The sequence below is a fragment of the Canis lupus genome, chromosome 19 (assembly GCF_011100685.1).
Source record: "Canis lupus familiaris isolate Mischka breed German Shepherd chromosome 19, alternate assembly UU_Cfam_GSD_1.0, whole genome shotgun sequence".
In the NCBI taxonomy this organism is placed as follows: Eukaryota; Metazoa; Chordata; class Mammalia; order Carnivora; family Canidae; genus Canis; species Canis lupus.
This window is the reverse complement of record NC_049240.1, coordinates 10,545,255-10,833,612: the sequence shown is the minus strand read 5'-3', so window position 1 is coordinate 10,833,612 and position 288,358 is coordinate 10,545,255. Positions and strand designations below refer to the sequence as shown.

Sequence of the window (288,358 nt, the reverse complement as noted above, 5' to 3'; positions counted from 1 at the left end):
ATAGGGGTAAAAATTCATTTTAAATAAATTTCATGAAAGAGTGGACATCTACTCCTGTATGCATGCTAACCATCTCCTATACCTATTATGGCTATAGAAATGTTAAGATCCTGGGACCCCTGGGTGGCTCAGTGGTTGAGCATCTGCCTTCGGCTCAGGGCGTGATCTTGGAGTCCTGGGATCAAGTCCCACGTCAGGCTCCCTGCATGGAGCCTGCTTCCCCCTCTGCCTGTGTCTCTGCCTCTCATGAATAAATAAATAAAATCTTTTAAAAAAAGAAAAAAATTTTAAGATACTGACATATTGTGAACCTTTAAACGGGGGGGTCTTTCCTTTGAGGCAAATTCAGTGATTGCTTCATTTTCAGGGTCCTACGAATGGCAATGTTTAGAACAGGTATCAGTAAACTTTTTCTATAAGGAGTCAGATGATAACTATTTTCTGCTTTGTGGTCGATACATATGGTCTCTGTTGTAACTACACAACTCTGCTGTAGTGTGAAAGATGCCATATACTCCTGAGGAGCAACTGGGATGATAGTAGATCAAACATAGTAAGTGGTCTCAAAGAATACAGAACTCAAAAGAATAGTAATAGTGTGGGTTGTTTTCTGTCTCTTCAAGATTATCCTTCCAGTATCCTTAAATAGGCTACTTTTTGCTTGATAGCATTGTAATATGTGGACGAGTTAATAGAGAGCCCCTTTCTGGTAATGACCAAAAAAAGTGACTTATACTTTCAGTTCCCCTACTTAACTCAACCCCAATGTGTGCTACAAATAAGACCAACTTAAGTGACTAAACACCTCTTCTGTCTGACAATCTCAGTTTCTTTTTCTAGGAAAGGAAATACCTTTATTAAAGAAAAAACAAGTTACAATTCAAACTTCCTCATATGAATATTACATTTGATTCCACCCTTTTAGAACTATCATATTTTTTCATCCAGATGTGAATGTAAGAAGGTCTTATTGTATTCCTACAATTGTTCGCAGAAATGTGACCCCAAACCAGCCACCTCCAAAAAATTTAGAGACTGCCACCACTTTAGGAAATTATATCATGCCTCCTCACTTCTTTATATATATGTAGGTGGATCAGGGTTAACTGGACATTATTTTTTTTTTTTTTATGATAGGCACACAGTGAGAGAGAGAGAGAGGCAGAGACACAGGCAGAGGGAGAAGCAGGCTCCATGCACCGGGAGCCCGACGTGGGACTCGATCCTGGGTCTCCAGGATCGCGCCCTGGGCCAAAGGCAGGCGCCAAACCGCTGCGCCACCCAGGGATCCCTTAACTGGACATTATATAAAGGAATTATATGGAGTATTTGGCTATTTGGATTAGAAACCCAATTCCAAATTTTCTGGTACATGGGAGATATGGAGAGATTGAGGCTCACATGCTCAGTGGAAGAAGCATACAGTTAAAACGTGACTTTTATCCAGCACTTCAAGTGCTGTTAGAACATCCTTAGTCAGAAGGAAGAGGCCTCATAAACCATTGTGCCTATTTTTGTCATTCCCATGATATTTCATCTAGTCACCTTTTAGCTCTTATATTATCTCACAAATATGCTGCAGTTTTCAAAGGGTTGTAAACTATTTTATTTTCATCTGATTTTCCCAATATCTAGCATAATGTTTGAAACAAATAATGCATTAAAAATGTCGGGTAGGGGTGCCTGGGTGGCGCAATCAGTTAAGCAGCAAGTTCTTGGTTTTGATTCAGGTCATGATCTCGGGGTTGTGGGATCAAGCCCTACCTTAGGCTCTGCACTCAGGGAGGAGTCTGCTTGAGAGATTCTTTCTTTCCCTCCCTCTCTACCTTTCTTCTACCCTTCCTCCCATCATATTCTCTCTCCCACTCTCTCCCTCAAAAATAGATAAAATCTTTTAAAATGCTGGGTAAATATGCGAATATGTTTCCAGACAATTGAGTTACCTGTCCATCAGTCTACTCAGGGGGGAATGGTGTGATAAAAGCAATGGTCTGCAAACATTTCCTGGATGTCTATGTATATCAATAAGTGAATGATGCATTAAATATAATACACATTAACATGCATCTAATTAATTAGGTTCTTATGCCTGATAAAAGAATAATGAGAAACTCTAAAAGATATTGCTTTGAGATATTTCCCTCTGGACTCATTTACAAGCTAACAGAAGGATATAAATCTGGTAATCGGTAAAATTTGCATATTTGTGAAAGAAGGATCTGTGAGATGATAGATCTCTAAGAACTTTGCTCTATTGATATTTTATAAGTTCATGCCATGAGATGATGAATCCATTTGGGAGAAAAAGCCCTCCCAGAAAATTTGAGGCTAAACACACTAACATATAACAATATCCAATGTAAAACACTAAAGATGTGTATAAACTCCTTATTGAGAAAGCTTCACTTGTCTTTGATTTTGCATTTTTCTGTGCACATAACAAAGAGGTCTGCACATAAAAGTTTGGGAGGAAATGAACATAGTGTTAATATTAATGAAATACAGAGTATTTGAAGATCTCTGGAAAATAAAAGGATTACTTCCCCTTAAACTATATGAATAGTATTTGTTATTATGTATAAAATTTTTAATTAAATATTTCAAAACAACAAATCCAATCATTCAACTTTTTTTGGCCTCAGATGAACAAGAGGAATTTCTAACCTGGGGACCATGGCTGGCAGCTAGCATTCTGATTACATCCTTTAGATACTGTGAGGAGACTAATGCATACATGAAACCATGAGGCTACAGAGGAGACATTATGCATATAAAAAGATTTTTAAAAGAATTTTTGATTTAAAAAAAAAAAAAAGAATTTTTGATTTAAAAATAAAATGGTTAAAAAACAAAACAAAAAAAGGTTAAAAAGCAGAGTTACAATAAAAGGATCAAGAACCTTGATTTTTGAAAACGTTAAAAAAATCCTTATAGACATTTATTGGTAATATGTTCCTTTAAATAGTATTCATAATGTTGTTTTTCTCTTAAAAATCAAGTTTTCATACTTGCTATGTCTTCTAACTGTAAGGTTGATCTTTACCTAGTTTATCATTTTGCCAGTTACATTGTCATCTATTATTTTTAGATCTCTGCTCAAATGCCCTTGCTGACCATCATTTTTTTTTTAAGATTTTATTCATTCATTCATAAGAGACTCAGAGAGAGAGAGGCAGAGACATAGGCAGAGGGAGAAGCAGACCCCTGCAAGGAGCCCGATGTGGGACTCCATCCAGGGACTCCAGGATCATGACCGGAGTTGAAAGCAAACGCTAGACCATTGAGCCACCCAGGCATCCTGCTGACCACCATTTCTAAACTAAATAATCCACCATTCTTTAGTATCTTTTTATTCTGCTTTTTTACTTCTTGCAGCATTTCACACATACAAGCATCATGAAATTATTGGTATCAGGTCATCTTTACTACTGTGTCCTCAACTTCCAAAATATTTCATAGGGGCTCAATAAAGAATTAATGACTATTGAATATTGAATGAATGACATGGAGGAAAATTCCCTATCCAATCTGGTATTGATATTAGACCAATATAAATATTTGAGTTAACCCAACACCTTTCCTGATGTAGCTTCATAATTTTCAATGAATAAAAAATACATGAATCAATACATATTTTTAAATTTATTATGTATTTGGAAGATATCTATATGTAAATAATTGCATAAAATTTAACAAACATTTATTAAAAGTATTATGAATAATGCATGCTTTTCTGTTTTTGTTTCTTTAATTATTGAAATAGAAATATTTCAGAGTCACACCTTCTTATCCATTTGTCTATTGATGAACAAAAGTTGCCTCTATACCTTGGCTTTTATAAATAATGCTACAATAAACATAGGAGTGCATATGTCTTTTCAAATTAGTGTTTTTATTTTTTATGGATAAATACCCAAAACTGGAATTATTGGGTTATATTGTAATTCTATTTTTAATTTTTTATTTTTTTTATTTATTTGTTATTGGTGTTCAATTTACTAACATACAGAATAACCCCCAGTGCCCGTCACCCATTCACTCCCACCCCCCGCCCTCCTCCCCTTCTACCACCCCTAGTTCATTTCCCAGAGTTAGGAGTCTTTACGTTCTGTCTCCCTTTCTGATATTTCCCACACATTTCTTCTCCCTTCCCTTATATTCCCTTTCACTATTATTTATATTCCCCAAATGAATGAGAACATATAATGTTTGTCCTTCTCCGACTGACTTACTTCACTCAGCATAATACCCTCCAGGTCCATCCACGTTGAAGCAAATGGTGGGTATTTGACATTTCTGATGGCTGAGTAATATTCCATTGTATACATAGACCACATCTTCTTTATCCATTCATCTTCGTTGGACACCGAGGCTCCTTCCACAGTTTGGCTATTGTGGCCATTGCTGCTAGAAATATCGGGGTACAGGTGTCCTGGCGTTTCACTGCATCTGTATCTTTGGGGTAAATCACCAGCAGGGCAATTGCTGGGTTAGGGCAGGTCTATTTTTAACCTCCACACAGTTTTCCAGAGTGGCTGCACCAGTTCACATTCCCACCAACAGTGTAAGAGGGTTCCCTTTTCTCCGCATCCTCTCCAACATTTGTGGTTTCCTGCCTTGTTAATTTGCCTCATTCTCCCTGGTGTGAGGTGGTATCTCATTGTGGTTTTGATTTGTATTTCCCTGATGGCAAGTGATGCAGAGCATTTTCTCATGTGCGTGTTGGCCATGTCTATGTCTTCCTCTGTGAGATTTCTGTTCATGTCTTTTGCCCATTTCATGATTGGATTGTTTGTTTCTTTGGTGTTGAGTTTAAGAAGTTCTTTATAGATCTTGGAAACTAGCCCTTTATCTGATATGTCATTTGCAAATATCTTCTCCCATTCTGTAGGTTGTCTTTGAGTTTTGTTGACTGTATCCTTTGCTGTGCAAAAGCTTCTTATCTTGATGAACTCCCAATAGTTCATTTTTGCTTTTGTTTCTTTTGCCTTCGTGGATGTATCTTGCAAGAAGTTACTGTGGCCGAGTTCAAAAAGGGTGTTTCCTGTGTTCTTCTCTAGGATTTTGATGGAATCTTGTCTCACATTTAGATCTTTCATCCATTTTGAGTTTATCTTTGTGTATGGTGAAAGAGAGTGGTCTAGTTTCATTCTTCTGCATGTGGATGTCCAATTTTCCCAAAACCATTTATTGAAGAGACTGTCTTTCTTCCCATGGATAGTCTTTCCTCCTTTATCGAATATTAGTTGACCATAAAGTTCAGGGTCCACTTCTGGATTCTCTATTCTGTTCCATTTATCTATGTGTCTGTTTTTGTGCCAGTACCACACTGTCTTGATGACCACAGCTTTGTAGTACAACCTGAAATCTGGCATTGTGATGCCCCCAGATATGGTTTTCTTTTTAAAAATTCTCCTGGCTATTCGGGGTCTTTTCTGATTCCACACAAATCTTAAAATAATTTGTTCTAACTCTCTGAAGAAAGTCCATGGTATTTTGATAGGGATTGCATTAAACGTGTATATTGCCCTGCGTAACACTGACATTTTCACAATATTAATTCTGCCAATCCATGAGCATGGAATATTTTTCCATCTCTTTGTGTCTTCCTCAATTTCTTTCAGAAGTGTTCTATAGTTTTGAGGGTATAGATGCTTTACATCTTTGGTTAGGTTTATTCCTAGGTATCTTATGCTTTTGGGTGCAATTGTAAATGGGATTGACTCCTTAATTTCTCTTTCTATAATTGACTTATATAGAAATGCCATAGAAATGCATAGAAATGCCACTGATTTCTGGGCGTTGATTTTGTATCCTGCCACACTACCGAATTGCTGTATGAGTTCTAGCAATCTTGGGGTGGAGACTTTTGGGTTTTCTATGTAGAGTATCATGTCATCGGCAAAGAGGGAGAGTTTGACTTCTTTGCCAATTTGAATGCCTTTAATGTCTTTTTGTTGTCTGATTGCTGAGGCTAGGACTTCCAGTACTATGTTGAACAGCAGTGGTGAGAGTGGACATCCCTGTCTTGTTCCTGATCTTAGGGGAAGGTTCCCAGTGCTTCCCCATTGAGAATGATATTTGCTGTGGGCTTTTCATAGATGGCTTTTAAGATGTTGAGGAATGTTCCCTCTATACCTACACTCTGAAGAGTTTTGATCAGGAATGGATGCTGTATTTTGTCAAATGCTTTCTCTGCATCTAATGAGAGGATCATATGGTTCTTGGTTTTTCTCTTGCTGATATGTTGAATCACATTGATTGTTTTACGGGTGTTGAACCAGCCTTGTGTCCCAGGGATAAATCCTACTTGGTCATGATGAACAATTGTCTTAATGTACTGTTGGATCCTATTGGCCAGTATCTTGTTGAGAATTTTTGCATCCATGTTCATCAGGGATATTGGTCTGTAATTCTCCTTTTCGGTGGGGTCTTTGTCTGGTTTCGGGATTAAGGTGATGCTGGCCTCATAGAACGAATTTGGAAGTACTCCATCTCTTTCTATCTTTCCAAACAGCTTTAGGAGAATAGGTATGATTTCTTCTTTAAACGTTTGATAGAATTCCCCTGGGAGGCCATCTGGCCCTGGACTCTTGTGTCTTGGGAGGTTTTTGATGACTGCTTCAGTTTCCTCCCTGGTTATTGGCCTGTTAAGGTTTTCTATTTCTTCCTGTTCCAGTTTTGGTAGTTTGTGGCTTTCCAGGAATGCGTCCATTTCTTCTAGATTGCCTAATTTATTGGTGTATAGCTGTTCATAATATGTTTTTAAAACCGTTTGTATTTCCTTGGTGTTGGTAGTGATCTCTCCTTTCTCATTCATGATTTTATTAATTTGAGTCTTCTCTCTCTTCTATTTAATAAGGCTGGCTAATGGTTTATCTATCTTATTAATTCTTTCAAAGAACCAACTCCTGGTTCTGTTGATCTGTTCCACAGTTCTTCTGGTCTCGATTTAATTGAGTTCTGCTCGAATCTTTATTAACTCTCTTCTTCTCCTGGGTGTAGGATCTATTTGCTGTTTTTTCTCTAGCTGCTTTATGTGTAAGGTTAGCTTTTGTATTTGAGTTCTTTCCAGTTTTTGAATGGATGCTTGTATTGCGATGTATTTCCCCCTCAGGACTGCTTTTGCTGCATCCCAAAGATTTTGAACGGTTGTATCTTCATTCTCATTAGTTTCCATGAATGTTTTTAATTCTTCCTTAATTTCCTGGTTGACCCTTTCATCTTTTAGCAGGATGGTCCTTAACCTCCACGTGTTTGAGGTCCTTCCAAACTTCTTGTTGTGATTTCGTTCTAATTTCAAGGCATTATGGTCTGAGAATATGCAGGGGACGATCCCAATCTTTTGGTATCGGTTCAGACCCGATTTGTGACCCAATATGTGGTCTATTCTGGAGAAAGTTCCATGTGCACTTGAGAAGAATGTGTATTCAGTTGAGTTTGGATGTAAAGTTCTGTAGATATCTGTGAAATCCATCTGGTCCAGTGTATCATTTAAAGCTCTCGTTTCTTGGAGATGTTGTGCTTAGAAGACCTATCGAGTATAGAAACAGCTAGATTGAAGTCACCAAGTATAAGTGTATTATTATCTAAGTATTTCTTCACTTTGGTTATTAATTGATTGATATATTTGGCAGCTCCCACATTCGGGGCATATATATTGAGGATTGTTAAGTCCTCTTGTTGGATAGATCCTTTAAGTATGATATAGTGTCCCTCTTCATCTCTCACTACAGTCTTCGGGGTAAATTTTAGTTTATCTGATATAAGGATGGCTACCTCTGCTTTCTTTTGAGGACCATTCGAATGGTAAATGGTTCTCCAACCTTTTATTTTCAGGCTGTAGGTGTCCTTCTGTCTAAAATGAGTCTCTGGTAGACAGCAAATAGATGGGTCCTGCTTTTTTATCCAGTCTGAAACCCTGCGCCTTTTGATGGGGTCATTAAGCCCGTTCACATTCAGAGTTACTATTGAGAGATACGAGTTTAGTGTCATCATGATATCTATTCAGTCCTTGTTTTTGTGGAATGTTCAACTGGACTTCTTCTTAAAGGGGAATTTTAAGAGTCCCCCTTAAAATTTCTTGCAGAGCTGGTTTGGAGGTCACATATTCTTTCAGTTGCTGCCTGTCTTGGAAGCTCTTTATCTCTCCTTCCATTTTGAATGAGAGCCTTGCTGGATAAAGTATTCTTGGTTGCATGTTCTTCTCATTTAGGACCCTGAATATATCCTGCCAGCCCTTTCTGGCCTGCCAGGTCTCTGTGGAGAGGTCTGCTGTTACCCTAATACTCCTCCCCATAAAAGTCAGGGATTTCTTGTCTCTTGCTGCTTTAAGGATCTTCTCTTTATCTTTGGAATTTGCAAGCTTCACTATTAAATGTCGAGGTGTTGAACGGTTTTTATTGATTTTAGGGGGGGATCTCTCTATTTCCTGGATCTGAATGCCTGTTTCCCTTCCCAGATTAGGAAAGTTTTCAGCTAGAATTTGTTCAAATACATATTCTGGCCCTCTGTCCCTTTCGGCGCCCTCGGGAACCCCAATTAAACGTAGGTTTTTCTTCCTCAGGCTGTCGTTTATTTCCCTTAATCTATCTTCATGGTCTTTTAATTGTTTGTCTCTTTTTTCCTCAGTTTCCCTCTTTGCTATCAACTTGTCTTCTATGTCACTCGTTCTTCAACCTCTTTAACCCTCGTCGTTAGGACTTCTAGTTTGGATTGCATCTCATTCAGTTGATTTTTAATTTCTGCCTGATTAGCTCTAAATTCTGCAGTCATGAAGTCTCTTGAGTCCTTTATGCTTTTTTCTAGAGTCACCGGTAGCTGTATAATAGTGCTTCTGAATTGGCTTTCTGACATTGAATTGTAATCCAGATTTTGTAACTCTGTGGGAGAGAGGACTGTTTCTGATTCTTTCTTTTGAGGTGAGGTTTTCCTTCTAGTCATTTTGCTCAGTGCAGAGTGGCCAAAAGCAAGTTGTATTGGGAAAAGGAGAAAAAGAGAGGAGAGAAAAAAGGAAAGAAAAGAGAGAGAAAAAAAAGGAAGAAAAAAACGAAAAAAAAAAAAGAAGAAAAAGAAAGAAAGGAGAAAAAAGGCGGGTGGGGGAAGGAAACAAATCAAAAAGCAAAACAAAACAAAACAAAACAAAAACAAAAAACAAAAAACCCACGTGGGAGTATCTTCTGATTCTGTGTACTTTAAGTCCCTTGGCTTCCCCTGGAACTGGTCCGTCTCGCTGGTCTTGTGGGGGAGGGGCCTGTTGTGCTGATTTTCAGGTGTTAGCAGTTGGGGGAGCTGCTCTGCCCCTGCCTGGTGCAGGGCTCAGTGGGGGTGTTTACCCCATGAGGCCCCAGGAGGAACAGCCCCAGTGGCGGGGCCAGCTCTGCAGCCCTGGATTCAGCCCCCGCAGTAGCTCCGGGGCTCTCCGTCTGCAGGGCCTGGAGGCTCCGGGGCGGGGCCGCGGATCTGCTCAGCTGGGGCAGGAGCGTCCTCGCTGTCCTGGGCCCTCCCGGCCTCTGCCTGTCCCGAGAGAGGCCGGATCCTGGGCTGTGTCCCGGCGCCCTGTGCTCAGGAGCCTGCGCTGGTGGATTCGCGCTCCCGCCCCGCAGCCCCCTCCGCGGAGCCGCCCCCGAGCCCCCCGAGCTGCTCCCGCCCCGCAGCCCCCTCCGCGGAGCCGCCCCCGAGCCCCCCCGAGCTGCTCCCGCCCCGCAGCCCCCTCCGCGGAGCCGCCCCCGAGCCCCCCCGAGCTGCTCCCGCCCCGCAGCCCCCTCCGCGTAGCCGCCCCCGAGCCCCCCGAGCTGCTCCGGGTCCCCCCGTGCGCGCTGCAGCCCTTAGGGAGCTCGGCGCACTCTCCCGGGGCGCAGTTGCTGTTAGTGTCCCCGGGAGCCCGAGGGCATCCCCGCCCTCCTGGGTCCTGCTCCACCTCCCCGCCAGCCCCTTTCCGCCCGGGAAGGTCGGTGCAGCTCCTGCGTCTCCGGGACGGGGCTCTCCTGTCCTGGGGACACACGCCCCGGCCTCAGCCCGGCTCCTCGCGGGGCCCCTCCCCCTCGGAGGCCTTTTGTGTCTTTATTTCTTTTTTCTCGTCTTCCTACCTGGATAGACGCGCGAACTCTTCTCACTGTAGCATTCCAGCTGGTCTCTCTTTAATTCTCAGGCCGAATTCATAGATTTTCAGGGTAATTTGAAGGTTTTCTAGGTAATTTGGTGGGGACAGGTGATTTGGGGACCCTGCTCTTCCGCCATCTTGCCCCTCCTCCTATTTTTAATTTTTTAAAAAGACTTTATTTATTTACTTGAGAGAGAGCAAGCTGGAGAGAGGGCATGAGTGGGGAGGAAGGGCAGAGGGAAAGGGAGAAGCAGATTCCCCAATCATCAGGGAGCCCAACCGTGGGGCTTAATCCCAGAACCCTGAGATCATGATCTGAGCCAAAGGCAGATACTCAACCAACCGAGATACCCAGGTGCCCCCTATTTTTAATTATTTTAGGAACCTCCATACTGTTTTCTGCAGTGGTTGGACCAATTTACATTCCTATCAACAGATTCCTTGTAGAATGTAAAACAAGATAAATTAAAAAATACAGAAACAAAAAGTGGAATTAGACCTATAAATACAGAGAAGAAAGTGATGGTTGCAAAAGTGGAGGGTGGTGGAGGGATGGGCAAATGGATGAAGAAGAGTTGTAGACATAGACTTCCAGTCATGGACTGAATAAGTCATGGGAATAAAAGTCAAGGCAAAAAAACAAAAAACAAAACAAAAAAAAAAACGAAAGTAGTGAATGATACGTAATAGCATTGTGTGATGACAGATGATAGCTACAGTTGTGGTGAGCATTGCACTATGTATAAACTTTTTGAATCACTATGTTGTACATCTGAAATGAATGTATTATTAGTGTGTGTCAACTATACTAAAAATTTAATATTTTAATGCCCAATAGACTTACTTGTTGACAAATTTCATTTTAACTGACAATAGAAGGTTAAAATATAAATAGCTTACAATCAAATATAGTAAAACTTGGAATAAACAGAGAAGAAAAAATAATAAAATTACCAAGAATTAAATTATACGTGGGAAAATTTTTCAGGGAAAAGAGAAAACTGCAACAAAAGTGAATGCATTTATGATTGACAATAAAAGCATGAAAATATTTTTAAATTAAAATACTAGGCTATTTTTTTTCCAAACTGTTGAGATAAGCCAATAGATAACATACAGATGTTCTATCAGAAATTGTTCTTTTGACCAATTTATTCAATTTTTGTTGCCAGTAATGTGAAAATAACCTAAAAATATAGACGGCAGTCTATTCTCAGAACAAAATTAGTGCCTATTTAACAAGAAAATAAATATATTAAAAATACGTAAGATAACCAACTCTGACAGACATTCATTAAATAACAATAAAAATAATAATAAGGATACCCATGTATATGATATTGATGAATGTTTTGAAAACCATATTTATTCTCAGTACTATGATTTTTTAAATTTGTTTAATATCTTATTAAAAGATGAAAAATTCTCTATAAACTGAGTTCAAAGTTAATCTATAAAGAGCTAGATATTTGAAATCAGTTCAATAATGTTCTAAACATTTTTAAATGTTCCACTTTATTGGGCAGCCCTGGTGGCTTAGTGGTTTAGCGCCACCTGCAGCCCAGGATGTGATCCTGGAGACCTGGGATCGAGTCCCACATCAAGCTCCCTGAATGGAGGCTGCTCGTGTCTCTGAATCTCTCTCTCTGTCTGTCTCTGTCTCCAAGAATAAATAAATTAAAAAAAAACAAAAAAAAAAACTTAAAAAAAACTTTAAAATAATGTTCCACTTTATTCTTTTGTGTATTTCAAATAAATGATTTTCATAACATCACTTTAACTTGTCCATATGTTTTTTAAAGTAATTGAATACTTTCCTATTAATCCAAAAGTTAACTAATTATTTTAAAAGGAGATGCATTTAACACTCAATGGCGTGCCAGTCAAGTAATATGTATTAAGAGTCCATACTCTATAGTAGGTATTCTGCTGGGTTTCAGAAATTAAAGTATAAAAAATAAATTAATTAATTAAAAGAAATTAAAGTATGAACAGGACAAACATATTTATTATTTTTTTAAAATATTATGGTCTATCAGAGTAGAGAGACAATTAAAAATACAACTAATTATTAAGAAGTGATAAGTTTTATAATTACAGAAATAAAGACGCTATGAGTGATGAATTACAATGTTTCATTAGATACATGTTTGGTACAAATATCTTACTATCTAAATTACAGTATTAAGTTATTGCCATTATTGTCTAAGATATGCTTTTGCTTTCAAACTTTATAGAGTGCTCCAAGACGGAAAATTCTATTTCTAAAAAATGTCTTAAAAATCATTTCATTTTTCTTCACATAGGCTCTACCCACAAGGAAAAAAAAAATACTCTCCCAAAGCCCCAAAGCTTATTTCAGTTAATCAGTTATTCTTAACAACAACAACAACAAAGTTTTGACCTGATATTGTAAAGATTTTACTTATTAGTTTATTTGAGAGAGAATGAGAGAGAGAGAGAGAGAGAGCAAGTACACGAGTGGGGGGTGGGGGGGGACAAGCAGACTCTGTGCTGAGTGTGGAGCCCAAAGCAAGCCTTTATCTCAAGACCTTGAGATATGACTTGAGTTGAAGTCAAGAGTCAGATGTTTAACTGTCTGAGCCACCCAGACACCACTAGATTGATCTGATACTTTAAATGATTTCACTTCATGAAAGAAATCTTTAAATTCAATTAATGTAAGAAAATTAAGTTTACACAGGGTATTTAAATTTTCAACCGTATATCCATTTGGCCTTAAATTCTTCAACTTGGCTTTGCATTGTACCAGTATAATTTAAGTTTAGGAGATGAGAAGAAATTGCAACCAGAAAGTGTTAGGTCTGAAAAAAGCTGGAATTTGAAAATCACATTCTTCTTCAAAATCTTCATTCTCTCTGTGCCTCTGGATGTCAAAAATATCTGCAGCAATATTTTATGATCAAGCTATTGTGTTCTGTATTTATTCCAGCTACACACATGCCTAATAAATAATGTTTCACAATTGCTCTTTAAACCATACTGTGGTCAATAAAACACGTCACTTCTGAGACCTGATATCAGATGAAGCTCTAGAACTTATGGAGCTCAGATAAGCGTTGAGCAATGACAGAATGTGTCCTTTGTAGCATTAGCACCAACTGGCTTCTATCTAGGCATTATGATAAAAGAGAAAATAATCTCTAGCACACGATTTAAAAAGAGAAAGTCATGGGGATTGGCATCTTTATATACAGCACCTGAAGAGTTCACAGTTTGAAATGTTATAATCCTCTCTCAACACTGTAATTATCACCTTCAAAAATTTCTTTGAAGGTGTTCTTTTATTATCTTAGTACACAATGGTATACCAGATTATAACTGCCAGCCAACCCTGGTATAGCTTACTGGTATAACTTTAGGAAGACTTTCTGGAAGTTTTTTTGGCCATTGAATAGGATAATTACTTAATTCATCTTTTTATTGACTCTGTATTTCACAATTTAAATAAATAGCTTATGAACAAAGCCAAAGTGCTTAGGTGCCATACACACAAAAATTGGTGGCTCCCATGCCTGACCCGATAATTAGGCTTTAAGCTCCTTTAGGGGGAAAAAAGTGTCTAATTTCTTAGTAACTTCCAGTAACACCCATTATCCAGTAAACATATAAATGTCTGCTGAATTTAATTCATAATTGAATGGAGCAACTGTTATTGAATATGTGAACATGGTTGAAATATATTATTTGTAAGGAATAGAACTTTCTACGAATGTATTCAAGACTTTGTTTCATTTATGAAAATTAATATCAAGTGAAATCTCTCTAAATTCTAGATCAGCAGCACAGTTTATTTTAAATAACTACAATTTCCATCATAAAGGTAGAATATGACATAAGTATCAGAATTAAAAAACAATTATAAAATAAACTGTATTAAATTATTTACTTTGAATTTCTCACATGCAGTTGAAGGTCTGTTCATTTCTCATATAGTCATTTATCAGTATTTTTGAAATGCATAAAAAGATAAATTATTATTTGTATCAATAAAATATACGTATCAATAAATTAAATGGGACTTTTGCAGTTTTCATTTCAAAGCAAGTGGATGTTTACCTTGTATTATTCTTCCTGGAAACTGCACATAGAATTTTAATTATTTCTAAAAAGAAGAAGCCAGGTTTTTAGTGGGAAAATTGTCAGCTTCTCTTTTCCTTATGCAGAAACTTACCTATAAATAAAAAATAATGCTTTTGCCAAATGGGAATGCTAACATCTTCTGTAGAAGGCATTTCTACATAAGCATGGGGGTAAAATAGTAAGTAATGCAATATCTTTGTAATTTTCAGAGAAGAAATTGTTTAGAGGTGTGAGTGAAATTGTTCCAACTCTATTGCTAGTAATTACACAGATGGGTCTTTTTACTTAAGTCAATGTCGAACAATAGCTTGAATTCCTTTTACTACTCCATGTTTTGTGTTCTTCATATTTTTTAGGGTCTTCTTTCCTTGGATGGAAAAAGAAGCACCATTTCATATTTCATTGGAAAAACTGTAAGGATAGGTAGGAAGTATAAAAATGTGTCAGCATTCTTTAATAATTTCTATTAGCTGAAAAGAACAGAAGTGAGACCTATGTCACTCTCAAACTTCTAACAAGCTGTGACATTTTCTGCTACTTGTAACATGATTATGAAAATTAGGAGAAGAAACATTATTATAATAATGATCATTACTATTAGAGAAATGATTAATTGATTATAAATTTAATTTAGAAGTGATTCTATATTAGAAATGCAGGTTCTTAGAAAAGTTTTAATGACTAAGTAGTCTGAGATTTAAGATAAGTACATGATCTAATGTCTAAGTATAAACTCTATGAATATGAGGAGCTGCTTAAGTAATTTTAAGAAATGATTAAATAGAAAAAATAAAGTTGAAAAGCAAGCACTCGCTATTTTGAGGTCCTATTTAAAGGATAAAGTTGTACATTTTTCAGAAAGTATATATCTCTTAACATAAATGTTTTTATCCATATTATAAAATTGTAGCTACTAACATCAAGTCGGCCCACTTGCCAAAATGTTTAGTATTAAAAATAGAGTCTAGAGAAAAAAGGAGTTAGAGGAAAACAATAAATGACACTAAATGATACTTTTATCCCATTTGGGCTTCATTCATCAGTATTCTCTTCTTTCCCCTTTATTAACCTATTAGAAGGTCAGAATTTCACACTAAATTTAAACACAAAAACTGTTTTAAGTATAAAAATAATCTATGAATATAACTAGGTCTGTATGCTTTTGTTATCTAAGAACAGAGAATATAACCAGAATATTCTTATTTCAATGGACTAATATTTAGTCATTCATTCAATAAATATATATTAAATGTCTATTATATTTCAGTTTTCAAGACTCAAGTGATGCATTTGTTTACAAAATAGTTAAATACACTTGCTTTCAGGGATCTTGTATTCTTCTGGTAGAGACACACACAGAAATGCACACATACAGAAATAAATACATGCCATTAAGGACACGAAAGGTGCTGTGAAGGAAGATAACCTTGAGGTGCAGTTGATTTTAAATGCATTGGTCAAGGAATGACCTCATGGAAAAGATGGAATCTGAACACAGAATGGAAGTCAGTAATATAGCACAGGAGATAACATAGAGAAGATAGAAGAATAAATGAAAAGGCCCTGAAGGAGTATACATGAGTGTGTTCCAAGTATAGTACAGAAGTCATTGTGGCTGGAGCTGAGGGCAGCAATGCTAGAGCAGAGGTAATAGATAGAGATTTACCTAATTATAGCTTTTTGAATTTTATTCATAGTGAGAGAGTAAATACTAGAATGGTGAAAATGTGAGTGCCAAGACTGTTTTCATCCTTGAAAAGGATCTAGTTTGCTAATGTTTTAACAATGGAGTATACTATGGGAAGGGCAGTAGTAAGCAGGCCAGTTGTGAGGTTCTTGTGATAATCCATGTTATCATATTGATGGGTGGACCAAGGTGGGGGGTGGTGAAAGTGGTAACAGAGGCGACAAGTCTACTGAGTTTGGCCACTGATCTTGCACACATGCCAATCTGATCTTTTAATTCCTGGAGTGTACTTCAGAGTCTTAGTAAAGAGAAGGGAGAGACCAGTAGCTGTGTTTCAGATGATCGTCCTGAAACAGACCAGACCAGGACCCCCAGGAAGTTTGTATGGTTGAGACAAATGGCCCAAGTATATTTTCTACATTAGTTATGATCCTGTTTTATTTTTCTTTCTCCTTTCCAAGTTTATGTAGACACAGGCATGGAATGCAGTTCCATTTTTCACCCCTAGAATTGATCTATTTTCTGATTGCTTCCCTGTCTCTGGTATTCTCTTGTGTCCTCAGAACCTGTTTTCCCTGTATATGCAAATTGTATGTTTATAAGTGAAAATGTTAATACATTAAATGATTAACCTTAAAGCATAAAGAAAAGAAAGAAAAAAAGTCTACTGAGTTTCCTCATAGAAAATGTATGAGTTGTGATAGATAATAATAAAAAAATATTTCTAAAACTTAGGGTCAAAGCATAAAAATAAGGATAGATTTGTCATTTAATGATATGGGAAAGACAGGGAAAAAAAACAAGTTGAATGCTGGCGGGTGGAGATCAGACTTAGTTTTTGAACAGTTGATTTTGAGTAGTCAATGTAAGTGGAGATCTTGAATACATTATTGATATAGGACTTCCAGTTTTAGCTCCAAAGTATAAAGACTTTGAAGTCATCACTCCTGTCCTTACATTAAGAAAAAGCTGAACAAACTGGAAATCAATGACTTCTCTTGGATTCATCAGAGAATTGGGGTCACAGGGCAAACCACTATTCCGATTCTAGAGAGACAAAGCAAATCCAATGGCTCACGGCCAAATATCACGTTGGCTGGAGCAAAAGCTGCTGCAGCCATAAACTGATAGGAACACTTAAACAGTACTTTGATGAGTGGCTAAAGCTGAGGGATCTGAATAAGACTGAGAAATTCCTCCTGGAACAGTCTTCCAGCAGCCTCCTCCAGAATGTGATAGCCTTTATCTCCAGGAATATGAACAGATTCTCAGAAGAGCCAAGAAAGAGTCCTTTGTGGCACCAGCAGAGAGAGAAAAGGACCATTGTGAAATATGGTCCACTGCTTCCTCCGTAACAGAGGCCCCTGCTTTAGCGGGAAAAGACTTTAGAACACTTTCATTCCACTTGGGATAAGGGCTTTTACCTCATGCCATCCCCATTCTGTCCCTCTTGTCTCACTTAAAAGATTGATGAGAATAAGAAACACTTAGGGAGGTTAATAGACCAGACACACAAGCCCATTAAAAGAACCAGCCCTAATCCTAGGGTTAGAATGCTGTTCCTCCTTGACACCTAACTTCACATCTAGGACTCCAGTGTTCAATACACTTACTCCTTGATCCGCAGTGTAGAAATTCTATCTGAGGACTCTTCCTCAGATAATCAAAATATAACACAGAGGAAGAAAACAGAACAAGAACACTAGAGGGAATTGAGGCCTCTGGTACTTAAAACTACAACAAACATTACACACTGCCTGACCACTAACCAGAATCACCTAAGTCCAAATATGAAAGGGCTATTTGTCTCAGTCCTATTATCTGGTATATCAAGTCCAGCTTTCAAAAAAAAAAGTATAAGACATGCTAAAAGAAAAAAAAATACAGTCTGATGAAACAAACAAAAGACCAGAACTGGATTTGGATACAATATAGATTTTTAGAATTATTCAACAGGGAATTTAAATTGCAAGTGTGCTAACCTGGAATTCAGAAGAAGATTTCAGTGGAGGTGTTAATTTGTTTCAGCGTATTTAGTGTTTAAAATCCATAAGGTCATACATATTAGAGCATTTACAGTAAATAGTAGAGAAGAGGTGTGAAAATTAAGCTCTGGGGAGTCCAGTGCTTGGAGATGCTGGAAGAACCAGAAGGGAAATTGGGAGTGTGTTGTAAAGAAAACCCCAGAAGATGTATGCTGTAGAATGTACAAAACAGTGTGTCAAACAGGAAAGAGTGATCTCCTCTGGTAGTGCATACAGATAGGTCATATTAGAGAAGTACCAACCAGCCATTGGATCGCAGTAAAGCATCAATGGGATCCATTGATGGAGAGGTAAGAGTAGTTCCAGTAGGTTATGGTGATCAAGAGCAAATTGACATGTATAGGTAAGAAAAAGAAGAACTAGAAGCAGAGAATATAGTCGAAACACTTTTGTTGTAAAGAGAAAAAGGATAATGTGATTGCAGTAATTGAGGAATGTGGGGTGAGAAGGCTTCGTTATTAATTCTGGAGATATAATAATTTTACTCTGGGCATCATAAAAAAAGATGGGATGAGTAATAATGCAAAAAATTAAAAGAAACAGTAATTCTTAGAATATTATACCTAAGAGGGCCAGATGAGATGGGCCAAAGTACACACAAGGAAAGTTTGACCTTGAAGAGGTGCCTACACTTTTTGGTACTTGGTACTGTTGGCCATCAATATTTTGCAATAATTCAACGTACATGTTTCCATTTGTCCCTCTAATACTTCTCTGAATTCCACATCAGACTTCACTTTGTCTTTGATTGTCTTGCTGAGTTCAGGACATATGCTACCAGATTGAAGTTGTATATTGTTAGAAAGAGAAGTGGGAAGATCTATCCTGCATGGGTGTATTCCTACAACAAATGCAATCCAATTAAATTCGCTTATGCATCCAACACTGTGAAAATCTAAGCGAAAAGCAAACCCACTAGGAAATGAGTCACCACCACCAACCTCAGATGCAGTGTTTAAGTTTGAGATTAGTGCCATTACTTGCAAATATCTTTTTTTTTTTCCTTTTGGAGTGAAAGTTCCTTCAAAGTATTAGAGCCAGGCATGTGGAACTGATATCCCTTAACTAGGCCTAACATTGCCATAAGTCATGAAAGGAAGAATTAACCAGGCTCAGTAGTTGGCATGGCAGGGAATCACATATAGTAACCCAAATATTAACTCTGGATTGTATATCCTAAAAAATTCATCTCTGCCACCATTCTGTTGGAATTTAAAGGTTATAAAATGCCAAGACCCTAAGGTTCTGGGTTCGATAGGCAGGTTTCTCACTCTAAATAAAGCTGTTTGGAACACTATAATCGGGGTTTGCATCCGTGAGGAACAAAAATGGCACTGTGGTGCTGTAGCCACTCACATAATGCTGTATTTTTGTAAATAGTCAATCTTGGTTTAATATTTATGATACTATTTCTATAATAAAAAATATGAGAAGGAGGAATAGTAATGTTTTCAAAGAAACATCTATAAATGGAACCTAAACAAGAAGGCTTTTTTTTTTTTTTTTTCTTTAGATGCTCTTGCTCTAGACTATCTTTTGCCAAAGCTCTCCGGCTCTGCACTATCCACAGAACATGTATTTAGAATGATGTTCTGTGAAAATAAGTTTTGAAAATTTGTTCAAGTAAAATGAGAAATATCTGCATTCTATATTTTCAAGATTTGTGTTGCACCTAAAACCACCCCATAATACCCATAATAGGGCATAATATAGTAATAAATATTCTCAAACATGTTTTTCCAAACAAATGTTTTTCCATAAAAGTACAAACATACCATGGAATGATTTTCCAGTTAAAACACTTAGGAAAACAACCAGTGAACATTTTTCTTTACAGAATGAGGAGGAAATAGTTTGTTATTCTCCCTATGTCTAGAAACTAATGAAGAAAATCTTAGACTTGGGACTATGGAGGAACTGTTCGGACCATCTAAAAAGATCTTCCTGGTTAGATTATTTGTATTGTGTATGACTGAAATGTATTTTTCACTTTAAATTAAATCTGTTTTGTAACAAGAAAGAGTCAAAGACTAGCAACATTTGTGACTAAACAAAATTGTAAAAGGATCTTGACATTTTGTTATATTTTTTCTGTCTTCTGTGTGATATATTATTTGATTCAACATTTTGGTTCAGTGAGCTGTGCAAGTGATTGAATACATTTTCTAAATTTTAAAATGATAAATGCTTAAGAAACATAACTGAGGGTATCATATACCTTATACAAACTAGTGACTCAGCCATTATGGCTTTCAATCATAGTACATTTCATATTGCCTACTTTGGCAAGTCATTGTGATTTTATGATGACTCGAACATGAATAACAATAAAACAGCTTTGATTGATGGTAATGGTACTGTGAGATTCATTAGGAATTCAGAAGACTTAAAATTAAGAGTTCCATTCAAAATTCAGCCATCAGAATCACTGGACTCTTTGAACTCATGAAGTCACAATAAAATGCACACATATTTTTATATAAAACTGTTTCTGAATTGCATACAAAGATCAGTTAACTGTATGACTTCAAATGGACATCAAATGGAGAAGCCAAAGCCCCCAAAGTTTTTTACTCTGATGCTAGTAAAATTGGTAAATAGTAAAATCACATATTTTGTGATTTAGAAAGACTTACGTCCTACCTTATAAAAGTAAAAAGTCGCATGTGATTTCATGAAATGATTTCTAAATGTTAATCTTCCAGAGAAATAGAACATTATAAAATAATACTTTAAATAAATTCTGTTCTGTAATCATGATCTTTACTGAGTGAATAAGTTCCTGTGACTTTATGGAAAATCAACTTAATGGAAGCAGACAATCTCTTTTTAAAATAGAATTTTAAAATGCTTTGCCTATATATATTAACATTATATATATATTTGCCTTTATATATTCTTCTATATAATATATATATATATACACATTAACCAAAATGTTATTCATTTTTCCTGAAATATTTTCATAAATTCTATTAAGGTAAAAAATATTTAATCTTCGGGTTTACAAGTATAGGACTGTAATAATATAGTTTTAAAGCACTCTGTGAGGAACTCAAGTTAGGAATTTAGAAAGGATTTTTACTAGAAATCCAAAGTCTCCAAAGAATGACCTTGTGTAAGCCATTTAAATTATAACAAAGTCCTTGAATAGCAAAAAAAAACGCAAGTTATAATAATAAATACGATAAAGCAATTTTATACAAATGCACAAACCTGATAATCTATGCTGATAGATTAGAAAATAATTACTTGCGTCCCTAAAGAAAAGCAGCTGTAAATTATTCAGGGGTTACTCCAGCACTGATGGAAACATTCCTTTGTTTTGTATTTCTAGCTTAAATAATTCTCTATCAAGACTTAGACAGTCTTATTATTTCTCTGTAATTATGGATAGTCTGGTTATCCTTTAGTTTTCACAACCACATTTATTTTCTTTAAATAATGTTCTTTATTCTAAGGGTCTCTTTCCTTTTTTTTTTTTTTTTTTTAATGTGTATTACTTTGGAAGTCTGTTTAAGTTTTTCCTTGAATAAAGTGACCAATTTTTGAATAGTAGAAGAATTGATTGCTTAAGTGCTGGAGAGACCTAAACACTTGTACAGCACACACACACACACACACACACACACACACACACACAACCTTCTTCATCTATTTATCTATCTCCCTACCATATGCTTATCTATCATCATCTATCATCTATATATCCACCTATCATCTGTATGAACTGATGAAGCATAAGCTAGGTATATGTGCTGAGAAACAGAGAGTACCAACAGAAAGGCTCAGCTCTAGCGTCCTGACCTGGGTAGTAGGCTAGTAATACTTCAATGTGAGAATATTATTCCCCCGGAAGATTCCATTGCATAGTTCTCATAAAGCATTATTTTTTTGTGTATCTGTCATTTCCCAAGCCTCTATCAAACATTTTCCACATTTTTAATACCTCGTTTGTTGTTTAAGTGGACAAAGCAGTCAATAACCATCTCTGTGAACTTTTTTCTTTTGTTTGTGATTTTTCCCGTAGTGCTGCTTGGTAGTTTAGTCTTATGGTTGCTTGTCATAATAATGAAAACCAACATTTATTGAGCATTTACTTTATCGCCACAATAATTTAAATATTTATACACAATTTCTCATTTAATTATTTCAGTGTTGCTATAAAGTGGATAATACTTATTTTAATTTTATGGATAAGGATTCTACAACTCAAAGAGATAATTTACTTCTATAATCCATAATTTCTTATGCTCTTCTTTTAGTTCTGCTATTCTAATCCTTTATTTTGAAAATAATTTCTGTTGAAGAATGACAAAAACATGTGATGTCCTAGAGATTGATTATGGCTCTGTTAATTACTAATTAGGTGAAACCAAACTAGTAATGGCAATATCTGGAGTTCACTTACAGATAAGCTGTACAATGAGGATAACAACACATAATGAAATGTTTGACTTGAGGACACATAATAAAAATGCTCACAAAGCATATAATGCTTTAGCAGATTCAAAGCTATCAGTAGTGTTAGGTCTGGAGATTATGACTGAAGTAGGCAAAATTTGATTATTAAAGCACAAAAAGTTTACACTTTGGAGACAGATTGAGTCTGGTCACACAAATTAATTGTACCTTCACTATACCAAGTATCAGATTACTCAACTGCTACATGCATATGATAATATTATATTTCTGGTATGATCATTTTGAGAGTTCATTTAGATAACTCATATAAATCATAGCTCCATTGAATATTTCTATTTCAATAACTGTTAGGTATTTTCATTATTATTAATTTGTTATTGTTTCCAACTTTTAGAATAGAAGCTTACACATATTTTTCTGACTCCGTTAATCCTAGAACTTCTACTTGCTTATATACACACAGTTTTTATTTTCTACATTCCTAATTCACACACAAAAGAAAATCCAAGATTTTCTTTCAGTTCAATCTGCTAGAATTTGGTCCCTTTGGGTGGCTTTCTCTTCCAAACTACCCTTAGCCCATCTACATTATATTACTTGTTTTATTTCCTTGTAATCTAATATAATTCTTTTACTTGATCCCCACCATCTGACTTGACTCAAGTTAAGTCACAGAGAACACAGTTTGAGAATTAAAAGAAACCTGATTAACCGCCTCCTTTTACATATGTGCTACCTGAGTATTAAACATAATAAATGTCTTCCAAAAACTCATGTAGTCAGTGTATTGTTGATGTAGATAGCTCCTCTGATAGCTGCTTTAGTCAAGGAAGACAAACTATACTATTAAATATGTTTTAATATTTAAATTAATATAGTAATATTACCAAAATAAATAAAAATGTCAAAAGACTTTAGAAATTTTCTAATTTTTGGCCAACTATTCTTTGGTAGTTGTTTCTTTTTAAAAAATATTTTATTTATTTACTTATGAGAGACACAGAGAGAAAGAGAGTGGGAGAAGCAGGTTCACAGGGAGCCCAACGTGGGACTCAATCCCAGGTCTCCAGGATCACGTCCTGGGCTGAAGGAGGCACTAAACCGCTGAGCCACCTGGGCTGCCCAGTTATTTCTTATATTATGGAATTTGCTAGTCAATTACAACAAGAAAGTCATCAAATAAATGGAATACTTTGGGGGGTAACAAAGTAAAAAAAAATATTTTTTTCAGTACATTTCAGAGATGTCATGATTTTAATACCAGCACTGATATGATTTTACTGAGTTCTGTACACCAAATGATTTCAAAGGAAATAATGTGTGAAGAAATGGCATTTTACTTCAGAGTGATAATTATCAGCTATATTCCATAACAGACAGATCACTACAAAGCAATAATAGTGCCTATTATGATTCAAGAAAACTTTTATGTGAAGTTATTCATATTCGAAGGATGATTGTATTGATGACAATGATGAAATAAGAGCACTTAGTAATAATAGCATGTTCCGTTTTTTATTTTCTCCTGAAAGATCCTAAGGTTATATATTTGAAAGTTTCTATTTCTGCAATCACAGAAGGCAAGTAAAATATCAAATTATTTTCAGGAAAAAGAAATCAAATCCTCTTAACGGTAACAGTGCGATTTGCAAAATGAGATGCTTTCTTTGAACATTTAGTCATGACTTTGCAACATGCTCTAAGAGAAAAACAAAGTCAATGACAGCAAGAAACAACAACAACAGAAACAGAAATTATGGTTTTGGGGCCTAACAAAGATTTCAAAATCATGAGTATTTCTTCTTTAATGCCCCATTCTTTAGGGATTCATGAGTTAAAGGGTAATAAATGGTTTCATGATTATCATTTGTTAATTGTTCTGAGGTAAATAATTGTCCAGCAGGCAAAAAAAAAGAAAAAAAAAAAAAAAAAAACCTCAGTGACCTAAAATATATTTAAAATATATTTTAAATCCGGGATAAACTCAAAATATATTTTAAACCAAGCAAGGATGACTCAAAACAAAAATAAGATTTACTAAAAATGACCCAGAAGAAGTAGAAATTGTGATGGAAAAATGATCAGAGAACCAATTAGAAATATAATTAAAGATCTAGTGTGGAAAATGCTAAGGTCAAATTATACGTTATCTTCGGTCTAAATATCTGACAGGTCTAGTATTACTTAAATTACCTTAAAAATGCATGGCATTCTTTCCAAATCAATGTATAAAGCTGGCAAAACTTTAATGTAAAACTCTGATATACACCATGAGAAACTCCTAACTCTGGGAAAGGAACAAAGGGTGGTGGAAAAGAAGGTGGGCAGAGGGTGGGGGTGACTGGGTGATGGGCACTGAGGGGGGCACTTGATGGGATGAGCACTGGGTGTCATGCTATATGTTGGCAAATTGAACTCCAATTAAAAAAATATGTAAAAAATAAATAAAAAATTGAAGTGAAAAAAATAAATAAAACCCTGATATACAATGAAAACTATAGAATAATTTTACTGTGATTGTCGCATCTTTGTTGTAAAAGCTACAACATCTTTGTTGTAAAGCTTCCCTTTATTATGTAAGGGAACAAGCAATAAATCAAAAGAAAAACACAATACTAAAAAAATTTCCCTGATGGGGGTACCTGGGTGCCTCAATCAGTTAAGCATCCGATTATTTGATTATTGATTGACTCTTGCTTTTTTAGCCTCGGTCATGATCTCAGGGTCCTCAGATCCAGCCCTGGGTCAGGCTCTGTGCTCAGCACAAGTCTGCTTATCCCTCTCCTCACCACTCATGCACTCTGTCTCTCTCTTTCTGTGTCTCTCTCTCTCTCTCAAATAAATAAAATATTAAAAAAAATCTCCCTGATACATGAAAATGAATCTACATTAAGAAATGTATTAATATTGACAAATGAAACAAATGAAAAATATGTTCATCTCACTAGGTGCTAGAATACTGTCTATAAAAACCAGCAGCTGTCTCTTACCCAAAGTCTAAACGAAGTGAGAATAAAATAAAACCATGCATTTAATGCTATTTTCAAATCTCAATAGCAAATAATTTCCTGATTTGGGAAATATAAAAATGAATTTGAATAACAGCAGAATTTGAGAAGGCTAATTTCTCTCAAAATGATTATTTGACATTGTTTAGAAAGTCCTAATAGCACCAGAAGACAATAAAATAAAAGAGTTTGTGTTTGTGGATGATAAATTGTATACTCAAGGAAACCAGACTCTAGGGAAAAACAAACAAACAAGCAACAACTAACATTGATTAGATAATTTTTAAGTCTTCATATACATGACAAATGTATTCTTTGCTTACTTTACCAGTAAGCAAAGGTAAGGTAAATAGTTAAATCATTGTATTTATGATAACAAATTTTTAGGAATAAATTCCACAATATAGTCCAGTAACTACTTGGTGAAATTAGAAAACCGTACTGAAACTTATAAAATGGAATTTAGATATGGCATAAGAGTGTATATTTTGTTTTCCTTTGCTCCAAGTTTTTACTTAAATTCCAGTTCGTTAACATAGAGTGTAATATTAGTTTCAGGAGTAAAATTTAGTGACTCGTCACTTACATATAATACCCAGTGCTCATCACAGCAAGTGCCCTCCTTAATGCCCATCACCTATTTAACTCATTCCCCCACTCACCTCCCTCCAGCAACCATTTTATTCTTTAGAGTTCTTTATAGTCTCTTTTAAGGTTTGTCTCTTTTTTTATCTCCTATGTTCATCTGTTTTGTTTCTTAAATTTCACACATGAGTGAAATCATATGGTATTTGTCTTTCTCTGACTGACTTATTTCACTTAGCATAATACTCTCTAGCTCCATCCATGTCATTGCAAATGGCAAGATTTCATTCTTTATTATGACTAATACTCCATTAGATAGATAGATGGATAGATGAATAGATTGGTAGATAGAGATAGATAGATGATAGATAGATAGATAGATAGATAGATAGATAGATAGATGATAGATAGATAGATACATGAGACATAGATATAAATAGATTATATTTGCTCCTCTTCTTTATCTATTCATCAGTCAACAGGCATTTGGGCTGTGTCCATAATTTGGCTATTGTTAATAATGCTGCTATAATAATCAAGGTGCATGTACTCTTTTGATTAGTATTTTTGTATTCTTTGGGTAAATAACTAGCTAATATAATTTCTGGGTTGTAGGGTAGCTTTATTTTTAACTTTTTGAGGAATCTCCATACTGTTTTCCACAGTGGCTGCACCAGTTTGCAATCCCACCAACAGTGTAAGAGGGTTCCTTTTTTCAAAATCTACACCAATACTTATTGTTTCTTGCATTTTTCATTTAGCCATTTTGACAGATGTGAGGTGATATCTCACTGTAATGTGGATTTGTATTTCCCTGATAATAAGTTATGTTGAGCATCTTTTCATGTGTCTCTTAGCTTCTGTATGTCTTCTTTGGAAAAATGTCTGTTCATATCTTCTGCCCATTTTTAAATTGCATTCCTCATTTTTTGGTGTTGAGTTTTAAGAATTCTTTGTGTATTTTGGATACTAACCCTTCATCAAATATGTCATTTGCAAATACCTTCTCCCATCTTGTAGGTTGCCTTTTAGTTTTGTTGATTGTTTCCTTTGCTGTGCAGAAGTTTTTTTATTTGATGAAGTTTTAACACTTCATTTTTGCCTTTTTCCCTTGCCTTTGGAGACATGTCCAAAGTGATAAGTGCTGCCTGTGTTCTCCTTGAAGATTTTGATGGTTTTCTATCTTACATTTGGATCGTTCCTCCACTTCAAACTTACTTTTTGTGTATGGTGTAAGGAAATGGTCCAGTTTCGTTCTTCTGCATGTCGCTATCCAGTTTTCCCAGCACCATTTGTTGAAGAGACTGTCTTATTTTCTCCCCATTGGATACTAGCTCCTGATTTAGTTGAAGATTAGTTGACCATATAGTTGTGGGTCCATTTCTGGGTTTTCTATTCTATGAATCTGTGTGCCTATTTTTGTGTCAGCATCATATTGTCTTGATCACTAAAACTTTGTAATACAAAGTGAAGTCTGTAAATGTAACGTGTCCACCTTTTTCTTTTTCCAGTTTGCTTTGGCTAGTTGGAGTCTTTTTGATTCCATACAAATTTTAGTATTATTTGTACTAGTCTGTGAAAAATGCAGCTGGTATTTTGGTAGGATTGCATTAAATATATAGATTGCTTTGTGAATATATCTAGGATATTAATCATGAAGAATTTATATGAAATATTGAATACATAAATAAATTTTTCATAAGAATGCCATGTGAGTTTGTATAAATTATATTTGAATTAAAAATAATACTAAGGGGGACACCTGGGTGGCTCAGCAGTTGGGTGTCTGGCTTCAGGTCAGGTTGTGATCCTGGAGTCCTGGGATGGAGTCCAACATTGGGCTCCCTGCATAGAGACTGCTACTCCCTCTGCCTGTGTCTCTGCCTCTCTCTCATTCTGCCTCTCTCATGAATAAATTAATAAAATATTTAAAAAATAATATTAAGGTTTCAATAAAAGAACAAATGCCCTAGAATAAAAAAGCATATTTATAAACAATGATAGAAACTTGGCTTATTATATATGAGTAAATTATAGAAGTCCTTTTGGTAAAATCAACAAAATATCAATGTTACAAAGCTTCTCCTGTATGTTTTTTTTTTCTAGTTTTACAGTTTCAGATCCTATACCTAGGTATTTCTAACATTTAAATGTTAAACATTTTTAACATTTAAAGTATTTAACATTTAAAAAATAAAAATAAAATAAGGTATTTAACATTTAAAGTTAAGTATTTTTAACATTTTAAGTGATCATAAAGAAACAAATAGTCAATTGACTAACAAGTATATGAATGGATAAGACATTGATGAGAAAATTCCAAATGATGAATAAGAAAAAAATAGTTCAAATGATAAATAGGGAATAGTGATATTATTACTGATTACATAGGCTAAATCTAAAAATATGGTAGCATGTGCACCTAATAGGACAATTGACACTGATGGGAGTATAGGAAACTTCATACATCATTGTTGTTGCTCTGCTGCTGAATTTTTGGAAAAGGATCTTAAGTAATGACATACAAGAGAATTGCTTTATAAAAATAATATCATACTATGTAAATATTCATGGTGAACAACTCTAACTGTAGGTAGAACTAATGTAAACAACTTAGATGCCCTTCATAGGGGGAAAAAAAAACTGTACAAGATGGTTTTAGGGAATTTAATTTGGAAGTTACTTGCTAGCCTGTCTTTTTTCCTAGCATAGAACATCAGAGAAAATTTCACCTATTTTTATTCATGCCCAGATCATGGTTTTGAAGCCTGTGATAGTAACCAGAGAGGCCTGTCACCCTCTCTGAGATACTGAGCTTTTTCATAGCCCCTGTATCTCACTATGCTTCTCAAATAAGAATTTACCAGAGGTTTGGCACTTCCACAAATTCTTTATTATCAGACTTCAAGTTATTCCCTTTGCTAAAGGTGAAATGCTGACATTCCTCCTCGGTGCTTTGCAGTCCTGCTTTTACCTGAGCCAATTTCAAAATGTCTTCTTCTTGCAAGAGGAAGATGTTTAGAGTTCGACTTATTTGGCTCCTAACAAATCCAGAAAATCACATTATTCACAGATGAACTCTAAGTTTCCTATTTTTAGGCTACAATTAGAGCCAAAACACATGTGATCCATAGTGAATCCAGCAATTAAGCAAAATGGGTTTTTTGTCAGCCAACTGGATAGCAAAATGGAATTGGTGTCAAGAAACATCATTATTTGTCAAGTTCTAAAGATTATAAGATGTTTGTGAAAATTCATATCCAGGCTAATCGATTTTCTTAGTTTGGCTATTTTCCATAGTAATCAAGAACATTGATCCTTAGATGGCAGAAAAAAATTACACATTAATTACAGTTGGATATGTTGATGGATGATTCTTATATATTCTGTTTATTTGTTTGTTTTTGTGTCAAATACATCTTCTTAATGTTTTTAATCCCTGAGATTCCTCTATCAGTCATTCACTTATCAGTCTCTATCATTCTTTCTCTTCTTCCTAGTAGTTGATAGTATCTTAAATGAGAAAGTAATGCAAGACCTTTGTTTAAAATGAAATATATAGATAGAGGGAACATTCCTCAACATCTTAAAAGCCACCTACGAAAAGCCTACACCAAATATCATTCTCAATGGGGAAGCACTGGGAGACTTTCCCCTAAGATCAGGAACAAGACAGGGATGTCCACTCTCACCACTGCTATTCAACATAGTACTGGAAGTCCTAGCCTCAGCAATCAAACAACAAAAAGACATTAAAGGCATTCAAATTGGCAAAGAAGAAGTCAAACTCTCCCTCTTCGCCGATGACATAGAAAACCCTAAAGTTTCCACCCCAAGATTGCTAGAACTCATACAGCAATTCGGTAGCGTGGCAGGATACAAAAGCAATGCCCAGAAATCAGTGGCATTTCTATGCACTAACAATGAGACTGAAGAAAGAGAAATTAAGGAGTCAATCCCATTTACAATTGCACCAAAAAGCATAAGATACCTAGGAATAAACCTAACCAAAGAAGTAAAGGGACTACACCCTAAAAACTATAGAACACTTCTGAAAGAAACTGAGGAAGACACAAAGAGTTGGAAAAATATTCCATACTCATGGATTGGCAGAATTAATATTGTGAAAATGTCAATGTTACCCAGGGCAATATACATGTTTAATGCAATCCCTATCAAAATACCATGGACTTTCTTCAGAGACTTAGAACAAATTATTTTAAGATTTGTGTGGAATCAGAAAAGACCCCGAATAGCCAGGGGAATTTTAAAAAAGAAAACCATAGCTGGGGGCATCACAATGCCAGATTTTAGGTTGTACTACAAAGCTGTGGTCATCAAGACAGTGTGGTACTGGCACAAAAACAGACACATAGACCAATGGAACAGAATAGAAACCCAGAAGTGGACCCTGAACTTTATGGTTAACTGATATTCGATAAAGGAGGAAAGACTATCCATGGGAAGAAAGACAGTCTCTTCAATAAACGGTGCTGGGAAAATTGGACAACCACATGCAGAAGAATGAAACTAGACCACTCTCTTTCACCATACACAAAGATAAACTCAAAATGGATGAAAGATCTAAATGTGAGACAAGATTCCATCAAAATCCTAGAGGAGAACACAGGCAACACCCTTTTTGAACTCGGCCACAGTAACTTCTTGCAAGATACATCCACGAAGGCAAAAGAAACAAAAGCAAAAATGAACTATTGAGACTTCATCAAGATAAGAAGCTTTTGCACAGCAAAGGATACAGTCAACAAAACTAAAAGACAACCTGCAGAATGGGAGAAGATATTTGCAAATGACGTATCAGATAAAGGGCTAGTTTCCAAGATCTATAAAGAACTTATTAAACTCAACACCAAAGAAACAAACAATCCAATCATGAAATGGGCAAAAGACATGAACAGAAATCTCACAGAGGAAGATATAGACATGGCCAACATGCACATGAGAAAATGCTCTGCATCACTTGCCATCAGGGAAATACAAATCAAAACCACAATGAGATACCACCTCACACCAGTGAGAATGAGGCAAATTAACAAGGCAGGAAACCACAAATGTTGGAGAGGATGCAGAGAAAAGGGAACCCTCATACACTGTTGGTGGGAATGTGAACTGGTGCAGCCACTCTGGAAAACTGTGTGGAGGTTCCTCAAAGAGTTAAAAATATACCTGCCCTACGACCCAGCAATTGCACTGCTGGGGATTTACCCCAAAGATTCAGATACAATGAAACACCGGGACACCTGCACCCCGATGTTTATAGCAGCAATGTCCACAATAGCCAAACTGTGGAAGGAGCCTCGGGGTCCAACGAAGATGAATGGATAAAGAAGATGTGGTTTATGTATACAATGGAATATTACTCAGCTATTAGAAATGACAAATACCCACCATTTGCTTCAACGTGGATGGAACTGGAGGGTATTATGCTGAGTGAAGTAAGTCAATCGGAGAAGGACAAACAGTGTATGTTCTCATTCATTTGGGGAATATAAATAATAGTGAAAGGGAATAGAAGGGAAGCGAGAAGAAATGTGTGGGAAATATCAGAAAGGGAGACAGAACGTAAAGACTCCTAACTCTGGGAAACGAACTAGGGGTGGTAGAAGGGGAGGAGGGCAGGGAGTGGGAGTGAATGGGTGACGGGCACTGGGGGTTATTCTGTATGTTGGTAAATTGAACACCAATAAAAATAAATTAAAAAAAAAAGAAAGTAAAAAATTTGAGAATCTAAAAAAAAAAAAACTTTAAAATATTTCTCAATAAAATAAAGGACAAAATCATAGGCCTGTTATTAAATGCCTTAGGATGGCCCCAATTTATCTTTCCAGAGTAATTCATTTAGTCAGTTTATTCCATGTATATTCATTTCCCTGTACTCAAAGACATTGATCCACTCTAACTAAGCTGACATTCCCTTGAAGGAGTACTGCAATTCTGTACATCTATAGTTGAATTTACTTTATCTGGAATACTACTCTTTTATTGTTTTGTTTTGTTTTGTTTTGTTATTGTTGTTGTTCTTGTTTTGTTTTCCTTAAAAGCCACCTTAAAGACGATTCTCTCAATAATTTCTTGATTACATTAAGCTACAAATCATTCTCCCAACTCTAAACTCTTTTTTTTAAATTTTTTAATTTTTTTTTTATTTATGGGAGACACACACAGAGAGAGAGGCAGAGACACAAGCAGAGGGAGAAGCAGGCTCAATGCAGGGAGCCCAACGTGGGACTCGATACTGGGACTCCAGGAACATGCCCTGAGCTGAAGGCAGATGCTTAACCGCTGAGCCACCCAGGCATCCCTCAACTCCAACTCTTATAGTACTTTTTTAGAGCCAGTTATATGGCTTGTAGTATTTTGCATTTCAATTATTGAACTTTTATATCTTAGCTTTCTAGTGTGTTAGCAACTGGTAACCAAGAATGGTGTGATACATCTCTATCATTTATACAAAAAAGTCACTACATATTTGTTCAAAGAACTAGTGAATACATTGTTTATCTGGATTTGATGAAAATCTAGTCTCTCTTATGATTGAAGAAAGGATGAATATATTCAGTTCATTTGTTTTATATTCTATTTTTCTTTCATATCTACTTACTCAGAATAGATTTAGTATCTTTTTTTTCTCATTCCATGTGTTTTTCTACCTATGTCTTTATATAAAAGGTGTTTCATTATGTTACAATAGAAAAGCATAATCATGACGTCTCGTGTTTTGATGGATTTAGAAGTTTGCATAGGTAATAATAAACAATTTCTATCACTTTAGTATTCCTTTATGTATTTGGTGAATAATACTGCATATCATACTGTATGCATTATGTATTGTGTGCTGTTGCTTAGCAGTTTCTTTTTATTTACTTATTTTTTTTCCTTCTGTGAAACATTGGGAAATTTTATATTAAAATAAAATTTATAACATCTTTTCCATCTTCTTGACATAGGCAGATATTTAAATACCTTAAAAATCAGAAAGGAGACAAAGATTGGCCTGATTTAAGAGAAAACTGAGACTTTGTTACCTGATGTCTAATAATATCAACAAAGGAAAGATAGGGGTACTTGGGTCTCTCAGTCCATTAAGCATTTGACTTAGACTCAGGTCATGATCCCAGGGTCTTTGGATCCAACCAGAGTCTTCCTACTCCCTGCTCAGTGGGGAGCCTGCTTCTCTCTCTGCCCTTCCCCTCCTCATGCCTCTCTCTCTCTCACTCTACTCTCAAATAAATAAATAAAATCTTAAAACCACACACACACACACACACACACACACACACAATCCCCCAGAAAACAAAGATAAAGACAATCTGTAGTTCAAAAGAACAATTAAAAAAATGCCCATTGAAGTTAAACATTTATTTTACTACAATATTTTGAAATACTATGCTCTTTCCTCTAATGTCCTTAAATTGAAAATACGGAAAGTATCAACATTGTCTTCCTTTCCTGAGTTAGATTTAAAAACAGTGTTATCACCTTTTCTTCAAATACACCATTTGTTCTTGTGTTCTCATATTCTGGCTAGAATAACATGACCAAACTTTCACAAGTTAGCAATATAGGCTAAATCCTTAAATTTCAGCTATTTTTATCAAAATATCTAGAGTAAATCACAAATGTCATTCATTTTAAGTTTCCTGTGTGATTAAAATCTAGATTCCAAAAAAATAAAAAATAAAAAAACAAAATCTAGATTCCAGGATTATAGACTAAAATAATAAATATTCTGAAATAGTGAGGTAGATGTTACCCAATGACAAATAGTAAAATGTTTTCAGATGGATCTTTACATCTTGTCATTCTTGATAACATATGACTTCTCCATAATATCAAGCATGAGTAGATTTTTAAAAATCACTTGTGTGCTGTTGCTTAGCAGATTCTTTTTATTAACTTATTTTTTTCCTTCTTTGAAACATTGGGAAATTTTATATTAAAATAAAATTTATAACACCTTTTCCATCTTCCTGACATTGGCAGATGCTAAAAAAAAGTGCTTAATCAGATAATTTTTGCATATTATATAAGGATTAGGTGAAAGAAAAATGTTGTAAATAGATATTTATATTCTTTAGCAGGTAGCTTCAAAAAACGGGCAATTATACTCAGACTGAGTGCTGGATATTACGTATCTAATGCTGTCATCACATGAAAGGACATGTTAAGGAAAAACATATTTTATTCAGGAATAAACCACACACATCCACTCTTCTATCTTGGATAAAATGATAAATGTCAGAAAAACTCCTTGGTGTCATGAGCTTAAGTTGTTATGAACAGAGAAAAAATAATTTCAAAAGCAAAATAAGGACAAATAAAGACAAAGCATGAAAACTACAAATCTAGTAATGTGAAAGTCCTTATTCTGATATAATGATCATCTAAGATATATTTGAATAATTGGAATGTAAATAATCAACAGTGATGAGTCACTTTAAATTCTGGGAACTAATGCCCAATTAGAAAAGTTTGGCAAAGTTCCTAACAGGAAAATTTGATGTTTTCAGGAATGGAAAGAAAGTAGAAAGTGAAAGACGGATACTGGTAGGTTCAGAGGGTAAAAGCAGAGTCAATTAAAACAAGGAGTTTCTCTTGCAACAGAGATATTTTAATATTTGTTCCACTTGCAAAGCACAGTCAGTGGAAAATTTGAGGTAGAAAGTAACATAATAGTGATTTATATTTTATAAATGTTTTTCTGACTGTTGTGAGAAAAATTGAGGAAGGACAAGAATGGAAGGAATAAAAAACAAAGCAAAACAAAACAAAAACAAAACCTAAAACCAAACCAAACCAAAACAAACCAAAACCAAAACAAACAAACAAACAAAAACATCTGGCCCTGGAAAGACATATAACAACAGTCTGTACTAAGATGTTGCCATCCTAGAATAGGAAGAAATAATGTATTTCCTCTATACTGGGAAGTTATATAGTACTTCTATCTTGGAAATTGATAATGGACTTCTTAGTCCACCTGAAACTGCATTTAAGAGAGGTATTATGTTACCATTCATGCTCCAAATAGTTCCATTAACTGATAATTATAAATCTATAGACTAATGACTACATATTGTCCACTTGAGGATATTTTAGTGTTTGTTTGATCTACACGTTGCTGAAATAAATCTTATGTACTTTTAGATTCTTGGTAAAATTAAAAAAAATCAATCTGTAAATATGTAGATATCTGGTTGCCTCTGGAATAAAGAAAGGAATGTCTAGTGACACTGAATCTATATTCCTTTATTCTTACAAGAAACAGTTGTTGAAACAGTGTTGAAACTAGAGAACATAAAACCATTTAACTGGTGCTTAATTATCCAATTTACCAGTTTTTTTCTTTCTTTCTTTCTTCTTTCTTTCTGTGCGTTTTATGAGTGGGGGATTTAGGTGTGGGGAGTGGAGTTAGTTGCGGTATGGTGAGTGAGGGATTCCTGTCTGCATCCTTACTTAATGCTTCCATTCATTCTCTTCTTCTTTCTTTATTCTTTCTTTCTTTCTTTCTCTTTTCTTTCTTTCTCTTTCTTTCTTTCTCTTTCTTTCTTTTTCCCACCTGGCTACTGTTGGCATTATTTTCATATACATCGCATGTCAAATGCTAAAAGAAAAAGACCAAATAAAACAATTCCTGGAAGAAATTTGAACTGAAAAAAAAGTATATATATATATACACATTATCAAAAAGCCAGATTATTTCCATTGTTTGATAAAACAGTATATTTCTCCTTTCTTCTCAAGAGCAAGGTTTTGTTCTAAGAATTCTATTTTGGATTGTCCCATTTTTTAATTTATTTCTATGCCATTTAAATGTTGCTGGATGCCAATGGAGATTGTCACCATAACTGAATTCAATTAGCCTTTCTAGCCCTTGTCCTTGGACTTTCTTGTGAAAAGCCAATAAATCATGTAATGTCACAGTTATAACATTGTGCAAATAATAGCCAGGATTTTTCAGTAAACTATAAAGGACAGGACATATGAGTAAGAAGAGAAAAATCTTTCTACCATGTTTCTCTGAATTGGCACACAACAGACTTCTCATGTATGAAATTTCTACCAGCTGAAATAATTAGGTATTTACATGATAGAGTGAATAAAATTGGGGCTGGGAGCGAAGTCATTCTTTTTCCTAGAACTACTGACGTGTTTATTCTATTGTAAATTGTATCCAGACACAGCATTGGAGGCTCAGGAGTAAAGTGATTTGCACAAGAGGAAAGGAGTTTCAAAAAGTGAAAGTAGTATTTGGGTCCAAGTTTCTTTCTGCTAAGACACTTCACTTTGCCTGCCAAAGAGATCTTCCCCCAGCCCAGCCCCCCAGCCCCAGCATCCTTTTACTTTTAAAATAGTAAACCCTCTTTCAGGCATGATAGGCTACATTGTGCTGCAATAGAAAACAATGCTACATTTCAGTGGTTTACAGTGGAGGTTTATTCCCATCCACTCGTTGTGTTCATAGTGATTTGGCTATGAATTTATTCTTCCTTATGCTTTTCCAGGAACTAGCTGGAAGTAGCAGTTCTCTTTACAGCATTTTCCTATCATCAAAGCAAAATAGAAAGAAAACATGTCAACCACGAACTGGGCCTTCAGGTTTCTGTTCAGAAGCGACAAATGTCACATTCTACTAGCCAGAGCAAATCATCTCATGATTCCTGAGAAGAACGATTGGTAGGTATTATCATCTCAAAGAAAGTGATATTGAATATTTTTGAACAATATATAGTCTGCCAGGAAACCATTACAGAAATTACACACTCAGAAAATATGCACTGGAAGAAATCATAAAATAACAGATAATGATTGAATCAATGAATATCACATAGTGAAATCTGAGAAGACTTTTAGAGTGAGGTCAGAAACGCAGGCTGTAATCAGAATGTAAATGGGCATGGCTGACAAGAGTTTGGGGACATGTCTGTAACTAGAAAACTTGAACAATGTCAAAATGCTAAGAATTTTCAAGCAAGGCTTTAAAAATGTTGAGTACATAACAAATTACATTAAATTAAAGATGTAAAATACGTGAGTGGCAGTAGAGGAAAGATTGCAAAGCAATATACCAGTCATATTGCAAAGCTCTTTCAATGCCAACAGTTAAGAGAGAATACAAATAGAGAGCTGCGAAGCATTAACAAGTACATCAAAACTATCAACATTTACTCTCAAGATGTGTCCTTTTAAATTTAAAAATGAAATATTTTTTTTTTTCTTCCTGCAGTTTAGACACAAAGGAAAGTCACTGAACTCAGGTCTCCATGTTTCTTCTCCAAATGAGGTTTTCTATTGCTAATCATTTTGAATGCCTGCCAGACCACTTGGACTCTTAATCGGAGGGACAACACAGATGTCTGTTGCCACTGAACAGGTTTCAGGTGAAATAACATCCCGAGTAAAAAGTTGAATTGACATCCAGCATGCTGATGAAAAATACAGGACTAACAATTCGTCAAGGGAATCACATTTGAAGCAAGCAGCCTTTTCAAAAAAACATATATTTTTCTTCAATAAGTCATTGTAGATCATGCTAGAAACTTGTAAACTTCCTTCTAAGACAATTTAGCACTTTGTCTCTTTCCATATACCAAGGATGGGTCTTTCTAAATTTAGCGTGCTTAGTGGATTTTAGGAAGGATTTGTCATATTTTGTTTTTAAATCTTTTTTTATGATTCTTGAAAACCTTGTCGTTATTTTTTTCCATTCCATTTAATAAAACTTAGCAGCAACCAAAAAATCACATTTCCACATCACCGCTGATTGCATTAAAAAAGACAGCATATTTATTTCACCACTCTTAGCACATGTGTAGAGTTCCTATGTACCAGGTGGGCATAATTAGATTGGAATGTGGTTTGGCTGACAAATTATTTCCTATTGGCTGCATTATGCCTCTGTAGCATCCCCACAGAAAAGAAAATAAAAGGCAATATTGTTGAGAAGGTTTTGGAAAATATTTGATAGGCAACCATGGTTAGATTTATGCAAATATAACTTTAAAAACTCCAACATTCTGAGGCCATATAATTAAGGAGAATAAAGATTGCTTTAATGAGAAATTTTTCTGACATTGATCACTAAAATAAAAAGATCTGATAAATTCAATGTTGGTAGTTGATGCATTGAATTTGTTCTCTTTCATTGACAAATTTGTAAATTATTCACCCAGCAAAGCATTAGCATGGTAACAAAGTTGATATAAATAATAATTGATTTTATATGAACCCAGCAAACCTACCCATTTATTTTATTTGTAGTGGAAGGAAGAATCATTTGTTTCCACAATTCATCATACCAGGAAGTAGATGAGAAAACAAAGAAAGGAATTCATATTCAAAAAGAAAAAGGAAAAAAAGCAAAATAGAACTTCTGAAAATCAATGGAAATAAATTTTGGAACTACAAGTGAATTTTACTATGCATGCAAGCAGAGAATAAAATGAAATGCAAGGTCTACTTCACAGTCAAAACTAGCGTATACTTGGGCATAGTGAGAGACACTTAGGAAAAGAGCTTTCTCTGCCATCCTGATTCCTGGCGGCTCTCAGTAACAATTGTTGAAACTGAAATGTTATTCTTTTATTTTTTAATTTTTTATGAAACTGAAATTTTAAGCCTTGAACTGATTATAAAAGTGTCTTTGTTCAAAAAATTTTAATGTTTCAGAAATGTAAATATCATAGTATAATTTTATCAACCACCACTAAAAATCAGACTGATATTTTCCTGGTTACATCATGATTGTAAATTTTCTGCCAATTTAAAGTACAATTATGAATCTCCCTTAAAGTTTTAGGTGAGATAAATGAATTTATGAGCAATACTAATAGCAGATTACACATATATATAATAAATGCAGTGCATGTTAATGAGGTTAGTATCTATATTACCAAAGTGCTTAAAGATTATACCAGATAATTGTGTTTTGTAATTTCTCAGTCACCAAATTAATAAGTGGTCTCCTTTTATTCATAATACTAACCCTAATATTTAAAAAACAGGGACATTGTGGAAAATATGATTAATGTTATTAAATATGATTAATGTTTTAAATATGATTAAAATATTAATCATATGTAATACATATTTAGGAGGCAAGCATGAATAGCAATTCCAGAAATGATGAAAAATAATCTGAAATGGTAAGTGTAGGGGATCCCTGGTTGGCTCAGAGGTTAGGAACATGCCTTCGGCCCAGGGTGTAATCCTGGGGTCCCGGGATCAGCTCCCACATTGGGCTCCTAGCATGGAGCCTGCTTCTCCCTCTGCCTGTGTCTCTGCCTCTCTTTCTCTCTCTGACTCTCATGAATACATAAAATCTTAAAAAAAAAAAAAAAGGTAAGTATAATACAGGATGGCTATGTATGTCTTTACTGGACAAACTGATTTCCAAATCTAAGTCAAATGATTTTTCTCAATGGCACCTGGGTAATGCAGTCAATCAAGCAGCCAACTCTTGGTTTTGGCTCAGGTCATGATCTCCGGGTCCTGGGATTGAGCCCATCATGGAGACTTGCAGGCAGCACAGAGTCTTCTTGAGGTTTTCTCTGCCCCACCTGTTTGAGCTCTCTCTCTCAAATGAATATTTAAAATTTTTCTTTCTCGAGTCCTGTGAATATATTTTAATATGGATCTCACAGTGTTAACTTTTATATCTTACCTTATTTCCATACCTATGAAGGGATCTCATAGCAAGATCAATGACAATTGAGACTGGTCTTCATTTGGAGTATCCTCCAATTAAGCCCTAATAAAAGGGCTTAGTGCAGACAATTTCATTGGTAGATAATGCCAGAAAGCAAAAGTGAGGAATTAAATCAGTGGGCAAGACTGGGGAAAAGCTAATAAGGGGTGTATTGATGAAAGAGTTGGTGCCGTGAGTGATAGATCTCAATTCAGAGGAGATAATTCTGAGAATAAGCATTATAATCATCTTTCTTGGACCTCAGTGACATTAACTCCTTACTCTCCCAAAAGTCTACTCAACTTGTCCAAGACGCTTCTGCATTGAGGTGGATCAAACTCCACTGGAGACAAAGCCCTCAAGCAGAAAAGACTACTAAGGAGTTTATAATGGCTGAGCGTGCTGAAGGGATGGGGGTAGGGGAACCCACAACATCTGCTACAATATTTACTGAAGAAATTCATAAGGATAATTTAAAATGCTGTTGTTTTAATATGAAATGCAGGGCTATTTTCAAAGAAAAGCATAAAGGAGTGGCTTTCCCTATTTAATGAGAAATATACATATGACTAAATTATTATATATTTTTCTAATCTAACACCAAACACATTTAATTTGTTTCAAAAAACTATAAAATCAACTTTCCTAATATTTCTCAAGATTTCTTTTCTCTCCCAATCATCTACGGTATGGGAAACAAAGGCAGAAGAAAAATTATTAAATTTCCTAACTACTTACAGCCCATTGACAATTCCTCGAATTAGGCAGAGTGGGGCACCTGGGTGGCTTGGTGGTTGAGCATCTGCCTTTGGCTCAAGTCACGATCCCAGGGTCCTGGGATCAAGTCCCGCATCAGGGTCCCTGCGGGGAGCCTGCTTCTCCCTCTGCCTATGTCTTGGCCTCTCTCTTTCTCTGTGTCTCTCAAATCAATAAATAAAATCTAAAAAAAGAAGAAATAAGAAAGAAACAGGCAGAGTGACATTCCTCTAGGGACTCTGCTGCCTCAGTGTTACCACTTTGTTAAGGGCAAAAGGCAACCTTAGCCTGAGCCCCAGGATCTTGTAAATTTAACACATACATGTCGGCAATCAACCTCCAAGCACTGACATACATCTGAAGGGTCTCATGCCTCAGGTTTTATTAGACGGTAATAAATGACCTCTTCCCAACCATAGGTAGCCCCCTCAAGGTCCTGGAAAACTTGCTTCCAAATTCCTTAGAGACTTATGCTATCCCTAACCCTCTCTTAATTTGAAAGTACATAATGGGCCACTCCTCATGACCCCAGTGCAGCTCTTCCTGCCCATGGATCCCATCCCTGTGCTTTAATAAAACCACTTTTTTTTTTTTTTTTTTTTTTTGCACCAAAGATGTCTCAAGAATTCTTTCTTGACTGTTGGCTTCGAACCCTAACGTCTTTCCTATATCAGTCTATAGCCATTGAAATTCTGTTCCTCATCTTTTTTCATTTAGGATGTCAGGCTTCCTACTTTGCACTTTCCCCTGGTTCCAACTTTCTGTTTGTAACATCATCATCCATTATGCTCCCAGGTATTTTAAGTAATACAACTCCAAGGATGTAACTCTCTATTTTTAAAACTATGGTTCTTCATTGCTCTCAGGATGATGTCACATATACAGCCTTTTCTTGCTTGGTTCATACATATTTTTTCCAACGTATCCCATCGTGCCACTTTCTTTAAATCTTTCTTATTCCAGCAAAAAAAAAAAAAGAAGTTACATTTATTGAACCTTAATTTATTTCGCCTTCAGATCTCTATAAAATGACTATCTCTGTCTTTCTACGTGAAGTTGACTTCTCATATAGAAAGGTGTATTTTCATTTCTATTCCTTTCTTCCTTTTCTGAGTTTGTATTTAAATTCTAGTTAATAGCGTATTATTAATTTTATGTGTACAATTTAGTAAATCAACACTTCCATACAACACTGGTGCTCATCAGAGCAAGTGCCCTCCTTAATCCTCATCCCTTACTTCACTTCCCCACCCCCACTTCTCCTCCAGTAACCATCAGTTTGTTTTCTATAGTTAAAGTTCTGTTTCCTGATTTGCTTCATTCTCTTTCTTCCTTTCGCTCATTTGTTTTGTTTCTTAAATTCCACATAGGAGTGAAATCATATGGTTTCCCATTCCACAGGGTGCCTTTTAGTTTCGCTGATTGTTTCCTTTGCTGTGCAGAAGCTTTTTATTTTGATGTAGTCCCAATACTTTAGTTTTGCTTTTGTTTCTTTTGCCTCAGGAGACAAATCTAGAGGGAAGTTGCCACTGCCAATGTTAAAGTTATTGCCTGTGTTCTTCTATAATTTTTATGGTTCCGAGTCTCCCATTTAGGCCTTTGAAACATTTCAAATTTATTTTTGTGCATGTTGTAATTTTGCATGTTGCTGTCCAGTTTTCCCAACACCATTTGTTAAAGAGACTTTCTTCCCCCACTGAAAATTCTCTCCTGCTTTGTCAAAGTCCATATAGCTGTGGATGAGAAAAGCTATGTCTGGCTTTTCTCCTGTTTTATTGATCCATGTGTCTATTTTTGTGCCGGTACCATACTGTCTTATAACTGCATCTTTGTAATATAACTTGAAGCTTAGAATTGTGATGCTTCCAGTTTTTTTGTTTTCAAGATTGCTTTGGGTATTTGGGACCTTTTGTGGTTCCGTGCAAAGTTTAGGATTGTTTGGGGCACCTGGATGGCTCAGTGGTTGAGCGTCTGCCTTCAGCTCAAGGCATGATCCTGGGATTGGGGATCGAGTCTCATATCAGGCTCCCTGTGAGGAGCTGGCTTCTCCCTCTGCCTATGTCTCTGCCTTTCCTCTCTGTGTCTCTCATGAATAAATAAATAAATATCTTTTAAAAACAAATTTTAGGATTGTTCTAGCTCTTTGAAAAATACTGTTGGTATTTTGATAGGAATTGCATTAAATGTGTAGATTGCTTTGAGTAATATAGACATTTTGACAATATTTGTTTTTCTTGTTCTGAGCATAGAATGTCTTTCTGTTTCTTTGAGTCATCTTCAATTTCTGTCAGTGTATAACAGTTTTCAGGGTACAGGTCTGTCCCCTCTTTGATTAGGTTTATTCTGAGGTATCTTACTGTTTTGGTGCAATTGTAAATGCGATTGATTCCTTAATTTCTCTTTCTAGAGAAAGGGTGTATAGAAACGCAACAGATTTCTGTGCATTGATTTTGTATCCTGTGACTTCACTGAATTCATTCATAAGTTCTAGCAGTTTAGTGGTGTAATCTTTAGGGTTTTCCATATAAAGTATCATGTTATCTGCAAATAGTGAAAGTTTGACTTTGAAAAGAACTTAAAGACTTCTTTTGTCTTACTGCTTTTAGGATTTTTAGTTTGTCACTATATTTTGCAAATTTAGCTACAATATGTTTTGGTGCTACTTTTGTTGATTTTGGTGGAAGTTCTCTATGCCTTCTGGATCTGGATGTCTGTTGTCTTCCCCAGAGTAGGGAAGTTTTCAGCTATTAGCTCTTCAAATAAATGTTCTTACCTCTTTCTTTTCTTCTTCTGGGACTCCTGTAATATGAAAGTTATTACATTTGATGTAGTCACTGAGTCCCCTAAATCTATTTTTGTTTTGCATAATTCTTATATCTTTCTCTTGTTCAGCTTCATTGCTTTCAATTACTTTGTCTTCTAGTTCACTAATTCATTCCTCCGCTTCTTGCATCAAGCCTGTTTCCAATCTCATTTATTGCACTCTTCATCTCTGATTGTTTCTTTTTTTAACTCTTTTATCTCTGTGATAAGGATCTCACTGATGTCTTCTATTCTTTTCTCAAAGTCCATGAGTATCCTTAGGATTGTTGCTTTACACTCTCTATCAGACATGTTACTTAGAGCTGTTTTACTTAGATCTCTGACCATGGCCTTATCTTATTCTTTCATTTGGGATAAACTCCTCCTTCTTGGTATTTTTTCTAAGTCTCTGCCTTCTTCTCTATGTTAGAAAATTTCAGTACAGGCACACCTGGGTGGCTCAGATGGTTAACATCTGCCTTCAGCTCAGGTCATGATCTCCAGGTCCTGGGTCAAGCCCCATGTCAGGCTCCTGGCTTAGTGGTGAGCCCGCTTCTCCAACAGCCTCTGCCTCTCCCGCTTATCTATCTATCTATCTATCTATCTATCTATCTATCTATCTATCTATCATCATCTATCTATCATCTATCTATCATCTATCATATATCTATCATCATCATCTATCATCTATCATCTATCTATCTATTTCAAATGAATAAGTAAAAAAAAAAAATATTTAAAAAAAAGGGGGCGGGAAGCCAGCATATCTCCCACTCCTGAAAATAACGGCCTTCTGAAGAGGAAATCATGTAATATCTGGAGTCTGGTGCTTCAAGGAGTCTCTCTAGTGTGTTAAGTGTGTGCTCTGCTGTTATTTTCTGGCTGCTCATTCAGGCCAGGCATTTGAAGAGACTCTCCTTGCCTGCTATGAGCAGTTTGGTCCCTGGCCTGAATCCAGCAAGTTTTAACTAGGTGTGCTCCAATCTGCTTGTGAAATGAGACCTGATACCACTTCCACCAGAACCAAGGTCCTGCAAAACTCTGGTTAGGAGACAGATGTAGTGTGGGTAGGGGTTTGTGCTTCTCTTCTGTGGCCTGCCACACTGGGACTGAAGCAAGTTTGATTGAGAAGGGCAGTCTTGGCAGAGAGGGTGGGGGTGGGGCTTGATGTAAGCAAGTTAGGCAGCTACTGTCCAGCGAAGTGCTTCCCTCAGGTGGTTCTATGTTTATGCTTAGGGGCAGGGGAGGGCAATAATGTTGACCAGCTCCTTTGTTGCTAAAGAGGTATCTCTACGGAAAGCTGACTCTCAAGGACAGACTCTGAGAAGAGTGGATAATCTCTCCCCACTGGGTGCTCCAGGCGTACTTCAGATCGCTGTTTCTATGCTGTCAGTCCCAGGTTGTTTGCCTGACTTCTCTCCAGGAGCAGCACAGTACCATCTGGACTCTATCCTAGCCAAGCCTTTAAGCTCTACTGGTTTTAGAACTCATGAAATTCAGCTCCTCTCATTTTCTCAACCAATGACTTTGGGGAAATGTTCTCCTTTTGTGTTAATCCTTTCACCTTTCTCTGAGACCATGTCTCCCTTCCCTGCACCTGTGCATGATTCATTTCTCCCCTGAATCATGTCTCAGCACTTCCTACAATCTCCCATATGGCCTCTTCTCTCTCTTTAGAGTTTGTCCTATCATTCTTCAGGTTGATTTCTGAGATATTTAGGATGATTTGATGGTTATATGGTTGTGCTCATGGGATAAGGGTCTTCCTATTCCACTGCCATCTCTGTCTCTCATCTTGTCTATTCTCCTTCTTCTTCTTCTTCTTCTTCTTCTTCTTCTTCTTCTTCTTCTCCTCCTCCTCCTCCTCCTCTTCTGTTGTTTATGATGAATGAGAAATTAGTAGGGTAAGTAGTAATTACCATCTCATCAACATGAAAAATATCATGTTTAAATAGAATTCTTTCTGTCTCAGTTTTGACTGAGGTATGAAGATATCCAACATTGCAAAGGCCTCCTATGCAAATACTATATTTTCCAGCATACTAAATGGACAATGACTGGAAACATAATCCTTAAAAGTTACAGGTGCATTGTAGACATAAATGGGACACTGGCAGAGGATGATTGAGAAAGATTTAATTGCCAGCACTTTATAAATATCATACCCCTATAAGTAGGAGGGTTTGGGGGTGTCTTCACTTCACGTCCAGCCAAATGAGAACAGCATTACAGTGGGCCACTCAGAAAGTCAAGTTGGAGGGCCGCAGTAGGCAGGTTTCTGATCCCAACTGAAGACATCGAGAAAACAAGACAAATGCTAGTGGCTTTAGATATATTCTATTTATACACATGTATTGTATATATATATGTGTGTGTGTGTGTGTGTGTGTGTATACACATATATACATATATATTACACGTTATACATATATATACGTATATATACATTATATGTGTATATGTATATATGTATATATATGTATATTATATGTATATGTATGTATATATATACATTACATGTTATATATATATATATAACATTTGGTAAAGAATATCCAAGAAGTATTTCCTCAGCATTTTATACAAGCCAAATAGAAAGACAGCCTGAGAGAATTGTAAATCCCTACAGGAAAAGTTTATATGAAATAGGCCAGTCGAAAAAAAAAAAAAAAAAAAAAAACAATTTGATGGGGAGCCACTAGCCAGAGAAGAATGCATCACTCATGTCAAAGGAAATGCAGGTAAACGATCTTCAGCAGTGGAGAGTTCCTAAAAAGCCATTAAAGCACCCTCAAAAGAGAAAGATTTAAACACTTTTGGGCCCATAGATTGCAAGGGGATGTGGAAATAGTGCTTGCTTAAAGTAGTTTTTATGCTTCTCCTAACTCTCTTTCCGCAGACCAACCTCAATGTGGTCAGAAACCACATTGGCAAGCTGACAGAGGAGATTGGGTAGAAAGAAAAGACTGACCACATCCCTGTCCTTGACCACAGATGACCCAAGAGGAATAGACTAACACTTGCAAGAGAGCGGGCATTCTAATGATCAAAGTAAGAACATTTAATGACTTAAGGCATTTAAATATAGGGATCTTCATTACATAAAAGTAACTCGAAAAGTCATGAAGCTCACTTGCATTTTCTTCTGGGAACAGAATGAAATATTTGCTACTGAATATATTTTAAACAAGTTAGGTAAACAAAGAAAAGTTACTCATAACTGCATGACATGAGCTTTGTCAGCTACAAATGCATATTTTTCACGAAGAATAAAAAGAACAGTTATAAATTATTATAATTAGTTAAAAATACTTTTATCAGGTTACTGACATTACGTTATCTTATTTTGTTGTCTTCTATTATTTGCCATTATTTAGAAGTAAAGTTGCCAATTCAGATTTCCTGAGTTTGAATGTTAATCTCTTGTTTAATTAGATGTGTGATTATTAGAAACTTACAAACTTTATAGATCCTATATTCATTATATCTAAAATGTAGATCAATAATATTTATTATATTGTTGAATTTTGGAGGTGATTAAATGACTCCGAATGCTTAGTATATAATAACATATACTATAGCTAATACAATTATACTATGGTTAGTATAATAAGTTTTCAGCTAATATTGCTACTATTATTTGTGTTTTACTTATAACCTAAATGTTCTGTTCTTTGTTAATGCTTTCCTTTGAGCTCCTACCAATTAAATTTCAATCATCTCCCTCCAAAAAAATCCATGAAAAATTTGCAAAATCATAAAGCTATCAATAGTCTTGTGTCAGAAAAGTTTAGAACTGGTTAAATGTGTAGAGGAACAATTTCTTAGACATTGTAAAGAGGTCCAAAGATATAAATAAACACAGTATTTCCGTACTTATCATTTATGTCAGTGCCCTGTCCTTTTTTTTTTTTTTTTTTTTTTTTTTTTATTGGTGTTCAATTTACTAACATACAGAATAACACCCAGTGCCCGTCACCCATTCACTCCCACCCCCCGCCCTCCTCCCCTTCTACCACCCCTAGTTCGTTTCCCAGAGTTAGCAGTCTTTACGTTCTGTCTCCCTTTCTGATATTTCCCACACATTTCTTCTCCCTTCCCTTATTGCCCTGTCCTTATTGATAACCTGCCCAAGGATGTGGTCAATATTCAGTGTTTCCAATTTAAATCTTAAAGTAAAATTCAAGTGTAAAGCCCCTACACTAAGCTAGAGAGCTGAGGATATTATAATGAGATTGGCAGATCAACTCCTTCAATGCTGCTGAAACTGGGCCTTACTTTTAAATTTTATTCCCAGGGAGGATCTATGGGGTCTTCACCATAGATCAGATGTCCAAAAGCAGATCTATGCTCATCAGACCCCACTGTTTTCCCTACAAGGAAGGGTAAATATGTTTTTGAAATTTTGTCTCTGGGCCTGTGCTTTTTAAGTAGGGAGTAATTCATGGAGTATTCTATTTTTTTTCCTCATAGAATTTCTATTTTTAAAGTCAGAACACAAGCATAGTGATTAAGCTAATTAACACTATGTAGGTTAAAGTTTAAGAAGCCGAGAAGTTGGATTTGTTTTTTTCTTTTCTCAGCCGTCCAGACCTCACCTGAGATACTCAGAAATGTATATAAATGAATCCACATGATAATATCTCCTATAAAATGTATCATTTCAACACTCATTCATTACATTCATTACAAACGTATTTTCTTTTCCATACTTTACATCTTGTCAAATGCTATTTTTTAAAATTATTAGGAATGCTTTTGTAACCATAAACAAAACTGGGAATAAAATCTTTGAAACAAGATAATATGAGTAATTTTGTTATGAATGGTTAGAAAGTAACTCCTTAAAGCAAATTTTGTCAATGACGATTTCTTACGGTGAGCCAAAACCTCTTTTACATACACAACACAGGCTCTCCAAAATACTCTATTCTCTACACATCCATATGCTGCAAAGAAACATGTTCTTTATACTCTCTGTTCTGTGAGAGGGTCAGTAAAGCTCAAAGGTCACTGTCCTCAATTCCATAATTTATTTTTCATATTATCAAAAGCTGAAGATATATGGCAAATATTTTTTCTTATTTAATTGAGTCATGGGAAATAGATTTGTCTCAGAATAGTAAACTTAGTGGAACAATATTAAAGAATTGTATATTTCAGGTAGTGATATTTCAACTTAAATATTTTAAGTATAAGAAGAGTAGCAGATTATATTTCAATAAAAATGGCCTATGGGACACCTGGATGGCTCAGTGGTTGAGTGTCTGCTTTTGGCTCAGGACATGATCCTGGGACCCCAGGATCAGGCTCTCTGTGAGGAGCCTGCATCTCCCTCTGCCTATGTCTCTGCCCCTCTCTCTGTGTGTAAAATGAATAAGTAAAATAAAATTTAAAAAGGGCTATATACATTTCTCCAAAGTCTGACAACAAATTATGAATTTCATAAGCAGTTTTAAAGAAAATACATAAAAATAAGTTTATAAATTTAAATCATGACATTATTGAGTATGACTATAATTTAATGCTGAAGAAAATAATCACCTAAAATGAACACCTAAAAAGTTTATTTTCCAAAAAATAAAAATAAAAATCACTTGTGCATAAAAAACATTATATAAAACTATTTTCTAAAAGTATAACCTATTTTAAAAGTATAGTATTCGCTTAGTTAACCTAGTTTCAAAGTGCAGTGTTTCTCAGGAACAAATACATTTTGATTATACTATTTTCTTGTATATATTATTTCCCAGTAATATTAAGTGGTTACAAATACTAGTCATATAATAATTATTGAATAAAGAGACATTTTAACTTAAGCCATTATTTTCTTATAAGAAATATTCATGATATACAATAATTTCAGTTTTTAACACTATATAGTATGTCACCTTAAAGAAAATTTTACATTATCACTTTAAGACTTCATAGAATCTCATTTACTAAAGGAAAAGATAAGCAGCACCAAGGAAATAACACGAATAACATTATATACTTATTGAATATATGTTGCATTTAGTAATTAAGAAAAGCTCACTCTTTGATCCTTTTAAAAAGCCAACAGTTTTTCTTGTTTTTTTTTTTTCTTTTTTTCTTTTTTCTATCCATTTCCTCTTTCAAGAACATAGGGGACTTTCTTTTTCTGTCCACTGCCTGAGTACTTATAAAATTGCAAATCCTAATGAGAAATAAATGTCTTCTTAGACAACATTTGCGCAACAAGTCTTTTGAGAAATCTATATTATGGACAAAACTAAGTATTTTGATGGTATTAAAATATTTATTTAAATAACATGCCTTTTTAAACATCACATAAAGTTTATCTGTATTTGTGATATATATGAACTTGTAAATATTTATGGTATATATGAACTTACAAATACATAGAGACTTTAAAGCAATGAGCCTAATACTTGTTCCCCATTTAAATAGAAGAGCATCTGCTTCACATGCTTTCCATCTAAGAACATTTCCAGGAAGTTAACTGTATCTATGATATATCAGATTTGACATCCTTAGAGCCAGCTGCCTATATCCACTGCAAGAAATGATGCCTTTTTGGGCACAGCTAACAGGCACAAGTGATTTACGGGCTGCCACTAAGCTGTGAGGTAAATGTGAGCACCATACAATTCTAAACTCACCTAATATAAAACACATTAAAAGCACAAAATTACTTTTTCTGACGATTTTAAGAATAATTCTAAACACTATTGAATTTGTTACATAAGAAGCATTTGCTTAATTTCTTATGACTGAAAGAAAATTTCTAATAAAGATCATCTTTAGTAAAATAATGTTTTACTGTCATATCTGTGTGTGTCTTGAATGTACCCAAACTCAGATTTTACTCATTCACGCTAAAAGAAAAAAATACAATGATAACTGCATGGCTGATTATCAGAAAAAAATGAATTATCATGATAAAAAATCAACTAATTTTAAAAGAAATTTAGAGGAGAAAATATACCTTTGTCTACTTTTAAAGGGAAGCATTCTCTCATCACAGGGATTATGAGTTACAATGTTAATAATAGTAAAGGTTATTATTTTACTGACTTTATTTTAACAACAACAATGCCTTTGAGAAAATGTTTCCTTCCCTGCATCTTGACCTAATTGGACAATTTTATGTGAGCTAATATTTGTGGTCTGATAAGGCTTTCAAGGGAGCCAATTACGTGTTTTCCCACCATCAATACTGCAGTATTACAGCTTTTGGGGGGGCCTTTTGTACCTTTTTTGTTGTAAATATTGAGTTAAGTTTTGCTCCTTGGGACAAAACATTGTTTGTATGACTGTTATTGCTGCTGATAGCTAGGGAGGATTACCAGTAGAGCCTCTGTTTTAGAGGAAAGGGGAAATCTTTTTCCCAGAAATGATTGCATTTTATTTCATAATCCATTAAACTAAGTTTAACACTAGAGAATTGCAGGTAGCTTACTACAGAAGAAATGGAAAAATCCTTTCTATCACAAACAAAAACTGCTGCAAATCATTACTATAAGTCTTAAATACAGATGCTAGCTGATAAGGGAAGCCAATATTTCTAAAGTTGCTCTGGGTTGTATGTTAGTGTGTCTGATGAAAACAACAAATAACCACCTGAGAAAATCCCATCTACAGTATAATCCTTTAGAATATTCAAAGTGCCAGAAAAACTGCAAAGCTGCTGTCTAAGATAAGACAAGAATGAGCTTTCTTTGCTCATATTTCATTCTCAATAGGATCTAGGGCTCTAGTGCTGAAACATAGACCTGGCCTCTGTCAAAGATGAGGTGTGCAAAATTTTTGCATTCATTCACATCTTTTGGGAATAATGAAATAAAATAATGAGAAGTTTTGATTTGGCAAAAATTAGGCAATTCATGTTTAGATAATTGTGCATTATATATGCTTCAATTAAAAAATCATTTTGTCTTATCAAACATTCTGGGATGAAATTTTCAGATGCCTTTTTCTAAGTGCTTTTTAATACAATATAGTTTTCAAGGATAATGAAGTGAAAGGATTCTTAGATGGAAGTAGTTTATTTAAAAATTTAAAAATATGAATATGACTTTTAAAAAAAGATAGCAACAGTGGCCCACTTATTCCTCTTACATGAAAAAGGATGAAGAGATCAGAGTTTCTGGAAAAAAATATACCAACTGAATATAAATAATTTTAAGAGTTTCACGAAAAAATGTTGGTCTGACAAGTAAAAGCATGCAGAATGTTCTGTACACTCTGAATTCTGTGGAATTTCTATTACATTAGATTTACCCATCATAACAAGATTTATGGTACCTTTTCACAAAAGCGCAAAATATTAACTAATATGAATCAAAAGTGGAAGTGGTTTACATTTTACTGTTTAGTACAAGGCAAAAGGGCTCCAGGGGTTTTAAAATCCCTAAATTTAACATCTTGGCATTTTGGGTAATTACGTAATAAGAGTTTATTGTCAAATTTTAAATAATCCTCAAAGTATTTGTATACTTTTTAGTTAAGTAAATTTGACTCCAGAAGTGCCTGTGTGGCTCAGTTGGGTAAGCATCAGACTTTTGACTGTGGCCCAGGTTATGACCTCAGGGTTATGGGATAGAGCCTGGGAGGGGCTCCACACTCAGCACAGTCTGCTTGGGATTCCCTTTTCCTCTCCTTCTCCTGTCCACAATAAATAAATAAATAAATAAATAAATAAATAAATAAATGATAGATAGATGATAGATAGATAGATAGATGATAGATAGATAGATAGATAGATAGATAGATAGATAGATAATTTCAATCTTTAAAAAATAAATTTGATTCCTTCCTAAATGAATATCCTTCTTTGGAATGTGCACTCCCCTAACTCTGAGGGGAGAGTGTTACTTCATTTATTTATCATTTTTCTTTGAATTTTGCATCTTCTCAAGAGCACACAAATAAAGAATCCATATGCTTTTGTATAAAATAAAGCTACTGAACTCAGACATCTTATTAAAGTCTTCTAGGAGTATAGAAAATTAGTAACACAAAACAATGTCTGTTTCCTCACTTAAAAATTAATCTGTATTTTTATTTGTACAGTCTAACGGCAAAAGAGTATGGAATTAGGCTGCCTGAGTGCTATCTGAAATATACTATTTGCTGATTTTATGGCTTATGGGAAGTAAATGAACTATCCTAAATACCAATCTTTTCCCGAAACTGAATAATAATGGTATGTTTGTTAAAGTGATGCTATAAAAATAAGGAAAATAATCCAAAAATAGGAATATGCAGATGCCTGGAACATTGTAGATGTCAATAAGTTATCATTAATGTCATCATCACTATCTGTATTATTATTATATGTTCTCCATGTCAGCCATACCTTAGAGTTATAATATAGAATTTTCCTAATTACGATTATTCCATTCAAATTCAAATTTGTAATATTCAGTCAAAAACCACTCTATATGGGGATCCCTGGGTGGCTCAGCAGTTTAGCACTTACCTTCAGTTCAGGGAGTGATCCTGGAGTCTTGGGATCGAGTCCCATATGGGGCTCCCTGAGTGGAGCCTGCTTCTCCCTCTGCCTATGTCTCTGCCTCTCTTCTGTGTCTCTCATAAATAAATAATAAAATAAAAACCAAAAAAAAAAAAGAAAACACTCTATGATCATATTTGAAAGTCTGAAAAGTTTATGACCCCCAAACCCTGGATTACACTAGTTTAAGCTCTTGCCTTCAATTAAACACTGGAGAATGGAGGTGAAAATTTCTCAAATGAGTGCAAATATTAAGATATCAACTACTCAGCACTGATTAGAGTCTGTTGTATAGTTTGTACTTTAAAAATATCATATGCAAAAAAAAAAACAAAAAATAAAATAAAAATATCATATGCATTTTGCTTCTGGGTGGGATGGAATATCTGGCAATAAATGAATGCTCCCACCTGGAAAAACTAAAGGAGCTAGATAACACACAGAAATTTGCCATTGAAACATAGCAGAGCTCTGCTTAAAAAGATCTAGAGTGGCTAAAATACCAGACAATGAAGAAACTCCGAAAAAGAGCCTCTAGAGTTGCTTTTACTCCCAGTCAAATGTGCCAATTCTGAACAGGGACAGGTGACTGAGGATCCTCTATAAAGCTCAATACAAAATAGGCAGAGGGCTGTTGTAGGACAGAAGTGTATAGAGAGAATTTGATGGAGTTTTGAGTGGTCCAAGCACATGATTATGTTTCCCTGAGAATGTTTGACATATACTGGGGTTATATGGGATAGGAGGGAAAAAAAGTACACAAAAGACTTCTGAAAAGCAGAGCAAGATTTTCTGTGGTAGGCTGAAATAACAATTAAGTGGAAGCCCATCAAATAAAAGGGTCCTAGTGAATATATCTGAGTCATTGGGGAAAACTCTGGGGTCCAGAGTAAACAGGAGAAAGAATGAACTTTAATAGGGGCTTTTATTGAGCTTTTTTATCCAGCATAGCCTGTCGTATCAGATTATGTTGAACATTTATTACTGTACCCAGGAGCAGAGCATGATGTGCCCCCTGGAGCACTACATTTTTTTTACAACATCTAATGCCTGGTGATAGATAAAATATTTATGTGAACAACAAAAGACAAGGGCTGCTTAACCAATAATCAAGAAAAAAATAACAGAACGGACCCACAGGTGATCCAGATATTGGAGTTACCTAAAAAAGATTTTTTAAATCACTGAATATTAATCTCCAGGGAAAAAAAAAAGCAAACAGAAAAAAAAAAAAAAAAACCAGAAGAAATGGGGAAAGATTTCAATAGAAGATTGCAACTTAAAAAATCTGGTTGAATAATAATACTAGGACTGATGACGATGATTACATAATTAAACTCTTAGCAGGGTTTTTTTAATTTTATTTAAATTCCAGTTAGTTGACATACACTGTAAAATTAGTTTCAGGCATAGAATTTAGTGATTCATCACTTACATACAACACTCATTGCAAATCACAAGTGCCCTCTTTAATACCTATTCCCCATTTACCTCACCCACCTCCCCTCTAGCAAACCTTTTGTCTTTTCTATGGTTTACCTCTCAGACTTTTTTGTTTCCTTTATGTTTATTTGTTTTGTTTCTTAAATTCCACATGGGAGTGCAATCATATGGTATTTGTCTTTCTCTGACTCATTTTGCTTAGCATGATACTCTTCAGCTCCATCCACATCACTGCAAATGGCAAGATTTCATTCTTTTTGATGGATGAGTAATATTCTAGATAGATAGATAGATAGATAGATAAATAGATAGATAGATAGATAGATAGATAGATAGATAGATAGATATGGATATATCACTTCTTCTTTATCTACTCATCAGTCAGTCAATGGGCACTTGGCCTGTTTCCATAATTTGGCCATTATTAATATTACTGCTATAAACATCAGGGAATATGTACTCTTTAAATTAGTATTTCTGTATTCTTTGGATAAAAACCTAATTGGTGCAATTGCTGGATCATAGGGTAGTTCTATTTTTAATTTTTGGAGGAACGTCTATTCTGTTTCCCATAGTGGCTGAACCAGTTTGTAATCTTAGCAAAAGTGCAAGAGAGTTCTTCTTCTCCAATTCTTTAGCAATGCTTGTTGTTTCTTCTGCTTTTTATTTTAGCCATTTTGACAGGTGATATGTCATTGTAATTTTGATTTGCGTTTCCCTGATGATAAATGGTGTTGAGTATCTTTTCATGTGTCTGAGAGCCATTTGAATATTTTTGGAAAATGTCTATTTACGTGTTCTGTTCATTTTCTAACCAGATTGTTTTTTTTGAGAGTTGAGTTTGACAAGTTCTTTATAGATTTTGGATACTAACTCTTTACCAGATATATCATTTGTAAATATCTTCTCCCCTTCCGATGGATGCCTTTAGTTTCATTGATTGTTTCCTTCTCTGCGCAGAACCTTTTATCTTGATGAAGTTCCAATAGTTCACTTTTACTTTGGTTTCCCTTGCTTTTGGAGACGTGTCTAGTAAGAAGTTGCTATGACTGAGGTCAAAGAGGTTGCTGCCTGTGTTCTCCCCTAGGTTTTGATGATTTTCTGCCTCACATTTAGGTCTTTCATCCATTTTGAGTCTATTTTTGTGGATGGTGTAAGAGAGTGCTCCAGTTCTATTCTTCCGCATGTTACTGTCCAGTTCACAATGCCACTTGTTGAAGAGATTGTCTTTTTCTTATTGGATATTCTTTCCTTCTTTGTCCAAGGTTAGTTGATCATATAGTTTTGAGACCATTTCTGGATTTTCCATTCTGTTCCATTGACCTATGTGTCTGTTTTTATGCCAGTACCATAATCCCCTGATTACTACAGTTTTATACTATAGCTTGAAGCCTGGAATTGTGAAACCTCCAGGATTGCTTTTCTTTTTCAAGATTACTTCAGCTATTTAGGAACTTTTTTGGTTCTATACAAATTTTAGGACTGTTTGTTCTAGCTCTGTGAAAAGGCTGTTGATATTTTGATAAGGATGGCACTAATTGTGGAGATTGCTTTGGGTAGTATAGACATTTTAACAATATTTGTTCTTCCAATCCATGAGCATAGAATGTTTTTTCCCTTTTCTGTGTGTCATCTTCAATTTCTTCTGTAGTGTTTTATACTTTTTGAAGTATAGATAGATCTTTTACCTCTTTAGTTAGGTTTAGTCCTAGGTGTCTTATGGGTTTTGGTATAATTGTAAATGGGATCAATCATTTGATTTCTCTTTCTACTGCTTCATTCTTGTTTTAAAGAAATGCAACAAATTTCTCTATGTTGATTTTGTATGTTACAACTTTATTGAATTAGTGTATCAGTAGCAGTTTATTGGGTAAGTCTTTTGGATTTTCTATATGAAGTATCATGTCATCTGAAAATAGGGAAAGTTTGACTTCTTCCTTGCCAATCTGGATGCCTTTTATTTCTTTTTGTTATCTGATTGCTGAGGCTAGGACTTCCAGTACTATTTAAATAACAATGGTAAGAGTGAACATCCCTGTCTTGTTCCTGATCATAGAGGAAAAGCTCTGTTTTTTTTTTTTTTTTCTATTGAGGATATTAGCTTTGGATTTTTTTATATGTCCTTTATGTTGTTGAGGTATGTTTCCTCTATCTCTACTTTGTTGAGGATTTTAATCAAGAATGGATGCTGTACTAGGTCAAATGCTTTTACTGCTTTGTTGAGAGGATCATGTGGTTCTTGTTAGCAGGTTGTAATTGCAGATGACAAATAGTATACAACAGGAGTAGTAAATAGAAACATATGTTGGTAGAAATGAAGCAAATTGAAGCACATAGAAGAGAATAAGATAAATAATAATAATAAGGCAATGGTGGACTACTGGGAAGACCTAAGAGATGCATACTTTGTTCCCTAGAAAGAAAAGAGGGAGAGAATGTTGCAAAAGTAATAAACGAGTGATAGCTATGCAGTTTGCCCGATTGATTATCCCTCCCTTCATAGATGCAATAAGTTTCGTCAAATCCAATGAAAAGTCCTAAAGGAAAAAACACGGAGTATAGCTTAATATGCCTTTAATTTGTTGAAAAAAGACAAAGACAGAATCTTAAAACCCAGTTCGATGGCAGTGCATAGAATGAGTAAGAATGAAGGTACACCAACTTAAAGGATTCACAGACTGAGGTCTGGTTTTAAGTGAAAACAAAGGAAATTAAATAAGAGAAGTGCTTAAAAGAGCTGAATGGAAATATCTGATTATTTAGAATTTAGCATTAGGTGAAACCTCCATCCAAAACACACCCTCAGTATTGAAGACAAAATAATTTTTCAAGTAAGATAAAAAATAATTGCTACCGAGATTTCAGTAAAATTTTACTAAGGGGATTTCTTCAAGTAGAAGATAAATAATTATTACAAAAAAACATAAAATTTTATGAAAAATGAGCAATGAAAAGAAAAATAAATGAATACTTACTAAACCCTGTATTAGTAATACTAGTATTGTTTTTTAAGGCTTAAAATATATAATAGAAGTAAAATGCAGATTTAAATAATGCAGAAGGTAGAAGTGAGTTAACTTTAGTAGATGTATTATTCTATCTAATATTCTAACATTACAAAGAAAAAAGTTATACTAATCTGAACCAGAATTCTATGAGTTAAGGATGCATGTTGTCATCTCTAGGATAATCTAAAGCATAGAGAAAACATTCAGAAGAATATAAGGAAACTAAGCTAAAAAATAAAGGCAAAAATAAGCAATTCAAAAATGAAAAAAACTAGAGCAAATGGAACAAAAAAAGAAGTAGGTTTAATAGAAAAAAGTAGTAACATGGTACAAGTAAAATCTAATACATAATAATTAAATTAAATGTTAATAAATTAAAAGATATAATTAAATGACAGACTATCAAGTTGAAAAAAGAGAAAAAATGCTAAAAAATAAACTAAATACTATTTACAACAGACATATCATTAAATATGCAGGCATAGATAAAAGTCTATAAAAACATACCACTAAAAAGTAATTAAAAGAAAGTTGATGTTTCTTATAAAACAAAGTAAACAATAAAACTCAAAGCACTGTATGTGGGATAATTCACAATAGTATGTGTGTACTGCACTAGAAAAAACTCGGTATATACATATTTAAAATTTCAATGTTTTTCTAGCATTAAATGGATACATTTGGAAAAAAGAGAAAAATTAAAAATAAATTATCTATTCTTCAATCAATAGAGCAGGGAAAAGATAATAAAATCCAAGGACATTAGAATTAAGGGAAGACAAACATGGACAAGAAAAAAAAAACAGAAAGGCCAATTCTTTAAAAATGTTAATAAAATCAATATCCTTATAGCAAGGCTGATCTGGAAAAATAATTTAAAAATTAATTACTGCGATATGTAAAGAATACAGATACTACTATAGGTCCTAAAATATTAGACAAAAATGTATACACATTATTATGTCAGCAATTTTATAATAATAAGAGTATAGACAAATTCTTTGGGAAAATTACTAAAGCAAGAAAAGAAAAAACATAAAAAAAACATTGCATATAAAATAAAATCCAGCATAATGTAAAATACTGTTACAAAGTAAACTAAAAAGCTCACATAGATTCACTGTTGAATGCTTTTACACTTTAAAATGTGTAAGTGGGGCAGCCCCGGTGGCTCAGTGGTTTAGCGCGACCTTCAGCCTGGGGTGTGATCCTGGAGACCCGGGATCAAGTCCCACGTCGGGCTCCCTGCATGGAGCCTGCTTCTCCCTCTGCCTCTCTCTCTCTCTCTCTCTCTCTGTCTGCCATGAATAAATAAATAAAATCTTAAAAAAATAAAATGTGTAAGTGAATATAAACTTCTACGAACTCTTTTTTTAAATTTTTTTTATTTATTTATGATAGTCACACAACAGAGAGAGAGAGAGAGAGAGAGGCAGAGACACAGGCAGAGGGAGAAGCAGGCTCCATGCACCGGGAGCCTGACGTGGGATTCGATCCCGGGTCTCCGGGATCGCGCCCTGGGCCAAAGGCAGGCGCCAAACCGCTGCGCCACCCAGGGATCCCCAACTTCTATGAACTCTTAAGTAGGATTCAGAATAGGGTATAGTTTGCAACTTAATTTGTGAAGCCAATGTAAACTTGCTTTCAACACTAGACAAGAATATTGAGGAAACCAATTGCCATCCAAACATTCTTATGAAAATAAATGACAACTAAGAAATACTAGCAAATGGAGTGGTGTATACCAAAGAATAATGCATCATTAACAAATAGGATCTGTTCCAAGAATGCACATGTAATTCATTACAGAAACATTTTGAGAAACAAAGGAATAGTCCTTGATAGCTAGAAACTATTCTGGAACAATCAGGTCTCAGTTGAGAGGCTGGCCTGAGAGACACAGCTCTGCTTTTGTGTTCTCTTTTTTGGCACAAACATTTTCACAGAAACTTAATGTCAGACAAGATTACTTTACACTCCGTGCTGAACAAAATCATGAACATTGTCCAAATCACAAAATGACCCTCTCTTCCTGTATGCTGGTTAATATGAATGACAGCTGCTACTTCTTCAATTACAAGCTGTAGCTTTGCTTCGTTACTCTTAGATGTTGTGTCATCTTAATCCTCCAGTTGCTAAAAATTGTAATTCGTTGTCATAGAGGGGTTGTTGTTACCTTTATGGGGATCTATAATTATCTGTCATATAGGATAAGGTGTCAAAAACATCTTGTAATATTTCATTATTCAAAAACAAAGCTATTCTTCCAAGGACACTTTATGGTGATTTTAATATCTTTAAATAAAATTATTTTCTTGTAAAACAGAACTATTAGTTCATTGCATGCTCTGGGGTTTAAGAAGTTGTTATATATGTTTCTGCTAAAGATGCTAATAAACTTAATCTTTTTGACATAGATTCTCTGGCTTAAATACAGCTCTAATCACATTTGTTCCTTACTAACTTGGCAAAGATAATATGAAGAATAATTAAATAAAAAATGTGGTTTTCTTGCCTGAAAGTCACTACAGTACAATATTTGGCATCATTGGTGTTTTAGTGCTAGCGAGAAGTGCTCTTAGGTGCAGTTATTTTAAATGATTTATCTCTATGTGCCCATTTGCAATTCTGGTATGACTTGGACAGCAGGACTGATAATATAAGACATTAAAGCACCTGGAAGTAGACCAAACTGTGAGGAAAGGAAATTGTCTATTCTTATGGATGGCATTTTATGATATTTTTTTTACATAAGTAAAGCACTCAAGAGGCACTGACACAGTCCTAAAATATTTTTAAAGTATAGATTAATCTATAAAATACCACTTCTGGATTAAAAATCCTAGGCCAAACAAAACTACACTTTGGGTTTCCATTTTTAACCTGTGATAGAAAAGAAGAGCGACTTTTAAAATAATGGACACAAATAAAGCTGCACTTTTAAGTACTTATCCTCTTAAGCTTGCAACACATATCATCATTCCCAGGAAGAGAAAAAGGCCATTTTAAACCAAGGATGAGTCACTCACTCAACACCCCCTCCACTCTTATGAGCCTGGAGATATAAAACAATATCCATTTGTCCTACAGATCAGTGTTAACCACAAGATATGTATATTTTTTTTCATAACCAAGAAGAGGGAAAACAGGTACTGTCATTAACAGACTAAATCAAAGAACACTTTGGAATTATGATTTTTTTCTGTTGAAAGCATTTTTTCCTTATATTGCATTGATCAGTAAGTATGAGTTATATTTTATGAGCACGAAATTCAAGAAAAATAAAACCGTTCCGTAATTTTGCTTTTGCTGCTTTTGTCCCTCAATTTGATCTTCCAAGTTTTTATTTAAATTCCAGTTAGCTAACATGCAGTGCAATAGTAGGATTTAGTGATTCATTACTTAAGTGCAACACCTGGTGCTCATCAAAGTGCCTCCTGAAGGCCCATCACTCATCTAGCCCATCCCCTGCCTACCTCCCCTCTGGTAACCATCATATGTTCTATATAGTTGAGTCAGCTCTATGGTTTTCCTCTTTCTTTCTTTTTCCCCCCTATGTTCATCTGTTTTGTTTCTTAAGTTCCGCATATGAGTGAGATCATATGGTATTTGTCTTTCTCTGACTAATTTCACTAGCTCCATCCATGCTGTTACAAATGGCAAGATCTCATTCTTTTTTTTTTTTAATAGCTGAGTAATAATCATCCATTGTATATGTTTACTGTCTCTTTCTAGTGCATCCATCAGTTGATGGACTTTTGGGTTCTTTCTGTATCTTGGCTATTTTTAATAATGCTGGTATAAACGTCAGGATCATGTGCCCCTTCAAATCAGCATTTTTGTAACCTTTGGGTAAATACCTAGATGGGTAAATACCTATCCCTAGCAAAATAGTAGGGTAGTTCTATTTTTGAGGAACCTCCACACTGTTTTCCACAGTGGCTGCATCAGTTTGCATTCCCACCAACAGTGTAGAAGTTTCCCCTTTCTTCATATCCTCGCCAATGTCTGTTGTTTCCTGTGTTGTTAATTTTAGCCAGTCTGACAGATATGAAGTGATATCTCACTGTAGTTTTGATTTGTATTTCCCTGATGATCAGTGATGTGGAGCATGATTTCATAGTTCTATTAGCCATTTGCATATCTTCTTTGGAAAAAAATGTCTATTCATGTGTCCTGTCCATTTTTTAACTGCACCATTTGTCTTTTGTATGTTGAGTTTGAAAAGTTCCTTATAGATTTTGGATAATATCGTCTCCCACTCTGAAGGCTGCCTTTTAGTTTTGTTCATTGTTTCCTTCTCTGTGCAGAAGCTTTTTATTTTGATGAAGTCCCAACAGTTCATTTTTGCTTTTGTTTCCCTTGCCTCCAAAGACATGTCTAGCAAGAAGTTGCTGAGGTCAAAGAGGTTACTGGCTGTGTTTTTCTCTAGGAGTTTGATGTTTTCCTATCTCACATTTAGGTCTTTCATCCATGTTGAGTTTATTTTTTGTGTGGTGAAAGAAAGTGGTTCAGTTTCATTCTTCTGCATGTTACTGTCCAGTTCACAACATTACTTGTTGAAGAAACTGTCTTTTCCCTACCAGATATCTTTCCTGATTTGTTCATGATTAGTTGACCATATAGTTATGGGTCCATTTCTGGGTTTTCTATTCCGTTCCACTGATCTATGTATCTGATTTTACTAAAGCACTGTACTCTCATGATCAATGTTTTATCTAGCTCTGTGAAAAATGCTGTTAGTATTGTTATAAGGATTGTTTTATTTTTTTTTCATTTATTTTTTATTGGTGTTCAATTTACTAACATACAGAATAACCCCCAGTGCCCGTCACCCATTCACTCCCACCCCCCGCCCTCCTCCCCTTCTACCACCCCTAGTTCGTTTCCCAGAGTTAGCAGTCTTTACGTTCTGTCTCCCTTTCTGATATTTCCCACACATTTCTTCCCCCTTCCCTTATATTCCCTTTCACTATTATTTATATTCCCCAAATGAATGAGAACATATAATGTTTGTCCTTCTCCGACTGACTTACTTCACTCAGCATAATACCCTCCAGTTCCATCCACGTTGAAGCAAATGGTGGGTTATTTGTCATTTCTAATAGCTGAGTAATATTCCATTGTATACATAAACCACATCTTCTTTATCCATTCATCTTTCGTTGGACACCGAGGCTCCTTCCACAGTTTGGCTATCGTGGCCATTGCTGCTAGAAACATCGGGGTGCAGGTGTCCCGGCGTTTCATTGCATTTGTATCTTTGGGGTAAATCCCCAACAGTGCAATTGCTGGGTCGTAGGGCAGGTATATTTTTAACTGTTTGAGGAACCTCCACACAGTTTTCCAGAGTGGCTGCACCAGTTCACATTCCCACCAACAGTGTAAGAGGGTTCCCTTTTCTCCGCATCCTCTCCAACATTTGTAGTTTCCTGCCGTGTTAATTTTCCCCATTCTCACTGGTGTGAGGTGGTATCTCATTGTAGTTTTGATTTGTATTTCCCTGATGGCAAGTGATGCAGAACATTTTCTCATATGCATGTTGGCCATGTCTGTGTCTTCCTCTGTGAGATTTCTGTTCATGTCTTTTGCCCATTTCATGATTGGATTGTTTGTTTCTTTGGTGTTGAGTTTAATAAGTTCTTTATAGATCTTGGAAACTAGCCCTTTATCTGATAGGTCATTTGCAAATATCTTCTCCCATTCTGTAGGTTGTCTTTGAGTTTTGTTGACTGTATCCTTTGCTGTGCAAAAGCTTCTTATCTTGATGAAGTCCCAATAGTTCATTTTTGCTTTTGTTTCTTTTGCCTTCGTGGATGTATCTTGCAAGAAGTTACTATGGCCGAGTTCAAAAAGGGTGTTGCCTGTGTTCTTCTCTAGGATTTTGATGGAATCTTGTCTCACATTTAGATCTTTCATCCATTTTGAGTTTATCTCTGTGTATGGTGAAAGAGAGTGGTCTAGTTACATTAAGAAAATTATTCACCATGACCAAGTAGGATTTATCCCTGGGATACAAGGCTGGTTCAACACCCGTAAGGATTGTTTTAAATGTGTAGATTGCTTTGGATAGTGTAGACATTTTAATAATATTGGTTCTTTCAATGCATGAGCATGGAATGTTTTTCATTTCAATTTCTTTCATAAGTATTTTATAGTTTTCAGAGTACAGATCCTTTACCACTTTGGTTATATTTATTCCTAGAAGTCTTATGATTTTGGTGTAATTATAAATGAGATCGATTTCTTACTTTAAAATATTTGAGGATAGTCATTAGGAGTGAGGTTTTTTTCTCTGTGTGTGTGTGTGTCCATGTGCATGGGTGTGTGCATGCAAATATATGCACAAATCTGAATGTTTAATCAAAGTTTAATATCTCAATTAAAACAATCATTAAAAAGGCTACAGCAACTTATATTTACTTCAATTGTGCTATTCCTTTGCTTTTCCTGACAACTTTCCTCTCACATTTTTTTGCTAGCTTTAATTAAGTTTTCTCCTTAGACCTGAAAAAAAGAAAGAAAACAAGAAATCACAGGCTCATAAATTTTCTGAGTACAAACTTGATCAGTTATTGCCTGGCGTCTAGGCTGATAATAAATGTTTTGATGCTTTTAAAGCTATTTTCCTTTATTAGTAATTAGTGGGTCAAAAATATGGATTAAATGCTATGGTGCAATGATTCCCAAACTTCTGGAGACTATAAGAATTTCCTGACACCTTTGATAAAATTGCAGGTTTAGTGCTTTCACAAGGACAATAAAATAGTCATTGAGAGGCAAAGACTGGTAATCTGTATTTTAAACATAATTATCAGCATGAGCCAGAATTAGATGGAAATGGCCACACTCCATACCTACTAACACAAAACCCACATATTTACAAGATATCAAGACAAACTATGCACATATTTATTAAAGTTTGAAAATGTTCTTTATTACATTCTTTCATTAATATCAGAACAATGAAAACTTTTAATTATTTCCATGCTTAAAGTACTTTTATTTTCTTTCTACTTTATATGAAATGGCATCATACAGACCATTTACTGCCATCTTCTGAGTTTACAAATCAGGAAACTGAGACCCGGGGATACAATTTTGATAATTAAATAAGTTTTAATAATTGGTCTTTTACCCTCATTGTGCTTTATAATGCTTTCTATCTCTATAGTGTTAATTGCCATTTTCAAGATATTTCTATTATTTCCTGACAAAATGCCTGTATGTTCATTCATTCATACACTAATTCATTAAGTAACACAATGAACTCCCATGATAATCAATTTACATCACTTATTATTCAAAACTAGTAACACACATGTCAGTCTTTGAATATTAAGGTCATAGGACCAGAAGAGCACAACTCTGTCAATATTCATCAAATGAAATCCTATAAAACATTCAAAGTACTCTTCAGTTATAATTTCCTTTCTTGTGCATTCTTCAGTCATTGAGCCAAAAAGGGATTTCTGTCTCTGAATGTCCTTTGGCAATACTTGTATTAGTTTTCTAGTGCTGCTCTAAAAACAGGAACCATCAGTTCTGAGACTACACAATTTTTGCTCTAACTGAACTTGAGGTCAAAATATAAACTCAAGGTGTCAGCAGGGCTGTGTCTCTTCTGAAGGCTTTAGATGACATGTTTCTTGGCTTTTTCCAGCTTCTAGAGGCTGCCCGCATTCCCTGGATTATGGACACTTGCTCATATCCCTTCAACCAGCCTCTTGTGCTTCTCATCTTTATCGACTGGTATTTCTGTTTCCTTCTGATAAAGACACTTGAGATTACATTAAACCCATTTGGATATTCTCTTCCTTTCTACCTCCTTAACTTAAGCAAGTTTCCTTTTGTGATATAAGGTGACATATTTACAGGTGTTGGAGATTAGGATGTGGACATCTTAGGGGGAATCATTATTCAGCCTGCCACAATGCTCTAAATCTGTCATGACATGTATCACTAATGACATATTGGAAATAATTGTTTCTATTAGAAAGAAGAGAAAGATGGGATGCTTGGGTGGCTCAGCGATTGAGTGTCTGCCTTGGCTCAGGGTGTGATCTCAGGATCCGGAATCAAGTTCTGTATCAGGCTCCTTGCAGGAGCTTCTCGCCTGCTTCTTCCTTGGCCTGTGTCTCTGCCTCTCTCTCTCTATCTCTCTCTCTCATAAATAAATAAATAAATAAATAAATAAATAAATAAATAAATAAAATCTTAAAAAAAGAAAGAATGGAAAGAAAACTAGAAAAAGAGAAACAGAGAGACAGAGTTGGAAAATCAAATTCAATTTTGGTGAAAAGAATAATACTTTCAGTGGGTGGGTTTTGATAGCTAAACATTTAAGGGTCTTTGTTTTCCTGAAGTGTGATTTTCCTGTTAGGATAACATGCTTCTATTGGAGATGGCTTATTTTATACACAGTTCCTCTTTATTCTTCTGAAAAATAAAGAGCAGTGGCACCAACTCCAACTTTGTTGCCGTTGTTCAAACTATTCCAATTTGATCCAATATTTCATTTTAAAATGAAGCTGTGCTGTTGTTAGTGCTAATTACAATAGTTGATTGAAGTTAGGGCTAATGATCCAAACCTTTGTGATCATGATTTTCTTGAGCAGGAGCTGAGAGAAAGACACAGTTTATTTCTGGTGTCCAAGCTCAAAGTTTATATCCAACCTGTTTGCATCCTTTAATCTAGTCTTATGGGAAAAGCCATGGCAGGTGGCCTAATTCTATGATTCCCTTTTCTGGCTCAGATTAAATAAACATACTAATATCTATCTATCTATCTATCTATCTATCTATCTATCTATCTATCATCATCATCATCATCTATCTATCTATCTACCTTTCTAGTCTACCTTTCATATGCAGATACATACAGAGGATATGTACAAGAATTTTGCATCTAGATATCCCTCCTGAACTTCTTGTTGAAAATACTTTCTTATTTATTCTCTATTCATGTATATATAAAGAATGACTTCAGCATATTATTTCTTTTCTTATATTCTAAATTAAGCAAATAGACTAAGCATAAAACATTCAAACTGGGTTACATTTACTTAAAAATTCAAACTGTTAACAGAATGTAAAAGTACACAGGGAGTACACAATACTTGGAAAACTTAGTGCCCATTCATCTATTATATGTATAGCTATATATATCTATTCATCAATTTTATATATACGGACATATATTAATACATATATATTATATGTAAAATAAACATATATTATATATACAAAATATATATCCATATTTTTGAAGATATTTATTCAGTGGAACATTCTGGTTTTTGGTGAGGAGAATGGTGAATGACGCACTATTCTATTATTCTCCTAACTGAAATCAAATTGTTTGATTTGTTGTATATTGCTGAGACAGTCTAGCTTGACTTTCTCTTCCCCAACATTCTACTTACAATGACTTTAAACCAATCGCCATAGTTACTATTCCAGAATAATGTTTGTGTTTGGTAGTACATATGGGCTAGGAAGAAATGAGACGTTAGCTGTTTGTATTGATCTTTTGGAGGACACTGCTGGTTTGAATTCATGATTTGAATTGGCGCAGCTTCTGGGCAGGTCGACCTTCAAAGAAGAGCTAGTAAGTGTCTCAAATAGAAATATGAAGCATAAGATGGAGTTTACTTTCATCTATGTTTAATTTTCATTTTGTGCAAAATAGCACTTGAATATTAAAAAAAAGGTGGACCAGAGCATAAGAATCATAAATATTTAAAAACTAACAGAGAAAAAATGGTAATTACTAACATTGCCTTCATGAACTACTTAGCCAGGTTACAGATAAAATTAATGTAGTAATTTAAATCTTAAGGAGAATAATCTGTTATATTTGCCATAGTAAATAAGATGTAAGTAAAGTTTCTGGCATGTTGGTGAAAAAAATTCTTTGCCTCATTTCAGAGAAATGATATTTTCCTCCCCAAGGCCAGGACCTGGTTAAGGGAGAAATGAAACCGAACTCTTCACTCAACAATGGGATGCAAAATGCCTGACCCACAATTGCTTAGGAACCTCTTTATTCTTAGCAAGAAACCATTTTCTAAAAGTAGGTTTTGCCATCTAGGTCTTCCTTCTCATAGACCTGGAAATGATTTATTTTCTATAAATAGATAATTTACTTTACCTAAAACTCTCAGATTAAATAAAGAGTTTCAGTTTTTTTGAAAATAACAGGAACTAAGAAGCTTTCAAAGGTGAAATAGAAAGTTTTAGAATTCCACTTTTAATATGATGTATTTATACATTTCTTGGGGAGAAAAAGCTATCCATTAATTTTTAAAAATGAACTCAGACTGATCATAATTGATGATAGATTAGCTAAACACTTTTAGGGTGTGTTCAGATGCTCTGGATGCTGTGGAACATTTAATTCAGTGTTAATCATGAATAACACTCTCATCAGTTCTTGTAGAATGTGAGTAAAGAAACTATGCAGTTTTTCAGATAAGAACTCTGTGTGTCCAATATACTTGTCTTACCAAAGCTTAAAAGATATACTAATTACTTTCCACTGACTCCCACACATTTAAGGCCACATAATCTTTGTCAGTGCAGTAGTATTACTAAATTACTCTGTATATCACTCTAATTCAAAACTACATCTTTGATTCATTACTTCTTTTGAGAAACATTCCTTATTGCCAAGTAATCATGTGTTTGAGGAATTTCTTCACTAAATATCCATTGCATATTAATATCCTCTCAGACTAATCTATGTATTCTCTATCTATAGAGTAATGTAATTATAATTACAGTTTAAGTTAAAATCTATGTAACTAAATTTCATATTTCACTTACAAAATGTACATTAACTAATGTAGTTATATAGTTACGCTCTATTATGTATACAATTTGTTTCCTCTTTTGCATATGAGGATCTTGACATCAGAGACCATGTCATATAAATTATTTGTTCTTTTTTTAAAGTTTATTTATTTATTTGAGAGAAAGAGAACATGCACATGTGGGGAGGGGCAGATGGAGAGAAACTTCAAACAGAGTCTTCGCCGAACCTTCATCCCAAGATGGGGCTTGATCTCACCATCCAGAGACCACCACCTGAGCTGAATTGGATGCCAATTGAGCCATCCAGGCACCCCAGTTACACACTATTTCTTTTTTTAAGAAAGATTTTATTTATTTATTCATGACAGACACAGAGAGATATGCAGAGACATAGGCAGAGGGAGAGTCAGAGCCCAATGCAGGACTCGATCCCAGAACCCTGGGATCATGACCTGAGCCAAAGGCAGATGTTCAGCCACTGAGCTACCCAGGTGCCCTATTTTCTATTTCTTAACCCAAAGAAAGCAAGCCCAATGTAAATAAGCAGTATAAATATATTCAGTTTGACTCACAAATATTCTGAAAGACTAGTGAAACTTTTAAAAACATATTCCAAGAAAAATACTCAAGGTTGAAGTGATACAGATATTTGTAATATTTTAAATATTCTTATAAAGCAACTTTTCATTCACAGTTAATTTGCTTTATTTAGTCTTGTGCTGTCAAGCTTCATGTAGAAGTTGAGAACTCCATTTCAGTTCTGGAATCTTCTTAAATATATATTCCATCAAGAATAAAAAAAAATTAAAAAAAAGAATCAATCCATAAACAATAGGCTACTTTTAATTTCAGAATTCGATTTTTCATTCATTTCAGTCAGTTGAGAATCCTAAAACCTGGACTATAGCACATTTTAATACAGAGTTTGGAATTCAGATTTCATTTTTATTTATTTATTTATTTATTTATTTTAATTTTTATTTATTTATGATAGTCACAGATTGAGAGAGAGGCAGAGACACAGGCAGAGGGAGAAGCAGGCTCCATGCACCGGGAGCCCGATGTGGGCTTCGATCCCGGGTCTCCAGGATCGCGCCCTGGGCCAAAGGCAGGCGCCAAACCGCTGCGCCACCCAGGGATCCCGGAATTCAGATTTCAAACTCAAATACATTACCTTTCCAAACTCTTTAGCAAGACTTTTTTTTTTTTTTTTTTGCACTCCTCTTGCCATAACCATCTTATTTTAATGATTCCTTACTTTAATACTGCATATTTATTTTTGCTCCACACCATTCTCTCTTCTGTGTCTCATATTATCAAGACCACCCTGAAATTAAAGGATGTCATTATAAAATGTGAAATGAGGTCCAATACAAGCAGTGCTTTAAAGTTCCATAAATATTGTCATTGTGCACAATAACATAAATCATGTTAAAAGTCTTGCAACAAGCTAAGCACATTTCTTTGGCAGAATGTTTAACCAACAATGCACAGATGATGTAAGCTTCTGATGGCAGTGGTCTTTGATAAAGAATTCAAGTACAAGTTCAGACATTACTTTGGACAACCTTGAATCCAGTTATTCAGCGATAATTAGTTCCTCTTGTCTTATATAAAACTATCCCCAGGGAAAAATAGATTGTGTAATGTTTCCTGGGAAACTTAAATTAAGCTCAAAAAACATATCTTACACTTTTCTCTGATGAAAACAGTGATTTTCTTTCATGAGGAGACAAGTGGACATACAGTAATAAATTCATGGCCCTAATCTCTGTGTTCTGTGCTTGTTAATGTTTTCATTTTTCATGTTACTCAATAGCATTCTTATTGGAAACATTGAGAAGTAAGTTGGTATATAAGTAGTATGGTCACTAAAAAATTGATAAAATTTATAATTCAAGCAGAATATATACAATAAATAATTATTACTGAACTTAGTGCAATATGCAGATTTTATGCATCTTTTTACAGCTACTATTCTTTCTTTTTTACCATCTGTTAGGTCAGTGTGTCATACAGGATGAAACTGACACCAGAACAATGACCTGTGGTACATTTACATTTTTTCCCCTTCCCTACAGAAAGGAAATCTTGAATGGAAACAGTCATTTCCAGTTGGGTGCCTTCTCTACTGAAGTCAAAACAACATAAAAGAAAACAAACAAATAAGAAAAAAAAAAAAAAACACCTTCCATTGAGTTTTTATATCCAATGTAAAATCACTGGATTTAAATGGCATTTTAAAAAATAATGATTCTTTCCATACAATGAAGTTTATGAAAAAGGGAAGTGTTGGCTTGTGGAAAAGAGATGAATGAAAACAATAAGACTTCTGTTGGAGGGATTTATGATGTATATTTAGCATCTTAGACAACATCATAAATCACTGCCATAGTCAATGTGAAAAATACATTAGATGCCATTTGTTTTTCATCAGCCTATCTGGGTTCTTTTCAGATGTCATTTTCAAGATTTATACATCAGTTTTATTCCATATTATAAAATGTCTATTACTGATTACAAAGGAACTCTCTCCAACATGATGAAGTTTTTTTAAGCTTTAGGACTGCTCACATGCACACTACCAGCTTCATTGTGATTCACTAAATATATATATATACATATATATGTATATATATATATACTGCCAATGAATCCCAAGAGAACACAAATAATGATAAATGCAAGTCTTCACAAATCCGTCTGTAGCTCAATATCATATACTTACCTTTTCTCTTTACATAGCACTGGCGTATCAAGCTCAAAAATTCCATTTAATTTTATAGAGACCCCTGACTATTATGTTATGTATGTTGTGAAATCCACTAATAGATAGTTTTCTATTTCCTGCCAGCTATATCTGTATCAATGTTGCATCAGATAATAAACTCCACTGCTTTATTCTGTCAACATAATACTATTCTATATGTAACAATACATATCAAAGCATGTTCAAATTAGTTTTGATGATAGAGATGATAGAAAAGAAGATCACAAATAAAAGGACATTTATAGTTTAAAATTATTCAGGCCAGGAAGATCTCCAAATACCTTAAGTATAAGCCAAAATTTCTAAAGGTTTTTTTGATGAATAGCTATACAAAACCAAAATGTTTGGGCCCAAATTAGCCAGAAAGAATAGAGTTCAAAGAAATAGATATAAATAAGTGCTTTCACATATTTTTCTATATTAAAAAATTACTATTTTACTAACTTCTTGCTGGCTCCATTTATTTCAGAGGCAGAGAATTTTCACTGAATCAATTCAAGGATTTGAGATATTTTTTTAAACCCAAGCTTTTTATTCATCTTTATTACAATTGAGTTGCTTTTAATGCTCTGCCAATTTAAATATTTTAGAACAGCCATTGCAATGTTAGTCATGTTAATCTTGTTTAATAATGTATTAAAAATATATTTCAGAGAAGCCAATATTAAATTTATTTAAAATTGGGTTGTTTATCTACTATATAGATAACTAAAATAATGACATTTTTATTATGCTTTGTTTGTAGCACAGTTATTGTTTAAGATGTTTTAAGGTATGCATTTTAAAACCTATACTAAATTATACTAAATAAGGTTTCCCCCATGGGTAATCAAAGAGGTATTTAGAATTTGAATCTTGCCCATTCAAATTGATTTAAAATGTGGATCAGCTGTTGGTCCTCTGGGTGCATTTCCATTAACACAAAAATTACATTTAAAAATGTTGTGTCCTCTTCTACTGAGTTAAATCAATGTGTTTGCATTTTCCCTGAAGGCCAACATAAATGCAAGAATGCAATTTTAGGAGTGAAGGACCTCTATAAACAATATTCTGTTTCCAATTTCAGGAAGGTGAAACCAAAAGATTGAACATAGTAACCTTCTGAGCATCTTAATTACTCTTATGTAAAGGAAGGTACCATTTCTGTAGTGACCATTATATAATCCATGAAGTTTCACACATGAAATAAAACAATAGTCCCAAATCTTAGCATGATTATCTCCGATGATAAGTCTGATGATGAAATCTCTGATGATAAAATGCAGATATTACATTTGTAGATATGTATGTATATCTATGTATAAACACATGTATATTTGCATTTGTATTTTACCGAGTATCTCACTGAATGACCTGTTACATCTGTTTTTCTGAAGGTGAAGCATATTCTAGTTCGGTAAGAAAGTCACCTCCTGTGAGGTAAATCTTGTCATAAGTGTCACTACAATATTTAATTGCAGGACTCACAAAATCTTGACTCATGGTAGGGAAACCGAAAAAGCATAATCATTTAGCAATTGGCCACGACAGTGGGTTGTTTTACATATACTTATTTTCTTCTTAGAACTTTTATGTCATAGGCTAGTTGGCCAATTTACAGATGAAGAAAATGAGTCTCAGAATGTTGAGGTAACTTGCACAGAAGAACGCATATAGTAGTAGGGCTGCTATTTAAAGCCAGCTCTGTCGTAATCCTGCCTTTGTGGCTACTGCTCTGTATCTAGAGCATACACATAAATTATTGCCTGAATCAAGCCATTCACACATATGCAGCATCTTTGTTATACAGCAATAAAATCATAAAGTGATAGAGCTAGAAGGAGCTTTAAAATCATTTAAACGACACCCGCTGTTTTATAGATGAATAATCTAAGGCTGAATCAAGTCATATGATATTTCCAAGATGAAATAGCTTTCAATATCAGATGCTGACTTAGAAAGCTGACCAATTAATAAAAGCTATACGTATAGCAAAAACTACTTCCAAAAAGCATTTTCCTCATGAACATAAGTAAATAATTTAATGTAGAAGTTAAGTCAAACATCTATATGCTACACCCCATGAGGTAACTGTTGCTCAAAGATTACTTAGCACGCCTTATACAGACTTGATTTATTTCCTTTCTTATTGGTCTGGCATTCTTTGCATTCATTGGATTTATCGTTTTTGTTCTCAGAGCAAGGTAGATAAAATGCATGCAAAAATCATTGGTAAATTTTTCCCGGAAGGAAGAAAATATGTTCACTTAGATATCTAATTGTATTGTATTCTGGGGCTTACATTCTCAGTGGATTGTTAAAAACTTACCAAAGAATGTGTCCTTAATGGCTCCAGGAAGGATGGCAACCCTACATGGAATTTGATGGATAACTAGGGATTAAGGTTTGAGTCAGGTATGGGGAAATCTTTCAGGGAAATTTCAATGAAGACAAGATCTGGGTCCCTACATGGGGATGGGAAACTTCAAGAAGATGCAGCAAGTTACTGAGAAGGGCAGCTGCAAAGACTGGTGGTAGGCTAGTTGGAGGAAGGGACGAGGTTGTTGAATGAAGGACACTTCAGAGAAAGTCATTGTGCTTCCCAGTTCTACCTATCATTGATATTTATAACCCTATTCTCTAATAAGGAACAGATGGTACGGAGGGTTATTTGAGGATGCTGCCATTCTGTAATTGGTGGGCGCAGATAATAAATGACAATGCAAGTGGAGAGCTGGGGTGTTGTTCAGGATGTAGGCGGTTGTAATCCCTTGAAGAAGCACAGCAGCACACAGGACCCTGACATTTGTACACAAAGATCATGTCTTGCAAAACTCCAGGAAATGCTTTTCCATGAAGACCAGGAATTATGCAACTCTGACCTCCCTGGGAGTTGACAAAGGAGAACACAGTGTCAGCATGATTTGTAAGCCACCTACATTGTTATGGAATGACAAGAGGGAAATAAAGCTGAGTAAATATTATGTGGGTTTTTCAACACCCTGTTATTATGAAAACATAAATAATAGTATGCTTGGTTATCACATTTGATGATATTATTGGATTTTGGTCACTAGAGCAAATATTAGTAGAAAAAACATTTGCATTACATTATTACTAACTAGTTGTATAAATTCTATATACAGTAGAAATTAAAGTATAAATAAAGGTTTTGGTACTTCCCAAAATAGAAAAACAAAAAACAAAAAACAATAATGAAAACCTTTAGGGTGGGCACCTGGGTGGCTCAGTTGGTTGAACATCTGCCTTCAGCTCAGGTTATGATTTCCGGGTCCTGGGATTAAGTCCTACATTCGGCTTCCTGCTCAGTGGGGAGTCTGATTCTCTTTCTCTCTCTTCTCTGCTCATGCTCTCTCTCTCTCTCTTAAGTAAATAAATAAAATCATAAAAGAGTAAACCTTAAGGGTGTTGGGCACTGGACATGAATAAAATTTCCTATATCATTTTGTGTTCCTGATGGCTAACTAAAGTTCCAAACAACTGGAAGGCAATATTACTAAAATTAAGTGCATCATTTTTATTATATATTTTATGGGAAAGAATAAATATACTTAAAAATCATACAGCTTTTTATCTCAATTGTACTTAATGTATTCTGTGTTATAGTCTTCCCTCCTTTTCCTTTTTCATCTTAATTCTACTGTATTAAATACTTTAGCCCAAACAGCGGCAATAATTCTATTTGCTTTGATTTTTGTAAACATTTCTCCTCTTCAACATCCCTTATGCTGTATTTGGGAGTTCTTTTAAATTCTTTGTTGAAATTATTCAACTGCAAAAATGTTATTAGCTTTTATGTTCAACTTGCTTTGACATTTATATAACCTCTAATAACACGGGATATAATATTTTATATTTTCAGATCACTAAGTATGTATCTTTAGAGTACTGTAGATCAGTCCTTAAGAAATTTTAATGTTCATATAAATCAACTGTAGCTCTTGTTAAAATGCAGAATTGGTGTGGATGCTGCATCAATTCTGATGCTGATTTTTGGACAATGATATGAGTTGAAGATTTTAGAGGATGGTAAGGTAGTTACAACTTTAGCTTTCTCTGTGAAGCATATACAAGATCAATATTACTGCAGGCCAATGATTTGAGGTGAAAAGTTCATATTCAATCACTTCATTCTAAATAGCTTTAGCCAAGAAACAGGTGAGGGACTCTGAAGGAGTCATTTTCATGTACAAATGTTTTAAATTGCCTCCTTTTCACCATGCCATCACGTAAAGATTTATTAAATCCTTTGTAGGGTACCAACTCCATAAACTATATCATTATTACCCAAACTTTACAAGTGAAAAGAAAATGTAACAGAGTGTCTCTAAGATCATTAATAATAATTTACATTTATTTTGCTTTTGCCTTATCCTCTCACTTTTATTGGGAATCAGTTATCAAAATGTAATATTAAAACGTCAGTTTTGGAAGGTAAATATGCCACCCGTATAACAAAGAATACAGCCAAAAGGGGTAGCAACTCATTCTGATAATAAGAAAAAAGGTAAAGAAAATTTAAAGATTTTTTTTCTGTGAAATATAAAAACAGAAAAATTACAAATCACAAATGAACAATATAGAATTTTACATAACATAAACTCATGCAATGCCTGCGCTCATCAAGAAGTAAAATATTGGGACTTCTGAGTGGTTCAGTGGTTGAGGGTCTGCCTTTGGCTCAGGGCATGATCCTGGAGTCCTGGGATCAAGTCCCACATCCGGCTCCCTGCATGGGGCCTGCTTCTCCCTCTGTCTCTCTCTCTCTCTCTCTCTCTCTCTATCTATCTCTCTGTGTCTCTCATGAATGAATAAATAAAATCTTAAAAAAAAAAAGTAAAATATTGCCAGTACATCCAGTAGGACCCTGCATGCAACTTCCTGACCCAAACTCTCCCATCTTCTAAAGGTTAATCTTAAATGAAATTTATGGAAATTAATTTCTTAATTTTTGTTTCAGTTTAGCACTCATGTGTACAATCCTTAACAATATAGTTTGTTTTGTCTGTTATAAACATTATACAAATGATTCGTTCATTCATTTAATGTCCCCTGGACTGACAGCTTTCCTTTAGTAATATGGTTCTAAGATTCACCAAGGTTTTTAGGGGTAGCTCTATTTTCATTAATGTCATTAATGTTTGGTATTCTGTACTGTTCTCTTGGATGCATATAATCACAATGTATTTACTTATGTATAGGTTCCTTAATATTTGTGTTCTTATCAAACTGTGGTCATAGCAAGAAATCTCACAATAAATGTTTTAAAATATGATCTGGAGTGTGTGTGTGTGTGTGTGTGTGTGACAATTGCATAGCATAGGAATAGAATCTCTAGGTTATAGGGTACTGATTTCTTTAATATAATAAAATAAATACAGAATAGTCATTCAAGTTTATATTCTCACCAAGAATATATGAGAGTTCTAGTTTGGGATTAAAAGGCACAAACTAGATGAAGATGAGAACATAGGAGCTATAGTCAACAATATGGTAGTAACATTGTGTGGTGACAGATGATGCCTACACTTATTGTGGTAAATATTGACTAGCGTATAGAATTGTCAAATTGCTATGCTGTATGCTTGAAACCAATGTAACCATCTCATGTTAATTGTATTTCAATTAAAAAATGAGAGTTTTTGTTGCAATTGTTAGACTTCTAATTCTTTTACAGACTGTAGTTATATCCCATTGTGATTTCAGTTTGCATTTCCCTAAATATTGTTGAATTTCCAACTTTTCCATATGTTCATTGGCCACTTAGATTTCCTCTCTTTTGAGGTGAGAGTTCAAGATTTTGCACATATTATTTCCTTTTTCTTATTTATTTGTAGGAGGTCTTGTGTTTTGAGTATGAACAATTTTATGGTGATAGTCTGTGCAGAAATTTCTATATCTATGATGTTCTTTGATGAACAGACTTAATTGTTAGCCAAATATGCCATTGTTTTCTTAGCCAAATTCATTATTTCTTCCTTTGCATTTAATGTTTTTGATCTCTATTTAGAAATCAGCTCCATCAATTCATTAATTATTCTTTAGAAATTTATTACTTTTTCCTGTATTAGATAAGTCTGTAGTCTACTGGAACTTATACTGTGTATGTATGTGCCAGTTATTTAAAAGATAATATTTTCTCAACTACTCTGCAATGTTATTTTTAATATGAATCAATTTTCTGTATATGCATAAGTTTTTTCCAACTATTTATTCTGTTCCATTGGTACTATTGTTAATTCTCCAATGTCTTATTTCTTATATATTTTTAATACATTTGGTTATTTGGTGGAAGGACACCTGAGTGGCTGAATAGGTTAAGCCTCTGACTCTTAGTTTGGCTCGGGTTATGATCTTATGTGTCATGAGATAGAGCCCAGTGTAGGGCTCTCAGCTAGTGGGGAGTCTGCTTGGGGATTTGCATCTTCCGCCTACTTGCTCTCCCTCTCTCTCTCTAAAATGAAATAAATCTTAATATAAATCTGGTTAGAAGGTGGAGATATTTCTTCAAATTTGTATTTCTTTATTATGCTTATCATATTTTAGTTATTTTTATTTCTACATAAATTTTAAAATCAGTTTGACAACCTCCACAAAATATGCTTCTGATATTTTGATTTGGATAACTTTGAAATCTATAGATAAACTTTAGGAGAAATATCATCAGTGTAACATTGAGTTATTGAGCTTTTTTTAATCCATGGATACATTTTTTCTTTTGCTGGAAATTTCACTTATTTATTTATTTATTTTTATTTAATTTCTGGTTAGTTAACATACAGTGCAATATTAGCTTTAAGTGTGTGATATAGTATTACAAGATGTATTTGAGGGAGAAAAACAAAGTTGAAGACATATCTCAACCTGATAAAATATTTCTCAAGACATATTGAGATATTGATGTGAGAATATAGTTTACCAGTTATTAGATAAAATTCATTATTTTAATTCTCACTTGAAATATGTGCTTATCAAATATGGATATAGAATTCTATCGTTTACTTTGTTTATAGATAATTGCACATTTTTAATCTATGACTCTGTATATGTGTTGTAATTATATTGACTCACTTTTCTAAAGTAAATTCCCACTTGTATCCCTGGTATAAATACAAATTCATTGACTATCTTTAGTCAATGATATCTTTTCTCTTTTTTTAATATTTTATCTATTTGAGAGAAAGAGAGAGCATGAACAAGGGGGATAAGGAGGGGAAACAGAGAAAGAGGGAGAAGCAGATTCCCTTGCTGAGTAGAAAGTCCTAGTTGGGGTTCAATCCCAGGACCCTGGGATCATGACCTGAGCAGAAGGCAGATGCTTAACCAACTGAGCCACCCAGGCACTCTAAGTTTTCCTTATTCCCTGAAATAATAGGCTACTACCTCGGCTTTTAGTCACCATCATTTCTCATGTTAAAAGAGGAAATGCCATACTAATGTGCATTTTTGAAAAGCAAGTCCATAAAATTCAGGAACTACTGACTGACAATTTGAGAAATAGAGAAATATTTTATTTTTTAAAAGTATATATCCATTCAGATTCCACTGACCAGCCAGAGGGGACAGATATTAAAGGGGCCATTGCATAGATTTAAAAAAAGAAAGACAATATTTAGTAATAAATATCTCTCATTGAAACGTTCAAAATATTCAAGCAGTTGTCCTTAAAAGTTGTCTATAAATTTACACTGTCTTTACACTTGGTGGTGATAAAGAAATTACAAATGTAATTATGACCAAGAATGTCATCTATAAACAAAATTTCCAGTTTGCATTATGTACAATTAATATGAAAGCTAATATTTTCCTGATCTTTGCTCTCAAATCAAACTTCCAAGAGTGCAAATTAATGATTTCATAAAAAATATTAAAATAATAAATTATTTTTGCCAATTAGAAACCAAAGTTTTAAGCATAAAGGCATTTAAGAAATAGCAAACATTATCAACAAATTGTCCCAGTTTACAATTTCATCAATTAGACATAATTTACTGTAATGAAAAAACAACTTAGCTACTTAAAAATGATTTTATTTTTAAATACACACTGCACTATATATTCTGGTTTTAATATAAATTTAGAGCTATTTCAAACTCATAATTTATATATAATCTCTAAACACCAGGGTCAATTTCAAATATTCTCAATACACTTATTAAAAAATGAAATAAGTATTAAAAATGAATTTATAGCACCTTAAAAGCTAACTTAATAGAAAGTGAATTTTGAAGTTTGGGTTAATTGAAACATACTAAAAATAGCTTTCTTAAAACAAAAAAAAAAAAAACAGCTAACATGTATTATAAAGTACCAATATAAACATTTTAAGAGTTGCTGGTAGTGATGAGTATAAATCCATTGACTCATATCAGTTATATGTCGAAATAATGACTGATTATCAATAATTATTAAGTAACATCATCCAATGTCCCAGTTTTTTTATTTACATTATTTTATTTATTTATTTTTTAATTTTTATTTATTTATGATAGCCAGAGAGAGAGAGAGAGAGAGAGGCAGAGACACAGGGAGAGGGAGAAGCAGGCTCCATGCACCGGGAGCCTGATGTGGGATTCGATCCCGGGTCTCCAGGATCGCGCCCTGGGCCAAAAGCAGGCGCCAAACCGCTGCGCCACCCAGGGATCCCTATTTACATTATTTTAATCTTTATTTTTGTATAGTATTATCACTGTGACCTAAGAAATTAGAAGACTTACATTCAGAGGAATGCTTTGGTCACTCAATTTATAAATAAGACTGAGGTTCAAATAGAGCTTATCCATATTAATTTCTAATGTTTTAATTGTAGTATCAGGCAAATTGTTCTTTTATTTTTTTACAGATTTTGCCACAAATGTCCCAGAAACAAAGGGAAATTTCAAATCAAATGAATGCAAGTCAAATTCCCCATTCTTTGTTTTATCCCCAAATCTTTCCATGTGCAATTTCCATACATATCTTATTGTATTCATTGCATGAGAATACCTGTATTGCCTTTATGTACAAATGCATGTGCATCCTGCTTAAAATTGTTCTTTTAGGGAAGTACATTTTTTATCCTATGAACTAACTTATCAGTTTCTTTCTTTTATCCATTTTCTTTTTATCTCTTCTGATATTGAGGCTTTCTTGAAAGCCCTGATATATCTGTTTCCCAATATATGTGAAGACTGCCATGCTATGTATGTTTGGGGAGAGAATGACTGAAAGTCTAAACTATGTGTCTTTGCATGGTTAAGGTTTACATATTTTTGGAATGCAGGGGTCAATGATTGTAGTTTTAATTAAAAGGTAATTATAGTTACAGAATTTGCAGTTTTATTCAAACTCTATGAGATTTAGAAGTAATTATAAAAAATACTCTAGTTTGCCCAGTGACCTCAGTTAGTTGTAGGCACTCTTGAAATGATAATTTAGCTCTTTTGCCCTGTATATGAACATCCAGCCTTTCATGTACATTTGTCTATTCATTGTGTTGAAATAACAAATATATAATGTAAACTAAAACCATATTGCATGATATTAGATAAATATAAAATAAACTACATATAAATACATATTAACTACATATAAATAAAATAAACTACAAATCTAAAATATAGATATGGGGATCCCTGGGTGGCGCAGTGGTTTAGCGCCTGCCTTTGGCCCAGGGCGCGATCCTGGAGACCCGGGATCGAATCCCACGTCAGGCTCCCGGTGCATGGAGTCTGCTTCTCCCTCTGCCTGTGTCTCTGCCTCTCTCTCTCTCTCTGTGACTATCATAAATAAATAAAAATTAAAAAAAAAAAAAATTTAAAATATAGATATGTGTTCTAAGACTGTATGTATCTTGTTGATTAAACAAAAATATCTGTGGATGTTACTAAGAGCAAAATATTTTAAAAAAGAAAAAAAAGAAGAAAAAAGAGAAAAATAATAAACTAAAATATAAAATAATAAACTAAAATAAATTTTTGTTATTATTCTGATAATACTATTAATATTAATACAAAAAAGGAAATAAATTTTGGAGTAGGTACAAAATATAATTCATTTTAGTAAATATGGATATTCTAGCTAATTAAGCAAAAAGATTAAATGGCACATTTTTATAAATAAGCATTAGAAGAATACTTTTTAGTTATGTTTATACTGATAAACTTTTACATGCCAACTGCAAATGCATACCATAAAACTATCAAATAGGGGCGCCTGGGTGGTTCAGTCAGTTAAGCATCTGTCTTCAGCTCAGGTCACGATCCTAGGGTCATAATTCTACGAATTATGTAGCTGGTCCTGTTCGTGCTGTGCCAGAAAGAGTGTGAGATTGCAACAGGCCCTTCAAGATAGACTCTGAGACTCATTGAACATAGCTGTCCCCCCAAGGGACCAAGCTGAAAGTTTTTATCCTTCATGCCCAACTCTTAAATTATATCAGAAATCACAAAATTACTTGTAGATAAAAATAAATCTATTAAAAAACCAAAGACCCATTATTTTGGATTTTTTAAAACATATTTATTTGCGTATACCTAATTATTTTAAAAGTAGCACCAAGAAACTAAAATTAAAATGATTCAGGGCATATGGGTGGCTCAATCAGTTAAGCTTCCAACTCTTGTTTCAGCTCAGGTTATGATCTCAGGGTCCTGAAGTCGAGCTTTGCATCAGGTTTCATGCTCAGTGCATAGTTCGCTTAACTCTCTCTCTCTCCCTCTCCCCCTCCCCACTTGGTACTCTCTCTCTCTGTAACTCTAAAATAAATAAATAAACCTTTTAAAAAGTAATCATTTGTGTTTATTTATTAAAAAGGTGTATGTTTATTTAAAATAATTTAAAGTGATTCATAGGTAAAATAGGCAAAATACTATCTAAGCAAGAGCCTTTTACAGAAATATGAATATTAGCTTTTAAAAATTAAGAGATAAACATTAAGTGAACCAAAAGAAAACATTACAGTTGTAACAATTTTATCTTACATGCAATTTAAAATATCTTTGAATCTTATGATGTGAATATTGACAAATATTTGAGGACTATTGTATTAATTCCAGTAGACTAGGATATTTTAATACAACTTGCCTAGAAACCAATGTATCAAGGAGAAAAAATAGTTGCAAGGATTTGGAAGATTTGATGAAAACATTTTAGTGAACCCCGTCTAATGTATATATAGTAGTCTATGTTCAAAAGTGAAAGAATATAAACTCCTTTAAGACTATATAAGATAATTACTGAAAAAAATGTGCAATGTACTTGGTCAAAAAGAAGTTTTTAAGTAAATGCCAAATAATTGATATTATATAGGCCCTACTCTCAGATAACAAGACAATGAAATGAAAACCCTGCAATAATTTCTGTGAGAACACCAGAGTAATAAAATACTTGCTGCAGGCATTGATGAATTCTCAAAATAGTGAATAAAACATTTAAGGAGAAACAGAACTCTTGCATGACTTTAAATTCTTTCCCCAAATTTATAAGTTACAGGGATGATTTTAACATATGATTATTATAATTTTCCTACTACTCTCTTCAGAAGATGAAGCTCAACACCCTGCCCTTGAGTTTGGACTGGATTCAGTTATGCGTTTCTAACAAATCGAGAATAGAAAGGGAAAAATATTAACTTTAGAGTGGATAAAGCTTATAAACATCATTTTAATTAAGTAATCAAGATAAACATTGCTTGCAAAAATCATGTAAAAAACGTGCCTACTGATATGATGTGATGAGAAGGGGAATAGGAAATATTTACATAAATGAATGAACGAAATAATGGATGAATACATACGTGCATATGGATGTACATATATTCTTCATTAATCTATTACAAAATGCAATAAGCATTTTACATAATTAAAAGGAATAATTTATCAATAACATAATAAATTTTCCAAATTCACATCTCTAAGGAAACTTTATATGGAACTATAATATATACAAAGTGTGCATATCCTAAGTGTACACAGTTTAATAATTTTATTTATAAAGTGAACACATCCATGTAATGTAATATATCTAGAAATCTATTATTGACCGAATCCCAGAAACCACCTTCATAAACACAGTCATTGTGCCCCAACAATTGAACTTCACGTTATTGTAACAGATAAGTAACTTAAATACTTAATCAATAAATGATTGTTGTTGTTGACCAGTATTTTCTTTTGAAAATTTAGCTTTTAATTTTACTTTGTCCCTTACTTGTTTATTGATAGGTTCCAAAGCAATCTGTCTTTGGTAACACACACAACATCTGATGTTATAGTTAATCTAGTTGTGATTGGAATCCAGGCTTTCTATGGAGATCAGACCTACTATGGAGCTGACTGAGGCTCTGGTCACCCTTGTCTCTTTACCACTCATATCGTATTACCAGTACTTTTTGGGTGGTTTTTTAATATCTTAGAAATTTAAAAATCATTTACAAGATTAACCCCAAATTGTAGAAGCACTATAAAATATATGACTTCAAATATGATAAGTCACCATAATTTCACCTTCTGCACAGAAAAAAAAAATAAGTTTACCATTTTGAACATCCCCAGACTAAGAGTCAAGATGTTACAACATTCAATTAAAGACAATGGACAAGGGATATGTGGGTGGCTCAGTGGTTGAGCATCTGCCTTTGAATGATCCCAGAGTCCCAGGATCGAGTCCTGCATCGGGCTTCCCCCAGGGAGCCTGCTTCTCCCTCTGCCTATGTCTCTGCCTCTCTCTGTGTGTCTCTCATGAATAAATAAGTGAAATATGTAAAAAAATAAATAAATAAATAAAGATGATGGACAATTACTGAAGCATGTTAAGCCTAATAGTGACAAGGCCAACTTCACTTTTGATGAAAATAAGAGTATTCTAGAGGCATCTGGGTGGATAAGTTCGACTTCTGATTTCAGCTCAGTTCATGAGCTCAGAATTGTGAGATGGAGCCCCTAGTTGGGGTCTATGCTGTTTGGGGAGTCTGCTTAAGATTCTGTCTCTCCCACTCCCTCTGCCCCTACCCTCTCCCTCTCTAAAATTAAAAAAAAAAAAAAAAAGGAAAAGAAAGAAAAAATAAAGAAGAAAATGGATTATTCTACAACATTCTAAAATTCAGGAAAATTTGATTAAATTTAGGATTAAACATTGACAAGTCATGGGATTGTTCTGCAGGATCTATCATTTTGCTCATTTCAGATGCTTTTTAAAAATTAGGTAGTTTTCAGCATATCCACCAAGTTGTAAAGTCATCATCACTGTCTAATACAGGAATATTTTCGTTACCCCAAAGGAAACATCATACACTTTAGCAATCACTGTCTATTTTAATTCCAACACCTTTTAATTGAGCAGTTGAATTCATTTTCAATTAAAGTAATGAAAGGAAGAACTCAAATCTGTGGACTGGCTACTGGCTTTCTATACTGTCTTTTTCCCTCCTATTTCTCCACTTCTGTGCCTTTTGTGTTAAATCAATCCTTCCTAATGTATTATTTTATTGCTTTTGTCATTTTTCTTATTTTATTGTTTTTGAATTATATTTTCTTAGTGATTTCTCTGGGGATTATAATTATTATGTATTTATATTTCATAATAATATGTTTATATAAATTATACATATAAAATATATTATAAATATATTTTATAATAATCTAGTTCAGGTTAATACCAATTTAATTTTGATAGGGTCTGAAAGATTCACTCCTCTATGGCTCTTTTCCCTCCCCAGCTTTGTGCTAGTATCATCATGCAAATGATAGGTTTATACGTTACATGCCTTTCAAGACAGGTTTATATTATTGCTTTATGCAGGCTGCATTTTAAATTAGGAGGAAAAACACATTTAAACTGCCACATATATTTATACGTGTAGTTCCTTTGCTCGTGGTCTACATTGCTTTGTGTTGGTTTGAATTACAGTCTAGTGTCCTTTCATTTATGTCTAAGGATTATTGATATAGACCAGTTTGGCCAACAAGAGCTTCTTCTCTCTCAGTTTTTTGTCTCTCGGAGCATGTCTTAATTCTGCCTTTATTTTTGAAGGATTGTTACTGGATACAAAATTTCATATGGACAATTTTGTCTTTAAGCACTTTGAATATGTCACCTGACTGCCTTCTGGCTTCCAGGGTTTCTGATGAACAGAAGTTGTTGATTCTATTAAGGATCTCCTCCACATGCTTCTCTCTTGCTCCTTTCAAGATTCTCTCCCTCTTTCAACTTTCTATAATTGCCTGTGATGTAACTAGGTGTAATTCTCTTTGAGTTTATCTCATGCAACATTTTGCTGATGTTCTTCAACATGTAAATAATTGTTTTTCATCCAATTTACATGGTATCTTGCTATTGTTATTATTACTACTATTTCTAAATTGTAGCACTCAACTTGTATAGTTTAGATTTTATCACTTTAGATTAAATGGAAATTTTGAATATCTACACACACAGTGGTCAGAACCTAATTTTGCATCGCTTTGTCATTTACAAAGTGTTTCATAACACATATTTAGCTAATCTCTACAGTGTTCAGGTAAAGATTTTAGTATTCCCACTTGTTTTAGTTTTCTATTGCTGTGTATCAAGTTACCACAAACATGACTGCTCAGACAAGACAGATTTATTAGCTCATAGTTTCTGCTTGGGAGACTTTTAGGAAAGGCTTAACTGTTCTCTTGCAAGGCTTCAGTCATGGTATTATTAGAAAGTAGATTCTCATTGTGATGCTCAACTAGGATTGTTTTTCTATACTCATTCAGGTTGCTGGGAAAATCCATTTCCTTGAAATAGTAGGCTGAGATTATCAGTTCCTTCCTCGTTGTCAGGTTGAAGCTGCCCTCACCTCCTAGATAATACTCATAGTTCCTTGCCTTATGAGGATCCCCAAGATGTCTGCTTGCTTCCTCAAAGTCAGCAAGGGAAAGAAAGATTTCAGCAAGATCGGTGCTACAACCTTACATAATGTAATCATGTAATCATGCACATTTAGTCAAGTGCTTTCTGTCATAGTTGCTGTATTCTCTTGGTTATAATCAAGTCACATATATTTCCCACCTACATAAAAGGGGAGGTGACCACACGGAGTATGGACACCATTAGGGGGATCATGGAGTCCATCTGAAGAGTTAACCAGACCCATTTCTCTGTAAATACTCTTAGGGAAATAGATAAATAGCCTAAATAAAATTTAAATACATCTCCATTCTATGGCATACTCTATGCAATCTTGCACATATAATCACAAAAGCAATGGGTGAAAGAATGCGTGAAAGAATAGAGGATGAAAGACTAAACCCTGATTTAAAATTCTGGAAGTTAAGAAGGATTTTTGTAAGGGGACTGCAAAAACAATCTTCAGAAGTATTATTCTTATATCTGTTATAAAATACCAATGATTGGATTAAAAAGTATTGAAATTCATGTTAAATGTAGTGCTCAACTTTAAACAGTTTTTATTTAGAACAGTGTAAATTTGGATTATAATTCTGAATATACTGCTTACTCTGTAACCTCGATGAAATGACTTAACTGAAGTCTCATATTGGTCATTATTAAATGGGAATAAAAATAGCCTACCTCAGAATTGTAGGATTTAAGATGAAATATATCATGTGCTTAACACGGTACTCAGCCCATTATAAGAGGTCATAGGTGCTAATTTATTACCAGTCATACTGTTATTATCAATACCCCATATAATTTTAATATTGTAAATTTAACCAATGTTTCTCAAATAATTACTCATTTTTCAGGTTTTGATTTGAAATTCAGAAAAAAAATAATAAGGAAAATAAAGATATCTTATTAAATTACAGCATGAAGCATCCGATTGTAACTTCAATATATTCTCCAAAATCTTTATCTTATGAAGTTTTATTTTTTTCATTAATTTATTTTTTACTAATTTTTTAAAGGTTTGATTTATTTATTCATGGGAGACACACACACAGAGAGAGAGAGAGAGAGAGAAAGAGAGGCAGAGACACAGGCAGAGGGAGAAGCAGGCTCCCTGCAGGGAGCCCCACATGGGACTGGATCCTGGATCTCTAGGATCATGCCCTGGGCTGAAGGCAGCGCTAAACCACTGAGCCACCGGGGCTGCCCTATCTTATAAAGTTTTAGAGAAAATTGGTAAAAGAACACAGCTTTATTTACATAATGGTGAAGACTGACATCAGTGATGAAAGGAAATTGAGGAATAGATTTGGTCAGTGTCAGAACACACTTTATATCTCACAGATGCTTACAGGCCTTTTCTTTACATGGTTTCATAGGAAGAATGCAACTTTATTTTTTACTTCCATGTGACCAAAGGATCTTCATTAGTATTTTTTAATGGAAGTATCATTAACATACACCATTGTATTGGTTTCAGGTTTACAATATAATGATTCAATAATTCTATACATTTCTCAGTCCTCATCAAAATCCATGTACTCTTAATCCCCTTCACCTATTTCACCCATCCCCCCAACCACTTCCTCTCTTATAACCATCAATCTATTCTCTGTATTTAAGATACTTTTTCTTTGTCTCTTTTTGGTTAGTTTGTTTGCTTTGTTTCTTCAATCTCACATATGAATTAAATTATATGGCATTTGTCTTTCTCTGGCTGACCTATTTCACTTGGCATAACTTTATATCCTCTTAGATCCATCCATGTTGTTGTAAATAACAAGACATCATTATTTTTTAATAACTGAGTAATATTCCATGTATTTAATTATTATATGTATGTGTGTATATACATAACACACTCACTATATACATGTATTACACATATATATACCATATCTCCTTTAATGATTCACTTATGGATGGACACTTGGGTTGCCTCCATATCTTGGCTATTATAAATACTACTGCAATAAACATAGGGGAATATATATATATATATATATATATATATATATATATATATATATATATTTTATTTGGGGAGGTAAATACTTGGTTGTGGAATTACTTAAGGAGCGGGGGTATTTTTTTATTTTTTTTTATTTTTTTTTATTTTATTTTTTTTTTTTTTGGGGGTATTTTTTTATAAATCCCCCATGAAAGATACTTTTTATTGCCATGAATGTTTATTTTTTAACTGTATTCAAAAAGGCTTTCTTTAAAAAAAAATTGAATCTTTATTTATTACTTAATATGTGGTTAAATTTTCTGAATGCCTCATAGCACATGAAAATAAAGTATAAGGGATCCCTGGGTGGCGCAGTGGTTTAGCGCCTGCCTTTGGCCCAGGGCGCGATCCTGGAGACCCGGGATGGAATCCCACGTCGGGCTCCCGGTGCATGGAGCCTGCTTCTCCCTCTGCCTGTGTCTCTGCCTCTCTCTCTCTCTCTCTTTCTCTCTCTCTCTCTCTCTCTCCGTGACTATCATAAAAATTTAAAAAAAAGAACGTATATAAATTTAAAAAAAAAGAAAATAAAGTATATTTTCATTATTGTGGTTTTAGGGTTTCACATGTATTTAATAATTAAGTTTTTCAAAAAGAAAAAAAATAATTAAGTTTTTCAGGTGTTCTCTAAATTTATTACTTTCTGTCTACTCGATCACTCTAGGTATGACAAGTGTGTGAATTTTGGCTATCTCTACCTCTTACAATGTTTTCTATTCATGTTAAGTGCTTTCTTTTGAGATTATTTTGAAATGTTAAGCTATTGTTTCCATGCTGTATGTCTTCATTTTCTGATATATCTTCTGTAACCTTATATGGCTCTTTTTTGTTTTTTTAAATATTAATTTGATGAGGGTTCTCCTGTATTTTCTTGAAGGAAGTTTTGGGCCTGTTGATAGACAGTCCTATAGTGGAGTATGTGCTATCTTGACTTTTGGCTTCAGAACTTGAAAACTCTCTTCAGTGTGTTTATCAGAAAAGACTCAAAATATAGAATCAGTTCATAACTATTGTCCCTTATGTTGAAGTCTGGTCAGGAGCATAGTTTCAAGATGGAACCTAAATCCTTCAGACCCTTCTGCATTGGCTTTCTGAAACTCCTCTATCATGCTATACACTTCTGTGTAGTGCAATTTGGCTTCTGTGGCAATATTGGACCAGGAAGGTGAAACTCTGGAAAGAAACATTTGCTAGATGATTTTGAGATTTGTTAAGCCCAGTAGTCACATTCTTCCTAGTAATCTTATATTCTCAGTTTCCCACATTTACCCACAGCTCAGAACCAGTGACAAATTTTCTTAATTTTTTTATCCTCACATATGTATGCATATATTCCCTCAATGATCAGTGCTCTCGTTTTAAGGGTGTGTAGTTGGTGGCAAGTCTGTAATTGCTGTAGAGTCCATTTACATTTATTAATAAATTTATTTAATTTATAGTCATCTAGAATTTTTTTTTTCCTCTGGCTTCATAGGAAAGACATATTCTCCGAGATAATAACCATGATAAGAGGCCTATGTTAGATTTACAGCTACTCTGTTGTACTATTTCTTTAGTGTTAATAGCAAAGTACCTATTCCAAAATAGAATAAAAACACTGTAAATGATCATGGCTTAACTCAAGCTTTTTATTCTTTGAAAAGTGTATAAATCTAAATCAGTGTGGTTGTATGTGGTAAAGATATCAAAAACTGGATTATACTGATAATTTCTTTTTGTCTACAGCATTTTAATGAATGTAAACACACATAACTAAATCTATACATCCTTTAAAATAGGGAAGACACATATTTTATGTGTAATAAATTCACAGTATGGAATGACTGACTGACAACCCTAAACCCTGTTTATCTATTATTGAATAGACTGACAGCAGTTTGAAGCCAAAGTGTGACAAAAATTAATTTCTGCCCAAGTTAGAGAAATTCCTATGTCCAAATTTAAAAAGAATGATGATATATGTAGGGTCTAAAATGAATTATGATGGAAATGACTGAAATATTAGTCATTTTATTTCTTTTAAAATGAGGATAAATGAAACTAATATAAGTATGAAAAAAATCCAAAATTTTATCTTCAAAATTTATAGTTAATTTAAAGAGCATAGTGTTTGATACTTAGCAAGATAATGCATTAAAATGTTTCATAATTATTTGTTCTCTATTGCTAGACACCAATAGTTTTATTTGGGTAATGGTTTTAATCACATCAAAACATACTAACTCTGTTATGATACAATATTTAGTTAAAAATCAATAAGCACATGTTTCTTCTTCAGATTACTCTGTAAACAGACAATTATAACTTGAGAAACCCATTTTCACAAGGATGAATTTATTATATCCAATCATTCAGTGAGCATCTCTAGGTGAATAAAAGCCCATGTATGGTTCCATGAAGGATGCAAACCTAATGGCCACCATCGGCCGTTTCCTTAGTGTAAAGATAGCCAAAGAAGAATTTAAACATCTCAAAAATAACTAGAATAAATGACAGGCTCTTTACCAAATAAACAAACATAAAAGCAATGTTAATTAATGAAAGCAAGACAGTGGAAAAGCAAAAATGAAACAAAACACTCCTGCTTTCATGAATTTATGGTTCTTTATTGTTTGTTTCTTTGTTTTAACAACATTAACTACAACAAAGGATTAAATATCTGGAAACATTTCCAAAAAAATTATAGCTGCCATAATTTTAGAACCTTGCTATTTCAAAGCATGAGGCAAGGACACTAAGGAAATATTTCCTCAATAGTGAGGATAAATTCAGTTCCACAAAATTATCAGATCTATGAATCAATTTTGGCATTGAATTACTAACTTTATAGTCTGAGTGGCTCTCTCTCTCGCTCTCAAAAATAAATAAATAAATAAATTTATAAATAAATTTTATGATCTGAGCAAAGTAATGCAAGCTGATTTAGTAATAAATATCATCCATTTAAAAATATTTGTCCAGATATTGTGAGCTGATTCTGCTCTTAATTGGAAAAGATGTCATCATTGTAGAGGAAAATATTGCAGAATATGAGATCATGGCAAAAGATGATTGTCTTAGTCTGCTTGAAATGTCATAACAAAATACCATAGACTTAGTGTCTTAAATGATATCAATTTATTTCTCACTGTTCTGGAAGCTGTGGAAATCCAAGGTCAAGATGGTAGCAAGGTAGATTTCATTCAGAGGCCTCTTCTCTTGGCTTGTAGGCACCTGTCATCTCAGTTTTTCTTTTTTTTCCATAATATCTTTGTGCCCATATGAAGAGAGAGAAAATTCTGGTCTCTTTCTTCTTTTAACCCTATTGCAGGGCCAACATATCACAATGGGCGTTAGGGCTTCAACATAGAAATCTGGGAAGGATACAAATATTCATTTCATAACAACGATGACTAAAAACAATGGGAGGTCAGTCACATATTGATATAAAAAACCTTGTTGAATAGAAGAAAACAAGGAAGAATATTTTATATGAGTATTTGGTTCCAGTATTTTTACTCAACAGTGTTCTAGTAATACGAAACAGTTGCCTATTTCTAGTGATAAATTTAAATACAAAAACAAAGACAGCTATAAAGGGAATTTGTTAAAATGTTTTCATATTTTTTCTGCATCAAATGAAATGATATAGAATTCAATTGATGCAATCTTTCTTCTTTAATTTCCAGTCTATGACTTTAGTTAATGTTACTAAGTCTAGTAACTAGTAGACTTAATGTTGCTAGTATTGACTAATATTTTATTTTTCAGCTAATGACTGTCAGTTTACAAACCAGCTGCCATGAGTGTCATTATTTTTCTGCTCTCAGAAAGTAGCCAAAGATAAACCAAACTGTAAAGTATCTATAAATAATATATTTTTTAAAGATTTTATTTATTTACTCATAGAGACACAGCTAGAGAGAGAGGCAGAGACACAGGCAGAGGGAGAAGCAGGCACCATGCAGGGAGCCTGATGTGGGACTCGATCCAGGGTCTCCAGGATCACACCCTGGGCTGCAGGCGGCGCTAAACCGCTGCGCCACCGGGGCTGCCCTAAATAATATATTTTTACATCTAATAAGTACACTGAAGTCAGAATTAAACCTCAAAAATTATTCTCAAAGTAAAAAAAAAATATTGTTAAAATAATAATTCATTGAAATTTTACACATCTTTCATCTTAAAATCACCAACAAAATGTCTTTTTAATAGTATTATGATGCCAAAGATACATTTAAAAATACTGTTCAGATAGTGTTTATGACAGTGCTTTGGAGATCCTTATTCAAGAGGATTTATATAAATGAAAGTTATCTATGCCCATAAAAGTCAAAATTTCATAAAAGGTATAAAAGTGTTATTCAAATACATGATTTTGGGCAGCCGGGGTGGCTGAGCAGTTTAGCACAGCCTTCAGTCCAGGGCCTGGTCCTGGAGACGCGAGATCAAGTCCCACGTCGGGTTCCCTGTGTGGAGCCTGCTTCTCCCTCTGCCTGTGTCTCTGTCTCTGTCTCTGTCTCTGTCTCTCTCTGTGTGTCTCAAATAAATAAATAAATAATTTTAGTGAGACTTATTTAAGGACTATTTGAAAGGTATAAACCCCCTTATGTTTCCTTGTACTGTTTAACTTTGATAATTTTATTTATTTTTATTTTTTTAACTTTGATCATTTTAAAATGTAGTTGTGTCAAGAATTTCCAAATCTTAGGCTAGAATTATAGCACCTCAACTTGTAGCAATGGACAAGATACAGCTAAAGAAGTGTAGAATGGGTGATATTTTAAAAATATTGTTGATTTCTAAATTATCCAACTGGCGTTTAGTAAGATTTGTTGAATTTGAAACAGTCAAGGGTCTAAGATATCAGCCTATCTGACAGATAGATGTATCTGTGTGTGCATGTGTGTGTGTGTGTGTGTGTGTGTGTGTGTGACACTTAATAAATGGATCATACATTATGTAACTGAGATTTTTCCAGAGTTGTGGGGTGGCTTAATATTCACAAATCAATCAGTGTGATATATCACATTAACAAGAGGAATGATAAAAAACCATTTTATCATCTTATTAGTTGCAGAAAAAAACATTTGACAAAAATTACAGTATCCGTTCATGATAAAAACTCTCCACAAAGTGGGGTTACAGGAAATATACCTCAATATAGTAAAGGCCTTAAGTGAAAAACCCACAGTAGACATCATATTCAATGGTGAAAAACTGAAAACCTTTCCTCTAAAGTCAGTAACAAGATAAGGATTTCCACTATCACCACTTTTATTCAACATAGTAGCTGAAGTCTTAGCTACAGTAAACAAGAGAAAAAAAAAAGGTAAAAAAAAAAATGTTTTACTTTGTAAGGACAAAGTAAAGCTATCCTATTTGTAGATAAGATGATGCTATATGTATAAAACCCTAAAGACTCCACCAAAAACTATTAGAACTAATAAATGAATCAGCGAAGTTTCAGGATCTAAGATTAATATATAGAAATCTGTTGTGATTCTGTACACTACTAACAAAGTAGTAGAAAGAGAAATTGAGAAAATAAACCCATTTGCAATTGCTCCACAAATAATCAAATACCTAGGAATGATTTCAACCAAGGATATGAAAGACATGTACTCTGAAAACTATAAGATATTGGTAAAATAAATTGAAGTCAAAATAAACAAATGGAAATTTATATCATTCTAATGGACTGGAAGATTAATACTTTTAAAATTTCCATACCCCAAAAGCAATCTACAAATGCAATGTAATCCTTAATACAATGCCAATAGTATTTTTCACAGAGCTAGATAAATAATCCTAAGATTTGTATGGAATCACAAAAGATCCCAAGTAACCAAAGCAATCTAAAAGAAGAAGAACAAATCTAGAAGACACTGTGACAGATTTCAAGATATACTGCAAAGCTGTATTCAAAATAGTATGGTACTGCCAAAAAAAAAAAAAAAAGACACATTGATCCATAGAACAAAAGAGAGAAACCAGTTGGGTGCCCAATTGGCTCAGCCAGGTAAGTGATTGACTCTTGGTTTTGGCTCAGATCATGTCTCCAGGTTGAGAGATCAAACCCCATATCTGGCTCTTTGCTGGGTGTGGAGCCTGCTGAAGAGTCTCCCTCCCACTACCCCTCCCCAACTCTATTTCTCTCAAAAAAAAAAAAAAAAAGAGAGAGAGAGAGAGAGAGAGAAACCAGACATAAACCCACCATGATATAGTCAATTAATCTACAACAAAGGAGACAAGCATATACAAGGGAGGAAAGACAATCCCTTCAACAAATCGTGCTGGGAAAACTGCATGGCTACATGCAAAAGTATGAAATTGGCCCACTGTCTTACATCATACAGAAAAATAAACAAAAAATGGATTGAGGGTGCCTGGATGGCTCAGTCAGTTAATTGTCCTCCTTTGGCTCAGGTCAGGATCTTAGAGCCCTGGGATCCAGCCTCCCCAGCTCCCCACTCAGTGGGGATTCTGCTGCTCCCTCTGTTCCTTCCCCTTCTCATGCTCCTTCTCTCTCACTCATTCTCTCTCAAATAAATAGATAAAATCTTAAAAAAAAAAAAAAGGATTAAAGACTAGGGTACCCGGCTGGCTCAGTGATGGGGATTAAACTTCTAGTTATAAAATAAAGAAGCCATGGAGATGAAAAACACTGCATAGGGAGTGTAGTCAATAATAATTGTAATAGGGGATCCCTGGGTGGCTCAGCGGTTTGGCGCCTGCCTTTGGCCCAGGGCGCGATCCTGGAGATCCAGGATCGAACCGCGTCGGGCTCCCGGAGTATGGAGCCTGCTTCTCCCTCTGCCTGTGTCTCTGTCTCTCTCTCTCTCTCTGTGTGACTATCATAAATAAATTAAAATAATAATAATAATAATTGTAATAGCATTGCATGGTGATGGATCATGACTACATTTATTGTGGTTAAAACATCTAGAATTGTCAAATCACTATATTGTTCACCCAAAACTTATATAACAGTGTATGACAACTATATTTCAATAATAAAAACTTTAGAAATAGTTAAAAAAATGAAATGCAATCATGAAGCAAATATAGTACCCCTAGAGACAAGTATAGAGGCCTCCCAAATAGGGCATACATTAGTCAAAAAGTGCAAGTTGCCAGTGGCATCCCATAGTAGCTTTCCAACTGGGAAGGCGTAGGTGCACCAGTGTAGTGTGGATAACAGAATCTAGTCTGTGGATACAGAGGCACTGCTTGAGGGGTGTCAGTACAATCTGTCTTGCTTGTCCATGGCACCCACTCATCTGTCTCACAGAATGACCAAGTTTGGAGGTATCAGCAACATATGGATCTTTTGTGCATGAAAAGTATAGGAGTTAGGACCACTTTCTGCCTTAGAGTCAGAGCTCTCCAGAGAGAGATGCCAGTCTCAGAGTCGAACTTTCCTGCAATTGTTTGGGAGAGCAACATCTGGGTATTATCCTTTCAGAGAAAACTTCCAGGGAAGTTCTTTAAAATAATGATCATTACTATGCCCCCCCCCCCAATTCCCTGCACTATCCAGGATTTAAGGAGGTCCCTTATTAGGTATATGTTTTTTTCTTCTTTCTTCATCTTCACAAAATAAGCCTGTCCTATTTCAGTAACTATACACTTACTTTTGTTTTGTTTGTTTGTTTGTTTGTTTTTCCCAGTCATCTCTTAATTTCACCCAGACTTTATCCGGGAAGATCTGGTGCAAGAAGGACAATTTTTATTTTCGTATAACTTAATCAGAAATAGGTGTGAATTCTCTAGGTCCTTGTTTGTTCAGGCTGCCATCCTGAAGGTGTGCCAACCAGGATGACCTGGGGTTGCCATTGAGAGAAAGAATGATATCATGGCCAGAGATGATCAGGGCAGAATTCTGATTTTTTTTTAAGATTTTATTTACTCATGAGAGACGCAGGAGAGAGAGGCAAAGACACAGGCAGAGGGAGGAGCAGGCTCCATACAGGGAGCCCGATGTGGGACTTGATTCCAGGACTCCAGGATCATGCCCTGGAATGAAAGTAGGCACTACACCACAGAGCCACCCAGGGATCCCCAGAATTCTGAATTTCCATAATATAACCCTTATGTCCTCCTACTCCTTTCACCCTGATTATTATCTATGCATCAGACTTGAGAACAGAACCATGGGTACACTCCATGCAGGATGGCCTCCCCAACTTGGAGACACAGAAGTTATCTTTGGTAAAAAACATACATCTGACTTGTAGTTATTGCCTTCCCCTCAGAAACAGAGACACACTCAGTAACTCGGTCTCAGTTGGTCTCATCTGAGGACAGACAATTGCCAAGTATAACTAATAACTGTCCCAGACACTACATGTTCTATTTCCACTGCCATGACTCCCCAAAAGGGTGTCCTTAATCTACATCCACCCTGAAGCCCGAGTTCTGTCCCTGGAGCAGAATGACCATGCCTGCTTTCAGTTTGGAATACCTGCTACTGAAGCTAAAACAGCTATAGCAGACATGGGGATAATTTAGCTAAAAAAAAAAAAAAAAAAAAAAAAATCAGTCGGCCAGGCTCTGGCATTAGGGGAAATTCTATAAGTCAAGGATCCCCAAAGAGCCAGCATCTCTGGCTTAACTTAAAATAGTGGAATTGGAAATAAATCCCACGTTGCCACCATACCACCTCCTCCACCCACCCCCACCCTACAAAAAAAAAAAAAAAATTTCCACTTTCTCATGAAGAGCCCAGATGCTGATGGGGATAGGCTGGCCACAGTGTTCACTATACCACAGATATTCAACAAGCATGATTTGGGGAGCCTTCTCTGCTTTTCTAGCCACAGACTTTAACTTCAACCACCAAAAATATAACTGACATCAGAAAAAAAAAAAAATGACATCAGGTTAGAGAGCCACTAGGTTTCTATGACTTAGGCATCCAGTTTAACAAGAGCTCATCAGGAAGCTACATTTAATCCAAGAGTATATCTAATAGCCTTTGAGTGTGTGTGGCCTTCAATCCTCCTTGGGTACAGACCTTGATCTTTCCCCTAATCCTTAAAGTTGCTGAGATTAGGATAGAAGAAAACAAGGAATAAGGGGACACAGAGAAAATATCTCCACTCTCAAAAGAGAGTTTGGTTCACCAAAGCCCCACTTGCTCTCAGAACACCTGGATCTTTTTCCTACTGCTTGGAGGAAAGAATAAAAAAAAAAAAAATGAAATCACTATTTGGGTTTCTTGCTTCAACCCTATCTTCAGTTGCTTGGCCTTCAATTGCCTTCCCAATCCTTCCTCAAAGGGCAGCACAGTGAGAAAAATATATTTGTCAACTGACCAAACAATTTTCAACATATCCGTTACCTATTAACTTTGACCCACAAGGTCTTCAACTTTCCTTTTCAAAATCATGTTTGTATTTATTTATTCTTACAATTATTTACTTATAGGGCATCCTAGTGCCTGTTTCCCATAACCAGATTCTCCACAGGACAATATAATAAGGATTTGATCTCCATGTGCATGCAAAATGGGGTTTTTATTATAGACGAGGAACCTGAAATTTATAGGTGTATAGAATCAGGGATGAGTTACGAGTTAAAATTTAAAGGAAATAAATTGTTCTCAGTTCTAGGTGGGTGAATAGTGGGAAAGGGATAAGAAATGGCTTTTTGAATAAATCTTATTTTTTGAGAAGTTTGAACTTATTTCAGTGAGACATAATATCTATGTTTTCAACAACCAGTTCTTCTCTCCATTGCCTTTATAACATTATAAAAATGTTGAGCAGATAATCACTCTTCCTCTAAGCACTTTCTATGGCTCAAGGGTAGCAGCCCCAGTTCCAGGGATAGAGTCAGATGAGCCTGTGGTAATCACGTCTGTGACATTTTGCTAGTAGTTGATTGAGGAACCAAAGTTTAATTCGAACACAATGTATGATTTCTTTAAAGATAGTCTTTGTTTCAAGAGTTACATATAACCTAAATTGACTCAATCAAACTCAAAGGAGACTTCTTTCTTTCTTTCTTTTATTTTATTTTTTTATTAGAGTTTAATTTGCCAACATATAGCATAACACCCAGTGCTCATCCCATCAAGTGCCCCCCTTAGTGCCCATCACCCAGTCACCCTCACCCCCCACCCACCTCCCTTTCCACCACCCCTTGCTCGTTTCCCAGAGTTAGGTCTCTCATGTTCTGTCTCCCTCTCTGATATTTCCCACTCATTATATTAGTACGTGAAGCCCTCACCCTTTTCTATGTACTGTTCATGAACGGAGAAAAAAATGTAGTTTTTAGTATTATTGATAACTATATTATTATGACAAGATGACCTGACTTGCATCCAGCTGTCACTGTGGACAGAAGAGAGGAGGGAAAGCAAGAATCAAGATTTCTTGTCAACACATTGAATCACTGGCTTCCAACTTATGATAGATACAAATATCCGTATGATTTAATCCAAGGTAAATTAGATTTTTTTTTTCATTTGCAACTGGTATGACACTACAGATACAAAAGTTGGTATGAGGATCTGGGAGGCTAAAACATTAAATCCGCTGAGTGAAGAAAGGATGATGAGTCTCTGAAAGGATATTGTAGTACAAAATTTTGGGGAGCATGGGATTTATAGAATAACAATAACTATATATAACTATAAATATAAAAACAATAACAATAACTATAAAACAATAACTATAAATAACTATAAATAAAATAACAATAAATGGTGCCCTTGGAGTTGTGTACTGAACACTTTTTGTATCAGCAAAATTAGTGCTTGTAATACTATTAAGTATTAGTAATACAAATTTGTTAGAACCATTTTGTATAATGCCAGAGATTGCATTTGAAGACGAATGTGTTAACCGTTTGCAAAATACCAAGTGGATTTAAAATTATATTTATTTTCTAAATTAGTTTTCTATTGTTAATATAACAAATTACATTCCAAATTCAGTGGCTTAAAACAATCCAAAGATTTACATTACAATTCTGGAGGTCAGAAGTCCAAAATGAGTGTAAAGGGGCTAAACTCAAGATGTTGGCAGCCTTGGTTCCTTCTGGAGGTTTCAGGAAAGAATCTGCCCCTTGACTCTTCCAGATTCAGGAGACCACTGCCTTCTTTGTCTCCTGCTCACACGACTCCAATCTCTTCTTCCATTGGTACATTGCCTTCTCTTTCATTGGCCCTCCTGCCATTTTGTTTTAAGGCCACTTGTGACTATAGTTAGGACACACTGGGATGATAGTCTCCCCATCTGAAGACCTTTAACTTAGCCATATCTGAAAAGTTCCTTTGCCATATGATGTAACATATTCACAGGTTCTGAGGATAGGACAGGAACATCTTTGGATTGTTATTATCTAGCCTACCACAATTATAATATGATGTTTTACCAATGACGTAAACTACTTTATTTCAAAGTGATAAGCAGTTTGGAAGATATAACATAGTTGCTAAATAAAGCAATATTTAAAGTCTGTTTACCCTTCCAGAATGATCATTATTCTCACTTGAGAATGAATCATGGTAACAAAAGTGGCATTTTCTAGACTATTTTTAACCTACAGTGTTATATTAGTTATAGTTGTACAATATAGAGATTCAACAATTCTATATATTACCCTGTGCTCATCATGGTAACTAGACTCTTAATCCTCTTCACTTATTTCACATTCCCCCTCCTCCATTTCCCCTCTGGTAACCATCAGAGATTGTTTAATCTCTATAGTTAAGAGTCTAGTTTTCAGTTTATCTCTTTTTTTTTTTCTTTCTTTGTTTTGTTTCTTAAACTCCACATATGAGACATATCATATATTTGTCTTTCTCTTACTGGCTTATTTCACTTAGCATTATACTCTCTTGATCCATTCATGATGCGGTAAATGACAAGATTTCATTCTTTTTTATGGCTAATATTCCATTGTGTGTGTGTGTGTGTGTGTGTGTGTATACACATATATGAAGTATATATATATGAAGTATATAATATGATAATGAAAATATGATAAACATTAAAATATGTTTATCATATTTTATAAACATATAAAATATTCCATTATATGTGTGTATATATATGAAGCATATAATATGATAATGAAAATATGATAAATGTATTTTATATGCTTATCATATTTTCATTGTCTATTTATCTATGGATGGAAACTTGGACTGGTTCCATAATTTGGCTATTGTAAATAATTCCACAAAGACATAGGGCTGCATATGTCTTTTCAAATTAGTGTTTTTGTATTCTTTAAATAAATACCCAGTAGTGGAATTGCTGGATCATATGGTAAGTTCTATTTTTAACTTTTGAGGTAAAGCCATGTTGTTTTTCACAGTGGCTGCTCCAATTTGCATTCCCACCAACAGTGTACAAGAGTTCCTTTCTCTCCACATCCTTTCCTACATTTGATGTTTCTTGTGTTTGTTTTTATTTTAGGCATTCACACAAGTGTGGAGTGATATCTCATAGTGGTTTTGATTTGCACTTCCATGATAAGTGATTTTTTGAGCATATTTTCATGTGTCTCTTGGCCATCTGGATGTCTTCTTTGAAGAAATGTCTGTTCGTGTTTTCTGCCCATTTTTAATTGGATTAGTTGGTTATGGGGGGTGTTAAGTTGTAGAAGTTCTTTGTATATTTATATACTAATCCTTCATAAGATATGCCATTAGAAATTATCTTCTTCATTTCAGTATGTTGTCTTTCAGCTTTGTTGATTGTTTCCTTTGCTGTGCAGAAACTTTTTTTTTATTTCAATTATAGTCCCAATAGTTTATTCTTGCTTTTGTTTTTGTTGGCTTGGGAGACTTATCTAGAAAAGTGTTTCACTGAATAATATCAGAGAAATTTCTGCCTCTACTCTTTCTTGAGATTTTTATGGTTTGAGGTCTCACATTTAGGTCTTTAATCCGTTATTGAGTTTATTTTTTTATATGATGTGAGGAAAATGGTCCAGTTTCATTCTTTTGAATGTTGCTGTCCAGTTTTCCCAACACCATTTGGTGAAGAGACTGTCTTTCTTATTGCATACTCTTAGCTCTTTTGTTGAATTTTAATTGATCATATAATTGTGGGTTTATTTCTGGAATGTCTATTCTGTTCTATTATTCTATGTGGGCTATTTTGTGTTTGTGCCAGTGCTATACTGTTTTCATCACCACAGCTTTATAGTGTATCTTGAAATCTTGGACTGTGATACCTCCAGTTTTGTTCTTCATTTTCAAGATTGCTTTGGCTATTTGGGATTTTTTGTAGTTCTGTACAAATTTTAGTATTATTTGTTCTAGTTCTGTGAAAAATAGTATTGGAATTTTGATAGTGATTGAATTAAATATGTAGATTAATTTGGGTAACATGTACATTTTAATAATATTTGTTCTTCCAATCCAGAGCATGAACTATCTTTCCATTTGTGTCATCTTAAATGTATTTTATCAATATTTTATAGTTTTCAGAGTAGAGGTCATTCATGAATTTGGTTAATTTTATTCCTAGGTATTATCTTCATTTTGGTGCAATTGTAAATTAAATTGTTTTCTTATTTCTCTTTCTGCTACTTCATTATTAGTGTATAGAAATGCAACCGATTTCTGTATATTGATTTTGTATCTTTCAACCTTACTGAATTCATCTATTGATTTTGTAGTTTCTTGGTGGAGATTTTACATCATTCTATATATAGTATTATGCCATCTACAAATAGAGGCAGTTTTATTTATTCCCTTAATTCATCAAATTTGGGTGCCTTTTATTTATTTTTGTTGTCTCATTGCTGTATTTAGAACTTCCAGGACTGTCGTGAATGAAAATGGTAGGCATGGACATTCTTATATTTTTCCTGTCTTAGGGGAATAGCTCCCAGTTTTTAACCATTGAACATGATGTTATCTGTGGAGCTTTCACATATGGCCTGTATTATGTTGAGGTATGGTCCTTTTAAGTCTGTGCTGAGTGTTTTATTAATGGATGTTGTACTTTGTCAAAAAAAAAATTCTGCATATATTGAAAGGATCATATGGTTTTATCCCTTCTCTTTTTTAAAAAAATACTTTTATTATTATTATTTTTATCCTTTCTTTTCTTGATATGATGTATCATGTTGATTAATTTCTGAATATTGAACCATCTTCCATTCCAGGAATAAGTCCCACTTGATCATGGTGAATGATTTTTTTAATGTTTTGTTGGATTCAGTGTGCTAATATGTGTTGGGAATTTTTGTTTCTTTGTTTATCAGAGGTATTGGCCTGTAGTTCCCTCTCTCTCTCTCTCTCTCTCTCTTTCTCTCTCTCTCTCTTTCTGATGAGTCTAGCAAAAGTCTTATCAATTTTGTTGATCTTTTTAAAGAACCAGCTCCTGGGTTCATTGATATTGTTTTTGTTGCCTGTTTGGTTGGTTGGTTTTCTTTGCTTTTTACTTTCTATTTTGTTTATTTCAGGTCTAAACTTTATTATTTCCTTTCCTCTGCTGGTTTTGTGTTTTGTTTATTCTTTTCCTAAGTTCTTTTAGGTATAAGCTGAGGTTGTTTGAGATTTTTCTTGCTTCTTGAGGCAGGCCTGTATTGCTCTAAACTTTCATTTTAGAACAACTTTTGCTGCATTTGAAAGATTGGAACATTGTGTTTTCATTTTAATTTGTCTTCCTTTTTTTAATTTAATCTTCAATTTCTTGGGTGACCCACACATTGCTTAGTAACATGTTATTTAACCTCCATGTATTTGTGTTCTTGCCAGATTTTTTCTTGTGGTTGATTTCTAGTTTCATAGTATTGTGGTTGGAAAAGATACATGATATGATTTAATTTTTTTTGAGTACGTTGAAACTTGTTCTGTGGCCTAATATTTGATCTATTCTGAAGAATGAATTATGTGCACTTGAAAATAATGTGTATTCTGCTGTTTTAGGATGGAAATGTTCTAAATATATCATCTGGTCCAATGTGTCATTCAAAGCCAGTTTCCTTGTTGATTTTTTTTTTTTTATGATAGTCACACACACACACACAGAGAGAGAGAGAGAGAGAGACAGGCAGAGGGAGAAGCAGGCTCCATGCACTGGGAGCCCGACGTGGGATTCAATCCTGGGTCTCCAGGATCGTGCCCTCGGCCAAAGGCAGGTGCTAAACCGCTGCGCCACCCGGGGATCCCTCCTTGTTGATTTTCTGTTTGGATTATCTATTCATTGATGTGAGTGGTGTGTTAAAGTCCCCTACTATTGTATTACTGTCAATTAGTTCTTTTATGTATGTTAATAGAGGCTTTATGTATTTGAGTGCATAAATATTTACAATTGTTATATCTTCTTGTAGTGTTCCCTTTATGATTGTATAGTATACTTCTTTGTCTCTTGTCTCTTTGTTTCGAAGTCTGTTTTATCTGATGTAAGTATTACTATGTTGGCTTTCTTTTCACTTCTATATGTATGATAAATGCTTTTCCATCACTTCACTTTCAATCTTCATGCCTTTAGGTCTGAAATGAGTCTCTTGTAGGCAGCATAGAGATGGGTCTTGCTTTTATATCCCTTTGCTACCCTATATCTTTTGACAGAAATATTTAGTCTACTTATATTTAAAGTAGTTACTAATAGGTATGTACTCTTTGCCATTTTGTTACTTGTTTTATGGCTGTTTTTGAGTCCTTCTCTGTTCCTTTCTCCTCTTGTTCTCTTCTCTTATGGTTTGCTGGCTTTCTTTAGTAATATACTTGGATTATTTTCTGTTTATTTTTTGCATATCTATTACTCATTTTTGATTTGTGGTTATCATTTTGTATATAACATCTTCTGCATATAGTAGTCTATATATTTTAATTAATTTATTTGAGAGAGAGAGAGAGAGAGAGAGAGAGAGAGAGAGAATCTGCAGCAGACTCCATGTTGAGTGCAGAGCCCAATGTGGAGCTCAGTTTTCACTATCATGACCTGAGCTGAAACTAAGAGTTGGATGTTTAACCAACTGAGCCACCCAGGCACCCATATAGTAGTATATATTAAGGTGATAATCTCTTATGTTTGAACTCATTATTTACTCCCGCACTCATTTTAGGTATATGGTGTCATACTTTACATCCTTTATTTTGTGAACCCTTTACTGATTTTTATAGATATACTTATTTTTAATGCTTCTGTGCTTCCTAATTATGATCTTTACTTTCACCCAAAGAATCGCTTTTAGGATTTCTTGTATGACTGGGTTAGTGGTCATGAATTCCTTTAACATATGTTTGTCTGGCAAACTCTTGATCTCTCCTTCTATTCTGAATGATAGCCTTACTGGATAGAGTATTCTTGGCTAGGTTTTTGTTTGTTTGTTTGTTTGTTGTTTTTTGTTTGTTTGTTTGTTTTTGTTTTTTCTTTCAGCCCTTTGAATATATCATGTCATTCCTTTCTGGTTTGCAAATTTTCTGCCACAAAATTGAATTTTCTGCTGATAGCCTTATGGAGTTTCCCTTGTATGTTACTGTTTTATTCTCTCTGCTTTTAAAATTACCTCTTTATAACTATTTTTTTTTGCCATTTAATTAGTAAGGGTCTTGATGTGAATATCTTTGGGTTGCTTTTGTTGGGGGCTCTCTGTTCCTCCTGGATCTAGACCTCTGTTTCCTTCCCTAGATTCAGGATGTTTTCATCCATTATTTTTCAAATAAATCTTCTGCCCTCTCTTCTCTATCTTTTCCTTCTAGTATCTATATAATGTGAATGTTATCATGCTCAGTGGTGTTGCTGAGTTCCTTAAGTCTCTCTTTCATTTATTATTATTATTTTTCTCTCTCCTGTTCAACCTGATTGCTTTCCATTTCTGTCCTCCAGATTACTTTTTTTTTAATTTTTTATTTATTTATGATAGTCACAGAGAGAGAGAGAGAGAGGCACAGAGACACAGGCAGAGGGAGAAGCAGGCTCCATGCACCGGGAGCCCAATGTGGGATTCGATCCTGGGTTTCCAGGATTGCGCCCTGGGCCAAAGGCAAACGCCAAACCGCTGCACCACCCAGGGATCCCTGTCCTCCAGATTACTGATCCATTCTTCTTCTAGTCTACTATATATTTTTAGTGCATTTTAATTTTGTTATTGAAATTTTAATCTGATTGATTCATTTTTATGTTTCTACCTCTTTGTTAATGATCTAACTGATGTTTTCCACTCTTTCCCCAAAAAACTTTATGATCACTATTTTATTCTTTAAAGATTTTATTTATTTATTTATGAGAGACACACAGAGAGAGAGGTAGAGACACAGGCAGAGGGAGAAGGAGGCTCCATGCAGGGAGCCTGATGTGGGACTCTATCCTGTGACTCCAGGATCACATTCTGACTCGAAGGCAGACACTTAACCTCTGAGCCACCAGGTGTCCTGATGATCATTATTTTAAATTCTTTATCAGACATATTACTTTTCTCCATTTTGCTTAGGACTCTTGTCCTAACTTTGTCCTATTCTTTCATTTTTAACATACTTCTTTGTCTCCTCATTTATTTATTTTTTGTCTCCTCATTTTGTTAATTCTCTTTGTCTCTTTCTATGTAGTAGAAAAGTCACCCATGTAGTGAAAGTAGTGACCATATGAAAAATAGTCCTTGTAGGGCCCTGCAGTGCAGAGTCCCTTGTTCACCAGAAACTGGCAATTCAGGGATGCCTTCTATATGTATTGCCTGGACTCTACTATCGTGGCTGAGCCATTTTTGCTTTCTGCCCAATCCTCTGTAATGGCTCTCTTTGCCTATGGTGGGGAGGGTTTGGTCCCAGTTTTGTTAGTGGCCAAATATGGGGGCTGCCTTGGGCTTAAGTTGAGTCAGACCAGTCATTTACCAGAGATGCAGTGACACTAAATTGCAGGGCACTGTTCTTGTGTTGTACCTAGAAGTTTTCCTCAGAGGATGGGGCCTACAGTCAGACCAGATGTCTGTCCCAGCACACTACAAGGCTGCAATCTGACTATTGTGTGTGTGGTTATCTTTTTCCTCTCCTCAATGCAGGAGTCACTTTGGAGTGGTGATGGCCCCTGTCAGGGCTGCTTTCACTCTTTCAGCTAACTCTGGGAAATGAACTAGGGGTGGTAGAAGGGGAGGAGGGCGGGGGGTGGGAGTGAATGGGTGACGGGCACTGGGTGTTATTCTGTATGTTAGAAAAATTGAACACCAATAAAAAATAAATTGAAAAAAAAAAACAGATGGGCTGTCCAAGGTCATATTGAAGAGGGCAGATCTGCAGGGGAACATGGAGATGGGTGCTTGGTGCCATCAAGGTCTGTGCTGATCCACTGCAGGACTGGGCCAGCTGTCACCCAGGAAAACTTCTGCCTAGACCAGGATAGAGGGGGCATGTCTACAGAAGATCACAAGAGCAGGTTTTGTGCTTCTAGCAAGATCTTTGCTGCTTGTCCAAGAGGGTACTTGCAGCTGGGAGGATCAAAGGGGAAGGTCCATAGAAGGCACAGGGGTGGAATGCACAGTGTTAGCAAAGTTTGAGCAGGTCTGCTGGGTGAAGAGACCTGAAGCCAAGAGCTTGCTGTAGGGGGTATGTCTGCAAGAGGATGCATGGACAGGGTGCACTGTTAAGAAGTTAGGTAGCCAGTATCTGTGTAGTGCTGGTTCCTACGGATGTCTCTGTATCTAGACTAGAGGGTGGGGAAGGGAAATGGCACCTACAGGCTCCTTTGTTCCTAGAGAAGTGTCTCAAGGAGACTTCTACCCCTCAAGCACTGAGGTTAGTGAACAAATCTCTGCCCTGTCTATCCTAGGTGTTTTTCAAACTGCTGCTTCTAAACTTTATCTCCATGGGGCTGTTTGTTTTCTGTCTCTTTAAGGGTGGGGACTCCGTTTCCTGGCTTTCCCAGAGTGAAGCACACCAATTTTTAAAATTCCACGTGCTAAGCCCTACTGATTGTAAGAATTCATGAAATTCAGCCCTTTTGGTTTTCAGAGCCAAGTGCTATGGGTCCCCCAATCCTGGGTTGCTTGGCATCTGCTCCTCTCAACTCTCTGCATGTATAGTCCTTTCCCTCCTGCAGATAGTGTTGTGGGTCCATTTAGTTTCCAACCTCATCTTTGCCTTTCCTGCCTTCTTTGATATGATGGCTTTCTATGTTGAGCTGTGGGGGTCTTCTATCAGTCTTCAAGTCATTTTCTGAGCTATTTACACTGATACGGGTTTCCCCCCCCCCCCCCCACTGGTATGGTTTTTTTTTTTTTTTTTTTTTTTTTTTTTTTATAGTTCAAAGGTTGGTATCTTTTTTGGTTTCCTTTTTTGTTTTTGTAAATAAAAATAAGGTTGTGTTTTTTGTTTGAAAGAAAACATGAGGAAGCACCCCCTCTCCATTCCACCTCTCCCCTGCCCCTGCAAGGTGCTGTAACCTCCGGGCTTGGGCAGGAGGGACCAAACTGGCCCAGACTGAGACGGGAGGCTGGGCACTATGTTGAGGCTTCCTCAGAGCCACAGAGGAAAGGTGTTCGGGAATGGAGTTTGGCTTTGTTAGGCAAAAAATAAAATTAAAAAACTTGACACACATGCCCGCTGTACAAATGGGGGCCAAGAAGCAGCACCTCCAAGTTGGAATAATCTCTGGCAGTTGGACACAGGGTCCTGGGTGTTACTCTAGTTGCATCTATAGATTGAGGTGCATTTTAGACTTCCCCAGAAGTCTAAAAATGACATTTGTATTACAGAATCATGTCTTTCTCACCTGTTTAATGTTCATATATTTTCAAGATCCATCTTCTAAATTTCAAACAAAAAAAACGGTGTAGTTGTATAAGTTTTATTCACACAGAATATGCACTTCATTTTTTGGTTTTGGTTTTGTTTTTTAATAATTTTTTTAATTTTTTATTTATTTATGATAGAGAGAGAGAGAAAGAGAGAGAGGCAGAGACACAGGCAGAGGGAGAAGCAGGCTCCATGCACCCGGAGCCCGATGTGGGATTCGATCCCGAGTCTCCAGGATCATGCCCTGGGCCAAAGGCAGGTGCCAAACCGCTGCGCCACCCAGGGATCCCCTGTTTTTGTTTTTTTAGTTTCAAATGTATCATGAACCTACCAAAGAAAATTCAAATATGCTGAATATTTTTTAAAAGTTTGTGGGATTCCTGGGTGGCTCAGTCAAGTAGTGTCTGACTCCTGATTTCAGCTCAGGTCATGATCTCAGGATTATAGGATTGAGTCCTTCATTGTACTCTGCACTCAGTGGGGAATCCACTTGAGATTCTCTCTCTCTCCCTTTGCTCTTTCCCTCCATGCTCTCTCTCTCTAAAATATATAAATATATCTTGAAAAAGTTTGTTATCTACTCTCTGTTCCTTTTAAACTTATATTATCTTTTTACTTCAGTTACTAAAAACATTACTTTAATAACTCATACACTGATACGACAGTTAAGTCTGAAATGTCGTCTACTTACTACTATGTCTATCTCTAATGTTTTCTCTTAATTGGCACACAGACTCAGAAAACATGATTTCTATGCATGTTGCAATCCTCAAGTCACATAGATGATATTAAACATATAAAAATTCGCTAAATTATTTTTGGTATTCTATTAGAAAATTATCATAGTGTGGAGTTATATAAGTTTTCTGGACAGGAGAGACTCCATTTTTCTAACTAATGAACTCTTGAACTGGGCCAGGAGTGACACTTGTTTTACAAGCAGTTCCTCATACAATCCAACAGAATAATTGACATTAGGACTGTTAACCTGTTGATATGAATTTTACAAAGACAGAATAGTTAACAAATGCATACCAGAAATACTTTGCCAGCAACGATATAATAATAAATAGAAAACTAGGACACCTGGGTGGCTCAGTGGTTTAGTGTCTGTCTTTGACTCAAGGCATGGTCCCGGGGTTCAGTGTTGAGTCCCACATCAGGCTTCTGCAGAGAACTGCTTCTCCCTCTGCCTATGTCTCTGCCTCTTTCTCTTTCTGCCTCTCACGAATAAATAAATAAAATCTTAAAAAAAAACAAAACAAAAATAAAAACAAAAGAAGCTCACCTGGTTAGCACCAAATTAACAGTTTTTTTTTCTCTTCTTTTCTTATCTATATCGTGTAATTATTTCCTTTTTTCTTTCTCACAGAAACCTCTTCTCTCCATATGCACAGCACCCCTTTCTGATTACTCTGGAATTTGTGCCCCAAATAAACACCTTTGTTTTTTCAGTTTGGCCTCCTTTTCTCAGTTGACAATAGGTAAGGGGAATGGTTTAGTAATCTTTTGGCTGACTAGAGTTGTCCATGTTGATTTAATTTGTAAAATAGATCACATTTCAAAAAGTGCATTTCTGTATGTAATAGTTTTAATTTTCATATTACCACACTTTTCCCTCCATTAACACGCATGCCTTCCTTGCTTAACTATATAATGAATATTTGGAATAGACTTCCTGAATTATTAATTGGTAAGCTTTGTTATTGTCAATTTTGCTGCTTCTATTCATCTTCACTTATGCAACTTTAATTTGTGTTCAAAAATCGTAATGCCATTTCATTCAATTCATTCCTCATCAGCAAGTTATATTAAAGGCAATTTCCTATTATATATGATATTCACAATGAAAATCATTCTTTGTTTCCTAATTTATGTTTTCTTAGTAAGAAAAAGAACAAACTTAAATTACATGTGAGGGCACATTTTCCCTGTGCTGATATTAAGAGGGTGGGAACATCACCACATACAGAATAAATTCTCAACCTCATAGCAATTCAATGTTAAGTTTGGTTACAAATTTTCAAAGTCTAACAATATGTTCACTTACTTCCCATTCAATCAGACTTAAATAATTAATTCTTTTTCCTTTGAGATTAAGACTAAAAATATCACTGTGAACAACCCTGCTGTTTGAAAATCCAGTAGTCACAGCTCATTCTCTAAGCATTGTGGAGTACCAATTTAAACTTAAAAAGTTGTGTAATAACAATGTATTGCATAGTTAGACTCTTACAACAGTTAATGAAAATAAATGACCCTGGTGTTATATTGTGTTATACTTAATTATTTACTTTTATACCTTGTCCTCTGGCTATGGTTTAATGCCAACTTAGCCTCCAGTCCTAAGAGATCTTTCTTTTTCCTCATATTTAGAAACATACAGAAGAGGTGGCATACTTTGCACATTATAATAGTGATTACTGGTTTCTTTAAATCTAAAATCAAAACCTAAAATGAGCAATTCAAATGTCCATGTATTGAAAGGAAAAATAGATCAGTGGGTTGATAACCACTGACTTTATTTTAAACCTCAGAAGAACAGTAGCAACTTAAATATTCCTTAAAAGCAGTATGAACACGACAAAGACATAAAGAATTCAAAGAGGGAAAATCTCTGAAATGCAAATCTTCATTGGCGAGGTGAGCTTTTTCATCTATCCATTCAATAGACTTGGTCATTAAGCATTGTCCACTAGTTAGTGAATAAAACTCAAAAAGAAGTTTTTGGAATGGTTTCCAAGAGCTACTTAAAAAGAACAAAAATGATAGAAATACCACAACATACGATTCTGATAGGAAATAGCACCACATGTCCTAAATTCATTACCTTAATTATTTTCAATGCAACATATATGGATAATTCTAGCATTTATATATTTTAATTATGGTCATTTTATCTGTAAGGGAAGTAAGTTTACCTTTATTTAAAATATTCCTGGAAATTGTTATTATATTTTTATCATGACAATTTCAATAAGTCTGTGCTTGAAATATTGTATTTTAGTAAGTTATCTTGACTTGATGTTTAAATGGACCATACATCTTAACATGAAGTATGAGCAAATCTTCAGAATAGTTGATTCTGGTTGAAATAGTATTAGGCATTTTTTAAATTTTTTTTCAGAATCTACTTTGAAAATCTTGGGAGTATTCTTGTGAACTCAGTTGTGACCCCCTCACCTCAATTCATATGTTGAAGCCCTAAATATTTGGAGATATAATTAAATTTAATGAAAGTCATAAATTCGGGCACCTAGCTCTATAGTATTTAGTGTCTTTATAAAAAAAAAAAAAAAAAAAAAAAAAGAGAGATACCAGAGATTCTCTCTGTGTATGCACAGAGAAAGGTCATGTGGAGACATAGCAAGAGGGTGGTCATCTAGAGGCCAGGAACCAAAAAACCAAGTCTTACCAGCACTTTGATCTTAGACTTCCAGCCTTTAGAAGTATGAAAAAATAAATTTCTGTTGTTTAATCCACCCAACCTGTGATACCTTGTTATGACAACCCAAGCAGAATAAGACAGAGTATATGCTATTTAAGGTAATAATTTAAAAGTTAATTGCAATATCAAGTAGGTAAAGTCTTGCTGTTACAGGAATTCAGGTGTAAGGAACTGTGATGTTCTCTATTTTTTTTTTTGTAATTTATTTTGTTTTAGCAGAAGCTCTTATTTTCATGATATTTTAAATTCTAAATTAGCCAATTTAATGTAATGTTAGTTATTGCCATTTCTCAGTGAGTCCATTTAGCATGTCCTAATTCTTCTTTAGTTGCCATTTAATTTCTGGAGTGGGAACAGTCTATTGCCTGGCATTGTATATCATTAATTCATAGAGTTCTATGGCTTTGAACCCATAGAGAATTCTCTCTATGGGTTCAAAGCCACCCTCTGTCTCCCACTGATAGCAGTGAGAAAAAAAAAAAACAACAACTTCTCCTACCTTTTCCTTTATCATTGCTTTACATTCAACCACTTTTCTGAACTGTCAGTGGCTCTAAAACAGGACTTGATTTGGAAAATGTGGATGCTTCATCAGGAAGTAAGGGAAACTGCATGACATCAGAGTAGAGGTTTTGAAGGGAATGGCTTCAAGACTCTTGATTAGACTCGCTTTGCCACTCTTTTTGTGCAAAGCTGGCAAGAAAAATCCTTCTCAAGTCTCATCACATTCACAAGCTTCAAACAGACCCTTAAGCTGGGTTTTTAGTTTCAGTTCCTCCAAACTCTCTGGGGTTTTCAACACCAACTCTATCTTTTCAAGGATCAGCTCAGAGTGGAGGGAACCAGGGCATTTATTTATGTTCTTACTAACATCTAAACACATGTATCTCTATCTAATAATGCTTCTACTCTCTCCTCCATATAGCTTAGTATAATGTGACTAGTCATTTGTCTCTTTACCTATTATCTTCCTTATTTATAAGATAATACATTTTAAGATCTCTTATTTTAAACTGAACAGCCCAAGTTCTTATATAGCATACACAATTGTTGCTACCAAATTAATTGCCTAGACACAATTTTTATTTTATTTTGAAATATCATTAACATAGGTTATAAACATTCCCCTACTTTTGCCTTTCACATTATTTCTGCTACCCGCTGACCTTTGACAGTAGAAAATTAAAAAAAAAAAAATTCTTGGTGGTGACTGAGCAATAAAAGGACTTCAGGCAATCATCTATAACTTTCTGTGCGGTGGACATAATATTTCAAAATTTTATTTTGCCCATTTATTTACTCTATTTTTGTAATCGTGATTTTTGTGGGCTTTTTTAGGGGACACAATCAGCATATAGATATAATTGGAAAATTGTTTGAAATACTGTAATGAGAGAAACTAGGATCAATTTTTCTCAAGGAAAGCCATAATTTGTCATCGAAAGTAAAATGTATTGAGTATCTATTGTGGAGAAGGACAATTTCATAAGGGCACCTGGGTGGCTCAGTTGATTAAGTGCCTATGTTTGGCTCAGGTCATGATTCCAGCCAGGGTCCTGCGAATGAGTCTGGCATTGGGCTTCCTGCTCAATGGGGAGTCTGCTTCTCCCTCTACCCTTTCCCCCTGCTCATTCTCTCTTTCATTCTCTCTCTCTCTCAAATAAATCAATTTTTAAAGATCTATTTTAAAAAGGACAGTTACATAAACTTAGGGAATCCTTGGAAATTAAGCATCATGATCTCCATTTTATAGGAAAGGGAATAGTAGCTTAGAAGAGTGAAATGTCTTACCCATATTTATACAGCTAGGGTTTAAGGACAAAACCCATTTTTTTCTATTTTATAAAATTTTTCAACTCTGTCCAAAATCTTAAAATATACCTTTTTTACAGTTTCAGGTACACTATCTTCATAACTTGCCCCATATACTGTGTGATACTATATGTATCTTACATACTAAATATTGACAGCTACTACATCACATTTGTAAATGCTATTATGAAGCTTAGGAAAACTTACATATGTGCCATGGGTCATTATCAAATAGCATCACAATTTGACTGAAAATGTGACTCTTTCTACTATGACACAATGAGTTTTCTTATCAACTTCATTAAAATTTAAGCCCAGAAAAATCTTTCTTTAGTTTAAACTTCAACCTAAAGATAATATTGACAAATTTGTTTGATAATTTAACATTGAAAATGTAATCAAAACCTGAAGAAAATTGTTTTTATTAGGCAATTATAAAGGTATTATTAAAAATAAATAGAAAAATACTATGTTTTATACCTTTCCAAAATTACTGAAAAGGAAAAAGTATGATTCACTTTTTATGTCAAGGAAATTTGAATACTATTGAAATGGATTGAATTATGTCTATCCCTAAACTCGTATGTTGATGTTTTAACCCCCAATAATTCAGAATGTGACTTATTTGGAGAAAAGGGTCTTTGAAGAAGTAATTAAATTAAAATGAGGTCATTATGATGGACCTAATTCAGTATCACTGGTGTCAAAAATAAATAAATAAATCACTGGTGTCCTCACAAGAGGAGATTAGGACCCAGACACATACAGAGGTAAGACCATGTGAAGACACAGGAGAAAACTACCATCTACCAGCCAAGAAGAGAAGCTTCAGAACAAATCAACCCAGCTTACAACTTGATCTCAGACTTCTAACTTCCAGAATTGTGAGAAATTAAATGTCTATTTAGCTCTCCAGTTTTTGGTACTTCGTTATGGCAGCCGTAGTAAACAAATACAACCATTTTTAAAATTTGCTCAGCTCAGGAAGAGTGATGGCAGAGGAGTAAGGGGATCCTAAATTTGTCTCATTCCTTAAATACAGCTAGTTATCAACTCATTCTGATAACCTTAGAAATCAATCAGGGGTCTGAAAGAACAAATACTATTAAGTCTGCTAGTAGGAAAGTAACCACCTTTCAGAAGGGAGGAAGTGCAGAGATTTGAATTAGTGTGATATAATGGAGGGGGAAGAACCTGCTTAAAGAGGCTACTGCAAAGTAGGATAAGCAGCAGAGCAACATCAAAACATTTAGAAATCTGCTACAGCAGGGAATGTGCCTGGCTTAAAGGTGCTCAGGTGGCAAATCAGGGCAGAATGTCAGGTAAGGCAGTGTGGTCTCAGAATCCCCTGGGTCACAAGAAAAACAGGTGGCACTTAACTGTTCCCAGGCATAAGAACATGGAAGCTGGCTGAGAACAGCAAGTCTAGATGCAGGCTTTCTGCTCTGTATTGCCATAAACTGTGATCCATTGCATAGTCATAAGAATGCTTTCCTGGGACAGGCCCCACAAAAGGGAAAAGGGTGGCACAAGCCTCTCTAGGAGGAACAGCAAGGGTCTGCATCACTGCAGTTTTGAAACTCAGTTACATGCCTGAGATAAAACAAAAGCAAAAACAAAAACAAACAGAAAAAACCCTTGGAAATAGGCATGGTGAACACAAGAGTTCGGAGAGAAAATGGAAAGACAAAAGTGACTGCCCTTGTGTGAGGGCTTACTGAAGAGTAAAGGGTGCAAATTTTCAGCTCTAAGGCTAGAGAGGGGAAAACCATCATATTCCTCCTGCCCTTCAGGGCTGAAAGCCTTCAGCCAGCAAAACATCGCCACCTCGTGGTGGAATCTGAAACTGCTTATGCCAAGCCCTGCCTCCCTTTCCACTAGGGTGAGTCCACCTGAGAAACAGGCCCCTCCCCAGAAGACCAAAACAAACTCACTTGCACCGAGTTTATTGATTATAGAGGGCTGCAAAGCTTCAGTTCCAGGGCAAAATGCTATCTAGCTTCCTTTGTACTTTTATTCTTTATTTTTTATTATTATTTTCATTTGTTTTCTTATTTTTTCAATTCTTTGTAATTTTTATATATTTCTTAACTTTCCATTTCCTTTCATTGTATTTCAGTATGCATATATATTAAAATAAAAATGCTATGTTATTATAAATTATATATATATATACATTTTTTTTTCTTTAACAAGCAGACCAAAACACACCCAAAATCGAGTTTTTTTGTTGCTTGAGGGGGATTTTGTTCTTTTTTCTTTTTTCTTTTCTTTTCTGGACAAAATGATAAGATGGAGATATTCCAAAAGAAGCAACAGGAGGTAATACTCACAGCCAGGGTTTTAACCAATACAGATATAAGTAAGATATCTGACTATAATTTAAAAAAGATACTAACTGGGCTTGCAAAAGAACATAGAAGATATTAGAAAATCCCTTATTACAAAGATAAAATAACTAAATCTAGGGAGATCAAAATTAAAAATGCTATAATGAATATATGGTACCAAATGGAGGTCATAAAATTGAGGATGGGCAAAAGAGAAGAGGGAATCAGTGATATAGGAGATAAAATTATGGAAAATAATGAAGCTGAAAAGAAGCTGGGAATAAATCTATTCAATCATAAAGTTAGACTTAGAGAACTCAGTGATTCAACAAAACAAAATAAAATCAATGTCATAGAAGTCCCAAAAGAATAATGGGAAAAGAGGATAGAAGTTTATTTGAATAAATTACAGCTGAAGAATTCCATAATCTGGGGAAGGAAAAAGTTATTCATGTCCAAGAGGCACAGAGAACTCACCTGAAAATCAGCAAAAACATGTCAACACCACAACGTATCACAGTGAAACTTACAAAATACAAAGATAAAGAGAGAATTCTGAAAGCAGCATGGGAGAAGTCCTTAACTTACAAAGGTAGACACGTAAGGCTGGCAGCAGACCTGTCCATAGAGACCTGGCAGGCCAGAAAGGACTGGCATGATATATTCAATATGCTAAATAAGAAAAAATATTGAGCCAAGAATACTTTATCTAGCAAGGCTGTCATAGAAGGAGAGAGAGAGGACAGAGAATAGAATGGAAAAGAATAGAATAGAATAGAATAGAATAGAATAGAATAGAATAGAATAGAAAGAATAGAATAGAATAGAATAGAATAGAATAGAATAATAAGATAAAGAGTCTCAATGACAAAAAGGGATGACAAACTTAAGGAATTCATAAACACTAAACCCTTTGCAATAAATATTAAAGGGGACACTTTGAGTGGAAAGAGAGACCAAAAGTAACAAACACTAGAAAGAGGCAGAGATAACCTACAGGTATAGCAATTTTGCAAGTAATACCATGGCACTAAATTTATATCTTTCAATAATTACTCTGAATATAAATAGACTAAATGCTCCAAAATACATAGGGTATCAGAATGGATTTAAAAACAAAACAAAACAAAACAAAACAAGACTCATTGATACAGTGCTTATAAGAGACTCATTTTAGACTGAAAGACATCTCCAGATTGAAAGTGACGGTGTGGAGAACTATTTATAATGCTAGTGGACATTAAAAGAAAGCAGGAGTAGCCATCCTTATACCAGAAAAACTAGATTTTAAACTAGACTGTAATAACAGATGAAGATGGGCACCGAATCATAATAAAGGTGTTTATCCAACAAGAAGATCTAACAATTGTAAATATTCATGCCCCTAACTTGGAGCAGCCAGATATATAAATCAATTAATAACAAACTTAAAGAAACTCATAGATAAAATAACGGTAATAGAGGAAGACTTTAACATCCCACTCACAACAATGGACAGATCATCTAAGCATAAAATTAACAAGGAAACAAGGGCTTTGAATGACACATTGGATCAGATGGACCTAACAAATATTTTTCAAACATTTCATCCTAACACAACAGAATACACATTCTTTTCCAGTGCACATGATCATTCTCCAGAATAAATCACAGACTGGGTCACAAACTAAGACTCAACCAGTACAAAAAGACTGAGATCATACCATGTATATTTTCAGACTACGATGCTATGAAATTTGAAGGCAACCACAAGAAAAAAATTGGAAGGACCATAAATACATGGAGGTTAAAGAACATCCTGCTAAGGAATAAAGGGGTCAACCAGGAAATTAAAGAATTTTAAAAATACATGGAAGAAAGTGAAAATGAAAACATACTAGTTCAAAACCTTCGGGATACAGCAAAAGTGGTCTTAAGAGGGAAGTGTATAGCAATATAGGACTTCCTCATGAAGCAAGTACAGTCTCAAATACACAATCTAATATTACACTTAAGGAGCTGGAAAAAGAACAGAAAATTAAGCCCAAATCCAGCAGAAAAGGGTAAATGATAAAGATGAGAACAGAAATCAATGATATAGAAATTAATAATAATAATAATAATAATAATAATAATAAAACAGTAGAACAGATCAACAAAGCTGGGAGCTGGTTCTTTGGAAGAATTAGCAAGATTGATAAAACCCTAGCCAGGCTTATCAAAGAGAAACAAGAAAGGACTCAAATAAATAAAATCACGAATTAAAGGGATCACAATCAACACTGAAGTAATGCAAATAATTATGAGAATATTATGAGCAAGTATATGCCAACAAATTAGGCAATATGGAAGAAATGGTTAAATTCATAGAAACATATAAACTACCAATACTGAAACAAGAAGAAATAGAAAACCCGGACAAACCCATAACCAGCAAAGAAATTGAATCAGTAATCAAAAATCTCCCAAACAAACATAAGTCTAGGACTAGATGGCATCCCAGAGGAATTCCACCAAACATTTAAAAAAAAAAATGTCTATTCTTCTGAAACTGTTCCAAAAAATAGAAATGGAAGGAAAGCTTCTAAACATATTCTATGAGGCCAGCATTATCTTGATCCCAAAACCAGACAAAGACTTCACTAAAAAGAAGAATTATAGACCAATATCCTGATGAACATGGATGCAAAAATTCTCAACAAGATACTAGCTAATTGGATCCAACAGTTCATTGAAAAGATTATTCACCATGACCGAGTGGGATTTATTCCTGGGTTTCAGGGGCTGTCCCAAAACAACAATCAAGGTACTACACCACATTAATAAAAGTAAGGATAAAAACCATATGATCCTCTCAATAGATGCAGAAAAAGCATTTGACAAATACAGCATCCTTTCTCTATGAAAACCCTCAACAAAGTAGGGATAGAAGGAAGATACCTCAAAATCATAAAAGCCATATATGAAACACCCACAGTTAGTATCATCCTCAGTGGGGGAAAAACTGAAAGCTTTTCCCCTAAGGTCAGGAACACAACAGGGAGGACCACTCTCACTACTGTTGTTCAAAACAGTACTAGAAATCATAGCCTCAGCAGTCAGACAAGAACAATGACAACAACAACAACAAATAAAAGGCATCTGAATTGGCAAAGAAGAAGTCGAACTTCTACACTTTGCAGTTGATGTGATTCTCTATGTAGAAAATCTAAAAGACTCATCAAACAATTGCTAGGACTGATCTAGGAATTCAGCAAAGTCACAGGACATAAAATCAATGCATAGAAGTCTGCTGCATTTCTATATACTATCAACAAAGCAGTAGAAAGAAATCAATGAATCAATCCTGTTTACAATTGCACCAAAAGCCATAAGATATCTATGAATAAACCTAATCAAAGAAGTAAAAGATCTGTACTCTGAAAACTTTAGGACATGTATGAAAGAAATTGAGGAAAACACAAAGAAATGGAAAAACATTCCATGCTCATGGATTTGAAGAACAAATATTGTTTAAATGTCTGTACTACCGAAAACAATCTACACATTTAATACAATTTTTATCAAATTGACACCAGCATTTTTCACAGAGGTGGAACAAACAATCCTAAAATTTGTATGGAACAAGGAAAGATCCCAAATAACCAAAATAATGTTGAAAAGAAAACCAAAGCTGGAGGCGTGACAATTCTGGATTTCAAGCTGTATTACAAATCAAGACAGCGGGGTACTGGCACAAAACAGACACATTACTCAATGGAACAAAATAGAGAACTCAGAAATGGACCATCAACTCTATGGTCAACTAATCTACAACAAGGCAGAAAAGAATATCCAATGGGAAAAAGTCAGAGACTTCAACAAGTGATTTTAGAAAAACTGGACAGACACATGCAGAAGAATGAAAATGAACTGCTTTTTGACACCATACACAAAACCAAATCCAAAATGGTTGAAAGACCTAAATGTGAGACAGGAATACATCAAAATCCTAGAGGACAATGCAAGCAGCAACTTCTTCAACCTCAGCTACAGCCACTTCTTGGCTAGATACATCTTCAGAGGCAAGGGAGAGAAAAGCAAAAATGAACTATTGGGATTTCATCAAGATATAAAGCTTTTGCACAGAAAAGGAAACAACCAACAAAACTAAAACTACCAAATGGGAGAAGATATTTGCAAATGACATCAGATAAAGGGCTAATATCCAAAATTTATAAAGAAATCAAATAGCCAAAAGACAAAAAATCCAGTCAAGATACGGGCAGAAGACATGAACATATCTCTAAAGAAGACATATGTGTGGCTAACAGACATATGAAAAAATGCTCAACATCACTCATCATCAGGGAAATACAAATAAAAACTACAGTGAAATAACACCTAACACCAGTCAGAATGGCTAAAATGAACAACTCAGGAAACAACAGATGTCGGTGAGGATGTGGAAAAAGGGGAACACTGTTACCCCATTGGTAGTAATGCACACTGGCACAGCCACTCTGGAAAAAAGTATGGGGGTTCCTCAAAAACGTTAAAAAAAGAACTGCCTTAAGACCCAGCAATTAGGGATCCCTGGGTGGCGCAGCAGTTTGGCGCCTGCCTTTGGCCCAGGGCTCGATCCTGGAGACCCGGGATCGAATCCCACGTCAGGCTCCCGGTGCATGGAGCCTGCTTCTCCCTCTGCCTGTGTCTCTGCCTCTCTCTCTCTCTCTCTCTCTCTCTGTGTAACTGTCATAAATAAATAAAATTAAAAAAAAAGACCCAGCAATTACACTACTAGTTATTTGTTCAAAGGATACAAAAATAGTGATTCAAAGGGGCACATGCATCCCAATTTTATAGCAGCAATGTTCACAATTGCCAAAAAAATGGAAACAGCAAGATGTCCAGTGACAGATGAACGTATAAAGAGGGTGTATATATACAATAGAATATAACTCAGCCATCAAAAAGAATGAAATCTTGCCATTTGCAAGGATGTGGTCGGAGCTAGAGGATATTATGCTGAGAAAAATAAGTCAATCAGAGAAAGGCAATTATATGATTTCACCCATATGTGAAAATTCAAAACAAAACAGATGAACAGAGGGGAAGGGAAGGGAAAACAAAATAAAAACAGAAAGAAGAGAACCATAAGAGACAACTCTATTAAAAAAACAAACAAACAAACAGGATTGCTGTGGGGGAGATGGGCGGGGTGATGGGGTAATTGGGTGATGGAAATTAAGGAGGGAATTTGATGTAATGAGCACTGGGTGTTGTATGCCACTGATGAATCACTAAACTCTACCCTGAACCTAATAATACACTATATGTTAACTAATTTGAATTTAAATTAAAAAAAACAACTTCACTCAGCTCAATTTATCTCTAATCTTTTATGTACCAAAACAAAACATCTGAATTCAAAGAGCACAAGTATTGCTATTTACTTTTGATAAATGGAACCAATTTCATTTTCCAAGCTCAAATTAATTATCTTGAAATAGACCAGGCTAATGTCTGATCTGCTCATCTACGCATCTACATCAACCGGACATTTGCTAGAGATGGAGAATCTTATTTGCCACCAAGGCATGTGTTAGAATCTGCATTTTGGAAAGACCTCCAGAGTGATTTATTTTTACCTTAAAGTTTGAGAAGCCCTGTTCTAGGCTGGGTTACCATTGAAATTCACAGCCCCTCAAATTGTGAAATGCTAAAACCTAGTTGGACTACAAATATGTTTATCCTTTGTTTTTAACTGTTACTTTTGTTATTAGTAGTAAGGGTTTTGGGGATTATTTTGTGATTAGATCTGGCAGTATCTTTTATTACCTGATACTGTAGTGGGAATCTAGGGAGCAAATGATCTAAGAACTGTGGGAACTACTCCATAAAGAGGCAGGATCACGTAACTCCATCCATGAACTTTATAGCTCATTGGCCCCGCAGCTGCTATCCACACAGAAATACTTTTAAAGGTGGGAATAGGGTCGTTCAGTGTCTGGATTGAATGCTGGGGCAAGTGGAAACTACAACTGCCTGGCACATCAGAGCCTGTGGACACTCTAATTATGGCCAATGTGAGATAAGGAGGTACCTCTAGATAGATGTGGCCCGAAGTAGTGATGCCCAGGAAGGGGATATGAAAAGGGCAGGAGGACTTAGAAAATTCATAAGAACAATTGTCACTTCCTGGGTTTATGCCTCCTTTATAAGGGCTAATGTGGCAACAGTGAGGGTCCATAGGTTTTGTGAGATCCTTGTGCTAAGCCATTACTATTTTGAAGTACTTATTTCTACTCAAAGTTCATTATGAAGGTCAATGGAGAGTTGCAACTAGCCAATACCTTAGTTTTATATTTATCAATGGAGAATGCTGTGGTATTTGCAGCAGCTTTCCTGGGACATAAATGTCTTTATTTTCCTATTTAAAGATCAGTACTCCCTTCTCTGTCATTATAAGTGGACAGGAGGTTGGGCTAATAATACTTAAAACATAGGTTAGGAAATTAGAATTGTTGACTGCTTCTGAATATAAAGTAGCAGCACTGGTCTAAGGCACAATACAGTACTGATGAAATCAGAAGTAATAGCGAAGAATGTGTCTAACTTTGCAAAGTGTAGTATCTGTCTAATCTATCTATGAAACAATTAGTTGTGTCCACGTGGCTATGGACATTGCTGTCTGTTGCTTACTACACACCCATTTTTTTCTGATTTCCTTAATATTACATAAACTCTAGCTTTATTTAGGTTGACAATGTGCGCAGCTAAAAATAAAACAAATAAATAAAAATGTATTTCTCAGCCTCCTTTACAATTATGGTGAAAACTAACAAACAAGCAAGCAAATCCCACACATTTGGCCAAAGGATATGGAGGACAGTTACTAGGAGGACCTGCCATGGATTTTATAAAGGGAATCACTCATCTGTCATATGCCTTCCATCTTCCTCCCTATTCTCTCCCTTTCTAACTACAATTCAGGCATAGCTCTAACTGAAGAAATGTGAGCAGAAGGGGGGCACACATCCTTCTATGTCCATAGCCAAAAGTGACAGCACCATGAGGATAGATGATCTTGTGTCTCTTGGTCACCTCTTGAATGAGAACCATCTTCCAAAAACCTATATTGGATTTGTAATGAATGGCACATACACTCGTACCATGTTTTGGTCATGATCTATTTTTTATTGTTTGCTACAGCGGCCAGCAAACCTTCAGGAAATGCTCTAAGAATGGAGCAAAAGAAAGAGAAGCATTGATCCCTCACTCTTTTTCTGTTTTGTGAAACTCACAAGCAAATGGAATTTCTATATCTATTAAGTCTACATAGTCACAGTAAACAGTCAAATAAAATTTGATCCTATGACTGATTTGATCCTATGAAGATATATATATATATATATCCTGGTCTTCATTGACTGAAGCAACTATATCTCCATATATGAAATGATTTATCATTGCAAATTTATTAGAAATTCCAGTTGTTTGCACATGTTTGTTTGAAAAAGGACTTAGTGCACATCTATCTGACATAAGTCTCTATTTTTTTATCCTTTTTCCAATTTATCTTCATTCATAAATATGAAGGATTGGAAATCAAGGCAGTAACAAATTTAAAGTGTATGAATTTTTCCATGCATCTAGCAATATTGTTTTTAAATAAATATAGATAATTCTAAGTCAAAAGGAGTAAGAGAGTGTATCTCTGCATGCACGTGAAAGTCCTGTCTCAAAAAAAAAAAAAAAAAAAAAAGTCCTGTCTCAGTGTACTATTATATCTGTAATCTCTGTCTGCCCCAAGTAAAACCTGATTTACTTAAACAACCAAGAAGTGCAATGTCTGGGTAGCTATAGTTTTTTTTTTTTTTTTTTTTTTTTTTTTTTTTTTTTTTTAGATATGGAGGTGATGACTTTGAAACAACCCAAAATGCAAATATTTCTTAGCCTCTTCTCCCTCCATAACCTTTCCTTATATACAGGAGTGAGTTATTAGAGTGTTAAAAATGCTGCCGATGGATATCTCAATAAAATTAAAACTAACATAAAAGTAGACCAAGTGGTAAAAGGAATATTGACTTTCCCTTTATTGCGCATTTAACAATATGAAAGATAGTAAAATATAATTTTATGTTAGATAATAATACAAATGTGTTCTACAACACCATATATTTATGGCAAGCTTTCCAGTCCTCTGCTTAATTTCTGAATATGAGAACCAATAATGCATTTTCTTCGTTAGTTGTGTATTTCCTAGTGAAAGTGACATTTATTCATCATTGAAGTATTAGCAATTTCCTTTTGCCAAATTATTACTTGTAACCAAGCATACATACATAATACATTGTGATCACTAAATGAGAAGCTGAGATGAAATCAGGTTCCAGAAATTGTCATATATGTTAATAAAGGCTGTGTTTAGATGTACAGATAAAGGACATGCTGATGAGATTATCCACAGCCCCAAAGACGGTAATCATTTATTATGATTTTATTTAACCTTTTATAGATTTAGATTTTAGTAGATAATTCATTTTATATGTGATTTTCTTTTAGATATTACTCTGAGGTATTTTCTTTAGGGTTTAGGGGAAAAGCATATTTTCCCACAATTTCTTGATTGTTTAGTTTTGCTCCAGTTAGACTGCACTATATATACACATACACATATAAAAACATTATTATTTTGGTGAACACAATTTTGGCATATAATATGGAAAAATATTCTCAGTTAAATATCAGTTAGCTCTTCCTAGAAATTATTGATCTTTGTTTTAACCTTGTCAAAGCAATTTGAGCTGAGGATGAGGAAACAGGCTTATAAAACAAAGATTTTGATGGCACCATAAACTCTGTGGAGCACATATTCTTAAATTAGAAATGTGTTTTAAGAATGTTTGCCCTAGGTTCGTAGTAAATATGATTAGTGATATCGTTATAAAGGGGGAAAAAACACATCTCGTTCATTTTATATGTGTGTAATTTGGTTCTATTACTCACACTGTTTGCTATTCATCTTGTGTCATACTCCAAATAGCTTTAGTTTTAAGCAATTGAAAATAATAGTATTTTACATATTATTTTCCTGCTTGTCAATTTTGTTTTAATAATAGGCTATATTTCTCAGGAGTGAGGGTCGGTTTTAAGTAAAATATACACATAAATATTTATCTTTCTATAGCTAACTCAATGACATTAGTATGAGACGATGCTTTAGAAAGAGCTCATTACCCAGGGACTTGTCAGTAGCCTCTAAAATTGCTGTCAAGCAGAAGGTTTTACAATACTTCATATAAATGCCTGGAATTTCTTTAAATGGTAGTTGAGGAAGCCTAGCTATATTACATTTAAATCATGTGGTGCCTGCCTTCTCTCCATTAAACAAAAATCAATTTTCAAGAAATACCTTAAAACTAATGTGCCAAATGTAATTATTGATTTATATTTTATTAAAGCTACAGCTAATGTGGAAGATCATTTCGCTTGACTCTGAAATCAAATTTAGAAGCCACATAAATTTTTTAAAAAGTTTCAGAGTTACAGAAGTCCCCTATTATCTGTGGAGATATTTTCTAACGACCTCCAGTGGATTCTCGAAACTGCAGATAGAACTGAATTCTATATATACTTTGTCTTTTCCTCTACATACATACCTATGATAGAAGTTATAAATTAGACACAGTAAAAGATTAACAATAATAGTTAATAATAAAGTAGAACAAATTTAACCATATACTGTAATAAAATTATATAAGCATGGTCTCCCTCTCTCTTTCTCTCAAAAGATCTTATTGTACTCTCTTCAACCTTCTTCTTGTGAAAGTGTGAGATGATAAAATGCCTGTATGATGAGATGAAGTGAAGTGAATGGCATAGGCTTTGTGATGTAGCATTAGGCTACTATTGACTTCCTGATCATAATCAGTAAGAGGATCATCTCTTCCAGACCACACTTAACCATGGGTAGCTAAAACTGGGGAAAGCAAAACCCCGGGCGGGGGTTGGGGGGGGGGGGTGATTTCTACTGTATTAATCTGTATCTCTGTGCAAAAGAAATTTGCTAACTAGACTACAGAGTATACATATTTTTTTTTGTCTTTTATATTAGAGGTGTTTTTTTTTTTTTTTTTTTTTTTTTTAAGTACTGTTTTCCAAAGTACTTGGGTCAGGTCTTTTACCCCACCTCTCTCAGTGAGCTTGAATTCTACGTATGCAACTATGTTTGTTTGAATGTGTGCATGCATCATCTATCTATCATCTATCTTTGTATCTATCTCTCTATCCTCTATTATCTAATCTATCTACCTACCTACCTACCAATTTATCTATCCATCTATCAACATCTATCATTTTTTACATCATGCAAGTGGGGTCACTTACTACAGTTTTCTTTTTTTTTTTTTTTTTTTTTTTACTTACTACAGTTTTCATTTGATCCTATTGAGATTGTATTTGCAGGCTCAAGCAGGTGTGTGTGTATTCATGAAGGATATTAGTCTATAGTGTATCTGTGTTTGCTTTTGGGATTAGTTGTATTCTGGCATTAGAGAAGCATGTAGGAAGTCCTACGCTCTTTGTTTATTTTCTGGAACAGATTGTGAAGTATTAGTATTATTTCTTTCTTAACAGTTTATTAAGACTAAAAGTGAAACTTTCTGGCTCTGAAATTTTCTCTTTTGGAAGGATTTTAACAAAAAAAATCAATGTGTTTAATAAAAGTAGAACTATTAAATTATCTAATTCATCTTGATTGGATTTTGGTAGTTTGAGGTTTTCAAGAAATTGGCCTATTTTGTATACATTGTCAAATTAATTGGCATAGGGATTTTTGTATAAATAATTTATGATTAGTAATGATGTCACTTCTTTCACTCTTCATATTGACAATTTCTTATTTTGTATTTTTCTTTTTTCTTTCTTGGTCAGCATGACTAGAGGCTTACCAATTATATTGGTATTTTCAAAGAGCTGTCTTTTGGGGTTTTTTGTTGTTCTTCTTTTATATATTTCTACTCTAAATGTTCATTATTATTTTCTTAGTCAACTGGCTTTGTATTTAACTTGCTCTCCTTTTCCTAATTTCTTATGGAAGACTTTTAAATTTCTTGATTTCGCCACCCAGGGATCCCCTAGACCTTGCTTTTCTAATGCAAGTCTTTAATGACATAAATTTCCCTCTAAGCACTCCTTTAGTTATATCTACACATTTTGATTTATTTTGTTTGCAGTTTCACTCATTTGAAAATATTTTGAATTTTTCTTACACTTTGTCCTTAACCCATGGATTATGCTGATGTGAATTTTCTTCCCAATTACTTGGAAACTTTCCAGAAATCTTTTTTATTCTACTCATTTCTCCCACCCATTGTGTCGGGTAACCACCAGTCTGTTCTCTGTATCTTCAAGCTTTCTGTTTGTTTATTTATTTTTGTTTGTTTTGTTTTTCAGATTTTGCACATAAGTGAGATCATAGAGTATTTATTTTTCCCTGTCTCTCAGCATTATGCTCTTGAGATTCATCCATGTTGTTATAAATGGCAAGATTTCTTTTTTTTTTTTATGGCTGAATCACATATATACACAGCAGTTTCTTTATCCACTCATCCATTAATGGACACTTAGGTCATTTCTATATCTTACGTATTGTAAATAATACTGAACTGAACATGAGGATACATTTATCTTTTTGAGTTAGTGTTTTCCAAGTATCTTTGTTTTTAATGTCCATGATAACTCCTTTAGGATTCAAGAGTAAACTTTGTACAATTTTTATTCTTGCAGATTTAAGAAGAATATGTATTCTGCTGTTACATGAGATATTTTATAAATATCAATTTGACCAAGTTGTCTGATAGTCTATCCAATTATTCTGTCAGTTTTTGAAAGGAGTATTGATGTTTCCAAATTCAGTTTCGGATCTTTCTATTTTTGTTTTTCAGATGTGCTTATTTTCTCCTAGCGTACTTTGAAATTCTGATGTTAGGCAAATAAACTTTTGGGATTGTTATAACTTCCTACAGAATTGGCCCAATATCATTATTTAATTTCCCTTTTCATTACCTCCTGGGTGTTAGTATTTGTATTTCTCCATTCTTTTACTTTAAATCTATCTATGTTTATATTTAAATGAGGTAATTACAATCAGTATGAGGTTGAGTCTCAATTTTTTTTTTTTAAGATTTTATTTATTTGAGAGAGAAGGCACATGAGAGAGAATGTGGGAGGGGGCAGAGGGAGACGGAGAAGCAGACTATGTCTTGAGGAGGGAGCTCATTTCCATCTCAGGGCCCTGAGATCATGACCTGAGCCTAAATCAAGAGTCAGAGGCTTAACTGACTGAGCCATCCAAGTGCCCCATGAGAATATATTTAGAGCAAACATAGTGCATACTATTTTTGCTTTTCTTTAGGGTTTAAAAAGCAATGATCTCAATGAATTAACTCTTCTTTGTTGTTATTCTTACATCAAATAATTTGTGAAAGTAGTTTTCCTTAAAGAGACTGATAGAATCAAAGTATCAAAGAAAAGTGTATGTTTAGATAAAATTTGAAGTCTAGGAATTATACATTTGAGAAAGGAATCTTTAAAGTGCAGAAATCAGTAGAACATACTTGTGATATATATTCAAGTTTTCAATGTATTACAAATTATCCTGCATTAATTAGATGACCACGGTCTAACAAGAACAAAAATCAAGTCAGATAAATGTGTCAAGAACTTTCAACTGCTTTTTTTTGGCGGGGGGGATGAGGGGATTTGATTTTGTGTCTGGTTTGGTTTTCCTTCCTTTCCACGAACTACCTCCCACCTTAACTTGCTGCCAGTACCTGGTGTTACATAAGATTTCTGAGGACATTGATTCCTGTGATCTGTGGTGCACAGATACTTGAAATATCCTCTTTTAGGGAAGACATTTTAGGGGGCTCACCAAGTCAAAATTACTTTCATAATTATGCCAAGACTTGTTTTGCCTTTTCTACTATGATGACATTTTCACTGATGATGAAAAAGCAATGAAGAGTAAAAGTACTGGCATTTTAACATGAGACAAGACAGGCCCAACCTTGTACTGATAATTATTGTATTTTTAACCTCTTCACATTGAAAAAAAAATTTTTTAATGCCCATAGCAACATCATTGAATCACTTACTTTTAATACATATCTTTTCAATTCTTTTTGTGAAGCAATAAGTATGCATAAAGCACCATTTCCATTTGCTTTTTATTTCTAGCTATGAAAACCTTAAGTCCAATGTATTCTGCATGACTGGAACATATTAGGAGCTTAATTAATATTCCTATAATTAATATTATCAATAATATTAAAGTGCTGTGCATATATAAGGCACAGAATAGTTCTAAAAGTATACTGTCAGAAAGCTGTTCTCATCTATTTTGGAAACATGTTTCCTGTTCTCACTTCTGAATTCCATCAGTAGTAGTTGTTTGCAAGCAGAGAACACCTGGTGAGTGTAAACTTGGCATTTAGTTTTCTGGGAACCCAGTAGAGAAAGAGAGAATAAAGCTTGAATCCTGGCAATTGAACAATGGGAGAGCAGAGAGACTTCCTCCTGGTACGAAAGGACGCACACTGGCTCATTGCTGGCTTGATGAAACAGAGACTACTACTTCTTAAGGCCAGAAGTTATATCTGAGCAGCAAGCATAAATAGTGTTTCAATATCCAAAAAGAAAATTGTACTAAACTTAAGATGACCTAAGATGCACCCAGGGGAAATTAATCAAAACATTAAAAAAGTTGTCACTAGTGAAATAAGCTTTGGAAGAGACAGGTAACAAACTAAAAAACAGAAGGAGGAAAAAGAAAGAAGAGAAGAAAGATTTTTTAAAAAGAGGAGGGGGGATGCCTGAGTGGCTCAACGGTTGACCTTCTGTCTTTGGCTCAGGGCATGATCCTGGGGTCCTGGCATCCAGTCCCACATTGAGCTCCCTGTGAGGAGCCTGTTTCTCCCTCTGCCTATGTCTCTGCCTCTCTGTGTGTGTCTCTCATGAATAAATAAATATTCTTTTGAAAAAAGAGGAGGAAAGAATACAAAAATATTGATTTAAAAGGGCACATGTACCCTGATGTTTATAGCAGCATTATTAACAATAGCCAAATTATGAAAAGAGCCCAAATGTCCATGACTGATGAATGGTAAATAAGATAAATTAGATAAATAAGATAAATTGTATATATATAAATTATATATCATATATTATAATTATATATACTATATAATGTATAATATATTATATAATAATTATATATATAATTAACAATTATATATATATATAATTACTCAGGTCTAGAAATGAATGAATCTTAAATCTGCCATTTGCAATGACATGGGTGGAGATGAGAGTATCATGATAAATGAAGTAAGTCAGAGAAAGACAAATGCCATTTGATTTCACTTATATGTGGAATTTAAGAAACAAAACAGATACATGGAGGAGAAAGAGAGAGGCAAACCATGAGACAGACTCTTAACTATAGAGCACAAACAGGAGGGTGGGGGGATGGACTAAATGAGTGATGGACATTAAGGGGGGCACCTGTTGTGATGAACACTGGGTGTTGCATGTGAGTAAAGAATCACTAAGTTGTACTCCAGAAACTAGTAATTACACTATATTAGTGCTAACTGGAATGTAAATAAAAACTGGAAAGAAAAGGAAGTGACATATACTTAAATCTGAAAAAAAAAGAAGGAAAAGGAATATATAGCATACTTGAGTGTAAAAAAAAAAGAGAGAAAGAGAGAAGGAGGGGAAGGAATATGGGGGAAGAATTGAGCACTTCCAGTTCGACATTAGAACAAATATTTGTGGAATAGAAACATGCCTTTAACATGTAAGATATCCATATATAATTGTCCCAGATGTTAACATTAAGCTCTATATTAGCATCCTGAAAGATCAAGTGGAATAAATACTACAAAATACAAAGAGATGAGAATAACAAAGGAAAGGACAGAAAAACTGAAGAACAATGAAGAAACCTAAAATTCAAATAATGAACATTCAGGAGTATAGAAAGATCTGGTGGGAAACAGAGGACTTCACAAAAATAGTACAAGCAATTTTATTGAACTTAAAGAGATTTTGAGTCAGAAGATTTGAAAGGCTAATTCAGTTTCACTTTAGCACCATTAAGCAGAAACACTGGTATAAATGTCGAATTCTAATAGGGAAGGGAAAACCCGGAAAAGCTGCTAGACAGGTAAAACAGAAGTTAACACCAAAAACAAACAAAAAAAGAATCCGTTTGCCTTGATACCTCTCACACGACAACACACATCAGAAGACAATGGAATAAAATTGGGGGAAAAAAAGTCTGCCATCAGTAAATTTTCTACTGAGATGAGGTATTATTCACAAGTGGGTAAAATAGTATTTACTGATTTGCAATATTTTCGAACCTATACCTACACTGTATTCCATATGAAGGATAATATCGGCTGTGATGGATTCTGTAGAATATGAATTTTATAATTATTCATTTATAATTTTTTTAAGATTGTATTTATTTATTCATGAGAGACACACACAGAGAGAGAGGCAGAGACACAGGCAGAGGGACAAGCAGGCTCCATGCAAGGAGCCCAACCTGGGACTCTATCCCACGTCTCCAGGATCATGACCTGGGCCAAAGGTGGCACTAAACCGCTGAGCCACCTGGGCTGCCCTATTTATAATTTTTTAGAATATGAATTTTAAGTAATACACCTACAAATATTTCAGTCTTAAATTTCTATTTTAAACTTCTGTTTTCTAATTGTTGAGTAGAAGCTAGACCTGAGGAGAAGGAATGTTGGGAGGCACAATCCCAAGTCCTTGATAGAGACATGATAAATGAGCTATAAATTAAAATCCCTATGGGGATCCCGGGGTGACTCAGTGGTTTAGCACCTGCCTTCCACCCAGGGCATGATCCTGGAGACCCATAGGGCCCATCAGGTGGTGAACCCCACCTGAGATGTAGACAAAATAGCGGGCTGCTACAGACAGGTAGGAAGATGCTTATTGCAAGGGAGGAAGGTGGGAAAAGGTGAAATAAAATAGAGCCCAGTGGGGGAGGGACCCCACGAGGAGCCCAGCCAAGGGGGTGGGAGCCTCGGGACAGGAGAGCCCCCACCCAGAGACCTGGGGACTTTCAAAATCCGCCACAGACAGTGAGGATCCTCCTGACACCAGGCACCCCCGAGCTGTGCAGGTCGGCACCCCCCGCCCCGGGAGCATCCAGGTCCCTGTGGACTGGAGCTGCAGTGGTTACTGAGGGAGCTGACTCTAGGGCTGGAGAGCTGGCCGCTTCTGCCAGTGTGGTTGTTCCTCCTGGAGTCACCCTGAGCCTGGGAGGGTCAGGGCCAACAGGGAACAGGTGCTTCACAGGATAAACAGCTCCCACTGAGCCGGGCACCTGGCAGGGGGCGGGCCACCTCCCCCAGGTGCACACACCTGAGAATCAGCACAGTAGGCCCCTCCCCGAGAAGACCAGCTGGAAGGACATGGGAAGAGCAAGTTCTTGACTGAGCAGTGCTGGAAAGTTCCAGGGGAAGTCAGAGGGATTTACAGTGTATAGAACCAGAAGGTACTCCACCTATTTTTTTTTTCTTTTTCCAGGACTACTCGTTTTTATATCCTACTATAAATTTTCCAATATTTTTTTTCTCTTTTCCCACCTTAACTACAATATTTTATCACCTTTTCATTTTAAGTTTCTTCCTTTTTGACTTTCATATTTCTACAATTCTATGTCTTAGATATATTTTTCTATTTCTAGATTCCCTTCAACATACTTAATTTTGGGAGATATACAAAATATGTTTCTGTTGTTGTTGTTGTCTTTTGTTTTCTCTGCCTCATTTTGTTCTACACTGGCAGAAGTTAGTACCTTTTAAAATATGACCAGCATGCACCCAGAACCAAGTGGTATGCCATGCTGGTTCATTCCATGAGATTATATTCTCTCTTCATTCCCATTATGCCCCCCCTTTTTTTTATCTCATTTGTGTTTTGGTGGTCAATCCTGGGGCTCTCTGCAAGTATTTCCGGTTTATATAAACTTGGGACTGAGCATCTTCTAACATACAGAACTTAATATACTCAGAACCAAGGATAATCCTCTAGAACCTCTCAGGTAGACTACATTCTCCCTCCACTACAATTTTGTCACCACACCATCTTCCAGTCCAGTCCTGCCCTTTTTTCCTTCTCCTTTTATTCCTCTTTACTTTTGCTTTTTTTTTTTTTTTTTACCTTTTTCTTTCTTTTTTCTTTCTTTTTTTTTTTTTTTTTCTTCTTTTTTGGCATTCTTGGTCTTTTATTTTTTACTACTTTGTTTTAAAATTTGTTTTTCACTTTAGTGGTCTTTTTGTTTTATTTCGTTCTGATCTTTGTTTTCAATTTCTGGTCTCTGACCTCTTCAGAGTCACCTAAGATGAAATTTACTTAGGTCGTGGTTGATATTCTTGAATCAGCCCACTCATACAGCTACTCTGCACTGAGCAGAGAACTCATCATAAAAGAAAGAATCAGAAACAGAACTCCCTGCCACAGACTCTCAGAATTTGGAATATAATTCGATGTCAGAAAACCAATTCAGAAAAACAATTATAAAGCTACTGGTGGCTCTGGAAAAAAAAAGCATAAGGGGTTCAAGAGACTTCATGACTGCAGAATTTAGATCCAATCAGGCCAAAATTAAAAATCAGTTAAATTAAATGCAATCTAAACTGATTGAGCAATCCTAATATGAGCAATCCTGATATGAGCAATCCTCGTATCAGGTCCTAACCATGAGGGTTAATGAGGTGGAAGGAAGGGTGAGGACATAGAAGACAAGTTGATGGCAAGGAAGGAAGTTGAGGAAAAAAGAGAAAAACAATTAAAAGACCATGAGGAAAGTTTAGGGGAAATAAAGGATAGCCTCAGAAGGAAAAAAAATCTACATATAATTAGGGTTCCAGAAGGTACCGAGAGGGCCAGAGAGCCAGAAAGCATATTTGAACAAATCATAGCTGACAACTTCCCTAATTTGGAGAAGGAAACAGGCATTCAGATCCAGGATGTAGAGAAGTCCTCCCTTAAAATCAATAAAAACCATTCAACACCTGGACATTTAATAGTGAAACTTGCAAATTCCAAAGATAAAGAGAAAATCCTTAAAGCAGAAAGAGACAAGAGATCCCTATCTTATATGGGGAGAAATATTATATTAACAGCAGACCTCTCCACAGAGACCTGGCAGGCCAGAAAGGGCTGGCAGGATATATTCAGGGTCCTAAATGAGAAGAACCTGCAGCCGAGAATACTTTATCCAGCAAGGTGCTCATTCAGAATAGAAGAAGAGATAAAGAATTTCCAAGATAGGCAGAAACTGAAAGAATGTGTGACCACCAAACCAGCTCTGCAAGAAATATTAAGGGGGACTCTGTAAAAGAAAGAGGAAGCCGAAGAAATAATCCATAAAAATGGGGACTGCATGGGTCTTACGATGACACTAAATTAATAACTTTCAATAATTATTCTGAACGTGAATGGGCTAAATAATCCCATCAAAAGATGCAGGATTTCGGACTGGATAAAATGCAAGACCCATCTTGTTGCTGTCTACAAAAGACTCATTTTAGACCTAAGGACACCTCCAGCCTGAAAATGAAGGGGTGGAGAATCATTTACCTTTCAAATGGTCCTCAAAAGAGAGCTAGGGTGGCAATCCTCATATCAGATACATTAAAGTTTATCCCAAACACTGTAGTAAGAGATGAAGAGGGACACTATATCATACTTAAAGGGTCTACCCAAAAAAATACCTAACAATCATCAATATTTACGCCCCTAATGTGGGAGTTGCCAAGTCTATCAATCAATTAATAACCAAAATAAAGGCTAATAATACACTAATAAAGTAAAGGAGTAGGAGACTTCAACATGACACTTTGTGCAAATGACAGATATTCTAAGGACAATATCATCAAAGAAACAAGAGCTTTAAATGATACACTGGACCAGATGGATTTCACAGATATATACAGAAATTTGCCTCTGAACACAACTGAATACACCTTCTTCTCAAGTGCACATGGAACTTTCTCCAGAATAGACTACATACTGGGTCACAAATCAGGTCTCAATTGATACCAAAAGATTGTCTCCTGCATATTTTCAGACCACAATGCTTTGAAACTAGAACTCAATCACAAAAAAAAAAAAAAAAAAAAAAAAAAAAAAAAAAAAAAAAAAAAAAAAAAAAAAAAAAAAAAAAAAAAAAAAAACTCAATCACAAGAAGAAATTTGGAAAAAACTCAAACACTTCATTTTCATTAGTTTCCGTGAATCTACCAAACATTTAATGATGAAACAATACCTATTCTACTAAAGCTGTTCCAAAAGATAGAAAGGGATGGAATACTTCCAAAATCGTTTCATGAGGCCAGTATCACCTTAATTCCAAAACCAAAGACCTCACCCGAAGGGAGAATTATGGACCAATATCCCTGATGAACTCAGATGCAAAAATCCTCAACAAGTTACTCACCATTAGGATCCAAGAGTACATTAAGAAGATTATTCACCATGACCAAGTGGGCTTTATCCCTGGGATGCAAGGCTGGTTCAACACTTGTAAACCAATCAATGTGATAGATCATATCAGCAAGAGAAAAAACAAGAACCATATGAACCTCTCAATAGATTCAGAGAAAGCATTTGACAAAATACCCCATCCATTCCTGATCAAAACTCTTTAGAATGAAGGGATAGAGGGAACATTCCTCAGAATCTTAAAAGCCATCTACGAAAAGCCCACGGCAAATATCATTCTCAATGGAGAAACACTGAAAGCCTTTCCCCTCAGATCAGGAACACAACAGGGATGTCCGCTCTCCCCACTGCTATTCAACACAGTACTAGAAGTCCTAGCCTCAACAATCAGGCAACAAAAACAAATAAAGCATTCAAATTGGCAAAAAAGAAGTCAAACTCTCCGTCTTTGCAGATGACATGATACTGCTCATAGAAAACCCAAAAGACTCCATCCCAAGATTGCTAGAAGTCTTACAGCAATTTGGCAATGTGGCAGGATATAAAATCAATGCCCAGAAATCAGTGGCATTTCTATACATACGCTAACAATGAGACTGAAGAAAGAGAAATTAAGGAGTCAATCCCATTTACAATTGCACCAAAAACATAAGATACCTAGGAATAAACCTAACCAAAGAGATAAAGGATCTATACCCTAAAACTACAGAACACCTCTGAAATCACAAAAATTGAGGAAAACACAAATAGATGGAAAAACATTCCATGTTCATGGATTGGAAGAATGGATATTGTGAAAATGTCAATGCTACCCAGGGCCATTTACACATTCAGTGCAATCCCTATCAAAATACCATGGACTGTCTTCAGAGAGTTGGAACAAATAATCTTAAGATTTGTGTGCAATCAGAAAAGACCCTGAATGGCTAGGGGAATGTTGAAAAGGAAAACTAATGCTGGGGGCATCACAATGCCAGATTTCAAGCTGTACGACAAAGCTGTGATCATCAAGGCAGTGTGGTCCTGGCACAAAAACAGACACATAGATCAATGTAACAGAATATAGAACCCAGAAATGGGCCCTCAACTTCATGGTCAACTAATATTCGACAAAGCAGGATATTCTATATCCAATGGAAAAAGGACAATCTCTTTAATAAATTTTCCTGGGAAAATTGGACAGCCACATGCAGAAGAATGAAACTGGACCATTTTCTTACACCATACACAAAGATAAACTCAAAGTGGATGAAAGATCTAAATGTGAGACAAGAATTTATCAAAATCCTAGAGGAGAACACAGGCAATACCCTTTTTGAACTTGACCACAGCAACTTCTTGCAAGATACTTCTATGAAGGCAAAGGGAACAAAAGCAAAAATGAATTATTGGGACTTCATCAAGATAAAAAGCTTCTGCACAGCAAAAGAAACAGTCAACAAAACTAAAGACAACCTACAGAATGGGAGAAGATATTTGCAAATGATGTATCAGATAAATAACTAGTATCCAAGATCTATAAAGAACTTATTAAACTCAACAGCAAAGAAACAAACAATTCAATCATGAAATGGGCAAAAGACATGAACAGAAATTTCACAGAGAAAGACATAGACATGGCTAACAAGCACATGAGAAAATGCTCTGCATCACTTGCCATCAGGGAAATACAAATCAAAACCGCAATGAGACCCCACCTCACAACAGTGAGAATGGGGAAAATTAACAATTCAGGAAGCAACAAAATGTTGGAGAGGATGTAAACTGGTGCAGCCACTGTTACACTGTTGGAGGGAATGTGAACTGGTGCAGCCACTCTGGAAAAATGTGTGGAGGTTCCTCAAAGAGTTAAAGATAGAGCTGCCCTATGACCCAGCAATTGCCCTGCTGGGGATTTACCTCAAAGATACAGATGCAGTGAAACGCTGGGACACCTGCACCCCGATGTTTATAGCAGCAATGGCCACAATAGCCAAACTGTGGCAGGAGCCTTGATGTCCTTCAACAGATGAATGGATAAAGAAGATGTGGTCTATGTATACAATGGAATATTATTACTCAGCCATCAGAAAAGACGAATACCCACCATTTGCTTCAACATGGAGGGAACTGGAGGGTATTATGCTGAGTGAAGTAAGTCAATCAGAGAAGGACAAATATTATGTGGTCTCACTCATATGGGGAATATTAAAAATACTGAATGGGATTATAGGGGACAGGAGAGATAATGAGTGGGAAATATCAGAGAGGGAGACAAACCATGAGATACTCCTAACTCTGGGAAAGGAACAAGGGGTAATGGAAGGGGAGGTGGGTGGGGGGATGGGTTGAGTGGGTGATGGGCAGTGAGGGGGGCACTTGACCGGATGAGCACTCAGTGTTACAATATAATATTGGCAAATTGAACCCCAATAAAATATTTTTTTGCTAATTTTAAATACAGTTTTATTTAAGACATTGCAATTTCCACTTAACAATACAGTGCTTATAAAGTGCAATGTTTATTTCCTTTCCCTGTGCACATATTCCATATTCAAGTATATGCACAGTATATTTACTATAGCAGCTTGACTTTAAAACTGCCATGGAATTTGCTACAAATTTGGGTCCTTCAAATGTATGGAACAATGACATCCGGTTGGCTTAATCAACCTCTTCAATGGTAGGCCCAGAGGAGGCACCACCAGAGGGAGGAGCTCCACCACTAGGAAAGCCTCCAGGCATTCCTCCTGGCATGCCTCCTGCACTCTGGTATAGCTTCGTAATAATGGGGTTGCAGACTTTCTCCAGCTCTTTCTGTGATGTTCAAATTCTTCCTTCTCTGCAGTCTGGTTCTTATTGAGCCAGTTGATGGTTTCATTGCACTTGTGAAGAATCTTCTGTTTGTCTTTGTCATTGATTTTGCCCTGAAGTTTTTCATCTTCAACAGTTGTTTTCATGTTGAATGCGTAAGACTCAAGTGAATTCTTGGAAGACACCTTGTCTCTCTGCTTCTCATCTTCCACTTTGTACTTCTCAGCTTCCTGGACCATGCGCTCAATGTCTTCCTTGCTCAAGCGGCCCTTGTCATTAGTGTTGGTAATCTTGTTCTCTTTTCCTGTGCTCTTATCCACAGCAGACACATTGAGGATACCATTAGCATCAATATCAAAAGTGACTTTAATCTGAGGAACCCCACAAGGAGCAGGAGGTATGCTGGTGAGTTCAAACTTGCCAAGTAGGTTGTTATCCTTGGTCATAACACGCTCACCTTCATAGACCTGAATAAGCACACAAGGCTGGTTGTCAGAGTAGGTAGTAAAGGTTTGTGTCTGTTTGGCAGGAATGGTAGTATTGCGCTTGATAAGCACAGTCATGACTCCTCCAGCAGTTTCAATACCAAGAGAAAGTGGGGTGACATCCAATAGCAGAAAATCTTGAACATTTTCAGATTTGTCACCAGAAAGAATGGCTGCCTGGACAGCTACACCATAAGAAACTGCCTCATCAGGGTTGATGCTCTTATTCAGTTCCTTTCCATTGAAGAAATCTTGCAGAAGTTTCTGAATCTTGGGGATATGGGTAGAACCACCCACCAGGACAGTATCATGGATCTGAGACTTGTCCAGCTTGGCATCCCTAAGAGCTTTCTCTACAGGGTCCAGGGTGCCATGAAACTGATCAGTATTTAATTCTTCAAACTGGGCATGAGTAATAGAGATATACAAGTCAATTCCTTCATACAGAGAATCAGTCTCAATACTGGCCTGGATGCTGGAAGAAAGTGTATGCTTAGCCCATTCACATGCAGTACAGAGATGGAGGACTGCCCTCTTGTATTTGCTGATATTCTTCTTGTGCTTGCTCTTGAATTCTGCAATAAAATGGTTGACCATTTGGTTGTCAAAATCTTCTCCATCTAAGTGGGTGTCTCCAGCTGTGGACTTGACCTCAAAGATCCCATCCTCAATAGTAAGGATTAACACATCAAAAGTTCCACCTTCTAAATCAAAGATCAACACATTCCTTTCAGCTCCAGCCTTCTTGTCTAAGCCATAAGCAATAGCACCAGCAGTTGGCTCATTGAAGATTCGAAGTACATTAAGACCAGCAATAGTTCCAGAATCTTTGGTAGCCTGACACTGAGAGTCATTGAAGTATGCAGGTACTGTGACAACTGCATTGGTAACAGTCTTCCCAAGGTAGGCCTCTGCAATTTCCTTCATCTTTGTCAGGACCATAGAGGACACCTCCTCTGGATAGAAACTTTTTGTCTCCCCCTTGTATTCTACTTGGACCTTAGGCCTGCCAGCATCATTCACCACCATGAAGGCCCAATGCTTCATATCAGATTGGACGACAGCATCATCAAATCTACGTCCAGTCAGCCACTTGGCATCGAAAACCGAGTTGGTGGGTTCATTGCAACTTGATTCTTCTCAGCATCACTGATCAATCGTTCGGGGTTCGGTTTCCCTGATCTTTGGCAATTATTTCCACTTTCTCGTGCTGGAAGACACCCACGAGGAGTAGATGGAGCCAATATTGATCCCAACTGCAGGTCCCTTAGACATAGTTGCTTCTGTGTGGGCTGGGCTTGGCTTGCGGAGACAACAGCTGTCTGCAGATCTGGCGCCCTATTCAATGAGCCCAATAAAAATATAAAAAAAAAATAATAATAATAAAGAGGACCTGAAAAACAGGCATTAGTTAGAGAGAAGTGAAGTCCTTGAGTGCATGGAAAGGGATAGGATCCATTGTGAAAGATATGGGCTTAGAAAGGAACATGGACATAACAATAATTTTTTTTTCCTCCTTTAACAAAGAAAAAAATAAATAAACTGTTTTGTGCTTGCTACTTTCTTTCTGGCTGTCTTTATTCTAGTGTGGATCCTACCTAAATCTTTGTATGGGTAATCCAATGACCCAGACATCCATTCACACAAAGCAGTTATCTACCACTGGTAGTATAATAAGCCCCCCTCCCTTTTTAATTTCTATTCCCATTTAGGAAAGTTTCCTGATGTGGAAACCAACGTCATCCACCCAAGTAAATTTCACAGAATTTTAAGAATTTACCGTTGTTAGAGAGACAATTAATATTTGGAAATGTAAAAAAAAAAAAAAAAATTGGAAATGTATAGAAAGCTAACTATATAAATTTCAGTTAAATTTTTTTAGAAGGTAGAGATTTCTGAATGCTTAACCACAAGTGACATGACTCATTTAGTTGTTTAAGTGTGGATGCATGGAGGTTGAAACACACAAGAGAAGAGAATTCAAAACATTTCCAGTAAAAGTGCAAATTACTAATGGAAAGGCAACTATTCTTTAGTTAATGATTTTATACAGTCTGGGAGGTAAGGAAACAATCTAACAAGATTTTTGCTCATTTATAACGTCGTATTATGTATGAAGATATGTTGCATTATAGCCATTTAGATTCAATTAAATTCTGTCTTTTTCATATTTGAATTAATACTTATTAGTTATTTCTTTAATAATAATTTATTTCTGAATTACTATGTGTTTACATATCTATATCAACATATATCTATTTATAGTATTTAGCTATCATAATAGCCAATGCAGATCATAAAAATTATATTTGTAGCAAGAAGATTAACCAAACATGGTAATTGTTTCACTTTGGGTTTTTTTTTTGGTAATTTTGTATTTTTAATAGAAATAATAAATTTCCAGTTTGTGAATTATAAGAAGTGATTATTGACAGATACTTATACCATAAATTTTCTTGTTCAATAATTATTTTACATGCATTTTGTATTGTAAAATGAATAGGCATAGTAAGAGTCATCAAAAATGCAATTTTTTGTATTTTTAGGAAAATATGAAAACACTGGCTATTTTAAGGAAATTTCATATTCATATAAGTTTTGGAAATATGACACGTTCAATTTAGCATACAAATGCATAGGTTCTGAGAATAAAAAATAATAATAAATTTATCATGCTAACAAGCTTCTTAGACTTGATTTTAAACTATGATGGCTGAGCAGTATGTAGCAATTTTAGCTCCTTAATAATGTATAGAATATGCTTGATTTAGTAATAAGAAGACCTTGGAAGAAACGTTTTAAAATATAATCCTTAATTTCTGAGCAAACTTTAATTTTACAAACATAATCCTTTTAGGCCTCACAGTACCATAAAACCAAACATACACAGTCATATGACCTGCTTCTGCTTCACCTTTTGCCATATGTATTTAATTTAGGAAACATTTATATTTATATGCTATATAAAATATAAATACATATTTATTTAGATAAAACAACATTGTCAACAAATCAGTGAGAAGGATGACTACAACATTCAATGGATTACCATGGGCAATATTGACTAAAGCCCAAGCTGAAAACATCATAGTAGCCTCTTTATCGATCAATTTATCTATTTTCCACCTATTATCTATTTGTATTTTATTGAGTGGGAGGTTCCGAACAACATTTTCTTTGTTTATTTTAAGTAAAACACATTCCTTAATATATTTCAGTCTCTCAATAACTTACTTATTTTACATTCTACACAAATTTTCAAGGTGGAAAACAGCCTTATTTTATTTCTTGCAATGGAATTGAGGATTTAAAATAAGACATTAAAAAGAGAATTTAATGTACTATGCGTATCCCCACATGAACATGGCTGGTAATAGCATTGGGATCAGTGAGTTTACATACTGTCTCAGTCTCTCTTAGTTTGATTTTCTCAAAACAAGTATAGATATCATCCCAAAATCCAGGCACGCTTGACTATGTATTTGGGGCTGACAGGTGATTTATGAATAACTTACTGTATCACTAATAATTTTTGCTAAGACCTACCAAAAAAAATGTAGTGCTCACTTAAGCAGAGGAAGTTTATATTCTAACAATCTTGAGCATTTTAAAGATAGACTAGTGATATATCAATTTTAATTCTTAAAATTTCCAGAACCAAACACTCAATTAAGGTATTCAAATTTCAAAACTCTAAATGTTTGTATTCTGAAGGTGATTTTCATATTTAAACCATGAAGCTAAATACATGCATACTTATTTTAATTAGAATAAAGCATTCTGATATATATGTGTATGTGTGAGTGTGGGTGTATTTTTAAAACTCACTATCACAATTAAGCCAGTGTGATATGAAAGAGTACAGTTCAGGTTAATCTGAGCAAAACAGAACTTTTAGAATATATATTGATTTTCTACCCTCCAAAATACTTCCATAAATCATGATCATTGTATGCCATTCCTGTGTGCCCTTGATGCTGCAAACTATAATCTAATCTTTTACTTCAAGCTTCTAGAAAAGAACATTTTTCTTAGCATTTCTTCCCACTTATGCATTTTAGTTACTTTCTCTGTCTGCTTTTTTCTTTTATTTACCTACAATATTGCTAGCTATACACATGATGCTGACATCTCAAGGTCAACAAAATGAACTAATGAATAATAATACTTTTGTTCTCAGTGGGATTCTTGCCCAAGAGTTTAGTAAACGAAGAAAAAATAAACTCTCAGGCACAGCGGTGTTTGCAAGCTTCTAAGTGTGATTTCTGAAATGTTTGAGGCCAAAAATCCTTATGACTACACTTTAAATTTATGGCTTAAACTTTATACAGACCATCTTCACCTAGTATTTTCTATTTTCTGTATCCACAAGAACATTCTATATGATCTGACATTTGCATTCAGGATAAAACAAATTGATAAATGTTTTGTAATTTTCATTTCATATGAAATCAAAAGTAATATTATCCTGATAATATTCAAGGAATGATTAGTCCTGTCTCATTTATATTTATTACTCTTTTCTATTTTGATAATTTTTCCCATATTCTGATTATTCATTACCTCCACTTGCACAATTGATTGGCTATAATGAATGCTGTGAGCTCTACTCAACTGAAACAGCTCTTCCTTGTGGGATTCACATTGGAAAATAATAAAAGTGTGACAGGTAAATATATTGGATAGGAGAGTGCAAGAAAATGGATTGGAACAGGACAATTGAAATGAAGAAAAAGAAAAATTATGAAAGACTTTATTAGAAAAGATAAATGTACAAAAATAGCACAGGTTAGCAAGAAAGAGATTCAATGAATCAATTGTACCTTTATACAGTGTTTCTTAATACCGTCTGCTCTTAAAACAAGTTCTAAAGAATCTCCAAAAGCAAAGTCTTTAATGGAATGCACCTTCACTGAAGGGTAGCAACTTGACACACTTCTTTCAGGAGAGTTTGAATTTTATAATGGAAATATCATGACATTAACCAAAGGTGTTCACTAACTGATCTGAATTAAATAGATACAAACCAAAGGCAAGATACCCTTAGGAATTTGAACATAGAATAATAATGGCCTAATTTATTCAGAGTATAAAGTGCAGCTTAAGTTCAGTAAAGCAATTATAATTTCTATCTTGCAGAAATGTTTTATTTTAATCACTACACTCAGGTTATTTTTCTCTGATAATAATTGATCGCCTTTCATACACAATATCTATCATCTATCATCTATCTATCTATCTATCTATCTATCTATCTATCTATCTATCTATCATCTATCTATCTATTATTCACAGTCATGAATATGAAAGGCATTGTCACTTGAGGTAAAAAGAAAATAAAAGTAAATCTAGATTGCTATTTACTGCAAAGATTCTAAATCAACAAACTAACCTGCTTAAGCTCATTTTAAAATGAAACATATGGAAATATAGAAAAAATTTTAAAAGATGATAATAAACCTAGGAGAAGGTTAAGATTTAGAGTGGAATGCAAAAGTACCAAAAAGGAAGACTAGCTATCTCTGGATGCTTTGAAACCTTGAGATAATTTTTAGTAGGTCTAAAAATTCCTAAATAATTTTATGTTCCCTAGAATTTGTAAAAACAATGGTCATAATTGTATAACTACTTTAATTATTTCCTAAAAATTATAAAACAAGTCATTTCTGTATATAATACAATTTCTAAGAATAGTAATATGACTCTAAAAATGTGCTTTTTAACTAATATACAATGCATTGCTATTTGTGAGTGTCAGGAGTGTTTTATTTATTCTTTTTTTTCTTCTCTAGTGAAATTATGTTTGCTTTCACTGGATTCTTGCAAATAAGAAATGATTTAAAGTCAACAACTATTCTTAAATGCTTACAGTCAGAAAGAACCATATTATACAGATTAAATAAAAATTTTTGAATGTTCAATAACAATTTGTTAAAATGGGTTTTCAATAAAGTGGATTTTGAAGGTTATCAGCTTTAATAAAAACTTGATTTTATTTTCTTCACTAATTCAAGTAAACTACTCATTATAAATACAATTTAAAGTTAGAAATGGGAATAATTTTGATGATGGTGTTCATGTTAGTATTGACTCCTTAGTCCATTTTGAAGAATCATTTGTATGTTTAGCTTACTATGTTATATCATGAATTTAACTCTAGTTGGTCAAAGATAAACAAAGCTGGACATTACTTAAAAAATGAAAGCAGATTTATGCGATGCCTGGGTGGCTCAGTGGTTGAGCATCTGTCTTTAGCTCAGGACATATCCCGGGGTCCAGGATCGAGTCTCTTATCAGGCTCCTAGCATGGGGCCTGCTTCTCCCTCTGCCTGTGTCTCTACCTCTCTCTGTGTCTCTCATGAATAAATAAATATTTTTAAAAAAGAATGAAAGCAGATTTTATTCTACAAATACTGGTAGGAGGGAAGTTTGAGTTGTGGTCAAATCAATTTTGTGCAGAGTTGTCTGGGTGCTTTAAGGAATAATGAGGGAGTAGAGAAGGGGCAAGTGGATGCTCAATATGGTCTGGGGAGTGACAAATTATAACAGCTTGGTCAGTATAAATGCCATTGAGACAGCTGTGTCTGCTAGCTGGCAGTATTGATGTTAGAATTCTATTCTGCAACAGATTTTGGGACACCTAGTCCGTATCCTTTCTGATAGACATTTCAAAGGCATGGCTCCCAGGTCCTTGAGAAAGATACTCCTGGGTTGTAGGAGATACATACATATATTTATCAAAAGAACAGAGGAAGGATTACAATTGTAAACTTTTTAAACAATAAATGCTCTAGGGCAGGGAATTCTTAGCTGAAACAAATGGCTAATTCTTTTGACAGTCTTGAGCTTTCTCAAGCTGAATTTTAGAGGAGGGTGGGGTCCTCCTAATGACTCCATCTTAAGCTGTTTAAAGGCTTTTGCTAGAATTTGTCCAAGTATGTCCAAGTCTCATAACACAGGGGTTTGAATGGAGTCCTGTGTGCCCAGCATGCTTTCCAGTTCTCCAGTTAGAGTGGACAAACCCAGAGACCACAGAGCTCAGGGACTGACACAATGCTAACACACACTATTGTTTACAAAGAGAGGGTAAGAGGCAGACTGAGAAAAATTAAACAGAAATGGATCAAACTGTTCAACAACAACAAGTGGCTGTGTGAATATTGACATAGTGACAGGATTTAAGCATTGTTATAAACTGAATATTTATACCCTCCCCCCATTTGTATATTGAAACCAATTCCCTATGTGATTTTAGTGAATGTGGGACTTTGGGAAATGATTAAGCCCTACATGTGGGACCCTCATGAATAGGTTAGTGCCCCTATATAAGATAGCCTGGAGAGCCCCCTAACCTCTTCTGTCATGTGCAGGAAGAAGATGGTCATCTGTGCATCAGGAACTGGGCTCTGACCAGGCACCAAATCTACTGTTGCCTTGATCTTGGACTTCTCAGTCCCAGAGCTGTGAGAAATAAATTCCTGTTGTATTAAAAAGCCACCCACTCTGGCTATGGTGTTTTGTTATAGCAGTTCAAAAGGACATTTGGACATTTATCATTCAAACTAGAATATTTTAGAGCTAATTTCACATAAAGTTATGAGAATTATTTACAAATTCAACAAATTTCCTTTTTAAAAATTGTATTATAATAATTATTATTATTTTTTAAATTCTATTGCCAAGGTGGGGCTCAAACTCATGACTCTAGGATCAAGAGTCAGATGCTCTACTGACTGAGCTAACCAGGCACCCCCAAAAATTTGACTTTTGATTAACAACATGGATTTTAAAATGGGAATGAGATATGTAAAATTAATATTCATTAGCATTATGTAGGCCACCAGTTTCTATCAGTAATGCTGCGGTTAACAGATTAATAACAGTACTCCAATTTTAAATATTTTTTAAAGATATTTATTTATTTATTTATTTATTTATTTATTTATTTATTTATTTATAGAGTCAGAGAGAGAGAGAGAGAGAGAGAGAGAGAGAGGCAGAGGGAGAAGCAGGCATCATACAGAGAGCCCGATGTGGGACTCGATCCAGGGTCCCCAGGATCACGCCCTGGGCTGCAGGCGGCGCTAAACCGCTGCGCCACTGGGGCTGCCCCCAGTACTCCAATTTTATACTAGAAACATTTAGTTGTGTTACATGACCCCAAAATACTTCCTCATAATGTTCACTTTTTTACTATAGATTTTTACTTGAATTTATTGAAATGGAATTTACAATTTTGATGAGTTTTGATAAATACATACTCCTATGCAAGCAGCATTGATTATAAATCATTTCTGTCACCCCAAGAAGTTTCTCTATCACGTTTTGCTGTCATCCTCAAACCAAAGTAATCATTGATGTCCTATCTGTTGTTATAAATTAGTTTTTCCTTTAAATTTTCATAGAAATGGAATATTATAGCATGATCACTTTCATGTTCATCTTCTTTTGAGAATCGCACTGTTTTAGAGATAAATCTATGTTTGTATACAGAAGTAATTCACTATTTTTTGTTATAGGATGTTATCTCAATTATGCATATACAGCAGCTTGTTCTTCCATTTACCAGTGAATGGGTTTTGAATTATTTTCAGTTTGGGATGATTGAGACTACAGTTGCTTTGAATATTCAAGTATAAATTTGATGAAGATATTTTTACTTTGTAAATGTTTATTCATTTTAGAGAGAGTGCAGGTAGGGGGCAGAGGGAGAGGGAGAATTTTTATAATTGTCTTCTCTTTACATATGTTTGCATGTTTTCTTTGGTTTGCTTCTAAGATTTCTCTATCCATGATTTCAGCAATGTGATTTAAATGGGCCTTGTGCAGGGGCTCCTGGGTGTCTCAGTTGTTAGTTCAGCATCTGAGTCTTGATTTTGACTCAGGTCATGATCTCAGAGTCATGGGATCAAGCCCTGGTGTTCAGCTTCATGCTGGTTGGGCATGGAGCCTGCTTAATATTCTCAAAATCTATAAGTGGGCTTTCGTGTGGTTATCTGTTAGACTGCTCACTATTTCACCACTGGTCATGGAATCTCTGTTGTTTTCTCTTTATCTTAATGTTTTGTATGTGCATGCTTTAGTTTGGCAGCTTCTATTGCTTTGCCATTGAGTGGATAGATTATTTCTTCTGTGGTAACTATTGATTCCATCCAGAATTGTTTTAATTTCAATACTGTACTTTTCATCTTTAGAAGTCCTGTGTGGTTCTTAATTTTGATCAGATATAGGATATGGCATATTTAATACTGTTGAATATTGTTTTACTGTTCTTTAAAGTGTTTTGAAGCTTGAACTTTAACAATGCAGAGTGTTTTTAAGTTTTGTTAGAAAACGTCTAGAGTAGCCTTTGATATAAGTACACGTTAGCCCTACTAAATTACAACCCTACCCAGGTCTATTCTGAATATTCCAGATATTCCAAGAAGACCAAGACTGTAAGTGGCTAGAACCGAAATTACTGCCTAATTCTGTGTGAGCTTTTTGGATTTTTCAGCTTCTTACACCCTTATTATTCTTTGTCCTGTGCATGTATTCTTCATCATTCAGCCAACATATCAAGAGGACTGCTTTGCAGATGTCTGCAGCTGTTTCTTTGTATGCAGTTGACTCTTGAATGGATTTCAACTACCTGAATCCACTTACACACAGGTTGTTTTCAATAAATACAGTACAGGATTGTGCATGTGTTTTTCTCATGGTTTTCTTAATAACATTTCTTCTTCTCTATTTTACTTTATTTTAAGAATATAGTACATGGTACATATATGTTAGTTGACTGTATTATTGGCAAAGCTTTACCAATCAGTAGTACACTATTAGTAGTTACGTTTTGGGGGAGTCAAAAGCTGTATGTGGATTTTCAACTCTGCAGAAGTTGGCTTCCCTAACCCCCATGTTGTTCAAGGGTCAACCTTTGATTTCTGTCTTTGCTACTTTGCCTGCAAATTTCAGCCATTTGTTCCTCCTTAATCATCAATCTGTATCTTCTTAACTCAGCAAGCTCTAGTGCTTCGACTGGGTTTCCCATTCCTGAGCTTTAGTCCAAAAAGTATATATAGGCAAAAGTTATGAGAATCTTCTGGGTTTCTCTTTTTTTACCGCTTTGCTGAGAGATTATAGTTCTGTGCTTTCCTTGTCAATGTCTGAAAACTACTGTTTTTCATTCAGTTTATAGCTAAGACTAGAAGACAAGTTTGATCCCAGTGACTCCTACATCTTAGCTGGAGCTGGGTATACGTATTGTATGTGTGTGTATCACTTTTAGTTTTATGGTAAATTGATTATCATTTAGAAAAATTTTGTAATTATGGAATTGTCTCACTTTTATTCAACTCTTTAAAACTTTTAAAAACTTTTATTATATACTTAAATATACGATATCCTATCTAAAATACACACATAATTTATTTAAAATACTGAACTTAAAGCCTTTGGTGATTTTGTTTTTGAGCTGCATTATTTTTTAAAACTAAGAATGTTATGGATCACGAGTTAAGAATGAGATCTGTAACGTGCGGCAATATATCCTCAAAATATACATGTAGTCTCCATTTTAGTAAAAGTCTGATATTTAAAAAGGCTGTTACAGTTTGAAACATTTTGAGCAACAGATCACCGACCCCATTCCTCAGAAGTAAAAGTTTTGTCTCAGGGAGTGCCTATCAGTTTGAGAAATGCATTACTGTTGGTTCAGTAGTCTCATTTGTTCTTCTCATCTGTATGGAGATGTGCTTATGATACTTTTCTGAATATCGTTTTTGTAATGACTCCATTTTATCGCATTATGGAACACCTGTTTTTGTATTTGTTATCATATATCCTCCATACATCTCTAGAAAAGGGAAGTTGAACAGAAGCAAACATAGATTAATAGCTGGTCGGTGTAATAAACTTCATAACCTAAAATCTTGTTGCTTTTAACCTTATCCTGTCACTGTAATTCACTATAATATTTCTAAATCTCTGCTTTTTGCTGCTCTTTTTTTTTTTTTCCTTTCTACAGCTGCATAAGCAGGTGCAGGTTTGAAGCAGTATAAGGGATGAAAGAGAGTTTATCATGCAAATAATAGTATCATTTACCCCACCTCAACCCTGTAATTGACCTGATTGATCGTAATGTTAAGATTCTCTCTCTGAATTCACTAAAAACCAGTGGGTAAATATATAGCAAGGGGCATTTTATTGACACAGTAGAACCTAATAGCAGTCTATCTTTTAAAAATACATATGATTTTCCTAACAGAACCAACTGAGGTTTTCGTTCTGTAAGTGTATCTTTCCCCTTGCTTTGAAATGAGAAATACCATATCATTTTGTTTTCTGCTGCACATTTGCCACAGTCCTTAAAGGTTTCACGCGAAGCAAAATAAATCATCCAGACACGTAATATTTATAAGCATGGCAGTTTAAGTAAAACGAGGACTGTTCCTTTTAATTCAAATTCCTGATAGATTTTTTTTTTTCAAGCTAGGTGCACAAAGGGCATGACGATGTAACATCCATATGCTGATTTGAATAAATTGGGCTGATTGGCTTCTGGAAACTTTTTTGAAGGCCCAAGCATATCCAGGAGAATAAAGCCTTAATGTCCAGCTGTCTTTTATACCTACCAAGGTAAATATACCCCAAATGATATTTTATTTGGCTATATATCTCATACAGAAAGAAGTGGAAACCAATAAAAAGGAAGTGACTCTGCCTAACATGAAGCAGAAGGGAAGGAAGCTTTGTGGCAATGTTCTGTGAAAGGTTGTAGAGATACATAATATAATCTGCATAACTGACAAAGTTCCCTGGGTGGTAACACAGTGCATAAGTTTTCAGGAACAAGCCATATATTTTGTAAAGAAAGAATTTAAAGGGACAGTGTGGATATAATCAGTCTATGTGGATGGCATTTTGAGCTTATTAAAACTATCTCATGTCAAAACAAATTCAAAAGAACTTATTGTTGCTTTATGTAATTCAAAATATAGCCATCTCCAATGTCTCTTTTCAAAGCCCATAATATACAATAGTCAAGCACATATGCTTGACATCTAATTTATTTTTGATATTCTGTGAGCCTAGTGCATCAGTTTGCTCATATTTGAAGCACAGAGTTATAAAACAAAATTCAAATGTTGTGAACATTTCATTGAGGCCATTATTCTCTAGTCAGCAAGGCTGAACGTTTGAAATATTCTCAAAATCAGTTTATCTCTCATACTAAACACAGCTTGCCACTTTTAAATCTGATAATGACCCCAACATTTTTTTGGAGATGAAGTAGAGTAAATGCTACATCTGTTTGATAAGGTGTCTAGAATTTCATAAATTTCTTTATGCCAAAGTAAATAAACATAAACTAGACTGATACAAAATACTAGTACAATAGTGAAAAACTATTACACTTGGCACATTTGGCTTGAAATCAGGTACTATTCCATTTTGATAAGCCACCATAACTAAAATAATTACAGCAGACAGTATCTTTCATAAATAAGATTTGTTACATGCTTTAAAATTAATTAATTAATTAAATTAAATTAAATAATTAATTAATTTACTTGAAGGGGAGGGACAGAGGAAGAGAATCCTCAAGCAGACTTCCTGCTGAGACAGAGTTTCATGTGGGACTAGATCCCAGAACCCTGAATTTGTGACCTGAGCCAAAATTTGTGCTCAGTGAGGAGTCTGCTTCAGAGTCTCTCTCTTCGTCTCCCTTTGCCCTTCCCTGTGCATACTCCTTCTTGCTCTTTCTTTCAAATAAATAAATAAATAATAGATAAATAAACAAACAAAATCTTTATTTTTTTTTCCAAAGGCATTTTATTATACATCAACTTACCAGGAAAAAAATTTTCCATCACGCATTCTATGGTTCTTAAAAATCAGTGTTCTTTCACTTTTCATTCACCATGTCAGTGATCTACCCAGAAAAGAGTAAAATCTAAAGTAAAGTTTAGATATGGCAATCAAACACCTCTGATTTAATGCAAATGATAATTTCTCAATGTGTAAAACAGAGTTCTTTGACTCAGAATGTAAAGCATTAAATTGGAAACTGAAAAAGCAAGCAAACCAAAAGTTTATTTGGAGTCTTTAAGAATTTAAGTCCAGGAGACACAGATTCAAGAGGAACCTGAAAGGTTCTGGGTGTTGGGGTTAGCCATTCAGGAGCTTGTAGTTCAATTATCTGGGGTATGTTTCAGATCACTGATTATAGGGAAGCCATTGATTTTGCAGCTATCCCCATTGTTTGAGTTCCTCCCATCTGCCCAAAGTCACTTCTGGGGAATTTAAAGGGCCATTGTATTTTATTTCATCTTCTTTTTTTCTTTTTTTCTTTTTTTTCTTTTTGAGAGTGGGAAGCAGCCATATATACAGAGGCATTTTAAAAAGTCACAGTATACTCTCTCTCTCTCTCTCTGTCTCTCTGTCAAATAAATGAATAATCTTAAAAAAAAAAAAAGTCACAGTGAGGGTCCAGAGAAAGTTACAGAATTAGAAAAGACCTAAAAAGACCTCAAGTTTACATTTCAAATTTACTCATCTTCTGCACAGAGACACCTTATAACAATACAAAAACATTGGGAAGAGGAAGAGTCTGATATTCAGAGTCACCACATTGTTAGATTCCTATTCTCGTTTCCAACAAAAAAATCACAAGGCATACAAAGAAATGAAACCTTGTCCCATTCAAAGGAGAACATAAAACAACAGAAACATTCTTTATGAAAACCTTGGTGGCAAATCTACCAGATAAATACTTTAAACAATTGTCCTAAAGATGCTCAAAGAACCAGAGGAAGAGATGGAGAAAGAAAACTAGAAATAAAAACTGCCTATTGATAATAAAATAGGATATGATGCAGTATTTAAAGGGAATGAGCTAGTAATACCTGCATGAACATGCATGAACCTCAGAAGCATCACATTGAGAAAATGATTGAGTGAATGAAACCAGACATAAAAGTATATAGACTATGTAATTCCATTTATATGAACTTCTAGAAGAGGCAAAACTAATTTATAGTAATAGAAATCAGAGCAGTGATTGCTTAGGCGTTGAGAGAAGAATGTTTTACTGAAAAGAAGCATAACGGGCTTTCTGGTGTAATATAAAATTTCTTGATAGAGATCTGTGTTAATGAGTGTTAGGAATTTCTCAAAATACAAAATATATCTAATAAATAATAGAAAGTGGCATCAATCTATTTATTCATCCATTTATTCATATCTTCCCATCCCTATTTATCAAACACTGATTTTAAAAAGACCTAAGCCTAATGAAATGTCAGAGACCATATTCATTATATTACACATCAATTAAATTTAATCATCCCCTAATGTACATGGAATTAGAAATCACTTTTTCAAATTTTATTTGAAAATGATGAACCAAGGTAGAAATTACATATTTGAGAGAAAATTTGCTTTACTGGGGATCCCTGGGTGGCGCAGCGGTTTAGTGCCTGCCTTTGGCCCAGGGCGCGATCCTGGAGACCCGGGATCGAATCCCACATCATGCTCCCGGTGCATGGAGCCTGCTTCTCCCTCTGCCTGTGTCTCTGCCTCTCTCTCTCTCTCTCTCTCTGTGACTATCATAAATAAATAAAAAAATTTAAAAAAAAAATTTGCTTTACTAAAATAGATGGAGCTCCCATTTTTTAAAAAAAACAGGTACAAAAAGAACTGAAGAAAAAAAAAAACATGTGGCTTATTCATAAACCATAAACTTGAGAGAATTATCCACGAGCTAGTTCTCAACCTAAAAGAAATAACAAATTTGTAAAAGAGATTTGGGGTTGAAATAATTTGACTCTTGTGTTAAATCCTCTTCTGTTTTAAAGAGAGGAGGTTTAAGCAGTAGGCATCCCTGAAGCATTAATGAGAGTTATGAGATCCTTTGATCTATAAGTGGGTGTTGATGATGGAGGACAATTTTTATTTTTGTAGGTCCATCTTGAACATTTTCACCCCAGTCACTGTGTCAGAAAGCATCCAGTACATTTCTAAATGTTTCTCTGGGAATACATATTTCTTCCTTACACTTTTCCTCCCCCCACCCACCACCACCTTGGAAGCTACTAACCTAAAAATCTTGAGTGACCACATTTCTGTTGGAGGGACCCTGTACTGAGTCTGTGACTAGTGTGGTAAAGAAAGACTCTGAGAGGACTATCTAAGAAGAGACTAAGGATGGTCTTAGAAAACACTGAAAAATACAATGTGGTTAGAGAAAGCATTCAAATATTGACCAGCTTAACTTGGAGTGCAAAGGATAGGCTGAGTGCAATCTAATATATCCAAAGACTCTAGAGAAGGGTAGGCAGCCAAAGAGCTTGTGAAATGGATTTCAGCAATGGAGGCACATAGTGAGTGGGAAGATACTGGGTGATTTGCTAGCTCTTGCAGATGTCAGGATGGACAAATCATGTTTATGAATAAAGTAGCCCACAAGCTCTGAACAAGGATGATCCATTACTCCCAACCTAATCACTAATCCTGAAACTTAGATTGCCTCCTGAGCTTTCAGGAGAAGAAAAGATATTCACAAAATTATTCTAGAGTTATTAAATGGTTAAAAATAAATCATATTTTTAAATGAAGAGGTTTTTTTAGCCTTACTTGGCAATATTGAGTTCATTCCAATATGAAGAAATAAGGGTTTCACCCAAATTGGACTCAGTTGTAAATAAGTACATTTGCAACCTTGAAATTCTCCTTCATCTGGGGTAAGAGTATATAGTAAGAATTTTTAAGAATATTTGTATAGTATATATCTTTATCTGTGGTTGAAGACAACTCCTCAGATATGATCAGAAAGGAAATGTATCTCATAAAAGCATTAGAGTAATGCTGCGTAGAGAAGATGCATACTCTCGGAGTTATCAGTTTTAGAGTATTCCATAAGATTAAGCTTCAGAACACATTAAAAAGTTTGTCAAATTCTTAGAGAAGAGTGAGTAGGAGTAAAGTAAGGAGCATAGAAATATATATTTAATGGTCAAATATTGGACTCTACATTTTTGAAATAACTATCTTCTTAGAGGTTTTGGTGCTAAAATTGAAGTCTTGAGCAGGCTTCGGAAGACGTTGCTCTAAAATTAGAGAGGGAGACCATTGCTAAACTAGAAAGTTCAGGGTAGAAGTAGCCATTTTTTGAGAGATTTTATATATATATTCTTTAGAGGGCATACTTTTTCTTTTGATTGTATAAAATCTTGACTTTTTGGATTACACTAAACCCTAAAGAAAGTCAATGGCAAGTAATATGAAAGTTATAGTTACAGGTTTCAGAAAATAGAGAAAATACAGGGATCTGGCCTCTTATTTTCCTCTGGAGCTTGTTATCTCAGTCCAAGAGATTCCTGAAGAGCTGGAAGCTTAGTTGTAGATTTTGTTGGACACCCAGCCAAGTATCTGTTCCCTTTAAGCAGCAGAATCTTGTTGTTGATAAGCTTACCGATGTGTTTCCCTGATTTCATCAGAAATTCTAATGAGAACCTTCATCAGAAATTCTAATTATATTCATATTAAGTTCACTGGGGGGAAGGAAGCCAATGATGGGGTAAGGGGATGGCCTGGGGTATTCAGTAGAGTAGGCTGAGGTACGAAGAGATCATATTATCTTCTATTCATAAAGGATAGACCTCTGTAGAAATAGAACAGCAAATATAGTAATCCTGGGATCCCTGGGTAGTGCAGCGGTTTGGCGCCTGCCTTTGGCCCAGGGCGCGATCCTGGAGACTCGGGATCGAATCCCACGTCGGGCTCCCGGTGCATGGAGCCTGCTTCTCCCTCTGCCTGTGTCTCTGCCTCTCTCTCTCTCTCTCTCTCTCTCTGTGACTATCATAAATAAATAAAAATACCTTTAAATATAGTAATTCTAATATTTAACACTTAATGAGTACTACCTGTAAGGTTCTTTTCTAAGAACTTTATATGAGTTAAATAATTTTCTCCTCAGCCGACTCCTAAATAGTAGGTAATGAAATTAAATTATTTTATAGGTTATTAACTGAAATACAGAGAAGTTGAGAAATTTGCCCAAGTTATAGAGCTAGAAAATGGTACAGAGAATCTGCTTCTAGAAACTTCAATATCAAGCCCCATAATGCCCTTGTAATTAATTAATTAATATTACTCTTTGTAAGAAGGAGGTATAAACTTTATTTGGCTTACAGACTAAAGTGTAACATAGAGGAATATTTAAGAAAAATATTCATGTACCAATATCTAGAAAATTAACTAGGTGAAAAACAATCAAATATTATTTACTGGAGTTATATTGACTTACTAGACTCAAACACATACCACATAAGGGTGAGATATAATATTCCTCTTATGTTTAAATGTAAATATTTTATGTATATATAATATTAAAATAAAAATGCTTATTTTTAAGTCTTTGAAACAATTTTATAATATATTTATACAGGCCACAAAAGATGTCAATACTTTCTGTATAATTTAAACTATACAGATGACATTCTATGATATGCCCAAGATTTATTTGAAAGAAAAGTAAAATATACTAATACATCCGAAGCAAATTCAAGAAAAAAATTAACAAATTCAAATAATATTAGAAATAAAGTAAGGTATAACTTAAAAAAAATATAAAGAATACTATGTAAAATTTGTTTCTAACTGACAATTTTTCTGTATTGTCAGTTAGAAAATTAATATTCAAATTTAAAAAATGGAACAAAAATAAAACGTTTCAAAAGTGGAATAGATATGGACAGAGCATACTTAGTTTCCCAGATGAACTCAAGTGTCCAAAATTGCAGTACATACAAAATCTCAAGGTCGAAATTATTCTTAAGGGTTAAAATATCTTTCCTAATTTTAATTCATTTTTTTAAATTAAAACTTTGATGACAGTTGCAATCTCTTATCTGCTCTGTTGTTGCTGATGAGTTATATATTTGTCTTTATATTAAGCCAGGGTAAGTTCTCCTATTGAAGAAGTCTTTCTTCAATAGTATAATAATTTAAATATTGGAATATAGCTAGCATTCAAATTGTTCTCTAAACAATGAAACAAAAAATTAAATCCTTCAGATCTTTCTAATTTAATATTATTAAATTTCATCTGTTCTCCAACATTCATAAATTCCAAAATAAACTTAGTACCTTCTAAAAGTTTAAATCTATTCAAAGAATTCCAATTGTAGCTGCTTGTTTACACAAAGACTTTTTTCTTGTCAGGAGTTTCCTTGCTCACATTCTTTCTCCCTTCTATGAGCCATGTTTCAATCTACCTTCATTGTCTGGCATGATAAATCTTCTTTAAAGTCTACACCTATCCAGTATTTAATCATTTTCAAGGTTATGAATTTTCTTCTAAACTTTATCCTGAATTGATTTTCCTTTTTCTGAAGACATGATTTATCATATATTTTGGAATATTCTATTATGCTTTACATGATTCACTCTCATAACTATATAGAGTAAGAAGTATTTATCTTTTTTCTGTCTGTTCTTATAAATATGTCTAAGGCAAAGTGGAAAGTATCTAGCAAAATTAACATAACAAAAGTGGAAAGTATCTAACAAAATTAACATCAATATTTTAATTGTAAGCCTATGGAAGATATGCTTATTATCAATTAACCAATACAGTACTCAATGTAATTAATGTTGCTTCACTATTGATGATTAGTTATGATAAATTATTTATCATTTTTTCAACAAGTCAAGGTTGATTTCTAGAAGATATAAGAAACTGATGTAAAGATCAAACCAATTTTATAAGCCTTTTCATATTTAGTAGAGCCCTTAAAAGCATGTGAATGTTTTTGGAAATGGTATCTATAGAAAGAGAAAATTCCTGTTTTTTAAAGATTTTATTTATTTTTTCATGAGAGACACAGAGAGAGGCAGAGACATAGGTAGTGGGGGAAACAGGCTCCCTGTGGTAAGCCTGATATGGGACTAGATTCCAGGATCTTGGGATCACACTCTGAGCTGAAGGCAGATGCTCAACCACTGAGCCACCCAGGAGTCTCTATTTATGCACATTTTATACCCACAACACCCATCTCAATAGGAGACTGGCTTCAACTGTTAGCAAATTGCATGTGCTTGACATCAATTCCATACTAGCAATAAGATTGAAATATTTCATAAGAGAGAAAAAGGTCCTTTCTTATTAAACAAATATTATATTGTGTGATCCTTAAACATACAGATTGCTATTTAAAATAATATCTTCACATGGTTGCTAATAAAGCAACTATTACTCTCCTACTACTTTCTTAAGAATAAAGCCATTATTTATTCATGCTTTGTATAATTGGTAGATGTTGATTAGTATAAGGCAACAATGACATTTCTGTTTCCTTCCCACTAATTGGAAATCAACATGAGTATGTCCCATATTTAGCCAATAATACCTAAGGATAGGTCCACTGAGGTTTTTGAGAAAGTTAAAATTAAATAGCACAGAAGCTAATGTTTTACTGCCTTAGATATTGACATGTGAGGATGATGCTTGAAGCTTCATAAGTGATTGTAAAAAGTATCAGAGTAAAGCCAAAAGGATTGCTTAGAAGCCAAAAAAGAATTGAGTAAAGTGTTAAATTAATAAATATTTCTTCTATGGTGTGGTGACACATTATTATGTTCATTTTATTTTCACCCTTAGTGACTTGAAGCCAAAGACATCTTAACTAATGTATTATTAAATGCTTGTGATATTGTTTTATTATTAAAAACCAATAGACAGGAAAAGGTGAAGGGAATTAAGAGGTACAAATTCCCCATTATAAAATAAATAACTCATGAGGATCTAATGCACGACATTGGAAATAGAGTCACTAATATTGTAATAATTTCATATGGTGAGAGATGGTAACTAAACTTATTGTGACAATTATCTTGTAGTGCAGAAGAATATTGAATCACTACACTCTCCTACATCTGAAGCAAATAGTATATTGTATGTCAAGTATACTTAAATTAAAACAATAGTAAACAGATAAGTAACTGAATATTTCAACCATATAGTTTAAATAAAAATAAGTAATTGTTGCACAATCAAAATCACTTTGCTTCATAACTCTTTTTCATTGTTCAAGATAACAATGTAAACTGTCTATCCAATATATGTACTAATTTATTTGCTGGGAAACAGTGTTTTCAGCTTTATACTGATACTAAATCAGATGTTCTTCAGGAGCAACACTGAGGTTCTCTTGTGCTTAATGTAGTTGAACAGTTTCGGTCTAAAAATTCACACTATATAGGACATTGATTAAATCTGAAACAACATTTTGCTTGTAATGAGCAGATTAGAAGCTGGTTAGGGGGAGCATTTTTAGATTATTCTCAGAAATACCTTTACCACAATTTTTATGTGGGGATTTTACAAAGAGATTTCATTTTACGAGGTGATCTTCAAGAAAAAGACGTTTATATAAAAAGGACAAATACATGTCTTATGGAAGACTGTTTACTCTCCTTCCCTGGGGCTTAAGACTGTTGTTCCTTGGGAGAGAGAGGGGAGAAGAGGGACACTTTGTCTTTCCATCAGAAATGACTACACTTTTTTTTCCAGTTTGCACAAGTGTCTGAAGTTTTTCTCAGCCTCATATCTGCCCCCAGTCTTTCTAAGGAGCACACAGCACTGTCCATGTGGAAGAGTCTGCAAGCCTGAGCAAACCCAGGTTTGTCTGTGGCTCCCAGGTATTTTATACACTTTAGCCTATAATTGGCTTTTAACAATTCAATAAACTTTTTAACTAAATCTTCTTCACTGGTTTAATGATACTTTCATATTTTCTTGTGCTCTGCTCCAACTAAGCCATGCTCATGCTCATATTCCCCTCAAACGTATGTGGTTTTTTTTTTTTTTTTCTTAGAGTTGAAGCTAGTTGATTGCCTTCTAGTCTCAGCTTTCTGATGTGTTCAAAATTTCCTATTTTTAATGTGGGAATGTAATCTCTGGCTATTACATTCTAAGTTGAAGCCAGAAATACCATCTCCTTTTAATTAGGCCAGCATAAACTTGATAATGAAAGAACACTAGACAGAAGAGAAATCACACTTCCAATTCTGTTATAACCACAGATGCAAAATCACTACACAGAATTCTTATAAATAGAATCCAGCAACAAACAAGAAAAAAATCATTTTGATGACCAAAAACAGGGGGAAAAAAAAGTAAAAATAAAACTACGTCTCATGTGAAAGATCTTTGAATATAAATTCCAACTAAATGTTGAGATATGTAAATAAATTCTAAGTAAATTAAGGTATACCATGGTCACTAATTATGAGATTCTCAATTAGAAATATATGAATTCTCCCCAGTCTGATGTACAGGCATGAGTATATATTAATAAACATGTTTTAAAATTATTATGGAAATATGAAGAATCAAGAATAAATAAGACAATCCCGAGGAAGAGGGAAATATTAGATACTTTAAAATAAGAGGGACAAAGAGGACAGTATCACAATCCCAGATTTCAATATATACTACAAAACGAAGCAGAATGGTACTGGACAAAAATGGACACATAGATCAATGGAACAGAACAGAGATCCCAAAGATATACTCAGGCTTATGTAGCTAATTGATATAAGACCAAGGAGGCAAGAATATACCACAGGGAAAGTGAGTCTTCAAAAAATGGTATTGGAAAAACTAGATGGCTACATGCAAAAGAATAAAAATGGACAACTTTCTTGTTCCAGGCACAAAAGAAAAAACTTAAAATGGATCAAAGATCTAAAATTGAGACCTAAAACTATAAAACTCTTAAGAGAAAACATAGGCAGTAATCTCTTTGATACTGGCTTGGCAACATTTTTCTAGATATGTCTTCGTAGGCAAGGGAAGCAAAGGCAAAACAAACTATTGGGATTATACTAAATTATCTGTTTCTGCATAGCAAAGGAAACCTACTGAATGGGAGAAGATATTTTCAAGTAATATAACCAAAAAAAGGTTAATATCCAAAATATATGAAGAATTTGTACTACTCAACACCAAGAAGACAAATAATTTGATTAAAAAATGAGCAGAGGACCTAAATAGACATTTTTCCAAAGACACACAGATGGCCAAGAAGCACATGAAAAGTTGCTCAACATCACTAATCATCAGGGTAATGCAAATCAAAACAATAATGGAATATTGCTTCACACCTGTCAGAATGGTATCAAAAAGACAAGAAAAAACAAGTATTGGCAAAGATATGGATAAAAGGGAACCCTGGTGCACTGTTGGTAGGAATGTAGATTGATATAACCATTGTGGCAAACAGTATGGAGTTTTCCAAAAAAAATTAAAAATAGAACTACCATATAATCTGGTATTTCCACTATTTATTTAAGAAAACAAAACATTAGTTCAAAAAGATATATGTAGCCCTACATTTATTGCAGAATTATTTACAATAGACAAAACATGGAAGCAATGTAAATGTCCACCAATAGATAAATGAATGAAGAAGACACATGTAAACACACTTAAACTGGAATACTACTCAGCCATAAAAAATAATGAGATTGTGTCATTTGCAACAACATGAATGGGCCTAGAGGTATTATGCTAAGTGAAGTAAGGCAGACAAAGACAAATACCATCCAAGTTCACTTAGTGTAATCCATAAAAACAAAACAAAACAAATTTATTTTTAAAGAAAAGACAGATAAAATAAACTGATGGTTGCCAGAGGTGAAGTGAGTGGGGTGATGGGCAATATAGGTGAAGGGGATTAAGAGGTACAAACTTTCAGTTATAAAACAGGGAGATGAAAAGCACAGCATAGAGAATATAGTCAATAATATTGTAATAATGTATGGTGACTACACTTAATGGTGAGCACTGAGTAATACATGGAATTGTTGAATCACTACATTGTACACACGAAATTAATATAACACTGTGTCAACTATACTTTAAAAACATGTATTTAAAAAATTCAGTCTTGTCTATGTGTTTGATCTTAAGGAATATATAAAGTATAGGTGCTCTCTAATACATTATTGTGTTACTAATAACTAAAGAAGCACATTACATCTCCCACTCATATCATTGTTGAAATTACTTGTCACTGTGTAATAAGTATACTTATTTATTTTTTTAAAGATTTTATATACTTATTCATGAGAGACACACAAAGAGAGGCAAAAACACAGGCAGAGGGAGAAGCAGGCTCCATTCAGGGGACCCGATGTGGGACTCAATACCAGGACCCCAGGATCATGACCTGAATGGAAGGCAGATGCTTCCACTGAGCCACTCATGTGCTCCTAAATATACTTATTCTAAATGCAAAACAAAACAGAAAACCAATAAGACAATACTGAAAAACAGAGAAAAGCTAAATGTTTTAAAAAATGGATTATGAAGGTCTAATATAAAGCTATGAATTAAGACAGTGTGATGTGATATTGGCGTGAAATTAGGAATTCTCTAATTTCTAATGGAGAACTAGATAAACAGAGTCCATTAAAAGGTCACATATATATGGTCATCTGATTTGCAATAGATGTGACAATGCAGTGCCAAAGGGGTAGGATGGCCCCACACACCCCCCCAAAAAAGCTTGTCAATTAACTCTTCATTTGAAAAGCATCTATTAACACGTTTAATGCAATCCCTATCAAAATACCATGGACTTTCTTCAGAGAGTTAGAACAAATTATTTTAAGATTTGTGTGGAATCAGAAAAGACCCCGAATAGCCAGGGGAATTTTAAAAAAGAAAACCATAGCTGGGGGCATCACAATGCCAGATTTCAGGTTGTACTACAAAGCTGTGGTCATCAAGACAGTGTGGTACTGGCACAAAAACAGACACATAGATCAGTGGAACAGAATAGAGAACCCAGAAGTGGACCCTGAACTTTATGGTCAACTAATATTCAATAAAGGAGGAAAGACTATCCATTGGAAGAAAGACAGTCTCTTCAATAAATGGTGCTGGGAAAATTGGACATCCACATGCAGAAGAATGAAACTAGACCACTCTCTTTCACCATACACAAAGATAAACTCAAAATGGTTGAAAGACCTAAATGTGAGACAAGATTCCATCAAAATCCTAGAGAAGAACACAGGCAACACCCTTTTTGAACTCGGCCATAGTAACTTCTTGCAAGATACATCCACGAAGGCAAAGGAAACAAAAGCAAAAATGAACTATTGGGACTTCATCAAGATAAGAAGCTTTTGCACAGCAAAGGATACAGTCAACAAAACTCAAAGACAACCTACAGAATGGGAGAAGAGATTTGCAAATGACATATCAGATAAAGGGCTAGTTTCCAAGATCTATAAAGAACTTATTAAACTCAACGCCAAAGAAACAAACAATCCAATCATGAAATGGGCAAAAGACATGAAGAGAAATCTCACAGAGGAAGACATAGACATGGCCAACATGCACATGAGAAAATGCTCTGCATCACTTGCCATCAGGGAAATAAAAATCAAAACCACAATGAGATACCACCTCACACCAGTGAGAATGGGGCAAATTAATAAGGCAGGAAACCACAAATGTTGGAGAGGATGTGGAGAAAAGGGAACCCTCTTACACTGTTGGTGGGAATGTGAACTGGTGCAGCCACTCTGGAAAACTGTGTGGAGGTTCCTCAAAGAGTTAAAGATAGACCTGCCCTACGACCAGCAATTGCACTGTTGGGGATTTACCCCAAAGATACAAATGCAATGAAATACAGGGACACCTGCACCCCGATGTTTACAGCAATGGCCACGATAGCCAAACTGTGGAAGGAGCCTCGGTGTCCATCGAAAGATGAATGGATAAAGAAGATGTGGTCTATGTATACAATGGAATATTACTCAGCTATTAGAAATGACAAATACCCACCATTTGCTTCAACGTGGATGGAACTGGAGGGTATTATGCTGAGTGAAGTAAGTCAGTCGGAGAAGGACAAACATTATATGTTCTCATTCATTTGGGGAATATAAATAATAGTGAAAGGGAATATAAGGGAAGGGAGAAGAAATGTGTGGGAAATATCAGAAAGGGAGACAGAACGTAAAGACTGCTAACTCTGGGAAACGAACTAGGGGTGGTAGAAGGGGAGGAGGGCGGGGGGTGGGAGTGAATGGGTGACGGGCACTGGGGGTTATTCTGTATGTTAGTAAATTGAACACCAATAAAAAATAAATTAAATAAAAAACCTGTATCTAACACAGTAAACAAAAGAAAATTTCAGAGTGACTGCTCATTCTATCTGAAGGGTAAAACTATAAAGTCTGATAAGAAATTTTTTGAAAAAAAAAGAAAATATATGAGGCCATCATCACAGCCTTAGAAGAGACAATAATTTGTTAGACATAGTAACTACTAAAGAATTTTTTAAAAGTTTAATTTGACTATATGAAAACAAAAATTTACTTATTGTCAAAAGACAACCCTGAGAATAAAATAGACTCCATAGAATGGAAAAGATAATGGTAGCACATACTTTTGAAAATGGACTAAAACCCAAAATAAGTACAAACTTTTATGTGCCAATTAAAAATAAGTAAAAGGAAGAAAGCCGATTGAAAATGATACTCAGGGGCAGCTGGGTGGTTCAGTGGTTGAGCATCTGCCTTTGTCTCAGATTGTGATCCCAGGATCCTGGGATCAAGTCCCATATAAGGCTCCCTCCTTCTCCCTCTGCCTATGTCCCTGCTTCTCTTTGTGTGTCTCCCATGAATAAATAATATTATTATTAATAATATTGATATTATATGTTATTATCTAATATTATTAATATAATATTGTTATTAAATATTATTTCTTTAAAAAAGAAATTATAATCAAAGACATAAAAAGACCATATTAGGAAATTTCCAGATGAGTAATAAGAATAAGAGAAGGTGCTTAATGTTATTATTAAAGAGATATACATAAAGACCACAATACAATATCACTACACGTAGAATAGAATTACTAAACTGAAAAAAAAAAAAGGACACTATGAAGTAGAAACAAGGATGTAGAATAATCAGTAATTTTATTTCCTTGTCGTAGGGGTGACACTGTTGTACACACTTTGGAAAATAAATTGACAACACTTACTAAAAGTGGGCATATGTGATGCAGAAATTCTATTTTTAGGTTTTACATCCTTTAATTTTAGTCCTCTGGAAGCCAACCGTAGATGAGGTTAGAGTGGAAATGATATTGCGGGTGTGAGAAGTTTATGACAATACTTGTAAGAGAAAGTGGAAAGGAACAGACTTGGGAAGATGCAAAAGTTGAGCTATAAAGCAAGTTCAGTAAAACCTGGATCAATCCAATGGAAAGTACTAGAAGTAGAAGATCCTGACAAAATGTGCTAATGACACCCTGACATGGCACAGGCCTCCAAGGGCCATCGTACCCTCACCTCACTAAGTAACCGGATGGCAGGCCTTCCATGAAGAATGTAAGAATGTGATGGTAGGCAAGGCAACTCTCTGTACCTCGGGCAATGGTGAAGGAGGTGACAGCTGCTAGTTATTCGCTGACAAAAGACCTTGCGGCTGGTAGCATATTCTTCCTGGATCTGGGCAGGTGCATCTCAGTGTCGATCACATTATTCAACAGAAATGCATGCTCACATTCACACACACACACACACACACACACACACACCAATAAAACAGTGGATAAACAATGGACACAAGCAAAATGTTCAAAAAGGGAATGGAACAGGTATGGCTTTCACAAACATAATATTGTGATAGACTAGACACAAAGTGAATTTTGTGTGAACTCATTAATAGAAAATTCAAAACTGGAAAAATTAATTTTGTCATTAGGAAGTTGACATTGAGGAAATTGGTTACTGGAAATAGGTAGACTTTTTTCATTCTGGTAATGTTTTACACTTTGATTTGGGAGCTGATTATCTTAATGCATTTAAATTATGGAAATGCATTGAGCTACATATGCATTTATTTTTATTGTACTTCTTTTTCCTTAATTTATTTTCTTGAGAAAGAAAAAAAGAGAGCATGAGGAGTGGGGAGGAGCAGAGATAGAGGGAGCAGCAGACTCACTACTGAGCAGGGAGCCTGATATGGGGCTTGATCCCAGAACCCTGAGATCATGACCTGAGCTGAAAGCAGGTGTTTAACGAACTGAGCCACCCACGCACCCCTATTTTTATTGTACTTCAGTTTCAATATTTTATTTCAAACTCCTAAAGTAGCTGAAATAATTTTGCAATGAACATCACTTCTATTATACTATTAACAGTTTATATATTTACTGTTTATATTAGTGTATTTGAATTTTTCATAATAAGATACCTTTCAAATTATAATGTCGTTGTCTTTTATAAATTAAGCATACAGTATATTCTTCTTTAAAATTTATTATCCTGAATATTCTCAGAACTCTTTGATACCTGTTTTTTTTTTTTTAGGAATATATTGTGCCTATATATTCATGTATGTGTTCATATTGAGAATATATATATTAAAATTATATAATGTACTCCTTCTCCTTTTGCCCCTTCTCCAGTTCATGCTCTTTCTCTCTCTCTTCCTCATATAAATATAAATATGTATATATTTATATATATAAATATATGTGTGCATGTATACATACCTATATATATGAATATATATTAGATATTGTGTGCATACTCAAACACACACATATGAACACAACGTATGCATATAGCTTAAAGGCATATAAATGTATTTTGCAGGCTACCTAACTCTCTCACCTGAATATATACAGATTTTTAAATTCCAGAATTGTTCTTCATATAACATCCTACATTGGAAGTGAAATAAAATTATTTCTTGATGGCCTAATTTATCAGAATGATACAAAGCTTTGGATAAATAATTCAATTTTTACAGGTGCATTAAAAATGCATTTATGATATGATTTTTGTGAGGTGAAAGAAAAAGAATGTCTGAAATAATGGAATATGACTAATCACAAGCATTCTCCCTCAATGATGCCTTATTAAGTCTATTGCAGGATGAGAATTATTATTATATGACTGAAGGACAAATGGTTTAAATTTGTTTCTATTACCAGGTTCTATGGAGGAGATGTACAAAAAAATTAAAGAATATCTGAAAGCTTAACACTTAATAATAGTCAGAGGTTTTAAAAATGATGTGTATGACAGTGTTATTCCCTCTCTAGGCCTATCATGAATTTTTCTAAGTTGTTTGTAATAGAATCAAAAGGCAGTAACCAGTAATCCCCATAAATAATATAAATAATAAATTCCAGCTTAGTGAATCATGTATCATAGACAAGCACTGACTATAATATATGTATTATCTTATTCTATCCTCTCCATTACCCTGTCAGCTTATGTGAACAACATGCTTTAGTTCAAAGCTTCACAGTGTGATTTCCTTTGCTTCAATTGCTACAGACACCCAGCTGTCCAAAACTCTTCAATTATTTATTTATCCTCTATTTATCTATATCCCAAAAGAACAATGGTTTGCTATCGCACATCTTTCCTAAGTTTGAGTGATCATGAAAGTCATAATGTAACTTCTTGAGAGATTTGGCTCATCTAGTTAAAAGGATGCTACTGCTTTTTCAGCAAGTTTTTCAAAACATTTTTAAATTTAAGCTACCATAAACAATTCTTATGACTTACTTGGAGATCAAAAAATCACAAATTAGACCCAGTATTTTGTTTATTTGTTCTTTCATAGTTTTTTTTTCACATTTCTAATCACAATAATCATTGAAAATGCTCCTTCAAAACATGTACTAATACAATTGTTGGCCCAAGAGGTATCCCATCTGTGTAGAAACACTTAAAGTAATACATTACAGGCAAAAATAAAATTATCACATGACAAAAAGAAATCTGTTCTTTATGATTTTAGTATTATACCTATGTTTTCTGTCTCTAATGTTTTTTTATTATATAAAATATTGAAAAAAAAACTTGTTTTTGATTATAGTATCTAAAAGATGAAAACCTGAGAATTTATAGAAAGTGCCTGGGACTGTATAGAACCAATTATATTTCAAAATAAAAAATGTTTGAAGGATATATCCCATCCAAAATACTGCTATAGTGTTCTTTTAAAATTAATCACAGTTTCAAAATTCTTTCTTTTTTTTTAAATGTTTTATTTATTCATGAGAGACACAGAGAGAAAGAGACATAGGCAGAGGGAGAAGCAGGCTCCCCATGGGGAGCCACATGTGAGACTTGATTTCAGGACCTCAGGATCATGACCTGAGCCAAAAGCAGATACTCAATCACTGAGCCACTCCAGTGTCCCAAAACTCTAACATTCTTGAAGCCAACTGAATAAATCATTTCCAGCTATCATGCTTAGGTAAATGATTATAAATAAGTATGAATAGATAGTTGTTAAAATAGGCTTTAAAAAAGTCAACATGAATAGAGGAGTTTCACTCAACTAATTATCATAATACGTATATTGTCTTAACCTTATTTTTACCATTCCACTAATTTGATTTTAACCCTGTAGATATTGGAGATATATAACCCAATATCATTATATTGAAAATTAAAAGCTTGCATAGTTTATTGCTAAAATCCTTCTGAGTTCTTATATTGAGAAAGTTATTTCAAGAACCCAATTATCTACTTGTTGCTTAATAACATATTAGATACTTGCTCATGTTATTATATTTATCAAGTTTGAATAAATATTAAATCTTTTAAATAACTTAGCATAAGACTTCAATTCAGCTGCAATTCTGCCCCTAGATCTACAGCACTAGCAGAGGAGCAAACAATATGGAGGCTTGTACAACGTTCCTTTGAAAAATGAAAATTAAATTCTAAATCGATCTAGTTATACAACAAAAGTAAGCTAATTGAGACATCATGAGAGTTGGTTATCAACTAAAAGACAATGATACACAATCTCAGCACAATTATATTTGAAAATAAATTAAAATATATTCATATAAAACTTTTTTATTTAATTTATAGTTTTATTATTTACATAACATTTTCTAGTTAGTAATACGCTTCTGATACTTAACTCAATGGCTCTTATACCCAAGCTCTGAATTAACCTTCTTTAGTTTGAGCAACTATCTCAGACAAACTGACACCATTCAACATATACTATGTTCCAACTTCTAGGAGAAAACACTTTTTTCTTTCTTTCTTTTTTTTTTTTTTAAGTTATGGAAGCCATTAGAACACCATAGAAAATCATAAAACTTAAAGTGTTTTGGTTAACCAATATTGATATATATATATATATATATATATATATATATATCCAATATATAAATATATATTTATATGCTTTTGAAGAAATGTGACAGAGGAGTATTTTAAATAATTGCCATTTAGTTTTTAAACAAACTTAGAGACAATCCAGAACTTTAAAAATATTGCCTTTATGCCTTCACCTGAGCATTCTTGAAGATTCATGACTTGAAATCACATAAATCTAATTATGTTGTTGTTTCTCAAGACAATATAAATCTAATAGATAATTTTTAACTTGGGAATGCCTAGGTAATTTCATGCAGGTAACTTCAAAAACATTCAAATCTTAAAATATTCTTAACTTTAAATAGAAGTATTATTTTTGATCACTGACCAAACCCATGCTTAGCATCAATTTTTTGCATTTACTGAGCTTAATATGAAAAGTGAAGTGTCTTAGCATTTCAGTGTAATATCAGATATTAATAGAACCACTACTTCCTCTTTTTTATTTTTTTGTAATGATTTCCTGATATATTTTTTCCCATTATTTTCTCAACCTGCCTATGTCATTGGATTTGAAATGAGTTTCTTGTAAGCCATATACAATTGGGCTGCTTTTATCCATGTGGTCAATTTCTTGTTTGATTGGTCTATTTACATAATGTACATTTTAAGGCAGTTATTAATATACTAGAATTTAAGTCAGCCATTTTGTTGTTTTTACTTGTTTCCTCAGCCGGCCTCTCATTCTTGTTTCTCTTCTTACTTTCCAATTGCAATTTCATCTTGATTTACTTAAACAGTTCTTGAGTATATCTATTTTATACACTCTTTGCCCTGGGAATTTTGATACACTTAAGTGATTTCTCTAAGTATTGTAATATATGTATATGATTTTTTTTGGTGGAGGATGCGGGTATATATGTATATGATTTTTAAAAATTTATTTAATAATTTCTACACAGAGTGTGGGGCTCAAACTTGTCCTTGAGATCAAGAGCTGCTGGCTCTACCCTACTGAGACAGTGAGGCACTCTTATTTGTATGTGACTTATGCAAGTCTGCAAATATCAACTTTTTACCATTTTGATTAAAGTATGGAAACCTTATGTCCCTTTATATTCTTCACTTTTAAATATCATTACATTGAATACTAGATGAGGTTATAATTTTTGTTTCAATCATTAAATACGGTTGACTTTAACAGTCATTAAGAAAAGGCTATCTACCATATGTACCTATTCTTCTGTCAATGTTATTTCTTCCTTCCTTCCTGAGATTCCAAATTCCCTTCATTTATCAGTTCCTTTTTCCTTGAAGAAAATCTTTCAACCAACGTTTAAGGGTAGGTCTGCTACCAACAAATTATTTCCATTTTTCTTTGCCTGAAAAAAATACATATATTAAGATTTTATTTATTCATGAGAGATAAGGCAAGAGAGGCAGAGACACAGGCAGAGGGAGAAGTAGGCTCCCTGCAAGGAGCAATGTGGGAATTGGTCCTGGAATTCCAGGATCACACCTTGAACTGAAGACAGAGGTTCAACCACTGAGACACCCAGGCGTCCCTGCCTGAAAATATTATTAACCTTTCATTCCTAAAGTGTAGTTTCACCATATATAAAACTCACAGTTGACAGTTCCTTTCCTTCTATCACTTGAAAAATAGGTTTGGATAACTGGGTGACAGGCACTAAGGAGGGCACCTGATGGGATGAGCACTGGGTGTTACACTATATGCTGGCAAATCAAACTTCAATAAAAACAAATTAAAAAAGAAAAATATTGTGTCACATCTTTCTGATCTCTGTTGATTCACATAAAAAATCTACAATAACTCAATTGACTGATTTTTAGTCTCTCAAATCATTAGTTTTGATTCTTTTGCCAAATTTGGAATTTTTTTCAGACATTATTTCTTCAAATCCTCTTTTGACCTCATTTTGTTTTCTCTCCTTTTGTACTGATGTAATAAGGATGTGGAATCTTTTTTGTTGCCCCATACATCCCCAAATCCATATTCCTTTTATTGATTTTTCTATTTTCTCTCTGATCTTTAACTTGATTAAATTCTATTATTTAGTCTCATGTTCATTGATCTATCATCTGTCATCTCCATGTTACTATTGACTCCATTCAGCAAGTTTTTAATTTTTGTTTCCATGGTGTTCACTTCTATAATATTAATTTGATTCTTTTACATAAACTTTTTTTTCCTGATAGTTTCTGGTTTTGTTAACTTTCAAATTTCATCAATTGCTTATAATTGAGGTTGAAACATTTTTTGTGATGGCAACTTTAAGATTCTTTTCAAATAATTCTAATATCTAATTTATCTTCGTGCTACTGTCAGTTGATTATCTTTTCTCATTTAAGTTGTGATTTTCTTTGTTCTCTGTATGATATATGATTTTTTATTGTATCCTAGACATTTTTTTATGATGTTAGATGACCTTGAGTATTATTTAAATCATTTATTTTAGCAGGCAGTCATACTGATTTTTAAATAACATGTTGATTCTCACCTACTTTTCTGGGTTATGGTTCTAATGTTGCTTAATTTTAGAGCTTTCGTGTTGTTATTTTGCTCTGTTTGGTTTATATAGTGCTGCTCAGGATCTTCCTGGTGCCTGGGGTAGTCTTACCTAGGAGGGTGGAAGGGGTTTTCCCAAAGCAGGTTTCTGGATACCTTTCAGTGGGTAAAGAGTATTGGTTATTCCCCACCAAAGTCTCCTGGTAACACTGGTATCATTGGGCAGAAGAAGAGAGTCTCAGGCTTGCACAAAGATTCTTTCTAGGCCAGGCCTCTCGTGAACTGGGTCCCTCTTGTTGGTTCTGCTCTCTTGCCTTGGTGTTTCTGTATTGAGAGAGCAGTCTCAGGCTTGGTAGGGAAAAAGAACGCTTTCCTTAACTGCTTATTGTTGAAGGGCATCTGGAGGAGTGACTCCTGATTAATCCAAAGGAAGAATATCCTTACTTGGTCTGCCTTCTGCTGCTTGGTTGAAGGTTAGGAAACAGCTTCCTCCAAAGAGTAGAGAGCAATGTATTGGCTGTACATCAAGTCTGGTGCAGAGATAGTAGCTTTTCTTATAAAGCCTGCCAGGTAAACTCTGTAATTCCTTATGATTAGGCCTGAATGATCACACAAGTCAGCCATCTTTTTGCATGTTTTTGCCTTTCCTGCCCAGGCATGCTCATTTGAGACCTCTTTATTGGAGTTACTTAACAGGGGTCTTCTCCAAGTGCCTGAGCTGAGACTCCTTATTGAGGGTGGAGGGAAAGGGAAAACATTGAGGACATTTTTCTTCAATCTGACTCAGTACATTTCCTAGCCCTTTCTTTTCTTTCTCCTCCAAAGCCCAAATCTATAAAATGGGAGAAACCTTTTGTTCATGGCTCCTTGGTAGTGAGAAGATCCCCACATTTATGCTCATCCACCCTACCCTTACCCAGAGCTGTTTCATGGGGAGAAAATGGAACATAGGTGAACCAGTGATTTTTCCTGTTTAGCCCCTTATGCTATCTCAGTAAGTAATTAAATGCTTGACTATTACTTTCATTTTAGCACCTCATCACTTGACAGTCATCAAGAGAGCAAGTACATTGGACCTTAGATAAATTCACTGTTTTGTTATATAACATGAACTTAATTTGATAATAAGGATTTAACATATAAGCCATTGTATTAACATGTTTAATTTTCCATTTAATGGCATATAAAAATAATATATATATGAACTGTAGTTGGGGGTCACCTTAAGTTTTCTCTTAAATTATTGAATGCACTATTTAGGTAATAAACTTTCTTCCTGCTGTCTTGTCTCTCTATAATGTGTTCCCTAACTATGCATCTGAAGTGATACTTACAAAAATACAAGTCTGATTCTTTTATTTCCTATTTAAATCTCATTATTGTCTTGTCACTTCCATTAGAATAAATTATAAGTACTTTGGATGGTCTAAAGGCATTTGTAATGTATCCCAAACTAATTTTTTCTATTGTCTCTTGACATATGCCCCCCCATACACACACATATGTTGAAGCCCACAAAATTACTTGCCATTCTCCCAAATTCCATTCTCTTTCTCATATGAGTACCTTATCTATCTTGCTTGAAGGACTTTTCACTCTCTTAGCATAATTGATACTTGCATTTCAAATTCTGTTTCCTGTGGGAAAACTCTCATGACACCATACTTTTATTTCTTCAGTATAGATGTTAGCAGTTCATGGATCATGGTTTTTGTATAACCTGCCAGGTAATTATAGTTTGTAGAGTTTTAAGTGTACAGTTTTGAAGAAAAAATGTTGTGATGTGTAAAAATTATGAAACATTTCAAATTTCAAATGTCTGTTAATAAAATTTTACTGGGGTACAGCCATGCTCATTCACTGACATATTATCTATGAATGTTTTGTGCTACAATGCAGAATTAAGTATTGCCATACAAACCATATAACTGTCAAAACCTAAAATATTTACTGTCAAGCCCCCTTTCCAGAAAAAGTTTGCTGAGACTCACTCTAAAGTATCCCGAAAGATATGTCTTTATTGTGTTACATTATAATTTCTATGTTTATTTATCCACTTCCTAGTAATAGTTTTTAGAACTGTAGTCTTCTATAAAACTGAGACAATGACTTATTCAAAATTAGATCCTGACCAATGGCATGCAACAAACCAAAAATATTATGAAAAATTTGGTCTCAATTTTAAGCAAGTGGGTAAGAACACCTTCCTCTTTGTTAAATCTCTCTGCTTTCAAGAAGTAACTGTCATTCATTTTTATTTCATTCTCTTGTCATATTAACTTGATGAACATAAATGAAATAATCTTCAAAGTTCTTAGTTATATTATAAACATGAGCATTTTTTCTCTAGCCACTCAAAAAAATGGAAAGTCTCTCTACATAATAATGAGTCACCTAATTAATGAGATTGAATTATCCAATAAATGGACTCTTTGACTTAATTAAATATTCTCATTAACTTTTTTTGCTGCTTTTCAAAATAACATTTGCATGTTTGTGCATTCATGCAAGTAGATTCATGATGTGTTTTTAATCAGTTATTTAACTTAGGTGCAGAGTTAATAATGCCAATATTTGTCAAAATGGAGAAAATCTAGGACTCAAAGAAAAGGAAGAATATTTTGAATTCACGTTTTGACAAAATGGTATGTAAAACACTGGTTCCATTTAACGATAATTTTATTTGACATACATTGCCATATTTAAGATTTTGATAATCCTCCCAAAATGAGAAGTATATGAGGCATGGATTTGTTATGTAACATTATTGGGGGAATCGTTTCACAACTTCTATGCTTATCAAATCAGCACACTGTACACCTTAAATTTACAAAATTATATGTTAATTATATCTTAATAAAGCTTGGAAAAGTAAAAGAGTTAACAGTAAGCTTGAAATTTTTAGAATTCTATCAAATCCCAGAGTCAATATTTACAGGATGAATATGTTCCAAGTTCATACTCACACTAGATGAGAAATTTGCATTCAGAGAATGTTGCTCAATGAGGGTACATATACCTTCAAATCAAAAAAAAAGTAGTAAAAAAGTAAAAATATTAGGTGTGCTGTGTTTAGTTTTTTGGTTATAATTTCTAATTATGTTGTTTTTTTACTGTACCTTTATTCTTATGTTTATAAATTATTCATAAAATATTTTAAATATGAAGAAATTAAAAGGATTCATTGATGATTTCTTTTTTTTTTTTTTTTTCTCGGAATGGCATATATGATGATCTTGTCTTTGTGTCAACCTGGCTTGGCTATAGTTCCCAGTTATTCAAACACTAATCTAGATATTCTTTGAAGCTGTATCTTAAATTTGGTTAAAGCCAATAATTAGTTGATTTTAAGTAAAGGACATTATTTTATATAAATTTAGGTGAGTCTGACTCAATCATATGAAAGACCTTAAAAAAAGAATCCATGGTTGTCTGGAGGAAGAAATTCCCCATGTGGACAGCAGCTTCAGATTCTACCCTGGAGATCTAGCTTGCCCTCCCTCACAGCCTCCCCTAAGGATTTTGGACTTGCCTAACTAGTCAGTTTCTTAGAGTGAGTGTCATAGTATATCTTATACTAGTTCTACTTCTCTACTTCAGACCTAACAGACTTAAAGACTTTGACATAGCATTTCCCAAATTAAATAACTAAGCCAGATCATGTTATAGTGAAGCTGCTTACAGGCAATTATTGTGCATTTGTAGATTGAACTTTGATCCCAGGCCTTTTGGAGGAAATAGATATAATGAAGAAGAAATAATGCTTAAAATATTCATCTTCAGTTAGTAGAAACTTGCATCCAAAAAACAAGAATGCTATTCTTTATTTTTATTTTCATTTCTTTTTGTTTTCAAAGACATATTTATTTATTTCAGAGAGAGAGAAAATGCAAGTGGGGGTTAGGGCAGAGGGAGAGGGGAAGCAGACTCCCTGTTGAGTGGGGAGCCCAACACAGGGACCAGGAGATCATGACCTTAGCTAAAACCAAGTGGGAATAACCAACATAACACCTGAGCTATCCAGGTGCCTCTCCGAATTTTTTTTTTAATATTTTATTTATTTATTTGAAATCAGAGCATGAGAAGGCAGAGGGGCAGAGGGAGAGAGAGAAGCATACTCCCCACTGAGCAGGGAGCCTGATATGAGCTAGATCCCAGAACCCTGAAATAATGACCTGAGCTGAAGTCAGTCATTTAACCAACTGAACTACCTAGGCATGCTGCCGCTCCTTTTTTTTTTTTTTTTTTTTTTTTTTTTTTTGAGAGAGAGAGCATGAGAAAATCTTAAGCAGACTTAATGCCCAGCAGAGAGCCTGATCTATGGCTTGATCTCAGGACCCTGAGATCATGAACTGAGCTGAAACCAAGAGTGGGTTGCATAACTGACTGAAACACCCAAGTGCCCCTGGACAATAATGCTCTGTATCAATTATATTTTAATTAAAAATTAACAGGGTCTTGGAGAAAACTATAAAAATATTGGGTGTTAAAATATGGCAAATGGTATGGCAAATTAAAATGACCTGTAATAGATTTTAGAGTTTATATTGAAGAAATTTTCCAGAAAATAAAGAAAAAGTAATATTTCTATGGATATGAGTTTTCATTTCTCTTGGGTAAGACCCTAGGAGTAATTATGGAGCTAAGGTGATATAAGGTGATAGGGAAGATCAATAATTAATTTTAAAGAAAATTAACCAATTGGTTTCCAAATAGTTGTAAATTTATTTCATTTAAAGTGTCATTTGGTAAGAGTTTTGCATATATATATATATATAATTTTATATAATATTTATCTATATATGTAAATATACAGATTGTGCAAGGGCTCACCAGCCAAACTAACAAACATTAATGGATAGGTGTAGGATATATGCTATGGTCAAATTTAAATCCTTGAACACTTGTTAATATCTTTATTTTATTGAAATAAATTATGCCTTTTTAAAGATAGCAAACATAACCCAAGAAAGTTTCCTTTTGCTTCTTTCTAGGCAATGACTTTCACTAGAGATGCAGTCATTTTTCTGATCACTACACATTAGTTTTACCTCCTTTTAAACTTCAAACAGTTTATATTGATTTATGCCTGACTTGTTTGACTCAACATGTGTTGGAGGTTCATTGAGTCATTGTGTTTATTAGAAGTTCATAATCCTTAACTGCTGAAAGGCTATTTCTTCCCTGAGTATACCACACTTCGGTTATCCATTCTCCCTTTGATGGACACTTAGAATGTTTAAAAATTTTGACTATTTTAAATAAGGTCTCTATGTACATAACTATACAGATTATTTTGTGAATATATGTCTTTATTTTACTTAGGAAGGGGGAGTTTATAAATGCCTAGCAGTGGAGTTGTTGGTCACCTAATTAGGTATAACTATATACGTGAGTCTAACATTCTGAGAAATTGTGAAAGGATTTTGAGAACTTGTTAAAGCATTTTACATTCCTACCATCAAGGTGTGAGAGTTCCTCTTGTTCCAAATCCTTACAATATTTAATGTTGTCAATCTCTCTAAATCTGTTATAGAAATTTCAATTTGTCTGCAGTTTTGTATGTCCATTTTTGTTAATTTTATCTTTATAAATACTGTTTGTTTGTTTGTTTGTTTGTTTGCTTGTTTTGGTTTCTATGTGGGTATCCTTGAGCCTTTTTTTTTCTTTCTGGAACACAGATAATTTATTGGACACAGATGCTTTCAGATTTTACATTTATGATTTTTTGATAGGTTGAGATCAATGTCCAGCATGGAAATGTAATTAATGTAATTAATTCCTACTCCTGAAGTAAGCTTCCCTGATTACTTTAGCAAATGTCCTCTGAAGTATAAGATTATTATTTTTTTAATTTGTTTTCTTTTCTTTTCTTTTGCTATTGTTGTTTGTTTGCTAGTTTGGCTGGTGAGGCCCTGCACAATCTAAGCTTTCTGTGAATGTCTGGCACTGTTTCTTTTAATCCTTGCAAGTTTCTCTGGTCTTGAGTAGATGATTGAAATCCATGCATTAATCAGTATTCTGTTAAATGCTCAAAAAAAAAAAAAAAAGGATATTTGCAGATTCTTTTTGAATATCTATCCTCTCAGACCTGCTAATTTTAGCCACCATGGTCTCTCCAGAACCTTTGACTTTGTATTTTCAACTCCAGGAATCACTTTCCCTGCCCAAAGTCCTGGCACCTCTCTCTGTGCAGTGAGTAAAGTGGGTCATTCTTAGGGTTCCCTCTTCTGTTTTCTCTCTGTCTCTCAGTGATCACTGTCCATCTTTACTCATATCCAATGCCAGTCATGTATTTCTCCCTTCTGTGTGTGTGTGTGTGTGTGTGTGTGTGTATGTGTGTGTGTTGTTATTAGGTTATTTTAAGCAAGAGGATAAATCTGGTCTTGGAGTAATTTATTCTTAATCATTAGTGTAAGTATTGTGATACCTCATTATATTATTTGCTTTTCTTTCCTATTTCTTTTAAGGATGAATCCTGGCATCATAAAATGTAGTGTTTGAAAGTATCTTGAATTTAAAAAAAAAATGTTGCAAAGTGGAGCAGTGGGAGTGTTGACAATATTTAAACCTAAAATCTCCTATTCTCTATTGTCAAAGCAAAAATTCCTCTGAAGGGAGACTCTCTTGAGAACAAAGTAAAGATAGCAGAAAGGTGGGCAATAAATATTACATGTTCAAACTTGCTTTTTCCACATATTTACACATAAGCAGTGCTTTCAGCTACGTTTAATTCTCTTCCTAGAATAAATTATTAGCTGTAAATAAAAACACCTTGGAGGTAGTGAGGCAGTATAACTTAGTGAATCTATTAAGACTATGTCATGTTTTTAGGCACAAATATTCAGTATATTCCAAATAATATATGCATAGGAAATGTTATATAGTATCTTTCAGATTAGGAATGTTCTTTCAATAAAGTAAACATTTTAATCCAACATATCATGAAGTATTTATTATAATTAGAATAGATTTACCTTGTCTCATTTAATAAAAGAATAATTCCACATCTTGTAAAATAAACAAATAAAATTATATGTAGCTGAGAGAACAACTAATTTATAGCCTTATATAGATTTTTCTTTCATCAAGTACAAGGATCTCGTTTGATAATAATGAGGCATAATAAAACTAATGATTTCTTTGGAAAAAAAATGTTTACTAAAATCCTTTGCCCATTTTTTGAAACCTTTTTTTTTTCCCGTCAATTGTATGAGTTCCTGATATATTTAAAGGATATTAACTCCTTGAACAAAGATGGTTTGCAAATACTTTCTCCCATTATGTAGGTTGCATTTCATTCTGTTTATTTCCTTTGCAGTTACAGATACTTTTTTATTTCGTATATCCTACTGCTGTATTTTTGTCTTTGTTGCTTAAGCTTTTGATATAACATCCAAAATATTACTGTCAAGACCAATGTCAAGGAACTTTTTCTCTATTATTTTTTCCTAGAAGTTCTATGGTTTCAAATATTACACTTAAATATTTAATTCATTTTGAGTTGATTTTTGTATATGGCATAGTATACAGGTCCAATTTCATTCTTTTGCATGTGACTATCCAGTTTTCCAAACACTTTTTATGATTAACAGGATATGAAAATGTGCTCAACATTACCAATCACCAGGAAAATGCAAATCAAAACCATAATAAGGTATCACTTCATATACTTTAAGATGGTTATTATTGAAAAATAAGAGATAATAAGGGTTGACAAGGATGTGGAGAAAAGCGAACCCTTATGCCCTTATTGGAGGAATATGAATTAGTGAAAGTAGTATGGAGGTTTCTCAAAAAAAAATCAAAAATAGAGCTATCATATGATCAATAAATCCTACTTCTGAATTCATTAAGTCCTCTCTCCATTCCCAGGAAGATTTGTGGAGTGCTACTTAAAAATGAATTAAAGCAGATTACAAAATAAAAAGAGGAAAAGTTCTGATTGTGAGGGGGAAATTCATAGGCTGAGTGTTACAGCCATTTTTTAGGACTTATTTGCTTTACCTTCAAGGTCCAGCTATCTATTAACTAATTTTTATTTTTTCTGGATAATAATCTGCAGAATATTATTCTATGTGAGAATTCTTCATTCCAGGTATTGAGGAATTTGTTAAATTATTTTGATAGAGAAAATGAGCATCACACGTTCAAAGCTAATAAAGCACATCAGGAAACGAGACACAATGAGAAATAAGCGGAGAAAAAGCAAAAGAAACAATCACAAAAACTATAAATACTAGTATTGTAAGACTTGTGAAAAAAACAGTATTTGTATTATTTTCAAGAAACTTTTTTAAAGACCGAAAATATGAATAAAAAATGCAAAGTTACCTCCTAACCAAATTAGCATGAAATAAGTAACAAATTTAAAGGAATAAACAATGTAATAAGTGAAATAAAAGATTAAAGGCGTGAGTCGGCAGCATTTTGGACATAGCTAAAGGAAGAATTAGATGATTAGAAGCTAAACTGAAAAAGAGAATGAATACAATCCATCACAATAAGATAAGAAGATAAGAAAATATAGAAAAGAGGTTACCAGAATTGGAAAGCTCTGGAGGATGATGTATTTAAATAGATTTTTCAAAGAAGATGGATGGAACAAAGAGATATTTAAATATTTAATAATTTAGACATTTCTAGAAATCGTGGAAGACACCAATATTCAAGAAGCTCAGTGAAACTGAAGCAAAACGAAACAACAAAAGACCCTAAATTAGGACTTAATAAAAAAAATATCTGATGTAGAAGAAAAAGAAATAATGGCAAAGTCAGAGAAAGAAAGAGACAGAGACAGAGAAGTTCTCAGAATAGCCAAAGAAAAAAGTACACTTTAAAATGTGCCTGAAAGGGGATTTCTGGGTGGCTTAACGGTTTAGCGCCTACCTTCAGCCCAGGGAGTAATCCTGGAGTCCTGGGATCGAGTCCCATGTCGGGCTCCCTGCATGGAGCCTGCTTCTCCCTCTGCCTGTGTCTCTGCCTCACTCTCTGTCTCTCATGAATAAATAAATAAAACCTTAAAAAAAAAAAAGAAAAGAAAAATTAAGTGCCAAATCTATAACTTGATTTTATCATTCTAAAATATCCTGTAATGATATATGATCTCTAGCTGGTGAATTCTAGCAATTACAGTTGAAAGCAAAGCACATTTAGTTTCTACATATATTTAAGGCAGTGTATTTTGAAAACAGAACCCCCAGATAGTTCTTTATTAAAAAACTGAAAACATAAGAACTAAGGACAAATGAAGATTTGGGGGAAAAAAAAGTTTTAAAAGCTTTCTGCATCTGCAATATGACATATTATACTTTAAATTATGCAAATGTGTCTAAATAGGGGTCTTAATTTAATTTCACATTTATAGTATATTTGGATTAAGAAACGCATTCTCAGGGATCCCTGGGTGGCTCAGTGATTTAGTGTCGCCTTCTGCCCAGGGCATGATCCTGGGACCTGGGATCGAGTCCCACATTGGGCTCCCTGCATGGAGCCTGCTTGTCCCTCTGCCTATGTCTCTGCCTATTTCTCTCTCTGTGTGTGTTTCTTATGAATAAGTAATAAAATAAAATCTTAAAAAAGAACATATTCTTATTCCTGCAATAGAAATGAGACTACTGAAAAAGATTCTGCAGAGAGTACTTGACCATAATATTTGAAAGTAAAATAAAACATAAGCTTATCTAGAAATATTTTCATAATGTTTTGATTTTTTTAATTGCAAAAATAAAATAAGTATACTCAAATTGCTAAGATATTTTGTATAACAGTATAAAATGTATTATGCATGTATTCAAATTAAAATTTTAAATTTAAATGGGAAAATACTCTTCATATTGTACACGATCAATGTGTTGAAACTTTATACATAATGCCCAGTAAAACAAAGAAAGCACTTAATAATCAATACATATTTCTTAAAATATTGATTATTTCTGAGGTGGTATATTTTGTGAAATATTTTAAGCATTTAAACAAACACTATATATATTACATCTATGTGACCAATAGGAAGTTTAAAGTAGACATTACTGAAAGAGTAAAATTAGTGAATTCTCTTCACTGGGATTATTAAATAATTTTCGCATGGATCAACAGATAATATCCCAGATATGTATATGCATATGTATATGTGTGCACATGTGTTTGTGTCTGTGTAACATATATCTCAGAGAAGATATTTTGCTTAAACACTGAGAAAAGGGCAACTGGGTGGCTCAGTGTTTGAGCATCTGCCTTTGGCTTAGGTCATAATCTCGGGGTCCTGAGATCGAGTTCTGCATCAAGCTCCCCACAGGGACCTTGTTTCTCTCTCTGCCTATGTCTCTGCCTCTCTCTCTGTGTCTCTCATGAATAAATACATAAAACCTTTTAAAAAATACTGAGAAAATTATGGGGTGATAAATGGGAAAGAATACTTTTTAAAAAGGCATAGGAATTAAACAGAGTTTGAAAGAAGTGGTTGCTAGGAGCTCATAGGTATATAGAGATAAACTGAGGCCACAAATGTAGGCAGGGGTGGTTTAGAAAAGGGTTTACATGGATTCAAAGGAATTTTGACTTCATTTTGAATGTCACAGAAATAAGAAGGAGGACTTTTAACATTGAAGATGGACAGATAATAAGATGAGTTGCAATTTAAAAAGAGTACTCTTGCTCAAGGTGTGGTTAATTCTGATTAAAGGGTGATAGGAATTTGATGTCTAAGAGCCTTGTGGCTAAAATTGAAAAGCCTGCCAACTCAGTGTTGGAGAAAATGTGGCACATTTGGAACTTTCATACACTGCTGGTGGGAATGCACAATTTTGGGAGGCAGTTTGTCAGTGCCTTAGATGTAAACGTACACTTAGCATAGGACCCTGCAATCCTGTTTCTAGGTATTTACCTGAGAAAATGAACACATATATTCCCCCAAAGACTTGTTCTAAAGTATTAAAAGAGGCTTTACTCAGAATAGCTTGAAACTGGAAATAACCCAAATGTCTATCAAATGATAAAGGGAAGATGAGTACTTCTTAGCCCTTCATCCAATAAAATTACTCAGCAATAAACACAAGTGGTCACATGATACATGTAAATGCACGGATAAATCTCAGAAACATTCTTCCCAAGTGAAAGAAGACACAAAGACTTCAAATTTATATCAAATTCTAGGAAAGCCAAAACTACGCAGACACAAAGCACATCAGTGGATGACGGATGTTGAGGTGATACGAGACCATTGACCAGACTTCGAGGCCTGGTCCCCATGATTCTTGCAGTTTACACAAAGCCTGAAGTTCTGCTGCTGGTACACTGTAAGAGTCACCTGTATTGAAAACGTTCGCTTTCATTTTATATTAGTCTGAATACTAGAGATAGCAAAAAAAAATAAATAAATACACTTCAGGATATAATTAGATTGAAATATTCTTCTAGCTTTGTAGCAGATTAAATCACTTTATTTAAGCAGATCCTAGAAACAGCAATCACTCTGATACACGTTCCTAACTGCATCACTAGCTGGGTGCAAAGCCCTGACCAGGGCACTGTGCTGAGGAGACAGACCTATGGTACAATCCTATATGTCTATGCATTTAGGTGGGAAAACCCACCCCCGGGGATTGCACATGTGCCCTGATGCTTTCTCATCAGACTGGTCCAGTCTGAGAACTGGATATGATCTAAAAACAAATGAGTGAGGGTTCTACTGAGAACTAATGAGTTGTTTTATTTTTAAAAGCACATGTTAAAACTACACATATTGCTTTCAAAGACATGATCCAAATGATATACTAAAAATAATTAAAAACAGAAATCTGAGAATTTCTTGAGTAAGTCCATGTAAATGAAAATAACTTGTCTCAACGTTATTTCTGAAAGCATAATTCAAGGACTATGTTTCTTCTCTATATATGATATAATACATGTAAAGCACATAAAACACAAATAAGCATATTTAAGTGCACATAACAAGGTAGAAAAAATATGAGGGCATGTTAACGCTATTGCTGAGGCTATGGTTGAAAAGGTAGTTTTACACTAGAGGTGAGACTTCAAATTGGTACAGTTAGAGGATGGTAATTTGGAATTCACTATCCAAATTATACATATCAAATGAGAATCAATAATTACCCTGATAGACATGTATCCCGTTGAATATTCAAAAATCACCAAGATGAATTTACCCATATGATCACTCTAACATTGTGGATAAGAAACATAGACGTCCATCCACTTATTGTGAGATTGCTAGTTAATTATATAGATAATATGGATTATAAAGAGGTCATTAAACAAGAATTGATTATTATTTATGACGGAAAATTAATTTGTGCATTAAGACCAGAGTAAATTTAAATAATTATATTAAAAAATTCCATGGGTGTGTATGTTTGTATTTTTTTTCTGTGAGAGTGCACCATGTACGGTTATTAGTAGGTTTATTTATGAAAAGTCGTTTAGATAATTATGAAGGCAGGAACTGAGGAAGGGCAGACTGGAATCTTTTATTTGCTCTTTATTTATATCCTTTACATGGGAATTTTACTATTTTATGTAATATGCTATTGCTTTATTTTTTTATTTTTATTTTTTTTTGCTATTACTTTATTTTTAATGTGAATAAACAAGATCTCTAATTAGAGAATAACAAAGGTAGAAAATACTTTATTTGAAAGAGCAAGGAAATATGAAACTGATGATTTTGATAGCAAAGGCTTTAGGAGTTATGAAAGAAAACTACAAACTACCCTGGAGCCATGGCCTCTCTCCTCACTTTAATTTCTCCATGTGTAAAAAGCCTAACAATTTTAGTTTTATTATGCCCTTACCGTAATTAATAATTCACATAACAGTTGTAAATGTTTTAGTCCCATACCTGATGTATATGGATATACTCAGTAACTGTTAATTACTATCATATCTTTAAAAAAAAAAAAAAAGCAAACTAACGGACAGAAGATGACATTTGATTAAATTGTGAAACTATTTTCTTAGATGAATATTTTAAATAAATAATCTAATTCCTAATTAGTTTATTCTATTTTAGGGTTCCAATAAATATTAGTGCATTACAGTTTTCCTCATTTAATGGGGTTAACATTTACTTTAATCAGAAAATTTTAGTCTTATTTTCCTATATCTGCTGATCACTTAATACATATATTTCTAGCTTCATAATATTTTAAACATTTTTTTTTAATTTTTATTTATTTATGATAGGCACACAGTGAGAGAGAGAGAGAGAGGCAGAGACACAGGCAGAGGGAGAAGCAGGCTCCATGCACTGGGAGTCTGACGTGGGATTCGATCCCAGGTCTCCAGGATCGCGCCCTGGGCCAAAGGCAGGCGCTAAACCGCTGCGCCACCCAGGGATCCCGCTTCATAATATTTTAAATATTAATGTTGTCCCCAGTGTATTTTCTGATTTGTTACAACATATTATAATAAATATAATTTAGATTATCATGCATATATTTTACACTTTATTTCTAACACTTAAATATATTTCCCAAAGTTCTGTAGAAATCCAATCATATCATTTAAGAGATAGATCATTTTGTCTCCATTTCTTTAGGTACATAATTTTTAGGACATTATCTAGAACTTTTACAAAATGTCAAATAAGAGTTAAGACTACCAAACATGACTTAATTTATAACTTGATATTTAAGTTTAATTATAACTAAATATTAAACTGTGACTATACTTTTAATATGTCAATGGATAGAACCACAATTTTTCTATATAATGATTTCATTTCAGTCTTCCGAAGAGCTTAAACTATAGATTTCATGTCTTTAACAAGATGATTGTTAGATTTGTTATAAATTGATGAGGAATTGAGATGTTTTCCATTTGATTAGGATATTCCTTTGAGCAATATGGCCTTAATATTTCTATTTTTGCTGCAAATAATGTGAATAATATCTGAAGATATCCTGTGGCTATGTGAAAAAAAGCTAAATCAGGTTATTCGATGCACAATTCTGAATACATAGCACCTATATTTACCTATAGTCAGCATGGTTCATCCAAAAGTAAGTGTGATGTACTTAATTCCTTGAAATATTATTTTATGGTTTTTATGTTTCCTCAGCTTTTTTTTCGTAGCTATTTTGATGCTTTGTCAGTTGCTTCAATTCTCCAGTGTATGCATATGTGTGCATGTGTGTTTTATTATATTATGAGATTATATATTTTTTCTTCTGCATCACTTATATACCCTACAGTATTTCAAATAATCAAACTGTACTGGTAATTTAATAATCTATAGTCAGAAAATTTTCTCGTTTGGAAAACCAGACAATAATAATAAATTATCATACTCTTACTATACAAATTCTCATACTCTTACTGTGCAAATTTAAAAAATTGTGCAAATTTAAAAAATCCATTGACATATTAAAAGTATAGTCACAGATTAAACTTAAAATAAATATCAGGTTATAAAATAAGTGATGTTTGGTAGTCTTAACTCTTATTTGACATTTTTGTAAAAGTTCTAGATAATGTCCTAGATGTGCATGCATGTGTGTTTTATTATATTACGAGATTATATATTTTTTCTTCTGCATCTTATATACCCTACAGTATTTCAAATAATCAAACTGTACTGGTAATTTAATAATCTATAGTCAGAAAATTTTCTCATTTGGAAAACCAGACAATAATAATAAATTATCATACTCTTACTGTGCAAATTGCTAGAACTAACCCACATAAATTATCCAAAGCAGTGCCCTGTAAATACAAGCTGTAAGAAAATATTTTTTTAAGGCAAAAATCTTAGGGGTTACATTTTCATTTTTCCAGATTTTTTTCTTAGATCAAATATTAGCCTAAAAATCTTTCCTGGATTCTACTAATCTTAACTCCTAAAGCAAGTAGAACACAAAAAGACACTGCTTCTTCCATGATCAACATGAAAATGTAACAGGCTGGCATATATACATTAATAGCTGTCTTTGTGATGATGTGAGAAGCTGTAGAAGATTCCAGTATAATTAACAGTGTAATATGCCCATTCTTTATTCTCCTCCTCAAAACAACCAATTCAGTGCAAAAATTCCTACTATCCATGTATCTTGCTTTGTAAAAAAGCATTATTTTCAGAAATAGCAAACTTCAGAAAATGATGACTAATACCTATGTGCCACAACAAAACAATAATTCCTTCTATTTACTGAGAATATTGAAATAATGATAATAGAACTGTATTTTTGCGTCATAATATCTGCCAATGTACTTGAATCTTCATACATATAATCTAACTCTTCTGCTGTTACTGTGCACACATTTTTACCCCACCGGTGTCATTTCAGATTTTCAAGGAGACACTTTCTCAGTTATTCTCTCGTCCTCCAACAAAACCAATTTCCCCTCTGTCCTAAACTACCACAATCAGTGTAAAAGCTTGCCATGGTAGCTTCCATTTTTTTTCAAAAAAAGAAAAACATCATTATTTTTTTTTTCTCAATATCTCATCCTTTTCCAACTACAGCCTCGTTTCTCTACTATCCTTATTAAGGCCACTATCTCTCATTCCATTGTTTTGAGCACGTTTGTGATAAACACTAATCTTCATAAGTTCAGTGAAATATCTGGAGCAAATACATTACTGAATTTTATGTCCTGTCTAGATCAACCAATCATGCCACACTTTATACTGGTGATCTTTGTTTATTTCTTTTTTTTTTTTTTTTTTTTTTTTTTTTTTAAATTTTTTTTTTATTTATTTATGATAGTCACAGAGAGAGAGAGAGCGCGGCAGAGACACAGGCAGAGGGAGGAACAGGCTCCATGCACCGGGAGCCCGACGTGGGATTCGATCCCGGGTCTCCAGGATCGCGCCCTGGGCCAAAGGCAGGCGCCAAACCGCTGCGCCACCCAGGGATCCCACTTTGTTTATTTCTTAAACACTTTCTTCAGGTGTCTTCTGAAGCATCACTGTTTGTTGCCACCTCATCATCAGTCTCTTCACTTTAAACATCAGGGTATGCTTTATCAAATATTTAGATATTCTCTCCTCCCTGTGTGAATTCACTCTATAGGTGGTCTCATTCACTTATATGTCTTTAAGCTGATTCCTCGGTAATCACATTTTTTTTAATCCACCCTGGACCCCTATACTGAACAGCAAACAGACATTTACACTCGAACACCAAAAATTGCTACTCCTCTCTATGCAGGTGTCAAAATATATCTCTAACATCAGAAATCCAAAACCAAACTTGCATTCTCCACATAAATCCCACACCCTAAAATTATCCCAACATAATCTAGAATTGTTGTCCCCTCAATGAGTGGAAACCTTATCTTTCTTATTGCTCTATCAAAAAGTTGCTGAGTCCATCTTGTTTTTCTTATTTTATCACACTGCAGGGAAATCCATTGGATTTTGCTTGCTTAGTTTAGTCTCTAAATATATCACGATAACTGGCCAGTTCTCACCTGTGACAATATGTCAACTTTACTACCAGTACAGAGACAGCATTATTCTTGACTGGGTAATTTCAATAGCCTCCTTATCTGTTTCCATATTTATAGTCTATGCTAACTGAAGCTCTCAAAGTGATATTTTTAGCACACAAGTCAAATTGTTCCTTTGGTCCAAATCCTCCATTTTTTCCACATCTCACTCAAAGTAAAATTGAATCCTTGAATAACAGTTACAAGTTTTTAAATGATCAGGTCCTCTGTCGTCTGGCTGACTTTGTCTCTTAATCCTTGCTGTCTTCCTCGTCCCACCCACTCTGGCCACTCATATCTCCCTTTCTTTTTTCTTTAATAAAGAATGTTTCTCTGCCATTGCATATGCATTTGCTGCTGCTTCTAACTGATCATTCTTTTCAGGTATGACTTTGTATCTCTCATTTATATTCTTCAGATCTTTGTTAAAATGTCACCTTATCCTAAAAGCCTTCTCTGCTTTCCTTATATAAAATATCAACCTTTCTTTTTAGCTCCTCCCTGCCTTCAATGCATCTGCTGTCTACCTTTCTAGGTTGTTTTTGTTATGTTTTGTTTTATTCTTTTCTCACAGTGTATTTTATCACTTGACATAAGAAGTATCTGGTCTCTATACCATGAAGGCAGGGACTTGTCTGTTTTGTATGCTGCCCCATTCTCGGGGACTAGAATAATAACCAGTATAGGATATGTATCCGATAAATGTGTGCTAAATTAATATTAGAGTGACTTCATATGCAGTTGTGAATACATACCATCAATATTTGTCTTATAAAAAGACAGTGCAGAAATATTTGAAGGTGAAGAAGAGACAATCCCACAACAGGAAATTAATTATTCCAGATCCTAGCAGAGATTTGGTGAACACTAGAGATCAACCAAGTCTTATAGGATAAGGATATAAGCTCCTAGAAGTGTAGCAAGTGACCAAATGCCTAACATAAACCTGGCTTCACAATTTTGCACTGGGCATATTAGGGAGAGATTAGTATGAAATGTTGCCACAGCACAGACTCTCCTAAAATTCCTTATTCAGGATTTCAGCTTAGAACAAAGCCAGGATAGCTCTTGACATGAAATTGGCCTTTTATACATGGTGATGGTCTTTACAAATTCAAAATAAGAACATTATTAAGGAGATTTCTGGGGTGTCTGGGTGGCTCTGGTGGTTTAGCATCTGCCTTCAGCTCTGGGAGTGATCCCAGGATCCAGGATGAATCCCACATCAGGCTCTCTGCGAGGAGCCTGCTTCTCCCTCTATATCTCTGCCTGTCTCTCTCTTTTTCTCATGAATACATAAATCAATCTTTAAAAAAAAAAAAGATTTCTTTTCCTGTTTTATCTGTTATTTGATCAGTAAATAATCTTTCTACTGTGATTTCACGTTATCACTTTTCTTCCCAGAATCCTTATCTATACCTATTTTAAATAAGCAGAAAGCATACTACCATTTTGAGATAAATGTCCCTTAATTTTCTAATTCTATTTTAGGGGCAGGACTTTAGGTATCCATCTAATTATGAGAGTCTTAAAATTTTTACATATTTTATAATGCTTCATTCTGTGTGAGCTTTGTTTTAATTTTTACTAGAAATATCATGAGAGAAGTGATGCATAATATATTATGCAAAATCTGAAAAAAAAACTTCAGTGATTTCCAGCATCAAAGGTCATTTATTCTTCTGAGAGCCTAGTGACCTTTAAGTTAATTTTGTATTTTATGGATTTTTATAAATTACTTAGTAGTGTGGATTATGTGTATAGAAAGCAGGCCATGTAACTTTAAAGTTTTCTCAAATCATTTTCGTGAATCATCAGTTAAATGTAAACCAATCCATATATTTTTAATAAATATTTGTGTAGAAATAATAGAATGAGGAAAGTCCTTATAATATTGAATGAAATGCTCTTTCCACAGGTGACCTGCAGAGCAAATAAACCTTTCAAAAAATATAACAGAAGGGTTCAGCAAGAGAACAAAGTCTGTATTAAGTAAATGTTACAAAGGATAAATGGAAGTGAAATAGCTGGGTTATTCACACTCAAAATTCAATTCTATACATGAATTATAGGAGCAATCACAACTATCACAAACCTTGTTCATTCTCAAGTGTACAAACAGGCTTTGGGATTGTAATATCCTTGAAGGCATAATAGCCATCAAAAAAGCATTTGTCGAGTGTCTACTGTTTGCCTGGCAGTATGTTATGGGTTGCTGTGGTGTGTCTTCATGGGTGGTTAGAATTACTTTACTGCTTGAAAATGGCTTTTGTAGATATTATCAGTCATCACTGGAAAAAACATCCCTTCTTTCTTTCTTAAAGAAATTAAGCTAACTTCAAATAGTTAATTGATTTTAAAGATTTTATCCATTTATTTGACAGAGAGAGAAAGGGAGAGACAGAGAGAGACAGAGGGAGAAAGCAGGGGGAGCAGCAGGCAGAGGGAGAGGGAGAAGCAGGTTTTCACCTGGGTGGGGAGTCCTGATGGGGGGCTTCATCCCAGAACCTGGGGATCATGACCTGAGCCAAAGGCAAATGCTTAACTGAATGAGTCACCCAGGTGCCCCACAAGCATGCATATTTTTAGCACTACCAAAATACCATATATATGCAGAGGAAATCAGGGCATTTTTTTTTCTTAAGATGTCATCAATGGCAACAACTGAGGGATGTGGAGTCTGCCTGCTTTTATTTCCAATTCTTGTTCAGTCTTTAAAAAGCTGTAGGGTGGAAAAAATAAAAGCTGTAGGGTCTCACAAAATATTTCATCTCTCTGGACTTAAATTTTTTAATCTCTAAAATGATGTGATACTATTCATATGATAATCAAATTCAGTTTGCTCTCAGATCCATCCTTTAACTGTTCCAATTTTTTTTTTTTCTTATTCATTGTCACCGTAACTGAAAAACAGTCTTAGTCTTCTTTGACATCTGGTTTTGGTTGGGTTCAGACAAAGGAAGGCAAAAGCTGAAGATTTGAGGGCAGGAATAGATGAGGAGGTAGGCTAATTCTCCTGCTTCTTTCTTGCTTGCTTTCCTTTTCCCTTCCTTCCCTTCCTTTCTTACCTTTTTTTCTTTCTTTTCTCTGCTTCTAACAGCTTCTCTATCAGAGATCAAGTTTTCTTCCAGGCCCCACCTCTCACTAGATAGCTTTTCTGAAGTGTTCTGAAGATTCACAGCAGCTATACTCTCACTTTCAAAGGGGAAAAACTACCTTATTGGTATTATAAAAATCTAGTGGAAACAGAAAGAAGAAAAGGGAAATCTGCATATAAATGAAGGCAATAGTAAGCAATAAAGTAAAATAAGACATAATTACATCAAATGGGGGTACTTAAAACATCCAAACTCATTAGCTGGGGAAGCCCAGTGGAGGCAGCCAGGCTGGAGTCCTGACTGAGAGGCCTGGGCAGAGCTGTGTCCCTTCAGGCGAGACTTTCAGCTGAGCATCCCCATGAGAGCCTATTTAAGGGGCAGATGATGGGGTCTGACGTTGAAAGCCTATTTCCCTATGTGCAGTTTGGAGAGGGCTGGTTTTCTATCATGTCTTTACATCTTCAGGGAGCCTAGGCAATATGTGCTTGTCTCCACTCCGGGATTCCATTCCTGGGATCCAGTCCAGCCTGGAGCCAGAGGAGATACAAGGCAAACTTCACAGATCTTGGAGGCCAGACCAGAAGGGCCAGTTCTGACCTGGAGGCCAGCTAATGTCAACAAACCTGGCTCTCAAAGTCTCTCATGCAACACAAATCCCACTAACAACATTTTTTACTCTGCCTGCCTAGTGCTGGTGGCAGAGGGTCGATTATGCAGGGCAAATCACAGAAATCTCCATCCATACATTGTCCCTCCAATCCCTGGGAAAAGGTTTGCTCCTTGCTGGTGCTAATCATAGGGTTTTATCACTATCTCTTGATTTTGTTTCTTAGCTTTTTAACCACCCGAGTAACTTTTTTTTATATATATATTAAAATCAGATTGTTTGAAAAACCTCGACCAATTTCTGTTTTACCAAGTATATCTGAAAGATATAGTCTATATCTTCCTCACAAGATAAATAAAGCTAATAAATTGCAAAGCTAGCAATTTGCATGGCATAGATAAAATTTTCCATAAATATTTGTTCTAAGCAAAAAGTATAGTACAACTATTTTATTTTGTCATTAGTCAGCGCAAGATGAATCATCAGTTGACAAATTAAGGATGGATTTATGCAAGATGATTCAACAAATATATGTATATATATATTTAAAGATTTTATTTATCTATTAATGAGACACACATACACACACACACACACACACAGAGGCAGAGACACAGGCAGAGGGAGAAGCAGGCTCCATGCAAGGAGCCTGACGTGGGACTCGATCCCGGGTCTCCAGGATCAGACCCTGGCTAAAGGTAGCACTAAACCACTGAGGCACCCAGTGTGCCCCTGATTCAACAAATATTTATTAATTATTTATAGGCATTCCTAGGAGATATTGTAGATTCTGTTCCAAACCTCCCCAGTAAAGCAATATTACAATAAAGCAAGTCAAATGATTTTTTTTTTTGCTTACCAGTGCATATAAGTTAGGTTTATACTATACTGTAGTTCCTTAACTATACAATAACATTATGTCTAAAAATTAATGTGTATTCCTTAATGTTAAAATAATATGTTGCTGGGACACCTGTTGGCTCAGCAGTTGAGCATCTGCCTTTGGCCCAGGGTGTGATCCTGGAGTCCTGGGATCAAGTCCCACATCGGGCTCCCTGCATGGAGGCTTCTTCTTCCTCTCCCCACGTCTTTTTAAAAATGCTCCTCAAAGGCTTCTAATAATAATAATAATAATAATAATAATAATAATAATAATGTTGCTAAAAACTATTCACCATCACCTGAACTTTTAGTGCGTTATAATCACTGATCATAGATCACCATAACAAATATGATAATGAAAAGTTTGAAATATTATGATAATTACCAAAATGGGACACAAGAACATGAAGTGAGCACATGCTGTTAGAAAAATAGCACTGATAGCGGTGCCAGGGTGGCACAGTCAGCTATGCGGCCAACTCTTGGTTTCAGCTCAGGTCGTGATATCAGAGTCATGAGATTGATCCCTGCATCAGGCTCTGCTCAGCATGGAGTCTGCTTGTTTCTCTCTCTTTTCTCTCTCTCCTTCTGCTTCTGTCCCTGCCCCCCACCCCAGAACATATGCACTCTCTCTCTAAAATAAATATATCCTTAAAAAAAAAAAAAAGAAAGAAAGAAAAGAAAAATGGTGGTGCTCAACTTGCTCCATGTAGGGTTGCCACAAACTTCCAATTTGTCAAAATCCCAATATCTGTGAATTGCTATAAGGTGAAGCATAATAAAATGATGCATGCCTGTATTTTATGTCATAACGTATCTTTGTGCTGAAGTCAGACTAAGGAAAGAGAAAAACAAAAATTCCTAAAGAACTTCCATTCTTTTTCTTGAGGGAAAAAAGTCTTTTTAAAAGAGAGAGAGAATGTAGTATTTAAGATGGTGATTGTAAATACTGATGCTGATAAGTTCTAGAGAGAAAATTGAAGGCAGGTTAAGAATGCTGACCAGCAGGTGACCAGGAACGTTCACGCTGTGAAGGAGTGAGCGAAGTAGACCCAGAGGCAAGTGAGGGCACATGTGCAGATATGTACAGCACATGGCTCTTCTGCAGACAGAGAAGCCAAGTGAAGTGTCTCAGGTGGGAGAAGCTTGATGTTTTCAAGGTATAACAAGAAGATATTGAGGAGGGAATGATCAGAGCAACAAGGACTGTGGTAAAAGCCTGGTAGGGGGCTGAGAGGCTGAGAAACCTGTCAATGTGGAGATTCACAAGCAGTGGCAGGGTTTTAGGTTTTACTCTGAGAAGCTGTTAGAAACTGATGAAAACAATACCATGCCATTTGATCTATATTTTAAGATCACTCTGACTCCTAGGTGGAAAATAGCCTCGAGGAAAAAGGGTGACAAATGGGGTGATCAGTTAGGAAGCTCTGGCAATGATCCAAGTCCCTGATGGTTGCCTGGATGTGGATGGTAGCAATAGTAACCTAATGTATTTTAGAGATATGTGTGCATGGATTACATAAGTCGTATAAAAGAAAAAGGTCATTAAATTTTATACTTTTAGAGTCAAAATTAAGCAAAGTAAACAAACATGCCTATATAAATGGTTAATTATGTTCTTAATTGAAGGACGGAGTAGTTGCAGTGATGTAAGCTATTAAAACACTGTTTCTCAATGAATGAATGGATAAGAAGATGGTGCCATAATGTTCGTTACTTAGAATTAAAAATCCCGTGGAAATGAGGTTCTTCCCAACACTGAAGCCAATAGTTACATGAGCATGATTGAAAGTCAGTTTATAGTGGTACTAAGAGAAAAAACTACATCATCTGCTTTCATAGCTTAACAATATAATCAGTACATTACACTGTCATCCTTTCCTAAGGTGCTCTGTGAGCTACCAGATTTAATTTGGAAATCCTAGGCTTTTAGACACCAATGCTTATGTATTTTTATATAAAAAATATTTTTATTTTTATTATTTTTATTATCACTGCTATTATTTTGTTAGTCAATAATAATGTGCATCCTTTTTCATTTATTCATTTACATCTATCACTATTTTACACAATACACAATTATGATACACATTTCACTATTTCTTAATTTTTAAAATAGGAACAGAAAACTTTGTTGCCAAGTCTTTGAATATATAAAGTATTTTTGTCTTTTATTTAGATTTTTAAAAAAATGATTACATTTCCCACCTCTCCCCACTGTCAGCCACTAAAAATTTAATTCAAATATGCCAAGAAGTATATACATTACAGAAGTAATGTAAACACTTTAAAGTGTAATAATAAATCATAGGATACATTTATGAAATAGTCAATTTGTCATGCTTAATAATATATCTTTATGTATCTATATAAACCTACACAGACATGTATTTTGTCTGCAATAAATTTCCTCCAAGTCCATACATATAAAAGAGTTGGCCAATGAACCTACAACTAGAATTTAGCTAATAAGCCTACTCCCAGAAGGGTTTCCTCTCATGTACTCATGACAATTTCTTTCCTTGATTTTTCAGCCTTCATCCTATTCAGGCTTAGCAATTTAAACCATTTCCTATAATTGAGGTAGGAGTGTACACTTCTGTAGAGGTTTCTGTAAAAAAAACATAAATGTACTAGCCAGTATTTCTCCTTCCATTTATTTGCCCTAAAGATAGATGTGATAAATGAAGTACATGCTATCTTGTGACATGAAATGGAAAGCACAGGAGAAAGATCAGAAGAAAGGGGAAACTTTGTACCTGACAACACTGAGGATCAAAACCAAATCAAAAATTCATTATTTGCTAAATTTTGCCAAATGAAAAAATGGATTTTAATATCAGCTTATTTTACATAGACAAATGTTACTTGCATTGATAATCTGTTCCAAATAATTCAGAATATTATCTATCCATGTAGAAGTATTGATATCACTGGCCTACAACTACATTTTTTGCTAAGGTAGAAACTCAAATTCAGTCAAAAGATGTTTCTACAAACTTCTAGGAATATTATAAAATAGATAAATACAAGAAAACAATATTTTTCTATATTAGTTCCAGTAAATCAGTTTATTTTATTTTTTAAAAGATTTATTTATTCATGAGAGACACAGAGAAAGAGGCAGAGACATAGACGGAGGGAGAAGTGGGCTCCTCGCAGGGAGCCCCATGCGGGACTCAATCCCAGGACCCCAGGATCAGGCCCTGAGCTGAAGGCAGGTGCTTAACCGCTGAGTCAATTTGATAATTATTTGAGTATATCTCTGTATTTCATTTTTCCCTAGTACATAACGGAAAATCTAAGTATTATTTTATAAATCATTCATAACCAGAAGAGAGTTCTGTGTGATTTTTATCATAGGGCCAGATTCATGTTGCTTTTAAAGCTCTCTTAAGTAATTTTTCCTAAGCTTTTCTCTTTCATTATATATGGGTTGCTAAGTCCATTCCTCCATGAAAAACAATAATAAATGTGCTCATGGTGAAACCTTATTTTGGGAAATAGATTTTTGAGTGAGAAAGACTATTTCCATGACCAAACTTAGCCAGGCTCCTCTAGCTCTCTTTTTGACTGGTCTCATCCTTGAGCCCTATCTTCAACCTGCGATGTCCAATGATAGCAAGAATCATGCTAAGTCAGTTTAGAGAATTCCCCATCCTTAATATCTAATCCCCCCACTAAGGCATTTGACCAAACCCCTCATGTTCTACCATTTGGATCTGGTCAACCTGTCCTGCCTTCAGCAAGAAGCCTGTTCCATCATTTTAATAAGATGCTTCTACCCTTTGATGTCTCATTAGTAATAGCTATCCATTGATCTACTCACTGTGTTGTTGGCTATATATCCCCAGCTATTTTTGGTATATTTAGAATTGAGCATTGTCTCTCACTCCTATTGGGTTAGTCTTGATATTTATCAAAATAGTACTGAATGAAATCTTTCTTGCTGTTTTAACAAGTGTCAGAATAATTTTTCTTTAACAGAACTAACAGAGTATTGATTAACTATTGAAGCAAAACTACTTTTAAATGACCTGCAAAAAAAAAAAAATGACCTGCAGATTTTCCCAATTGTAATTAATTCTCACATTGTAAAAGCATGATTCCTTTGCATGCCTTTTTCATGCAACAACTTTCCAATTATTTGCATAGCAATCTATTTTTAATTGGGCTGAAAGTTTTACTTTTTAATTGTACACACAATTAAGTAAGAGTGGAATGCTTGAAATAGACTCTGTGAAATATAAAACTGTCAAGATCAGTTAACTTAATTCTATTTCCATGAACCACATTGTTAATGAAGTGATTTGTGAAACAAAGACTCATCATGCTTGGTAAAAAGTCATAACCTAAAGTAGTCATGATTTATAGGAAGAGAAAAACTAAAGTATTAGCTTGGCAAAAAGAGGCATATCTCTGCTAACTTTAAGTGAGATAAAATAGTTTATTTTTTAAAGATTTTATTTATTTATTCATGAAAGACACAGAGATAGAGGCGAGGACAAAGAAAGAGGGAGAAGCAGGCTCCTCACATGGAGCATGATGTGGGACTGGATTCCCAAACTGGGATCACGCCCTGAGCCAAGGCAGACACTCAACCGCTGAGCCACCCAGGTGTCCCTAAAATAATTTAAACAGAATATTCCATTTATTATTGTAAATATTCCATATATTAGCAAAAGAGCTTTAAATAGCTACCCACTATCCAGCCCAACAGTCATAGTGATAGCCTACAGCTAATACTTATAATTAAATATTTCATTTTGTAAAATAATATTTTAAAACTTGATTGTTGAGTTTTAAGTTTTAAATGTTTGAGTATTTAAAATTTAAGAGCATATAAAAATCTTAGAAAAGGACTTTCATTAATAAAATATTCAAAATATGGTAAATTATGCATGATGATTTAATATATGCAAATTGACAAGTGATATGAATAGTAAATTTGAATAGAGAAAATATGTACATAAATGAATGGTATTTCAGAATCTAAGCAAATTGATGACTGCATTATGTACTTGTCCCCAAGGTAAATGAAATATTAATTAGAAAACTTTTTTTTTTTATTAAAGGGCCAATAACAGGGTATAATCAAAAATTGGTTTATTCCCATTTTTCTTTAAGAATTTTTTTCAATATATTGTCCCCTTAAAGTTTTAATATTATTTTTTAGTAGACTGCTGCATTTATAACTGGACCATGCTTATACATGCTTATAAAAGAAAGACTAATGGATTCATGCTTAGTTTTTGAGATTTTGATGGTACAAGTTTATGTTTATTCTTGTTTATGTGTCCATAAAAGCTACTGTTGCTAATATTACTAGTCTTTCTTTCTTTCTTTCTTTCTTTCTTTCTTTCTTTCTTTCTTTCTTTCTTTCTTTCTTCTTTCTTCTTTCTTTCTTTTCTCTTTCTTTCTTTCTTCTTTCTTTCTTTCTTTCTTTCTTTCTTTCTTTCTTTCTTTCTTTCTTCTTTCTTTTCTCTTTCTTTCTTTCTTTCTTTCTTTCTTTCTTTCTTTCTTCTTTCTTTCTTCTTCTTTTCTTTCTTTCAAGATTTTATTTATTTATTCATGAGAGACACACAGAGAGAGAGAGGCAGAGACACGGGCAGAGGGAGAAGCAGGCTCCATGCAGGGAACTCAACGTGGGACTCGATCCTGGGACTCCAGGATCACGCCCCAGGCTGAAGGCGGCGTTAAACCACTAAGTCACCTGGGCTGCCCTAGTAATTCTTTCATATGGTGGACTTGCTTTCTATATGAACTTTTTAGAGAAAAGGAAGTCTATACCTCTTATCTGGTAAAAAAAAACAGAAATAAAGGTATCTATTTCCATTTTTAAATGCTTAGTAAGTACAATGCATTGCTTTATACATTGTTTGATTTGACCAAAAGAAAAGGATCATAAATCTAAACCTAAAATGCAAAGTTATAAAACTAGAAGATAACAAAGAAAACCTGTAAATGACCTTGAGTATGGTAAAGACTTTTTTGATACAATACCAAAGGCACAACCCATGAAAGAAAAGACAAACTGGATTGCATTAAAGTTAAAAACTTCTGTTCTACTAAAACCACTATCAAAATAATGAAAAGACAAGCCACAGACTTGAAGTAAACATTTGCATAAGATATATCTGAGAAAAGACTGTTACTCAAAATACACAAAAAACTCTTAAAATTAAAAAATAGGAACAAAAATGACCCAATTTTAAAATGCACCAAACAGGGATCCCTGGGTGGAGCAGCGGTTTGGCGCCTGCCTTTGGCCCAGGGCGCGATCCTGGAGATCCGGGATCGAATCCCACGTCAGACTCCTGGTGCATGGAGCCTGCTTCTCCCTCTGCCTGTGTCTCTGCCTCTCTCTCTCTCACTGTGTGCCTATCATAAAAAAAAAAAAAAAAAAAAAAAAAAAAAATTTAAAATGCACCAAACATCAGGTACATGAAAGATACTCAACATTGTTAATCATCAAGGAAATGCAAATCAAAACTGCAATGAGATATCACCTCATATCTGTTAGAATGGCTATCAGGTTGAAATGAGTAGAAAAGTGAGAAGTCGTCCTTGTAAACTAGTTGAAATGATTCACTGCATTGCGAAGGAGAATGGGACAATTTAATTGATTTATTATTTACTTAACTATGAATATTTTTTAAAAGATTTTATTTATTTATTTGACAGAGAGAGAACAAGCAGGGGGGAGAAGCAGAAGGAGAGGGAGAAGCAGAAGGAGAGGGAGAAGCAGGCTTCCTCACTGAGAAGGGAGCCTGATATGGGGCTTGATCCCAAGGCCCTGGATCATGACCTGAGCCAAAGCAAGACACTTAACCCACTGAGCCACCCAGGTGCCCCAATTATCAACATTTTTATATTTTTAAATTATAAAAATTTTAATTGCAGATTTTAAAAATTCTTTCATTTAGTATCATCTGCAAAAAATTTCTTCCAGGCTACCTCTTTGAGTCTCTAATTCAAATTATCACTAACAGATGATTCAGATTCACCCCACTAAGCACTTGCTTAGAATAACAAAGATAAATTTTGCAATTAGCAACATGTCAAAACTTATAATTTTTCATCTAATTGAGTCAAATACCAAAAATTTCTCTTTTGGTTGATGAACTCTACTTATCTTTCTATCATTGAGATTGTCTCATAGGAATCTGAAGGTGTGGAAAGTCTAATAAGGGAATTTGGACAATTTAAAATGAAATTTTGCTTTCTATGTTATGTTTACATCTTACTCAGATATATATATTTTATAAAATTATATGAATTTATAAGCATATCTATATTAAAGTTAGATTTTAGTTTTCCTTCTTAAGATTTTGATTTCTCTTTCTGTTTGCTACTGCAGTTGCATTTAAGAAAAGTATACCCTATGTAATGTTTTATTTTTGTATTTTGTTTTCCTTTACTTATTGTCTTGGTGAAATATTCACTTGGAACTTGGAAAAGTGACATTTGGGGCAGCCCAGGTGGCTCAGCAGTTTAGGGCCACCTTCAGCCAGGGCGTGATCCTGGAGACCGGGGATGGAGTCCCAAGAGTCCCATGTCAGGCTCCCTGCATGGAGCCTGCGTCTCCCTCTGCCTGTGTCTCTGCCTCTCTCTCTCTCTCCCGAATTAAAAAAAAAAATAAATAAAATAAAAATAAAAAAAATAAAAAAAAAAAAGGAATTGGGGAAGTGACATTTAATCAAATGACCATATTTTTCTCTCTCATTTTTTCAAAAATTTATAATCAATTTTTCAAATTTCCAAGGTTTCACTATTTTTTGTAACTTGACTTTTAAGGCATATAAAATGTTTTGGATCAGAGAAATCATAGTTTCAGGTCACTAAGACAGAACTACATGGCACTTGCTAATTCATGCTAATACAAAGGCCCTGCAAAAAATAAGAATATATTTCAGATATTTTAAACACCCCATGTAAAAATTTACTTTTGGCATTCACTGCAACCATCATGAAAGACTTAAGGTAGGGGATCTCTGGGTGGCTTAGCGGTTTAGTGACTGCCTTTGGCCCAGGGCGTGACTGCCTTTGGCCCAGGGCGTGCTCCTGGAGTCTCGGGATCGAGTCCCCAGTCAGGCTTCCGGCATGGAGCCTGCTTCTCCCTCCTCCTGTGTCTCTGCCTCTCTCTCTCTCTCTCTTTCTCTCTCTCTCTCTCATAAATAAATAAATCTTAAAAAAAAAAAAAAGCCCTAAGGTAGGGGAAATATTAGTGAAAGAGGTTGAAGCTAATAAAAAGAATAGTAATCACTTCACTTGTCTAAATTATCATATTTATCATAATTATTTAGAATATAGAATATAGGACAGTCAAGTCAAACCATATACCTAAAGATATGGGCAGCCTTTTATTTTAGGCAAAAACTAAAATGCTAATTAACTGATACAGTTGAACTTTTCAACTGATAAAGTATATATACCTGTCCTTACTGGATTTGAAAAGGTTGTTCTAAATTTAAGAAAAAGATAAATTTTCTATAGGGACTCCTCGGTGGCTCAGTGGTTGAGCATCTGCCTTCAGTTCAGGGTGTGATCCTTGGGTCCAGGGATTGAGTCCTGCATCAGGCTCCTCACAAAGAGCCTGCCTATGTCTCTGCTTGTCTCTCTGTCTCTCATGAATAAATAAATAAAATCTTTACAAAAAGTTTTCTACAATAAAAGGTAGAAAAACTTTCAACTCTTAACCAATAGTTGTATCAAAATCTTAGGATGTGTTGACCAAGAAAAAAGTAAGATAGTTCAGTTAGAAAATGCAATCAAGGAAAGAATGCAGATTTTAAAAACACTTTTTATTCAAAATATTTGTTGTAAGGTAAAATATGTTGGACCAGAATCTGAATACTTATCTAAGTCTGAGTCTGAATGTATGTGTGTGTGTAAAGTCATTAGCTATCTACATCATGAAAACTGGAGAAAAAGTTTGCTAAAAATCTAGGGAAAAAATCTAGAAAAAATTAGTAAAGGAAATCAGTATCTTACTAAGAGAAAGATAAAAAAATTGCAAAAAGAGAGATGAACGTACAGAGAATTATAAGGAAATATTTACCTCAGACATAAATCTCGAGAGGAGCAAAATGGGTGAAATCTGAAGGAACAGTGTTTTCAGCAGGAAAAAAAACAAGAATGTTGAAGGAACAGAGAAGGTCAAGGGTTAAAATGAAGAAGAGAATCAAATTAAAGCAAAGTATTGGGAGGAATGTTTAGGGGAAAGGTGGAAGATAGAGGGAAATCAAATCAAGATTTGGGAACTATAGAAAACAGATTTGTTTGGGAAGGAGTGGAAAAAAAGGGCAATTCTAAGTTCAGATTTGAAGCTGTATGCGGCATTTATAGAAAATAACAAAGAAAATAATAAAGGAAAATTCTTCATGTGAAAAAGAATCTGGCTACCAACTCAACCTCCCAGACCCATTCATGGGACAGTTGGAAAACAAATGATCTCAATTCTTTAGAAATTAGATGACAAAGTAATTCGAACTTTTTATTTTTTTTGTAAATAACACAGCTGTGCTACTAAGTACTCTTCATTTTCCAAAAGTTTGAAAGAGTAAGCTATACTTCCACCCTTCATTTATTCTGATTTTCAACTCATTTATTTGTTAATCTATTTGTATTTATTTTTTAAAAAGTGACAGATGTTCATATTGCAACAATTTCCTAGAGTAATGTTTCTAGCTGCAATGATATGTTTATGTGGAGATATATAAATACTTCCCAGTGGCACACCTGGAGATTAGTGACATGTCTTGTGTGATTGGGAAAAATGGGCTTGCATGAGACATTGCATCTATGCACCCAACTGGACAGTATGAGAAACACTTACATGGAAAAATAAATTAAATTTAAATCCTTTGGGGGGAACAACAAACATTTGAGCAAGAAAATGAAAAAGATGCAGTGGCACTTCCTTCCCATTACAGGAAATAGGAGGTCTAATGAACAAACATTTTCTTTTTCACATATTTCCTACAATTGAGTAAAATAATAGGGGTAGGCAACTTGACTGGTGTGTATCACCAGCTGGGTCAGGTTTTCCATTTCAGTTGTCAAAACACACTAGTAATTACTTTCACCAAATATTCAAAGAAATGGATGATCTGCCACAGTATTTTCTGCAGTTCTATCACTTGTTTTCAGCATCATTCCAATTCTGCATCTATCTAATTTTGATTTCTGCTCTACTTATTTCCTTTATTCATAACTCTTCTCCGTCCTGAGCTCCTAATTTTCTCTTTGTCATTCTCAAAATGTTAACCCCATGTTATCAAAGATGTCCAAAGCAATGACTTTATTAATGACTTTATTAATGGGATATACAATTGCATATCATTTAGATATGAAATAACATTTTTTTCATTTTTATCCAGTACCATATAACCATGTTTTTATTCTTATAACTGAAAAACTCCAGAAAATATAATATTTTTGTGGAAAATATTATTCATTTTGACAACCTCCCAATGACCTTAAATTTTGTCGTTGAAAGTGTTTTTTTTTTTTTTTTTTTTACAAAGTATAAAAAATAATATTCTTTGGAGCACCTGGGTGTTTCAGTGGTCAAGTATCTCTGCCTTTGGCTCAGGTCATGATCCTGGGGTCTTGGGATCAAGTCCTACATAGGCCTCCCCACGGGGAGCTTGCTCCATCCTGTCTCTGCCTCTCTCTCTGTGTCTCTCATGAATAAATAAATAACATCTTAAAAAATAATATTCTCAAATATCACTATATTGATTGCTAGTTTTATTCTACATACTTCTGCACCTTTGATTTTTAAATATTTGTACCACTTAATAAGTTCCAGTGAGCTAAACAATAGAAAGGAACTATAACCAGATCCTATTTGTATTTTTAATAAATTGCAAAATGGGAAAACAAACACACAAGTTGCAAAACTTAGAATAAAAAAGGTAGGTAAAAGGGCTCCTGGGTGGCTCAGCTGGTTAAGCACCGGCCTTTGGCTCAGATCATGATCTAGGGTGCTAAGACCCAGCCATACATCAGACTCCCTGCTTGGCCGGGAACCTGCTTTTTCCTCTCCAATTCCCCCTGCTTGTGCTCTTTCTCTATGTCAAATAAATAAATAAAATCTTAAAAAAAAAATAAGGAGAGAAAAGTAGGTGGGTATTTCAGCAAACCCTAAATACATACTTCTATTTAAGAATTTGAAACAATAATTTATTATTGAGACAAAGAAAACCTATGAGATCATAGAAAACTATTCATTTTAATAAAATATTAAGATAGTATGTAAGTATCGCAATATGTATGATAGTTTGGATAATGATGGCTTTCAAAATGTCATTAATTTATGTTTTAGTTAACATATAAGAACACTACAAAACTATATTATTTTAATTATATATCAGTAAATTTATTATATTGAATATCATCTTACCTGGGTAATATTATTTTACTATGCACTCTTTCCATAATTTTTGCCTTTCTTACATGGTCTAGTATAGTATGTTATTGTCATCTAAAATAAACAATACCAATCCCCCAAACTAAACATATCATATAATTCAACAATATAGGGTAAGATTTTTTATCTTAAGACATAACTTTAAACTATCTTGATGTTGAACTACTGTGGATATATTTCATCAGTTATTAACATTCCCCTTTCAGGTTAATATCAAGTCATCAAAAATTTGAAGTACTCTTGACCCTTTTCCCAATGTGCAAATTAGTAATATAATGACAATATTCAGACAGGCAAATATAGACTATGCTCCCTTTGATGAAAACAACGTGAGGTATGGCTTCCCTACTGAGAATCATCTTAGTTTGTGAAATAGTAATTTAGAATGGCTATATCTGCAAAGTATATTGAAAGAAGAAAAATATAGAAAACATAATCTGCAACACCTTTATGTATGTCTAGCCATTTTATATTTCTTTTTTATTATATAATTTGGAACATAATGTAAAGTAAGGAGATTTTCAACAAATTGTCAAAAAATTATCCATAGTATTCTGACTTCACTTTCATTTGCTTGCCAAATTTAATTTAAAAGAAAAAATGTAGTATTTTGTATGAAAATAAAATGATGATTTTAAAAAATTCATATTTTTCTTCATTTGGAAAACTAAATGCTTTAATTGATGGCACAATATAGTACATAATTATTCACTAACATTAATATCAATCTAACATTTTCAAGTTTAATTTTCTGTTATTTAATCTCTCCTTATCCTTGCCTCAGTTTCCTTTCTCTTTTCCACTTTTAGCATAAATTGAGCTGTTCCTCAAACACCTATGGATATATTGAATGTAGCATTTTCCAACACTGGCAAACACATTTTGGCTTATAAACCAGTATCAAATTTTAATTTCATTTTCTTTCAGGAAAGTCAGTATTTTTTGTATGTTAGAGCTATTGGATCCAATAGATATCAAAACTCATTGAAATTTAGAGTATTTAAAATCACTCCACAAAACTTTTATTTAAAAAAATCAGTGTACATTTATTTAAGGAGCTTGTATCTGTTATTCACTGTTGTGTCATCCACAGTATATTAAGTAAATATTTTTAAAATATTAAATAAACTGCGTAATGTTACATCTATTGAAAGAGCATTTAGCGCTATTAAAAATCTGAGAATAAGACATGGGTATTTTTTGAACTATAGGGATCATAGGTCAGCATCCCTACATTGGCTTTTATTACAGAATTAGTTAATCTTCATTAACCTTCATCAATTCATTATAAAAAAGCAGCTTGAAGACTAATCACTTTCAGAAAATAGAGATAATTTCCATGGTTTAGCTGGCAGGTTATTAACAATAGGTTTATGGATTGAAGTAAACAATTTTATTGAATAACACTATGGATAGAATTTAGAATAGATGAATATTAAATAACAAATTCATACAACAGTTTATTGGTTATTATGCAAATCAGATCATCTGTCTAAAATGTGTCCATATGGACATTTTTCTGAAAATGTTTTCTTTATTTCCATATTATGTCTCTATATCTTTAAGTCTAGGTTTGGCTAACTAAAGATAAAAATAAATTGTTTTATACTTTGAGTTCAAAAGGCAAGCAGACATTTCTGAATTTATATATATATATATTATATATATAGTATATAGTTATATATATAGTATACTTATCACATATTATATATATAATGTTTTATTTAGAATTTAACTTATATAAAGGACATTTATGAAATTCACATGAATTTGAAGTGTTTCCAGGGACACCTGGGGGGCTCAGTGGTTTAGTGCCACCTTTGGTCCAGGGCATGATCCTGGAGGCCTGGGATCGAGTCCCACATCGGGCTCCCTGCATGGACCCTGCTTCTCCCTCTGCCTGTGTCTCTGCGTCTCTCTCCCTCTCTCTGTCTCTGTCTCTCATGAATAAATAAATAAAATCTTTTTAAAAAAATGAAGTGTTTCCAGATTGTTTTTTTTTACTTTGTTTTGTTTTGCCACAATAAAATGAGGTTCATCATCTTATTAATATAAAGGAAAAATAATGTGAATAGAAGAACATTATAATAGTTATGCCAGTATATATTCATATATATTGTTAGGGTTCAAACTTACAGGTAAATGTGAATGTTTTATAGATAGATGATAGATAGATAGATAGATAGATAGATAGATAGATAGATAGATACACACACACATATATATATATATATATTATACATACACAACTAAATAAAGACTAAGTTGCATTGGATCGACCAAAAACTTTCCAAAATAATTTTTAACTTTTTTTATTACTAAATGTTTATAACTCAAAATGAAATATTCATATATATATTACATATAACATAATATGTATATAATATATATACATATATATTACAAGTATACTTACAGCATGATAGTGACCCAAAGGTAGAAAAAATTTTGGAGAAAATTTGAAGAGGTGAAAAGAATATACAGTGGATCTTCATTATTTGTGATATCACATACCCATTTAATTCATTTATAATCCTAGAATAAATACTTTTGGCACTTTGTGATCATTCACAGATGTTGTCAAAGCAGCTACAAACTCGAGTCATCTAGTGTGCACACTCCCAGATGGATTGAACAAAGTAATACTTTGCCTTCTTTTTTGAACTTTCACTATGTAAGCAAAGTCTTATTACAGAAAAAAAAAAAAGTCTTATTACAGGCTATTTAGTGCAACTTCTTTCCACAAATTTTACGATTTTTGGTGGTAATTTTGTTTTAAAATGGCTCCCAAAGATAGTGCTAAAATGCTGTCTAGTGTTCCTGCAGAGAAAAAGGATGTGATGTGCCTTAGAGAGAAAATACCTGTTATATAAGCTTTGTTCAACCGTGAGTTATAGTACTATTGGCCATGAGTTCAATGTTAATGAATCAATAATATGGACATACAGAGAAAGGAAAAGTAAATTTGCTGAACTGTGTATAAGGTTACTTTAAAAAGTGCTAAATTAACATCTATAGTGCATAATGAATCTGTAGAAAAGATGACAAAATTTATGGATTTTTGAGATGATGACCATTTTTTTTTTTTTTTTAAGGCAGAGTGGACAGCATTCTTGCAAGGCTGAAAACCATAGAAATTTACAATCACCTTTCTCAGCATCAGGAAAATGTTAAACTTTTCTTGGCTAGTACTGGTTGTTTCAAAAGGCAATACAGTGTGAAAAATGTTCAACTTGCAGGTGTAGCAGGTTCTGCAGGTCAGGAGGCTATTGAAGAATTTTATAAATATCTGCTAAGAAACACGTTATGTAGAAAAGCAAGTTTCCAATGTTGATGGGAATAGCTTTTTACAAGAACAAAATGAACCTATGTGATGCAAAGAATTTCAGTTGATAAAGTTGTGACCAGAGGCTCACTAAAACCTAATCTTGTATTTTCCTTAGAGACGATAGTTCAGAATTTGCTAATTCAGTGTCTGCAGTGGCGTTATGGAATTTAACTACTGCAAATAAATAGTACTGACTGCAGTAGAAAACACTAAAGACAAACTCTGGTAGAATAGAAATGGAATGGCTATTTTTTAAGTTCTTATTTAAATTCCAGTTAGTTAACACGACAGTATGATATTAGTTTCAGGTGTACAATATAGTGATTCAATACTTCCATACTAGAATGGATATTTTTAAAACCAGTAAGAATGAGGAAAATGATTTAATCTAAAGTATATTGGGAAAAATGTATATAATAAATAAAAGAGTTAAGATAAATTACATGATTATCAAACTAAGATAATTCAGGAAAACACTCCATTTATTTTTTAAATATTTTACAATGTTTATTTATCAGAGAAAGTTGAGTGTGCATAAGCAGGGGAGGAAGAGCAGAGGAAGAGGGAGAAGCAGACTCCCGACTGAGAGGGGAGCCCAATGTGAGGCTCCATCCCAGGACCTCAGAATAATTACTTGAGCCGAAGGCAGATGTTTAACTGACTGAGCTACCCAGGTGTCCCTAAACATTCCATTTAAAAAACACATTTTTACAGCAAAAGGCAAACCATTAAAATAGAGAAAAATCAAATTATGTTAGATGATAGATACACAAATAGGAAAAATACAAACTAGATAAAAGTTGTTTAAGTCAAAACTCACTGGCTCTATAGAAAAGAATGGCAATACGTTATAATCAGACATGTCACTTACTAGAAATCATACATTAGTTCCAAGTTTGTAAACACTGAATAACATAAATTCAATTCCTATAAAGCAAAGCCAGAAGACATTAAATTAAAATTTAACATTTAAAAAACATACACACAAGCTTTCTACTTATGACTTAGAAATTTGGAAAGAGTTCCTCTCCTATGCTAGTAACAATAAAAAGACAAATAATCTACAAAATAATAACTTTTCTTGAACTCATAAGAAATCTGATATTGCAGATAACCAAGTAGCCTGGAATTTAAAAATACACAGGTTTCTCCAAGAAGGCATCTCCAAAGAGAAAAGAGACGTGAGCACTGGCTGGGGAAGTATGACCAGGTTTCCATTCAAGTGTATATGAATTCTGCAGAGATAGCTGACAAATTTCTAAAGGCTTAGTGAAAGCTACTATGGAGCAGACAGGCTCCCTGGAAGCCACAGAGACAGGAAAATTCATTCTCACTGACAGGCTTTCCTTATGGACCTTACATATTATCATAAAATAAAACAAACAAGCAAGCAAACAAAACTGAGGACAGAGTGGGATATCAGGGGAAAAAAATCACTCAATGGTGCAGGCCTGGAGCAAGGGGGCAGGTTTGGGAACATAGCCAAGGAAATCAGTACATGTCATTGAGATTCTAGAGAAAAAAGAAAGAGGCAGAGGAACTAAAGGTCAAGTGGTTTCCTCAAATTATAATAGAACATAAAACCACCGGTTCAAGAATTTCTGAAAACATAAATAAAGACAAATATCAATAACACATATATACACTAACAGAAACAAAATGTTAAAAGGCAGCTAGAGAAAAAGAAAAAGAAAGTACATATAGAAAAAAATAAAATAAAATGCATCTGTGAACAAACCAAACAAAAACGTATTTTGAGATTATTCTAATATGCAGAGACCAAAAATATATAAGATGTTTAATATGTGATTGAGGGTGATAAATTCTGTGTAAAAAACAGATCAAGTCAAGAAGAATGGAGATGCTTGAAGATGCAGGTTAAGGTAAAAACTGAAATGTATCTCAGCATGAATTCATTTTTATGTATCCTGTTTGTTATTTCTCCTGATCTGAGAATCGATCTTTCATTAGGTCTGTATTTCTCAATAATTCTCGCTAATAAATATAGGAGAGTCTAATACATGATACTCATTTTTGCTCTGTCTTCCATGTCACTTAATCCTTCCTCTTTATTATTCATCTTTATACCTCTCTTTTAACCATTAGTTAATTCCATCAAGTTTCAAATCCAGTACATTTGTTCTAATTTTAGCTCTCTCTGATATATTATGAGTGACTCAGTGATGTGTTAACTTTTGTTTAAATTAACATTTCAACCACTAAATTTAGTTTATATTTGGATTAAATCTGCTTGTTTTACAGTCTGACAATTCCAATATCTGGAGTCTTTCTGTATCTGATTCTGTTGTCTATTTTTCCCCAATTAATTCCTTTTTGTACATCTTTCTCTGTGTGATTTGTTACATTTTATTTTACTGTCAACTAATGTCTCATGAAAGTTTTTCTGTGCAAATATTTTTTTTAAAAAAGTGGAAAATAGGTTCCCAAAAGGTAATATAAATTAGCTTTTGCCAAATATCTGGGGCTATAATCAGCCTGGAACCTATTTAAACTACATTAACTCTTGAGGTTTTCCAGGTCACACAGGTTATGTTTGTGCAAATCAAACAAAAGGGGAAGAATATTTATATGGAGGAATACGTTCTTTGAAAAGACATAGAAGAGAAACTTCTAGAGAATTAATGTTCAACATTGGTAACTTTGCTGTATTTTAGGAAAAGGAAATGCCCAATCCTAGTTCATTCTCTTGCAAAGCCTATAGCTCTTTGTAGTCCTTGCTTGCCTAGGTTTTCCTTCTACAGTTCCAAGCTGGTTATCACTTGAACTTTGTCTCTGGTCCTTGGTCCTTAAGGATCGATCCCAAAGAATCTCACCTCAACTTTTTTTCAGGGCCAATGCATGCTTTCAAGCTAAAAATCTTGAATTCTGAGTACTTCTTGTATTCATGTATGCTCATTGTAGTATTAAAGCAACATATTTTTGTGTTTTACCCAACTTTAAAAATTATTTTAGTTGTAGAACTTGTTAGGGTTTCTAGTATGCACTGTTGCAGAAAAACGGCAAAGATCACTTTCAAAAATAGGAGTCAATCTAATTGCATTATGGATTTGTAACATGTTCTAAATAAAATGGAGATTAAAAGTTAGCATTTTAACTTTGAGGTTATTAGCATAAGGAGCCATGAAACTTAAATTTCTCCTGAGAGTTGAGTTAATTTCTGTCTGGGTTTTAAACAAATGTGGCAATTTTCTTCAATGTTTAAAATGAACATTATTGAGTCTAATAATCCAATATCAATCTCAATTAATGAGGATATTTTGTCTTATCCAACATACGGACCTAGTATAAGTTGATATCCATCCAAAATTAAGCACATTTTCTTCAAACTCATTGCAAAAATTCTGCATGCTACATTTTTTCAGTATTGCAAATCTATATATTATGTTATCCCATTAAGAGCCAAAATAATAGCTAAGGAATTCCCATTAATCTTATGAATATAGTAGATCAAAATATTACTCCAACATTAATATTGATTTCATAATAAGGAATGTGAGGTTTTTATGAAACTGTTAAGGAGAATTTACAGTTTTCTTCAGCTTTAATGTTGTAATATATTCAGAATATATTCCAAAATAAAGTTGTAGTAAATTCTCTCATTTTTATATAAAATATGACTTTATTATAAATCCAGACACTTAAAATAGCTTCCTAAAAGTGTGATTAAGAGTAAACCAGGGATCCCTGGGTGGCGCAGCGGTTTGGCACCTGCCTTTGGCCCAGGGCGCGATCCCGGAGACCCGGGATCGAATCCCACATCGGGCTCCCGGTGCATGGATCCTGCTTCTCCCTCTGCCTGTGTCTCTGCCTCTCTCTCTCTCTCTCTCTCTCTGTGACTATCATAAATAAATAAAAATTAAAAAAAAAAAGAGTAAACCAAAACTAATTATTTCTTCCTCTCACCTGGATATCACAAATGAATTATTGTTTACAGTAAACATAATCACAATGTACATATCCATTTGTGAGTTGGCACAGAGTGTTTTATTATTATTGAAAACCTGTCAAATTCAATATGATTCATCACTAAAATATGTAAAAAGAAAGGTTGGTCTGTGATGTTATATATTATCAAATGCAAAATATTCTTACTGAACAAATGTGATTCCCTATGATAATTTCAGAATCTCTTCTTTTTGCCCCTTATTATCAACAGGGGGAATTTTCTTTCTTTATTTCTCACTAATCATTCCTGACAAATAGTTGGCAAGCTTAACAGTGAAGAGCTGTCTATTGGGTTCTAGGTCAATCTCACCCCTCGGGAAGAAAGCACACTTGATGTCTATGAATAAATGCCCTCCAACAGAGGAAAAGGACAATGCTTACTTAGTGCTTGTATGACTTTTTCCCCCAAGTATAATTAGCTAATCTCTTTGTGGTACAATTTATTGTTTCAGGTGTTTGACAGGGCTTATGGTTTTCTCTCCTAACAAGGAATACAACAGTGTTCTATTATATCACTTCCTTAGGTCATCATTCTTGGTTTGAATTTAAGAAAAAGAGGGAAGGAAGGAAGAAAAACCTGTTTTAAAAAAACCTTCTAAATTCTACTCAAAATACTAATGAAAATATCTTACTGAAGATAGTCTGTGACTTGACTCTTTGTGTAATTTTCTCCAACCAGATTAAAAGATGTAGGAATTTTAATTATTTGGAAGAAAAAAATCTGAATTATTCTAGCAAAAGTGATATCCATATTAAATTTCCAGATGGTTGAAACAGAATTAACTCTTTAAATCTGATGACCTATGTGTATATTTAATTTAAAACCCACTTATTGTTCTGAATTTTTTCCACAAATAATGATAATGTCACTGAAAATGACTAGGATGACAGTCTGCAAATACATATATTTTCAGATCCAAATGCAGGGTTTTTTGGTTTATTTATTCAAAAAAAGGAAGTACTTATGTTCTAGGTATGCTGCCAAACTTGGAATAAATAAAAATAAATTCATATTGCAATACAGTCTAGAATCTGATATGATGATGGAATAAATAGTCTTGCCTTTTGCTTTCTTGTTACCCACTTTTGCTCTTATCACTACAGGAGAACATAAGAATTGACCATCAGTCTTTCCACTTATGTAATTAAGAAGTATGAACATCATTTTTTAAATTATTTTATTATGGTTTCAAGTATAAGGCTAACATTTACTTTATGCAAAATGATACTGTTTTTTTCCAAACATATAATATGCCTAGTACAAATGTAGGCAAACACAACATATTAAGGCTACTTTCACATGAAACACATTAGGTATAAAATACTCTTCATTTGAACCGTCAACAGAGAGTTTACACTAAGGGTAATTTTTAATCGTTCACTTAAATGGGACAAAAACAAAATAAGTATTAATTGATTGAAACAGAGAAAATTAAATGGAAAGATGAAGTGCTAAAGAGCCTAGAGAAAATTGCCCAGTTTGCATATAAATTAGGTAATTAGCCTCTCACCTGCCCAGGTAGACGTTTATAACCCTAATTAAAATAATTATATAAACTTCCAAGACTCATTAGGAAAATGTGAGAAAGAAAATAAAATGCATTATTGCTCTTTACATAATTTTACTTGAACTTGGTTAATAAAACTTCCATAGATTAAGTTGATTTAAACATTTCATGCACATATTCCTTTTATATCCCTATTATGGTTGAAGATTCTAAGAGCTTTACTTAAAAGTAAAATTCAAGATTAAAATTTAATCTAAAGAAAATTAGAGTAAATAGGATGATAGTATTTGAAAGAATTTTAACAATTAATTTTATTCTTTATTGTAAAATGTATGTACTAATCCTACAATGTTTCTATGGTCCATAATCCTATAAGTATTGATTTTTAATTAATTCTTAAAGATGCATTATTTTAAAATCTTATCAAAAAATTAAAATGCTATGCTTTAACAAAGAAGCTTCAACCTCAAAACAGATCAATTCTTTGAAAGTTTAATTACTAAAGTATATATCTATTTAACATTAATTTATTTAATAAACATTTAGGGAATATTTATGTATAAGAAATTGCACTCATGAGATGAGTGGGACATTAAAATGAGCAAGACAAGTCCTGATTCCAAGGACTTTATGCATTTGTGAGGTATATAAAACAAAACCATTGAACAAGAAAAAATACATGGTGGTTAGTTATAGATGCCATAAAGCTATCAATGCATAAGGACTAAGATAAATCATAGAACGAGGGGAAAGAAACCAGTATATATTACATATGTCAAGTACTCTTTAAGACATCTTAAGCATTTTTAATATTCAATTATAATGCTAAGCTGTTCTGTATTATTATAGATGATAAAATTGAGGTTAAGAAAAATCTGTAAAAATTTCTAACTTTGGATTTTTTAAAACAGATACTTCACCAAAGAAGAAAGACAGATAGCAAATAAGCATTCCAAAACATACTCCATTTCATTTATCATCAGTGAAATTCAAATTAAAGCAATGAAATAACCACTACACACCTGTTAGAATGTTCAAAATCCAGAACACTGACAACACCAACTGCTGACAAGGGTTGAAAGCAAAAGAACTTAATCCATTGCTGGTGGGAGTGCAAAACTATACGGACACTTTGCAAAAATAGTTTGGTGGTATGTTGGTAAAACTAAGGTACTTTTGCCATACAACCCAATAAGTATGCTTTCTTTTTTAAAGAAATGTTACTACAAAATGTATTTCAAAACATTGCTTTAGTTGCATCTATGAATTTTTAAATCATGGTATGTTCATTTTCATTCATTTCCAAACAATTTCTTATTTTACTTGTTATTCTTTCTTAAAACTTATTTGAAGCATAAGGTGCATTCTGAAAGTTTGAGTATTTCACAGCTAACATTCTACTATTAACATGTATTTTAACTTTTTGTGGAAAGAGAATATCCTTTGCATGACATAAATCCTTACCAATATATTGTGACTTATTCTATAAGCCAGAATGTGTGGCCTATTATGGTCATATTTTCTGTAAACTTGGAAAAAATGCACATTCTACTGTTATTTCTTCAATTGTTCTCTAAACATCAAATTGCTCAATTTGTTTGGGATTGTTTTTCAAGGCATTTTTTTTCAAGACCTCTTTATAGATTTTCTCTGTATTGTTTACTGGTTACTAGGAAAGGGATGTTGAAATCTGACATTGTATTTTTAGATATAACTATTTCTGGGTTTAAATAAATATTTTTTCTTATGTACTATGAGTGCTTATTTGATGATATTTAGACATTTAGCTTGTCATATATATATCAATTATATAATTCTACATTATATAAATAGCCCTTTCTTCCAGTAAATGAATAGTTATTTAATTAATCATAAATTATTTAAGTAAATAAATAAATAAATAATAAACGAGCTATTTCCCCATAGAATTTCAATTGATAAGTGGAGAAGGGGCTGTGGTGTACCTTAAAAAAATCATTTGGCAACCTTCGCAGTAGCATTTAATTGAATCAAGAAACCAATGGATGTTAAACTTAATGAGTAAATGTTGGATAAGGAACAAGATATTTTCATTGTCTTATTATCTCCCCATTAAGTAAACACATATTATTTATATAATAATATTTGTGTCATGTTCCATAATATTTAAATATATAATACTTCATTACAAAGGAAATGAAGAGTAACTTTATGGTGGAGAAACCTGGAAAATGTCACATTTCAAATGACACTTTGAAACACCACTGGTGAAACAAATGGGTTTTGTATGCCAGCTGATGGGATGTGGTAAGAATTGAACAGCACCGTGTTGATGATTTAATGCCAAAAGTGAAGATCCTAAAAACTAATAATAAGAAAACACCAAACAAAGAAATTGAGGAAAATTCTGAAAGAAATGATAACCCAGCCTGTAATCTTCAAACATATTTGGGATGTTCTGAAGGTCAAGGAAGGACTATAGGACTCATTTGATTGAAAGAACTACAGAGACATGGAACCAGGAGCAACACATTGTTCTGGAGGGGATTGTTTTCCTATAAATGGTATTGTGGCAGTGTGTAAACTCAAAAAGATTCCCTGATGAAAATTACATGGCAGTTCATTGTGTTGCTTCTAGCAACTTTTCTTTTAGTTGACATGGTTTCATACAAACATGAAAAGAAATAATGCAATATAGAACAGACACAGGGTGCCAAACCTAATTTCTATTCCAGGGATTGCCAGAGAAGCTGTTTTAATAAAGGCAGTATTAAATACATTTTAATATTTAATCAATTAGTTCCATCCATGCCATAATTAGTGAAAATTAATTCTTGATTCTATAAACTAGTAGTAATTTTCCAGTACTGTTTTGCTGGTTTATTTTATTTTTTATTTTATAACTTTTTTCTTGTAAACTGGAGTAAGTTATGGATGGTTATCTCATGACCAACTGAAAAAGTAGTTTTATATCATATCAAATGTTTCTTTTTGGCTTTGTCTTAGATTTCAGAGTAAATGCCTTCTTAAAAAGAGAATTCCAAATAGTTTTCTTTTTTTTTTCCAAATAGTTTACTTAAGATAAAATCCACTTGATTCAACAAAGCTTACTTGACTTTTTTTCTTCCAAAAATGGCCACTCCTTAAGTTCTCAAGAATAAGCAATGCCTCATAGTAAAACTGCATATCAGCAAATCTGTACTTTGAGTGTCACAGCTAAAGCAAGTTTCTGAAAACAGTTTCAATTTGTGGCTTGTGATGCCTTCGTAAGCAATTTTCAATTAACCCTCTAGAAAGTATTGCTAAATATGTAAATTTACATCATTTCTTTTTTTTTTTTTACATCATTTCTTAAAGTAGCAATTTAATTTGAAATATGATGAACATGATATAAATTAAACAAATATATAGCAGTTTCCATAAAATTGAATTTCTTTCCTTATTCTCTTAATAAGAATAAAGAAATGACCACTAGTTATTTTGTTTTTCATAGTTGAATAAAGTCAGTTGAGCTTCATCAGGTGTTTTATGTTTCGGTTATGTTTCCTTTAACCAAGCTAAAGAGAAATGTTTGATATGTTCTAAATACCCATTTTTGATCAATTTTATATATGTACACAATTAAAACATTTTCCCAAATAGATGTCAAGTTTTATCATTTTTTTATTATTTATTTATTTGATAGTTCTTTATTGTTTATTATCTGAGTATACTCATGAAGTTTATGTCTATAGGAAACATACTAGTAGTGAGAGTTCAAGTAGTTATGACTTTTTCTTCTTTCCTTGATAAAATATGGAAATTGCTTCTATATTCTTAGAGGTCTCAAAATATCTTTTTAATACAAATTAATCCTTTAATTTGATTGATAATTCAGTTATCAAGAACTACAGGTAGGTGGCATCGTCTTCTATATTTATATTTCTTTATTTTCAAATATTTACTGCATATTTCCCATTTGATATTCTATAAGCAATTCAAACAAAAACATCTCATATGTACAATATTTGTTTTGGTTTTCTCTATTATTAAATAAGAAATCAGTCACACTTTAGTCCAATTTTGAAATATAACACTACCAATTCTAATCCATATCTACCATTTCTTTCATTGTTGGAATGAATTTGTACACTTTTCTGAAATAACTTTTTATACAGAATTTTCCCTTCAGTTTTTTCTCTTCTTTTTTTTTTTTTTTTTTTTTTTTTTTTAGTTTTTTTCTCTTCTAACTAGTTGTAAGACTTACAAATGTGGGGGTTAGACTTTTCTAAGAAAAGTCTCAACTCTTACAAATAAATGATTCTTTATCAAAGTAATTTATTAAGTATTACCTACTTAACACCCCCTTAGATTTGGGGGGATGCAGTGATAAAACAATACATGAGGCTCTTGCTGTCATGAAACATACATAGTTGTCATCCACAAATTGTATACTCTTTAGTGTTTAATATGAAAGAACATTGATATTTGTTGCAAATTTACCTCTTTGTCTTCAAGTATTACCACTTCCGCCATCCATATGTCACATACTGGAATCCTTGCAGATCTTTATGCAGATCTTTACTCTCTCGGCCCTGAGTTTTTATACAGAGCTAACCCTGTGTCATTCAGCCCAAGAATAATAGAAATAGCATCTTCAAGAACAACAAAAGATGTATGGGAAATTTTTATTACACACTTAATTGTTTGGCCATTATGATAAAAGCTTTGGGTATATCATTTTAATTATTAAAATGAACCAATAGTACTTTTCCCATATTCTTATTATAGCACATATGAGACTGCATTACTATAGGTTCTTTGGCATCATTATTTCTCCAGTTCATAGTGCATTGCTTCATGTTTAATATATATTTATTGAGTAATAAATGATGCTTCAATTAGGAAGCTTTTTTGCTAAAGTGATCATTGTGAGTCTTCCAAGGATCAGATGCCAAGATATAATTCCACATATGAGAGGTTAACTGGAGGAAATATTTTTGAAACAAAAAGAGAAGATGAAGCAAGAAAGAGGCAACTAGAAGAATCTCTGCATGATGATATAAGTCTGGTACCTAAAAGGGCAGAGACCGGTAAAGATGGTTGGGAAGGAAAACCTAAGGCAGCAATGTAGTCTGACAGATTTCAGCTGGACTGAAAAAGGCCCCAGACAAATATTGTCATTTAGAAAATCTCAAGTTGGACAAGATCTAGGAAAATAGCCTTGCTCAGCCACTGGCAGGGTGCAGCCTAGGAAGAGGGTGGCATCCACATTAACAATGTGGTGGTTCTGATTTGTATTTCCCTGATGGCAAGTGATGCAGAGCTTTTTCTTATGTGCATGTTGGCCATGTCTATGTCTTCCTCTGTGAGATTTCTCTTCATGTCTTTTGCCCATTTCATGATTGGATTGTTTGTTTCTTTGCTGTTGAGTTTAATACGTTCTTTATAGAACTTGGATACTAGTCCTTTATCTGATACGTCATTTGCAAATATCTTCTCCCATTCTGTAGGTTGTCTTTAGTTTTGTTGAGTGTATCCTTTGCTGTGCAAAAGCTTCTTATCTTGATGAAGTCTCAATAGTTCATTTTTGCTTTTGTTTCTCTTGCCTTCATGGACTATCTTGCAAGAAGTTAATGTGGCCAAGTTCAAAAAGGCTGTTGCCTGTGTTCTCTAGGATTTTGATGGAATCTTGTCTCACATTTAGATCTTTCATCCATTTTGAGTTTATCTTTGTGTCTGGTGAAAGAGAGTGGTCTAGTTTCATTCTTCTCCATGTGGATGTCCAATTTTCCCAGCACCATTTATTGAAGAGACTGTCTTTTTTTCCAGTGGATAGTCTTTCCTCCTTTGTCAAATATTAGTTGACCATAAAGTTGAGGGTTCACTTCTGGATTCTCTATTCTGTTCCATTGATCTATGTGTCTGTTTTTGACCATGAGATACCACCTCACACCAGTGAGAATGGGGAAAATTAACAAGGCAGGAAACAACAAATGTTGGCGAGGATGTGGAGCAAGGGGAACCCTCCTCCACTGTTAGTGGGAATGTGAACTGGTGCAGCCACTCTGGAAAATAGTGTGGAGGTTCCTCAAAGAGTTAAAAATAGATCTACTCTATGATCCAGCAATTGCACTGCTGGGGATTTACCCCAAAGATACAGATGCAATGAAACGCCGGGACACCTGCACCCCGACGTTTATAGCAGCAATGTCCACAATAGCCACACTATGGAAGGAGCCTCGCTGTCCATCGAAAGATGAATGGATAAAGAAGATGTGGTTTATGTATACAATGGAATATTACTCAGCCATTAGAAATGACAAATACCCACCATTTGCTTCGACTTTGGATGGAACTGGAGGGTATTATGCTGAGTGAAATAAATCAATCGGAGAAGGACAAACATTACATGGTCTCATTCATTTGGGGAATATAAAAAATCGTGAAAGGGAATAAAGGGGAAAGGAGAAAAAATGAATGGGAAATATCAGAAAGGGAGACAGAACATGAGAGACTCCAACCTCTGGGAAACGAACTAGGGGTGGTGGAAGGGGAGGTGGGTGGGGGGTGGGGGTGACGGGGTGACTGGGTGAAGGGAACTGAGGGGGCACTTGATGGGATGAGCACTGGGTGTTATTCTATATGTTGGCAAATTGAACACCAATAAAAAATAAATTTATAAAAAATAAAAAATTAAAAAACAATGTGGTGGTTCTAAGGTGAGCAGTTGGGGGCAGGCCACCAATTACACTACTCACTAAGGTTTATCTTGAATGAAAATCTGAGAAGAGCACCTTCTTGACTGCCAGTTACTATTTTTAATTCTTAAGACTATAGAATAATCATTATCTAACATAACCTAAAGTCAAGAGGCAAAAGAGGCCTCAGACTTTGTGTGTTCATCTAATAAAGGATATCCTCAATTTGCTGGTTCTTTCTAAATCTCTACTATTGTCTGTTTCACCTTACTCCTCAATATTGCAGCAAAGATAACTACAGGAGTTGGGGGTTATCGTTTAGATACAATAATATCCAGAAGACTAAAATAGAGCATATTTTCTTGCATCTTTCTTAAGAAACTAAGATTTCTCTCCATTTGCTTTATACTGAATCGAGTCATATTACTATTTTTGTTTTAATCACTGGCAAACAGAAAGAATGAGGTTATATTTAGGCTTATCACATCAAACCTGAGTGTGGGGATGTGACAGTTAACATTGAAGAGTGATAATGAATCAGAAGGCTTGGATGTAGAGGCTCCTGGGTGGCACAGTTGATTAAGTGCCCAACTCTTGGTTTTGGCTCATGTGGTGATCAAGAGTCTCAAGATTGAGCCCAGTGTCAGGCTCTGTCTGCACTCAGCAGGGAATCTGCTTGAGATTCTCTCTCCTTCACTCTCTGCCCCTCCTGCTTGTGTTCTCGCTCTCTCTCTCTCTCTCTCTCTCTCTCTCTAAAATAAATAAATAAATAAATCTTTAAAAAAAGAAGATGACTTGGATATAATGAATATGTCTGTATCAGATAGGAAATTGATAATGACAGTCAACCAACAGCATATGCTACTAATGAACAGCTTAAGGTCGATGTTAGAAATTTTATTAAAGACAGTATTTTTATATTTTGTTGTAGAAATTTAGGTTATAGACCATGGAACATGGGGTAGAAATTATGTGGCCTACTTCTAGACCTGACCATAAATTTCCAATTCATAATTTTTCATTTCTTTTCACACTCTCTAGTTGGTTGGAATAAAAAAAAATCCTAGAATATATATCCTTATATCCTTATAGGATATAAGCTAGTGCTATAAGGATAGCAAAGCCATATGTGGAAGGAAAATGGGTCTTTAAATCCTCTGCAGGAGACCACAACTAGCGATCAAATTATGTACTCAAGAAATGACTTTTTTATTTTCATTTTTTCCTTTAAGATTTGGAGAATTTGCTACTTTAGCACTATTGTTACTTTGATTCTTATAGGAAATGAAAATGTTGTAAAACGTTTAGAAGGAGCAAATTTGTTGACAACAATTTTCTTTTCCCCATTATCACATCCCACAAAACTTTATTTCTTTATAAAAATGATTACTTCCACATTTATCATAAAGAACTATATATTGTCCTTATTTATACCTTCCAAAAATCTAAACCATGCTTTGAATATTATGTGTCTAATAATTTTTGTTCCAGATATTAAAGGAAATATTTCATCATTGATTATGATGTTAGACATAGGTTTTACCTAAAAGATCTTTGTTGTAAGGAAATTTTCCATTATGCTTATTTTGTTGAGGGTTTTATAAGTTAGTGTGAATTTTGTCAAATGTTGTTTCTTTATTAAAGTGACAATGAGGTTTTTATCTTTCATTCTACAAAACTAAGGTATTGATTCTCATCACTTATATCCAACATAGTCCTAGACATTCTAGCCATATCAGAAAGACATCCAAAAGAAAAAGTAAGATTATTTCAATTTGCAGACAACATGGTATTATATGTAGAAAACTTTGAAGATTCCATAAAAACTATTAGAACTAAGAAACAAATTCAGTAAAGTTTCAGGATGTAAAATAAACATACAAAAATATGTTGGATTTCTTTCACTAACAATCAAGAAAATAATTATATTTACAATTGCATAAACAAAATAAAATACTTAGGAACATATTTAACAAAGGAGACAAAATGAGGAAAGTTCTATAGGCTGAAAAGTACAAAACATTGATAAAAGAAATTGAAGACACAAGAAAATAAAACTATATCCCATGTTTATGGATTGAACGAATTATTGCTGTTAAAATGTCTATACCTCCTGAGCAATATACAGATTCAGTTCAGTTGCTCTTAACATTTCAATGACATTTTTCAAAGAAATTAACATAAAAATTCCTGAAATTGATATGGAGCCACAAAACAGCCTAAATGGGCAAAGGAAGCCCTAGAAAGAACAAAACTGTAAGCACCACACTTCCTAATTTCAAGCTATCTTACAAAGCTATAGTAATCAACAGTATGAAACTGGCATAAAAACAGAAACATTTATCAGCGGAACTGAATTGAGAGCATATAAATAAATCCAAGCATATATAGTCAACTATTTTTTGACAAGGACAGTAAGAATACACAATGTAGTCATTTCAACAAATGGCGCTGGGAAAACTGGATATCTATATGCAAAAGAATAAAATTAATCATTGTCTTCTTATTCCATGTGCAAAAATCTACCTAAAATGGATTAAACACTTAAAACCTGAAACCATAAAATTTCTAGAAGAAAACACAGCAATGCCCTGACATTGGCCTTACAAATGATCTTTTGGATATGACATCCAAAGCACAGACAACAAAAGCAAAAGTAAACAAATGGGACTATAACAAATTAAAAATTCTTGCACATCAAGGAAAACAATCAACAAAATGAGAAGACGAGCCCACAAAATGGGAGAAAATACTTGAAATGTATGCATATGATGGTTATTTTCAAAGTATATAAAGAACTTGTACAACTCTACAGCAATAAAACAAATAGCCCAAATTAAGAAATGGGAAAATGAATCAAAACAGAGTTTTGCCAATACCAATGGCCAGCAGGCATATGAAAAAGTGATCATTTATCATAATTATGGGGGAAATGCAAATCCAAACCATAATATGATATCACATCAACTTGTTAGGGTGGCTATGATGAAAACACAAGAGATAACAAGTATTGGCAAGCATGTGGAGAAAAGTAAATCCTATTAGATGGGAATGTAAAATGCTATAGCCATTATGGAAAATAGTATGGAGGTTTCTTTAAAAATTAAAAATAGAACTACCCTGTGATCCAGGAATCTCTCTTCTGAGTATATGTCCAAAGGAAATAAAATGAATGCCTCAAAAACATATAGGTACTCCAAAGCTCATTATTTACTCACAATAGCCAAGGTATGGATGCAAACTAAATGTCTGTTAATGGATAAATGGATTAAGAAATTATTGTATATAGATGATGGAATATTATTCAGCCTTATAAAAGGATTAATCACTATTGTTACAACATAAATGAGCACAGAGGATATTATCCTAAGTAAAATAAACCAAACACAGAAAGAAAAATATTGCACAATCTCACTTACAGTGGAATATATAAAAGTCAAATATTAGAGTAGAATACTTGTTACCAAGAGTAGGAAAGTGGAACAAATTAGGAGATGTTGGTCAAATGGCACAAAGCTTCAGTTATGTAGGATAAATAAGTCTAGACATCTAATGTATAGAATGAGGACTATAGTTAGTAATATTGTATTGGATATTGGAAATTTGCTGAAATGTAAATTTCAGGTGCTCTTAACACACACACACACAGATAAAATAGCTTGACTGTGGTAATCTCTTCACTATGTGTGAGACATCATGTTGTATACCTTATATATGCTTTTAATATTTTATTTATTTTTTAATTTTTTTTTCTGTTAATTTTTATTTATTTATGATAGTCACACAGAGAGAGAGAGAGGCGCAGAGACACAGGCAGAGGGAGAAGCAGGCTCCATGCACCGGGAGCCCGATGTGGGATTCGATCCCGTGTCTACCAGGATCGTGCCCTGGGCCAAAGGCAGGCGCCAAACCGCTGCGCCACCCAGGGATCCCTGCTTTTAATATTTTAAAAAATAAATCCTTGTTGAATTTATGCAACTTCAGATTGGCATTTGCATTTGTAAACTTGTTTTTAATAAGTGTACCATCAAAATATTCTAATGTGGTCTTCAAAATAGTTCTCCATCTTTTCTTTTTGTCTCTAATTTTTCTATTTGCTTAGCATTATCCTAGTGGAGACCCTTTTTAACTGTCTTATAAGTGATTTCATATAGATTTTATCTGTATCAAATAGATTTACAAAAAAAAATAAAAAAATAGATTTACAAAGTTAAACTCAACTGTTTCATATCCTCACTGTTCCTTACAGGTCAGGTTTTCTTCCTTAATGATTAATACTCTCTTGAACAGTGGACATACATAATGCTTAAGCATTTCCACGTTCTTTGCATAATGTTATCAGGCACAATTTTAGGCACATAGCAGGAAATCAATAAAGCATATTTAATTGAGTTACAAATTGAAAGACAGTACATTGTAGTATAAATATTGATAATTATATTTTTATGAGCCCAACTCTGAAGTGATAATCCATAATCAGTTGATAAGTCCTTTCCATCAGATACTATTAATAGTCATTGTTCAAAATAAAGTGTAATATATTTGAGACTGATAAATATTTTAGAAGTGAAGTCAAGGAAGCCATTAAGGAAATCCCACAATTTTTATTGCTCCTAAAACCTAACAATTTAAAGTTACAAGCAGCTTTCTTTTTTGGGAATAAAATACATCATCAATCCAACAACAACAAAACATCTTTATTATCACAATCTATCTTGTTAATATAATATAAAGTCATGAGTTTTTCAGGATTTTAAAAAGCAAACACTAACTAAAATGGATCAATTAAAATCAGATTTATATTCTTAGAAGCTTTAAAATGCAATCTCTAAAAATAGAATAGGTTAAGAAGATAGATACCCATGGATAATCTGTCTATCAAAGAAAATTGGTTGAGAGGTCTTATCATTGACTACATTTCTTTTAAATCTTTTTTAAAGATTTAATTAATTAATTAATTAATTAATGAAATAAAGAGACAGACAGACACAGAGGCAGAGGGAGAAGCAGACTCCCTGCAAGGAGCCCCATGCAGTACTCCATCCCAGGACCCCAGGATCACACCCTGAGCTGAAGGCAGACGTTTAACTACTGAGCCACCCAGGCATCTGTGGCTAATTTTAATATAACACAATAAAAAAAAAAAACCACAATATTTACTCATCTGACCAGTAAGCAATTTCTGTCTACAGTTCCAAACTATTACTCTCCTTCACCTCACGCATATCATTTATATTTCAATGTAATAGTTAGGTTCAAGACTATGTTAAAGACATATACAATAGAATTGTGTTATTGTTCAAGTAACTGATAAACTCTTCCTTTTTGAAATCCATCTATAGCAATTAATAACTATGGATTATGCACATTTTAATGGAGGTGAAAGAATATAGACAAAATAATATTTCCATTTTAGAAAGTACTACATCAGTGAGCCAAAGGAAAAATATTCCAGCAAGGGTATTAGGTATTTCTAAAATTTGAAAAATCCAGTGATGTTATAATAGTTCCATTTTGTTGGTTTATCTTATTGTTTGTATATCTCTACACTTATGTTTCTTCTTCATGTATGAGATAACTCAAAACAGGCTAAAAATTATTTACAATAAGTAATTCGGATAGAGTAATTCGGATATTTATTTTTGAAAAATATTTTATTTATTAATTTGAGAGAGATATAATGAGAGAGAGCAGGAATGGGGGGGGGGAGGAGAAGCAGGTCTCCCCTGAGCAGGATTTTTCAAATTTTATGCAAAAGAGAAATAAATTATCTCAAGCACTCTTCCTGTTTTTCCTATAATCTGTCATTAACTGCTGCTTTATGTACTACTAAGAAACATTTTAAAGTGTTTTCAATGAAACTATGGTACACTGGTAAACGTGGTTTAGATGAATCAAACAAGAGTTTACAATTCAGCAATAATGTTTTGCGTACACATGCACATTTATTAATTTCATATTTCCTGTAACCGTATAGAAAATTTCTTATTACAATTCCTGCCTTAATTTAATGTTCTCTATATAGATTTTCCATATTATTATTATTTTTAAAGATTTATTTATTTACTCACAAAAGACACAAAGAGAGACAGAGACACAGAGACACAGGCAGAGAGAGGGAGGAGCATGCTTCATGCAGGAAGCCCGATGTGGGACTCAATCCCAGGACTCCAGGATCACTCTCTGTGTCAAAGGCAGACGCTTAACCTCTGAACCACCCAGGTGTCCCGATTTGACATATTATTTAAACAAAAAACTCTATATTATTCTAACAGTTCAAGCCTTTAGGAGTAGAATACATTAACTATTGTTTTTGCTTTGCATCCCTGGTAGCTTCCCAGGTATAATCTAAACCAGCCCCCCACCTGCAGAGGACAGAAAGAGACTAAAGAAATAGGCTACTGCAGCTAGGCGGGTGGTATGTTTAAGAAGCAAAGGGACTTAAAAAGTTGGTCTTGGGCAGCTGCAAGCTGACTAGATCTCAGTACTGGCCTGTCAGAACTTTAAAGTCTATATAGATGCTTCGACTGAGTTCAGTTACATATACTGTCCCTATACCGTCCAGATGGTCTCAACACCATCTAGTATTCTCAAAGCTGTATCCAGGGAGCAGCTTCTATCATAAGTAAAGAAAGTGGAGAGCACATTCTAAGAAATGAGAAAGGGACGAGGAGCCTCTGACTGCCTGTGTCCAGCTCATGGGTCAACCAATAGTCATGTCCTCCAAATGACCTCTTCCAAAATAATTATCCAATATTGTATAATGAATTGGAACTACTGTTACTATTTTTTTAAATTAAAATATGTTATATATAATACACATATAAGGGATAGAGGTCTTAAGCATCAAGCATACCACATTTCACAACATCAAAAAACAGTATCATTACAATTCTGATAAATATATATTGAGTATTATTAAAATGCTGGTCTCTATTGTTAACCCTCCCAGCCAATGTTATAAGCAACCACTACTTTAACTTTAACCTTCATGAATCACGTTTGCTTGATACTGAATTTCATAGAATTGAAATCATACAAGAAATAATAGATGACCTACAGTGTGGGTGGTCCTGTGGACCCCTGATTTACTCTCAGTGACAACACTGGTGACAGCAGCAGTAGCAATGCCAGCGTCTTCAGAAGCATCATTGAGAGTCCAGGGTTACTACTTAACAACAGTTGCCCTCCAGTTTGGCCAATGGTTGGTTTGGAATTATGGGAACTAGATAGAACCCCTTCTGCTGCTTGTTCTTTCAGGTTAAGGGTGATTAAGTAGCTTCAGGTTAAGTAGCTTCCTTCAGTTACTCATCTGAACTTATTCCACAGGCTGCTTTTACTCTTTCAGCCTTCCCAGCAGTTTTGTAAGCGCCCTTCGTATTATACTGTCTATCCCTTGAAAACCTCCAGTGGTCTCTGTATTTATATTTTCTCTATGTTTGTATTATATATGTGTGTATAAATATATAACATATATTACAGTATGTATATTTCAATATGCATAGTACATGAAAAGTGTATTTTATATATCATAATATGTATTATGCAGTTCTGCCATATAGAAGACATTTTAACATCTCTATTCTCTGTATCCCCATTATTTTATTTTTAAGGGTTTTATTTATTTATTCATGAGAGACATAGAGAGAGAGAGGCAGAGGGAGAAGCAGGCTCCATGCAGGGAGCCTGATGCAGGACTCGATCCCGGGACTCCAGGATCATGCCCTGGGCCGAAGGCAGGCGCTAAACTGCTGAACCACCCAGGGTTCCTGTCTGCATCTGCATTATTAATCCCATGTTTTCTGAATCTGTCAATGTGTCACTGCTCAGAGTTAAAGCTTTGATCAGTTAGCATCCACCTCGTCTCATCCCAATAAGCAGCACCAGTGTTGAGGATAATTACCTACTCCCATCTCCCACTCTCATTACTACTTCTATCCTTGTAATCTGTCCAAGAGCCCTGTTCCTCTAGAACAAGTTGCTTACCTCCTATGGCAGTTTTTTCCTCTCTCTTTTTTTGTCTTCTTTTCAATTTTTAATAATACCTGTCAAATAGTAATCCTTGTCAATACGTACACCAAATAGTCACTTCCTCCTATGATCTGACTCAATTTATATAATAGGCTTAGATACATGCCCTGTCCCTACAATGCTGTTCCATCTTTTTACAGCTAATTGGGACATGCCCAGTCATGTTCAGAATCCTTAGATTTAATCAGGCATATCCTACTGATTTGTTCTTATTTTATTTTTTTTTAACATCCACTCTCTACAATGTTCCTATTTTTTAAACTGCTCTTCTCATATCTATGACATGCTCAGAAATCAAAGTCTCCTCAGGAAAGCAAAATACCCTAATTTAATTTTTTTAGTTAGCATACAAATATTTTTAATTGGTATACAAAATTTGTATTATTGGAATACATGGAACAAGTTGCAAATAACATATTAAAACTCATTTTCTTTAAATAGAATTTAGCTGTCATTTTGTTTTTTATTAAAACATTTCATACATATAATTAACCAGTGTTAATCATAGAAAAATGTTCGATTTGAAGTTGTATAAATGAGTCAATACAAAGGCAAAAATAAGAATTTAATGTGCTCATATAATTTCTAGAACACTTTTTTAATTTTTTGAATTATTGTAAAATTTTATTTAAATTTAATTAATTAACATATAATGTATTATTGGTTTCAGAGGTAGATGTCAGTGATTCATCAGTCTTATATAACACCCAGGGCTCATTATATTACATGTCTTCCTTAACGTCCATCACCCAGTCACCCCATCTTCTCACCCTCCTCCCCTCCATTGACCAGTTTGTTTCCTATGATTAAGAGTCTTTTGTGGTTTCTTTTTTTAAATAAAGATAAAAATAAAATTTTATATTCCAATAGAGAATCATTTATATGTCCTGATTTGCCTGAAATGGTCACAACACAGCATCAGTTTGGAAAGTACATCAAATGATCATCTTATGTGTCATTTCATCACAAGGAAGGTGATTACTACTTACATTAAATAAAAAGTGGAAAAGCAGCAGTAACTAGTATTCTAAATGGCAACAAGTAGTTGATAAGATACCAAAATACAACCAAGAAAGACTGAGTGTGGATGGACAATAATATATGGATAAAAAATGTCTAAAATCAATATAGTGAAAAAAGCAGTCAATCTTAGGGAGATTTAGTAGAAGAAGATAAGGAGTGTGCCTGGACAGTGATATTTATTTTCTTTAAAGTTTTTGCTTATGTGGGAATCCCTGGGTGGCTCAGCGGTTTAGCACCTGCCTTCGGCCCACGGCATGATCCTGGAGTCCCGAGATCCAGTCCCACATCGGGCTCCCTGCATGAAGCCTGCTTGTCCCTCTGCCTCTCCCTGTGTCTCTCATGAATAAATAAATAAAACCTTAAAAAAAAAAGTTTTACTTATGTATCTCTAACATTTCTTGGTAGGATTGGCATCCTGGCTGAGAACATTTATTTTTATATTTACAGATACTTTAAAAATTTTGCTTTTTTCCAAATATCTCAGTTCAAGTAATAAGCCATTAAAGAAAGCTAAATTAATAAAATAAGATATTGATCATTTCAAAAGAGAAAGTTTTGTAAAGTTAATGTAAAAACCTTTTTCAGCCTTATGTTTGCAAGTTATTTGACAATAGATTTATCATGCACAGTTGTGTCGAATGGGAATTGAGGCTGTTGAAATAGAAAAAAAGTAAGTTAGTTTTTAATTTTGCTGTGAGTGATGCCCTGAAGCATATTTACTTGATATTTTATCTATTGTTTAATATTGTGTCCTATGAATTTCTTATAAAGAAGAGAGATCAATATCTTCAAAAGTATTGCAAATAATTATGTAATTCATCTGGGAATCGCCTGGTTCATTTCCCAACATTATTATATTCTATGAAAAGTAAATAGTAAAAATAATTTCTAACCTCTATGCATATGGAATTCTTACTCTTCAGCCATCTCAAAATGCCTAGATTTTCTTGCTTTCCTATTGATTTCATCACTGGAGTTAGAAGTGACTATCTAGGGATCCCTGGGTGGCGCAGCGGTTTGGCGCCTGCCTTTGGCCCAGGTCATGATCCTGGAGACCCGGGGTCGAATCCCACGTCGGGCTCCCGGTGCATGGAGCCTGCTTTTCCCTCTGCCTATGTCTCTGCCTCTCTCTCTCTCTCTCTGTGTGACTATCATAAAAAAAAAAAAAGTGACTAGTATAGATAAAAATAAATAGTGTCTTCCCCCTCCATCCTCCAATCCCCTTAAATATTTACTAAAAGTCTCATTAATCCATGAATAATAGGCATTTGGTGTCTAAAGCCAAAAATCTATTCCTTCCTTCAGGACCTACATATAAACAGACTAGTAGAAATCTCATGGGCATCATTATGCAAGCTTATCCACAAGACTTGGTTCCATAGACAGAACACGTCATACATAAGGTTGAATCAAAAAGTACTTCTTGTTTTGTTAATTTCTATGGACTCAACAAAATGTCAGTGGCTCAGAAACATTTAAGGTGGTTAATGTAAGTCTAGATTAAACACAAGATTCATGTATTTTTAGCAAAAATAATTCAAATAGATGTTATAAAATTATTTGAAAAAAAATTAGTCTTATATAACACCCAGGGCTTTTTAAATAGCATTATGGTCAGAGTTATAAAACAAATTTTGAAAAAAAAAATCCTTGAAACAATTTTAAACCATTGTACAAATATTAAGGAGACTGGTAGAGCAAATATTTTCAAATTGAGGTTAAGAAAGGACGAGGACAATCAAGTAACCACCAATGGAGTCTCAGTGAATTCATTTTAAACAAGGATTTCAATGCCATTCTAGCCAAAAGGTAATACCTTACAAATCAACTAACGTTAATTAAAATTGTTAAAAAATCATAATCGGGCACAAAAAATAGGGACCTAAAATAAAGACAGAATTGAGCCTAGTGAAAAAGACCCAATATGTAGTTTCCTATGCACTTTGATCTGGAGGATTAACAATTTGAAATGTGACTATTAAATGTGACTGTGTAATAAATGATTGATCATGACCATGTTCAATCATTTGCCAAAAATAAGTTCAGAGGGAATTATTAATAAATAATTTGCTTTGAGAATGCACGTTTATTTCAAATGTTTTCACCTGAAATTATATTTTTCAAGATCCTTCAGGAAAATATATGAAGAGAACTTTCTTATAGCATATTTAGTGTCAATAGAACCTCTGGTTCTGTAAGTCTGTTTCAAGCATCATCCCCTCAGTATAGGCCTGCAGCATGATACAGACTTCTTTAGGGATACCTTTTAGATGAGAGTAGTGTTGCCCTTCTCCACCGATTAGGCTTTCACATCTGAAAGGCCCTTAACAAGGCTATTATGCTCCTCTGTAAGTCAATTCTATTAATGTTTATCAAAATATTACTCTTCTTGGCAATATTAGAGGTAGAGGTAGAATGGGAGTTGTCCTCCCAAAATAGCAGTGATTTTAATGAACAATTTATTTCCTCATGAAAAGGCAGTCCCAGAAGTTAAATTTTACTTCAGTTCTACAGTCTTCAGGACTTAACAATTTATGCCATCCAACAATATTTCACGTTGCTTTCAGTGTCCGATATGTCTTAGACTTTCTTCTAAAAAATGAGGTCCTCATTTTAAGCATCTCCAGATGGATAGCAATCTTCTTCTCTCTGGCAATAGCTTGAGTTTAAATTGCTTTGACTTGTTTTTCCCTGAAGTAAGAACACCAATTCTCTTTTTATGGTTATAATCACACAAACATTATACAAATTTAATTATTCAGACTTTGATTCTCCGATTTTTTTTCAATCAAGTGAACATCTTTGCAGTATCTTAACTCCTATTTCATAGTCATTCATCTACTCACCTATTCAACAAAATTTGTTGGACTTTTGTATTCATATTTATTCTTTTTATTGTGAATGTACATGCAAGTGTTCTCAGTCTGACAGGTTTCTTTCTTTCTTTCTTTCTTTCTTTCTTTCTTTCTTTCTTTCTTTCTTTCTTTCTTTCTTTCTTTCTTTCTTTCTTTCTTTTTTGTCTGACAGGTTTCTTAATAAAGTGTGTTGGCTGCCCCTTTCCCCAGGCTTTATTCCTGGGAACACATGTAGAGAGTCAGGTTGACTGGTCTAGTGAGTAGCCAGATTTTCCACAGACAAAAATAAAGAAAAATGTTTTGTTTGGTTGGTTGGTTTGCTTGTAGGAAAGAGGACACCACAGCTATCCCTCCTGTCCTCCTGAAAAGGGTCTCTTCTTTATACCAACCTTTTGTAATGTAAATAAAATCTCTCCAGGATCTTCATGGCCTCACTTTTGAAGGGTTTGGTGGCCATTACTTGTCTCCAAATTCTGGAGTTTCATCTCTTCAATGTGTAAATATACAGAGAGATAAAGCTCTAGTTTTTCTTGTACCTTGTGACTCAAGCCAGGGACCTAGTAACCAGAGATTTAGTAATCTAAAAATTGAGACAATTTGACTGTCTTGGGAAGGGTTTTACTACCTTCAGATCAGAACAATTAACTAAACAAATAGCTATAGATCTAATTCTCTAGGTAAGTGAAGAGTCCCAAGAGGCACTGAGAAACCCAGGAAAGTTTAATTTCTCCACACTGCTGTTTGTATAGCATAGTACCAGATGGAATGGGAACTCAAAATGGTAATGTACCTTAAATATTTTTAAGTTCTATTAAATTTATGGCTTCACAAGACCTTTAAAAGTAGCAAAATATTTATCCCTGGTGTCTTTAGTAATATATACATTTTTTTTTCAAAATATGTGTTGAAATTTCATTATGACCTACACTGCAGCACTAACATCTATTTTCCACAAACACTTATCTTGGTAGCTTGATTTAATTTGTACATTTGAAAATTTCTATAAACTTGTGAAATAATTCTATTTTTATGTATGTTTCATTATTTGATATTCTAAATTCTTGTGAGTGGTTTAACTAATAATTATTTAGTAATGTTTTTATAATCTGTCAAAGCACTCTACACATACATTGGGTAAAGAACAGAAAATATTTTTAACTAAAGACATCGCTGATGTCAACCAACTCTTGTTTTGAAAAATAAAAACTGACAAATCATATAAAGGTAGATAAATTATTACTCAGACATCCACTTATGGTTTGGGTATAGATTTTGACAGGCCATGTGAAAAAATGCCTCCAAGGGTCTTCACTTCAGGACATAAAATCACTTTGTTATTTTTCTAAAAGCTATTTTCAAAAACATCGACATTCTTTTAAAGTCTCTCGTTTATATACTCACAAGAATGTTGATATTTATAATCAAATTGTAAATAATGAATTTACTATTTAGGGATAGTTTGGTTTAGTTACTCTTAAACCTCTAATACTTGGCATTAATCTGTGACAATGAATATTTAGAATTTATAAAGTTTTTCATCTCAAAATTATTTTTACTTGCTGATTTACTTTTTGTTCTGTAAATAGGTTAATATTTCTGAAATGTATTCTTTGCAAAAATTCATATTGAACTCAAAAAACCTCTTTTTGTTATTTGGAAAGGTATACAAAATGTCTACCATGATAATAACTTGAAACTCTGATTGAATTTTATGAATGTTATCCTTACTAAACTCCACTACTAGGAACCACCTAGAGCTTGCCTATGTTAAAAACATGAAATCAGATGAAAAGATATTTGTTATTCTATTAATCAGATGCCTGTGAATTAGCATCCATTCAGATGCTGAGAAGATTCTGTTAGGTGGAAGAGAAAAATGTGAGCAAGTGCTAGCACAGTGGTTGATACCTTGTTAATTGATTTCACTTTCTTTGTGACTGACAGGCTAATAGCTAAATAGCTAAAATAAAATACAATAAGCACTTTCACAGAGTTCAGGAATAGGTTTAAAAGGCAGTTTTCATTGGAAGTTTCTGTACTTATTGCCATAGAGAAAAAGAAAAAAAAAATCTCAATGAAAGACCACTATACTCTTATATAAAAGAATTGGAGAAAAAATGGTAAAAAACCAAGACCCCTAAAACATATGATTTACTAAGTTATCCTATAGGAATGAAACATTAGGCAATATTACTGAGACCTCTTTTTCAAATGTTGTTTTTTTTTTTTTTTTTTTTTTTACAATATTCAAGCTGGTGAATTCATGCTTCGTCTTTCATGAGTTATTTTTATTTGATTTACTTTCTAAAGTCTTATGAAGTGTCTTGCCCAGAAATTTTCTTATAGTTGCTTTCCTTTTATTACAATACCAATTTTTCTGAAGTATTGGCGGTATACTGATAGGTGAAAGCATACATAATAATGTGAGAATGTCTAAGGTCTTACATATGAAGAATTTGTGCCAAGGGGATTATTTAGTATTTCTAAGGAAGAAACAACAAGAAGATAGCAGAAAATAACAATATGTAGCCATTTATGATTAATTTCACAAGACAAATATTTATCAATCCTTTATTCAAAGTCTAAATAATATTGCTTAGAATGCAAGGGAATCTATGTAGACTCAGTGTCACCAAAACACTTATGATTTTTTTTTAAGATTTTATTTATTTATGCATGAAAGACATAGAGAGAGAGAGAGAGGCAGAGACACACGCAGAGGGAGAAGCAGGCTCCATGCAGGGAACCTGACATGGGACTCAATCTTGGGTCTCCAGAATCACTCCCTGGGCTGAAGGCAGCGCTAAACCGCTGAGCCACCAGGGCTGCCCTTTATGATCTAATTGAACAGTTAGAACAAATATAATAACACTTCTTTATACAGCAATTATACAAATTAAACTCCTTAAGCTTACCAAGAAAAAGAAACAGGGAAGGAAGGAAGGAAAAAAAGGAGGGAGGGACAAAAGGAAAAAGAAAAGAAATCAGGAAAGAAGGAAAGAAGAGATGAAAAAATAACAGAGCAATATTTAAAAGTGGTGGGTTATTTCAACCTCCCAATTCATTTATAAATATGTGCTCCTTTAAGAAATAAAATAGAAAAACTAATTGAATGTCATGGGCAGGGAGGGGGGTGAAGGAAAAGTAAAACAAAACAAAACCATGACTAATTGATAATTACAGGAAGTGGTAAAATTATATAAAAATACAGTTTATTTGGAAAACAGTTTTGGGGTTCTTTAGGAATATATTGACTATACTCAAGACTTAGTTTCTACCTTAGAAGATGTGATTCTGTGTGTGTGTATGTGTCCAAAAGCATAAAATTAGATTAAAAGATATATAAAAGAGAGACAGACAAGAATCATTACTTAGATTCAGAAAAGGGAAAAGACAATTTTTTAAAGATTTTTTTATTTGTTTGAGAGAGAGAGAGAGAGAGAGTGTGTGTGTGTGTGTGTGTGTGTGTGTGTGTGTGAGGGGGAATGGGCAATGGGAGAGAGAAGAAAAAGAATTTTAAGCAGACACCTCATTGAGCACAGAGCCTAATTTGGGGTTCCATCTCATGACCCTGAGATCATGACCTTAGCCAAAATCAAGAGTTGGATGCTTAACTGACTCACCACCCAGGCACCCAAGAAAAGATAATTTATTGTGTTTAATAAAGTTTACAAGACATTGCAGTTTGAGAAGGGCCATAATAAGGCACTATAGTTCAAGCAGACAAATAAGAAAGATAGCTTGAGGTCCTTTGCAGTATAAATACCCAAGAATACTGTGTAAAATATAATAATCATTGTTTAAAATGAGTAGTTGAGTTAAATAACATAGGATAGAAGCAGAAATACCCAAAGGGAAATAAGATATTAATCCTCTGAGCCGGCATGGAATAGAGGAAAGCCAAAAGAAGGGATAGGATTTTTGAGATATACATCCTCTTGGTAGGTTGGTGGTGGATGATGGGAAAACGTGTCAGGGAAATTATCTCAAATATGGAAATAAGAGAAAGAAGAAAGAAGAAAGAAAAGAAAGAAGGAAGAAGGAAGAAGGAAGGAAGGAAGGAAGGAAGGAAGGAAGGAAGGAAGGAAGGAAGGAAGGAAGGAAGGAAGAGAAAGAAAGAAGAAAGAAAATTGAGCAGCGCATACCTCAATGTTATTTGGGGATTAAGGCCAGCTAGGTTTTTCTAGTGTAATGCACTTAGTTCATTTCGCTGCTTCCTAGTGGTTAAAAATCACAAACTTAATAGAGACTTGTTCCTTTTTTTTTTTTTTTTAAAGATTTTATTTATCCATGAGAGACAGAGAGAGGCAGAGACATGGGCAGAGGGAGAGGCAGGCTTCCTGCAGGGAGCACAATGTGGGACTCCATCCCTGGACTGAAGAATCATGCCCTGAGCTGAAGGCAGACACTCAACCACTGACCTCCCCTCCCCCAGAGTCCCAGGAGACTTTAATTTTTGTTCTATTGAGACACAAATATTTATACCTAGTTGAAATAAACAACCTCACAGATTCATGACCCTGCTGTAATCCATCAGTTTTATATCTAAGTCAGCCATCATATCCTAACATTCTTTTTTTTAATAACTTCTAAATATGCCAGCTTCTCAGATGTATTTTGTGTCATTTAAATACATTGTACTGGTTGCTTCCTTAATTAATTAGTTAAATAACCTCTTTAAAGTATATTCATTTTCTATTTGTTTGCAAGCCTTGATTTTAATTTTCTAAAAAATTACACTATTAAAAATCAGGGATCAGGTATATTTGACCTCCTGGAGATCCACATACTTAGGGCACTGAAATCAACTGTCCAGACAAATATCTCTGCCCAATATCAAAGGACATGAAACATTTCTACCATTTTTAATTCTTAAGAAAGGAGTTGAGAATTTACCGTTAGTATCCTATGCTTTATTCAATCTCGAATAGGAATTTGTAATTTTCATGTGGTCTAGGAAACTTAAACATGAGAAACTGAAATAAAAATTAGTCTGAAGTCAGTATTTCCCATGAGTTATGTAGCATTATATAAGATGCAATTAAAAATATAAATATATATGTATTATTTTTTTTCTGGAGAAATAATCTATCATCCCAAAACACAAGGAATTGCCACAAGGGAAAAAAATTACATCTAAAACTCTATTCAGAATAAATTTACAAACAAAGATTGCAAAACATGAAATTGAAAATAATTTATTGGGCAGCCTGGGTGGCTCAGCGGTTTAGCACGGCCTTCAGCCCAGGGCGTGATCCTGGAGACCCAGGATCGAGTCCCTCGTCGGGCTTCCTGCATGGAGCCTGCTTCTCCCTCTGCCTGTGTCTCTGCCTCTCTCTCTCTCTCTCTGTCTTTAATGAATAAATAAACAAAATCTTCAAAGAAAATAATTTATCATTAGTGAAAATTAGAAGAAAAACAGCAGGATTATAAGGATTCATGATAATAACTAAATTATCTAAGAGAAATTCGGAAATAGATCTAATATATAATATATTTAAACATAATATTTATATGCTTATATATAATATTATGTTTACACATATATTATATAATGGGTAAATATATAATTACACTTATAACTATATAATGTGTAAATACATTAAAAAGAATAACAAAATTTGGTAAATAAGACATCTAAAAACACAAATTAGTGAATTAAAAAACTGTTAAATACAGATGAAGAAAGAATAAGAAGAGCAAAGATATATTACAGAGAAGTGAATAAAATTACAAAAGATATATTGAGATGTTCTAAAGAACATTTTTGGATATTTCAGGTGCAATTCAAAAGGAGTTTTCAATAAATCATTAAATAAAAGAAGTCCCATTTCAAAATTTTGACAAGTTTTGAACAGTGAAAGAAAATAAATCCAGCGATCCCTGGATGGCTCAGTGGTTTGGTGCCTGCCTTCCGCCCAGGGCATGGTCCTGGAGATCCGCGATCGAGTCCCGCCTCAGGCTCCCTGCATGGAGCCTGCTTCTCTCTCTGTTTCTCTCTCTCTGTGTCTCTCATGAATGGATAGATAAAATCTTTAGAAAAAAAGAAAGAAAATAAATCCAGAACAAGCATCACATCTGTTTAGAGAATCTTAAAGAAAAAGAAAAGGTAGTTCACCATAAAAATAAAATAAAGAAATTCAATGCAGTGGAATAAAACTTTAAAGTGCAAAATAATATAATTAAATAGAAAATACTAAATACAGTAGTGCAAGTGAAAAAAAGAAGCAAAAGATACATTTTCGATTATCAAAAGTTTTAAGAAATTACAACTCTTAGGCTTGCTCATGAACTATTATAAAATATAATATTGGAACAATGAAAAAAGAGCTAAAAAGAAAAATATGCAGGAAGAAAGCAGTAATGGTATATATAAGAACTTGTAAATATCAGGGCAAATCTAAATTATCATTGACTATTAGAAAACTATAATACTAATAATAGTAACAACTTGTAAGGGTAAAATATGTTATAGTGCAAATAACTTAAAAATATGGTTAATAATAATTATTAGGTATTGAATATTTAAAATAAGTTAATAACACATATTGTATATTTAAAATTTGCTAAGATACTAGATCTCAAGTGTTCTTACCACAGGAGGGAAAAAAAAGGTAAACATGAAGTGAAAGGTAGGTTAATTAGATTTGATTGTGGTATGGTAATCATGTCACAGTGTATACATATATCAAAGTGTCGTACAGTTACACAGAGAAGAAGAGAAGGCCATGTGAGGATAGAAGCAGAGTTTGGGGTTAAGCAGTCCCAATCCAAACAATGCCTTGTGGCCATTTGAAATTAGAAGAAGCAGAGATATACCTCTAGAGCTTCTGGAAAGATAGTTACCTAACTACACCTTAATTTTGACTTCAGACCTCCAGAATTGTGAGAAAATATGTTTCTGTTGCTTTAAGCTACCAAGTCTGTGGTGAGTTGTTGGCAGCCCTCATAAACTTATATGCTGGGACTGAGTAGATAGTCAATAAACACTGATTATAAATCCATAGTAATTATACAGGGTGACATTGACTCAGAGATGAAGAATTTGGCCATCGAAGCATAACGGAGAAATCATAAATAGATACAAGACTTTGATATCTCTTTTTAAAAGATTTTATTATTTATTTATTTATTTATTCATTCATTCATTCATTCGAGACACAGAAAGAGAGAGAGAGAGAGACAGACAAAGAAAGAAACAGAGAGAGGGGCAGAGACCTAGACATAGGGAGAAGCAGGCCCCATGCAAGGAAACTGATGTGAGACTCGATCCTGGATCCTGGGATCACACTCTGAACCAAAGGCCAACAGTCAACTGCTGAGTCACCCAGGCATCCCAAGACTTATGTATATATTTCTTATCAACTAGGAAAATTGCTATTAAAAATAGTTAATGTAAATCCCAACATCATACTATCTCCAAATGTGAAAAACATATTGTTCCAGTTTTAATGAAAATATAAAAGATATTTTATCTAATGAAATTGAGTTTTTATTTTATTTTTTTTTTAATTTATTTATGATAGTCACACACACACACACACAGAGGCAGAGACACAGGCAGAGGGAGAAGCAGGCTCCATGCTCCGGGAGCCCGACGTGGGATTGGATCCCGGGTCTCCAGGATCGAGCCCTGGGCCAAAGGTAGGCGCTAAACCACTGCGCCACCCAGGGATCCCTGAAATTGAGTTTTTAAACTAATCACATTGTCATTCTTACTTTACCATTCAGTGCTTGAGAAAGACTCCCCTGGTTGGTGAGCCATGAGAGAACAAGAACTCAAACGTTTATATGGTGGGAAAATAAATTTATACAACTATTTTGATAAGCAACTTGGCAATACCTAGAAGGATTGAAGATTTGCACATACCCAAAGTTTCAAAACCCCCTGCCTGCTGTTCGTCTATCCTACAGAAACTCTAGCAGGTATGAGCAAGAAGATCATGAATATCCATTACAGCACTGTTTTTAATATTATTATTAAATATTATTAAAATTGTTCTTAAACATTTCTTAATATGAAAATGCTTTCTATAATTTATTTGATGAAATCCCATAGAGAATCTTAACAAAAGTAAATATTCAAGTGTGATCAGGACGGGGTCTCAAAAATATAATAGTGAGATTAGAAAGTCCATTTCAAGTGATACATAGAAAACCATATTTATTTTAATTTTGAAGATATAAACAACATTGTGTGTTATATATAAACATTCTCTATATCTGTATCTTTATAAATGTTGTGCTGTTAAAAGTACAAAAATATGCAAGTAAACTTCAAATTGAAGCTATTAGTTATCTCTGGTAATGTTTCTTATAGTAAAATCTTGCTTATGGTTATATAGCTGTACCAAAAGGTGTTTTTTTTTTTCTTTTCTGTCACATTTGAAATATTTCATATTTGGAAGTGGAAATTTTTAATAATATATTGGTTTGCAAAAGGAAGAATAGATGACTGGCATATTTTGTTATGCATTAATGCACTACTGAAGTAATCATCTATTCTATTCTGTTAAAATTCAGTGGAAAGTCGTTGAAGGTTTGTGAACAGAATCATAATTTGTAATGTAATTGAGAGAATCGTGTAAGATCAAGTGGAACAGGTATGTTTAGAAGGAAGGAGGACAAAATTACTGCAATTTTGATATTTGAGGTGACACATGATGGTACTGGAAAACAAGGAAACCTCATGAAAAATAATATGTAAAAGAGACATAAATAATTCATCAATTGACTCAATGTATCTGATAGATGGAAACCATGGTAATAACAATGGTTGACATGGGGAAGACAGGGACGCAGAACTTTTTGAATATAGACTTAATAAGTTCTGCTTTGATATCTTTAAAGGGAATTTACATTTTCAAATAAAGTATATTTGAGAAAAATATATAAAGTTACTATGGAATTGTCAAAAATGAGAATTGAAGTATGAAAATGGATGTGGGTAGAAAGAAAGAACTTTTAGAGATACAAAATGCCTTCTTCCTGATAGTATTCTCTCTTCTTAAACTCCAAGATTACTTCTGAAACATAGAAGGAACAAATGCTATCAGTGTATCAAACTATAATTTTTCAGTAATTAAATTACTATACTTCCATGAGGTAACAGGGTGACAGGAAATGAGGAGGGCACTTGATGGGATGAGCACTGGGTGTTATAGTACATGTTGTCAATTGAATTTAAATTTTAAAATGATAAATAAATAAATAAATAAATAAATAAATAAATAAATAAAGAATGAATAAATATATAATTACTATACTTCCTTTATATATCTTTCAGGACTTGTTCCAATGGTTCTCATTGATACCCTGACACTCAACTTCTTTTTGTATGGCACAAAATTGTGGGGATGTAGGGATGGGCAGGGGGTTGAGGTTTAAAAACCATCCATATAACAACAATCAGGGAGTTTAATTGAAATAAGAATCATTCTGTTTTAGCTTCCATTCTTCCTTAGAAGCTCTAATATCTTCAATTAACATGAAAACAAATTTTCTTAACATTGTAAAATGAATTACAAATAGAAAAAAAAACACTGTGAAATACTGCAAACATAAAATGATTATTTGATTTAGTGGGTATAACTCACTAAATTTAGTTCTATAGTCAGGTAAAAGATTCAATGTTGTAAAGTTAACTCATTTTAAAATAAAGATGTATTTAGAAAAATCCTTTTTTTTTATCTTATTGAAAGACTTTGAAGAAAAATTCTATGGTGATGTAAAATCATTATACAAAGCAACTATATTTTCACATATTGTGGCAATGATTATCACCTTCAAAACAATAACTATTGGGGCCCCTGGGTGGCTCAGTTGGTTAAGCCTCCGACTTTTTTTTTTTTTTTTTTAATGTATGATAGTCACAGAGAGAGAGAGAGAGAGAGGCAGAGACACAGGCAGAGGGAGAAGCAGGCTCCATGCACCGGGAGCCCGACGTGGGATTCGATCCCGGGTCTCCAGGATCGCGCCCTGGGCCAAAGGCAGGCGCCAAACCGCTGCGCCACCCAGGGATCCCAAGCCTCTGACTCTTGATTTTAACTCACTCATGCCCTCAGGATCCTGAGACTGAGCTCCACGTTGGGCTCTGTGCTGGGTGTCAAGTCTGCTTAATTAAGATCCTCTCTCTTCCTCTCCTTCTGCCCCCTACCTAAAACAAGCAACCAAACAAAAACAATAACTATTTGCACTGCCACATCAATTTTATGATTGGTATCCTAATTTAATTTAAGGAAAGTTTATGAGCTAGAAGTCCCTGGATAAATAAAGGCGTACAGATGATGAGAATTTTTCTAAATCTGTAGATAAAAAGTTATAATTAAAGAATTCAGATTTTTAAAAATCTCAATTTTGGCTTATTGGGAAAAATAAAAACTGGTTATATATGTCCTCAGCCTCATAGGGCAGGAAAAAATATTAAATATAGGTATACTTTGTAGATAGGACAAATGCACTTTAATGAATCACAATTTCTACACTAATAAAATATATGCGTATTCATTATACCTCCCAATGCAAGTGACAATACTTCAAGATCATCTTTATTCTTTCTTTCTTTCTTCCTTCCTTTCTTTCTTTCTCTCTCTCTCTCTCTCTCTCTCTTCTTTCTTCCTTCCTTCCTTCCTTCCTTCCTTCCTTCCTTCCTTCCTTCCTTCCTTCCTTCCTTTCTTTCTTCTATTTTTAAGTGAGTGCCATGCCTGGTATAGGGTTTGAACTCACAACCCTGAGATCAAAACCTGAGCTAAGATCAAGAATCAGATGCTTAACCGACTGAGCCACCCAGGTGCCCCCAAATGCAATGTACTGTAAAATAACTGATGAGGATTATTTCTGAGAGACAAGACTTAATGGAGAAAAAAATGAGAAAGAGTATAAATATCAGAGTATGGAGGAGAGTAAAAAGCCAATACTCCAGGGAAGAATACAAACAATAAAAAACATACATATATTGTATTTGCCATCATTTGATATAATGTTATGGTCATAAAATACAGCTTCAGAGTTCTTCACTTTAATTTCACAGAAAGATGGGGTCCAAGATCCCTGACTTTGAATCTGGGAGGACCCATGACTCCTTAAAGTACTACAGCATCAAAGGAGCAAATACTATATCACCTTTGAGGGCTGATCAGAATGTGCTTTGTGACTTCTTCTGGCCCTTTCAGAGCTGTCACTCGTGAGGTGACGCTGAGAGAAACCCAAGCTATCTGGAAAGACCTCGTATATGTCTGACCGACAGACCTAGATCATGTCTGGTTTCAAATGTTCCAAGCCACGTGCCAGATATATGAGTAAAGAAGCAATCTTGGAGTGGACTTTTCAGTTCCAGCTGTCCCACCCCCAGCTATCTGAGCCACCTCCAGGTGCATATGCCTCCCCTCGTGAGACCCTTTTATTGAGACAGACAAGAGCCATCCCCATTGTGCCTTTTTCTGAATTCCTCACCTATAGAATCTGTGGCTATGATAAAAGCCTCCTGGTTTATTCCAATCAGCTTAAGATGGATTTATTACTCAGCAATATTACTGGAATAGAAAACCTTTTCATTATTCCCTACAAGTCTCTACATAATCTGGCATCTGCTTATCTCTTCAATATTTCTTCCAATTTCTTTCTCAATCCTTATAGTGGAATTAATTGAGTTTTGTTTTCTGATCCACCAACAGACCAGTGCTTTTTACACATTAGATTAACTGCACTATTAATTTTTTAAAAAAGAATGTTATTCTCATGAGATTTTTACAAAGCTGGTAAATTATTTTCCCCCAAATACCCTTATCTGCAAATATCACCTACTAGATTACATTTCATGATCCCCTTTTCGTAATCACTTCATCTTCCTCTCCTCCTCCACTTAGTCGTTTCTGGCATATTTATCATATTTAAAGAAGAGGTCAAAATCTAGTTATCTATTTATTTACTAGCTCTGATCTGCTTCCACTTACTTTCATGCAATCAAAGAGTTCCAGGTTATTCAGTTTACCACATTATTCTAGTGGCTTAAATATCATCTTGCTCATACCAGTCACTTAATAAATATTTAATTTTATTAAATTATTCATTTAATAAATAAATACATTCAATATTTATTGAATGAACAGAACTCTGTACTCAATCTAATATCATCTTCAGACTGAATCTGTAAGTATTAGTATTAGTTTCAGTTAGAATAAAGTTCAGCCATAAGTAACATAAGAATGCATATATAAGTACCTTAACATACAAAGGGTTTATTTTCTCCTATGAAAGAAGCAGGAGAACGTAGTTTAGAACTGGGAGAAAAACAGTGGACCTGTGACATTGAAGGATCGAGTTGTAGCCACACAATGACACACACAATGACATTATTAGCGTGTCCTTAGAGTGAGGTGTCATATACAGTTGCATTTCTGTAGCACCTTGAGGCATTATGTCCACATTCAATGCAAGAAATGAGGAAACACTGAAGTAGCAAAGGACAAAGGACCAAAGACATACAAGTCAAGTTGGTGCTGTTTTAAGGCTTTCCTGGAAACTTCACTTTGTGACATCCACTAACATGCCACCTGTTCTAAACGGCCACATCCACCAACACGTGAATATTTTAGCTTACTAGATGAAAAACTGGACAAGAGAAAAGTTTATGAATAGCTTTTGTTTAGCCCATCATATATCAATAGTGCCTGACAAGAGATTGCCATTGTTTTATGTATCAAATAATGAACATGCAAGGTGGCTAATTAATTCACTTTTCACAGTTACAGTAAAAAAAAAAAGAATATATATGTGTGTGTTTGTGTGTGAAAAATTGACCATTTCTTCTGACTGGATTGTAAAAGCCAAGTCAGCCTTCACATCTAGGAAATGTTAGTAGTGATAGTAATAGCCATGGTTTACTGACTTTTTCCTATGTAGCGATTACTATATAAACTTATTTCTGTTCAAGATGTCATTTAATCTACCCCTCTAGAGTCTATATTAATATCTCTACTTTATTAATGAGGAAACCAAATGAGGTTCAAAAATTTGCTCTTAATTTTACACAGTTAATCAGCAACACAGTTGGAATTTGATTCCAGACTCATGGAATGACAAAGTCCTTTATGTTAAATGTAAACCTTAACCAACAGGAAGGGGTGCACAACCATGGCTGGTTGCCATGGCAAAAGAATGCCAGAGAAAACAGGCAAGATACTGAGCTATCCAGCCCTATAAGGAATGGATATTTACCAAGAAAGTGCTTTTCACAACTCCCCTAAAAAATTGCATATATGTATGATCCATTTCATGAAAAATATTTTTACCGTATTTGCCATACATAAAAAAGATCATATGGACAAGCTGCTAATATTCTGCAAGTGCAATCCTGGGTGGGGGAAAAGATTTCCACTGTTAAATATATTTTTTTTTCAATACTAACTTAAATACAAAGAGATTGCTTTGCCTTCTAACTTAATATGCTCTTTGTGAATCTTCAAGAGGAAGCTAAATTATATAATTCCCCCAAATTTATTAAATGTGAATATCATTTTTGCCTTTCATACTATGCCAAGAAACTAATGCCCCCAAGAAACACTGTATAGAACAGTTGTGTTTTGAGATCATTAACAACATGTTCTTGATTTTTCAGAAGCTATTCTTGGTTCATAATCCTTTATGGACTTTATGGGCTTTTATGGACTTTTTTACAACATTGGTGCTTCTAACCATAAATGAGCAGAATGCTTTTGAGGACCAAAAAGTAAACTCTTGGGGAATTTGACCTAGAGACCATGATCACAAATTTGAGCTACTTCTCTGTATTTGCCAGGGAGCACCATAGAAGTTAAAGTATCCAAGTGCTCATATCCTTGAATTTCCTCCTACGTATTCCTGGGTTCTAATACATAGGGTGCTAACTCATACCATTACTTCTGGGGCTTCCAAAGGAATGTTCATAACCCTTTGTCACCCACAGAATTCCAAAGTCCAAAGTAAACTGTACTTATTAGTTCAAGGTCACTTGGGGAAATGTTTAAAACCTGAAGAAGACTGAAGAGTCCACCAAAGCACAGAATCTGTTGTTATTTGGTGGAAATTTTCAAACGAGCCTCATTTATATCTTGAATGCTATTTAAAACCCTGCACAGCTTTTATGTCTTTGTTATTGCCTTTTTTAAAATAAAGATTTTATTTATTTATTTAAACAAAAAGAGAGGGAGCATAAGCAGGGAGAGCAGCAGAGGCAGATCCTGGGACCCTGGGGTCTTGTCTTGAGCTGAAAGCAGATGCTTAACCAACTGAGGCACCCAGGACCCCTTTTATTATTGTCTTAAATCACATATATCATAATATCATGCAGGGAAAAAAGCCTTAAATGAATAAGCTAAATAATAATTATCTGAGAACTTCATAATTATTTTTTAAAGATTTTATTAAAAAATAAAAAAAATAAATATCTTATTTACTTATTTGAAAGAGAGAAAGAGAGTGCAAGCAAGATAATACAGGCAGGAAGAGCAGCAGAGGGAGAGCGAGAAGTAGACTCCCCATTGAGCAAGGAGCCAGCCACGAGGCTGGATCCCAAGACCCTGAGATCATGACCTGAGCCAAAGGCAGACATGTAACTGACTGAGCCACCCAGGTGCCCGGAGAATCTCATAATTATATTTAATAATGTAAGAATTTTAAAGTATTTTCTATCAGTTTTTCAAGAATTTTTAAATTAATTATTTTATAATTTAATGAAAGGAAATTTAAAAAATATTTTTTTTTATTTATTTGAGGGAGAGAGAGAGGGAGAAAGAGCAGGAGCAGATGAAGGGACAGAGGAAGAGGGAGGAGCAGACTCCCCACTGAGTGCAGAACCCACTCCAGGCTCTATTCCAGGACCCTGAGAACATAAGCTCAGCTGGGATCAAGAGTGGGGTGCTCAGCTAACTCAGACACCAAAGTGCCCCAAAAGACATGGATTTTTAAAGGTTCTCTTGAACGTCAAAAATCAATGAAATTTCTAGACATATGATGAATTATTCTTAGAATATATGTGGATAGAGTAAATCTCATTTATTTCATTATTTACAACAGATCTCTCTTCTGAATCTGAATGATCATAAAAGGATATTTTTTTCCAGTTTGCTTTTACTGTTTCAAAATATGATATGCTTGAAATTATGTCTGTCAGTAGGTAGTTTAATAATAATTAAAAAAACTAAAAACTAAATTTTTCATTATTTTATTTTTTTGTTAATTTTAATATGATCATAAAGATTAATCAAGGCAGACTATTACCTAAAGGAGATTAAAGGGGAGATCAGATAATATAGAAATAACTTTTATGGGGAAAAAAGTAGAATGTGAAGCCAGAGGACAATTTGCATATAAAATTCCTGAAAAGTAAAGGAAGAACAGAGTATTTCAGTTGGGGGAATTAGGAAAGTTTCTTTGAAAGAACTGACTCTTAAACTAGTTCTTGTATAGACTAAACATAATGAAAAACCAAGCAAAAGATTTGAACAGCCTTCCTAAATTAGAGGAAATACAGATAATGATGAACAGATCAAATAAATCTAATATCACTAATCAGTTAAATGAATTAAAACTAAATACCATTTTTCCCTCTATCAGACTAGCAACATGAAGAATTTTAACAAGGTTTTTGAAGATGTAGAGAAATGAGAAACTATGTGGTATAAATATATAACTGGGAATTGCTTTAGAGTACAATTCTTATGTATTCTACAGTCGATAAATAATAAATATAGGGCTTAGCCTTTCCACTTTGGAAATACGTTGTAGATAATTATGCAAAAATGTCAATTGCAGTATAGCACTGCAATTGGAAGAACTTTAAATATCCATCAGGATAAGAATGGCTAAACAAAAATGGTTTATTCATTATGCAGACTACAATGCTGCCATTTTGTATAATGGTTAATGACTTGGTCTCTGAAAACAGAGCTATCTCGATTTAAATCATTTGTTCCCTGTATCGACCTTGAGCAAAGAACATACTCTTTTCTACCTCTTCTGTAAAATGGAGTAAAAGAATCATTGGTTTCATTGGTTTGTCATGATGATTGAGATAATCCGTGTACCACACTTAAGGCCCAGTGCACGGTAAGCACTCAGATACATATGTCTAATATTTTTAATTTTATTAACCTTAATCTTAGTGTTAACCTCATGATAATATTTCTAAGGTATATTACTGAACAGAAAAAAAAAGAACATTTTAAACGGACCCATATCGAGCACATCATTGAGAGCATACTCACAAAAGCTAACTGTGCATATTTTCAATAGGCAAATGTACATGCATTTATAAATGCATTGAATATATTAGGAAAAAATACACACCAGACTGGAAACAATGATCATCCCTGAAAAAGAAATTGGTTTCAGTACTATTCAATGAGGCTTCAACTGTTCTCGAAATGTTTTAATTGACTATAAGGAGAATGTATTATTTATGCAATTAGAAGAATTTACACATTAAATAGTAAGTGGCTGATTGAAACCTGTTAAAACTAATGGGGATGGGCTGCACATGGGTAGTAATGTATTCAGATAATGAGAAATCATGGTCTCCTTCAGATGTGTAGGCAGTTTTAAGTGGTACAGTTCCTTTGGATGAGATAATAATTATTACGTTAAATAACGAGAGGTTATTTCTCAGCACAGAAAAGATACCAGTGTTTCAAAGCTTTCATTGTTAAGTTATCTGCAAAAGCATGTCACCTATCTCTACTCCATTTTATTATTCCAGCTACAGGAGAGCATTCCTCTCTTTACTTACTCTTCAGTGATCTAACGCCAATAACACCAGTCTACTGAAACGACAGACAAATATAACAAAAAGCACATTAAAGAGTCAAACATCACCATGTAATAGATATAAAAACACCTTATTAACATTTTTATAACACTCTCAACTGAAATAAACAGACCACTCTCAATTTTAACATCTGGTTCCCAACAATTCTTATTTGGGTGATAACTTTTTAAAAAACAAATGCTGGGCATCTTTCATCAACTTTTCATCAAGTAACAGCTGTTCCCTTAGAACAAAATGTATGCATGTTGGAAGTGTTACTGATGTTCACTTCTGTTTAGTTCTGTGTGAAAAAGCTTTACGTTGGGTGCAATTCAGCAAGACAAATGGCTTCAGATGTTTTGAATGGATGCCATAGCACTACTTTGAAATGCAGTTCCTTGTGATTTTTAGAATATTTCCAGCCACAATTCTTACATTCAAATTTTATATTCAAATTACAGATGTAAGAATACACGTTTCCTCAGGACAAAGGTATTTCTGTTTTCGTGTGCTCTTGGGCATCTTTAGGTCATCTATTATATCAATCATTTGTCTTCATAAAGTTGGTTGGGAACAATTACTTACTATATCAAGGCATAGCCAATATTCATGAAAGAAATAAGATATGGTACTTATATTCTTGAATGCATTTCCACTAGATTCCCTTAGGATAATCCTGTTTCAACTTAAGCTATTAAAATTTTTACTGAATTCAAATCACCTCATCGTGCTGGAACATGTGGAGACAAATACCACAGATGTTTGCCGGAAGGTTCAGCATATTTAAAGGCAACTTAATTATAGGACGCTATGAAGTTCTCCCAATTAATTTGGAGCTAAATATTCTACATCTGCTTAGTCTTAAAAAACTTAAAAAAATATTTGCTTTTCACATGATTATATATTTGGTCATGGGTTAAAATTAATGTATGTCACATTATTAAACTGAATTAAAACATATTCTTTGTTTTTATAGTGTTTATTATAACTTTAAAAAATATAAGTCTCTGCTAATATATTGTTTTGTCATCTACTTATTTTATGTTGTATTGCATACACTCCTAAAATTTCTTAGAAAAAAGTACTTAGAAACTTCATAGAACTTCTTAAAAATAGCATGGCATCTGAGCAATGAAGTTTGAATGGTGACTTTTTCTCTCATGAGACACAGTTTACTCTCTTGAGTTAGATACTTTAGCGAATGACACAAACTGTGTCTGGATTACTTTTTCATCTTATCACTTTAAACCATTTGACTTTTTGATCTGTCGTTTTTCTCATTTTTTTTGCACAACAGATACTCCAACATTCACCCACTTTTCAAATTATCTAGCCCACATCTGATTCCTAGCAGATGGACTTTGTCTTCTATATCCCACAGTTATATTACTTGCCACATTTTAAAGTTGACAATTTTAATTTATATAGTCTTTAGCTTTCTCCTTTCATCTCATCAGAAGAGGTGACACAGGAAAATCTTTTCTCCTATGTTCATAAATACATCTCCTTACACTGCCATTAGGATTTCATTGCATTACTTATATTTTCCTCTCTTAGATCTTTTAGTTTTACTTCTCTTTCTAGAGCATGTGGGCAAGATTAAAACTAAAGTAAAATCCCTCTTATGATCAAAGGCAGGTTTAGTCATCCAGGAGGAGGCAAATTACAGCCAATGGGCCAGATCATGGTTGCCACTTGTTTTGTAAATTAATTTTTGTTGGAACACAGCTATGCTGACCTGTTTGCATATGGCCTCTGGCACCTAATCACTACAAAGGCAGAGTTGAGTATTACAGCACAGACAGGATGACCCACAAACCTAAAATATCTCCTATCTTGTCCTTTGCAGAGAATGTTTACTAGCCCTTTTTCCAAGCCAAAGAACTTTAAGTTTCAAGAAACCTCATTTGCATTATTCCTTTCTCACTTAGAGTTTGTGGTTTTACTTTCCTAAAGACCCTCCTCCCGCCTTCCAAAATGAATATGCTCTAGACCCCACCAAATATGGATCCACCCCAGGTCCTGCCATATGATTTTCTCTACCTATTATTCTTTAGAATCATAGCCTTTCCCTAGACAGCTAGGCTTCTCAAAAGAAATCTTAAGTATTTACATTCTCATGCGAAGTAGTATTTATCCTTCTAGCCAGTTGGTTCCTCTAGCCTATATACTGTACCTTGGTTACTGAGAGATACTGTCAATTTTTTTTTTTTACCTGACTTGCTATAGCTCATTTCATGAAATTCTGTCGTTTTAATTTTGCAATTTTATGTCCTAGTTCTCCTCATACATTCATAAGTCATATAGGTTCTCTTTCTTGTCTACTCTGAGCCATTCCTTTGCAATGGCATGATTCCTTGAGATAATACAAAATGATTCAATTGTGAAGTTAGACCTGCATGAATCTGAGATCTTACAGATTATCAAGGTTTACTAGCAATTTCAAGAATTCAAGTAATCATTAGACACTGACCAAACAAGGATTGGTTTAGATATTGTATTCTGATTCCCCAAGCTTTTGGTGTTTCCAGCAGAAATTCCCTTTGGCCAGGCAGAGTAAAGAGATTTTTAGGGAGATATGTGGATATTTTACTTACATGGAGAGACCTTCTCAGACATAATTTTTTTTTTATTATTTTACCAGAGAGTGGCATAGCATATGTAGCATATTCCAAGGAATCATGTCCCATAAATACATGGATCCCAGCTTTGTTAACCATAAGCAATCCTAAACAACAGGTCACATTCTGCTAAAAGCATTTCATAGATAATCACTCTTCTGTTGTCAGAAAAACATTCAGATAGCCAGGAACTCTGTCAGTAGAATGTTTACACAATCACACTGGGTCACATGTCTTCTCTGTGTCCTGGGAGGGCTTCTCCTCAGTAGGCAAGAATCACAGATTAGCTGTTGCTTTACTTCTTAATCCACCTTTAGCCTTTGGTCAACAGCTCAGGGCCAAATATTTCTGATATATTTCCATTATTTATCTTGTAAGACTTTTTGCAATATTTTGCTTATGCTGATTAACACTCAGATTTTGATTTGAACCATTCAATGGAGAGTAAGAATTCCTTCTACAAAGGATTTTATTTGCTAACATGTCTTTTGAACCATTTAAAACTCAATTACTTTTTTCCTCCATTAACCTCAATTATTTGAATTGATTTCTATGTATCTGTGGGGGTATTTAATTAAATATATAATTTTTTTTAAATCAGTGTTCTTTTTTTATTATTTTGGAAAAACTAATTTCTGTTGATTTCACTTTAATTGAGGATCTTCCTACCAGCTCCTACAACATTTTCTCATTTGGGAATCATCCTCTAAATAAATATAAGTTAAATTCTGTCAATGGAATTATGAGCCATTATTTAGTTGTGACAAAAATATTGTGGTAATGCTTGACACACTTTGCATAAGTGAAAATGATATTCTTTCCCAGCAAAAGTAATTTTTCCTATATATCATATATTTCCACTAACTGAAGTGGTGAGTTAAAGTCCACATTCATTGAACTCTGTATTTTATATGATTCATGGACATAATCATATCCTGGATATATCCCAGGTTTTTACAGACACTGATTTACTGTTTTCATGTGTCACTATATAATAGTAGAATCCATTGATTCCTCATCCAATTCCCATGACTATCAAAGCATTATTCTTTGTCCATCCAATTTCACCAATTCCACAAGATGGAAGATAGACTCTTTTTTTTTTTTTTTTATTCAAATGACCTGGGCTGTTAGCAATGCTAAAGTTCACAATGTTCAGTAATAACTAGCCAAAACATATGCTAAAGCTTTCCCATGACTTTACTTCTTAGTTTGGCTTCTTGCTTCTTTAAGTCTTCTTAGCTCTTTTTGAATTCCTGCCCTATAATAAAGACATTATATTTCATAGTGATTAGAATATCCAATAGTCCTTCCTGAATGAAGGTGCAAACTTAATCCCAGCTTTTTTAATGAGCATAGAAGAGACATTATTCATTTGGCACATTCAATTAGAGATTTGTCTTCTACCCAGGCTGATTTCCTCCTTCAGATAGTCCTCTATAAACAAACTGTCTCTAGTGTCCTTATTTGAACTACCAAGTTGTTTGCATCATGATTATCAGGCTCCTGGAATAATATTTCAAGGAGATTCAATACCTATGATCAGCTCTTGTAATTCTTGCAAAATGCCTGTCACAGGGAGACTAGTCAGTGCTGATTAATTTGCCACATGTATTGTTGAGTTTACACATTAATTAAATATGTATAGTTTTGTCTGCTCCCAAAAATACTGTGAGTCATGAGACTCCCAATCAAGTACATTCTCCCAATCAAGTATATTCTCCCAAATACGATATAGTTGTGTCATAAGGCACCCCATACATGTCTCTGTGTACCTCTGGAGGGGAGTTATTTGTAATTTCAGTACGACAAATCACATCCAAATGCACATTCCCTGAGGCTTTCTGGGTTCCATTTTTGCATTCTTTAAATTAATTCCATACACATTCACACCGATATGTTTAAAGGAACAGATGAGATCAAGCTGTGATATACCAAGTAGGCTGCCACTATCTGCTTTCCATCATACCCAGGGAGCTGTCTTAGCAATGTATTATCTTGATTTATGGCCACATGGGGTACAGAAATTCTGCTGTATGGCTTTTCCTGCTCTACACAATTAATTGGATTGGTAGTATTTTCTAAAAATAAATAAATAAATACATAAAAATCCTAGAAGGTAAACAAAGCCTGGGAATTGAATGATAAGTGTGCTCACTTACCCATAAGAGGGCACTACGTCATTTATTTTTTACCAAATTTTGCAAGTAGAACATTCAAATCAGTAGGAGTCCAATTTTCTTCTGCTGCTGAAAACAGGCCATGAGATATCTACCAATGTTGGCTATTTGGAGGAGAATAGCAAAAGATAGTCAAATATACCCTCTCAGTGAGCTGCCTGTCTGGAAATATTGTGGTGGCTTCCCTCCATACTAATGTAATCTGCTTATGAACATTTTTCCCATCTGCTATAATTTCACCCTATTTTCAAACACTTCCTCCCCATATCAGGTTTTGCGATGCCAACACAGAATGTTTATACACATAGCCAATAACAAGAGGCTTGCTAGCACATACAAACAAATGTTTTAGGGTTTGACAGACCTCAGTGGATGCCTCCTCTGCTTGGTCATGAAGCTGCATTCACCAGGAGCCATATTTTGACTACATAGGGGGAAGTAAAGACACCCCCCCAAATTACCTTGTGCAACATGGATTCTCAAATTCAGTGTCATGGATATCACGCCTTGGTCCCTGATATAACTTTCCTCTGGCATACATAATTTTTAATTCGGGTTTGGGACCACCATTAGAAGTGAAACAACAAACTTTTAGAGGTAGGAAAGATATGTTAATTAATTCTACCTCATTATTAGCTCATGATCCAGTGGATTTTGTGACCTAATTCTCATTAATTTCAGGACACATTGATTTAACTAAATGAATAATTTTTGAGCAAGAGGCCTTTCACTTACATTTTTCACTGGGTCACATAAATTATGTAGTTTGTCTTACCTGTTGACATTGGCTGATTCATCCTGAGCAGTGACATGTGTCTTTCAAATGGATCATAGTAAATGGGTGCCAGAGGCAAATTCTGGGCCAAAATCCTGAGGATTTTGACTTAGAGTCTCCACTTATTTTTTCCAAAAAGGCTCCAGTTTGAGTAATTTCTAGTATCTGATTGATTGCCTTGGATCATAAGGAGCTAATGTTACTGTCTGTGCTATCACCTACTATAATACTTATAATACGGGTACCTTTAGTGGCTTAAATAGTGTTCCACTTGAATTTATGCCTGCTCAGAACCTTGGGATGTGGCCTTATTTGGAAATAGGATTTTTTGTAGACGTAATTAGTTAGTATGAGGTTACATTAGATTAGGGAGGGCGCTACCTCCAATGACTCCTGTTGTCCTCATGAAAAGAGGAGAGGACACACAAAGGAGTGTGATGTGAGAATGGACACAGGGATTGGAGTGATGTGTCTGTAAACTAAGGAACACCAAGGATTGCAGGGAGTACCAGCCTCTAGGAAGACACAGGAAGTATTCTTTACTAAAGCTTTCAGAGGGATATGACCCTGTCAACACCTTCATTTCAGATTTCTAGCCTCCAGAACTTTAAGAGAGTAAATTTCTATTGTTTGAAGTGACCTGATTTGTGGTAATTTGTTACAGCAGCCCCAGGAAACTATTACACTGTCATGTTCTCATTCAGAATTGTTTCCAGTGACTGTAAATAGGGGTAAACAAGATTCCAAGACGAGGAATAATCTTGCCAATATCTGAGTTTATTACTTAATAGTAGGTCCTATAAGAGACAAATTACTTCTTATAGTTTAGAGAATGCTCCTGGTTCCTCCATTATAATCACCAGGAATTTTACACATCAGGCTGTGCCTTGAATTATACTTGGATTTATGAGCCAGCTTCTGTTTGCAATATAGCTATCACCCTTCACCACTCTCCCACTTCTTCCTCTGAGAAGAAATGATTGTGATAGCATCAGTGTAGTATATGAACTTTTGTTATTGCTTATTAATCCTCCTTTACTAGATTATAGCATTGTGCTACTGAATTAAAGCAAATCTATGATAAGGCAGTAAAAATGCATTGTTTTCATTCCATACGATTTAAATGGTGAATAACTGGAATACAAAAATCAGGATTGGGGAGCCCTGGGTGGCTCAGTGGTTTGGCGCCTGCCTTCTGACCAGGATATGATCCTGGAGTCCTGGGATGGAGTCCCATGTTGGACTCCCTGCATGGAGCCTGCTTCTCCCTTGGTCTGTGTCTCTGCCTCTCTCTCTCTCTCTCTCTCTTTGTGTGTCTCTCATGAATAAATGAATAAAATCTTTAAAAAAAATCAGGATTAAAGAAAAGATGGTAGCCAGGTATGTAATGGTGTATGGGGCCAGGCCCATGGTTATATCACTTTCAGAGTCATACAGGGAGAGGGCTATGTTTAGGAAGGTGCTAAGATCAGTTTAATACACGATTGTAGCTGTCCTGAAATTCTGAATGACTTCTGAGTAAGGGGCCCTGTATTTTCATTTTACTCTGCTTGTGAATTATGTAGCCAGTTCTCATGACATAAGAATGCCTCTCAGCCTCCTTTATTTCTGGCACGGCTGTCATCATATCAAGTGTAGCTGAAGCCTTCAGATGAACCACCTTAACACCCTCCTGTTAACTCCCAGGAATTGTCTATCTTACATACTGACCGGTCAGAACTATTAAAAGGGAGTAAATAGAAGAAAAGTTTCTTTTCTCAACAACATACTTAATTAGAAGTCTCTTATTGCCCCCTGGAATGTTGCAATGCTTAATGTTTACCACTGAGGAGAGTTTGGGCAATTCCATAGAATCCCATTTATCATGGCTAATTAAAACTTGATGAAGACTAGCCTTAGTCACTCTGCTCTGTGAAAAGGGCAAGGATGACAAAGCTCAGTTTGTACATATCAATTCTAATTGTATGTTCATGGAAAGGCAGTGCACCCACGTAATCGTCTCTGTAATCACGCATTTCAGTTTGTAACTCATCTACTTTTCCTCCCTCACGCTCTTTTCATACAATCCAGGGTCCACCTTAGAACAGGTGTGGGTAACCATCCATATCTCCCACAAGGGTTAATGTGCTTTCCACTCTCTGTTCTAACAACCCACAAATAGTTCCCATACCATCCCAAGGTAATTCACTTAAAATATTACATGTGGTCTTAGAGCCTCGACTGGGGTTGAATGAACAGATTTTAGATCCTAACTCAGTCTTTTTCAAATTCCTTCTGGTTTTAACTGAGGGAGTTAAATCCAGCCTCCTGTTCAAGAATATGCTTGTGGATAGCTGTGGGTCTCTAGTACTTCTCCACTTCATTCAAAAGTTGATAATGCACTATTAGTTCCTTTTTGGGAAATCTTTTAAAGTCCACTTTTTTGAAAACCTTATTTACTGTTTTTTTTTTTTTTTCAAAAGGAAATAATTTTAGAGGGGCTTTTACTTCTTATTTCTAATTTTTCCCACTGTGCTTATAAATTTTTGTTCCACATAGTCCCATGTGTAGTAGTTAAACCTGAATGTCTATCACTGGCTTGTTTGTTTGTTTATTTATTTATTTATTTATTTATTTATTTATTTATTTAAGGTGGGAGTGCTTCCAAGGACACATAATGATCCTAGGATCTGAGAGTGTCACCTGGCCCCGTTCACTGTAACATAGTTCACCAACTATGTCAATAGCATTAGCTAAGGTGTTATATCTGGATAATGGAAAGCCTGTCTAAGGTCACTTGACTTGTAACATTCCTCTCATAGAAAAAAGAGTATCCTGTGGGGGGCTTGTGGGAGGGTTTTATAATCGTGTTTCAGTATAAGCCTGACAAATCCTGCTTCAATCATGGCAGTAGATGGGCTGTCATAATATCTGGAAACATCTTTTCAAGAGTTTTTTGGTCTCTTAATGATTATTGATGAACCAGAACAATCTCTCTCATGTGATGATAATTGAATTATGATTTTAAGAGTCCATGCCCTTCCGAGGAGACATGAGAATACTCCAGGAAGCTACAGAAAGATAAAACCTTCCAGTAAAGAAAATCTAGTCTTACAAATTTCCACCCACTACCATTTCCTCCACTAGTAAATGTTAGACCTTTACAGAGTAGCTAGTAATGTCAGTTAAAGAATTTTCTAACTTCCTGTTGTTCTTGTGCTCTGCTCTTTGCTACCAGATGCCAGTCTGTTTCCTCCACTTCTTAATGCTATGACTTACCCACCTTAGTAGGCCTTGAAATTTTCATCACTACATACTAACATTGGGTAGCCAACCTTTCTGGAATCAAAGGCTTCTTGCATTTTTCCATTGCCTCTTTTAACATAGAAAAATAACTCTTTAGGAAGTATGATTCAGAGGTCTGAGAGACAATCCTGTCCACGGTGCCAATCTGATCTCACACAAAATATAGGATCGTTGAAGAAGACTCATGAATCAGAAATCTTGTTCAATATAAAGCTTTAATAATAATTTTGAGGATACAATAATGAGACCTTAGTTAAGTAGGGAAAGTCCAGTCAGCTGGTATAGAATCCAGGCCCTTTCTTGGTCATTTAATGAGCCCTGTCCCATTTTTCTAGACTTAATATCTAAGTAAAAAGTTCAGTTGCCTTATTTACACAGAAGTGTTTTGTTAATCACAAAATGTCCCTTTATACACTTAGATAGCGGCCCACTTTATTTGATACTTTCCTGAAAAACATGTGTCTTTGATTCCTGGTTTGGTTATCACAAGCAATTCTAGATGACCCTGCATAGTCTGCTAAACACACTTTATAAAAAATCTCCTGCTGTTAAAAACTATTTAGTTTATTTTCAAGGAGCCCTGCATTAGTATATTTACAAATTAGACCAATCGCCTGCCTTTGTTTCCCTCTAGGAACTTTACCCCCACAACTGACCCATCAAGGAAGAGAATTGATGAAGAGGTGCGACATTTCTCTTGCCATTCTTGATTCTCCATCTTCTGTAAATAACTCTCATACCTGGTCTAGCAACATGTTTAAGGTTGGCCATTTTATTTCTACTCATATTTTGGTATATGTCAAAAATTTCATCATTATATATTGACTGGAGATCACACACTCTTTATTAAACGTGAGATGCAATGAAGCTCAAAACCCAACTGATTCCACCCAGTGTTTCTCTTCAATCCCTGTCCTCATCTATATTCCTATTGTCACTGTTGCAAGGAGCGCTTTCATAAATTCACATATGGACTAAGGCATTGCTTTAAAAATAACTTACTTTAATTTTTTTTAGATTTAACTCCCTCAATCTTTTCTTTACTTTCATGTAATTCTGAGTATTGTAAACTGATCATCTGATCATCGATCCCAGGTTCAACATCCTTAACTATCGGTCCATTTCATAAATAAAAATTTAAGTCACAGTTCTTATTTCTTCTCAACATGCATTAAATGATCATCTCTACAAAAGATTATTTGCTGTTTCTGAATATGCTTTATTATTTCATACTTTAAGCCCTTCAAATATTCTGTTCCATCCTTGGTCATCAAATAAACTTTTATCTCCTAACTATGACTCACTTGACAAAACTATAGCCTTGGTTTCATGCATGTCTCCACCAATTCTAGAATTGCTTTCATGTACCTGAATGCAGTTGGAAGAAAGCATACAACTAAATCATGCTGTTATTTCTTTAAAACTATGACCTTGAAATAATGTTGCCAAAGAAGCCCATTATTCTTCCATAATCCATCACTTTCTTTCTCTCATATAATATTAATTTGTAAATTGCTTTCTCATTTCAGACCTCTCACATCTTCCCCAATCTCATTGCCAGCCGATGATCGTGTTTCTTATGCCACTGGAAAAAAAATAAATAAATAAGCAATCAGGAGGAAAAGTACTCAGGCTCCCATCATCACATACATTTAATATCAGTGTTGTAACTCACATAGTATTTATTTATTATATTGCAATAGGACAGTGTTTCTTTTTTTTTTTTTTTTTTTTTAGGACAGTGTTTCTTAACATAACTTCCATTGACATAATGAGCTAAATAATGCTTTTTGATCATGGAAGGTGGGAGCTGTCCTATGCATTGTAGGAAATATAGCAGCATTCCTGGCCTCTCTGTTTTTGAAGTACCTCATTCACAAGTTGGGACAATTGAACACAAGTTGTCACAAGCTGGGACAATTAAAACCCTCTTCAAACATCACAAAATACCCCACTGGAAGACAAAATTACCCCCTGTTGAGAACTATTGACAGCAGAGAAATATCCATGCTCTTACCTGAGCCCAACCCCTTACAGAGAGCCTGCTCATCAGCTCTCTGTGACTACACACAGACCTCTTTCAAGGAATGCTTCCTTGTGCTTCACATAATCATTTTTTTCCTCTTTACTGGATCATTTCACAATCATACAAATATGCCATTAGTTCTTCCATCTAAGAAAACAAAAACCAGTGAACAACTAAAGACCTTTGGCTGTCACATTTTCCTTGCCAGCTACCACTAGGGAACTTAATCCCTTCTTTATCAAAAATTTTCAAAATAATCATTAAACACACTCCCTGTATTTGCTCATTGCACCTTGTCTTAAATCTCCTCCCACATTCTAAGTAAGCTTCTGTCCATTCTTTATGGCTCTTTCTCTTTCTCCCTTACTGATCTAGTAGAGGCATTTGATACAACTTATCACTACCTTATCCTTCACCAGCTTCCTGGATTTCTTATTACTTCTCTAGTCTTTCTGTCTTTCTCTCTCGGTCTTTTTCACTGGTTTCTCCTTTTTTCCCCCCACAACTCTTAATCTTGGAATGCCCTAGTTCTCAGTACTTGATTTTCACCCCCTCATCTTTCTTTGCACTTGCTTCCTCGGTGATCTCACTCAATCTCACGGCTTTATATGCAATCTAAATGCTAATGACTCCCAAATTTATATTTCCATGCCTTATCTCTATCCTGAATTCCACACTCATAAATTCAGTTGCATCTTTTACATTTCTACTTGAATGTTATGATTATAATGAGTCTATTTTTCCTCAAATTCATTTCTTACTCTTCCTAGCTAAGTTCATAACACAGAGGCCCTGACTAGTGGAGGTTGTATATCTCAGGATTTTATGAAGTCTGGCCTACAGGTAGGGTGTGACAATGGAGATGTTAGATGAAAAGCAGGAAAAGGAAAAATCTAAGCATTCTCTCAATCACTCTCTGTCATAGTGTCATCTCTAATAACAGCTGCATTTTTTCCATGACTCTGGCTCCTACACAGGTCAACTTTTGGCCAGCAATCTCTATCCTCAGCTCCAGTAATGTGGTCTCCTATCTTGGCCTCTCCATCTAAAGATGGTAGCAACTTCTTCTTGCTGATTCCAAATTCTGGGTTGCCTTACAATAGTTGCCTCATTGCCTTTTTTAAAAAGTCATTTTTACTCCCAATTTTACACTAATTCTCTTTGTTTTAAATTCGTAATGATTTCTTTTTTAAAAAAGATTTTTTTTTATTCATGAGACATACACACACACACACACACACACACAGACACAGGCAGAGGGAGAAGTAGGCTCCATGCAGAAAGCCTGACGTGGCACTCAATCCTAGGTCTCCAGGATCAAGCCCTGGGCTGAAGGCGGCGCTGAGCCACCTGGGCTGCACTTTTCTTTTCTTTCTTTCTCTCTCTTTTTTCTTTTTCTAAAGGAAAGGGATATAGAAGATTTTACAGGATATATTAGAGGGTTACAACTCTTCTGTCCAATTTAACTGGATGGAATTTAGACACTTCATTCTTCACTTCTCACGTGGAACACAATCCTCTCCCTGAGGAGCATAACCCAGATTTTCATCCATTATACATCCAGCACAAAATCTTGAATTTCTAGGTGATGTAAAATAGTCTCTATCAGGTTCTGAAGTGTCCCCATTTGTTCCAGGATATTACCTTCCATATCCTATATGAGAACAAGGGCAGGAAAATCACAAAAAATCTCATTTAGAAAGGCAAGAATAGGAAGTACATGGGAGCCACTGGGCTTTTGATAATTATGAAAGGCTCCTGGGCAGATAGTTTGAATGATCTATGTATTACAGATGAATAAGTCCTTTGGTTAAACTGTGTTTTTGTTTTCTGGGAAAAACACTCATACAACAGTTTTTTGATACCAACCACTTCCCTCTGTGAGGGAAGAATGGACAGCTACTTCCCATCATCTTTGATGATCGTTGATTTAAGTTACCACACCACCTACTTCCTGATTGTAAGACAATGCCATAGATTTTAGCTTTTCATTACAATAGTACTCATTCCTTCCAACAAACTGGTATTAATTGAGGTGGGCTATGATAACAACTAAGTACTGAAATATCCATGTATGCCCTAGGAAATGTAAGAGGAAAGCTTGAAAATGGCTTGCATGACTTCTATCCATATTTCACTGGCCAGAACCTGCTCACTGAAACAGGACATAACTGCATATTTATCATTCCACATTACCCCAGCCAGACACACCCCAGTCTTGGACTTTTCACTCTGCTTAACATACCACTTTCTTAGTCATCAATTTCGACTCAGCTTACTTGGGTAAATAGTTTTGACTTCCATCCAATTTTCACTTAGATTATTGCTAAAGACCTTTATCTTATTTCCTTACCTCAGGGTCAAACTTCTTTGATCCTTTGCTTTAATGTTGCCCAAATTATTTCTTGAAAATTACCAATCTCATCCAATCAATCCTCTGCTTAAAACTATTAATAGCTTCTATTGCCTGAGCCATAAATTCAAATTCCTTTAACTGGAGCATTTTATATGAACTAGCCTCTTATCTACTCTATGTCTTTATCTTCACCTAGTGTAATCCCTGCCTCATACAGCATAAACCTGCTTAGTTCAGTTTATATTCACACCCTACTGATAAAGTCAACATATTTTTGCTATGTTCTCTCTATATTCCCTCTATTTTTAATTTAACAGTAATTGCTACATTTTATTTGCTTATATTATCTTTCATCTATATTCACTTCAAACTCTGTAGGGTTTTTTAAGGCATACACTTTGTTCACTGCTTTATCAATACAGGAAGTCTAGGGAAAGAAGAATGTGCAAAAAAATAAAAACATGAAATTTTACTTCTAATTGATTATCAATTCAAGGTTTTTATGTTTTTTTCTCTATGAAATCTATACTAGATTTTACAGTTTTATTATATCACTATATAATAATGTAGATTTATTGAATTATTTAGTGTGGGTGTGAAAATATGAAAATAAAAACAAAGTACAATAAAAGGAAGATATAAAAAATTGAATATTTTAGCAGATACAGATACAGATACAGTGTCTATATACAGTGTTTATAGTACTATATTTGATAAGAGCCAAAGACTTTGTGACACTTGATGAAATAAATTAAATTCTAAAATCTTGTGAGGAGTTAATTCATGGCAGCAAAGACCAATATTACATAGATATATCTAATGAGTAATTATATTGAATAATATATTTATTTATATTTTAATTGCATAATATCTTTCTTTTAGTATCTTTAATAAATGACATTAAACTTATACAAATAAACTTATACAAATATAATAGGCACCATAACTCAGGATATATAATCTGAAATGTGCATACATTTATAATAGCATTATTTAGAAAGAAATGATCAGCGTATATTTCTGGTTTATAGATTGATATTTACCTAAAAGTTTATTTTTGTTTTACATCTCTTTCAATTGCAACAATTGTTATTAAACAAATGAAAGTTCAAAATAATATTTTTAAAGTGAAATAAATATGTTTAGTAATAAATAATGAGAATAAGAATTATGCAGGAGGTTCTAAACTTTACAAAAATTATATATGCCTAACAATTACACTTTTGAAATTATGTAAATGCTACGTAGCTATTTTCATTTTTCTGGATTTAGCATTTTTTATTTTATTTATTTATTTACTTGTTATTTGATAGTATAAATTGGCCTCAGTAGTCCCTCGTTTTATTTATTTAATTGAGTCCTTTGTGCCTGAAAATGTGCGGATCTGTGATTTCTTTGCCTAAGAGATATGTTTACATAGTGAGAGATTAGGCCTTAAAAAGACACTGCCTATATTCAATTTTAATTTTGTTTTTTGTTGCAACATGCTGCTAGATATTTTATCTCGTAGTATTCTATTTCTATCATTAATATTTAATTAAAATACCTCACCTGTAAGACATAGTAATGGAATGAACACGTGTGAGCACACACTCCAGTTTAAGAATGAGAACTGTATCTATAACTTTGCAGCTACTTTTCATTCATTATCTGCCACAGGGAGGCAGATATACTCTTGAATTTTTTGTTTGGAGTTTGCCTATTTTTCTTAATAAATAGCATGTAGTTAGAGGTCTATTATTGGATCCAAACAGCCTGTATTTACATCTTGTTGCTCTCATTTACCAGTCCCTTTTTTCAATCTATTCCTAAGATTTATCCATGGTTCCTTTCAAGAAAAGTAATTTTAGAAATAGTGAGAAGAAAATTAATAAATAAATAAATAAATAAATAATAAATAAATAAATGAAATAATAATTTCATTGCAGAACAATGAAATCTAGTGTTTTACAGACAGAAATGAGAAGCTGAGGTTTACTTAAAAATTTCCCTGACAGAAACCCAAAATCTGAGATCACAAAAATTCAAATACTCATATCTCTTTCTGAAATATAACCAGGAAATTATCATTGATGACCCTTTCATCATGTTGATATGTGACTGTTAAAATGCTGTTTGAAATATCTCAGAGTCCTAAATAAGCAAATATGTCCTAAAAGTACCAAAAGAGGCAATAATTTTAAATTACAAATTCTTCCCACTAATTCTTTGCAAAATGAGAAGCAGTTGTGTGTGTGTGTGTGTGTGTGTGTGTGTTTGTAAAGTACATTCAACTGGAAAATAACTGAGTAGGACCCGAAATGTATATTTCATTATACAAATAAGGAGCCCAAATTATCTATCTCATTCTATTGATTATCTCAGGAAAAGATTATTAATCTCAGATCAAGGGATATGTACAAAACACCATGGACTATGGGAAGTAAAGAATGTCTCACACATGGCTACTCAATAGGCTATATTTTGAAAGAATGAGACCTGACCTGATGATGAGCATTGCTTTCTTGCAAATGGAGTTTCAAGCATAAAACTGAAAGGAGGTAAGTATGATCTTAATGGCGTTTTCACTTTTAAAAATATAAAAAATCAAAAACAATCGGAAAAATTAAAGCACAGATGAAGAAGGTCCTATGTTTATCTTATTCATAAGCCATGTCAGAAGCCCTACTTGCAAAACAAGGAATAAACTGCTAAGTGTTAGAGCTCCTATGGGAAATATTTTTTTAGCAAATACTGTTAGTAGTGAACTTGGAATCCAGACAAACCCGATCACCCTCATAGGTAAAACTTAAGAGAGACATTATTTGTTACCATATTCATCCTTTTCAGTCAACAAACTGATTCCTATGAGTTTTATTGATCTCGTCATTTATCTCATTAACATTATTCACCAGAAAACAGGTCACCATTTTCTCCCATCTCACCTATGCAATATTCATTCAAAAAGTCTGTCCACTTCCACACTTGTTTACATGTAATTCTTTTCACTTTTGAAAGAACCCCAATTAGTCATTCCATGCTAACTTAATTATGGCATTTTTGACTAATTGTAGGGTGAATCTGGAAGGTTCAACATTCTTTTAACAAAGCTCCAGAAGCAGAAAGACATGAGGTGGAATAGGGGTGGAAATGTTAAGTTAAAAAAAAAAAATTCTCCTACACTAAATAAATTTACAAGCAATCAAGTGAAACCTTTCATTGAATGCTAGCTACTAGCTACTATGCTCACCTTAACACATCTTGATGAAATTTCACATAACTTGAAAATTTCATATTTATGTCATCCAGGAAACACAACTAATCCAGAAATGAAAATAATAATTCTATGTTGACCACTGTGCAGTAAACCAAGAGCTTTGTCAAAATTAGATCAAGAGTATGATCCCTGGGTGGCTCAGCAGTTTAGCACCTGCCTTTGGCCCAGGGCATGATCCTAGAGTCCTGGGATCAAGTCCCACATCAGGCTCCCTGCATGGAGCCTGCTTCTGTCTCTGCCTGTGTTTCTGCCTCTCTCTCTCCCTGTGTCTCTCATGAATAAATAAATAAAATCATATATATACATATATCAGTTGATAGAATTTTTGGTATTATTTTTTCCACATAAGTCAGTGAAAGCAATCAGAAGGGTGAGTTTTGAATGTCTTAATTGATCTTTGATATTTAAGTTTGGGAAAAATATACTTTTATCTTAAATGTAGTTCTTGGCAAGTGGAGAAATACAAATGCCTTAATCCTTATTTTTATTATAGTATTAGGGTTTCTCTGAATAGTTATTGATATGTAGACATTTTGGAATTTTTCATAATATTCCATATCATTCTGCTTTTTTATAATTTATATTCAATTAATTAACATATAATATACCATTAGTTTCATATGTAGTGTTCAATAATTTATTAGTTGTGTATAACACACAATGCTCATCACATCACCTGCCCTCCTTAATAGCCTATCACCCAACTACCCCATACTCTACCCACCTCCCCTCCAGCAACCCTCTGTTTCCTATAGTGATGAGTCTTTCATGGTTTCTCTCCCTTTCTGATGACTTCCCCTTCAGTTTTTCCTTCCTTCTCCTATGATCCTCTGTGCTGTTTCTTGTACTCCACATATGAGTGAATTGTCTCTCATAATTGTCTCTCTCTGTTTGATTTATTTTGCTCAGCTTAATACCCTCCAGTTCCATCCACATTGATGTAAATGGTAAGTATTTATCCTATCTGATGACTGAGTAATATTCTATTGTATATATATATATATAATACTTGTGTATATATATACAATATCACATTTGTATATTACATTTCCTTTATCTACTCATTTGTTGATGGACATCTTGGGTCTTTCCACAGTTTGGTTATTGCAGGCATTGCTGCTATGAACATTGGGGTGCAGGTACTCCTTCAGATAATTACATGTGTAACTTTGGGACAAATACCTAGTAGTGCAATTGCTGGGTCATGGGTAGCTCTATTTTTAACTTCTTGAGGAACCTCCATGACATTTTCCAGAGTGGGTGCACCAGCTTGCATTCCCACCAACAGTGCAAGAGGGTTCCCTTTCCTCCATGTCCTCACCAACATTTGTTGTTTCCTGTATTGTTCATTTTAGCCATTCTCACTAATGTAAAGTGATATCTCACTGTGATTTTGATTTTTATTTCCTGATGCCAAGTGATAGGAAGCATTTTTTCATGTATCTGCTGGCCATTTGTATGTCTTCTTTGTCAAAATGACTGTAGATATCTTCTGCCCATTTCTTGACTGGATTATTTGGGGGTTTTTTTGGTTCTAAGTTCGATAAGTACTTTATAGATCTTGGATACTAGTCCTTTATCTGATGTTTATCATTTGCAAATATCTTCTCCCTTCGTAGGTTGCCTTTTAGTTTTATTGACTGTTTCTTTTGCTGTGCAGAAGCTTTGTGTCTTGATGAAGTCCCAATAGGTAATTTTTTGCTTTTATTTCCCTTGCTTTTGGAGATGTGTCTAGCAAAAAGTGGCTGCAGCTGAGGTTGCTGTCTGTGTTCTTCTCTAGGATTTTGATGGATTACTGTCGCACATTTAGGCCTTTCATCCATTTTGAGTTTATCTTTGTGTATGGTGTGAGAAAAAGATCTAGTTCCATTCTTCTAGATGTGGCTGACCAATTTTCCCAGAACCATTTATTGAAGAGATTGTCTTTTTCCATTGGATATACCTTCATCCTTTGTTGAAGATTAGTTGACCACAAAGTTGAGGGCCTGTTTTTGGGTTCTCTATTCTGCTCCATTGATCAATGTGTCTGTTTTTGTACCAGTACCACATTGTCTTGATGATTATGGCTTAGTAATATACCTTGAAGTCTGGCATTGTGAGGCCATCAGCTTTGATTTTCTTTTTCAACATTTCTTTCACTATTTGAGGTCTGTACTATTTCCATACAAATCTTAGGATTATCTGTTCCAGCTCTGTGAAAAATGTTAATGGTATTTTGATAGGGATTGCATTGAATGTGTAAATTGCTCTGGGTAGCATACACATTTTCACAATATTTATTCTTCCAGTCCTTGAGCATGGAATGTTTTTCCATCTCAATGTGTCTTCCTCAATTTCTTCATAAGCATTCTTTACTTTTTAGAGTACAGATACTTTACTTTTTTGGTTAGGTTTATTCCAAGATATGGTTTTTTGGTGCAATTGTAAACGGGATCATTTCCTTGATGTGTCTTTCTTCTGCCTCATTGTTAGTGTATAGAAATGCATCTGATTTCTGTGCATTGATTTTATATCCTGCCATGTTGCTGAGTTATGTGAGTTCTAGCAATTTTAGGATGGAATCTTTGGGTTTTCCATATAAAGTGTCATGTCATCTGCAAAGATGAGAGTTTAACTTCTTTGCTGATTTGGATGCCTTTTATTTCTTTTTGCTTTGTGATTGCTGAGACTAGGACTTCCGGTACTATGTTGAATAACAGTGGTGAGGGATGCCTGGATGGCTCAGCAGTTTAGTGCCTGCTTTCAGCCCAGTGTGTGATCCTGGAGTCCTGGGATTGAGTCCCACATCAGGCTCCCTGTGTAGAGCCTGCTTCTCCCTCTGCGTATGTCTCTGTCTCTCTCTCTGTCTCTGTCTCTCTGTCTCTCTCTCTCTCTGTGTCTCTCATGAATAAATAAATAAAATCTTAAAAAAAAATAACAGTGGTGAGTGGTGAGAGTGGACATGTTCACTAAAAAACTAAGAGTTTTTTCCCATTGGATGATATTTGTTGTGGACTTTCATTGATGTCTTTTATGATGTTGAGGTATGTTTCCTCTATCCCTGCACTGTGAAGCAGTTTAGTCAAGAAAGGATGCTGTATTTTGTCAAATGCTTTTTCTGCATCAATTGAGAGGATCATATGGGTCTTGTTCTTTATTTTATTAATGTGATATATCATGCTGATTGATTTGTGAAAGTTGAACCACTCTTGGATCCCAAGAATAAATACCACTTGGTCCTGGTGAATAATCCTTTTAATGTGCTATTGGATTCTATTGGCTAATATCTTGGTGAGTATTTTGGCATCCATGTTCCTCAGGGATATCAGTCTTTGATTTTCCTTTTGAGATTCTTTGGTTTGGAGATCAAGATAATGCCTTATAGAATGAGTTTGGAAGTTTTCCTTCCATTGCTATTATTTTGAAACAGCTCAAGTAGAATAGGTATTTATTTTCCTTAATATTTGGAAAAATTCCCCTGAGAAGCTTTTTGGCCCTGGACTTTTTGTTTTGGCGGGGGGGGGGGGATTATTGTTTAAATTTTCTTGGTGATTATGGGTGTTCTGATTTTTTATTTCTTCTTGTTTCAGTTTTAATAGTTTATAAGTTTTTAGGAATGCATCTACTTTTTCCAGATTGCCTAATTTGTTGGTATATAATTGCTCATAATATAATTTCAAAATAATTTGTATATCCTTGGTGTTGGTTGTGATCTCTTTAATTCATGATTTTATTAATGTGGGTCCTTTCTCTTTTCTTTTGATAAGTCTGGCTAGGGATTTATCTATCTTATTAATTCTTTCAAAGAACCAGCTCCTAGTTTCATTGATCTATTCTATTGTTCTGGTTTCTAGTTCATTGAGTTCTGCTTTAATCTTTATTATTTGTCTTTTGCTTAGTTTAAGGTTTATTTGCTGTTCTTTCTCCAGCTTCTTTAGGTGAGGTTAGCTTGTGTATTTAACATTTTTTTCTATTTTTTTAGAAAGAGTCTTATATTGCAATGCACTTCCCTCTTAGGATTTTCTTTGCTGTACCCCAAAGATTTTGAACAGTTGTATTTTCATTTTAAGTAATTCCCATGAATTGAATTAAAAAAAATCTTCTTTAATTTCTTGGTTGATCAATTCATTCTGTAGTAGTATGCTCTTTAATCTCCAAGTGTTTGAGTTCCTTCAAAATTTTCTCTTGCAATTGAGTTCAAGTTTCAAAGCATTTGGTCTGAAAATATGCAAAGAATAATCCTAATCTTTTGGTATGTGTTGAGACCTGATTTGTGACCCAGTATGTGGTCTATTCTGGAGAAAGTTTCATGTGAACTCGAGATGAATATGTATTCTGTTGCTTTCGGATGGAATGCTCTCTATACACCTGTAAAGTCCATCTGATCTAGTGTGTCATTCAAAGCCCTTATTTCCTTGTTGATCTTGTGCTTAGATGATCTGTCCATTGCCGTGAGTGGGGTAGTGAAGTCCCCTATTATTATTTATTATTCTCAATGTGTTTCTTAATTTGGTTATTAATTGTTTGGTGTAGTTAGATGTTCCCAAATTAGGAGCACAAATATTTATAATTGTTAGATCTTCTTGTTGGTAGACCCTTAAAGTATGATATAGTGTCCTTCTTCTCTTATCAGAGCCTTTGGTTTAAAATCTAATTGGTTTGAAATGAGAGTTACTACCTTAGCTTTCTTTTGAGGTCTGTTAACATGATAAATGATTCTCCACGCCCTCACTTTCAGTCTGGAGATGTCTTTAGATCTAAAAGGAGTCTGTTGTAGATAGCATCTGGATGAGATTTGTTTGTTTGTTTGTTTGTTTATCCAATGTGATACCTGTATCTTATAACTGGAGTGTTTATCTCATTTATTTCAGAGTAACTATTGAAACATATGAATTTAGTGTTATTGTATTACTTATTTTTGTAGAATGTCTCTGTTTCTTTCTGGTTTATATTACTCATGGGCTCTCTTTTTGCTTATAGGATCCCCCTTAATATTTCTTGGAGGGCTGACTTTGTGGTCACGTACTCTTTCATTTTTTGTCTGTCCTGGAAGCCCTTTATCTCTCCTTCCATTCGGAATGATAGCCTTGTTGAGTAAAGTATTCTTGGCTGCATGTTTTTCTGTTACTACTTTGAAAATATCATGCAAGCCCTTTCTGGACTGCCAGGTCTCTGTGGATAGGTTTGATGCCATCCTAATGTTCCTACCCCCATAGGTTAGGGACCTCTTGTCTCAAGTTGCTTTCAGGATTTTCTCTTTATTTTTTAAATTCACAAGCTTCCCTATTATATGTCAGAATGCTAACCTATTATTATTGATTTTGGGAGGGGTCCTCTCTATCTTTTGGACGTTAATGCCTATTTCCTTACAGATTAGGGTAGTTCTCAACTATGATTTGCTCAAATATACCTTCTAGCCCTCTCTCTCTTTCTTCTCCCTCAGGGACTCCAGTAATTTATTTTTTTCCATTTTATTACATTGTTATTCCTGAAGTCTCCCTTCATGTTCCATTAGTTATTTTTCTCTCTTTTCCTCAGCTTCCTTCCTTTCCACAAGCTTGTCTTCTATCTCACTTACCTTCTCTTCTGCCTGATTTACCCTAGCTATTAGAGCATCTAAGTTCGAATCCATATCTGTTAGAGCACTTTTAATTTTGGCCTGATTAGATCTCATTTCTTCACTAAGAGTCTTGTATGCTTTTCTCAACCTAATTAGTAACTTTATAATTGTTATCCTGAATTACATCTCTGACATTTTACTTATGCCTATATTGATTTGATCTGTGGCAGATAGCATTTCCTCTCGTTCCTTCTTTCGTTGTGAATTTCTCCTTCTAGACATTGTGTCCAGAGAAGAATGGATGAATGAGTGAGAACTATCAAAGATACGAACCAAGATCCAAGCAAAATACACCCTAGACAAATGCAAAGAGGTCATAAACCAGAAAAGAAAATGGAAAGTGAAGAAAGAAACAAATTAGGGAAAGAAAAAAAAAAAAAAAAAAAAAAGAGGAGGGTGGGAAGAGAGAATATGACCTCACAGGGTAGAAAAACAGGGTGATCCACTTGTTCTTGGGTATATTTTGGTCTGTGTTAGAAGATATTAAATCCTAAATTGTAAAGAAAGCAATTATGTATATATATATTTGGGGATACCTGGGTAGCTCAGTGGTTTAACGCCTGTCTTCCACCCAGGCATGATCCTGGAGTCCTGCATTGGATTCCCTGCCTGGAGCCTGTTTCTCTCTCTGCCTATGTCCCTGCTTCTCTCTCTGTGTGTGTCTCTCATGAATAAATAAATAAAATCTTTTAAAAAAGAGATTAAAAAATAAAACAAAATGGAATAGAGTGAAAGGAAGTAAAAATTGAAGAATATATCTATAAAATGTAAATGCTAAAAAAGACTGAAAAACAAAGAGTTGACAAAATAAGAAACTAGTTGAAAAGAGAAAAAAAAAAAAGAAATGGAAAATTTTAAAGTGGAAGATAAATGACTCGTGAGAAAGAATCTAAAATTCTATACACTATTTTCCCCTAGCGCTGGAGTTTTACTCTCCTGAGTGGTCCATAAATTTGCTGTCCAGTTGTTCTTCCAGTTGATATTCTGGGAGAGGGCCCTGCTGCACTGATTCCTAGGTATCTTTGCCTGGGCAGAGTTCACTGCCATTTGCAAGGATGCTGGGCTCAAGCTGTTATTGGTTATTCTGTGTGTCTTTTGTTCCCTGAAGGTTTTCTGTACCTCTTTCTAGGATCAAAATAAAAATGTCCACATTCAATATCCAGCCCCAGTGTGAAAAGGTCACAGTCCCCTCTCTTCAATAAAGCCTCAGGAATAAAGTCTTCACTTCTGTGTGCCAAACTCTACAGACTCCTATGGTGCATGTCCACACTGATCCTCCCAGGGAAAGGCCAAGAGTCACTGCTTTCCTCTCTTCTGCAGGGCAGTACCACACTGCGAGCTCTCCCACAGCTGTGCAGGCACCTGCTCTATCCGTCTCAGAGGAAGGTGGAGGGTCCCCCAGCTCCTGTTCTTTGCACAGTCCCCATGTGGAGAGCAGTCATCCAATCTGGTGGTGGCTAACTGAGATGAGAGCCAGCTTCCCGCTCGCTGACCCTAACCAGTTTCCCTGCTCCAGTGTTTGTGAACTCTACTGGCTGAGGCACTCCCATTCTTTCTGTGATTCCAGTGATCTTGAAATCATATTGTGTCACCTAGAATTCCACCCTATATCACCACCTGAGCACCTTTTCGGCAGGGATATCTCTCACTGGAACCAATTTCTAAGGATTCTGATTTTGCACTCCAGTATTATATCACATTCCAGTAGTCAGCTTATTAAGGCTCCTTCCCTCCACCATTTATCTTCAGATATATCCCTTCAGAATAATTTCTCCACATGTCTTACCTTGCAAAAAGTGGTCACTTTTCTACTTGTAGAGCTCCAGATACTTTTTCTTACATCTCAGGTTGAATTCTTGAGTGTTCAGAATGATTTGATAGTTATCTAGCTGAATTTAAGGGATCAGATGAAATGAGATTCCCTATTCATCCACCTTCTTGGCTACCTCCATCTAATATTCTATTTCTTTTGAAGAAAATTCAAAGTAATCCAGATAGAAAGATATTCTTAGAGTTTTGTTATTTTTAAGTATCTCTGTTCAGATAATCTTTAAAAATCAGTATCCCAATAATGGCAAAAGTTATAAATATATATATTTAATAATATATAACACATATAAATACATATAATATATAATATTTAATATATATATATGTATTCTACATAAGATATTTATTAGGTTTTCCAAGAAGCTAACACAAAGCAGTTTTTTTAGTTATGTAAAAATTTCATGGGGGAAGTTCCTGCTAAGCATTTAGGAGAGGAAGCAGGTATAAATACAAGGAATCCTTAGATAGCAATGATCAGTGTGGAAGGAAAAAAGAAAGAATTGAAACAAAATATTCTCAGCCTTCAGCACAGTGGCAGTAAGTTTTGGTCAGACCAATGAGGAGTCTCAATTCAAAGTCTAATAAGAGTGCCACTATTCCTAACAACAGGTCCCCCACAAGTACCCCAACATTCTCAGTCATTGGCCAGGAGCATCCTGAGGAAATATGGCCCCAGTACAGTGCCATAATCAGAGATTCCACCACTGAGGCTTCCTGTGTCTGCCATCTATGCTCCCTGGAGCAGGAGTTCTAAGTGGCTATTGCAGATAAATATCTTATGGAAAAAAAAAAAAAAAGAAAAGAAAGAAAGAAAAGCAAAAACAAAGAAAAAACAAAACCTGAAATAATAACTTTTAACACCTATTAGATGACAGGAATATTATGTTTGATACTTTCTTAAATATTTAATCATTATCTATGATATATATATACATATGCATGCATAGTTTTCTCGCTTTAGTTAAGAATGCTTCAATAATATTAACATTGCTTTTTTTATGTAATCCTGATTCTCTTTTTAAAAATCAGTTTAAATGGAGAAGCTAAAATATTCAGCTTTAATTTCACCAGTAGATTTTTAATGTTTTGTAATCATAATGTTTAATTTGTGCTGTTCTTAGAACTTTAATTATGAAGCTAAATTGTACTAATACCCATTAGGTACTTCTTAATTGAAGGCACATCATATGTCTGATGTGGCAGTACTAATTGGTGTAATTAAATTCTAATATGCATCAGTAGCCTAATTTTAAAAAGTGAATAAAAAGCAGATAGAAATAAGTCAGTTCTTGAAACTGCATAGCTGTAAAATACATTAATGCATTTGCATTTGTAACATACACATTTATTCAGATCAGACCTCCCATCAATTATATTCCAAATTAATTTCACCAGATAACTTGAAATAGAGAGTAAGAAGGATTGGTCAGGTAAATATGTATGCGACTTCAAAAGGAGCAGCCATTAAGCTCAAGAAGAACAATGCTTTTCTCTCTTACAAATTATTCTGTAGGGCAAACCCTGTGAGAGTAAATACATTCCATTTCATAATATGTTTTGGGTGAAATTACAACTGGCTTGCAAATTACATTACAGGGTTGTTCAAGCAGGAGGTGAATCAGTGGTGAGTTCCTGCCCTGCTAATAGCTTCCAAAACACAACAAGAAAATATTTTTTACATGTTCCAAATGTTCACTTATTTTTGCTTTCAATTTTTTTAAAGATTTTATTAAAGATTTTATTTGTTTATTTCACACAGAGAGACAGCACAAGCAAGAGGAGTTACAGGAATTGGGAGAGGGAGAAGCAGACTCCCACTGAGCAGAGAGCCCCATGAAGGGCTTGATCCCAGGACCCTGGGATCATGACCTGAGATGAAGGCAGATGCTTAACTGATTGAGCCACCCCGGTGCCCCTATTTCTGCTCTCAAATCTTATTTGTTCAGTGACATATATACCACGGAACAAATATAAGTCATATATATATATATATATGTATATATATACATATGTATATATATATGTGTGTGTGTGTCATATATACATATATATATGACAAAATAAGTTGATTAATTTTTTAAAAGATTTTACATATTTATTCATGAGAGACACAGAGAGAGAGGCAGAGACACAGGCAGAGAGAGAAGTAGGCTCCATGCAGAGAGCGCAATGTGGGACTTGATCCCAGGACTCTGGGATCATGCCTTGAGCCAAAGGCAGATGCTCAACGGCTGAGCCATCCAGGTGTCCCAAGTTGAGTAATTTTGAGTACATATTTATTTTGGTATTTCCACCTAAATCAATAATGGAATATATATTTCTATGATCAAATATCATGGACTTAAATATGGCATTAAATTATAAATTATTTTAATGGTTTTATTTCAGGAATTCTCTTCTTAGAAAAATCTTTTTTATTTTGAAAAATAATTCGTATAGAACTTTTTATTCAGATGTAAATAGAGATCCGGAACATAAATTTCAATCTCATTGTCAATTTCACTCACAATCAGTCAAATTACTAAGTATACATATGAAGTACATTTTCTCTTTTTTTTAGTTGTAAGAATCTATAGATTTATCTATTTGGATGCGGGCTTACTGCAGACTCAATGTCTGCATTACCTGTGTAGTCACACAGGACTCCATGTGTATATAATGACTTTACATTTGGTTTAATACTTGGCTGTCATTATTTTGAAATTCGTAATTGTTTTTGAACAAGGCAAAATATTCATTTTCATTTTGCACTGGGTCCCCCAAAAATATAGAGATAGTCCAGTATTTTCTTATAAGCAGACATTTTGGGCAGCCCGGGTGGCTCAGTGGTTTAGTGCTGCCTTCAGCCCAGGGCCTGATCCTGGAGACCTGAGATCGAGTCCCACGTTGGGCTCCCTACATGGATCCTGCTTCTCCCTCTGCCTGTGTCTGTGCCTCTCTCTCTCTGTCTCTGTCTCTCATGAACAAATAAATAATCTTAAAAAAATAAGCAGACATTTTAATATATTTTAACCTACTGAAGACAAGGAAAACTAATGTTTGAAAACTCAAAAGGAGGATTTTTTTATTTTTTTTAATTTTATGTATGTATGTATGTATTTATTTATTTTTTGTTTTTTAAAGATTTATTTATTTATGATAGACATAGAGAGAGAGAGAGAGAGAGAGAGAGAGAGGCAGAGACACAGGAGGAGGGAGAAGCAGGCTCCATGACAGGAGCCCGACGCGGGACTCGATCCCGGGACTCCAGGATCGCGCCCTAGGCCAAAGGCAGGCGCTAAACCGCTGAGCCACCCAGGGATCCCCAAAAGGAGGATTTTTAAGAGCATTTTACTTTATACAGGTAATAAAAATTAAAAAATAAAAGATAATACAACCATTCTTAAAGTAATTCAATATTCTTAATTTAACCATTCTTAAAGTAATTCAATATTCTTAATTTTGGAAATATAGTAGTTCACTTAAATTATGTTTGCATAGAAAAACACTGATTACTTTGCTATGGCACATTGAAACATTGACAATAATACATTTCAAAGGAGATATTTAATAAATTCATGTATAGTAAAAGTTCTTAGTTCTCTCACAGCTATGTGGAAGGAATATTTTTCTCTGATTTTTAAAAATATCAAAGTAGTTCTAAACTTGTCAGCGCTTTGATGCTGGCCTGAACAACATACTAGATCTGGAAACCAACAAAACACCACACAAAACCACCTTATCTCAGTTTACTATTATCAGTGACTTGTGAAATTCTGGAAGAAAAAAAAAATTTAAAGCTGCATTATAATGTCCAAGATATTTGAAAATGAAGAAAGTAATACATGCTTATAGAAGTGGTATTACTGACTTAAAAATAAATAAGTATAAACAATTAGCATAATTATTAAGAAGAGATTTCTTAGTAGCTGATTGTTTTACTATTGTTTCTTACTTATACGCCGCCCACTTCATAAGCATATGAAGATAGCATTCAGAAACATAATAACTCCAGGTAAATACATCAATCCATTAATAACATTACTCAGTTTAAATGAGAGTAAAGATAAGATGTTGACGGAAAAATAATTCGAAGCCAGGAACAAATAAACACACAAAAAAACAGAGATTTCTAATAATTTCCAAACTTAAAAAATAATCTTTATTCCTACAAGAGAAGGGAAATGTTTCATGGACATATTTTAGAGATGGGAAATCCAGGACACTGATTGGAATTAAACAAATGTTTAATGTAAGCTAGAGACAAGACTTCATCTTTGAATAGAACACTCTTTCCAATAAGCCAGTGATTTTCACAATTTTCAAATTTTCTAACATATTTTTTCCAAACCATATTTAACCTAGAAGAGGAAACAAATAAAAGACACAAAATTAGAGCTAATTTTGTTGAATCAGGATTGGCTCCACAGAACACAAGAAATGATTACATTAGGCTGAACATATGCAGAATTCCTACAATTTTCCATGCAGTAGACAAAATCTATAAATACTGTGAAACAAATAGAATGTTAAACACAATATACTTTCATTGTCTTTACTTAACAGACTGGTTCCTATTAATCCTTTTCATTTAATAAAGCTTAATTTATTAATAACTAAGAAAAATTACAAATGTAACAAAAAGATAAGAAAAATACCTGTAATCCTAATTTCCAAGTACATGAATTTGGGTAGATGTAATACTAGACAGTATTTTGTGTGTCCTAGTATTATGAAAATTTTCATTAAGTAAAGTCCTCTTAAGCATTTTATCTTGAATGATGTTCCAGAATGTGGCAATTCCTTGAGTCATTGGAAAAATTCCTGAAGCCATTAAAAATATTGGATGAAGTATTTTAAAAGTCACAATTTTCTCTTTTCCCAAAGAAACTGTCATGAATGAGACTCTTTGTCTCATATTCTGGTTCATCTCTCACTTTCATGTAATTTATTACTATATTTTAATCAGCACATGTCTGTGCAACTGCACTAGCACCAATCTCCTACCTTCCATCCCACATCAGAGTGAGTATTCATGGATGCATGTACTAATTAACCAAATCTTTCATATTTTCTTTTTTTAATTTTTTTAAATCTTTCATATTTTCAATGAAAACTGAGATCCAGTGTGCCTGGAAAATATAACTTCAATAGTTCTTTCAGCGAGGTGCTATCTTTTGCCATCCTAGCCTCACACACCTAATGAAGAGGTTGGTTATACATCCATTTGGCATTCATTTTTACTGGCCAGGCTATTAGTGTTCTTTCTGCAAACAAACAAATACACATTGCAAATAAATTGTGCCTGTTTTTTGCTTATGACATTTATCCATCTCTACCAAGCCTTCTACTTCTGATTGCTCTTTCCAACCATTTGATCTCTTTCCATTATGACAATTTTTGCTTTTGGCTTTCAAAGCCCCTGTCATTCACCATGATCTTGACAACAAATTGAGAATTCCCCCAAATCTTACCCTTCAGTTTCTTGACCACCTCACCTATAACAACTTTTTCTTCTTTCTTCTTTTAGAAAGGTATTGTTTCTTGTTATTTAAAACATATTTTGATTTTTCAAAAATAATTTAAAATATCTCACCCTTCTATCATCTCTACCATCTATATCATTCATCAACACTTTTTCAAGACCTGCACTAGTACACACTTTTAATCTCTTGAAGATGAAACAGTCGATGAACTCCGTTATTTTGTGTCTCTTCCTTAGTGTTTTCACTATTTCTTTTCCCACCTTGTTCAGGAAAAAATGTGTATGCTATCATTATCTTACTCAAATGATAGGGATTATTTTTAAACAAATTTTTATAGGAGGAATCTCAGAAAGTGTTTCTAAATTCAATCCTTTGCTTTAGTCATTTTCATGTTATTTCTTTCATACACATGTAGTTGCCTTACACATGCAGTGAAACAAATATGCTTTGCTTAGTTCAGTTCAACCCAATCCTAATATTATCAGTCCGTATTATACTGAAACTTTTTCATTTTTCTAGATTGTAGCTTTTGCCATTCTTTAATATTCATTCTCGACGTGTCGGTCACATCTGTGGGAAAACACACCTGCTGCATGATCCTCTTCCAACAGTATCTAGATATTGCTAAACACTTGTGACTTTTTGGTTGAGTATTTCCTTTTTTTTTTTTTAGTAGAAAATAATTTAATGTTTTAAGTATATTTTACAATATAATCAAAGAGCATTTTCAAAATCTTTAGGAAGGTTAAAACTATGTCCATTATTTGTGACATTGCCACAATAAACTCAGATAAAGTTGGTGTTTTCTTCTCAGTTTCAAATCTGATAATCACAAAGAATTGTTATCTGCATTCTATTTATTGACTCAAAGAAAAATTCTCTATATTAATGTTGATATCATTTTATAAGTCTCTACAAGATTGATTTAACCAGAAGATATTTTAAATCCCGACTAGGAAGGGACCAAAATTCACATGAACTCGTTTCAATTCAGTAACTTGGAGCAAATCAAAGTATAATTACCTCTTTAAGCATATATTCAAGGCCATTCCCAAGGCATGTTGGTGGTAGAAACAAAATATTTATCTGAGTTGGTCTTGCTTGTTAACTTTCTAAGTGTCTTCAGTACAGTAATTAAAATTTCATCTAAGCTCAGTTGTAAAGGATCCTGTAAGGTGACATTTAATTCTTATGTTGCGACCATGATAAGTTATATTGATTTGTATTGGAGGTCTTCAAAATCATTTTCAGAGGTTCATGACAAAATGGCAATATTTGAGAAAAAAGAAAAAAAACAACCTTGAAGTTTAAAACAGTATCCTATTCCTAAGTCTAGAATTGGTTATGTGTCCTTTCAAGTTGCTTACACATGCTTTTGTTGAACTTTTTCATAACTGATTTTTCTTTACTCCAAGGCCATAAATAACCTCTTATATTACAGTCTGTGAGCTATTATTTTGATTTTTTTACATCCATAATTAGCATTGTTTGATTCTATGACACAATGTGTTAGGAGCCATTATAGACTAATATGATTTTTTTAAAAAACTTTGTATGCTTTCTTATTATAAGAATACTGAGTTATTCATGTAAAAATCTTTCCTCTATAATCTCACTGTACAAAATAAAATATAGTCTCTTTATCAAAAAATATTCTAAATCAGTTTCAAAATATTCCCCCAAATCATACAACTGTATTTTTACAGTAGAAAGCTGTTCAAAATTACAGCTAAAAAATTTATCTCTGACTAATCAAAAACAATTTATTTATTTTTTTTTTCAAAAACAATTTAATTCTAATTCCTAGTCTCTCTCTTTTTTTTAAAGTAAAGTCTATGTTCAAAGTGGGACTCGAACTCATGACCAAGATGAAGAATCATGCTCTACTGACTGAGCCAGCCAATCATCACAAAAAGTGGAAATTGTTGACAGCATATATTGATTTTTTTTAAAATGTAAATTTAATACATATTGCATTATTAGTATTATAATTTTGAACACAGGGCATTTTAAATTTATCTATACTGAGATTTCATTCACATCAATAATTTGGGGAGATTTTAAGGATTTTTAATTTTTTTATAAACACTTTCTATAGAGGTCCAGTGTGCACACATATTTGGTATGTTTTTAGTGGATCCCTACTGAGCAAAATATTTTAATTAATTAATTAATTAATTAATTAATGTTTTAATGTTTTAATATTTTATTTATTTACTCATGAGAGATACACAGATGAGACAGAGACACAGGCAGAGGGAGAAGCAGGCTCCTCGCAGGGAGCCCGATGTGGGACTCAATTCTGGGACTGATATCATCATGTCCTGAGCCAAACACATACGCTCAACCAATGAGCCATTCAGGGGTCCCTGGAAAATATTTTAATAGATCAAACCTTTTACTTATTTCTCATTGCTCTTGGATATATAATTTTTTAACCTTGAAAATCTAGAGCAAGTTTACAAATCTTGTTCTGATTATGCACCTCTAGGTGTTGATAAATAATTCATGATGCAACCAGTATACTTGACGAGTCTGTTTACTTTGCACTTATATTAATAAATTTATGTCAGTGTTTGCTCCAATTTCAATGGTTACTTGATTTTTACTTTTTAATCTTAATTTTGAACTTTACTTAATATTGTGTTTGTGTGATAACTTCTGGAAAACACATATATATTTTCTCTCAAGTAATACTATACAATTTAGAGACACAAGAATCTAGCAGCATTTAATTATAATACATAAAAGTGAATATTTAAATATAGATGATGGAAATATATTGTTTTTACACACCAAATATAAACCATGTTATTTGGGTTTAGTTCACTTCCTTGAGGTTATTTGTTTGTTTCTTTGAGGTTTTTATTTTTTAAAAATTTTATTTATTTATTCATGAGAAACACAGAGAGAGAGAGAGAGAGAGAAAGACAGAGACAGAGACATAGACACAGGCAGAGGGAGAAGCAGGCTTCATGCAGGGAGCCCGATGTGGGCTGGACTGAAGGTGGCACTAAACCGCTGAGCCACCAGGGCTGCCCATCTTTTGAGGTTTTTAAATTCAAGGTATTGTAATACCTATTTGGAATTTATTTAAATAGTAATTTATTTTATATAGTTTCATATATAGGAGGCTCTACCAATTAATGAGAAGCAAAATAAAGATTTCGGTTTATGAAATATTCATTTTATACTCTTTGTGATACACTTTGTTCAAATTGATAGAACTTTTGGAAAATTGTAGAACTTTTCTGAAAAATAATGATAAATTTCTAGTGGGAAGAAAATTGGATATGAAGCTACTACATAAGGGAACTTTTTCAGTAACTGAAACTGGTTGGAACAGTATCAAATTCCCAATTATTTGTTCATGTAAATATTGTCTATCTATCTATCTATCTATCTATCTATCTATCTATCTATCTATCATCTATCTATCTATATCTGTGAAATAATGTTATAAAATATTTAAATGTATAGGTACATTTTGAGAGTTAATTTTTCAACCCATTAAGCAGAGAGGATTTTAATATATATGATTTACAAAAATTCATCGGATCTCATTACATAGGTTGTCTTTTAAAACACAAAACATTTCTTTATGTTTTTAATGAGGTAACAAGTGAGTATTCACAAATTCAAAATTCCCCTTTTATCAGAAAATGTATTTTAAATTTTTTATTGCTGAAATAATATATAATTTGAGTTAGTGGTTATTCTAGTGAGGAAATATGTTTCTTCAGGACCATGACATGCTATCTTGCATACAAAATCATCAAATAAATGTGGTCTTTGCTGATAAATTTTTACCTGATTATTCAATATATTTCTCTCAAAAGAATGGCTAAATAAATGAATTAAATAAGAGTTTAATAATTAGATTTAGAATGAATATTATGTGCCCTTAGTGCATACTTTTGATTTTTCAAGTTTAATCATTGCATAGAAAAAATTTGATTTTTTCTTTGGAATACAAAAACCGAGTACTTAGTCATGGATACATTTGTTAATGACTAAGATACATTAGTATACATTAGTATACTAAGATACTAGTATACATTAGTATACATTTTTAATATATTTACTAATATATTAAAAAAGAAGTAAAGAAGTAATACAATCACTTTTTAATATATACACAAGAAGTTGTCTTTAGGGTACCACAAAAAGAAAAAAAATAAAAATAAAAACATTGTAATACAAAAACCAAGAAGTCACTAAAACAGCCAAAACTATAATAACAATAAAAATAGCCAATTCCTGCTTTGTAATTGAAAAAATATAAAAAGAAAAGTATCATTCTTTATGGATTCCTCACTGTTGATTTTGCTGGATTAAATGATTAGAACTTTCAGCTTTTCTCTCAATATTATCCTAATTTTCTAACTGCAGTATTGGAACCTAGCATCATTCCTCTCTGTTTTGTTTTTTGTTTTTTTTTTCCCCGCCAATCACACCCTAGTCCTATTACTGCACTTGTCATCTTCTGAATGTCTCCTTTTTCAGGTAACTTTGTGCGATTGTGCTTTGTCATTTTTTAGAATATCTTTTCCCAAATTTTCACCTATTATAAACAAATATGTATTTTAGCATAATGTATTAATAGAAAACCTGACATAAGCAAGACCTACAGGTCAGGAATCAAGTGCCATTGAGAAGATAGCTTATTACTCACAGTTCCCCAGAGGAAAGAACATGTCACACCAAGGAGGGCCACATAGGTTAGTACCAGGATCAGTCACAAGGCAGAGTGAGAGGGAGGAATTTTGAGCAACAGCCTTTTTTTTTTAATTTTTATTTATTTATGATAGTCACAGAGAGAGAGAGAGGCGCAGAGACACAGGCAGAGGGAGAAGCAGGCTCCATGCACCGGGAGCCCGATGTGGGATTCGATCCCGGGTCTCCAGGATCACGCCCTGGGCCAAAGGCAGGCGCCAAAACTCTGCGCCACCCAGGGATCCCAGAGCAACAGCCTTTATTGTGGTTTCTATAGAAAGGAACAAGCAAGGAGAGTAAACAGGCTTAGAATTGATTAGTTTGTCTTTAGCTATTTGGTGCCTTGCCTGGGGTGATCAGGGCAGGGATACAGTAGGCCAGAATGTGAGATCCTGTAAGGGAGGTGATTGGGGATCCTTTGGTTTGTATTTGAAAAGTGAACTTACAGGAGGAATCAGGAGTGAGGGATGTTGACAAGGGAGGCTGCCTCTTTGCAATATGTGAGTATTCCCATTTAACTACATCTTTTTTAATACTTTTCAAGAATTGCTAATCTGGAACAAAAAAAAAAAAAAAAGAATTGCCAATCTGGTGGGTGGACATATTGTGATTTGACTATTATTCCTTCAATTACTAAAGCCATTGGGCATGTTTTCATGTTTTTCTTAGCATTTTGAATTGTTTATTTTACAAGTGGTTTTGAGTCTCTAACAAATGTTTCTACTGGACTTTCTAAAGAAAATTGGTTTGTCTTTATGGTAAAGCCATGAACACAATCTCTTATGGTCTATTCCATAAGCTATTGTCTTGAATTTTAGATCGACAATTAATGTGGACTTGATTTGTGAGGCTGTGTTTTAGAAGTCAAGATTTTTGTGTCTTTGTTTCAGTTTTTAAGAAAGGCGTACAATCAGTAGTTGATAATTATTGAATGGGCTCTCATTTCTATAGTTTTATCAGTTCAAATACATAGAATTTTGACAAAAGCTAAATATTTACATATGATTAGGACTACTTATGGACCTTCTTTTTTTTTTTTTTTTTTTTTACTTATGGACCTTCTAATCAATCTTGATTTCTTTGTATATACTTGCATAAAAGCAATTCTGTCTAAATTGTTGTATGTTACAACATTTTAATATCCAACAGAGCAAATCCTTCCACCAGGTTGTTCCTCTTCAAAATTTACTTTGCTATTCTTTTCTTTCTAATTAATGTTCAGTCCAATTTGATGTATGTGTTAGTATTCAAACGAATGAGTAGGTCATGCTTAACTTTTTTGCCACCAATAAACATTATTTCCCATCATTTAATTAACAAATGCTATTGTGATTATTCATGTACTTGTCACCTAAAGCACACGAAAAAGGAATGGAATTCATGGGTTACAAGGTTTGTACATGTTTAACTTCATTAAATGCTAACATTTAACATGCTAAATAATATGAAATTATTATACATTGTGATCACATCAATTTCATGTTAACAGGCAGTATATAGAAATTCTCACAACCTCATTCTTACACACAGATAAAGTGTAAGAATTTGTAAGGATGTAAGGTGAAATTATATCTCATGTTACAATTTTACTTTGAATTAATAAGATGGAGCATTTTGTCTTATATTTTTATTTTATTAATATTTTTATTTTCTAAATGCTTATATATTTTTATATTTTAATGTTTTTATCCTTTTCTAAACAATTAATAGAAGCTTATTATATTGTGAATTTTAGTTCTTTGCTTTATTTTGCAAATATATTCATCATGTTTATGGTTATTTTCACTTTACTGTTGCTGATTTGGGAGGGGCAAATGCTTTTAATATTAATTTGACCACCTTGAGATCAAGGGTAAATTGTTTTAAAGTTTTTAAAAATGTTGTCTTCCATATTCATGTGCTTGACTGCATGTATAAGGTGCGGCAAAGATACTTTATCTTTTCTATTATGTCACTTTACTTTAGCAGCTACTAAAATATATTTATGAAAACTATATTTCCTAAATGTTTTTGATTTAGAAATACAATTGATTTTGATATTTTATCTTATATCCATCAACTTTGCTAAACTCTTTTAGTAATTCTTATAAATCTAGACATTCTCCATAATGCGTTGCCATATATATTATATATTCCATAGGATGACACTTTTTATAAGTACTTAATGGCATGAGGCAACTGATTATTGAGATTTTCTTGGGTTTAAAATTCGCAAACTTTTTATCCTCAAAAGGCAATCGCAATAATTACTTTTAAGTATATTTGAATATTTCTTTAGATAGTAAATCAAAGACTAGAGCTTTTGTTTTTCTCAAATTATTTTCTTATCAATAATGATAATTCTATTATTTTTAGTTTAAATAAATTCTCATTAATTTTAATGCAAGTATTATGAACTGAATGCTGGTGTTGTCCCAAAATTCATATACTGAAGCACTACTCTCAAAGTCATAGCATTCAAAGATAGGGCTTTGGGAGGTAATTAGATTTAGATGCAGTTTTAAAAATGAGGCCCTTGTGATAGGATAAGTGCTTATTGTGAAGAGGAGACTTGTAAGAAGAGACACTAGAAAGCTTGCTGTCACACATTCTCGGTCTCTCTCATCTTTTGATGTCCCTTCCTCCCACCATCCTGATTATATGAGTACACGGTCAGAAGGCAGCCATGTCCATGCCAGGAAAAGAAGCCTCATTATAATTACCATGCCAGAACCCTGATCTTGAACTTCCCAACTTCCAGACTGTGAGAAACAAATTTTTGTTGTTCAAATAACAGTTTCTGATATTTTATTATGGCACCCTAAGTAGACTAAGACATCAAGCAATAAAGAGTATAAAATAATTAACTAGAAAATTAATTACTGCAAATCCTGCCATCAGAAAACAACCACTGTCAAAATTTGTTGAAAAGCATTCCAGGTATTTAAGTACATAGATGAGTGGAAAAAAATAGAAAAATACTTTTTAAAAAATTGAACATTAAAAAAATTGTATTTAATTAGAATAAAAAACACATTTTTTTGTGCAGAAAGACTGAGAGCTTTTATGGTTTCTTTACAAGGAGAGAGAAAGTAAAATAACTTTTATATTGGCAAACAGATGTTACAGAACATAGTATCACTTTGTTGATGTGAGTTAGCTTCCTACACTTGAATATCAGTGTCACAGACATAGTGCACCCACCCAGAGAGAAGCAACATTGAACCAGAACAGAACTCCTTTCACAGGTGATGCACATGTTTCTAGAAGATCGGGGCAGGGGGGTGCTTTCTGTGAGCCTCCAAGAAACAAAAGACAAAAAAGATTCTGATATATGCATCTTAAAGTTTTTATTTCAAACTCTCTGAACAGTTACATTATCCCACTCTCCTGGAGCAGAGTGACTATAAATGGGGGGGGAAATGAACCAATAGCATGATACTAAGGGTTCACTTCAAAGGGAAAGACACATCTGGAACAGAAAGAAGAATTCCATAACCAACATTTTGTTGTCGTTGTTGTTGTTGTTAGCCTATTGGGCTTAATCATTATAACTATGATCCCTTAAAAATTACACTTTCTTTATCATCTGTTGTCTTTTATAAAATATTCAAGAACCAGACATTGTTAAATACAAATTAACAAAAGTTTCAGAAAACTTTCGGTTTCCTTGGCCAAAGATATTCCTTCCCACTATCTCTTATGGCCATAATAGTTCACTGCTTTAAGAACATGTCATTTATACTTCTTATAAACTGATGACTTGTACATCCATGCATTTAAAGATTATAGGAATTTTGATCTCTTATTTTAGACTCTGCTCTGATGAATTCAGATATAGCGATATACCAAGGGACTCTTGTACTCTAGCACTAATCAACAGATTAACACCATATTACCACATATTCCTAAGTAGCCTTTTTATTATTTTGCAAGTATTTTCCAATATTTGGTAATAGTTGACCTCATGAGGCCTTGTTAGATACTGTTATTAGCAAATACAGCAGTGAGACTCCAGGGAGTCAATCTATGCATTCATTTTTCACAACTAAAGAAGCAACACAGAAATCCAAAAAAGTGGAAGGCAACTCTAATAGAGGACCTCAAACTGTGGGTTCTCAGATATACTCTAGAAGCATTTGATCTTTGGAAGTAAGTAGCTGATGCAAGACCTTTGGAACAAGTTAATTATCTTTGACAGTAAACAGCTTATACTCAAGATGGATCATAGAGAAGATAATTATAGGAAGACATATCAAGGAGCTTTCTCCTACTTTCTCTCCCACTCTGTATTTATATCTATTTTAAAATTATTTATCTTCTCATTTTTCATTGACTTCTTATTTTCATATACCCATAACTTGCCCTTTTCTCTTCTTTCCTCCTTATTGTCATCATTAGATCAGAATATTTTCATTCCAATTTCCTTCTTAGAATACCCCAAACATTAGAAATTGCCTTCAATCTTACTGACTGCTGGATACGTTGCATCTATCATCAGACTCTCATGATAAAATCTTTAAACAATTCTTGTTTCATCAAATAAAAGTATAGGGGATCATAGCTTAGATAGGATTTTCACACACGCTAACATGGATAAAGGACCTTAAACAATTAAAAGTGACATTTCTAGTGTCTCTTTTTCCCAGAAAAACAAACCGTTATTGTGATCTATTGATTAGAACCCAGGTGAGTCTCAATTTAAATTCAGTAAACTTCACTGGAAAATGGATCAAATACTTGCCAATTGGAGTTGACTAAGAGAGATCCAAATACATAACCCAGTGAATGTAAGACCTTGGTTTCCACCTCATGTCTTGAACAACTCCTTTTCTTCTGGGATTTACATAGGACTTTCCTTTATACTACTTTCTTTGTGGCAAGGATACCTTTCCTCTCTGTCTCAAACTAACACCTCATGATTTTCTAAGACTTGTCTATACCGAGTGGGCTTAATGTAATAAATCATTATGACTAGAAATTTCTACCTAGATGCAAGCTCTAAAATGAAGTTTCCCTTGATTGTTGAGTATCTCACCTGGGAGAAGTAGATTTAAAATTTGTGTGAAGAACCAAAATTCCCAATAGTAGGGTAGGATGTCATCAAATAGACAAAAACCTATAATATACTTATCACTAACTCTGGCAGAAGTTGTTCAAGATTTTACTTCTTCCCTACACAAAACTCAGATGACTCTCAAGTCATTGGCATGAGTGATGGATTATTTCATTGCTTTAGATTTCTTGTTAACTAGTCATGGTGGTGGTATCCGTGATATTGCTAATATTTCTTGCTATATTTGGATCAGTGAACCAGCCAAGTGTTTTAAAATGTCCCCAGGATTCTGTTTCCATGAGGATATAGTGGCACATGGAAACAAGGAAATGACTGTCATTAAGGAAGGAGTTTTTAAACTCACAGATCTCCAGAAACATGAAGCATGGTACACCATGCAGCAGAACAGGGGAAAATGGAGAATCACCAGTCAGTCAGGAGGAAGAAAGAACAAGAGGAAAGCATCGGCCTTAATTGTGATTTTTTTTGTGGGGAAGGAAAGCATGAGGCTGGGTAAGCAGTGAGTAAGTTTAGGATTGGATAGTTTGAATGATCTGGATACTCTGAGCTCTAAGGGTAGTCCCTAGTTGTCCAATACTCCAGACTGGTTGGTTTGCATATAAAATGCATAATCAAAAGCAAGTTGTTTCCTATCTTTGCAAATTAGCTAACACTATGAGGGACAGTCCACAAGGTCCCAAGATGTCAAAGCATTGTCAAATACAAATTTAAAAGAAAATGTGATTAGAATAGCTAGGTAGAACAAGTTATCACTACCTTAAGGAATAAGCTACATAAGTCTCTAAGGCTGATCCTAATAGCTTGTAGAATTTATTCTTTTGGAGTGATTTGGGCAATTGGGGTTCCTGGTTCTGAGGCATTTTATGGGAACTATTGATTGTTCTTGTTTTTGTTGTAATGATCACAATGCTAATCCATTGCATTCTATCCAAAGTCTTAACTGTCTTTTTATAGCCACTTTCTCATCATAAGATTGATATTACAGGGATCCCTGGGTGGCGCAGCGGTTTGGCGCCTGCCTTTGGCCCAGGGCGCGATCCTGGAGACCCGGGATCGAATCCCACATCGGGCTCCCAGTGCATGGAGCCTGCTTCTCCCTCTGCCTGTGTCTCTGCCTCTCTCTCTCTCTCTCTGTGACTATCATAAATAAATAAAAAAAAAAAATTAAAAAAAAAAAAAAAAAAAAAAAAAAAAAAAAAGATTGATATTACAATAAAAATAGAGAAAGCTCAAGAAGATCTCATGATATGATTTTTCAAAATGGACAGTTGAAGCATTCCCAGGTACTGAATATCTGAATCCTCAGACTTCTCTGAATTAGTCCTTCTCTTGTAGGCAAAATAACAACCAGAGAGGAAAGGGCCAAATCATATATGAGAATAGAACTCTGACCCACAATCTCTGCAGCAACCAGTTCAGGAAATGAAACCACAACCTCTATATAAGTTGACCCAGAAGAGTCATAATTTTGTCATTTACTATCAACTTTTATAATTTTGCCCTTGCTGCCAACTTAGGACCAACCAGAGAAAGTTTTAAAAAAAGTTAAATATCTCCCTAAATCAATGACATCAGCTACCTCACTTCTATTTAGCTCACTTCTAGCTTCCCTATACCTAAACTTTCTGAAGTTTTTCCTTTTATTTTCAGTTATAATGTCTTCTCACTCCTCGGACTTTGAGTCTCTGCAAAACAAAGGTGATGGTAGCTGATTCTTGTTATAACGAAATATGAATAGATAGCCTCGTATTGCCCTGATTTGGGTTTTATTTGTTTATTTCTACAATATACAAAAACATCTGCCTTTGTGATAATATTTAATGGTACAATATTAGATAATTTTCCCTAAAATTGGGAGCAAAGCAAGAATGTTCATCTTACCACTTATCTTCAACATATTATCATACACCCAAACCATTATAAAAAAGACAACATATTATCATACACCCAAACCATTATAAAAAAAACTAAACCACCAAATAGGAAAAACAACATTGTCTTTATTTGCAGATGATATGATTGCTTATGCAAATAAAACTGAGCAAACTGCTTGTGAAGCTACTAGAACTAATACACAAATGTATCAATTTTGTAACAAAGTTAACATATAAACTTATAGTTTTACATATTAGTAATAAACAATTAAAATACAATACAAATTCTATTCCCAGTAAAATAACCAAAA

At 34.3% G+C, this 288,358-nt stretch overlaps 1 long non-coding RNA gene and 1 pseudogene across 2 annotated transcripts; one reads left to right on the top strand and one right to left on the bottom strand.

Annotated features, from left to right (window-relative positions):
• The first annotated feature begins 66,636 nt into the window (after nt 1-66,636).
• On the top strand, nt 66,637-278,656 carry LOC111091102. Of its 2 annotated transcripts, XR_005373903.1 has the most exons (6): nt 66,637-66,782; nt 149,168-149,310; nt 237,960-238,154; nt 262,616-262,791; nt 264,417-264,454; nt 278,229-278,656. It is a non-coding gene; the product is annotated as an uncharacterized LOC111091102 (long non-coding RNA). The 2 variants fall into 2 exon arrangements; XR_005373904.1 differs by lacking the exons at nt 237,960-238,154; nt 262,616-262,791; nt 264,417-264,454; nt 278,229-278,656 and adding an exon at nt 158,249-158,385.
• On the bottom strand, nt 137,056-138,969 carry LOC476082 (annotated as a pseudogene).
• Nucleotides 278,657-288,358: the final 9,702 nt, after the last annotated feature.